The 288,358-nt window shown below is 39.6% G+C and overlaps 1 protein-coding gene and 1 non-coding gene across 3 annotated transcripts; both read left to right on the top strand.

Moving 5' to 3' along the window:
• Nucleotides 1-80,046: 80,046 nt before the first annotated feature.
• Nucleotides 80,047-226,113, top strand: LOC126162817 (luc7-like protein 3). Of its 2 annotated transcripts, XM_049919561.1 has the most exons (9): nucleotides 80,049-80,366; nucleotides 81,860-82,105; nucleotides 110,673-110,879; nucleotides 114,893-115,054; nucleotides 124,530-124,708; nucleotides 144,872-144,976; nucleotides 155,224-155,321; nucleotides 177,072-177,225; nucleotides 225,376-226,113. In XM_049919561.1, the coding sequence occupies exons 1-8, from the start codon at nucleotides 80,262-80,264 to the stop codon at nucleotides 177,179-177,181; spliced, it is 1,212 nt and encodes a 403-aa protein (XP_049775518.1). In that variant the 5' UTR covers nucleotides 80,049-80,261; the 3' UTR covers nucleotides 177,182-177,225; nucleotides 225,376-226,113. The 2 variants fall into 2 exon arrangements, with proteins under 2 accessions (XP_049775519.1, XP_049775518.1); XM_049919562.1 differs by lacking the exons at nucleotides 144,872-144,976; nucleotides 155,224-155,321; nucleotides 177,072-177,225; nucleotides 225,376-226,113 and adding an exon at nucleotides 124,802-125,001 and having other exon boundaries at nucleotides 80,047-80,366.
• Trnas-cga (transfer RNA serine (anticodon CGA)) lies at nucleotides 120,205-120,279 on the top strand. The gene has a single exon. It is a non-coding gene; the product is annotated as a tRNA-Ser (tRNA).
• Nucleotides 226,114-288,358: the final 62,245 nt, after the last annotated feature.

Raw genomic sequence — 288,358 nt, 5'->3', positions numbered from 1 at the left:
TTCGTTTATAACGCACAGAAATAACCTTGGCCTCAAATTGTTACAGAATTTCTGTTGAGATGGACAGCTACTATTAGGTTTCGGGTGCGCTTGCTTTTTCTTTGTCGACTCTTCACTAGTTGGGGCCACCTGACAATCAGTTGCACAGTGCATAGCATCCTTATCGTTACCCCTATTGTTGCTCCTACTCAGCAATAGTGCTCATTACAACAGAACACCTAAGGAACTATAGAGTAAACATTTTACATTGGCCGACCATTGTTATATGTACTGTAGTTGCTTGTATAGCTACATCTGTACTGCAGTGAACCCACCCACATCATGTTAATTTTAAAGTGTAGTATATATGTACAGTGTACTGTACATATGTGACTATGTGTTTCTTAATGTTTTAATTCCTACATTACAATGAATGGTAGGAGTAAGAAAATTTCTCCTGTTGTATCAGAAACTGGAGGTTAGCGAAGGACTAGACTAAAGAAACTTGCTGCTGGGTATGGAGTCGGTGAAGTAACAGTTAGAGATGCCTCGAAACAGAGACAAAATTGAGAAGTTTTCAGAAAACAAGAGTTCTATTTCGTCATTTGAACGGAAGTCAGTGAATAAATCTGAGTACGAAATGGAGGTGCAGACGATTTTACTGCAAGTTCACGAAGGTTGGTTAGGTGGAATAAATGATACGGCGTAATGCAGCTTGAAATTTATGGTGCACATCTTTCTGTGGATACTCAAACTGTTGCACTATTTTGAGAGAAATTAAGAACCATAATACAAGAAGAAAATCTTACTCCTGATCAACTGCATAACTGTGATGAAACAGGCCGAAATTATAAAATGCTTCCATCTAAAACTCTAGCTTCCAAGGAAGAAAAGTTGCCCCAGGCTGCAAAAAACGTGAAGAGAGGATAACAGTTCTTGCTGCATCGAATGTAATAGGAGACCATAAAGTGAAGCTGCTAAGCCTAGAGCTTTAAAAAATATCACTGCTTTCTGCACTGCCTGTTACGTATGTCCACTAAAAATATGCTTGGATGGAAAAATATATTTTTAAGAAGTGGTTTTTCGAAGTTTTTTTCCAGAGACTGAAGAAAAAGTTCTTGCCTTCCAAAGCAGTCTTACAGCCTGACAACGGCTGGCTCACACCTCTTGAGGGAGAATTACAATGTGACGGTATTCTAGCATTGTTCTTACCGCTTAATGTGACGAGTTTAGCACGAACTGACCCAAGGCGCTCTACAGTGCTGAGAAAAAAAGGTATCGTCGTTGTTTGCTCCATACGCTTCTACAAACAACAGGAAGTGATGGGACCATCTAAAAAATTCCATTAAAAAACTGCGAAAAAAGATGTAGTTTACTGGATAACGTATTCATGGTCTGAAATAAAGACAGAGACACAAAAAGTCTTGGAACCAGATTTTACGGAATGAAACGAATACCTACAGTACAGACGATGATGTCCTACAACTGGCAGAACTGACGAAAAAACTTGCTGTGTGTGAAAATGCGAATGCGAGTGATGTTTCAGAATAGATGAACAGTGATGAACAGATGAAAATGTACCAATGGTCACTCACACCGAGGGTTTGGTAGCGCTTGATGAGGCATTGCGTTATATCAAGCAACAAGCGGAAGCTACTCAACTGACACTGTAAAGGCAACAGTGATAAAATCTAAATGGAATTTTTATATTTTATGAAGTTGCCAAGACCGTTAATAGTTATAGTTCATTACTGATAATATGATGCAATATCTTAAATTTTTTTTGTTTATACTTTGGTAGCAAAGATGTGATGATTCAGGGATAGCTGCTAAGTAAAAGTCAATAAAGAAGTCTTAAGCAGGCCAAGTGGCGTGTGTTCTTGGTGATTTAAAATTAGACTAAATATGGTCAAGCAACATCTTTTGTGAACTGCCGCAAATATTACGTTACAGCAGTTATATTTGGTGACCCCGACGTGATAATAAGAAGATATGACGAAAACGGGAGCGTTTCCGAAGATCGCCTGGAAGCAAACAAGGTTAGCATCAAAATTCCGCCTTTTTGGAGTGAAAAACCCGAAATTTGGTTCTATCAGGTAGAAGCACATTTCAGCATTTGCAAAATTGTCACAGAAGAAATTAAATTTAACCACCTAGTGTCACAATTAGAACCAAAATACATCGAGAATATCTGGGACATTATTTGCGGCACAGATGCGAATAAATATTCGTTGGCTAAGGAACGTCTACTCAATATTTTCAAAGAAAGTGAAGATAAGCGTATTAACCCATTAAGTCCCAAATAATTTTTTTTTAAATTGAATTTTTTATCTCTGAATTATAATGTAGATAGTGTATGAACCACAATAAGTACAAAAATAGCCAAAGAATATTTATACATGCTGATATAATGGCCTTCCTCAAAATAGGACACTGGGATCTAACAGTATCGTATAGCATACTATACTGTATTCTAGTCTCAACTATTTATTTCTTGTGAAATGGTACAATCGACTTCATACACAGTGTTACATGGCATTTAACACAATATGTCTTTGGTTTCTCATTGCATTTAGCTTTACACATCTTCTTTGCGTGCTTCTTTTGTCAATCATATGACCAATTCCATCAAACCTGATGTCTGGTATCACTCTCAATTGACTTGATGGGTATTCCATTGGACGTCTAATATTCAGTCTTCCAGAGTCCAATTTCAGGTATGTAACTGTAACAGCACATCTGAAATCCAGTAAATCCTGTGCATTTTTTCCATGTGCTAGTCTGTAGAAGAATCAGGTATTTACGAGGGCCATTTCCAGCAAATTTGTAATAGGACCCAGTACCATTTTTCCTTGTAATTACTGTCGCATATTTTCCAACTAACTGGTCATGGTGGTCAACACCTCCCATGTACGCGTTATAACCTTCAAAACGGCAGGTTGTTGCACTTGTGTCTTCTTACTTTCTTGTCTACTGTACCGCGTAGCTGCTCCCAAACTTTCAACTTGGTCAAAATTTGTATCAATTGTAACACATCTGTTGTCGTGCCATCGAACAAATAAGACTTCACCATTCCTGTCGAACTGTTAGTCATAGTTTCCTCGAACTGTCTTTTTCAGTTCTTAGCGGACAGTCAGCGACTCGATTCTCTCTGATAGTCCCAGTTACTCAAAAACCCAAATTTCTCAGATGATCAGAACACCTCTACTAGTGAAGAAATTGTCGAAGTACACACAATGATTCTCGGGTTTTTCAATGCAGTCCAACATGTTTAGGACTACTCTTGATCCCAATAGTAGGTCATCCCTTGCAGTATCTTCTGGATCCTTTCCACAGTATAAATCAAATTTGAAACAATAGCCACTTGCTCCACAAAGAGACCACAACATATAGCCAAATCTAATAGGCTTGCCTCGGATAAACTGTCCATCTGGAACTGTATTGTTTACCAATGGGTAAGATATTCATAAATATACTTACATAATACACTGTAAATTTCAAAGTAACTTCATATCCTATAATTTGTTTATAAAAGAGGGGTCGTTACTTACCTCAGCAACAAAATCTGGTAAAATTACCACGTTCTAAAAAGAAAATACATCAGCAGTAGCAGAGTTTCATATTGGAACATGCAGCAATACAAATAACTGAAATGATAACACCAAGTCCCAGTGTCCTATTTCGAGTACACCAAATGTTATAACAATAGAAAACAATGAATATAACTCCAATTGAGCTAGCAATGCAAGTAGTTTAAGAGACACATTGTTGACTATAAATAATCGCAAAAAGATCTTTGCCACATATTTCAAATATTACTAAATTGTCGATAAAGTAAACACCTGTAATAACGAAAAGTGTGCCTTAGTATTCAATAATCAATTAACGGTAGGATTTATTGCTTTTAATTTTCTCTAAGCATACATTTGTTATAAAAAGCATCAACAAATGACGTAGAACAGTAATAGATGCCAATTAATAATTTATTGTGTATTTCTAAATGAATATGTGCTCTGTCCTCAAAATAGGACACTGGTACTTAATGGGTTAAGAGATTAGTTACTGGAATTGATCTGGGAGACAAAAAACCTAGTCAGTTATTACGCAAAATGCAAGCCTTGGCAGGTGTAGATGTGTCAGAAAGGGTCCTAAAGACACTGGCTAGAAAAACTTTCGGATTCTATTCTAAACATTTTAATTGTCAGTGACGAGGGAATCGAAAAGGTGGCTATAATGGCTGACAGAATAACAGAAATAAATCCCTGTAACGAATAGTTCGTCACAAAAAGTGGTGCTTGTAGCCAACAGGATGTTTCGATAACAATGAGTGACTTGATGACAAGAATTTCGGGGCTAGAGCAACAAATGGCCGCGCTGTCAACTGGTTATCGAGGCAGGTCTCGTAACAGAAGCTGTTAGCGTCAATGTAAAAGAAGTCGTAGTAAGTCTCGAAATAAATACAGCCCCAAGGGCAAGTACTGTTATTACCACTTTCGCTGTGGGCAGAACTGCAAGCCTGAAAAATGCACACCTCCATGTAGCTGGACTGAAAACGGAAACGCGACCCAGCAGCTGAATTAGCACCAAGTTCTGCTGCCCAAGTCCATTGCCGCAAAACCCGCTTATCTGTAACCGACAAAAACACGGGATTGCAATTTTTAGTCGACAGTGGGGCGGATGTTACTGTAATTCCCGCTCACGCAAATGTTAATGGTGAGTCACCGTATAAATTGTATGCTGCAAATGGTACCGAAATTCCTACATACGGAATCGAACTATTGGTCTGGGACTGCGACGTCAATTTCAATGGCCATTTATAGTTGCGAAGATCATTAAAGCTATATTCGGTGCCGATTTTTTTAATAAATTTCAATTATTAGTAGATATCCATTATTAAAGATGATGTAACCAAGCTCAATACTGAGGGTAAATATATCAGAGGAAAACGTCCTGAGCACCATGAGCCAAAACTCAGATCTACTGTTACAGTATCCAGACATAGCTAAACCTAATTTGTTACCTAGCGAAATTAAACATGATGTCAAACACTATATTACCACTGAAGGCCCGCCTGTGTTTTCTAGGGCAAGACAATTAGACCCAAAGCGCAAGGCGATGGCAAAACAAGAATTTAAATTCATGTTAGATAATAGCATCATTAGACCATCTAAATCTGCATGGGCAAGTCCTCTCCGATAATAGCATCATTAGACCATCTAAATCTGCATGGGCAAGTCCTCTCCATATTGTACCTAAGAAGGATGGCTCAATACGTCTGTGTGGAGATTATAGATGGTTAAATGAAAGAACAATTGCAGACCGTTATCCTGTACCTAGAATAGAAGATTTCCATTGTATTCTTCAAGGCAAAAACATATTTTCTGAAATCGATCTCTTTAAGGCCTATTATCAAATACCTATTGCTGAAGAAGATAAGCACAAAACAGCTGTAATCACACCATTTGGACTGTATGAATTTAATGTCATGAGCTTCGGCCTGCAGAATGCACCTTCAACATTCCAGCGATTCATTAATGAAGTTATGTTTGGGCTAGATTTTGTGTTTCCTTACCTCGATGACATTTTAATTGCCTCATCCAGTATTGAAGAACACCGAACACACCTGAAACTAGTCCTGGAGCAATTGTCTAATTATGGACTTCGAATCAACATATCAAAATCAACCTTTGGAGTAAATGAAATTGAATTCCTGGGGTACTGGATAACATCAGAGGGATCCTGTCCACTACCTGAGAAAGTGCAAGCAATTTTAGAGTATAAATTACCTGACAAACTGCATGAGCACACTACTACTGTCGCTACCTTAAAGATGCGGCACAGACTCAAGCTGTTTTGCATGACTATCTTAAGGGAGAAAGAAAGAAGAATAATAGGCAAATTCAGTGGACTGAAGAAGCAAAGAAAATGTTTGAGAAATCCAAGCAAGATATAGTAAATGCTGCATTATTGGCTTATCCTAACTCGGAGTTACCCCTAGCATTATGTACAGACACATCAGATATTGCTGTTGGTTCTGTGCTCCAGCAACTGGAAAATGGAAATTGGAGACCGGTTGCATTCTTTTCACAGAAACTGAGTAAATCACAGAAGGGTTACAATACCTATGACCGAGAATTATTGGGAATTTACCTTTCAATAAAAAAAGTTTAAGCATTTACTGGAAGGAAGAGACTTCATAATCTTCACTGATCATAAGCCACTCATATTTGCTTTCAAGCAAATCAATGATAAGGCATCTCCTCGACAGGTGAGACAGTTGCAGTACTTTTCACAATTTTCGACCGATATTCGTCATGTCAGTGGCCATGACAATATTGTTGCAGATGCCCTATCCAGAGTTGATGAAGTAGTAATACTGGACTATGATGAAATTGCCAAAAACCAGCAACAAGACCAAGAACTACCGCAACTCCGAACATGGAACAACTCCTTGAACTTCAAGTCATATCAACTTCCATCAGTGAAAACATTGTGGTGTGACACATCCACTGCAAATATCAGACCTTATAATCCTCAACCTTTTCGTTATAAAATATTTCTTCATTTTCATGGTTTAGCTCATCCTGGCATAAAGACAACAGTGAAACTGTTGAGTAGCAGAGCCATTTGGTCAAACATCAAAAGTAATGTGCGACAGTGGACTAAATCCTGAGTCAGTTGTCAAAACACCAACGTCACTCGCCACACAAAATCACCGCTAGACAAATTTGAAGAACCTGATGAACGTTTCAGTGTTGTACACATTGACCTCATTGGACCTTTTCCTCCTTCTAATGGCATGACTTATTGTTTAACTTGTATTGACCGTTTCGCATCTTGGATGGAAGTCATACCACTTGAAGATATTTCAGCTGAAAAGTGGCAACAGCCTTCTACCAGCACTGGATTGCAAGATTTGGTGTACCATCACAGGTAATCACTGACCAAGGAACACAGTTTAGATCGCAGTTGTTTAATAATTTGGGCATAGTATGTGGAATGAAAATTCAGCACACAACGCCATATCATCCTCAATGCAATGGTAAAATTGAGCGACTACATAGAACTCTGAAGTCTGCAGTCAAGGCCCATAACAGTTCTACTTGGACAGAAATTCTGCCTACTGTTCTATTGGGGTTGCACACTGCAGTGCTAGAAACATCGAATCATTCCATTGCACAGATTGTGAATTTTTGAAGAGCCGACTACAAAGATTGAACTTGATTCATTTGCATCTAATTTGCAAAAGCAAATGCTTCATCTGAAACCTAGTAGGCCTACACAAAGCAAGTCAAGATCAGTATTTGTTCCAAAAGATCTGCAAACCTGTTCCCATGTCTTACTGAGATGTGACAGTGTTAGAAAACCATTAGAACCTACATATGATGGTCTCTTTCCTGCCATTTCAAGACATGAAAAATATTTCACTATTAAAAGGAAGTGCAAACACATAAATGTGTCAGTGGACAGACTTAAACCAGCTTATCTGCTGCAAGAAAAATGGGAATCAGAGAAGGAACTTCCAAACTTTTCCAAGGACACTGAACCACAACATACCACAGAGGAACAATCTCCAAATATCAGAGTATCGAAGTCAGAACGAATTATAAGGTTCCCACCTCGATTCTAAGAACAGTTGTCTCTGAGGAGAATTAATCATATATCATACCAGATATTGTAAAAAGTTTTTGTAATTATTTTGTATAATATCTTTTGTCATTCCAATATGTTTTTTATTGCTTTGTGTTAATGTTGTGCTGATTTTTTAAGAAAATTCCTTCATCACCATGTATTAATTCGTAACCATGTTACTGAAGGGGGGAGAAGTGTAAAGGCAACAGTGATGAAATCAAAATGGAATTTTTATATTTTGTGAAGTTGCCAAGACCGTTAATAGTTATAGTTCATTACTGGCAACATGATGTAATATCTTTAAATTTTTTTGTTTATTCTTTGGTATCAAAGATGTGATGATTCGGAAATAGCTGCTAAGTAAAAGTCAATAAAGAAGTCTTAAGCAGGCCAAGTGGCGTGTGTTGTTGGTGATTTAAAATTAAACTAAATATTGTCAAGCAACATCTTTTGGGAACTGCCGCAAATATTACGTTACAGCAGTTACAACACCATGATTCTCAGAAGATGGCGCGACATTGCTGCTAAAAAGTGAGGTTCCATTTTAAAATAAAGGAATATGGACAATTTCTTTAAAATGCAACCTATATTTTTGCAACTTGGAAATGTGTTCCCATATAAATTCATATAAAACAAGTATGTACTATATTGGTTTTTATTGTTTTTTTATTATTTTTATTTGTTTTTTTAATAATTATTGTGTCCATTAATCATTTATTCATGATTTACACATTGATTTAGTGATATTTCCGCATTATCGTACTTTTTTGTAATTCGAGGTAGCCTCAGCCCCAATTAGCTCCAATTGCTGACTCAAAAATACACAAACATTTCGATTTACTATCAAACATTCACATTGATGCAGATGCTCTAATGTAACATTGCCATACTGCAGCCCTCAAGTGGCTAGTACAGGAGCTGTCCATGGACTCCTCCTCCATTCAAGTCAGTGGATCATGCGAGAAATCTAAATTCAAATCATTTTCCTTTGGGGTCTTTATTGTTATAGCACTTATGGGATTGAGTGTCATATCAACACAATTGATGTGGGTATGCCATATCAATTCCCATTCAGCTGCCAAAATTGTGACTCATTATTGTAACTTGAGAAGACAGTTTTGGAACAAGAATGTATGAACTGGATTTTTGAAGTTCCACAGCTATCACAGTTAAAACAAGCAGCTCTTTTTCCCTTCTTCACAACAAAAGCAATACCCATAAAGAAACGTTAATATTTCATAGATAAACAGGATATTGCAACATAGCAATTATATCAGATTGTGACATTACTGCTCTGCATTTAATGCGATGAAGGGGCAAATGTATGACAATGAATAAAGCTTGGCTCACCAAAGCCCCAGGTATGAGCTGCACACTGCCCGCTCTATTATCAAAATAATTTACAAAAATGTAATTCTGTGATCGAGTAACTGAGCATAGACAAGTTATGTGAATTATAAATTAATGAACATAAATAGCCAGGGAAACATTTGTAATAAAGATAAGCAACACTGCAAATTTAATGCAAGCTGTGACATGCACTAGGTACATAAGTTCCCTTACCTGCGTTCTTAAATGCCTATGAACAAGATTTGATTAGTGATTCGAATTATACCCACATAAATAAAATCACACCACTCTGCTGTACTCTCCGATGGCAGAAAACTACAGTCTTCCCTTCTCGGCCTATGTCTTGAACCTTTCTTTCTTCCCTTCTGTCCCTCCTGCTCCCAAGAGCATCTGTTTCCCCACTAAAATCATCAACATCACAACATTTCAGCCAATGGGAGCTCGAACAGCTCCCCAAGAAGTTGCACACTTCATACAAGAAATGGACCACCATTCCTACACTAATGATTCTATAACTAAAATACATATTCTAATCGACAGGTTATGACATGACATGTCCATTGACATCCAACAGCAACATATTTGTGCTTCTAGTGCACACTAATTTATATTATAATCAGCACTGATCACAGATTAATAAATCGATTCACTAATAACAATATATTGCTTCATTTTATGAGAATAAGTATCGAGAATGGTCTGGTTCAATACCCAGCTTAATGTTGTAGAATATTTGACTACTATTGTTTGTCACATGAAGGCTACTGTTCAACACTGTTACTGGACTTATGGTTTATTGTGTATCATAGAATCATTTATCACTCAGTAAATGTAAATATTTGCAGTGGAATGAATGGTTTGACAGCAAATCTGTTTATGGTTCCTGTTGGAAATTTTTTGTGCGATGTCTTATATTCCATTGATTGACTTCATGCTCTTGCATTTGCTGTACCAGTTTTTCTGGTCTTTTTTTCGGAATATTTAAGTGTGTGTTATATCTGTCGTTAGCCAACCACATACACTACTTTGGGTCCAACTACCTGCAGTCGAATGCAACCCTCTGCAGATGGCTGTAAAGATCATGCCGGCAAAACCCCGTCGCTCACCCACTCTAATCCTCTCATTGTCCATAGGCTGACTCATTACTTACTCAGTGGAAACCATTTCCAACCTTCTAGCTTTTTGTTCTTACCCTATTCGAACTCAAAACCCACTTAACTATTTATTTTGTTCTACCACAACTTCGGAATTTCCCCGTGACTCGTTAAGTTGCTTTCTTCTATTGTGTGTCCTTGTCGCACTTGCCGAATGGAAATTATAGCTCGATCGCTCAACAAATATTAACCGCTGTTTTTGTTCATTTCCAGCCAGAGATTTCTCCCTAGAGTCGTTATGTTATGATACCTCCATTTAATGTGACATTTAGCTTCCTGTATGACACACAAAGTACCACCTAGCATAAGTTGTGACATTGAACATATTCTAAAAATTAGTGTCTAACCAGTAATTTAAACAACCTGTGGCGCACTTACCTTAACTACAAGGTTCAGCAGAAACCAATACACCGCGTATACAGTCATCATTAATTCAACTCGAACATCTGAATTAGAATAATTAAACTGTTTTAGCTTTCCAACTCTTAGATGTCTTTTTAGGAATTTGTATTCATTTGAGTGGATTATTGCTTGCCTTAGTTAGTTAGTTAGTTAGTCACATGTCCCATGGATCACTTTGCATGATCGATAGAAATGATGTGGAACGAGTAATTCTACACAACATTGCAAATTAATTTGAACATGTCTAAGGTTTCTTTTTTACAAGAAGAAAAAAAGATATATACATGTGACTTAGTAATTCCTACCCACCACCTTTTAGAAATTACAGTGATAGAAATTCTTCTATGCAATAGAAGGAGTTGTCAAGGAGAAACTGTTTGAGTTGGTTATCAAATTTCACTTTGCTGTCTGTCAGACATTTTATATCAGTGGGTAAGAGATCAAAATTTTTGTCGCAGCATTGTGAACTCTTTTTTGTGCTAAAGACAACCTTAATGTGGAGTAATGAATGTCATTTTTCCTTCTAGTATTGTGATTTCATACCTCATTTTTCCTTTTGAACTGTACTGGATTATTTACAACAAACTTCATAATGGAATAAATATACTGTGAAGCAGTAGCCAGAACTTTCATTCTTAAAGAAGAGTTAATCCAGAACTTTATTACATATGACATTATTGAATAAAAATATGCAAAACATGTCAAATTACTGATTTGTCTCTCCCAAATATTTGCAATGATTCTAATCCCATATGTGGCTGAACTAAGTTGTTTTAGCAGTTACAAATTGTGTCTTTTCCAATCTCAATTCTCATCAAAATAAAACCCCTAAAATTTTTGAACTTTCCATCCTATTTATTATTTTCCTCACCATGTGTTACACTTATCACTGCTGCCATAAATCTAGATGTGCAGAACGAATATGTTGTGCCTTTTTTAAATTGAGTGTGGAACCATTTGTAGAAAACTGGTCAATGATACTTTTAAGAACTTTAATTTCTTCTGTTTCTGAACATATATTTGGGATTATTAAGATACTGATGTCATCGGGAGAAAGAACTAATTCTGCTTGTTGCATACTTGTCACCAGTTAGTGGAATGATTACTAAATTCTTATTTCTATGATCACTTAGAAACTCTTAAGAAACCAGAGACACATTTCTTTCTGCGTCAGGAGGCATGCATACCTTTTCAGAACACATCTCAATCTCTATAACTGGTTGTATAATTTCAGCTTCTTTCGTCTCTAAACATTTCTCCCTTAGTAAATCATTTGTGATAGCCCTTCCTCTTTCTTCAACTTCAAATTTATGCATCTCATCTGTCGAACAACCTTCAACATTTTCGCGTCCCTATACACAAATGGAAGCGATTCCCTGGTCTGAAACACCCAAGCCAGCTGTGACACAATCAATGTCCACAACGTTATTTCCTGAAATTTCTCCCTCTCCTTCCCTTACCAATAAATATAGTACTTTTGTTAACACACACTCAACCTTTTCCAGATCCACTGTTGAAACACATGATACACTATAACTAGCTTCTTCAATATCCGCTGATACAATATACAAAGCACTATTTCCTTCAATGTCCATCGACACATTAAAAAATTTTTGTGGTCACTACCCACATCACAAGGATAGCTGCTATTACATTCTGTGCCAGTCACGTTTAATACAGTCTATTTCCGTCAAATTTGCACTTACTTCTGGTCTCAAATTTGATATCCAGTTTTCCATCAAACGTTTTCTATTGTTATTCTTTTCTTCCCTTGAATCAAATAAACTTTCCAGCCCCATTTCATAGTCATTTAAAATATTTTTCTCACTTATCCCTCTCCCATTTTTATTACTTTGCTTCATACTACTCTCTACTTTCATCTCTTACTTCCTCCATTTCCGTTATTAAAGCTCTGTTATCCAGGTTCCTTAGATTTGTTACCCATTGTGTGCTTTTTGATGACAGTTTATTTTGAATTCTGTACCAGAGACGTGGCGAAAATTATTTTTCCGATCTTCTGTCATGGTTATACGGTCCTTCTGTTTCCTATCACAATTCCTAAAATTTCTTTCTTGACTGCTGCCCACTTGATAAGTATTCGCATTGCTGTTACTGTTCCGATGAAATTGATTATGTTGGTTTCATTCATGAATGGTGAAATTACCATAGTGATTCCCATTGTCTTGTCTGCTGTAAAACTTTTGCGGCTTAAATTTCAGTGTCTGTTCTAACTTTTCTATAAAATCTGAAAGTTCATCAATTGAGTTGGTCAGGCTAATCACTAGGTCCCACTACAAAGATTCTGTGCCTCATCGCTTGATTGTTATAATTTCAGTCAGAAAATCCAGCAGCCAGCTTACGTGCATTAGCTTATTTTGCTCACATACACAAAACCCTTGCATACTCATATTTCCATGTCTGTAACTTGGGCCATTTAAGAATTCATTATGTCTACCATGCCTAACTCAAGAACGTATTCGCGAAGCACTTTTCAATCACTATGTAACTGATAAATGAATTATTCATCACATTTGTCTGTGATTGCACATCACCATCTAACTGCCTTTTAAGTAATTTGAACATAGTTTCCCTGTGAGAAACTATCTCTGCATCTGCAAGAGGCAAGAAAATTTGCCATCATCCCAGCTCACAACACATCTTTCCCACTTTTACATCTATCAATTTTTTGACCTCACATATTTTTTCTTTCCACCTGGATGACATTGTAATGTAGCAAGTTATTACGAAATAACATTCGCTGCAGTAAGGCACACAGCCATGTAGCACACTGGCATCAGGATGGCTACGTTTTTTTTTTCACTCGGACTCACAGGGGAAATGCGCGCGCACTTTTGTATAGGGCCGCAGCCTGCCTATTGAATTCGCGCCGACTGTGTAACGTTTAAAGTACTACGATCAGCTCTAACAGTCACTTCGCTGGTTAAGAATCATGTCAAGTCGCCGTTGTGTAACCCCAACCACGCTTTCGCAGTTCAATCCCCACTGGGAGGAATTGTATCTGTTTACAGAAAAATATGGTGTTGCAAAATGTTTAGTATGTCACAAAACGCTGAATTCTTTTAGGAAATTTAATTTACAGCGACATTATATGTCGTACCATGCGAAAGACTACGGAAGTGGAAAATGTGATGGACCAGATCGGGCACAGCAAGTTATTAAACTTAAAAGGAAGCTATCCGAAGAAGATCTGGACGATGAAGAAAAATCAACTGAGGCAGCTCTCAGAGTGAGTTACAAAATTGCTTTGCTTTTAGCAAAATCCCTGCTCCCTATCACTGATGGCGATTTAATAAAAGAATGTTTGGTAGTTGCCACGGAACATTTGTGTCCATCTCAAGTTGAACAGTTTCGGATTGTGCCATTATCTAACATGACCATTATGTGTCGCATACAGGACATGGCAGGCGACGTCCAGAGCCAGCTTGCAAATATCCTTAAAGATTTTATGGCGTATTCTCCATCTCTGGACGAATGTGTTGATATCACAGGAACAGCGCAGCTTACCATATTTATTAGAGGTGTTAATAGAGATCTTCAGGTGAGGGAGGAGCTCCTCGATGTAGTAGCCATGAAGAACACTACAACCGGAGGTGATATTTTAAGTTGTGTTGAAGAAAGTGTTGAAAATATAGGATTGTCGTGGAATTCTTTAGTTTCAGTGTCTACAGACGGTGCACCAGCGATGACAGGGAAAAAATCAGGTTTCGTCGCGCTGTTGAAGGAGAAAATGCAAAAACTGACCATGCCGAATGAAACAAGTGGCGTTCACTGGCTGATCCACCAGGAAAACTTATGTGCAAAGAGTATCACTCTAAAAAATGTTATGAGTTTTGTTTTTCGTACAACCAATTATATAAGGAAGCATGGGCAATTTAAAAGCTTTCTTGAGTATGTAGAAAGCCAGTATGGTAGCCTGCCTTATTACAGCAAGGTCCGCTGGCTTAGTCGTGGCGAATTATTAAATCGATTTTTTTGCCTATTAGATGAGATAAATATGTTCATGGAAATAAATAATATGTGTGTTCCTGAACTGAAAGAGCCTTCATGGAAAGAGCCTTAATGGAAATGTGATCTCGCGTTCTTAGCAGATTTAATTAGCCATCTGAATGCTTTGAACATTTCACTACAAGGTAAAGATCTGCTAATTACTCATTTCATAGATCGAATACGAGCTTTTAAAATGAAATTGACGCTTTAGGTGAGTCAGCTGGAAACAGAAAATCTAGCTCATTTTCCTACATTATCATCCATGCAAGATGTTCACAAAGACTGTGAACATTATTTACATGCCCTTAAGGAAGAATTTGATCAACACTTTCAAGATCTGACAGCATTAGACAGTGATTTTGATCTGTTCTCCTCTCCATATTCAGCGAATATTGAAGAGATTCGTCCTGAGCTGCAACTAGAAATTATTGACCTGCAGTGTGACAGAGAATACAGAGACAAATTTCAGAACAAGAAAAACATTTTGGAATTCTACAGAGGCTTCCCTCAGGATAGATTTCCTCGTTTGCACAAACTGGCGGCTACAATAATACCAATGATCGGTTCCACGTATGTTTGTTAACAACTGTTCTCTGCAATGAAATGTAACAAGACGCGCCTGAGAAACGCATTGTCTGATCGAAATTTAAACTGCACGCTGCACCTACAATGCACGAGAACAATTACTCCGAACATAGACGCAATTGTAAAGGGCAAAAAGTACAAGATAACCGAGAACCCCACACTTCAGTGACACTTTTTCTTGTGTAACAGTTCACAAATTAATACGAATGTAGAGGCATACACTAAGCTAATAAAATTATATGGCACGTGTACATTCTCCTTTATTTGTTTCATTTGTCACAGTAATAATTCGTGAGTGATATCCCTGCAGGTGGCCGCGGATTTACATTGACTGGCGCCAGCTGTTGTGTGCCCCATGTGACTCTCCCCACTCTCCGCTCTGGTCCGGTAGTGGGGATAGCGTACTCGCGCTGCTCCGTGCTCGCGCCTTGCTGCTCACAGCTTGCTCCGCGAGCACGTATGCTGTGAAGCCCTGCTCTACATTATGTAGTACGAAAATCATTCAAAATTATTATTATTTTTTGGTGTGAATACATGGGAATGAATGAGAGAGTATATGAGGGACATACATTAAAACTTAATGTCATTTTATGTACAACCTTATAAAATCGAAACTTGGGGGAAAACTTGCGTTACAACCAAGTTGCTGATGACTTATGTCGATGGGTGCTTGCTTTTGTAAGTGAGCAGCCAGAATAAAAGTCTGAAGCGGAATAAGTTTCTATATTAATTTAAAGAATATTTTGGATTTTGTTCTATTTTATTAAACAATACATTAAAAATTGAAATTGTAATGACATTAATGACTGGTTATTGGTTGGCTATGGCAAGTTTTGCCACAAGAATGATCTGGAATGATCATTCTGATTGGTCATTCAGATCAATAGCTAATCATAATTAAGCGGTTCCAGCATGCAAATAGTTAGATGGGCAGTGGGGAGAGGAGCATCGAGAGAGTCTCTCTCTGACCTGCTTCTGGGTAACACCACGCTAGATGTCTCCGTGAAAATAGTATGTAATATGAAAAGCTAGTGAGATCATTTCAGATAGAATGTGTCGTGACTAAAGCTGTTTAAGTTACGAACATTTTGAGGAACATATGATGTTTCGGAATTAAGTAGTTGAAGTTTTTATAGGCATGTGAACATTTGGCCATAGAGGCAATTCCGAGTGGCATATTCCATGTTTTTGATGGATTACTCCTGTGAGCATTTCTGACATAGAAGACCATTGAAACGACCCGAAGTTAAACTCGCTAATAGTGGTGGGTCAGTGACTGTTAGATCACAAAATTAATTGGGTCGGACTTGCAGAAATTCTGGCTGCTTTTATGTGTGAAATATGTTGGATAAACAGTGAAGTTGGAACGATAAAGTATTTGCATAATTTAATAGGGACTTGACAGCCATTTCATGTGATTCCTTGTGAACAAAAAGACGTTAATAGAATTTTCAAATGCTACTGCAATTAAACTACATTCCCCTACTGCCCAAAATTTGTGAAAATGAACTTACAGGAACTGGTTAGCAACTCGAGTTACATGGCCTGTGTGTGGTAGGTATTAGGTAGTGGTTTCATCAACGCTGCTTTACGCTGCCTAGCATGTATCTACTACTGCAGAGTGAAGGGTCGTCGGAAGGAAGTAATATAGTGGTAGCTGAACTGTTCGATGAAAGTGACAGAGAGTAAAGAGACGAAAGAATGACAGACTGACCCCGACCCACTGCAACATCATCAGTAGTTTTGCCCATTTCGGTTAGAATCTGTGGTAGCTTCCTATCAATCATATCCCATATACCCATTTTAATTTTCCAATCTCAGTTTATATGTCCATGTTCAAATTCCCCCTCTCAGTTCAGAACTCACATTATAAATACTAGTTTGTATGTCTTCCATCATCATTGACAACATCTGTGCAGTTGGGCGCTATTCGATTAGGAACAAAAAGTGCACATAGAGTGTTTAATCGGGACACAATCTGTTATTGTCATTGAGCCTGCTAAGTCATATATTTTCATTTTCTCTACCAGTATTTAGCTTTTCTGCCTTGATTACTGTCTTTGATGTGTTGCTGACCCGAAAGTGAAGAATTCTGCCGACGATGGACTTTAGTCGATATCGATGGAGATCTCTGTGTCGTAGCTGTAGCCGTTTCTGAAACCTGTGCCTTCATTCGAGTCTCCACTGCTGCAGCCGACGTCTTGTACTCAGCAAACCTTTGCATTGCTGTCTTCTCATTTGAACATTGCTCTACAGTAAATTTCCCGCGCCAAATTTCTATCGTCTTCGTATCCCGGACGATAAAACCCCATTTGCGATGTAACTGCTCTGCGTTTGATGTGACAGAGGGGCAAATGTACCGCTCTGAATAAAGCTTGGTCTGCAAAAGTCCAAGAGACGAGTCGTATACCGTTTGCTTTACGCCCTGTTACTGCGTTGGCTAAAAGTGATCCTATGTTCGAATAATTTATGGTAGAAAAGTTATGTCAATTATAAAATAATGAACATAAGCAGACATGGAAAGCAATTGTAATAAACATAGGAAACTATACATATTTAACTTTAAGAGCAGATGATATATTTAGTAAGCACGCAACTCCTACTGAATGGTGGTCCTAAAGCAGTTTTATAATTGAAAAGTTATTGAAATATATCAACAGCCTTTGAGTTAACTAGTGTGATATGAAGGAGGACACAATCCCCCTAAGATCAAGGTGCGATGTGCACTCAGTACATAAATTCCTTCACCCGAATTCTTAAATGCCCATAAACAAAATCCGATCAGAGAACCGGAATGTCTCTGCATAAATAAAATCATACCACTCTGCCAGATTCACAAATGGCAGAAAGCTAGAGTCTCTTTCTTGCTCGATGTCACGACGCGATCTTTCCCTCTTGCTCTCAAGAGCTCCGCTTCCACCACTAAAATCCACCAACGTTACGCGGCTTCAGCCAATGACAGCTCGAACAGCTCCCCACAAAAATACTGACTTTGTACAACACTTTGACATTGACGCAAATGGGTCACCATTGCTACACTAATGAATCTATAACTGTAAATATATCCTTAATCGACGGGTTATATCGTGACATGTCTGCTGACACCAGTCCTTTTAATTACACTGATGGGAATAAATCGCAACACCAAGAAGGAGTTGTGCGACTTAATCGGAATTTGGTAGGCGTGTTCCTTCATTTGAAAGATAATGTCTATTCAAATTTCACGCCAGTCGAGTAAGAGTGGTGCTAGCAGCACCACTATGAGGATGCAAATCAGGTATACTTAAGATAAACTCTGTAACTGTCGTGAGCATTAGTGACCCATAAGACAGGATGTGGTGAGTTGATGTTAGTCAAGAATGCCCTTAAGGCGACAAAGACCCCATTATCAACATCTCGCTGCGTTTGAACGAGTGTAATAGGGCTGAGAAGCTGGATGTTCCTTCAGCGATACTGGAGAAAAACTTGGCAGGAATATAGCCATTGTACATGATTGCTGCAGTAGTGGTCACGAGAACATACGGTCGCAATTTTAAGATGTGTTCTGGATGGCCACATGGAACTTTGGAGAGGGAAGACCACTGTGTTTGATGTATGGCTCTGGTACATCATACTGCATCTGCAGGATCAATCTGAGTACCAGTTGGCACCACAATGACACAACGAATGATGCATATTGGTTATTCTAAGAACAGCTCCGAGCCAGATGGTCTGTAGTGTGCATTCCACTGAACCCAAACCATCGCCATTTGTGACTTCAGTAGTGTCAAGCGAGAGCTCAGTGATGGGCAGGGTGGATGTCTTTTGTGTTTTCTGATGAAAGCTGGTTCTGCCTCAGTGCCAGTGATGCCCATGTGTTAGAAAGAGGGCAGTTTCGGACTTGCAACCAACTTGTCTGTGTGCTAGACACACTAGACCTTTACTTTGTCCAGTTATGGCCTGGGGTGTTGTCCTGTACGACGGCAGGAACACTCTCGTGGTTACCCCATGCATCCTGAATGCATATTCAGACGTTAGTCTAGGGATTCGACCTGTTGTGCTGCCATTCCTAGTCGTGCTTTCCATCAGGGTATCGCTCGCCCACATACCGCTGTTGTAAACATGCTCTACGAGTGTCGTCATATTGCTTTGACCTGCACAATCACGAGATCTGTTTCCAGTCGAGCGCATGTGCGACACCATCAGACGACAACTCCAGCGTCACCTGTAACCAGCACTAACTGCCCTGTTTTGGACGACCAAGTGCAACAGGCACGGAACTCCATCCCACCATCTAACATCCGGCACCTGTACAACACAATACATTCACGTTTTCATGCTTGCATTCAAAATTCCGGCGCTTACTCCAGTTATTAGTGTACAACCATTTCACATTCCCAGTGGCTTATCCCACACTTACTTTAACCTGTTATACTGGCATGTAATTACTGGCGCCGTAAGGAGGTGCGAATAATGTGAATTATTTCGATGTGTGTGGCTCATAGATACTCTCATCAGCAGCAATTGACGAATTTGAGTTCGCACTTCCACAGTCTCTCACTACGATTACCACTGTAACAGTTTCAATTGATTGATGTATTAACTGTTATTTGAACACAGTGATATTTGTCTTCTTTCTTGAAGAAGAAGATGCAGCGTCCAGCTCCATGATAAACAATACAGTATACTACAGTCATAAATAATGTCGCCATACGTTCCGAACTTTGCAGGCCACAGTGTATCCAGATATCATTTTCGGGATCAAGCAGTTTAGAACTGAAAGGAACTGCCTCCCTTTCCACAAGATATATTGTGTAAAAACTTTTGTAGTAGTACATATGTTGTCTAACATACGCACCAAGAATCATGGACGGGAAGAGACTGATAGCTGAAGAGTGAAAACTTTGACATCGGAATAAGGAAACATTAGAATACAGATTTCTTTTCTTACATCTCTTTTTGGCTTGAGCATTTTTATATTGCATCCTTTCCCTGCACAATGTTGTGATACTTATTAAATGACATATACTTGATGGCTAATCCAAAATAAGATGTACCATACCAGAAGCCTACTTTACACTGGTGTTGTCAATGATTAGTGGACGACTGGATACAGTAGTCGTGCATGTTACAAACATTAACGCAGATAATCATATTTCGCATGGAAGTACCATTTAAACTACTTTTTTTGCCTGGTTAGGAATCAAGTACCTTTATTTTTGGCCATGTTTACATCTTATTTATTCCCTGCACATGTCATATTCATTTCTTTTACAATTAATTCAAATGAAATTTACAAAACGTTAAATGTTCAGTTTCTGAGAGATCATGACTCGGCAAAGGGCAGGTTTGAATTAGAGTCTTTTGCACCATTTTCGAGGTGTAACCACCACCCATAGTTTGCATGGCCACATTTCCAGTTTTTAAGTGGTGTTCTTTCTATGTATACCTCATGGGACCATCGGTATGGCTATAGAGAACAGTTCTGCCTCAAATCTATAATGTTATAGACGATGAGGAACTGCATGTTGTTATAGTGTCCAGAGTATAGCTCCATAGGATAAGTATACGTTGATTTGTGTTTCGTTAAAAGTTCGACGCCACAATGGAGAAGCCATAAAGTTCCATCAATGGTTATACAAACCATGTTGTCCATCATGTATTTCAGTGTGCAAAAGGCCATCCTGTATCATTGGCTTAACGTCAAGAGCTCACCATATTCCAGGTAAGTCCATAAATTACTTGCTGTAATTCCTCCTTCGTAGTAAAATTCGGCGTCCAACGCCACTACAAAGGGCAGTTAGAACGTTTTTCTCCTTGTAAGCACACCCACGTTTGATCACTACTTCACACAAGTGTGTATTCCTCATTTGACACACGCTAAATATATGATATATGGGCAGTTTTTCTTGAAGTTCCTTTTCATTTCGTATATGGTAAACACCCTTTTCACATAATTTTCTTACATGTGTTTGTACTAGTGAATAAAATTTTATATGACTTAAGCGAAGAAAATAAAACATGACATAAATTTACTTCTTATAATTACACGTAAATGTCACGTTAATATTAGCTGACTTGTGAGGTCTAATACATTTTACTTATATACTAGTTTATACATGAATTTATCACATAATTTTCGATGTTTGTATAACAATATTGAAAAGCATGTGAATAAATTTAAGTCGTTTTCGCCTTCAAAAATTCATAAGGCAACATTTTCGTGACAAGTTATTTCATATTAAATCTCATCATTAATTTATCATTTATGTTAACAACTCCCATGAGGAGCTAGTGCTCTCTTTAACATTTAACCTCATGATTTAATCTTTGTTTACGTGAATTATTTGCAAAACGTGTTACATGTTGGGCTGAAAAAACAATATACATATATGCAATCTGATGATATGCATGAACTACTACCATCATCTGATGTAAATCAAGCCTTTGTAATTCTAGATTGATAACGAAAGGAACAGAGAGCCAACTTATGCATTTTCAGCACAGGAAATCATAACTACACTTAGCCATACCTCTCTCAAATCTACCAGGTAGTGGTCTACGAATCTACAGAGAGATATGGCAAGAAAGGGAAAGAAGCATTTATCATCTCCCACTGAAATACATCGGTTACACAACACACAATAATTTAGTAAATTGTCTGTGAACGCTTCTTTGTGTTTTACGACAAACTATTTACTCATTGTTTGAAGCCCTATAGATAAAATTCTAACATCATTGTGTAATACAAGTTTATTAATTTGCTTAAAAGTATCTGTACCGAGCGAGGTGGCGCAGTGGTTAGACACTGGACTCGCATTCGGGAGGACGACGGTTCAATCCCGCGTCCGGCCATCCTGATTTAGGTTTTCTGTGATTTCCCTAAATCACTCCAGGCAAATGCCGGGATGGTTCCTCTGAAAGGGCACGGCCGACTTCCTTCCCCATCCTTCCCTAATCCGATGAGACCGATGACCACGCTGTCTGGTCTCCTTCCCCAAAACAACCAACCAAAAGTACCTGTAATGATTGTACTTTAGTGTACTTAATTTATACTTTTCACTGCACAATACAGTTCCTGTGTACGATAATATGTTTATACGCAAATACTTTGCTATGAAAGTTGTGTCAAAAGAAGTGTTTGTGGAAGGACATTCAGGTAAGTCATGATCATGTGTAATTGTGTCTCGAACACTTGAATTCAGCGTTCATATCTGTTACTTACATTCTTCAATGTACGGCCCAACCCCCATTTCTTTCATGTCCTCTCGCAGAACTGGCCCTAGACTTCATTTCACAATGTTTTATGTAGCATAACTTCGTTACAACCACACAACGTTCACAGTATCACATTCATGCACATATTTATGTATAAATAATTAACCTATATTGTTATGTAGCCTGTTTCTTTTCGTGCCAGCTACCTAAATTCTCTTTCTTCTCATTACTGGGATGTGTCCTTGCATCATTCCCTGTAAAAAAACCTAACATTGACTTATAAATCAAGTACATAGTTGCTCCAAGGCCAATCAATGTATGACTCACAATTTTTACGTATGTATTTCCATCCAGCACACAGTTTTTAAATTTTCTCACTGATTCTCAGAATTCAGTCCTTTTTTGTGGGAGCACAAATATTAACAGTATGTCTACTCTAATGTACAGAAAGTTCTGGTTGAGAGTTACAAATTATTCAGGAATAACGGGGATAACTCATCAAAAGGCAGAAGTGCTGTGTCATCGATATGCACACATACAAAAGGTATAGAGATTCGCTAGCTTTTGGAATAAACTTCCATTTCCAATCTTGTAGGAATAACATGTACACACACACACGCACACACACACACACACACACACACACACACACACACACACACACACACGCCGGCCGCGGTGGTCTAGCGGTTCTGGCGCTGCAGTCCAGAACCGCGGGACTGCTACGGTCGCAGGTTCGAATCCTGCCTCAGGCATGGGTGTGTGTGATGTCCTTAGGTTAGATAGGTTTAAGTAGTTCTAAGTTCTAGGGGACTTAAGACCTAAGATGTTGAGTCCCATAGTGCTCAGAGCCATTTGAACACACACACTCAGTCGATCTCCAGCTCTTTCCTTGCCCACAGTGAGTGTACTGGGGTGAGATGAGGGTGTGAGGTGGGGTGGGTGTGGGATAGAGAGAGGCAGGAGGAGGGAAGTGGTTGGAGGGAAGCTTCTAGAAGCTAATAGCCTAACCATTAAAATCTCTATTTCTTGATTCCACCCCTACTTCTACTATGACCTTCATCTTTTCATATTCCCCCAGTCTCTTTCCTGAGAAACCTGGTTCCACAAAAATACATCTCCATGGCACCTGAACCACCTCCAGTCTCTCTGCAAAATACTGTTACTATGCAATCCCCACTGGCTACAGCTCACCACCCACACTGAAATCCTGACACTCCAACACCTAGAAGAAGCTTCCAAACAGCACCACTACAAGCTATCCAGCCTGCTGACATCCTATTCTCGACTTGGGGCACCACTATCCAACCCCCAATCCTATCCACAGTGGAACTAACCCCCATGACACCCAGGCCCTGCCTAGCTGATCTTTTCAACCTACCACGTCCTCCAAAGTCCCCTACCAACACTCAGAAGAAGGTCTCACAATGAGTCCAGTACCCACATAAAACCATGTTGGAATTGTAAAAGACCTGTTCCCTTCTCAAGCTCCCTACAGTTGAAACACTTCTTGGCAGCAACCCCTCCAATCAAAGACAATCCAATCCCAACATCGAACCCTGCCTGTCCCAATTCATACCACCATCCAACCATGACCCTACCCCACTCCCACCTAACCATCCCTTAGACACCTTCCATGAATTTCTAACTTCCAACCTGGCCTCACCATCCTTCCCCAGGTCCCTCCCTAAGAACAACAACCTTTCAACAAAAGGAAGGACTGTCCTATGCAACCAAGAAAAGGATCCTGAAGTGATCATCTTCCCAGCAGACAATGGTTCCACCATTGTAGTGATCAACTGGAGTGACTATCTGGCAGAGGGCCCCCACCAGTTGTCTGACACCTCGACCTAGAAGCTCTGCCAAAGTGACCCCATCCCATTAGTCCAACATAACCTGCAACCCCTGCTGAAATCCGTAGGCCCTTCTCAGAAACTTTCCACTGAATCCCAACGAGAGCCTGCACACCCACCTTCTACATGCTCCCCAAAATCTACAAACCTAACTATCCTGGGCACCCCACTGTGGCTGACTACTGTGCCTCACTGAAAGAATCTCCACACTTGTTGATCAACATCTTCAACCAATTGTCCAAAACCAAGCAGCCAACATGAAAGATACCATCCACTTCCTACATCAGTTCTCTACCATCCCCACATCCTTACCTCCCAGTCTCTACTTGTAATTGTTGATGCAACCTAACTAATTTACCCTTGAAGGGAAGGTGAACAAAAATATTCGTGGCATAGCCATGGACACCCATATGGCACCTTCCTGTGCCAACCTCTTCTTGGTCCATCTAGAGGAAACACTCCTAGCTTCCCAAAAACCCAAACCCCTAGTGCAGTTCAGGCTTATCCATGACACCTTATCCTGATTCTTTCACAATCTCAACACCTTTTCTCCCACTCACTTCACCTGGTCCTTGCCCACCCATCGTGCCACCTTTCCAGGTGTTGGTCTCATTCTTTCAGATGTGTCCATCCACACCCCAGTCCACATCAAACCCACCAAAGACAATTTGTAACTTCCAAACTGGCTTCTCCATCCTTCCCCAGGTCCCTCCCTAAGAACAACAACCTTTCAACAAAAGGAAGGACTGTCCTATGCAACCAAGAAAAGGATCCTGAAGTGATCATCTTCCCAGCAGACAATGGTTCCACCATTGTAGTGATCAACTGGAGTGACTATCTGGCAGAGGGCCCCCACCAGTTGTCTGACACCTCGACCTAGAAGCTCTGCCAAAGTGACCCCATCCCATTAGTCCAACATAACCTGCAACCCCTGCTGAAATCCGTAGGCCCTTCTCAGAAACTTTCCACTGAATCCCAACAATCTCAACACCTTTTCTCCCACTCACTTCACCTGGTCCTTGCCCACCCATCGTGCCACCTTCCCAGGTGTTGGTCTCATTCTTTCAGATGTGTCCATCCACACCCCAGTCCACATCAAACCCACCAATCACCAGGTACCTGCACTTTGACTACTGCCTCACTTTCCACACCAAAACGTCCCTCCTTTACTGCCTTTCACTCATGGTAGAGGCATCTGCAAAGATAAGAACTCCTTCGCTCAGTAATCTGAAGGCCTCACAAAGGCCTTCACATACATGCAATACCCACCAGATCTAATTCTCAAACTCGTCCCCCTTGGCATATCCTGACACACACCTGACTCTCACATTCATTCCAAGTAGTGACCCCCAAAAAGCGCTCCCTTTTATCACCCAATACCACCCATGACTAGAAAGACTAAACCACATCATTTTTCAGGTTTTAATTATCTATCATCATGCCCTAAAATGATGGAAATCCTACATAAGATACTTCTAACTCCTCCCAGAGTGGTGTTCCACCATCCACCCAACCTCCACTACATCCTAGTCCATGCCTACATCACTCTGTACCCCAATCCCCTATCACAGGTCCATCCCCCCATGGAAGACCTAGATGCATGACCTGACCAATACACACACCCAGCACCACTTACCCCAGTCCTGTCACAGGCTTATTCTACCCCATCAGAGGCCAGGCCGACTGTGAAAGTAGCCATATTATGTACCACCTCTGCTGCAACCATGCACAGAACTTTACATTTGTATGACAATGAACCAGCTGTTAACCACAATGAATGAACTGTTGCCAAAACCAATGTGCACCACCCAATGCCACAACATGTAGTGGAGCACAGCTTCCAAGATTTCCGTAGCTGCTACTCAACCTGCGCCATTTGAATCCTCCCAACCACCACTAGCTTTTCTGAGCTGCACAGATGGGAGCACATCATTTGCTCCCATAACCTTCCTGCCCTGAATGTAAGATAACTCATTACCTCCCCTGCCCCACCCAAAAGTGTGTGTGTTTTGTGTGTGTGTGTGTGTGTGTGTGTGTGTGTGTGTGTGAGCATGTGTGTGTGTGTGCGTGTGTAAGCACACCATCCCCTATTGCAGTACCTCGATCCAATTTGTGTCCCCACATCAGCTAGTTGTGTGCTGTTGTCTCATGCCCTAGCCTATGAAATTACATGTCCATCTGTCTGTCACCTGCACCCCTAACTAGACCACAGACAGCTCCCCACTCACCCATGAGCGGCTAGACGCTTATCCCAACCCACTCCCTCCCTCTGCCTCCCTCCATCCCTCACGCCACCCTACCCCACTCCCCCACCTCACTCCAGTATACTCACTGTGTCCAGGAAAGAGCTAGAAGTTGACTGATCACAATGTAGGAAGAGAGGCATGTACATGTGATCGAGTGTGTGTGTGTGTGTGTGTGTGTGTGTGTAAGTGTGTGTTAGTGTGCATGTTTTTCCTACAAGATTGAAAAAGGGAGTGTATTCCCAAAGCTAGCGAATATATGTACCTTTTGTTGTGCACCTATTGATGACAAACGCTTCTGCCTTTTGATGAGTTGTCTCCTTTATTGGACTGATGGCCTTTGTAGTCCGGTCCCTTCAACCCCCACAAAACAACCAACCTCTCCTTTATTCCTAAATAATCAGCATGTCTATCACTTTGATTTACCTTTTTACTTGTATTCCATATTCATACAACGAGTACACCTGAAACTAATAGGTATCTTCCTAGATGAGGCACAATGTCGTGAGCTGTAGCAAGATGGCGTCGAGTGAACATTTTTCGTATAGTGGTGTCTCAGTTTCTTTAAAAAGTGATAGTAGGGTTTGTAAAATTTGCGTGAAGAAGGTCAAAAGAGGTATCCTGTGTGCCGACTGCAAGTGCTGGTACCACGATAAATGTGTCAAAGTCAATTTGAAATATATAAAAGACGAACATGACTGGACATGCCGACAGTGCTTCGTAAGTGCCGCGGAAAACGAAATAACGAACCCGCTAAAGAGAAAAGAAAAAATAATAAGCGTGTTAACAGATGATTTAGCGTAATCAGTACAAAATATCAAGAACTTCTGAGGAAATATCAAGAGCCGTAAACTAAATATAAAGCAGTGGATCGGAATTACAGACTAACTCAAGACAACGCTGTTGTTAATAGTTATTCCGCGCAGCAAATGTGGCGTGTGCCGAAAAAAAACAAGCAAGAACTACATGTTAGTACAGGCCCAGTGATACCATTATCAAACAAATTCTCAGCACTGGTAGCGGATTGCGGTAACACAACAGACATAAACGAACCATAAAGTAATCGCAAAAGTGCCGCTAAAGAACCAAAAAAGAACTTGCAAACCTTAAGATGCACCAAAGGGCTCCTTCTGTATGCCGACAGTCATGCAAAAGATCTATCCAAACGTTTTCGCGAAAGTAAGCCTTCAAGGCATTCAGTTTTCGAGAAAGTCAAGCCTGGTGCAATGTTAAATGCAGTGGTGGAGAATATTATAACAGAAACAAGTCAATTGAACAAAGACGCTCACTTTGTGATTATTGGCGGTGGCAACGACGTATACAAAAACGAAAGCAAGACAGCCCTGCGATGCTTCCATAACATATTACCAAGCTATTTCAAACGAACATTGTCATCACAAACGTGCCAGTGCGACATGATTTACCACTGTGGTCGTGTGTAAACAAGGATATTCGACACTACAATTCCAAGCTAAAGAAACTGTGTGATAAATTTAGCCACATACATTTCATAAACTTAAGTAAGATGAGTCGTGATGAACATACAAAACACGGATTCCACTTAAATAGGAAATGGAAGGCCAAGCTAGTTTCCCACATAAGCAAACTGTGCGAGAAAGACAGTGTGGAGAAAGCTCCAATTGCTCTGGGCTGCAACTACGAGGCTTTTTTTAGAATAAAGGACGATAATAATAGTTTTCAGGGATGTATTTCGGATATTACTGAGTCCCGTTCGCGCAAAGAAAACCCAGACTGTGAGATAAGTGATCAGTCACTGCAGGTCAGTTCTAAAAAACCAGTGTATGCCAAATGTTGTAAAAAGTGTAACTCAAACAATTTTCATTCGTGCAAGATGGTAAATAGACAAGAAGGGAAAGTTAATGCACTTAAATGTACAATATCTCAGAAACAAACTAGACATTCTACAAATATTCATAGAGGAACACTTGCCACATGTACTTGTAATAACGGAACATGGGCTAAAATGCAGTGAAATAATATATTATAGATTAGAACGTTACATACTAGCAAATATTTATTGTACGCAAAACCATAAATGTGGTGGTGTGGCAGTTTATCTTAATAAGGATATAGAAGTTACAAAAATTTCCTTTCTTGAACATCACACCAAAGAAGGATCAATTGAACTGACAGGTATTGTACTCCACAGTACTGATCTTAAGTTAACAAAGCATAAAGTGATTGGAGTATATAGGCCACCAAATGCTGATGTAATGCTTTTTATGGATAAATTTTGTAGTGTTATTGGTCAGGCCGGTTCTAAAGACCTTACTATATTAGGTGACTTTAATACAGATGCAAACTCAAATAGTATAGTAAACTTGAAACTCAGTAATGTACTGACCTCATACAATCCTGTAAATATAGTGAACTCTGACACCAGAGTGACAGACACATGTTCCACTAGAATAGATTATGCTATAATCAACGAAGATGTTGTAGATAAGGTAAATTACAGTAACTTAGATTCTCTTTTTTCTGACCACATCTGTCAGATGATAGAATACAACAATTCAGTTGTGCCTAAAATAACAAAAATTGTGCTACAGAAACGAATGCTGAATACCTCAAATATTAATGCTCTTGAAGACAAACTAGTGAATGAGAAATGGGATTCTGTGTACAAGGTAAAAGGGTCAGATGAGAAATGGAATGAATTCTACTCAACCTTACTGCATCATTATGAATATAGTTGTCCATTCAGAGAAATCCAGAAGGTAGTTAAACTCTGTCAAAATGGAAGTAGTCCTAGACTAAAACTCCCAACAAATCTGATTATGCTCAGGCAGCGAGTACATGACCTAAACCAGCTTTATAAAGCTACTATTATGCAGGTTTTCATGGAAAAATACAATAGGGCTAAGCAAACTTTTAAAACTGAAATTGTTAACCTAAGGAATGCGATTAACAGCAAAACAATAGAACAGTCTGACAACGTAAGCAAAGCATCTAGGAAAGTGATTGACAAATACCAAAAAGGTCCCAGCAAGATGAACATAGAACCACTCAGCATAAGACATGATGGTAACATTATAAAAGAGCCAGATACTATATTTAATATTTTTAATAACTACTACATTTCTGGTGATCAGTCAACCAATATTATAGATTCACAGGTAGAGACCCAATGGGATCCCACCCCGTGTACTGAATTTGAATTTGTGAAAGTGAATGAGCAGGAGGTTCGCAGGGTAATATACATGCTAAAGAAAAAAATTTCATCGGGATGGGATCGTGTATCCAGTGCTATTACTAAAGCGTGCTTAAAAAAATCTCTAAACATCTTACTCACCTGATTAATTGCAGCATTAGAGAAAACATGTATCCAACAGTTCTAAAAATGAGTGTAGTGAAACCAGTGTATAAAAAGGGAAGTAAGGAAGATGTCTCCAACTATAGACCATTATCATTAATTCCCACTTTTAGTAAGATATTCGAAAGCATTATCCTTTCTCTGCTAAGCGCCTTTTTCACAAAACATGAACTGCTTGTAGACCCGCAGCACGGCTTCAGAAAAGAGCTAAGTACAACCACAGCAGTTACACAGTTCATCCATGAAGTTTACTGTCTGTTGGACCAGAAGATGCAGACTGCAGGTATATTTTTGGGCCTGACAAGAGCATTTGACACGGTAAACCATAGGGTACTTCTTAAAAAGCTAAAATCTTATAGTATTGGGGATCAAGCCATGAATCTTCTAGCCACATACCTGCTCAATCATAAGCAAAGCACTAAACTGCCATACAAACTAGATAATAAAATCATGAACTCCCAGTCCACCAGTGAACCTGTATTACAAAGTGTACCACACGGCTCAATCCTTGGACCCTTTCTCTTCCTTATTATATTAACGACATCACACAACCCATTAGCTCCCATATTGTGAGCTATGCAGATGACACGTCAATCTTATTCTATGGGAGTGAATCTAATGAGCTAGAATCTCTTGCTACTATTGGTGTAACAGAAGTAATAAAATACTTCAATGATCAGGGACTCAAGGTGAATATCACCAAATCTCAACTACAGACATTTAAAACAGGCAGTTCTCACCACAACAATATGAATAGTGTGTGTAATATCTCTGCAACAGAAAATGGTAACTGTAAATTCCTGGGTGTGTATGTTGAAAATTTGCGATGGACATACCACATTCATTTCGTATGCGGAAAAGTCAGTAGTGCCATGTATCTCCTCAGTCAGCTCGCAAAGATAGTTCCTAGCCAAGCACTGAAATTAGTATATTATGGAACACTTTGTAACGCTCCCGCCTGCTCGGACGTGCGTTAACTCTATAAAGCCTGTACTGTAATAAGTTCACGGGCTTCACCTTATAAACCAGGATTTAGTACGTAAGTTGACCGCGTGTACCTAATTGGAAGCAATTCGGACTTATATCCAGTCAGTAACTACAGTGATGCGTCAAGCAAATGTAAAGTATAATTACGCGTTCGCATGGACAAGAAGTACACACAGTAGATACTACCAATGATTAATAATACGGTCGCCAGCCTAATTAGGCATTGAGTGAGTTTTTTCCTTGTACAAGTGTGTGCATGTACAAGCATGACAACACGTAGTAATATTGCGTTATATGACAAAGTTTGGAACCGGAAAAATCCACTGAACTAAAGTTTTCTCCTTTTGTACTAATTTGGACGAGCTAAAATTACACAACACCACACAGCAATGATTACTACGAACTGCATTTTGTATATTGACCAGACTGAAATCGGGCATAGATTACCCTAGAATTAGCAATTTTGAAAGCACACATACAATGTCACTATTAAAATTGGAAAAAACACTAATACACTTAGGTTTAATATAGAACTTAACTCTGCTGTTCAAATCTGATCAGTACACCTCAAGATGTGAAAGAATGGACAAGAGAAGGGGAGGCCCTGAAACTGTTATGGTCGTTATACTGAAACTATTAAGTACTGAAGGTAAATTAACACTCAGAATTATTAACCTATGGATTACTATTCTTTTGTCTCACTTCTGGATTAATTAACTATCATTCTTTCTGTCTCAAATTAATTAAGTGTCATTGCTAGCTCAATTCAAAATTCATCTTTCAATTTAATCAAACTGTTGTTCTTTACTAACGTTTGCATTAACACACAGAACTTTGAACTTCTTTATAGCATAGATTTGTCTGCTGATAATTCTCGTTAATACTAACTTTAAACTTTCAGTTTGGGATACTCGGGTTGCACAATATGTGGTAAGGACCCTGTCTAGGTCAGTGATAAGGATAAGTAACGGCTAAGGCAATTCTGGTAAAAGTCACGTTATTATTGAACAGTTAGAAACAGTTTCGACACTGGTCCACACAGATACACTTCTAAAGATGAAATAAATGTTTGACCTGTGCACGTCGGTGCGGTGGATGGCGGGCAGCGAGATAGCGAGAAGCACAGCACACATGCAAGCACGGCTAAGGCTCTCACTGCATCGGCACTTTCCTTCTTCTTAGCGTCGTAATCTTTCCAATTTTGTGCCTAAGAATATAGCCATGCCAAGTAGTCGTCGGAATCGGCACCTCCGAGGCTCAATGGAATTCACTTTTCCTGGATAGCCTCCTCGGTACGGTACATGTTCCTCTGACCGATGCCCAACTCCGACTATCCACTGAGCCCATTGTGCCGAACCGCGCCAGTGTGCGTTTTCCCGCGCTCGCCTGCATCCACCTTTTCCCGCTCCCCTACAGGTAGGGTATTCACCACAGGTTTTCTACTACACATATCCTAATGCATTACCTACGTATGGACCAAGTGTATAAATTACAATTTTCACTTCTTACAATAGTTTTAACATTAAATACACTTCCTTTTGATTATCACATTGCTTGAAATCTAACATAAATAATAACATTCATTTTCAAAAGTTGCTTACAGTTTCTTTAACATGACACGAAAAGAAAAAGAAATTCAAAACATTGCTTACATTAATTTACCTAAATTCATAAAGAAAAAAATTATTATATGTACAGTTGTTGTTACACATGCCCCTGTTTCCAGAAAATTTTCTTAAGTCCAAATTTTATGGGAACACTAACTTTTACAATTATACAGTGATTCTGAATCTCTACGTAAATGTTCAAACAGATTTACACTACATATTTCCTTTCACTCACTGTATATAGGTTTACACTAATTTAACATACCAAGACCAATTTCTCGTTATTTACTTAAGTGCCTTTTGCACAGTCCAACTTCCCATCATAACATTATTATAATAGCAATTTAATCATTTTTTCTAACTTCTCCAAGAAATAATTTCAGATTATGGAATACAAATATTTAATTACAAAAACAAATGCATATTTCGTATACACTATAAGATAATTTGTTGCTGCTTGCTTTGAATAGCAGTCCATTTCCTTACTTACTAAACAAAACACACACACATATATTCAGAAAATTAACTACACATATTTGCTGCCTATTATGCGGATTTGGGCAGTCCTTTTCACTTCATATTGTCACATCTCCTGGATCACGTTTAGAATTTTCCATCGACTATTTATCTGCCCTCATTGGTATTTGGCAGTCCTTCATATTATGGTCCATACACTGCCCATTTTCATTTTTGACAGTTCCATCTTTTATCTGGCTGATAGCATTTATCCTTTCTTTTCAGTCCTTTTCTCCATACATTTTTACAGTTACAGTACAATTGGTAATCTGAAACTCACATAACTACATTAGCACACTTTCAAGGGTATACAGACATTTACAAAGATTAGTTACATTTGAAACAACTTGGGTTCAGCATAAGATACAGCACAATTACTCGTTCCTAGGAACATACAGTTTCAGGTCCACAATATTTCTTACACCTAAAGGTCTTTTGGATTTTGGGTAGATCAGGTAGTAAGCATTATCGTGTGGAAAGTTCTGTATTATATACGGTCCATTGTAAATATATTTAAATTTGGAAATTTCATGGTTTAGTTCACTAGATTTTTCGTGGGTTTTTAAAAGAACATAATCTCCAATTTTAAATTTTGAAACTTTTAGATTTTTATTGTGTCTTCTACATCTAGATTCGGCTTTTTGCTTTGCCATTTTTATTACCCATTCTTTCTTTTGATTCAATCCCAAACTTGTACAAGGTGGAAACTCTAATTTTTCTTCAATTAAACTTTTACTACTTCTACCTAACAAAATTTCTTCCGGTGGGAATCCTGTAGTTTCATAATGTAATGTGTTCATGACATTCTCAAAATCCAATATAAATCTGCCTCAGGCTCTAATTCAACAAAACAATAATTCACTTTCAGATAACACTGAGTTACAGTAACAATAAAGTAATGCATAATATTAATAATATATACAAATACAGCACCCTGCCCCCAGTCTCTTTATTAACAAGGCAGTCTTTTATGGTTCATGAAACAGTCACATAGGTCTGGTGGCCTTTTAGGCCTCTGGAGTTCAAAGTCTTTGCTTACTTGAACTCTTCGCAAAATAAACACCGAGTCGTCAGGTGGCTCTTTCTTTCTTTGTTCAGTCACAACATCTGGATTTTGTTTTGATACGTCGTCATCGTTAGGTACAATATTGCAATTAACTGCATCCCTATTATTTTCACTGATTTTCTCATACCCTCTTTCAGTAAAAGTATATTCACTTTCTTTTACACCTGAAAATTCATCTACACTAGAGTCATCACTACTCTCTTCCTCAACACCAGATTCGCTTAAGTACGCTACTTTTGCACAGTAGGGAGAGTTAGTACATTCATTTTCGTCTGTATTAGCGTACCTTTCATCATCTGAACTATCGTCAGAATCCGACCATTCCGGATCGCTTTCAGGTTCTAACATAAAAGCTTTTCTGAGACAGGCACTAAGTTCTTCCACAGTATTGTCGTCAGGCTTGGATTTTAATTCAATCTCCTCTTTTGGCAAAACGGCCTCATCATCAGCTTTATTTACATCTACTGTGACTTCATATTCAGTGTAATCCTCGTGGACTTTAATTACTTTCAGGTAATCATCTGCCCCTTCTCCACGGTGCCTCTCGGTAGCAGCTTGTACTATTGGCGGATTGTTAGCAGAAGTTATTTCTTCGTCAATGCTGAGGATTTCATCCTCCAACTCCTTCCTATTATTAATCTGTGTCCTATTGGCGGCACGCGTACTTTGCGCGGCGCTATTTATTCTCCCCTCTTCAAATTTGGGCCACGTCACTTTATTGATGTCCCTACTATTTCCCTTTCCACCAACTAATTTCTTCGCCTCATACTCCTTCTTAAAATCCTCCCACTCACATGTCTTTAGGCCCTTGTACAGATCGTCGATCTGCACATGCCAATCAGTTACTTCTGCTAATTCATTGTCGCCCTTTACCTCATTGCAAACACTGCTAACCGCACCTCTCTGTGTACTCAAAGTCTCGTTTATTGTTTCCTTTGCCACGGAATTATCACTTGTAAAATTTTCATTATCTCTTACGGCTACGTTCGTACCTACTGCTGCCGTATTGCTAGCGGCTTCTCTCTGAACAGATGTTCCGCTAGGCTGGGCCGTTGCCATCTGATGCTCCACTCGCCTGTTAACCTGTAGTACTCTGTGCGGCAGAGATTACTCATTCTGGCTCGCACCTGACGCTTGTTTCACCACAACTCGTTGCGTCGTTCCACGCCTGTCTCTAACCTGTTTCATTACATTACTGTCGGTTTTCTTAATTCGGGGCCGGTATGTATAATCCGCTTCCGTTTGGCCCGCAACGTTCGCGGAAATTAGTTTCCCGCGTCGTCATTATTTTGCGCGGCATACCCTCTATCGCGACCTGGATAACTTCCTCTGCCTCTTCCTCTGCCTCTTCCTCTCTGTATCATATTGACGCGAAATCCATCGCCGTCATTTCTTTCATCATTGTTTCGGTTATTACGGTTACCAAAATTTTGATAATTGGCACGACTTTCGCGCCAATAGTCTTCGTCTTCGACCCTTTCTAGAAATGCTTGGAAGCTACGATGGTTGCTTCCTATGTACCTCTTAGAATCTTCTGGAAGCTTTTTATATAGCTCCCAGATAATTTCTGAATCTGATCTCCGGCCTCTTAAATGCGTCAATTTCCGGTACCAATACTCACAGAAATCTTTCAAAGAATTCCTGCCCCTATTATCATGCTGTTTGGCCATGATAAACTCGCGCCATAAATGGTCCTGCTTTTGTTCAGACCAATATTCTTCCGTAAATCTTTGCCTGAATTCTTCGAACGTCATTCGTTCGGTATTCAAATTTATTCCCCAGCGCTTAGCGTCACCTGCTAAGGCGCTAATTACTACATTTATCTTTTCTTGATCAGATAAGTGCTCAGGAAATACTCTCTCGCAATTTTTGATAAAATCTAACGGATGCCACCTGTTATGTTTCTTGGCTGGATCGAAGCGTTCCTCGCCATCTAATAGCTTCGTAATCGGTGCACCATTACAGACAACACCAGGCCTATCTTTAATTTTGCTCTCCAGATCGAAAATTTTGCCTTGAATTTTCGTACAATTTTGAACACATTCGGTTACTTTTTCACCCAAATCTCTTTCAATGTCTACAACTACCTTTTTCAACTGTGATATTCCGTGTTGACATTCGTTTACGATTTCAGTTTTAAGACCGAAAACTTTTTCGTCTACCTTAGTTTCAACCAGAGGTTCTACTTTCTCTTGGATGTTGAGAATTTCAACATCGAATCTACTATTAATGTTACCAATTTCCTCCTGCATAGTATCCATATTTTTGTTAATAGTATCAATTTCAAATTTCAGAGTATTTACCACAGAACTTAAATTACCCACTTTTTGTTCTACTTGTTCTATTTGTTTACTAATTTTAATTCCCTGTCCTTCGACCTGTGCTTTAATCTGATCACTTTGGGTTTTGAGCTGCTCGTCAACGTGTGTTTTAAGCTGATTAACCTGATTACTGACTTGTTTTTGAAGTTGCTCATTCTGTGTTTTGAGCTGATTAACCTGATTACCGACTTGTCTTTGAAGCTGATTACTCTGTGTTTTTAGTTGCTTGTCAACGTGTGTTTTAAGCTGTTCATTCTGTCCTGCAATTTGGTTGGTCAATTGTTCAAACAAGTCGTTCATGCTTAAAATTTTTACACTGTTTTGTTCTACGAAATCGGTGTGTTCCGATTCTACTTCAGAAATTTCTTTCGGTTCTTTCTTTATCTGTGGTGAATCAAATATGTCAGTGGATTCGTTCACGTACCCACTATCATCTACTAAGTCACCTTCTTCTTCCTGTTTTGTCCCTTGCTGTGTTCGAGACGATCTCGACATTTCAATCTGTTCGTTGACGTGTTCATGGTACTGTATATACGCCCATTGTTTTCCGCTAACGCCATCTGTTATCTGGCCGCGTAAACTCCGGCTACTGCCAGCCGCATTCTCCATTTCGCTTGGCGCATCTACCCCATCTACGTTTCTGTCCATACTAAATGCCAACTATACCACCCTACTATACTTGATGCACACTGCAATTTATTTTACTGAACTTTATTGCTATTCGTGCCACTGAACATCCACTGTTCGGTATTTACGTTAATTTTTAACCGACAACAACTGGATGTCCTGTCACCGGGAAGCCACTTGTAATGCTCCCGCCCGCTCGGACGTGCGTTAACTCTATAAAGCCTGTACTGTAATAAGTTCATGGGCTTCACCTTATAAACCAGGATTTAGTACGTAAGTTGACCGTGTGTACCTAATTGGAAGCAATTCGGACTTATATCCAGTCAGTAACTACAGTGATGCGTCAAGCAAATGTAAAGTATAATTACGCGTTCGCATGGACAAGAAGTACACACAGTAGATACTACCAATGATTAATAATACGGTCGCCAGCCTAATTAGGCATTGAGTGAGTTTTTTCCTTGTACAAGTGTGTGCATGTACAAGCATGACAACACGTAGTAATATTGCGTTATATGGCAAAGTTTGGAACCGGAAAAATCCACTGAACTAAAGTTTTCTCCTTTTGTACTAATTTGGACGAGCTAAAATTACACAACACCACACAGCAATGATTACTACGAACTGCATTTTGTATATTGACCAGACTGAAATCGGGCATAGATTACCCTAGAATTAGCAATTTTGAAAGCACACATACAATGTCACTATTAAAATTGGAAAAAACACTAATACACTTAGGTTTAATATAGAACTTAACTCTGCTGTTCAAATCTGATCAGTACACCTCAAGATGTGAAAGAATGGACAAGAGAAGGGGAGGCCCTGAAACTGTTATGGTCGTTATACTGAAACTATTAAGTACTGAAGGTAAATTAACACTCAGAATTATTAACCTATGGATTACTATTCTTTTGTCTCACTTCTGGATTAATTAACTATCATTCTTTCTGTCTCAAATTAATTAAGTGTCATTGCTAGCTCAATTCAAAATTCATCTTTCAATTTAATCAAACTGTTGTTCTTTACTAACGTTTGCATTAACACACAGAACTTTGAACTTCTTTATAGCATAGATTTGTCTGCTGATAATTCTCGTTAATACTAACTTTAAACTTTCAGTTTGGGATACTCGGGTTGCACAATATGTGGTAAGGACCCTGTCTAGGTCAGTGATAAGAATAAGTAACGGCTAAGGCAATTCTGGTAAAAGTCACGTTATTATTGAACAGTTAGAAACAGTTTCGACACTGGTCCACACAGATACACTTCTAAAGATGAAATAAATGTTTGACCTGTGCACGTCGGTGCGGCGGATGGCGGGCAGCGAGATAGCGAGAAGCACAGCACACATGCAAGCACGGCTAAGGCTCTCACTGCATCGGCACTTTCCTTCTTCTTAGCGTCGTAATCTTTCCAATTTTGTGCCTAAGAATATAGCCATGCCAAGTAGTCGTCGGAATCGGCACCTCCGAGGCTCAATGGAATTCACTTTTCCTGGATAGCCTCCTCGGTACGGTACATGTTCCTCTGACCGATGCCCAACTCTGACTATCCACTGAGCCCATTGTGCCGAACCGCGCCAGTGTGCGTTTTCCCGCGCTCGCCTGCATCCACCTTTTCCCGCTCCCCTACAGGTAGGGTATTCACCACAGGTTTTCTACTACACATATCCTAATGCATTACCTATGTATGGATCAAGTGTATAAATTACAATTTTCACATCTTACAATAGTTTTAACATTAAATACACTTCCTTTTGATTATCACATTGCTTGAAATCTAACATAAATAATAACATTCATTTTCAAAAGTTGCTTACAGTTTTTTTAACATGACACGAAAAGAAAAAGAAATTCAAAACATTGCTTACATTAATTTACCTAAATTCATAAAAAAAATTATTATATGTACAGTTGTCGTTACAACTTTACCCCTTTCTCAATTACGGAATTGAACTGTGGGGCTGTGCATCTGATATACATTTAAAAGCATACTACTACTACAGAAAACAGCAATAAGACATATACGTGGGATGAGACATAAAGATTCATGTCGTGAAGTGTTTGTGCAGCACAAATATCTGATAATATATTCTCTGTACATCATCAAAAGAGTTGTATTTTTTATAAGTCAACCAACAGAAGCTATCAAGGGCAGTGATGTACATGATCACAACACTAGAACAAAGTGTAACTATTTCCAAAACAGAACAATGTTCAAATGACTGATAGAAGTCCCTATATCAGTGGTTTGATTTGGTATAACAAGCTACCAAACTCTCTAAGAACGTACACGGAAAACGTTTTTAAAACAAAATTAAAATCTTTTCAAATAGAAAAATGTATAATTTTAAGATAGTGATTGTAACATGAGACATTAGCATATCAGTTGTAATGTGATAAATGTAAAAAAATAGTCATGAGAAACAACAGCTACAGAATATAGTGTATTTTATAAGTGTAACTATAACCATAGTATTAAGTTTGACGTTTGCAAAAGCCATCATTACGATGGCTCCATGCAAAGAAAATGTAAATAAATAAATAAATGATCTCCTCTCATAGCTTACACAGAGAGCGAGCATATCTCTGGAATTTTCATTCTTTTGGGGTATATAGTGATTTCATCTACTTTAGTGCTTAGTTTATTTTATATATAGCTGTACCATAGATTTTTGTGTATAAATTGTAAACAGTAACCTATCTTGCAGATGCGTCCTGTTGTTAGTTCATTTTGTTGCCTTCAATGTAAATATTTCCTTAGCTTATTTCTCTATTCTTACATTAGTTTTATTCTTGTAATGTCGACCTTGGTATTTATTTTAGTAAGCAATTTATGTTCATAATCTTTCTTGTATATTATTGGTGTACAGATAGTAATGTTCACTGAGCACCTAGTGTGTTAAGCAGCTTATTGGACTTCTTTTGCCTTGGCGCATGCACTGAGGCCACTGTCCTGCAACGCAGATTTCCACTGTACTTGCACGTTGCTCCTCGTCATAGTGCTACATCACTTGTTTCTCCCCACCAAATTCATCAATTTGCAGTTGGAAGGTGTATGTATATTAGTAGTGACTTCGCATCATGGCAGTTAAATTCAGTTTATTACTTATTTCACAACATCCATTTGTCAGTGATCAAAATCTTAAATAACTAATGACTTACCTTATTTCTATTTGAACATAGATAAATAACAAGAGAGAAACTTCCTGGCAGATTAAAACTGTGGGCCGGGCCGAGACTCGAACTCACGACCGTTGCATTTCAGAGGCAAGTGCTGTACCGACTGAGCTACCCAAAAACGGCACGCATCGCCTCCTCAAAGCTTTAATTCCTCCAGTATCTCGTCTCCTACCTTCCAAACTTCAGAGAAGCCCTACTCTGCGAACCTTGCAGAATTACCACTCCTGAAAGAATGTATATTGCAGAGACATGGCTTAACCACATCCAGGGGGATGTTCCCAGAATCAAACTTTCACTCTGCAGCGGAGCGTGCACTGATATGAAACTTCCTGGCAGATTAAAACCGTGTGTCGGACAGAGACTCGAACTCGAGACTTCTGTGAAGTTTGGAAGGTAGGAGGTACTGCTGGCCGGAATTAGAGCTTTGAGGACACGTCGCGAGTGATGCTTGTGTAGCTCACTCGGTACAGCACTTGCCTACAGAACACAACGGTCCAGAGTTCACGTCTCGCTTTGGCACACAATTTTAATCTACCAGGAAGTTTCATATCAGCACACACTCCGCTGTAGAGTGAAAGTTTCATTCTGGTGACGACAGAAGGTTATAGCATACAAATCCCTTTTGATCCTTGTGTGGATAAAGGGGCTTGTCCATTCCACTTAGAGGATAAGCTGGCCTATATGATCCTGGATGAGGGCCTTGTGTAATTACAAATGGGACCATGTATAAGAATTGCCATTTGCATTTAAGTTATCCATGTTTGGTAAACTTTGGTTGCATTCACAGCAATACTTCTTGTTCTATGTGGAATTGTACAGTGCACCCCAATCTTTTGCCACAAGACTTTTTTCTCTGCTCGACCTTTTCTCCTAGATTAATCAAAGCTTGGCGTATTTTTTCTTAAAATGACGTATCTCAACATTATTTCAGTTGGTGTGAAACATTTCGATGTATGTGACAAGCTATTAATTATCTGCTGAAACAGCAAGCCAAACTCGATCCATTACGTATGTTTCTGTGGTGTGTAGCAGCGTATAAATCTATTAAATTCCTTAAACACCCTTCCTATAGGGCTTGCTTTGGGCTGGAATTGTGATACCAGTATGCGTTTATTTTATTTGTGGTTGCTAATTCCTTCCATCTGTTAGCTGTGAAGTATGATGCATTAACAGTTAACAGTATCTGCGCGTTCCCTGCTCTTGGGAGCTACTCGTCTGTAATTCTTCTAATAATAGAACTGGGGATCACTGATGTCACTGCATACAACTTAACAACTTGGAAAAAAACATCAAATAAGACAGTCACAAACTTTACACCCCCTTTTGCTTTTGGATAAAGACTGGCAGCATCCAACGATGCTAATTCAAAAGATTTTACAGGAACTACTGGATACAGTTGAATTAATTTTGATTGATTGGAGTGTTAGGTATTCTGACAAGTAATGCAATTACGAATTACTTGGAATATTTGGTGCTGAATGTTGAGGAAGTAGTAGAACGGGTTTATCTTATCAGCACATTAGGAACACCATAGTGACTGTATATATTGTGAGTGTAAAGAATGAATTCATCTACAAACTTATCAGGTAAACATAAGCTCCACTGTTCTTTGTTAGGTGTACGTCAGTAAAACTGTACTCCTTTATAAAAATTATAATTTTTTTAAAAGTTATTCCTCCTTTGCATAGTTTGATTTTTATCTTTTTCCAGCAGTTGCTTCAGACTATTGCACATGTTTACAGAATAGGATTGATGTGTTTTGTTTTGCATAAGTAAGTTGTGGATTTCAGAATCGTGTTTGATGAGCTCTAAAATTTCAGTTAACTTAGCGGTAGCCTTGTAAATGCGTACAGCAACTCTGTTTTGCTTACCTTCGATGTACATCAAATCGAAACTGTATCCCTGCAAGTAAAGACACCATCTGGCTAATCTTCTGTGGAACAGTTTGCACGTCAAGAGAAAAGAAAGTGCTTGGTGGTCACAGTATACTTTGGTGTAATTTTCCTACAAATAATTTTCGATTTTTTTTAAAGCACAAAATATATATAAACTCCGAGCTTTGACACTGAATCTGATCGTTCACATTCAGTAAGAGTTCTTCTTTCAGAACTAATTATCTTAGGAGTTCATTGTTAATTTATCTCGGTGATTTGGAATACGCATGCCCCAAGAGCCTGCGTAGATGCATCAGTATTTAAACAAAACTCTTGTGACCTGTCTGGGTGATGCAATATGTTAGCATTCAGTAGAGGTTCCTTATGTTTTCAAAGTCGGCTTGCCATTGATTGGTCCATATCCATGAATTATTCTTCGATAACAAGTTTAACAGGGCATCTCTGTCCAGCAACTGGTTAAGAATAAATTTTATAAAGAAAAACGCCAAGCCCAGAGAAGCATTGAGTTGTTTTTTTGCTCTGAGGTAGGGGAAAATGTCTGATCACTTCTAGTTTTCTCGGATCTGGCAAGGTATCTAGTAGTGGTATGATGTGTCCTATGAATTTGACCTTTCCTTCCCATATTCAGACTTCTTTAAGTATGCTGTAAAGCCATACTCTGAGAATCGATATAGCACTTGCTCCAAAAGTCGCAAATGCTCTTCCTATTGTAAGGGGTCATCTTGTATGTGCAGCCCGATTTTGTAATATAATTCATAAACTATGACTTCTAACAGTTGTCACATGGAGTTGTCATATGTAGAAGAGATGGTATCTTTGACACCACTGAACCAAAGATGTTGCCTGAGTGACAGAATCGATTGTAAGCAGAAATGTACAGAGTGCAGCAGCAGTTGCCGCTGCACTCTGTTATAGGTAGAATGTAAGACTTAAGGCTAGTGGCTAGCTGTGAGAACTTAGTTGTTGGTCCATACACACAGCATTTTTATAAAATGAAGTAATTAACAATACTGTTTGTGCTCACATGGAGCCAGTAAACATCAGGTCCATTGTCCATGGCAATTATAAGGTAATGATTTTATACTCCTACTCAAAGGGAAAGCACCTGCGGCAAATTTGTAAGGTAATGAAATTTTGTATATTTAGTTATAAGTATGCAGCAACGTTGTATGTGGATTTAGCTGAATTTTATAATACAGACCCTTGACTTTAGGAACCAAGTATTTTCTATCAGATTTAATGTATAGGTTGACAAGGTGTAACACGCCCAGGAGTACGAATAGGTGGTGTACTTTAAACTGACTTCTCGTTTCGTGACCGTTGCTTTTCTTGACCGTGCGCCCTGTCCACACCACGTACCTGGTAATCCCGCAGCGGTCGTACTGTTCTGCTCCACACTGCTGCTGGCTTGCCTGAAATTATTTACCGAAATATGCAAGCGAATAAGGGGAGCCACTCAACGTTAAAACACAACACTGTTCGACATCTGGTATGAACAACTATATTCTGAGACGATTAAAGGAAAATCGCAGGGTGCACTGTTTACATTCTACTTCAGAAGTGTTATCCCATTAATATATGATTAACAGTCCACAAAATATCATTTAGACGAGCGTACGCGTAACCGACACGACGCGGGTGATTGTTGATGATGCGAAAGCCGCATGATCGAACGAAAGTTCTTACGCTCGTCACACATACAGATACCTGGTAGTAGTCCTCCTTGTCACTAGTAATGATATAACACTGTTCGTAAAGTTAGTTTCTCAGTTCTCACTTGTACGAGCGTGCGCGTAACCGTCGCGGCGCGGCTGATCGTTGAAAATGCGAAAACGCGATGATCGAACACACGTCCTCACGTTCGCTACAAGACACTGGCATTTGACTGCACTCTTTTATGGTAACTAAATTTTTACTGATTCACATCAGTTCATCCTGGGAGACCGAACACGGCGCGGATGATTGATGCTGTGTGACACGCAACGAGAGGATACATAAATATGTTATCGACGGCACTGCTCATTGTTTCATTACTTCTAGACACACTTTCCTCTGAATCACTTCCGTATTTCATCACTTTGCTGTAGCAGCACTTGTAGCAACACTTCAACCTGAACACTAAAAAAAAGCCTCTCAAATGCAGAGCTACACACTACACAACATAAAGGTACGTTTACACTGAGATACATGTATCGCGACATGTATGAGCGACATGTCAATTTGACATGTCGCGATACATCACCTCATACAAAAATTCACGGAACTTGTATGCGGGCCCTCGAGCTCATACATGTCGCGTATACATTTTGTATATCGCTTTTTGGCCATATACGCGACATGTATGAGCGACATTTGAACTCGCGCATGCGCAGTACTATCATTTCCTGTCGTCTTGTCGCCTGCCGCTTATTTTGACGATTAGCGCATGCGTAGTACCAGGCTCTTTGGCGGATGTTTGAGTTTTGGAGGTGCCGACTATCGTTTCGACGTTAATGTATCTGCATAGAACATCAAAAAGTGCCATATGCAACATTATTCTTCGTGTTTGCGAGGCCATTTTGCAAGTTTTATTCCAAGAAGTGAAGGTATAAGTTTTATATATATCAGAGTATGTAATACATTCTATAATTTTTTCATGCATCTGGCACGTATATCAATTTTTTGCTATTATTCCGGCGGCCTCGCGTGATAATGTTGACAACGGATGCCGACAATCGTGTGTGAGACGTTGGCATTAGCAATCGCGCGACAATGCAAATGTTTTGCAATGAAATCTTCGTTTCAAGAGGAATCCCCAGTGGCCAAAAAACGGAGTGTTACTGCCAACTGATCCTCTGGTGGAATCGCTTCCCGAAAGTTTGTGTTGGTTTTGGACACAAGAGGAGCCACAAGTGATAACAAACCGCGGAAATCCTCCATACTCATCCTAACATAATTTCTAAAATATGCGCCATCCTTTAGCGTTAATTCGCGAGAAACTCTCTCTGCCACCATCTACGCTTCCTCCGCCTTTTCATCCTATCATCTTGCAAAAGAGCAAGTGTAAGAGCACATAAAAATGTGAAATCTTCCAAATCGTCGTCGAAAGTTATCGCACAGTGATACATATCAACCAGTGTAAACGCACGCTCTTACATGCATGAGGTTGATACTTGTCAACTCATACAAGTCGCGATACATGTCGCAAAGTCGCATATACATGTATCTCATACTTGTGCCGATACAAATGGCAGTGTAAACGCACCTTAACAGTACCGTGTCCCACGCTCGGCTCTCTACAGACGCGGCTGCACAGGCGTCTAAAGCTAGCGAAATGAGGGATGCTCAACTACCGTACCTACCGATAGATGGCTCTACCAGCTGATCACTATCGTCTGTATTGCCCGCTATATTTGAATTTGGCAAGACGTTTCTCTCGGTCTGTACGGTGTATAAGGAATTAAGGATTATCGAAATGGTGATTTCTTGTTCTGCTTTCAATTGTACGAAGCGATGGAGTAAGGAAAGTGACTTACCATTTCACAGGTAATAGGACTACCGATACAATACGACAACAATACAGACTTAGTGCGTTTGCTAATTCGATGTTTTTGAACAGGTTTCCTCTAAAGCACCCAGAGCTGCTAAAGAAGTGGATTACTTCCGTGACGCGGAAAGATTTTAAACCTACGTCTTGCAGTTTTCTTTGCGGAAACCTTTTCCGACAAGATGATTACGTAGTGAGCCCTGGAACGTGGAAGAAACGTCTCAGACCCGAAGAAGTGCCATCAGTTTTTGACTTTCCGACACATTTGATGCCGCCAAATAAACAGCCACGACGACATGTTAGGATTTTGAGTGACAACGATGCTTCTCCATTTGAGGTAGCTAATTAATTTCCTTGCTATGTGTGTGCTATTGACTATTGTGAATTTATTTCGTACGGACACAAATGGGCTACATAGGTCTAAGCAATGTTGTAATACAGTTCCATATTTTTGTTTTTAGCGTTCTGTCCTGGAATCCGTGCTTGATTTGCCCTCTGCAGAAGCTAGCGATTGCGTGGAGAATGTTGTCAATGAGAATTCTTTTGTGGAAAGCATGTCCCATTTATCCAATGCAGAAGCTGCGAATTGTGTCGAAAACGTTAGTATAAGGATGTTTTCACACCCCCAAAGTTTTCTTATAATATTTTTTCATCAAGCCTTGAGTTATTTCAATCATATATAACGAAATTATTTCTTTATTTCAGAGTGCAGTTGGTTCTCAAGTAATTGATTGTGGTATACATTCGAAAGTAGAAATGGAAGACAAGGCGACCGAAACTTGCAATTTTTTCTCAGACATTGTTCACGAATTGAAACGTAAACTGAAGTGTGTCCGACAAAAACTTCGAAGAAGAGAGAAGGAAGTGTTTTCCATGGATGACATCATAAGTTTATTGAAGGAGAAGGGGCATCTTCCTGAGAAGTTACATAACTTCCTCAATCATCAGAAAGGAACACAAGTGGAATTAGTGTGCAATTTAGTGGACAACTCTCTCTCGCCAAAGGACAATAGATACACAACAAATGTGAAAATGTTTGCGATGACTGTGTACTTTTATTCACCAGCAGCATATGAATACCTGCAAAAATTAATGCCTCTGACCCATAAATCATTGATTTCCAAATGGGTGGCAAGTGTCAACTGTGAAACTGGATTCTTAAAAGATGCTTTTAAGTACGTTGATTCGAACCCAATTGTAAGGGACCAGTTCAGTGTAGTTTGGGACCAAGGAACTAAGCAATACACAGGTTTTTTAGAGTTTGGTGGGGAAGTGCCTCAGTCAAAAGAAGTAATAGAGGCATCTGAGGCTCTGGTTTTCATGCTTGTCTCTATTAAAGGCAAATTTATATGCCCGATTGCATATTTCTTTATCAACGGTGTACAGTCAAATAATCAGGCCACACTGATAAATTCCGCTTTAGAGAGGCTGCATAGTTCTGGCATTAGGGTTTGGTGTGTTACATGTGATGGCTGCAAGGTAAATATAAGCACTTTACGTACACTTGGCTGTACTTTAAATTTTTCCAAGGGTGATTTTAAAAGCTACAATGTTTATTGTATCTTGGACATGTCATATGATTAAGTTTGCCAGAAATGTTCTAGCAGAAGTATCTGCTATTGAGTCTCCAACTGGCATTATTAGATGGCATTTCATTGAGCAATTGAACAAGGTACAACAAGAAGAAGGTATGACATTTGCCAACAAACTATCAGGACAACATATAAGTTATGTAAATAGAAAAATGAATGTTTCATTAGCTCCACAGACTTTGAGTTCTAGTGTGGCAGATAGTATAGTGTTTTTGAGGAGGGCTGGTGATCCAAATATTAAAGGAAGTGAAGCAACAGTAGAATTTTTGTATAATATTGATAGGATTTTTGATATTCGGAACTCCAGAAATCCATTAGGTAAAGGGTATAAGAGCCCCTTGAGACTTGACAACAAATCTTATTGGCTTGGTATTTAAAATAAAATAAAAAAATGGTTCAAATGGCTCTGAGCACTATGGGACTTAACATCTATGGTCATCAGTCCCCTAGAACTACTTAAACCTAACTAACCTAAGGACATCACACAACACCCAGTCAACACGTTGGTATTTTCAGACACACTGAAAATTATATCAAAAGCTTAAAAATCTTTGGTGTACCATTGCTGCTCCATGCAAGAAATACTTTTGCTTCTGGGATAATTTTCAATATGCAATCAGTAAGGCACATAGCTCTGACAAGTATGCTTCATGTTGAATCTCCTTTGAAGTATTTGCTAACATATAAACTGTCACAAGACCACATAGAGCTTTTTTCCCCTGCATTCGGTCCAGATGTGGTTGGAACAACAATCCAAATCCATACTAGTTCAAATGTGCCATGAGAAAGTTGCTCTTGGGTAACAGTGTCACTGCAATGAATGGGAATTGCTCAAATTTTAATGTGTGTTGTTTGCCACCTGTTTATGATTTTCATGCAAGAAAGCATGTAGTAGAAAGTGATGAAAGTGCTGCAGAAAATGAAGTAGAGGAGTGGTGTGCACTTCTTGATGATAAGATTAAGTTCTCATTTCACAAGTAAAACATACTCTATTATATTGCAGGGTATGTGTCATTGCGCCTTTCAAGGCAGATCACATGCAAAGACTGTCTTCACATACTGAAGCCACCAGTAGTTAAATCTGCATTAGAATGTGATTCTCTCTATGCTTTTCCCAATATGACCAATAAAAATGCATTTGTAAATTTTGTTAACAGGGGAAAACTGGTTAAAACAAGTGACTGCGTGTACTCTGTTGTAGAATGCTCAGAAACTGTTTCAGATGTTTGTGATTGCTGGTTATATGCAACAGAAATACATACAGGCCAAGATTTTGCATTGTGTTAAAAATAAATTTGTAGATTACTCATTTCCTGCTCTTGGTCATGATTACCATTATGAAATTAGGATTGAGGACTTACATCAGACTCAACTTGTTTGTAAGATTGCATCCCTATACTCCTGCATATGCTTAAAAACATGTGGAAAAAAAGCCTGCTGAGAAAATTTTAAACAACAAATCAAGTATAAGGCAGAAGTGAAATAAACTCATATTGTTTAATCATGTATAGTGCTCAAATTGGAAAAATTATGTAACGGGACATTCTATGCAGATGGGTGTGACATTTTGACAGATATTTTAAAACTATTTTGTCCATAGAGTTGTTGTTGTGTAATGATGAACTTCAAAAGATGAATCACATTGAAGTAAAATTAAGTTTTTACGTCCTGTGTAGATATTGTAAAAAAATTATAATTGTTTATTATATAAGCTTATTTAATTTGGTGTTACAAAATATGCACTTGCATTAAAAACGTGTGATTTGTGTGAAATTAATGGAAAAAAAAATTATGAGACTTATTTGACAAATGGTTTTCAGTGTGGGAAAATATTTCCCTCAATAATTATGTTAAGTTGAATTTTTTACTTTAAGAAAGCAGTTTAATCACAGGATGGGTGTGATCTAATGGAGTATGCAGTGGCCCTATGTTTCAAACAGTAATGTTTCTGGATACTCTGCAACATAAGAGCAATAAAATTGTTACTGTGTTAATTCTTGTTTTAATACTTCCTATAATGAACACAATGTTCCAGTTGATCATAAGCATTCTTATTACTTTATAACCATTCTAGAATAAGGGGGCCTGAGTCAGGCAAAACCTAATTTTCTGAATTTTGTCTTTATTTTGCTAGGATGTCTTTCTATTATATTTTCCTGTGTTGGGGGGGGGGGGGAACAGAATGCAAATAATCATATAGAATTATCTTTCTAGCACTACAAAGTACAGAATACAGTGATTACAGGTACACGTGGAAATCTAGGAAATTTCAGTATTCATGTTACATGCCTAATTTTCATCAACATTTACCTTAATTATACGGTTACACTTTTTGCTGATTTGAACTGTGTACTACATGTTAAAAAGATTTTGTTTGGTCATAGTAATAAAAGCATTTCATTTTGTTAGTTCGTATGTCCCATACGGAACTGAAATTATCAAGTTATGATGACAAAGGAAGGAAATAACATTAAGGAATCTTACTTCACAGAAATTATGTAACAATGGTTACACTTTTAGCTAGTTAACTTTAACATAAGCCATTTAGTTTTCCATTAAGAGTGAAAGCAGTTGCACGAGTCACGTAAAGAACAAAGTTTCCCATAGGGAACTAAAGTATTTTACGTTTGAGTTATTGCAGACCCAAAGTATTGTGATCTTCATATTTCTATTTAAAAAAGTTTGTAACTCAAATTCGCAGACATTTTGGAATCTGTACATACATGTGTGTAGCAAGGTACTTTTCATGTGCCATGTGGAACCTTTAATTTTCTGGTTTAAATATAGTTTATTTCATGAATTACCTTTAATACCAGCACTGTCTGAATGCATTATTTACCATTTAGAAGAAGAAATATTAGTGTACAGAATAACAAACCTCATGAAAAATGCGAGAGATTGTTCTGTACAGAACTTGGAATGGCTCTTTATCAATAGCAGGTTAAAAAGAAGGCTTCTATTAAATGTTCAAAGAAACCAGTCAGTACCTCTTAATTCACCATAGAGGTGATACAGTAATAAAACAATTTACTTTTTTCAGAATTTCTGCAAAGTATTAAAAGCGTGAAGACCTATTGAATTAGTATTTGCTTTACCAATAACCTGTAGTACAAGCACACGTATAAGCAGATAATTATGGGAGTCAAGAGTTATGTTAAAATTAAAGATACTGACTGTTATTACTTGCTCATAAAGCATTGTAGTTGCTGTACAGTTTATGCTGTATGTGGTGTACCCAATGTGATTCCTGGAGGACATAATATTCTGTTATCCTATGGGAGTGCACTGGTACCACACCTATTGAAAGTACGTTTTGCTGTGGAATAGTTGTATCAGATGTCTGTACCAGAAAACAAATCTCCACTGTGACACCCTCATGTTCTTGGTATGCTATTAGCTATTATTACAGGAATACTCTTCACATGGAGGAGGAAGCATAGTGAGATTTTCTTTTTCATCATTTCCAACATTGTACACAACTTTCTTGCACTTTTATGTTATCACATTTTTCCCTTGATAATCGAAAAGGGAGAGGGGAAAAAAAAATTTAAGCGAGCTTTCATAAAAACTGAAAACTCTACTTGCGTCAGTTGTTATTTTCAAAATGTTACTCTCTATCCAAATACTGTTCTATTTCTTCAAACCAATTTTGAATTTCTCAGGTTATTACATATTATTTACTGTACATTGTCCAACAATACTTCTGTTGTTACCAGATAGTTTGTAATGTGGCACTACCTTTGTGCCACTGGTATTGGCTAGTGTACTTTTGCAGATAAGAAAATCGACTGGACTAGAATGTCCTGTCAGTATAGGACAAATTCAGACAATATGGAACTTTTTACACTAAATTTGCAATATAATGTCACCCTTGTCTCACACAGATTGTAGCAGCCATTGGGGTGCCTGTCTGGCCAGCTTCTGCAGCTTTCACTTTCAGGTTTGTTTTTTGCTTGGGCCGTATACTGACAACCAGTCATTCCAGTGATTGACACCATGTCAAAGACTGGAACCAAGATTCACAGAAATAGAATTCTATGATTGTAATTCAAAGTGTAATTAATTTTGCTCACTGACATGTTTTGAATTCAATTTTAAAATTGTTTGGGTGTCAGACTGGAAAATTACAGTTTTAAGACACCCCAACCTTAAAATTAACAGCTGTGATCTAGGTTATTTTCAACAAGTTTCTTCACTTCCTACATCATCATGGATCAGTCCAATATAATATTATTACTAGACTTAACCTCCAAATGATACAAGTCATGCATTTAAGAGGAGCCTTAACGTTGGGCATTGTGTTTGTCTCATTTAAATGTATTTCTTGTCTCGTATCAAAGACTGAAGCACTGTTAAAAACTGGTGCTTCTACCATATCACTCAGTTTAAATACACCGTGTCATGTACAGGCATTAATAAAATCATGGCATTTAAATTACTGATCAAACAGAGAGCCAAATTCGTAAGTGCATGTTGCAATTACAGTGTCAGCATATATGCAGATCGGTAATACATCACTTCAGACAAAGAAAAAATAACGATTTTTTTCGTTTATATGTAAGTAATACTTTAATAGTTCAGTTGTAATTTCTGTTGTCAGTAAAGATACCCCTAAGCAAACGATGTCAGCTTTTTTTCCAAGAGACGTCTTCACTGTTGTCCACACTTGATTTTCCGAATTATACCAGTAGTTAAAAGCTTCGCCAAGTAAGGTAATTTGTTGACCTCCATTGAATCTTAAATAGTGTTTTAAAACGGGCAAATAAGTAAAGCACTCATAAAATAGTAATCAATTTATAGGTCAGCTTGTCAAACTTTCAAAACACACTCGAATTTAGGAATTTCATAGCAGAACTGTCACCGTTTTTTCTCGCTAGATTAGAAACACTTCATTATGTTGATGTGTAGATATCTAGAACATCCAATATAAAATACTTATGAGGGCGCAGAACGAAAAACATTTTCATCCATGTTGTGACACTTTGTTTTTTGCCCAATTCAGATATGGCGGACACTCAATGATACGATCTCTTGCCGGCACGCGCTACAACCATCTATCGGTAATCGGTAGGTCCGGTAGTTGAGCATCCCTCATTTCGCTAGCTTTAGGCTAAATTTACACTGCCCGCGATGCGATGCCGAGCCGAGCGGAGCGATGACGCGCTGAAATCGCGTGACAATGGGCAGGCTTGATTTAACAGTGGCAAGAGAGCGATGCCCGTTTAGACTGTAGGCTGGGCCGAGCGATGTGATGCGGTGCGATGCGATGACTCCGCTGTAGTCGCAACCGAGTTTGCGTTTCGCGCGAGTGTTTGGAGCGATTGCTTGTTTGCGCTTACGTCTGGAGTAATTGCTTGCTCGCGATGGACGTCGAAAGACTAATGTACGTGAACGCCCCGTGTTGTGGGACCAGAAAAATAAATATTACCACAATAGGGATTTTGTTCGCCAAGCATGGAATGAAATAGCTGAAGATTGTGGAACAGACAGTAAGTACAAAAAAGTAAAATAAATAGCTCCAAGACTCCAAGAAATAAGTAACACAAACAACTTCGTTTATTTTCTAATTTTAATTGTGTATAGATACTATTACAGTATTTTGATAATGAAATGACGTTCACAATAGTTACAGTAATTGATAATTTCGACATGAAATATATTTGCATTAATGACTGTTGACATAGTTTTTGAAGGCCTCTCTGACATTACTCGCTCTTCTTGAAGCACTGCTGTTTGCTCTGTCATTTTGGAAGCATGCTGCTAAAGCACTGTGTTCTGTTATGTCCTGGTCAATAGACAATTGAATGGAAATGTCAGGCCCATCTTTATCGATTATTATATTGTGCAAGACGCAGATGCACTGAATAATAGTGTCTGCATGTTCTACAGATATTTCAATTTCCTTTCGGAGAAGACGCGACTTGCCGGCCATAATTCCGAAAGTGCGTTCCACCACCGTTCTAGCCCTCGACAGCCTCCTGTTAAATAACCTCTCTTCCTCAGTCTGTGACAGTCCAGGGAAAGGGCGCATTAAGTTTTCCAGAAGTGGAAAGGCTTCATCTCCAACCAACAGTAATGGGGCTTTTACTGAAGTACCTGGTAGTTCTTTCGGTGGAGGCCAATTTTCAGTTTCGTTCAAAATATTATTATACAAGTTACTTGCTCTAAATGTGCCACCATCTGATTGCTTGCCATAGCCTCCAATGTCAACTGCTATTAATCTGCAGTTAGCATCGGCTACAGCTAGTAAAGCAAGCGAAAAATATTTTTTGTAATTGTAACACATTGTCCCAGAATGAGGGGGACATTTAACCCGAACATGCTTACTGTTGTGGATTGGCAAAACAGCCAACCCACTATAAGGAAGCCGAAAGGCACGCGTTTAAGCTCACGCAGGCTGGCGTGAGGTCTGGAACAGGACAAGGAATTGAGACTAGCAAAAAAACGTACGTAGCTTCTGGAATACTTAACTTTAATCCATAATTGGTGAACATCGCTCTTGACGGTACATGTTTTACAGCATCAATAGTAACTGGTAATGGCGCCTTGCTAGGTCGTAACAAATGACGTAGCTGAAGGCTATGCTAACTATCGTCTCGGCAAATGAGAGCGTAATTGGTCAGTGAACCATCGCTAGCAAAGTCGGCTGTACAACTGGGGCGAATGCTAGGAAGTGTCTCTAGACCTGCCGTGTGGCGGCGCTCGGTCTGCAATCACTGATAGTGGCGACACGCGAGTCCGACGTACACTAACGGACGCTGCCGATTTAAAGGCTACCACCTAGCAAGTGTGGTGTCTGGCGGTGACTCCACACTTACCATCAATGGCCCCCACACAATTCGGAAAATTCCAGTTGACATACATGTGTTTTGCAGCGGCTTGAAGCAGTGGTAAAGTAGGAGAAGGCAGGTGTACAGGGTTCAGAATTTCACATATTGTGGCGCACGTTTCATGCACACATTGTGCGACTGTAGTTAGACCCATCCGAAACGACTGTGACAGTGCATGGAAAGACATCCCAACCGACAAATATCTGAAAAAGAATGAAATGAGCGTAATTGAAGGATGTGTAGGATCTCCGTAGGATTTGCAGTTAATGTGCTAAGGACAAAAAAAGTATTGAGTATACAGTGTACTTAATTATTTACGCATATTTTCACGTCTACGTTTTCAGGCGAGGTACTGAAGAATAAATGGAAGAACCTACGTGACACTTTCCGCTCTGAACTAAAAAAAAAAAAAAAAAAAAAAAAAAAACTCGTGCTAAACGTTCAGGAGACGAAGGTGGCATGCCGCCTTTCCAATCCAATTGGCCGTGGTACGAGCTAATGATCTTCCTGACTGACATAATGACGCCACGGAAGACGAAGACTAATGTTCATCACAGTTAAAGAACAGCATCGCAACACGACGACGCACACGACAAGGTACCATTCTCACCAGCTCTTACAGAGAGAAAGTGTTTCACCTGATGAAACCAGCCAAGCCAGCTCTTCAAGACTGTAAGTTCAGAGGGTAGCGTTTCGATGCCTCCTCCCTCACCCACCCTACACACAAACCAAAACAAGAAATCGACAAATTCTGAGTTGCTAAATATAGAGAAGCAGACGTTGAAGCTAATTGAGCAACAAATGTCGAAATCAGAAACGCTATCAGCTATCATTTTGTAGTGAGTTTGCTGACAGCAATGAGAAAACTATCACCAGCAACTCAGTTGAGAGCCAGGATAAAAATTCAGCAGGTTCTTTTGGAAGAATTGGAACAATCAACCACTTCCACTGAACATTCGTTGATGTCACCCCATGCACTTGAAAATCCAGTTGAAATCGTAATTGCTGGAAATCCGCAGAATGAAATACTCATTTCTGAAATTAAACCTGATGACATTGTTATTTCAAGCCACCAAGATTCTGAAAACTTAGTGAGTGAACTGTGATGTATTTTAGTTGTCATTGTCATTTACGTCAAAATTTATTAAAAGAAAGTTTGAATCTATCACAATTTGTAAATTTTTCATACTAAAATGAGTGCTGTAAACTTAATATTGTGTACTTACCTGATGGTGATCATAACTTTCTCTTCAGGGGTAATAGCCATTCTGAAATTTGTGTTTTGCTTCTGTAATCTATTTGAAACAGACGACACTATATAAATCAAATGTCTCTGTACTCATTCTGAAGTAATTCCAAAATTTATTCTCATCTTTTCTCATGTCTCTGTACAAATGATGAAATTCTCCTAAAGCCCTCCTCTCCTTGTTGATTTCATGCACCCATTCACGACTGCGTTGAATTCTCAGAGCACTGTTTTCTAATAAAAAAGAATTTACTGGGTCGAGGAAACACGACATCGTGCCGAGACTACACAATTGCTGGCCAGATCGCGCGCGCGCGCGCTGTATCGTGGGCAATGTGAACGCTCCATCGCATTGCATCACGTTGGCCATTATGCCTTGCAGCGCGTCGCGTCGCGTCGCATCGCATAGCAGGCAGTGTAAACGTACACGCCTGTACGCGGCACAGACGCGGCTGCCCGCAAAGATACTCCACAATTAAGCCAGCGATATGACAATACGCTTACAAAGGTATATCAGATTTGTAACATTTTGTGTGTTTTGTAATCCTGATACAGAGAAGTTAAGTTTTGGAATCTATTTTGTCAAACGTTGTCAGACTTTTTCTCGTGTAACAATCCAAATATTTTTAACTATGACAGTAAGTGCGAATTGCAGAACGGTTGAGAAGTTCACTGATTTTGAAAGGAATGTAAAATGTTTCGTATCAGATTTTGTGAAGGTGAAACTACTTTGAATGCAATTTTCAAACTGAAGCAATTGGTCTTAGTATATCCCCCTTATCAGTACCTCATCCTCTTCCATACTGTGTTTATTTAAACCCAATGAATATTTTCTAAAGGAAATCATTTTTTAATCAGAGGCAGAAAAATATAAATATGCAAGAATCAAAAAAGTATTAGTGTTTCTAACAGTTTCAATGTGGCAGCATTGCATAGTGCTGAGCCAATATCCAGTATTCTCAACAAACATTTGCAAGGTTTTTCATGTATCAGCCAATCTACTGATATTATTTGTATGAAGCTATTTTATGGCTGGCATTGCACTTCGCTGTGCCAAGATTGAATATGTCCTATGCCTACTGTGGAGAGATCAGAATACCAAGATTACATCTGTTGCGAGCAAATGAAAATTTATTTCATTGTTTATTTGCACAGGAAATTTTGTCAATTTATTGTCAGGGCATAGAACTTGGTGCTCAAGAGTCTAGGTAATTTCAGAGGGATTGATTTCATTATGGGCACTGTGTATTGGTTTTCCAGATTAAGTTGTTTAATTTTTTGGATTACAGTGAAACTTGAAAGATGGCAGTGCCTTCTGGGCAGGCCACTGCTATGGTAATACCCATCAGGCACCTCCCCTTTTATTTTATTTTGGTGATTATCATTCATTTTAATTCGCCTTTGGTGTATCTAAATTTTCCCTGATTGATATTAATCTGATGGATTATTAGGGTTAGGGTAAAACACTGATTAATCTCACACTATTTACATGACTTGAGTAGCCGTAGTATAATTAAACTCGGCTATAGAGACAGATTTGTGGACGCTGGAGGTAACCTGTGCATTAGGGGCAGCTTTAGAACTTTCCCTGAGCAGCAAGCGAGTTCTCGGATTCCTTTGTATTCAGCAAAGTGGGCCATGGGCCTAGCAAAGCAGTCGTTTGTGGGTGGCCATTCTGGCGGCCGGCCTCGTTCCACTAGCGGCCGAACAAGAGGGTGGGAACGCGGTGGCTTAATTTGAAATGACATTTCTTTAGAAACTGGCGCCTCTGGGCGTCCTGGCGCCAGCCTAACCGCTTTATTAGCGAGTGGACGTGGTGTGGGAGTCTTGTCTCCTTATCACATGTGCGGGTCCATGAAAAGCGTATTCGGGCTGGCGCCCGACTAATGTGTTTATTACAAGAACAGTGTACCTTATCAGACAGGATAACGAATTTCTCTGGAAGTCGCGTTTCTTAGATGCCGCCGCGCCCCTCCAAAACGGCACCCACTACATCGTGTTATGGACGAGACGGAGCTAGTTGGCACAAGGAAGCTTCCTTCATCTTGTGAAATGCGCCAGGGGTTTGGCTGCAGGCACTGTGTGCTGACTTTTTTTGGAGAACAGTACAGTACTGCAGTACAGTGGTTGGCAGGTCTCCTTGACAGAAAACATGATTGGCAGGGTAACCACTGTTGGTCCATGACAGTTTTATTCGAGAACATTGGGTGGAACGGCTGTTTTCGGAATGTTTTGAGCAAAAGGGAGAGGCGGTGCCTTGGTTCTCGAGCGTCACGGAGTACACTAGCTACAGCACTTCCGTTTCCATGGAGAGAGCAGTTTGTTGTAAAGACATTGCGGACGTGAGACAATCAGCAGCAGATGTGGCATCATCTCCCACAGTATGACGCTTCGGCTGTGCCCACTCGCAGATGACAGCATCTCGTCTTTGACTGGTTATTTCGGTAACGTTGCGAAGCTTTGGCATATTCAGAAGCCTATCAATCACTTTCACGACCATCTTTTTTCATAGCAGCTTTTTACTCGCAGTAGTCACTCCCAGTGTCCATTGCATGCTTAATTATATTTTGCTGCTAGAGACCAATCAGTGGAATGATACTGCAGAGTGTGCTTGCCTAGATTGGCATCCTTCCACCCACAATAGCCAGTTTCATTTACACATAAATTCCAGTTAGGATCCCCAAGCTATTGCCAGCCAACCTGAATCCATGTTAATGAAATGTTACACAGTTGAAGTTTCTGTTTATATGTTTGTTCTGTCTTGACACCGATATTAGTTAATAAATCTCTTTGTGATACCATAGGTCTTGTTATTAACTTCTCAATGATACCCATTGTCATTCCCTATGTTGTCATTTATGTTGTGGGTTTGAAGAAATTAAATTAATTTTCTATCTAGTTAGCCAACTCAGGGATGATCCTCACTGGGGCTACTAGTCACATTTGCTTGCGCCATTGATATACGTGGCACCTCTTGGGTGTGATGGATATGATGGATATGCCTTTTGGTCGTTTGGCAGATGGAGAACTGCCGCCACCACAGGATACCTTGCAAATTGATTAAGCACACCATTTGCTCAACAACACATCGTACAGTAAATTTTCGTAACACGAACATCCACATTTCAAATTCATTGGCAAACAAACACACAAATATTTAAAAAAATGTTATACATACATTATGTGATCAAAAGTATCCGGGCACCCCCAAAAACATACGTTTTTCATATTAGGTGCATCTTGCTACCACCTACTACCAGGTACTTCATATCAGCGACCTAAGTAGTCATTAGACATCGTGAGAGAGCAGAATGGGATGCTCCGCAGAGCTCACAGACTGCGAACGTGGTCAGGTGATTGAGTGTCACTTGTGTCATACGTCTATATGCGAGATTTCCACACTCCTAAACATCCATAGGTCCACATTTTCCGATGTGATAGTGAAGTGGAAACGTGAAGGGACACGTACAGCACAAAAGTGTACAGGCCTACCTCGTCTGTTGACTGACAGAGACTGCCGACAGTTGAAGAGGGTCGTAATGTGTAACAGGCAGACAGACATCTATCCAGACCAACACATAGGAATTCCAAACTGCATCAGGATCTACTGGCAGTTAGGCGGGAGGTGAGAAAACTTGGATTTCTTGGTCGAGCAGCTGCTCATAATCCACAAATCACGCCACTAAATGCGAAACGACGCCTCGCTTGGTGTAAGGAGCGTAAGCATTGGACGATTGAACAGTGGAAAAACATTGTGTGGAGCGACGAATCACGGTACACAATGTGGCGATCAGATGGCAGGGTGTGGATATGGCGAATGCATGGTGAACGTCATCTGCCAGCGTGTGTAGTGCCAACAGTAAAATTCGGAGGTGGTGGTGTTATGGTATGGTCGTGTTTTTCATGGAGGGGGCTTGCACCCCTTGTTGTTTTGCATGGCGCTGTCACAGCACAGGCCTACATTGATATTTTAAGCACCTTCTTGCTTCCCATTGTTGAAGAGCAATTCGGTGATGGCGATTGCATCTTTCATCACGATAGAGCACCTGTTCATAATGCACGGCCTGTGGCGGAGTGGTTACACGACAATAACATCCCTGTACTGGACTGGCCCGCTCAGAGTCCTGAACGGAATCCTATAGAATATCTTTGAGATGTTTTGGAAAGCCGACTTCGTGCCAGGCCTCACCGACTGACATCGATACCTCTCCTCAGTTCAGCATTCCATGAAGAATGGGCTACCATTCCCCAAGAAACCTTCCAGCACCTGACTGAACGTATGCCTGCGAGAGTGAAAATTGTCAAGTCTAAGGGTGGGCCAACACCATTGAATTACAGCATTACCGATGGAGGGCGCCACGAACTTGTAAGTCATTTTCAGCCAGGTATCCGGATGCTTTTGATCATGTAGTGTGTATATAGAGCGTTACACCACGTAGAAGTTCTTAGCATCAATTATTCGACATACAGCGACTTCATTAAGTTGTTATGGACCTAAAACTTTGTCTAACGCGGATATGAAGACACCTGCTCTCAATTTTAAGCCGAAAGGCAAAACACAAAATTTATAGCTTCTGCGCCCATATAAAAGTCTGTGTACTTCGTACTGTCTTCATGGCTGCCATTTTACAAGCCATAACGTGAGCGAACAGTACGGCTAAAGAGAAAAGAGACTATTTACCGTTAGTGAAACTGTTTTATGTGAACGGCAGCAGTTAGAGAATTGCATTGAGAGAGTTTCGTCAACTGAGAGGACTGGTAAAAGGCCTGATCTCATTAAATAGTTTAAAGAAGATGATAGTGAAATTCCAAAACTTGGGCGAATTTTGTGTGACACCCGGAAGAGGAAGGTGTCCTAGCCAGTAGTTGTTGACGAAGTTGCTGTTGCTGTAACTGACCATGCAGCACATGCCCCAGGTAGTGCTAGTGCTTGTCCAGTGTCACGAGAATGGTCCAGACTGTAGTCAACAGATCGAGAAGTTCTGTGGTCTGTTTTACACTGGTACCTATACAAGATCCAGATGGTGCAGCTATGGGAACCTCATGATCCGCAGCAACGTTCTCAGTTTGTTATTTGGTTTCTGGCATGGATCGAATTTCATCATATGAGGCAGGGCAATTTTCTGTGGAGTGTCGAGGAACATTTTACACTGCAGGGTGTGAGGAATACACAGAACTGCCAAGTTGGAGTACTGCTAAACCGTGTGTTATGCACGAGATCCTTATGTGACTGTGTGGTACGGATTCACAAGCACCTTTACTGTTAGTCTGTTCTTCTTTGAAGGGAGTACACCCAGAGGACCTGTCAGGCATATCCTGGCGTCTGCTTGTTATCGAGGCCTCCTGTACAGCATGTGATTCCTGCTTTGTAAGAACACAACTTTGTTGAAACTATTGTCTTCATGCAAGATGGAGCAGTACCTCATGTCGCCCGCCCAGTGAAAGATCTTCTTAATGCAACTTTCCACGAATGTTTTATCTCCAGAGGTCTTCACCACGAGGTCTGTCGCACCTTGTCACGGTCCACGTGGCTGCCCCCATCGGAGGTTCGAATCCTCCCTCAGGCAAGGGTGTGTGTGTTGTCCTCAAAGTAAGTTAGTTTAAGTTAGATTAAGTAGTGTGTAAGCTTAGGGACCGATGACCTCAGCGGTTTGGTCCCATAAGGCCTTACCACAAATTTCCACGTTTTTTTTCCAGAGGTCTTCCAGATTCATGGCCTGCAAGGTCACGTGATCTGAAGCCATGTGAGTTTTGGCTCTGTGGAAATATAAAGAGCGCGTGTTCCATGGACATGTTTGGTCTCTATCCAATCTGAAAGTCAGTACACAGGAACACGTCACTCAGATTCCACCAGAACTGTTTTGGAAACTGTTGATCACATTGTTTTATAGCAACAACTCGCTGACGTATCTGATGCACATATTGAACAACTTGTGTAAGTGACATCAACATTATGGCTTTCTTACTTGTTTGACCACTTCTGGCCATATCCTGTTCCAACTCAATTACATATGGAAACATTTCTATACGTCTTTGTTGCATTCACAGTGTCAGATTTGCACCTGTTGGCTGAAACTGGAGCTAACGTATTTCCTAGTGTATATCGGTTCTGCATTAACTGCATAAGAATATCTACCAAGTTTCGCTACCATACGATAATTGCAGTCCATACTGGACCTCTGTGAATAGCTACACTTAAATTACAACCACTCGGTATTTGTTATGTTCCATTGCAGCCTTAGGATTCTCCCAAGACTGGTCAAGTTGCTCTCTTCTGTTGTAAGTGCGTCCTGGTCACACTTGCTGGGAGTACACTCTACCTCGACTGGTCAGCAAATATTAACTACTTACTATGTGCATTTCCTGCCAAGATTTTCTTTCCAGACTTGTTATGTTATAAGATTACAAAAGTGTTATTCAGTGTAATGAATGTTCAAAATGGAACTATAGCAAACTGAATTTTCTATCAGTGCTTTGCAGAACATGATAATACAAGGTGGTTATAATTAAACTTTCCCTATTTAACACATTATAACTAGGAAACTAATTATCACATGAGTACCATACTTGGTAGTATTAATGTCCAGAGTATGGGGTGGGTGATTTCCATGTGTCACAGTGCCACCGACGAGTTCCAGTTATGGTCACCAGTTACAATGATTTGTCATCATCATTCATAGTCTCACACACCTGACCAGTTACAGTGCACTAGTTGATGTATCAAAATGACCTTGGACAACAGGAGCAGGGCATTATTGGTGAAGCTCTGTTATCAAAACAACAGTAATGCTGCAGATGCCCTTCGAGAATATCGGCAGCCGAAAGGATTATGGAAGGGTCCTCTTTCTCCACTTGCTGTGTGGAGCATGATGATGTATGAATCAACAGGAGAACTGTGTGTCGCTACAAGACGAGGCCGACGACCGGTTGCACCACAGGTGGTTGATGAAATGGCTGTTGCTATGGCAGATAATGCTGCACGCAATTCACGATCATCAGTGGTGTGTGTGCTGAACATCTGCAACTGTACTCGGGCTCGTTCACTACCTATTTTTCACGTGGCTCAGCTGCAAAGGGGTTGGTAGTGCGCCCCTACTATTGAGTCATATATTGGCTAGCTCATGAACAGCAGCCAATTGAACTATACACATTCAGACTGAAACTTATTTATTCAAAAGAAACACTTTAACTTTGTGCCCACGCATTTTTAAGTTCACAAATAAATCCGATGTGTACAAATAATAATCGGTGCAATTCATACACAGTTTGTCTCGCACCTACACACTTTCACGTTGTTCCTTCACATACACTGGCGTCCATGCTAACACTCGCGGCACTTTGCCGCTCCCAACTTGCCACCACAACCGACAACGACCAAAGACCCGATTTTCCCGCTCATATCCACAGTCCTGAGTCAGGTCATGTGACACTACATTAGTCAAAATAATCCATAAACATGGCCATAATTCGCTTACAATTTTTATAAGATTTAAATACTTAAATCTAAATACATTATATAATTTTACACATTTATCACCACAATGTTATAATTCGTTGCAATTAAAAGAAAACCAAAACACTATGCAACGGAACTATAACGCCCATCAAAACACGAAACAAGTATTTTCCGGTCTATTTTGCCCAACATATTATCTCTGCTGCTGTGCTTTAAATTTAAATTATGAACTACTTGAAAGAGCTCCATATTATCCTCTATTAACTTACACATTCTGTGGTCCACTGTATGGAAGGTGCTTCAAACCATTCTCAAAGGGTATCCATACAAGATCCATATCATACAGTTGCTTGCACCACAGGATGAACAATGACAAGTTGACTTCACCTTCCATTTTCTCCGAAGGATTGAAGTTGACCAGGGCAGGCTGTGGACCATCCTATAGACAGATATAGCTCATTTTTCTCTGACGGGTGAGGTGAAAACACAGAATTGCCTAGTGTGGGGATTTTCATATATAGTCACTGTGCATGAACTTCCTCCGTGTGGTGAACATGCCATCATATGCCGTGACTTCACTGCTATCATGGCTATGTTCATCATTGGCCCATTATTTTCGAACAGGTTGGTGCTCAAAGACCAAAGACATTTAGTAGCAGCGTTACTGTGATATAATTTGCCCGCACATCATACCCACCTTACAGGAGAGAGACACATTGAACTCAACAGTTTTCATGCAAGATGGGGCCCCACCGCACTTCACTCATGTAATTCACCTGCTTCTCTGAAACACATTTGGTAATGATCGAATTATCAGCCAATCGTTTCCAGATGCTTGGTGAGCACAATCACCTAATCTCACTCCCTGTGATATCTGGTTGTGGGGCTACCTGAAGGACAGGGTTTACCAGGGGAACATTCTCACTTGTGCTGATGTGCTGATCTGAAGCACAGCATATCAAGAGAGGTAGCCAGCACACTTACAGACATGCTTTGTTCTGTCGTGCAGAATGCTATCCTGCATTTATAGACTCTTCTGAACACTGATGGGCCCCATGTTGAGCTCCTTTCAGCAGTAATGGTAGCAGTATGTAATGTACTGTAGCAGCACATTAAAATTGTTTCAATTGAATTGATTGTGCATTATTTCTCTCCCCCATATCTTTGACATTAATGCAAGAAAGTTGGTCCTTGTACATAATTAGTTTCCATGTTATAAGGTGTTAAGTAGGGAAAGTTTAATTATAACCACCTGCTAATATTAAGTAGGAAACACTTCTTAAGGTTATACAAAATTATATTTATGTGGGCAGAAACTGACTTTTGCCTCTTAGGCTGTCGTTGGGTGACAATTGAATTGCACAAACACAGATAAAATGACACGTGACTTACACAGACATTATTTACACAGATGATACAAAAGATACAAAACTTGCAGCATGTAGAGGGTTTTCATTGGAAAATATTACATTTTTATCATGCAGAAATAGTTTCAAAAATAAAAAAGAATGTTTTTCATATGGAGATACATTTAACAACTAATGAAAAAACGATTTTCAATTTCAGTATATTATTTGTAACTAAAACTTGATTTAACAGAGGGGAAAAAGGTAGCTGAGTTTAACCAATTAATTCAAAGCTGGAATTCTGTGTCATATGTCTGTTGATGTTGCTGATTTCCAGTATTCACAGTAGTGTCATCTTTCTGTTTCTCTTTACACAAAGTAAAACTTCACGTTCTAAGCACATGAGTGTCTTTCCGTTAAAATATGATTGGCCAAGGTTAATCTTTGTTTCTTAATCTCCAGCTTCTCTTATGTTCATATATCCTAATTGCCACATCTCTGCTTCATTGGCCAATGTGTACCTTATGCATGCATATGATTTTATAGACAGCACTCTGTACCAAATATTGCAGTTCGTCTTTACTATTAATTGAAATTTTTCATGTTGTTACAATTTTAAAATGCAGGTCTGTAGTTGGAAGACTTCAGATTTTTTGGGAGGTTATTTGAAATTTTGTCAATACACATGCAAAAACAAACCCACATTTTATAATACCAATGGCATATAAAAAATTTTATTCAGTAAGAAAGACAAACTACAACTTCAAATTGTTAGTGGGATTGTCTAATATTGTTCATATAGTGATCCAAAACGATGACATAGCAAACATCTCTTCTTTTGTTTGGACCTCATTAAACTCTGGCAATGCTCACAGTGAACAGGTAGAACAGTTAGCAAAGTTAACAGTTAGGTTAGAAATTATCTACCATTTACCAGTTCCTAAATCAGACCGTAGTCCATGGATGAAAGAGACAATCACTATCTATTGGAAAGAATATATCAGTTTATCTATTCTAGGAAGGACAATTGTATGCCTTGATACAAACATAACTTCATCTAAATCTTGGTTTCATAGTAAAAAGTTCTCTAGGAAGCTAATAACTTGTGTAATTCAGATGCATTATGGCCATGGATATTTTCCAACCTACCTACTTCTACATCTATACTCTGTGAATCACTTCAAATGCAATGGCAGAGGGTACAAGGGAATATCTCACTGTACCAGTTATTTGGGCATTTGACCATTCCACTCACGTATGGAGCATGGGAAATGATTATTTAAATTCCTCTGTGCTTGCCGTAATTAATGCATGATACTTAGAAAAACTGGTAGAAGCCAACCTCGGGGAAGATCAATTTGGATTCCATAGAAATATTGGAACACATGAGGCAATACTGACCCTACGACTTATCTTTGGAAATACATTAAGGAAAGGCAAACCTACTTTTCTAGCATTTGTAGACTTAGAGAAAGCTTTTGACAATGTTAACTGGAATACTCTCTTTCAAATTCTGAAGTTGGCAGGGGTAAAATCCAGGGAGCAAAAGGCTATTTACAATTTGTACAGAAACCAGATGGCAGTTATAAGAGTTGAGGGGCATGAAAGGGAAGCAGTGGTTGGGAAGGGAGTGAGACAGGGTTGTAGCCTGTCCCCAATGTTATTCAATCTGTATATTGAGCAAGCAGTAAAGGAAACAAAAGAAAAATTCGGAGTAGGTATTAAAATCCATGGAGAGGAAAGAAAAACTTTGAGGTTTGCCGATGACATTGTAATTCTGTCAGAGACAGCAAAGGGCTTGGAAGAGCAGTTGAACGGAATGGACAGTGTTTTGAAAGGAGGATATAAGATGAACGTCAACAAAAGTAAAACGAGGATAATGGAATGTTGTCGAATTAAGTCAGGTGATGCTGAGGGAATTAGATTAGGAAATGAGACACTTAAAGTAGTAAAGGAGTTTTGATATTTGAGGAACAAAATAACTGATGATGGTCGAAGTAGAGAAGATTAGAATGTAGACTGGCAATGGCAAGGAAAGCGTTTCTGAAGAAGAGAAATTTGTTAACATCGAGTATAGATTTATGTGTCAGGAAGTCGTTTCTGAAATTATTTGTGTGGACTATAGCCACGTACAGAAGTGAAACATGGACGATAAATAGTTTGGACAAGAAGAGAATAGAAGCTTTCGAAATGTGGTGCTACAGAAGAATGCCGAAGATTAGATGGGTAGATCACATATCTAATGAGGAGGTATTGAATAGAATAGGGGAGAAGAGGAGTTTGTGGCACAACTTGACTAGAAGAAGGGATCGGTTGGTAGGACATGTTCTGAGGCATCAAGGGATCACCTATTTCGTACTGGAGGGCAGCGTGGAGGGTGAAAATCGTATAGGGAGACCAAGAGATGAATACACTAAGCAAATTCAGAAGGATGTAGGTTGCAGTAGGTACTGGGAGATGAAGAAGCTTGCACAAGGTAGAATAGCATGGAGAGCTGCATCAAACCAGTCTCAGCTCTGAAGATCACAACAACAACAACCTACAGAAGTAGTTTGAAGAGAGTTGTAGTATATTCCTAGAGTCATCATTTAAAGCTAGTTCTTGAAACTTTGAAAAAGAAGACTTTCTCAGGACAGATTGTGTCTATCTTCAACAATCTGCCAGTTCAGATCTTTCAACATTTCAGTGACTCCCTCCCATGGGCCAGACAAACAGTGGCCATTCATGCTACCCTTTTCTCAATATGTTCAGTATGCCTTGCTAGTCCTGTTTGGTGCAAATCCCACATATTCCAGTAATATTCTATATTCGAATAGCATTAGAATGTACCTCACAGCGCACAGAACTGCTGCCATCTTTCAAATGTGAAGCACTAAACGAAGCAGGGGAAACAGTAGCGATCTACAGAGCAGTGACACCACTGAGGTGTTGCCATAGAGATATTTACAAAACCACATTATGTTATTGGTTGAAGTAGGCCCACAAAGTTGCCGCAGACATCCCACTGCCACTATCAAGGATTAACTTACGCCAACTCAGCTTCAGCGTTGGTCGCAGGAATGATCTGTAAGCAATCTCCTTTGTAGACTGATTTTATTTGATTAGTATTCTATCAACAAAATAAAGTCTGCTATCTGCTTTACCCACAATGGAGAATATGTGGTTGTTCCACTTCATGTCTCTACCAAGCATTACACCAAAGAATTTGTAAGAGTTTACAATTTCCACTTTACAGGAGAATATGTGGTTGTTCCACTTCATGTCTCTATCAAGCATTACACCAAAGAATTTGTAAGAGTTTACAATTTCCACTTTACACGTTTTGTGAAGTGCACAATTTTATATTTTTGAACATTTAAAGCAAATGGCCCATCATTGCATCTCTTTGAAATCTTATTAAGATCTGACTGAATATTTGTACCATTTCGTTCACACTGTACTTCATTCTAGAAAATTGCATCATTTACAAAATGTCAGAGGTTACCATTCATGTTGTCTGCGAGATCATTAAATGCAATGTGAACAGCAAGGGACCCAGCACACTTCCCTGGGGTACACCTCAAGTTACTTGTAACTCTTCAGCAGATGGAAATCTTGTAGTGGTACATGCTGCTATAAAACATAGCAACATGTCTCACTTTCTTGTACTAGCCTGATGAAAGACGTGCATGTGAAAAACCTGACTTTAATTAATAGTAGTGTAAAGAGCATCTACTGTGGCCAGGTTTTTTGCAATTTATGTTGAGATATGAGAAAGAATAATGCAGGCACAGTTCAGAAAGTGAAGATGGATGTGTAATTTAAACTGGCACCTTGAAGTTATGCTTTGGGGGTGCTGTGGACTCCACAGACGAAAGGGGCCTGACAACAATGATCGAGTAGTAAAGAAAAACGAATGTTGCTGTATAGAATCTGTGCTATGCTATCTCGAGTTAAGTACAAACTAATGGTTTTGGTCAAACACTGAAGGGTCATGTACGAACATTTTGTCTGAAAAGCTTTGTTAATCATCAGTTGTTGTGAGCTAAGAACTGTATAAGCTCTCTTATAGCTCTTGCCCTCTGCAGTTACAAAAGAAGTCAATGGTCAAATACGTGGCACTGCATAACAGGAACACAACATCAAGAGAAAACAAGACGGTGGCTGGGAAATTCGGAAGGTGACTGTTGTTAGAGGGAAGAGTAAATACTGGGCAACTCGCACTATATCGATCACTTAAAACCAACTCACAACAAACCTCATACAGCGTCTAACTTGAGAGTAAAGACAAGAGGAAATAAAATAAGAGAGGTATAACGAAAAATTAAAACTAAAAACGGGAACATCGTTGCCTAGGGCAACGGAAGTACGCAAGCCATCAGGACTGCAAAACACGAGGAGTTAAGCCGACTAGGGAGAAGATTTTCGAAGAGCGGATTCAACGACGACAAGTGTTGTGACAGCTTTCAACAGCAGCACATCATTGCTTCCCAGTAGGTAGCAGTGCAGCTGCCTAAGGCAGCTGCTACACAGTGATTTTCCAAGAGTGTGCTACATGCACGATAGCATAGGCAGGGCGCTACAGCACCTGGTGTGGCAAATTACATGAGCTGTACAGTGTACCAACTCCAGAATTTGTGTGTAGTTATTTAATAATTGACTGTGACCTAAGGTGACACTCTTGATACTCAAATATAAAGATGGCAGAATACTAATATTTGGTGACAACAATTGGGTTTAAGATTAGAAATGTTGATCATTTGCGAAATACACTCCTGGAAATTGAAATAAGAACACCGTGAATTCATTGTCCCAGGAAGGGGAAACTTTATTGACACATTCCTGGGGTCAGATACATCACATGATCACACTGACAGAACCACAGGCACATAGACACAGGCAACAGAGCATGCACAATGTCGGCACTAGTACAGTGTATATCCACCTTTCGCAGCAATGCAGGCTGCTATTCTCCCATGGAGACGATCGTAGAGATGCTGGATGTAGTCCTGTGGAACGGCTTGCCATGCCATTTCCACCTGGCGCCTCAGTTGGACCAGCTTTCGTGCTGGACGTGCAGACCGCGTGAGACGACGCTTCATCCAGTCCCAAACATGCTCAATGGGGGACAGATCCGGAGATCTTGCTGGCCAGGGTAGTTGACTTACACCTTCTAGAGCACGTTGGGTGGCACGGGATACATGCGGACGTGCATTGTCCTGTTGGAACAGCAAGTTCCCTTGCCGGTCTAGGAATGGTAGAACGATGGGTTCGATGACGGTTTGGATGTACCGTGCACTATTCAGTGTCCCCTCGACGATCACCAGTGGTGTATGGCCAGTGTAGGAGATCGCTCCCCACACCACGATGCCGGGTGTTGGCCCTGTGTGCCTCGGTCGTATGCAGTCCTGATTGTGGCGCTCACCTGCACGGCGCCAAACACGCATACGACCATCATTGGCACCAAGGCAGAAGCGACTCTCATCGCTGAAGACGACACGTCTCCATTCGTCCCTCCATTCATGCCTGTCGCGACATCACTGGAGGCGGGCTGCTGGATGTTGGGGCGTGAGCGGAAGATGGCCTAACGGTGTGCGGGACCGTAGCCCAGCTTCATGGAGACGGTTGCGAATGGTCCTCGCCGATACCCCAGGAGCAACAGTGTCCCTAATTTGCTGGGAAGTGGCGGTGCGGTCCCCTACGGCACTGCGTAGGATCCTACGGTCTTGGCGTGCATCCGTGCGTCGCTGCGGTCCGGTCCCAGGTCGACGGGCACGTGCACCTTCCGCCGACCACTGGCGACAACATCGATGTACTGTGGAGACCTCACGCCCCACGTGTTGAGCAATTCGGCGGTACGTCCACCCGGCCTCCCGCATGCCCACTATACGCCCTCGCTGAAAGTCCGTCAACTGCACATACGGTTCACGTCCACGCTGTCGCGGCATGCTACCAGTGTTAAAGACTGCGATGGAGCTCCGTATGCCACGGCAAACTGGCTGACACTGACGGCGGCGGTGCACAAATGCTGCGCAGCTAGCGCCATTCGACGGCCAACACCGCGGTTCCTGGTGTGTCCGCTGTGCCGTGCGTGTGATCATTGCTTGTACAGCCCTCTCGCAGTGTCCGGAGCAAGTATGGTGGGTCTGACACACCGGTGTCAATGTGTTCTTTTTTCCATTTCCAGGAGTGTATCTGCAACGCAGCCACAGTTCAGTGCGCTTGGCAGGGTGTTACGAAACAAAATGGAACTCAGATCTCGTGTTGTGGTTCCAGACACAATGCATGATGAAGTATTGAGACAGGCACATGGTCATGTGTTATCAAGCAGTGGGGAATGGAGAACCATGGAATGGCATATGGAGTACACGAAAGCAGGATGTGGAACAATATGTGAAGAACTGTAACTGCTTGCACAGCAGGTTGAATTGGGCATCGGCCAACACCGCGGTTCCTGGTGTGTCCGCTGTGCCGTGCGTGTGATCATTGCTTGTACAGCCCTCTCGCAGTGTCCGGAGCAAGTATGGTGGGTCTGACACACTGGTGTCAATGTGTTCTTTTTTCCATTTCCAGGAGTGTATATTAAGATCGAGTAACTTCAGCTACATAAATGACAACTGGAAGGCAGGAAGCATGTCTATGTAATATAATGTGTTATTTTCATCCAAACAAAACAGAATTTGGTATTCTTAAGAGTAAATCAATTGAAACTTCTACTAAATGTAGAAAAATTATAAGATCAATTAATGACTTAAAGCTAAAGAAGTTTAAAAGTAAGTTGAATTTAATACAATGGAATAAAATAATAATCACTCCAGATGCAAATTAATCTATCAAGAAATTTTAGAATTGTTAACTTAACATTTTGAAGCATGTTGTCTTAAATACCACAAGAAAATATCGAAGCAGATTCGCTGCACCACACAGCCTAATCTAATAACCTGGTCCACCCCGCATCTAAGTAGAATAATAATCATAATGCTATTCTGTCACAATACGTCTAAGCATAACAATGCTGACAAGGAAATATATGTTAAAGTGAGAATGATTTAAATGTCTGAAATCAAAGCAGAAAAGTGTGAAGCAAATGATACAAATATACTGAGCACAGTGAATAAATGCGAAGCTGTATGGGAAATTATTAAAACAGAAATAAATTGTGACGATAAAGTAAACCAGTTACCAATTCCACCTGACAATCTAAATTGCACATTTTGTCAGTCCTTAATCAGATGACGGCATCATGAAGCATGTGAGTAAAGCAGACAGCTTTCAAGGGACTCGAGTAACTGAGAAGACATCAATGAATCAATAAATAATCTCAGAACAGGAGAGAAGTACTATGGCCTCTCAGATTACGTTATTAAATATATCAGAAATCAAATTGTAATGCCATTGACGAAAATAATCAGTAAAATTTTAAATGAAGATATTTATCTGGAATGCTTAAAAATATCTGTAGTTAAACCAGCACATAATAAAGGAGATATAGCATGTCCAGATAACTCTTGACCTATATCACTTAAACTCATAATAATACTGTATGTATAATCAGATGATTCAATGTTTTGAACATAATGATATTCTTTTGTCCTCACTCTATGGTTTCAAATCCAGCCTTTCTACATTCAAAGTAATCGAGAGCATGGTAACAAAAATATACAATTGTTTTGAAAATAAGAAAATTATCTGTGCAACTTGGTTGGACCTCCAAAAAGCTTTTGATCTTCTCATAAAAAAACTCCAACACTATAGAGTGAGAGAGAATGCTCTGTGCCTAGTGCAGTCTTACTTGGGCAATAGAAAACAGTTCATTGAAGTAAAAAACCATATACAGAATATCTTCTGATTGTAATGAGGTTACCTCACGGATATATTCTTAGCCCTTTCCTTTTCATAATTTTCGTAAATGAATAAGCCACAGTTGTACCATGTGATTCATTGCTATATGCAGATGACACAACATTCATCACATGTGATATCAACCCTGAAAATGTGCAACACAACTTGACAGTTGCAATAGAGGCATATACTACCAGGCTTGAGGCAAATGTACTGCAGAATAGTGATGGTAAAACTGAAGACACTCTATTCAGTCTGAATCCTCCCAGTCATGATAACAAAACAGTCAAATTACTAGAATTTTACACAGATTAAAAGCTCAGTTGGGATACTCACACAGGGAAGTTATGTGACAGACTAGCAAGTGTCATTTGTCAGTTGTACAAGCTGAGGAGCAGTGTCAGCAAAAGAACTGCTACTATATGCATATTTTGCATTCTTACATTCCCATCCGAGTTTGGGATACTATTATGGGGCAATTCCATAGGTTCGAAATTAGTGTTTAAATGGCGAAAGGTAACTGTAACATGCACTGAAGGACTCGAGCCATATGAATCATGTCGAGATTGTTCAAAGAAACTAAATATAATGACAGTGACTAGCCTGTACAATTGCAGTTGCATTGTCTTTGTTAAATAAAATCTAAGCAAATTTGACTTAGGGAGGGCAGTTTATGATCATAACAGAAGAACTGGGCATACAAATAATGTGCCATACGCTATGCTTGCAAATACTCATAACAGTTATCTTGGTCCTGTCTACTTTCACAAATTACCCGAAAATGCATATACAGTGCCAGTAAATAAATTTAAAACTAGTCTTTTGAGATGAATGAAAAGTACAGTTAATTAACTCTGCTCAAGAGTTCCATCACTGTGTGTCAAATGAACCATGTTTGTTGTAAGAATTGACAATAAATTAACTACAAACTTTACACATGCCACACTGTGTAACTATTTCATTACTGTTTCATATATTTATTGTTCATTATCTGTTTGATTACTCAATAACTCACTACGTTTTTCATATATGCTCTAACTATTAGGAAACTTTTTGTTGTTATTGGCATTTATTTAAATATATAGTTTATATAATTATCATTATTGTGTCAACTTTGATGACACTGACTGCATGTAAATATGCTCAAAGGTGAAATAAAACATTTTTAAATTTGTACATGAAGAAACAAATAAACCAAATGAGATGTTTAACGAAGTTGGGCAACTAGATGAACTATCTCAAAATAATAAAAAAATAGACGATATGGCCAAGAAATAGAAAAAGTTTCAAATTACGGGAAACATTAGCTAATTTACTTAAGGAGTTGAAAACGAAGATAGTTGAGCATTGTGATATAGAAGAGAAGAAGTGAAAATAAAGTTTAAAAATGTAAATCATAAGATGACATGCTTAGAGAAATCATCTTTGAGCAATTATGAAACTATATTCAATCAAATCTCAGAGATTCAATATAAGGTAGAAATATTGGAACTACATAAAAAACTTTATTGAAATTTCTACCGATCCAAGTACGTTGACTGATTTGGAGAAGCATCTAGAAGAAATGGTAATACAAAAAGTACACGAAAAAGTAGATACCAACACCGCTACCTCTAATACTGTGGAAGATACTATTAATAAAGGAGTGAGTCACACAAATTAGGGAAAGATTTAGAAGACACTAAACAGTAACTTAGAAGCAAAATAGCTACATCTAACATAGAATTATCGCCAGAATTATTGAAAGAATTGTGAACTGGAAATGTAGTTAGTTGTGCTAAGCAGTTTTCAAAGTTTAAGATGGAAGGAGAAGTACATCTATCGTACTTCTTAAGAATATGTTCTCGATCTATGCCTCAGAGGTATTGTGAGAGTTTAAATATGAAGAAACAGATGAGTAAGTTTTTCCCAAAATATACCGGCCCTTTCAAGGTAATAGGGGTACCACATTCTAAAGCAATATCTCTGATAGATCTCAAAATGGAATGGGAAACAGGACTTTATAACATTGATACAATAAACATGTTTAAGCCATCAGGATAATCTGCCCTCTTTGCAGATTATGCAGGGTGACGACCGCCAGATTCCAAGTTAATTGCTTCATTTCTTTCCACTTCAGTTTTCTATGGGGCAATTTTTTCCTCTTTAACTATTCTATTGTCTTTCAACTATCTCCTACTATCTTACAGAGACTTTTCCAACATGAAAGGTATCTGTCAAAAAGGTACAGATGTACCTATTTTTTGAATACGTAAGTGCAGCTTAAGCTTTGTACATTATTGCAGGTAGGTAAAGATTTGCTATAATAATTGAAGAAAATACTTGAGTACAATAAAATTAGGTATTTATTTGTACAATTTTTATTAAAATTATCCCAGTACTTTTATATACCTTGTTTCTGGGATTCTATATTTTTTTCCTTCTATATAAAGATTAAGTTGGGTTTTATGCATGTTTTATAGGAGAGGTTAACTCCTGGTATGAGTTATATAGTTTTCTAAGTACCGTAGTACCTGTCACATGTAGGGTATATATAGGATGACCAACTATCCACACAATCGTTAAGATCCACAAAGGTGATTCACGAAGACATTAGGACAAATGATAACAACTAAATCACAAATAATGTGTGACTACCAGATCTTTAATGGCTATCTACAGGTGGGGGTTAGGATCAGTGTTCAGGGTATGGAATGATGAAGCTACAACAGTCCGTTCTGTAGGAAATGCTGACCATCTTCTTCCTCTGGCGTCATAGTCAAGAACCTTAGCAGAAGGGGAACCTTGGGTCAGGAATGAGGGTTGGCAGTTGGAAGGGAATCTGTCTTTGGTGCATATCATCTTTTTCTTCTCAATCATAACGCACTTATTCTTATCCTTTCTTTTTTTCCTTCTCCATTAGGAGTACCAATTACATCTTCCCACTTTCCATATGCATGTGTTACTATCGCAGTAACCCTTCTCTTATCCATACCATGTAGTGGTAATGACAGCCTCTTATCTCAGCTAAAGCCAAGAGCTCATAACAAAAACGACATACCGACACTGACTAAAGCTTTTTTCTCATAAAGGCATTAAGTTTTGTCTATTAAGTTGAATGGTTGTAGCTCATATTAGTGATTTCATCTGAGTGGGGGGGGGGGCAAAGGACAGAAGGAGGTTCAAGTTAAGAAATTACCAATTGATGTACTAATACAAGCTAAGTTATTCAGAGGCACTCATATAACACATAAATAATAACAGATCGAGAAATAGGAGCGATAAGAGAAAAAAGGAAGTAATAAACTTATATAGATTTTGGGTAAGGTCACTGTGCTGAGGGGAATCTTCAATATTAGAAATGGTGTAAGCCATATGGTCACAGTCTAGCCGTATAGTATAAGGCTGAATGTGAAACGTATCCAAATTTGCAGAGATGTAGAAGAATGAGAGGGTAGGTTTACCTAAGAAAGAGGGGAACCTATATCTGAGATCAGATGAGTCTCAAAGAAGGAAGGACCTGAACCAGTTTGGTAGGAATGAGAGGAAAGGTTTACCTATGAAAGAGGTAACCTATAACTAAGGCATATATATATATATATATATATATATATATATATGTGTGTGTGTGTGTGTGTGTGTGTGTGTGTGTGTGTGTGTGTGTGTGTGTGTGTGTTTTGCCTTCACAAGGTATGTGCTCCTCCATTGTGTGTGTGTGTGTGTGTTTGTGTGTGTGTGTGTGTGTGTGTGTGTGTGTGTGTGGGTGGGTGGGTGGGTGGGTGGGTGGGTGTGTGCCCCGGTCGGAGCACACATTTTCAGCTGTCCACATCGAGGTATATCAACAACATCTGTCAGCAGCTGAGGTTTTCAGTTAGTCATCATTTATTCCAGGGAAAAGCTGCACGGTCATCAACAGTAACTATTCTTTCGAGAACAAGTTACTGTCTTCGTATATGTAGTTAAAGGCTACCCAGCCATTCAACTTTGTCTGTGTGAATGTGCACAGGTTGCCCAAACTCTTACGGGAATCGCCAAAGCGTGTGCGAGTAATGAGTGGTTGGGCAAATGTCTATAAGGTACAAAACATATGTAGAATTGTGGACAGTTGGGAATGTGAGTCTCACGGGAAGCGTGCAAGAGATAACTCCCTGCAGTCGCGCTACTCATCTGTGTCCTCAGTGGCTCAGATGGATAGAGTGTCTGCCATGTAAGCAGGACATCCTGGGTTCGAGTCCCGGTCGGGGCACACATTCTCAGCTGTCCACATCGAGGTATATCAACAACACCTGTCAGCAACTGAGGTTTTCAGTTAGTCATCATTTATTCCATGGAAAAGCTGCACGGTCATCAACAGTAACTGTTCTTTCGAGAACAAGTTACTGTCTTCATATATATAATTTATAGATTGCTTGTAAGGGTAGCCACACTATCTCTAATTGTGTAAGGTATTCCACATGACATCTTTCATATTAGTGGAGGAATCTGTAAAGCATAGCAACAAGTCTCACTTTCCTTTTACTAGAACAACGAAAGATGTGTGTGTGTGAAAAACGTGATTTTAATTATTAGCAGCACAACGAGCATTTGCTGTTCCCACGTTTGTTGGAATTTATGTGCAGTTATGAGAAAGAAAAAATGCGGGCACTGCCCAGAATATGACAATGGATGTGTAATTTGAATAGGCCAATGAGGGGTCACCTGCACTTTGCAGTCATGCTTTGGGGATGTTTTGACTCCAAAGAAGAAAGGGGCCTGACAACAATGATCGAGCACTAAAGAAAAACGAATGTTTTTACATAGACTGAGTGCTACACTATTACTGTGGTACACTAGTAGGAACTTATAGTTTCGGTCAAACATTGAAGCATCATGTATTAACATGCATGAACATGCTGTCTGAAAAGTTTTGTTAATTATCAATTGTGTGAGTTGAGAACTTATTTGGACATAGAAGAATTATGGGAACCATGTTTTGTGGTTTTGTAGTGAGTTGTTTGGATGTAGAAGCTCTCTTCTAGCCCTCACCCTCCGCATTTGAAAAAAAGTCAGTGGCACTGTATAACAGGACGACATCATCAAAAGGAAACAAGACGGTGACCCGGAAATTCGGAAAAGAAAGTAACTGTTATTCTAGGGAACGAGTAAAGACTTGGCATCTCGCAATATATCGACTACTTAAAGTCAAACCACAACAAGAAAAACACCTCTATCTTTAATTCTCCTTATTGTGATTGTGATATGTCCTATTTTGGTCTCAGCTGCTTTTTCAGCATTTGTTCCAAATGCAGTGCACTCAGGCAGAGTGCTATGGAACATTTGGTAAGAACTAGTGTTCATCTAGCATGTGGTTTTCCAAGTACACTTTATGGCCACTCGACCCATAGGTATAAGTAAATATTTAAATTTTGTAATATACTCTTACTTTACATTACTGCTTGAATATAGCTAGAAGTTCTGGAAATGAATAGTTAAAATCATATTTGTGACTAGTATTAACAAGGAACTGTATTAGTGTTTGTAAAGTGTATGGCTGTATGGTAATTTTTTGCGAACTTCCAAATTAATAAACAAAAATGAAATGTACATCTTAGGCTTCTTTCCGATCCCAGAGACTCCTCTCCGTTAACTCCCCAGAAATCCAGTGCAATGTAATAATTTCAGAACTGGTCGGTTCTTGTACATCACACTTTTCTATATAGTTTACCGCGTGATTGTCGGCTTTTTTTATATATCAGTGCACAAAAGGAGAGAAAGCAAACCTAACTTGATTACACGTTGAAATGATTTGGTAATTGTTCGGAAAGTTGTTATTGTCAAGCAATCTGTGAATTTATCTGTTTTTTAGAAAGTGAGTTTGTTCTACTAATTGTTAACGGCTTAACAGCATAACTGATTAAGGCAAAAGAGTGTAACTCTTGGTGCCTAAATAGTGTATCTAAGCTGAAGGTTAAATAAATAAATAAATAAGTCGTCTCTCTTAAGCCGATTCACACACGCAACTAATGTGGCGCCACAGCTCTTGTCTTTCGGTAGTGACACCTTGAGCTATCCCTCGCACAGGACGCCACAAATTCTTCGTAGTTGCACAGCTTTCAATACGGCGTCTGTTGAAATCATGTGGTCGGGTATGAATTTTAATGTGCTGGGTATGGCATTAGAGCTGTGACATGAGTTAAATACAAGAAAGACGAAACTCAAGTGTAGGATCCATAAATAGATTTCATACAGGTACACAGACAGAATTATAAAACAAATATCACACGAAGACGACAGTGCTGTCTACAATGGCGAACTAACCAACGGCTGGCATGTAAATATCATCTGCAGGCACGCCACTCTTCCGAGATTTTAGAATCTTATTGTGTTCGTTGATATATGCATTTTGAATAACCAAGTTTTAGTTTAACAGCTGCTACCATACACTCGGGAGCTATTTGCTGCGTATAATACACAATTTGTACAATGCTTCTCCTCATAAACATGAAGTTTGTATGACTCGCTTGTTTGGTTACATATATTAAGTTTATTTATTTGTCCACTCAGAAATATTTTAAGATTGTGGGTTACGTCATTGGTTTGCAAGTACACACGCACACTGATGCACAAAATCAAACATGCGCTGGTGTTCTTGTAGTTCCAGAAGCTGCGAAAGTGCGCCTGCCCTCCACTGTTTTCACTTTTTTCAATAATAAAATGAAAACACAATGAAATCGAATGGATTGCAGCAGCAATTACTCCACGATAACTGCGACAGAATGCTTTTGTTTCGAAACGCTACCATAAGGGAGCAGTAATGGAACGACAGTTGCGCAACATAATACATCGAAGTTGAACGTTTTGTGGCACGACGAACCTTGCGTCTCTTAAGTTGCGCCACCAAAAACTGGAAGTTCACACATACAGCAGCATTGCAACCACAGTCTAACAGTCGCGACACTCACTGCTGTAAAAGTTGTTGCCGTTTGACAGATGGAGCGACACTAGCGCTTCAAGCGGCAGGTAAGGTGAACGTCAGACACGTTGTAAGCATAATGTGTGTTTGCATCCATTTTCCTAAGTAATTTCCGAATTATTCGAGTTAGTTACTTGCCTCCAAGAGTTTGTGTAGTATCAGAAAGCACATATGTTTCTAAAAATGATTCTAAAATAAGCGCAAGTATGGACAAAAAAAGAGTGGCAAGCTACAACACATTCGTGAAGAAACACTTGTGACATTGGACAGAATTGCAGCTTACCACGTTGATATCAAAAGACTATAAACACACAGATTCACATGTAAGAAGCACGGACATGTACCTCTACATGCAAAAGCGATGGACAGCTCGTTTATCGTTCTGTAGGCCTACTGTGTTTGTCACTGTCGCCTGTTGCCACAAGTACGACCTTCATCTTTATATTGTTCTAAGTGGGACAAGCAACTGACAAATAGTGGGAGAAATATGCTGAAAACATTATAATGAGCTGATTACATTACATTTCACTAAAAACCAAATATTTGAATAATTTTCAAACAATCTGTCTGTAGACACTTTCCTTATCCCATAATAGTTTCCCTCGAAGTCTAGCAATCTGCACGTTCTGACACTTCACACGCTTTTGTAAGACACGAACAGCTGCACTTAATCTAACCACTTCATCGTCAAAGCAGGTCTGTGTTGATGATTCTCACGAATCTGGCACTAATACATGGAGAGTTGAACTGGCTGCTTCTGTGTCATAGGACTGTTTTACAGCTTTAGATTGACTGTCAAATCTTTGTGGCAGTTTCCTCTTCGTCAGTTGAGGTGGCTTATTTGGAATGTCAAACAGTGTGGGTACTGCAGTCCACACGAGTTTTTATTGTCTGTGTTCATGAACTGGTTTTGTTCGAAATGTAGCGAACAAAACCTAATACTATTATACAGGTAAACCGGGTCTTTCTTCATAAGGTCTTCTCGTCTGCTATTAACTAGCCATTTTTTTGCTCCTAAAACGAAACATTCATCATTTATACACATACATTTGCAAGTGAATCCTGACGATACAGTTTAGTAACATGATGGTATATACCTCTCAGGATCCTTAAGAAACCTAAAAAAAGACAGCTGTGGCGTCTTCTTCCTATTGCTGCTGCAATTTATTGCGCTACAAACGCTCCCGATGGTAAAAACCATTGTATAAATCAAAATAAACAATCACTATTCGCTTTCACGATCGCGCCGAACTCACAGCTCAACCTACCGGCCGCTTGGAGCGCTGCTGGCGCTGAAGGCAACAAAATCGAGGCGAAGTGTCGCGACTTTTATGTTAGACTGTGATTGCGACTGCAGTGTACCACTAGCTTTGGCGATACTTTCGTTGCTTGTGTGGGCTCAGCTTTATTGTTTGGTGATATTGTATGAGCCTCTTTGAGAACGCGTTAATGTCAGACTTGACCTGTGATAGTTTTGATCTTTGATAGAATTGAATGTATTCAGCGATCTGTGTAGTGTAATTTGTTAGTAAGTGAACATTTGTGTGGAGTGATTTGCAGATAAAATAAAAAATGGCTGTGTTAGCAGCGGCAGCTCTTCTAGATGAACTTATGGGGAGAAATAGAAATATGGCACCAAATGACAAAACGAAGGAACTCAATTGGGAAGATCCAGAGGTACATAAATGTTCTGCAATTGCGTTTTTTCTACCTTGGATATTAACAGTCCACCACCAATAATAATAATAATAAACGACCATGTAACTAAAGGCATTTTCTCAAAAGATTTTGCAGTGTAGCAGTAAATGTGGGAGTGAAGCAATAAGGTCGAATAAAGTAGACTTATTACATATGCAAGCAGTTGAAGGGGTTCAAAAGAACAGTTTTAACCGCAATTTTTAATTAGTTTGGAAACGCGTGTTAAACAATTTACAGAGAGTATCTTCTGAGTAAATGGTGTGTGGTAGTTATACCAAGCGTTTTATTTAAATAACAAAACTGTTCAAAAATGCCACGCTTATCGTGTTAGCTCTTTCTAATATTGGAAACGGTGCGAACTTCTGTATTCGATTAAAATAATACATACACGTTGTTTTCATTAAATGCAGTGCTTCGAAAATGTGTTTATAGTTATCATAGATTAGTAATGCCGCTATGAAATGTACCTGTTTTTAATAACCTTAGTGTCGCCGTATCAGTATGTTACTGCTCTACTTTTGTCGTCACACCAAATATAATATGCTGTTCTTTTATAACGTGTGGATCGCTCCCTTGCCTCTCACCCCAAACCCCATGTCTCCCAATTTCTTCTTCCAGTCTTGCCTTTGGTATATGACGACACATTTGAAAGCTTAGTTCTGGCTACACTGATTATATATATACACACACACACATCAGCTTCTGCATACATTTTTTCATGTCTCATTTCTCTGTTTCTACTGGAAGTGAGGACCCAGCACTCTACTCTGCCTTTCTAATTTTAATGTTTCAAGCTTTGAGTTCACAGAGGCTGCTGAAGATGGTTTCTGGAACTTGGAAACTATTAAAAAATTGGTGTGTCTCAATATTCACATTAAGGCTTTTGATCTATTAGTACTCATGTCTACTTTAAACTTCTTATGAATCATATACTCTAGATTCCAGACAGTGTTTACTGATAGCTCCTTGCAGTTAATATGAATATAATCTTATTTCGAAGAAGTGTATGAAAGAACACCACTTGTGAACAGGGCTGAAGAGTTGTTGATAAAATAATAATTTATGGAAGAAAACTACATGTGGTAACGTTACAGGTATATAGTTTGCTTAGGAGGCAGTCACAAATACTGCTATTTCACTACAGGCAGCTCTGTCTCAACCTGGTGTCGATGTAATCTTCCTCTAATTTCCAAAGTTCCCCAATCTAACCCTCTTTCCGCCCTGAGGAAGGAATTAACATTTTCAAGCAACATAAGTTTTTTCTACTTTTAAATGTCAGTGTGCAATTTGCTCTTGAAGGCCCATTATTCTCTAACTATTCTGTTTCCCTGTAATACAGTTTTCTCAAATGATTTTTTTTGCTGTTGATAAGGTTTCAGGTATAAAATTTCGGGTCTGAAATTTGATTGATATTATAGCCATTTGTTTATATTTTTCTATTGCAAATTCTATGAAATCACATTTGTTGACAGTACTGCAAGCTGTATATGGTGAAATTTTGTCCTCATGACTTGTTTGTAAATACGCGAGCTGACTTGGGGCAGTGTCCAAAGGTCCATGATGATGAAGTCAAAGCACTGTATGAAAAATCAAACAGCTATAAAAAACAGCAGTATGAAGATGAATTCATAAGGTTCTGCCAGAGTATGCTTAATGAAGTGGAAAGGAAGATAATCAAAGGAAAACAAAGACTTGCCTTAATGGGTAAAACTGATATGGTAAGTTAACTGCAAGTATATAACAAGCATTAAAAATAATTTCTGTATTGCTTTAAAGTAACATATAAAATAATTAATCTCCATATTTCTTCTTCCAAGCTATGTGGTATTTGCAGCATTGACAAATATTCTTAATGTATTATGATCAAAAAACTTGTTTTTCCACTATTACACATGTAATATGTATTTAGGAGAAGGGGTAGCAGATGATGGCTGCTATAGTAGCTGTGTGCTGGAAACAGTTTAGTGGTAAACCAACGGTTGTAAATTCTAGTAATTAATCAATAACGGTGTGTAACACCAGTGGGAACAGAAGCTAAATGTAGAAAGTGGTAAATATGAATAAAAATGAGTGACTTAGGTGGGCTATTCCATGCGACAGACTGGGACATTTGCATAACATTTTAACAAGTTTCGTTTTCAGGTTATTCCATGCCACATGGTCTAGAGATTCCTGCATGATCATCACAGAATTTGAGTGAACATTTGCACATGTTCCCAATAAACATTGGTAAAGTTTCACAATCACTAATTCAGTACTTCAATGTTATGAAAAGGATAGTTGCTGCTCACCATGCAGTGGAGATTCTGAGTCGCAGATAGGCACAAAATGAGCTGTCGGCCAACAAGGCTTTTATCGGAAACGCAATCCCCCCCCCCTCCACACACACACACACACACAAACAAACACGCTGCAGCTGAAGCTAGACTACGAGCAGCAGCGCATGATGGGAGAGGCAAGTGGATGGGGATAAAGAGGAGACTGGGGTGGAGAGGGGGAAGGATAGCAGATTAGGATGAGGGATGGTGAAGTGCTGCTAGTGGGAGCATGAAGGGACAAGATGGGGTGAGGGTAGGGCAGCTAGGTGGTGCAGTCAAGAGGTTAGACAGAGTGGGGGAGAGAGGTGTTGAGATAGTGAAAAAGGAGAGAATTAAAGACTGGGTGCGTTGGTGGAATAGAGGGCTGCATAGTGCTGGAATGGGATCAGGGAACGGGCTAGATGGGTAAGGACAATCCACCTAGCCCCTTCACTGTTCCCATTCAGCACTGCACTGCCCTCTATTCCATCAATGTACCCAGTCTTGTTACTTCTCTCCTTTTCCACTCCCACGCTCTGTCTAATCACCCGACTGTACCTAAATGTCCTACCCTCTCTCTACCTTGTCCCTACATGCCCCCACTAACAGCACTTCACTGTCCTCAACCACTACCATGCTATCCCTTCTCCTCCACCCCCCCCCCCCCCCCCCAGCCTCCTCCTTACCCCCACCCAGTTGCGTCTCCCATCATGTGCTGCTGCTAGTAGCCTGGCTTCAGCTGGATGTTGTGTGTGTGTGTGTGTGTGTGTGTGTGTGTGTGTGTGCGTGTGCGTGCGTGCGTGCGTGCGCGCCCCCTCTTTTCGACAAAGGCCTTGTTGGCCAAACGTTCATTTTGTGAGGGTCACTTTGTTGTGCCTTCCTGTGACTCAGCATCTCCGCTGAATGGTGAGTAGCAACTATGGTTTTCATAATATTGTTACATACCATCCTGGATTTTCTATTGTTTAATTCAATACTTCCAGAGATACGGCCATTTGTTTGATCCCATAGCACAGCGAACAACAGTGCACTAGGCCATCTTCTATGACTTTTTGCCCTCTCTTAAGCGAAATAATCATAAAAAAAATATTTCATGAGCAATTTTAATATGGATAATGTGAAACAATGTCCGCTGAAAAAATAGTCACGCGTAAAAGGTGTGAAGTTTAGCTTTTTATATTTCTGGAAGTAATTGCTGGATGAACCTAAAACCGTGCATGTCATAACTTACCAATACAAGGTCTTAGAATCTCTCTCTCTCTCTCTCTCTCTCTCACTCACACACACACACACACACACACACACACACACACACACACACACACACACACACCTAGAAAACAAGACGTTGAAAGTGTATTGAGAAAAGGGGTAGTACCCAAAATTAAAGTAGATGTCTTTTATTGTGTTCTACAAATGTTTAGTGCACTCTGGGGAAGGCAATATCAAAAGTCTTGATGAGATAATGTCTGAATAACTTGAAAACTCCAAAAAAAGAGATGTCTTTGTCACGATTCATTGTGAATATTTCAGTCTTCAGAGTCAAGGCAACATTTTGAAAAGTTTCGACTCATCAACTTCAGGTGAAATAGGGAACTTTTCCGCAGAATGATGCCTTGACTCAGCTGTTAACACGAGAAAACTTGCATCATTGATATTCACCGTGAAAGCCTGCCTTCCCATATATATTTCAATCTGTTTTTCTGCTATAACTACAAAATCAAACTGGTTATAAACTTCACAATTTTAATTTTGCATTACCAAGCCAATGCAGATCATGGCAGTAAAACTGTTGCATGACAGCTGCAGCTCATGTTTTTAAAAGAGTCTTTACTTTTTACATCATTATGACATTCTGAAAATTGTAGTGAAGTTCATAGCAATCTTCTTGACAGTTTTTGGAATGAATTCATATTACAGAGAATTATTAGTATTTTTTTAAATTGTGTAATTCAGGGGATTCTTTGATGACACTGATCATTATTTAATCTGCAGTGAAATTGGGTTTGTGAGGCCGAAAGTGCAGGAGGTCAGGTCCCTATGTAGGAGGATAAGAGTGGAGAAACTTCAGGATAAGGAAATCAGGCACAAGTACATAACAGCGATCTCAGAAAGGTACCAGTTAGTTGAATGTAGTCAATTACAGTCATTGGAAAAGGAATGGACAAGGTACAGGGACACAGTACTAGAAGTGGCTAAAGAATGTCTTGGAACAGTAGTGTGTAAAAGTAGGATGAAGCAAACAGCTTGGTGGAATGATACAGTCAAGGCAGCCTGTAAAAGGAAAAAGAAGGCGTATCAAAAATGGCTACATACCAGAACCCAGGTAGACAGAGAAAGTTATGTTGAAGAAAGAAACAAAACCAAACAGATAATTGCAGCATCCAAGAAGAAATCGTGGGAAGACTTTGGAAACAGGTTGGAGACTATGGGTCAAGCTGCTGGAAAACCATTCTGGAGTGTAATTAGCAGTCTTCGAAAGGGAGTTAAGAAGGAAATGACAAGTATTTTGGACAGGTCAGGAAAACTGCTGGTGAATCCTGTGGATGCCTTGGGCAGATGGAGGGAATATTTTGAAGAGTTGCTCAATGTAGGTGAAAATGCGATCAGTAATGTTTCAGATTTCGAGGTAGAATGGGATAGGAATGATGATGGAAATAGGATCACATTTGAGGAAGTGGAAAAAATGGTCAATAGATTGCAGTGCAATAAAGCAGCTGGGGTGGATGAAATTAAGTCGGAACTCATCAAATACAGTGGAATGTCAGGTCTTAAATGGCTGCACAGGATAATTGAAATGGCCTGGGAGTCGGGACAGGTTCCATCAGACTGGACAAAAGCAGTAATCACACCAATCTTTAAACATGGAAACGGAAAAGATTGTAACAACTACAGGGGTATCTCTTTAATCAGTGTCGTGGGTAAAATCTTCTCAGGTATTGTTGAAAGGAAAGTGCGAGTATTAGCTGAGGACCAATTGGATGAAAATCAGTGTGGGTTTAGACCTCTTAGAGGTTGTCAGGACCAGATCTTTAGCTTACGGCAAATAATGGAGAAGTGTTACGAGTGGAACAGGGAATTGTATCTATGCTTTATAGATCTAGAAAAGGCATATGACCGTGTTCCTAGGAGGAAGTTATTGTCTGTTCTACGAGATTATGGAATAGGAGGCAAACTTTTGCAAGCAATTAAAGGTCTTTACATGGATAGTCAGGCAGCAGTTAAGAGTTGACGGTAAATTGAGTTCATGGTTCAGAGTAGTTTCAGGGGTAAGACAAGGCTGCAACCTGTCTCCACTGTTGTTTATATTATTCATGGATCATATGTTGAAAACAATAGACTGGCTTGGTGGGATTAAGGTATGTGAACACAAAATAAGCAGTCTCGCATATGCGGATGACTTAGTTGTGATGGCAGATTCGATTGAAAGTTTGCAAAGTAATATTTCAGAGCTAGATCAGAAATATAAGGACTATGGTATGAAGATTAGCATCTGCAAAACGAAAGTAATGTCAGTGGGAAAGAGATGTAAACGGATTGAGTGCCAAATAGGAGGAACAAAGTTAGAACAGGTGGACAGTTTCAAGTACTTAGGATGCATATTCTCACAGGATTGCAACATAGTGAAAGAACTGGAAGCGAGGTGTAGCAAAGCTAATGCAGTGAGTGCTCAACTACGATCTACTCTCTTCTGCAAGAAGGAAGTCAGTACCAAGACTGTTATCTGTGCACCGTTCAATCTTACAACCAGCTTTGTTGTATGGGAGCGAAAGCTGGGTGGATTCAGGTTACCTTATCAATAAGGTTGAGGTTACGTATATGACAGTAGCTAGGATGATTGCAGGTACTAGTAGATGGGAACAATGGCAGGAGCGTGTCCACAATGAGTAAATCAAAGAAAAACTGGGAATGAACTCTATAGATGTAGCAGTCAGGGCGAACAGGCTTAGATGGTGGGGTCATGTTACACGCATGGGAGAAGCAAGGTTACCCAAGAGACTCATGGATTCAGCAGTAGAGGATAGGAGGAGTTGGGGCAGACCGAGGAGAAGGTACCTGGATTCGGTTAAGAATGATTTTGAAGTAATAGGTTTAACATCAGAAGAGGCACCAATGTTAGCACTGAATAGGGGATCATGGAGGAACTGTATAAGGGGGGCTATGCTCCAGACTGAACACTGAAAGGTATAATCAGTCTTAAATGATGATGATGATGATGATGATGTGCTATTTTAATTCTGGTTTAAGGTATGGTGTACTTCATGTTAGCACAATTTGCGATTTATATGGAACATTAGTATACTGGTGAAGAATTATGTAAATGTGTTGCTATGGTCCATCATGGCTTAACCACTTCTGGTATCTTTTAAAGTGAGACAACCAGTTCCTAACCACCCAGAGGTCCATGCCCGATAGCTGTGCAACTGCAGCTGTGGGTGGTTTTTTTTACCACTAGTTCCCAAGCCTGATTGTGGTTTCTTTACACGGGATATTCTGAGCTCAATCATAATGTGGTATCTTGAACAGAATAATCTCCTCATTGCCAATCATGCCAAGCACAGATTTCAAAAACATCGATCATGTGAAACCCAACTTGTACTTTCCTCACGACATACTGAAAGCTTTGTATCAAAGCAGTCAGGTAGATGCTGTATTTCTTAATTTTCGAAAAGCATATGGCTCAGTACCACACCTATGCTTATTGTCAAAATTACAGTCATATGGGGTATCAAATGAAATTTGTGACTGGATTGAGGACTTTTGGTAGTGAGGGTGCAACATACTATCTTGGATGGAGAGTTATCTTCAATTGTAGAACTAACTTCGGGTGTCCCCCAAGTAAGTGTGTTGGGACCATTGCTGTTCATGTTGTGTATTAATGGTCTTGCAGACAATAGTAAAATCAAGCTTTTTGCAGATGATGCAGTTACCTATAATGAAGTACTATCTGAAAGAAACTGCCTAAGTATTCAGTGAGATTACAATGATATTTTCACATTGCAGCAGTGTGTGCGCTGATATGAAACTTCCTAGCAGATTAAAACTGTGTGTCAGACTGAGACTCGAACTCGAGACCTTTGCCTTTCACAGGCAAGTGCTCTATCATCTGAGCTACCCAAACATGACTCACACCCCATCCTCACAGCTTTCCTTCTTCCAATACCTTGTTTCCTACCTTCTAAACTTCACAGAAGCCCCTTTGAGAACTTGCAGAACTAGCACTCCTGGAAGAAAGGATATTGCGGAGACAAGGCTTAGCCACAGCCTGGGGGATGTTTCCAGAATGAGATTTTAACTCTGCAGGTTAGTGTGCGCTGATACGAAATATCCAGACTTGGAGTCTTGTTCTGGCTCACAGTTTTAATCGGTCAGGAAGTTTCATTCAGTATAATATCAGAGGGTCACTTTTGGAACTGGCCAACTCGTACAAATATGTGGATGTAGCACTTTGTAGGGATATGAAATGGAATGATCACATAGATTCAGACATGGGTAAAGCAGGTTGTAGACTTTGGTTTTCTGGTAGACTGCTGGGGAAGTGCAATCAATCTACAAAGGAGATTGCTTATAAATCACTCTTGCAACCAGTTCTAGAATATTGCTTAAGTGTGCGGGACCCGTATCAGATAGGACCAATGGGATATTGAACATATACAGAGAAGGGCAGTGCGAATGTTCACAGGTTTGCTTAATCCATGGGAGAGTGTCACAGAGATACTGAAGGAACTGAACTGGAAGACTCTTGAAGATAGACGTAAACTATCCTGAGAAAGTCTATTAATAAAGTTTCAAGCACCAGCTTTAAATAATTACTCTAGGAATATACAACAACCCCCTATGTATCGCTCACATAGCGGTCTTGAAGATAAGATTAGAGTAGTTACTACACACCCAGAGGCATTCAAATAATCATTATTTATGTGGTCCATACCCGAATGGAACAGGAAGAAACCCAAATTACTGGTAAATGAGATGTACCCTCTGCCATGTACCCCAAGTTTGTTTGCAGAGTATAGATGTAGACCCCCCAAGACTGATAACATTTCTGTAAGTGTCAGAGGCCTTAGTTACAAGAGGTCTCTTTTAGGATTCTAAACTTAAGTTTGCTCCAAGCTACTAAAATGTTTTACAGATTTCTGTAGTGCTGCAGCATGTTATGAGGAAGACTAGACTGCTGGTCAGATGTCACTGATGGGATTGTTTGGGAAGAAATTTTGATAAGACAGAATTCAAAAATTACGCTTTCTGGATGTGATTGCCTCATATGATTAGATCCACAAAAGAAAAGAAAACTATTGTTTTTATTGAATTTCTTAATTGATTTAATTTTTTATAAAGAGAATTTTGTAGAGTTGAATACTGTAGAGATGTCAAGAAAAAAGACTACTTATTTCCAGTACTTAAGTTCATTTCTTGGTCATCAGGGCCTCTGATTTTATTTTCCACAAAAGTACTAAACAATTGTAGTTCATAATGAAGATATCAGATTTGATTATCAGTGAAATATGTACCCATCTTCAGTGCACCTCCACCGTGTCGTTTTTAGTGTCTTATATGCTCACATTGCAAAATCAAATCAAGTTCTTAGGTAATTTGATCATGGTCTTTCTAGTGAAATTGGCTTATAAGAGTTTGCAGAAGAATCTTTCTTTGTAAAAGTGGGCCAGATATAGATTTTTGGCAATTTTAGAAAAATCGTCAGCTTTGCCCTCAATTTGTGAACTACTGGGAAGCAGTAGGAGAACAAAATTTTGTATTCTAAGACCTTACATTGAGTTCTGAAATACAAGATTTCATGTTTATTCCACAATTGCTTCTGCAAATATAAAAAGCTAAACTTCACTTTTTTTTTCTTCGAACATCCACTTTTTCAGCCAACTTTCCTTTAAATTATTACTTCAGTTAAGGGAATGCAAAAAGATGTACAAAATGACCTAGTTTTGTTTCTGTCAAGAAAATATTGTTGGAGGTGTTATGTCTCACAGTTGCTGAAAACTCACGGGTGCACTGTTGATAGCTCTATAATGGGACCAAACAAATGAACATATCTCTGGAAATATTGAATTAGTGGTTGTGGAACTGTACCAATGCTTACTAGGACCATGTGTAAAAGTTCACACAAACTTTCAGCAAAACCTGTGATGTTCATGTGAGAACTTTTCCAAAATTAGACCACTTGTAGTGGAACGGCCCATTCCAAACTTTAATTTATACCGAATCAGGAACTTTCTTTCTGTGACCATAGCATGGGATAGACCTAAATACAATTTTAGTAAAACAAAATCATAGACATGCAAATGTGGTAAAATGGTATAAAAATTATATGAAATTACACCCAACTGGATTCTAAAATTTTTTATGGTAGATAAGTAGTGTGTAGCCATTTCTGCATTAATGTTTTGTTGTTCTCACTCCCCCCCCCCCCCCCCCCCCCCCCCCCAAGTGACAATGGGACTGACACAAAACAAGTTTCATTTTAACCTGTTTTATTGTAATAGTATTGGTTTCCAACAAGGACATATAAACAAATTACACATTTTAATGAAAAATGTACTGGCTGTGAAATATTTATGTTCAAGCCAAGGAATGAAAATCGTTGTCAGTGGTCGAGACACGTTAAGAATTTGAAGAATATCAGACCTAGGCACCCTTGCGGTATTATCGGCTCTAAATGTATTGTCTCTTTAAAGGTGGTGACTTCTTGTTCATCAGCATCTACTGTTAGAAAACTTTGTGTTGAAGTCTGTAATGGATTTTTTGGTTGCAAATTTAACAAAAAAGGAACTACTCAAATATATTTTCATCCCACATTTCATCATTGACTACATTATTTAGAGCACACAGAGAACTCACTGTTGGAATTTTCTCTGAAACAAAATTAAATTCAAAAGCATTTTTGGTGATGAAATACTCTTTAGAAGTTATTATTTGGAGGGGGGGGGGGAGATTACTGTACAGTACCATTCCGCCTGCCTGCTTTGTTCCTTACATCATGAACACAACACAAATAAAATGCAATGGACAGCTGCAGGAATTAGGGGGTTTTTGGCAGGGAGAAACGACAAATATGACGATATGAATAATGTCAGCATTCCATATGCTGGAAAAACACACACACACACACACACACACACACACACACACACACACACACACTTAAAGCCACGAACTACACAACAAATGAACAATTTCAGGACCAATGACAAAACAGTAGCCGATAACTAATCACATTTAAATAACTGTCTCACAAGGCAACAAAAACAAACTTCTAAAACACCAAGTAATACAGCAGTAAGTCCAGTGCCATACTAACATCACTCGTAAACATAAACTACGCACTGTAATGTGCTTAACACTCCCTCTACAAACACAATCCATGTCAATATGTCACACATGACAGCACACAACGTGACACAGTTATGTCACTGGTCAAAGCCAACAAGTGGACTCTAAGCAAACAGTTGAGCATGTGGGCAATAGTGCATCCACACATTGTACAGAATAACTGTCATGGGTACTGCACAGTTATCATGAATAGCTACATCAATTAAAGACTTAAGCTTTTCAACTTGTTCCTTACCAACTTCATAAAAAGGACACCACATTTCTAGCCTAATATTTTCCAACCAAAAGCACATGCCATACCATTCATTTGAGTACAACTCAACAATGCCTTTACTATGAACTTGCTAACATGATACATTAGGCTAAAATTATATAGGATATTATTACTTTAACCACACCAGGACCATTCCTAATTGAAAAATTATTTAAAAACACACATAATGTAATACATCTATGAAAATAACTAAAATTAGAAAATATAATGTAATTGGATAGATTAAAAAATCTGTTCACCAAGCGGCAGCAGGAGAGACTACATATAGAGGTTTCGAAATCTGCAAGCTTTCAGAGCCAAACTCTCCTGACAGAGGGGTTGAAGGGGAAGGAAGCAGGCAGAAGAAAATGACTGGGAGATGTTGGAAAAAGAGGCCAACAACCCCGGGTCACGGGAGACCCAGCTGGGATGGGAAGGAAGGAATGATTGTTGGGAACTGCACTGGATGAGATTTGAAAACCTAAGAGCTTAAAGGTGGAAGCTAGGGTGATATGAAAGACTAAGATTATTGACAAAACATCATGCACAAGTTAATAAGAGTACAAAGCTAAGTGCATTGTATGTGTTAGAGGTGGGGCAGGGGAAAATGGACAGGGCAGAACATTAAAGATGTAGAAAACTAAATGGAAGTTAAGAAAGGCACACTTACTGAGGATAAATGCTGTGACTGAAGAATTAATATCAGTTAAGATGAGATGAGTGACAAGAGCCAAGAACATGTTGTAATGCCAGTTCCCTCCTGCAGAGTTCTGAGAAGCTAGTGTGTGTGTGTGTGTGTGTGTGGGGGGGGGGGGGGGTGAGCAGGAGAATGTAGGTGGCATGTGTGGTGAAACAGGTACTGGGGTCATGCTGTAAAGCATGCACTTCAACAGGATATTGTGTTGTCAGTGTGCACCCTCTGTTTATGTCCACTCATCATGACTGATAACTTGGTGGTGGTCATACCTATGTAAGCAATGTTTACATGGCAGCTAGTACACAACATGGGTTGTTTCACAGGTGGCTCTCGCTTTGATAGCATAGTTTTTGCCAGTTACAGGGCTGGTACAGGTGGTGGTAGGAGGGTAAGATATGTACCAGGAACGGTCAGAGATAGGAGCCAAAGAGTTAAGGAAATGAGTGTGGAAGTAGCATAAGGTCTGACAAGGATATTACAGAGATTGGGAGGGCGATTAAAAACTATTCTAGGTATGGTGGGCAAAATGTTGGACAGAATGGACCTTATTTCGAGGCATGATTTTAGTAAGTCATAGCCTTGTCGAAGTAGCTGATTAACACATTCAGGACCAGTTCTACTAAGTTTTATTTGGGGGGGGGGGGGGGGGGGAGGAATCGGCAGAACCAGGACTGGCTTTGATGGCTCGGGAAATCTGCTTTTGAACTAGGCTGGTTGGGTAATTACGTCCAGTGAAAGCTAAAGTCTGGTGTATTCCTGTAAAGTGTCTGCATCTGCCTCAAATGTGAGGCTTTGTGAGAGGGAACGTTTGAATGGAAAGGACGACAGCTGATAAAATGTAAGTATTTTTGTTTGTTGGTAGGATTAATGAGAACAAACGGCATTACTCGCTTCTGACAAGCTGGGGATGTTTCCATTACCATCACGCATCATATGAGCTTAATATGGTCCAGGGTATTATATTTCACAGGGACCTTCTTTTGCAGTCTGAAGATGACGTGTATGCCAACTTAGAGCGACAAGGAGTGCTGCGAAGAGAGGCTGCACGGTTAGAGGCACCATGTCACTGATTGCACGACCCCTCCCACTGGAGGTTCGAGTTCTCCCTCGGACGTGGGTGTGTGTGTCGTTCTTAGCATAAGTTAGTTTTAGTAGTGTGTAAGTCTATGGACCGATGACCTCAGCAGTTTGGTCCCTTAGGAAATCACACACACATTTGAACATAGACAAGGCGCATCCATTGGGGTCTGAGGGATAATCAGGTTGCCACCAGTGCCTTCATCTTGGCCTTAGAGGGTGACACATTACCCAATAAGGTCAAGATGATTGTCATCCACTGTTATGTCAAGCCACATATCCCTCCCCCAATGCGGGGTCTGAGGATGAGGTTAAGATTCTGGCGTCCGCTGAGACCTAGATCTTGCCAGACCCTCAGACACAATGGATATAGCCTGTTCAGGAAGTAAGTTGGTGGCAGCAGGTGACCCTGATGCGTAGACTGCCTCATTGAATGTTTCATGCCTTCCCAGTCTCACGATCACATCATCCTCCAGTGGAATTGCGGAGGTTCTTTCCACCACCTGGCTGAGCTACGGCAACTGTTACACGTTACACCTGCTTTCTGCATTGCCCTCCAGGAAACCTGGTTCTCAGCAACGCGGACCCTTGCCCTTCACGTCTACAGGGGATATTACAAGAACCGTAACAAATATAATAGTGTGTCAGGTTTAGTTTGCATTTATGTCCTGAACTTGGTATACAGTGAACCTGTGCCCCTTCATACTCCTCTTGAAGCGGCGGTGACTGTCAGGATACGGACAACACAGGAAATAACTGTCTGCAACGTATATCTCCCTCCAGATAGTGCAGTACCCTTGAGCATATTGGTTACACTGCTTGACCAACTCCCTAAACCTTCCCTACTTTTGGGTGATTTTAACGCCCATAACCCCTTGTGGGGTAGCACCATGCTTGCTGGCTATTGCAGAGATGTTGAAAATTTACTGTCCCAACTCGACCTCTGCCTCTTAAATTCTGGGGCCGCTACACATTTTAGTGTGGGTAATGGTAGTTACTCGGCCATTGATTTATCAATTTGCGGCCCAGGACTTCTCCCATCAATCCACTGGAGAGCACGACAACCTGTGTGACCACTCCCCATCTTCCTGTCATGCCCACGGACCTCTACCCATATGGGCTTCGAATAAGGCAGACTGGGTATCCTTCTCCTCTGCTGTAACCATTGAATCTCCCTCATGTGGTGCCATTGATTTGTGATTGAGCAGGTCACTACAACTGTAATTTCTGTGGCGGAAAACATGATAACTCATTTTCTAGAGTGCCCCTGGCGAAATACAGTCCCTTGGTGGACACCGGAAGTCGCTGAGGACATTAAAGAGTGTCAACGAGCTCTACAGCGACATAAGTGGCACTCTTTCCTAGAGCACCTAATAGCTTTTAAGTGGCTCCGTGCCCTTGTTTGCCTGCTTGTAAATTGATGGAAACAGGAATGTTGGGAAAGGTGTGTGTTGACCATCTGGAACCATACGTCACCTTCCCAAGTCTGGATGAAGATTAGACGTCTTTTTGGGTACCAGACCCCAACAGGTGTCCCTGGCATTAACATCAATGGCACGCTCTCTACCACTGCAAATGCTATTGCTGAGCACTATGCTCGAGCCTCTGCGTCGGAAAGCTACACCCCCAGTCTTTTGCACCCTCAAACAGCGGATGGAAAGGAAAGTCCTCTCATTCACTACATGCTACAGTGGACCCTACTATGCCCCATTTACAGAGTAGGAGCTCCTCAGCACCCTTGCACATTGCCCCGACAGCTCCTGGGCCGAATTGGATCCATAGTCAGATGAGTAAACACCTCGTCTGACTACAAGCGATATCTCCTCGTCATCTTCAACCAGGTCTGGTGCGATGGCGTCTTTCCATCGCAATGGCGGGAGAGCACCATCATTCCGGTGCTAAAACTCTAAAAATCCGCTTGATGTGGATAGCTATCGGCCTATCAGCCTCACCAACATTCTCTGTAAGCTGCTGGAACGTATGATGTGTCAGCGGTTGGGTTGGGTCTGGTCCTGGGGTCGCAAAGCCTACTGGCTCTATGTCACGGCAGCTTCCGCCAGAGTCGCTCTACCACTGATAATCTTGTATCCCTCGAGTCTGCCATCTGAACAGCCTTTTTCAGATGCCAACACCTGGTTACAGTCTTTTTTGTCTTAACGTAGAGCATACAACATGACCTGGCGACATCATATCCTTGCCACGTTGTATGAGTGGGGTCTCCAGGGCTCGCTCCCGATTTTTATAAAAATCTTCCTGTCGCTCTGTACTTTCTGTGTCCAAGTTGGTGTCTCCAATAGTTCCCTCTGCATTCAGGAGAAAGGCATTCCGCAGGGCTCCGTATTGAGTAAATAGTGGCTATTAACGGCCTAGCAGCAGCTGTAGGGCCGTCGGTCTCCCCTAGGGCCGTCGGTCTCCCCTTCTCTGTATGTGGATGACTTCTGCATTTGGTATTGCTCCTCCAGTACTGGTGTTGCCGAGCGGCGCCTACAGGGAGCCATTCACAAGATGCAGTCATGGACTGTAACCCACAGCTTCCAGTTTTCAGCCATGAAGTCGTGTGCTATGCACTTCTGTTTGCGTCGTACCGTTTATCCGGAACCTGAACTTTTTCTTAATGATGATCCACTCACTGTAGTGGAGACATATTGATTCTTAGGACTGGTTTTCGGCACCCAATTGACTTGGCTACCTCACCTTTGTCAGCTTAAGCAGGAGTGCTGGCAACACCTCAATGCTCTCCACTGCTGAGCAACACCAACTGGTGTGCAGATTGCTCTATGCTGCTGCAGCTCTACAGAGCCCTTGTTCAATCCTGCCATGACTATGAGAGTCTGGTTTATGGTCCGGCGGTGCCCTCAACATTGCATTTACTCGACCCAGTGCACCACTGTGGCGTTCACCTATCAACGGGAGCTTTTAGAACAAGTCCGGTGACCAGTGTCCTGGTGGAGGCTGGAGTCCATCCATTGTGGATCTGACGTACACAACAGCTCACCAGTTATGTTTCACACATTCGTAGTTCTCCTGAGCATCTGAATTACCATCTCCTTTTCCCACCCGCGGCAGTTAATCTCCCGCACCAGTGCCCCAGTTCAGGGCTCGCAGTTGTGGTTCGTCTGTGATCCCTTCTCACTGAACTGGAGTCCTTCCCTTTACCACCTCTACTTGAGGTCCGTTCACATACACCTCCATGGTGTACACCTCGGCCGAAGCTTTGTTTGGACCTTTTGCATGGCCCTAAGGATTCTGTTAACCCTGTTGCTCTCCGCTGTCACCTCCTCTCAATTCTTGATGTGTTCTGGGGCTCTGAAATTGTATACACCTATGGCTTCATGGCGGATGTTAATGTTGGCTTCGCTTCCACAGAGGCCATATTGAACAGCATTCCTTGCCCGCTGGCTGCAGTGTATTCACTGCATAGCTTGTGGCCATATCTCGTGCACTCCAGTACATCTGTTCCTGTTCTGGTGAGTTGTTTCTTCTCTTTTCTGACTCCCTGAGCAGCTTACAAGCTATCAACCAGTCCTACCCTCACCATCCTTTGCTAGCGAACATCCAGGAGCCCATCTCTGCCCTGGAACGGTCCAGTTGTTCACTGGTGTTTGCGTGGACCCCTGGACATGCCGGAATCCCAGGCAATGAACTTGCTGACAGGTTGGCCAAAAAGGCTACGTGGAAACCGGTCCTGAAGATGGGCATCTCTGAAACTGACCTCCATTGGCTTTGGGAGACAGAGTGGCATAGCAGTATACACAACAAACTGCATGTCATTAAGGAGACTGCGAATGTGTGGAAGTCTTCCCTGCAGGCTTCTGGCAGGGAATGAGTTGTCCTTTGTCAGCTCTGCATTGGTCATATGTGGCTCACACATGGTTACCTCCTCCATCACGAGGACCCACCTCAGTGTCGCTGTGGCTCCCAAATGACAGTCATCCACCTCTTGCTGGACTGCCCACTTTTAACTTTCCCAGCACCCTACCTTCGTTGTTGGGCGACAATGCCTCAACAGCAGCTTTAGTTTTACATTTTATTCATTAGGGTGGGTTTTATCATTTGATCTGAGTTCTAGTGCATGGAGGTTTCTTGTTTTTAATCTCTTCTCCCTGTTTCTTGCGTCTCTGTGGTTTTCTTGTCCTGTTTTGTACATTGTAGTGTTCGTTGTCATTCTTCTGCTTCTTTCTTTCTCCTGTTATTATGCCGTTCATCTTCTTTGTTTTCTTCTTTCCCTTGGGTAATTTTTCTGCTGGGAGCAAGGGACCGATGACCTCACAGTTTGGTCCCTTTCCCTCCCTTTTAAACCAACCAACCAACCAACCCATCTACCACCACCCTGTAACTGGCAAAATATATACTACCAGAGGGAGAGCTAATTGAAATGACACATGTTGTGTACCAGCTGTTATGTGAACACTATTTGGCCTTTTACATTGCCATGAATACCACCAAGTTATCAGTAGGTAAGAATGGGCATAGACAGGGGGTTTATACTGGCAACACACAATATCCTGTTGCAGAGCATGGGCTACAACATGACATTCGTGACCTCAGTGCCTGTCTCACCACATGTGTCATCTGGATTCGACCCCCGATACCAGTTTGTCAGAATTCTGCAGGCGGGAACCAACGTTACACCTCCTTGGTTCTTGTTGCCCAACTTGCCTTAATTTATACTAATTTCTTTTCAGTAACTATTCCTTGCTTCACTCCCTTTTAGGTTTCTATATCTTTTATGTTCTGTCCTGTCTATTTTCCCCCGCCCCTCACCTCTTTCACATTCAGAGCGCTTAACTTTGCACTCTTATTAACTCGTGCATTGTGTTTCATCAGTAATCACTGTTTGCGTATTACCCTAGCTACCACCTTAAGGAATTTAAATCTCTTCCAGTGCAGGTTTGCAACAATCACTCTTTTCTTCTCACCGCTTCAACGAAGTCTCCTCTGACACGGGTCGCAGACTCTTCCCATTTCCTACACCCATCAGTCATTAATTCCTCTTCCTTCCCCTTCAACCCTTTTGTCAGATGAAAGAACCACTGGCTCCGAAAGTCTGTAAATTTCGATACCTTTATATGTATTTTCTGCTGTGCCATTTGGATAGTGGGTTTTTTATCTATCCAATTACATTATATTCCCTAATGAGTATCAAATATTACTCAATATTTAAAAAAAACTTTAAATTTCTCTTTTTCATCAGAGTTTAGGATCATTAAAACAGTTCCTTCAAGTTGATTAAAAGTAGGGAATAATAAACTACTTTCAGAGTTTCTTCAAACTGGTCTTTCAAGCTTTGACGGAACAGGACAAGTTACAAAAATTAATTGTAAAGTTTCAAATTTATGTTGTTAATTATTTGCATATTACATTGTTTTTGCTAGTATTTATTACTTATGAAACATACTTGCATTTTTTAAATAACATGAAGTTGTTTGTTTTAGTGTGACAGAAAGGGACAGTGGAATACACATTTTTAACTGCATTAAAGGCATCTTTGCATTACAGGTCGATAACTATATTTTACATATTTAATAGTAGTAATAAAGAATTTATAAAAACAAAAATACAGAAAATGAATCACAGCACACTATAGGAAACCTGTCTTTTGGAACTGTTGTTCAGGAGATTGCTTTCTTGTTAGCAGTACCTAGATTTGTGTCTACAATTGCCAGGGAATATGTAGCATCTATTTTAGGCATGATTCACATTTATTTTTATAGAAAATTGTGTGTAATTTATTTAAAATTTTGCTTTTAATTGATTAGATGTACAGATATGATCTGTTGAGAAAAGCAGCTGTGTTTGCCCGCAAGTGAAGAATGTGCTTCACTGATTTAAGGTGTTTCATAACAATATTATTATTTTCCCACCCAGTTCATTAAATATATCGTCTGCGGAATACTGATTTAGACCATTCATGAGTATTCATAGCTGTGTGGCCCAGTTGTGACAACACTGCAGATAGAATCGATAAGATACGTAGCATTGAAGTACAACTGAAAAGAATACTATTCACACATTATGGGAAGACTTTTGGTGTGATCGAAATGCATTGACAGATTTTGTTTTCCGTTTGCTATAAAGCAGTAAATCAGAAGAAAGACGAAAGTAATGAGAGGTAGCAGAAATATTAACAGTGAGAAACTAAACACCTGGATTGGTTATCACAAAGCAGACGGGGTTAAATAATTGTGCTACCAAAGCATCAAAATAACCCAAGACAGTCAGAGCAAGGACATAAAAGCAGACCAGCACTGGCAGAAAGGGCATTCCTGGCCAAGAGAAGTCTACTAGAATCAAACAGACCTTAATTTAAGAAAGAACTGTTTGAGAATATATATCTGGGACACAGCATTGTATGGCAGTGAAACATGGATTGTGGGAAAAACGGAGAAGAAGAGACTCAAAGCTACAAAAGAATGTTGAAAATTACGTGGACTGTTAAGTAAGGAATGAGGTGGTTCTCTGCAGAATTGGTGAGGAAAGGAACATATAGAAAACATTGGCAAGAGGTAGAGACAGGATGGTAGGGCATCACTTAGAACATCAGGGAATAACTTCCATGGTACTAGAGGGAGCTGTAGAGAATAAAAATTGTAGAGCAAGACAAAGATAGGAATACACCCAGCAAATAATTGAGGATATAGGTTGCAAGTGCTACTCAGAGATGAAGAGATTGGCACAGGAGAAGAATTCGTAGTGGACTGCATCAAACCAGTCAGGAGGGTGTCTCAAGGAAAAAAGAAAAGAAAATGCAGAAAGCAGGCATAGTAAACTGGAAGTCAGCCACAAGTGTAAATAATTCTACATTGTGACTGACAGGTATGAGAGGAGCAGTGTGCGGAAACAAGCTCCGTGTGCCTCTCAAGACAAAATATCTGTGTTCTGTAGAAAGCAGAAATGACAGATACGCAAAGGGATTGCCAGCCCCTTTTGGTGTTGTTTGGGTTGTAATCGGCCTCCGTGGTGGACCAGGGTTAATATTTTCACTCATTCCAAAATTAAAAAATGCACAACACATAACATTCAGTAACTTTCTGAGGTTGGCAGTGTCACAAATGAGGTTCAGGCCTGAACTCGACAGATATTTGAGACAACTACAGTTCAGAACACCTGCCGTCTAAAACTGCTGCCTTAAGTTCCCACAATACATCAACTTCTTAAACCTTAGCTACCAGACAAAAGTGTTTTTTTTTTATGTTAGGTCATATAGCAGGGTCCAAAGTTTCATTACACAGTGTGTATGTTATTCAGACCAGACCATTGTAATGCCTGCAGATGGTCTGTCACCAGAGAATTGAGTAATCTGATACATTGTGTTTGTGGACATTTTATTTTGCGAGCACTTTCTTACACATTTTGACTTTCCAAATTGAAGTTAACAAGGTGATGTGCAATACCAGTAATAGAAAACTGGTTACATTTTCAGTATTTATATGCAGAAAATAAACCTATTTCAAACTATCTCTAATAAAATATTTCACCTGGATACCATTTGCTATGCAAAGGCATTTATTAGGCAATTTTGCATTTTTACATTTTGATGCAGAGTATTGCTATATTTGCTTTTCATGTCACTAAAAATTCATAGAAATTTACATGTTACCATGCATGTTTTATGCAGAGCAGGAATCTGTAAACCTGACTGCAACAAATTTTCGTCCATGCAAGCAACCAACTTTAATATTTTGAATTTCAATAAGGCCTGTTTTTAAACAGTCTGGCCTGTTAAAAAGAAAGGTTTTGTGATATAGCTTTTAAATTATGGATGAAACATATACATTAATGACACACTAAAGTATGCTTGCAGCTGCTCCTCAGATTAGCATTTTCTTATGTCGTCTCCTCTTCTCCCCCTCTGTCCTTGATAGCAGACAACTGTAAATTATATCATCTGAGTTGTGACATTCAGAAACATGTATATGGCAGCTTGTGCACAGAGGATTGTTATTCCTTCACAGATCTATAAAAGTGATTGTAATATGATCTTGTTTAGCATATTATATTTTAGAAAAACATAATCACATCCCGAATGGAATGTAATAATATTATGAAAAGGATAGTTGCTACTTACCATACAGCAGAGATGCTAAGTTGCAGATAGGCAGAATGCATGGGAGTACGCATTAAGAGTGATTTAAAATGGAATGATCATATAATGTTGATCGTCGGTAAAGCAGATGCCAGACTGAGATTGATTGGAAGAATCCTAAGGAAATGCAATCCGAAAACAAAGGAAGTAGGTTACAGTACGCTTGTTCGCCCACTGCTTGAATACTGCTCAGCAGTGTGGGATCCGTATCAGATAGGGTTGATAGAAGATATAGAGAAGATCCAACGGAGAGCAGTGCGCTTCGTTACAGGATCATTTAGTAATCGCGAAAGTGTTACGGAGATGATAGATAAACTCCAGTGGAAGACTCTGCAGGAGAGACACTCAGTAGCTCGGTACGGGCTTTTGTTAAAGTTTCGAGAACATACCTTCACCGAAGAGTCAAGCAGTATATTGCTCCCTCCTACGTATATCTCGCGAAGAGACCATGAGGATAAAATCAGAGAGATTAGAGCCCACACAGCGGCATACCGACAATCCTTCTTTCCACAAACGATACGAGACTGGAATAGAAGGGAGAACCGATAGAGGTACTCAAGGTACCCTCCGCCACACACCGTCAGGTGGCTTGTGGAGTATGGATGTAGATGTAGATGTAGAAAAAGACTGTCATAGATAAAGCTTCCAGCCATTAAGGCTTTTGTCAGCAATTGATGTAGACACACACACACACACACACACACACACACACACACACACACACACACACACCGCAAATGCAACTCACGTCCATAAAACTATTTGCGTTACAGAACTGAAATTTGTTCTACTTTATTCAGTTTCTTCTCATGTTTAAAAATGTAGCGTACTTTACTAGATTCAGAAAAACATTGAATTTTCCAAAACATATTTTCTAATTCTTAAAATTTCAAAATTATAATTGTTTTGTTTCAAAAAAAAGTTGCTTATACACTACCTATGCTGAAGCACCAAAGAAACTGGTATACGCATGCTTATTCAAATACAGAGATACGTAAACGAGCAGAAAATGTCACTGCAGTCAGAAACTCCTATATAAGACAACTGTCTGGCGGAATTGTTAGATCAGTTACTGCTGCTACAACGGCAGGTTATCAAGATCTAAGTGAGTTTGAACGTGGTGTTATAGTTGGTGCACGAGCGATGGGACACAGCATCTCTGAAGTAGCAATGAACTGGGGATTTTCCTGTACAACCATTTCACAAGTGTACCGTGGATATCAGGGATCTGCTAAAACATCAAATCTCCGACATTGCTATGGCTGGAAAAAGAACCTGTAAGAATGGGACCAATGACTACTGAAGAGAATCATTCAACATGACAGAAGTGCAACCCTTCTGCTAACTGCTGCAGGTTTCAACGCTGGGCCATCAGCAGTTGTCACCATGCGAACCGTTCAATGCTGAAGCCCCATCTTGTGTTCCCTTGTTACAAAGCTTTACGCCTCCCCTGGGCCCGGCAACACCGACATTGGACTGTTCATGTCATTAAACGTGTTGTCTGGTCGGGCGAGTCTCATTTCAAATTTTCTAGAGTGGATGGACATGTACGGATATGGAGACAACCTCATGAATCCATGGACCCTGCATGTCATTAGTGGACTGTTCAAGCTGTTGGAGGCTCTGTAATGGTGTGGGACATGTGCAGTTGGAGTGATATGGGACCCCTGGTAAGTTTAGATATGACTCTGACAGATGGCATGTGTGTAAGCTTCCTGTCTGATCATCTGCGTCCATTCATGTTCACTGTGCATTCTGATGGACTTGGGCAATTGCAGCAGAATGATGCAACATCCCACACATCCAGAATCCCTAGAGTGGCTCCAGGAACACTCTTCTGAATTTAAACACTTCCGCTGGCCCCCAGACTCCCTAGACATGAACACTATTGAGCATAACTGGGATGCCTTACAGTGTGCTGTTCAGAAGAGATCTCCATTCCCTTCTACTTGCAGAATTGTGGACAACCCTGCAGGATTCATGGTGTCAGTTCCCTCCAACACCACTACAGATATCAGTAGAGTCCATTCCACATCGTGTTGTGGCATTTCTGTATGCTTGCGAGGGCCCTACAAGATATTAGGCAGTTCTACCAGTTTCTTTGGCTCTTCAGTGTATGTGTGTGCTTACTCTCTTGATAGTATTCCAACAGGATCATACTGAAATAAAATTTAATTTTACTGAAATTTGCTTTTCCATCTGTATACAACTTTTGCAGACTGGTTCATGAAACTAAAGTTAAAACAATATTAAAAATTTTCTCGTTGCGCCAGTTTTGCAGCAGCCTTCTGCAAACTGCACATTAAGAATTTTTTATTTTAGTTATGCACACAGACCCATTTCAGCATATTTACAATGTGTCTTCAGTGGATGTCAGATCAGTGTCTAAAGCTGTTTGTTTTGCAATTAATGAATTACAACTAATATAACATAAGAGAAATACAACCAATAAACAATAATTAAACAAAACTTTCCAATTAACTTTCCAATGAACTTAAGTAGAGATCAATTCTTGAAACAAAATTAACAAAGCATTGGAGGGGGAAAGAGGAGCTGGTTGCCGGAGTGCAACACGTGGTGCATGAGTCAAGCTTATGTGTAGCAACCTTTCTGAAATAGTAGTGCCATTTTACACAAAATGCAATGAGAGTCATTACAGTCTGAGGGCTCGAGGACCAAACTTCACTGGCATGCATTACTGGGTTCGTGTAATGGTATTTCAAAAAATTATTGCTTCATAGTTAATGCATTAATTTAATTTAAACTAATGAATTTTACATTTTTGTACCCCTTTTGGGTTTCATCTTTTTGATGCTTATGATTTATCTTCCTTTGATTTCATAAGAACATACACTTTGAATAAAAAGTGGTCAAAATCTTGTTGCAATTCCTTAAAAAGAAACTGAGACTGAGTGATTGACCTGAACTGGGACACTGAAGAAAGAATGAAAATCTGCGCTTTATGTAGATAGAACTTATCAGTGAAAGAAAAGTGAGTTGCTGATCACTGAAATCTTATGGAAAGGTACAACTGAGTTGTAGCACGTCTTATGACCCTGAATTTGTTAATGCTGAAGAAGGCTTGCATTAATTGAACCACTCCTTGGATTCAGTATGGAAATCCTCAGTAATAAAGAAATGTATCAGCTCAAAGAAATAATGCAAAGATAAAGCTGATTAAATTAATTTGAAATTAAGTGAACCTTCTTACAGGGAGAAACAGGTGAAAATTAGAAAATATGTGACTGTGATGGCACACAACCAGAAACTATTGACTATTTTAAAGACAAGTTTCGCATTTCTAATAGAAATGAAAAGTTTTTAGTGATGATTTCCCTAACCAAAGTAGGCAGTACACTCATTTAGAAAGAGTTTGGAGTAAGCAACTAGATGGCAAGGAAAACAAAGTGGAAGAAAAGAGCATACACTCTACTCTGTATCCTAAGCCTGGATAGTCCTTGTCTGCTAAATCAGTTCTGCTAGTGAAAGAGTTTTATTGTAATGATAATAGTAGCAGGTGAATGCCTGACAAACAGGATTACATTTCTATGGGAAAAGCTGGCGATGGAAAGCCTATGTATGTTCAAAACAGATTAGCTTTAAGAAACCAAAGAGAAATGTACAAAATTGGCTGTATTAAGGCCAAACAATTGTATTACAGCTGGAGCTAGTGGGACTCATACTGTTTGCATTTGTACAGTTCATCAAAATGTGAAGGTAATGATAGCTGGAGCAAATGTGAAAATAATGTAAAAAAGGAAAAAAAAACTAAGGTGTCAAGAATCACACCATTGGTTGATTTCGCATGGACTGACCCATTATTCAGTCTTTTTTTTCTTTTCTTTTAGAAAACGTAATAGTTTTGTTATTTGTAGTAATGAGGAATACAGGGTAATAATGAATAACAATATTGTTACAACTTATATGCACAGTGTGTATTGCAACTATATTCCACCACATAATTTCTGCACTCTCTGTAAAATTAAAGCTTGATTCTGGTTTCATGTACTTCCACTTTTTTCTTTCTAGGGACAGCATCCTTCAGAATGCTTTAATTCCTCTTTCTAGTAATATTGTTAAGAAAAACATTTGTTGAAATCCACATTACTTTTTTTGCAAAAAAGCTTGAGCACTGTGGCTACCTAATTCTCTTTCCCGAAACAGTTCATTCATTAAGACTGAATTCCAAACCATGTTTGAAACCAGTTCTCTATGTTTTGGTGCTTTAAGAAACTCTATTTCAAATTTATCACACAATTTTGTAACTGTCAGGAAAGCAGTGACGACGACACTGGTAGCTTGAGAGCAAGGAATGAGTAGTTTTCCTCTGCTCACATTCTGTATAAGGGAATACATTTCTTTGATCTGAAATGTTATCTAACACCAGAACATGGTACAAAACTCACATTTTGTATGTTTCAAAACAGAGTAGCAACAATAACTTGCTATATATGTCAGAATAGGCAAATCTTCATTGCAATTTTCAGAAATTTCTGATGAATTAACTACAATTTCATCACACAGGGAATGAATCTCAATGCCAATAGTTCATGCCTCAGAGAAAATATCCTGTATAGATTGTATGCTGATCTCACCAAAAACAGTCTATTTTAAATTTAGCTTAACTACAGAGTGTAAGTGAAGCTTCTTTTTTACTTTGTACACCTGCCTGATGCTGACGTACTGACCTCCACATAATTGCCTATACTTTCCAAATCTCTCTTCAAGAATTATATAAAATCCTGTGTTGTTTGGATTAATGCTGAATATGTTTCTTTTGTTTAGTAAGCCCTCATGATATCGAATGTTTACTTTTTCCCGTATACTTAGCCTTCCTAACATTCCATTAAGATATGCATACTCTGGGACAGCTGCTGAACATTGTTTTATAGGGCAAATGAATTCATCATTTAACCTGTTACCTTTAAATGTTTTCACATTAGCTGTTTTCCACCATTTGACAAACAAACCAATGTAATTTGGTGTTTCTGCACAGTGAGGTAAGAAGCATTTTGAACCCAGGGTTTGAAGGGCATTAGCTGTGACGATCACTGAAAATTTGCAGAGCTAGTTTAGAATTTTGTTTTTCAAAGTTATTCAGTCTCATTGCTTTCAAAGTCAGACCATAACAATGGTTTGCCAGTTTTTCATGTTCGAGGTCATACAGCTTCATTCAGTAGTCAGTCATATTGCATGCATTGTGGGATAAATCGTACAAGAATTATTTTTTGCTTTAACCAGTTATGTCAGGTGCACTTCATAATGTGTACAGGGATAGTTACAAAAAAACAAAGGTCTTGTTAAATCTTCGGGATGGTTATATACATAAGAGACTGAAGAAGGATTTGAAAATGATTACATTGCCTTTCTATTTAACAGAATTATTATCTGAAATTACAGACAATAATTTGAATCATGTGTCTTCAAGACCCAATATATATGATTACTCTTTCTGGGGACCTAAGTTAATACTAGAAAACACTCCTTGAATTGTTGATGGATGAGGGCCTACAAAAAAAAACAAAAAAAAAAAAAAAAAAAAAAAACCACCATAATCCCTATTAAACCTATATGCACATAGAGAAATGTTGTAAGATAAACAAGAAAATGTCACGAATGAAGGAGTATATGCAAGATCCTTTGATGGTAGTAACTTCAACTGTTCAGTGGTTAAGTGTATATTTTTGCTCTTTTCATACTCAAATAATTGAAATGTCTGCATTATATCACACACACAACTCAAAATTTACTCAATATTATTTGCTGCATTAATCTGCATGTCAGCTTTTTCCTCACTAAAGATTACCTAATTCAACGATGCTTGAAACCCATGTTAAAAACTCTTCACTGTTTAGACCTAACTTGTTTGTTTGCTTGTTCAAAACAAATACTGATACGTCAAGGGTTTCACTAACAAGAACAGGATATTTTATCACAGAAACAGTTTGAATGTTAGCAAGCAATACAGAGGTAGGTTTTGTAATAATACTCCAGAAGTCAGATAATTTTAACATTGACAATTTGGCCTTAACTCACACACTTTCCTTCATACTCTCCTGAACAGCAGCCTAAATATTTTAATTTAATTGTATAGATAAAAAATCTACTCACCATGTGGTGGCAGAACACGCATATAAAAGCGGGTTGTAATTAGGCAAGTTTTCGGAGCCAGTGACTCATTCTTCAGGCAAAGGGTTGAAGAGGAAGGAAGTGGAAGGAAGGAAAAGGAATGGAGAGGTCTAGGAAAAGGGGTAGATCTCGAGAAAGTCGCCCAGAACTGCGGGTCAGGGGAGACTTACTGCACAGGATGAGAAGGAAAGACATTTGTCTCTTTACCTCAGGACCAAATCTGTAGCTTCCAGGTTTTCTCAAATAGTGAGGGCAGTTTGGAAAAATAGATGGAACTGTTGTTGAAAGCAGACTTGGTCTGGTGAGTGTGTGAGGAACTTCTGTATTTCTACTGTTATCTTGAGGATGTTCTTATACTTTCAGTAGGGTGAAAATGTTGTTCATGCACCTATAACCAGTAACCCACATGATAACTATGGAGATCAGATTATCACAATCATAATGAAGACTATCTAATATTACTGAAGGACTATTGTAAAATAGTTCTTGAGAAACTAACATATTTGTAAATGTTAAATATTACATTTTATAAATTTTTCTGATATGTATTTATGAACTGTTAGCTGAGTTACCATAATGAATTCAGTGTCTGACCATTCGTATTAGGCTAACTGCTCTTTCCCAAGTCCCACTATTCAAAAAGCAGGTTTAAATCCTTATTCCTTTTTTGCAATATATTGAGCACTGTAATTACCATATTCTTTCTGAGAGCAGTTCATTCATAAAAACAGACCCAAAAAAAACTTAACATGAAAAACAATAAATTAACCTTGTCTAGCAAGTAAGAACACATCCTCAACACGTAGTACCTGATCATGGAATGTATAAGACTGATCAAGCCAGAGATAAATTGGACTCTGTCATAACAAAGGGCATCAGAATGTAGTAGAAAAGAGACACTAAAACTAATGAACAAAGTAGACCCAGTGTAAACACTGTACTTCCCTGCAGCATAAATTAGCTAATTTTGTTACATATGAATGTGCAGTCCTTAAGGAGTTAAGTTACTGATCTCCAGTACTGGTTGAATGAAATTATGAACAGCATACTATGTTTGAATGAACGCTGGAATAAAGTAAAGAAATAGGCTTGGTTGTATAATTTGGTTCTTCAGTGACAACAATTTATGTTTTTGAAGCCTCTGCTATGGCACTGTGCACTCAGAAGCATCTGATGAGGAAACATTCGCAAAAAGTTCTCCACTTTAATTTTAATGTGTGCCAAATATAAGCATTATAGAATTTTTGTCACAGGATATATTAACCCAGAAATAAGAGTAAAGAGAGAAAAATGTGATGTTTCCTAAATATGTTAAGGTCAATGAATTTCTACTGCTGAAATGAAAAATTGACTAGGAAGGGAGTGTGCCTTGACAATTAGCAATGTGTATAGAAATTAAGTAGAATGTGACACCATCAAATTAGGCGTACCTGACCATTCTGGCATATGGCTCAAAACTGGAAACCTACTTACTGACAATTCCAAGATGTTAGCTACATATACATAGTTCTCAAAGAAGGGAACACTGAAAGAATGAGAAATTACTTTTAACTAATTGAGTTGGCCAATAGACTAACCAGTGAGAAAGATGGTAATGAATGCTTCTTTACGTTCATTTCCATCATGAAACACACTAGGCAGTAACTGCCCTCTTTTTTCTAAAAGATGCAAAACTTGCGATAGTCACAAACCACAATACAAAAAAATGGTATACACTGCAACGTAGTAAAATGAGGATATTTTGCTCATGCTGAAAGACATAACTGCTGACAGTTGAAAGAACAAGAAAAGCTCTAAGCTTAAGAAAAACCCACATATCTAAAATTAAAGCAGCAAGAATCAAAGCTGATGAACAGTACTTTAAATCTGAAAAATAACTGTAAAGCACCTAGAATGTGGTAGAAAGTGAAATAAACATGGGGAAGGAGGAAATTACTGTCTCAATCAACTGTAAGACTCTCAATGAGCATTTTGTGGATTCTGAAAGTTCCCTTGTATCACAAAGCGGCGATACATTTTATTTTTTATTTTTTTTTTTTTTTGGGGGGGGGGGGGTGGTGTATCCTCTGCAGTCACACAGTAAAACGGATAAAAGATTCACTTAGAAAATAATTGGTGCTACAGACCTTATCTACTCTGTAAACAAGCTGAACTGCTCCAGAACAGAGGACTGTCATGGGCTCAACAACAATGTTCTAAAATGTGTAATTGTCGAAATTAGAATGTCAGTGCTCTGTCTTGTTGACTTGTTGATAAAATTATTGATGATAGTACTTTCCCTGAACGCCTCAAACTTACAGTTGACAAAGCCAACTGCATGGTAGACATGCTGAAGAGCTGACAGACCTAAATATTTAAAACTGCTAAACACAATGCTTTATTGGATTTCTATGAGTGGCTCGTTTCACATAGTAATAAACCACAAATATGCAGTGCTCCAAATCAGTAACATACTGCCAAAACATTAACACAGTAAGTGCTAGGGATCGTATAAATTTGAGGTTATGCTTCACATTATCAACTTCATAAAAATTTTCACTCTCAGGCCGCCTTTGCACATGGTCACACGTCTGAAAGGCATTTGTCTCTCACTAACAGAAATAAGTGCTGTGTACCACAGAAATAAAATTAAAAGCATTGTAAAACAGCTACATTGTGCAGCAATCACGCATCCCTATGCTCAGTTTCTCAGCACAACACGAGTTGCTTCCTTTTGTTATGACTACTCTTGGTATACCCATCTTGCTGTTCACAGGCAGTGCACAGGCCTTCTCAATCTATGTGGCATTGCAGATATCCTAACAGTGTCATCAGTAACCAGTTCAAGATGGTAGTGATTTGATGAGAAAGATTTGGACCACATCGCTTTTCCACTTTCTTGAATAAAATATTTCGCTGCCTTTCATGACCAGAGACGGCTATACAGGATCTGAGCAAAAGGGGAGGTGGGGGGCTGGGGGGAAGAAATCTGGGAGAGGAGGAACCCCTATTTATCTTGTATCCCCTTACCCTATTAACAGATAGGTCCCTCTTATTCTGGGGTCTGAGTGATCTGTGCATCCTTTTCAACCTTCCCTAGTTTACACACTTCACCTCCCCAGGGAATGAATTATTGGTTCTGAAAGCTAGGATACTGTTTCGAATTTTTATGTGCAGCTATTGGCAGTACTGAAATTCCATTTTCTAAAGGTGAATATTATCCAGCAATTCTCATAGTTTTTTGTTTTGTAGAATGAATTTTCCATATAATACAATTAAAATGCTCTGGTTCTTTTAAGTGTTAAGATTTTTACCTCTACATTGTGTAGGTATTGCTGGCTGCTTTATTTTTACTGTTTTCATCCACACATAAAACTTTTTATGTATAAATTTCGTATAAAACATTACTCTTCTGTTACAGGTGTCCTTGTCACCGGCTCAAACTCAACGCAATGAAGAGCAGATTGCATTCCTCACTGAAAAAATCAATGGTCTTGTAAGTGAAGCAGAACAAATGGGTATTCAGGGAAATGTTGAACAAGCACAAGGACTTATGAAGCTATGTGATCAGCTAAAAGAAGAACGTGAGCAGTTAAGAGGAACCAATGAAAATAGTCATTGGCAGCAAGTAAGTGAAATACAAATTAAACATGGTTCAAAAAATTTCTGTTAAATCTCCCCAAGTCTGGTTAGCAACTGTAGAAATACATTATTACTCTGTTGCTTAACTTATAAAAAATATTGATAACAAGCATGTACTGATATATTTTACCTAAGGGCTCTGTTGAATTTTACAAACAATTATTCATGGATGTGCAACAGAGAATATTTTGCTATTTTGTATATTAACTCGATTTAATTGCTTGAAACATATACCGGTCTTTAGGTGTGCTTATACGAGGTCAGGCAGTATATAAAGATAAGCGGTTAATCACTTTGGTATCACATATAGAATGACATACTTTCACATTCTCATGTCTATATAACTCATGTCCTGAGATGACACAGGTCCCAGAATAGTGGTGGAAGGTGATGATCTAACTGCAATCAGTCTGTAAGGTAAATAGTAGATATGTCCAATAGGATTAAATTCCGTAAAGCATGCTGACTGTGGTTCTTAAGTGATACTCTTATTTTGTAATCTTCCTTGTAAAGCTGTTTGATTCTGGACCTTGTTGTCCATAACAAGGAAATATGGGCTAAAGTGCACGTAACAGTGCTGACATATTGCTGGCAATGGCTTGAGATAGCTCTTAGTCACGTGACAGTACACAGTAGCCAGTGGGAATCACTGGATCTAATATGTTCTTGTTTTTTAAATGAAGAGCGGTAACTTCCGTTCATCTGGTTATCTAGAATGTTAAGGTTGGTTACTGATTTTTATATATTTTTTGTGTTGCATGTTTCTCAGAAAATTTCAGGAAGTTTGGTGATATTGTTTTGTATTCCAACAGAGTTGATTTAATTTGTCAAGATAAAATTGTAGAATGGCAGTTTGAGTAAGGTCTTATTACTAAACAAAGAATTTAGACAATGGAAAATCCAGAAAGGGTTTTAACAATAATATGAAAAGGACAGTTGCTACTCAGCAAAAGCAGAGATGCTGAGTCGTAGATAGACTGTCGCAAATACAGCTTTTGACCAACAAGGTGTTTGTCAAAAATGGAACACACACACACACACACACACACACACACACACACACACACACACACACTTGCCCGCGCATGACCGCAGTCTGTGGCAGCTGAAGCCACACTGCTAGCAGCAGCAGCAGCAGCAGTGCATGATGGATGGGGGCGAGGGGGAGGAGGGATAGCAGGGTAGGTGTGGGGGAGTGTACAGAGATGAGGTGAGGGAGGGTGGGCAGCTAGGTGCATTTGGGAGCTTAGATGGGAAGCAGAGGAGAGGTGGGGGAGAGGGGGGGCAGGAAACGAGAGAGGTAAAATGTGTGTGGGTGGAATAGAGGGCTGTGTAGTGCTGGAATGAGGAAAGGAAAGGGGCTGATGGGTGAGGACTATGAGTATCAAAATTGAGGTCAGGAGGGTTACAGAAAAGTAGGATATATTGCAGGGAGAGTTCCCACCTGCACAGTTCCTGTAACACTTATGGCCTCGATCTTCATTAGTCATTGTCCTCACCCATCAATCCCTGCTCTGTTCCCATTCCAGCACTACTCAGTCCTCGATTCCACCCACGCTCTTTTTACTTCTTTTCTGCTATCCCCCCCTCCCCCCACCTCTCCCCCACCTTCTGTCTAAGCTCCTGACTGCACTTAGCTGCCCACCCTTCCTGCACCTCATCCCTGCATGCTCTCGAGCAGCACTCACCATCCCCCGCCATTACCCTGCTATCCCTCCCCCTTCCCATCCTAGTCTCCTCCTTAACCTCCACCCAGTTGCCTCTCTCATCACGCACTGCTGCTGCTGCTGCTCGCAGTGTGACTTCAGCTGCCACAGACTGTAATCATGTGTGCGAGTTGCTGTTGCGTGCGCACTGGTGTGTGTGTGTGTGTGTGTGTGTGTGTGTGTGTGTGTGTGTGTGTGTGTGTGTTATAACTTGTTCCCAAAAGAAACAAGCATGCACTTCTGACTGTACTGGAAAATTTGTTTTTTGTAATCACTACTTCAATTAGTCACACTGCCATTTTGTTGATTTTAACAATGTTTTCTTTGCAAATGTCTAGATTTCCAAGATAATGATTAACTTGTGATGTAACAGCACATCTTAAAGTTATGTTAATTGACTAGTATAGCCCAAGGTCTAGGTTAGGTTGGACTATGACAATTTGGTTGCGACTTGGCGTAGCAAACAAATCTCAATACAAAATTTGACTACCATAATACGTTGCTGGATAGCATAGGTTGAGATAAGCTTTCGTATTGGCAATAAACTGCATGTATTTCTTATTTCTGATTTTAATGAAAATTGGATGATCTTGTCCACTTACAACTTCAACAGAACGAAATACCCCATTTTATTTCTGAATGGGCACTCTCATTGGTTAACAACAGTTGTCTTGGGATTCATTGTATTTCGTTGAGGCATATTTGTCTATTACCTTCGAAAAGTAATCATGTTCCAAGGTTTTGGTTACATTCCGTCTTATTAGCAAAGCTTAAATTGCTACAAGTGAACAAAATAATAGCTAAATATATTTATGAAGCAAAGGAAGTTACAAAGGAAAATATCATTGACTATCTGCTTCTGAACATGATTTGTCGTGTTGGCTTCTCGTGATCGATCACACGAACCATTATCAATACAAGCGTGCCACAGAAAAGCTGGTGACAGCATAAGTGACTTTTGGTATCAACTGTTTTTTTAAGTGTCAGCACGTAGAATTGAACTGTTGCCTTTTTTTATGGAAATTGAGAGTTCTATACCAAGTAAATTAACTTTTTGTTGCTATGGATTGTATACACATCCTGCTATGCAACTCGCCAGGTGCTGTAGATGTGTATATGAATGATGCTTGGGTTTTCTTTCATGCTGCTGATCTCTAACTGCTGTGGAAGAGTTACTTTCTTATCTCGGTGAATAAATACGTTTCAAAGTACTTGGCATAGAACATCTGTGTTTCAGTTCTTAACAACTGTTCCCCTTTCATGTCGTTTGACTCTTGTAACTGCAGTCTGGTTTCTGTACAAATTGAAAATAACATTTTGCTCTATGTATTTTATTCCCGCTACCTTCAGAGTTTCAGAATGTAGTCAAGTCACCATTATCAGAAGCTTTCTCTGAATCTTCAAATGCTATAATCATAAGTTTGCCTTTCTTCAGCCTGACTTCTAAGAAAATGTGTAAGATCTGTATTGTCTTGTGTTTTGCGTATTTTTCTGGACCCCCAAACTAGTCTTCTCTTAGATCATCTCCCAGCTTTTCCTTGCCCGTGTAAATAACTTAAGTCAGTAGTTTGCAAGCATGGTGGTTTGTTAGTGTGAACAGGTCTACTTCAGAATTAGAATTCTTCCTATTTGAGGGTGGTTTCCCTTGCCTCTTATATATTGCATATTGCATGAAAAAGTTTTATCATGGCTGACTGTCCCAGAGATCTTAATAATTCTGAAGAAATGTCTACTCCAGGGACCTCGTTTCCATCTAAGTCTTTCAGTGCACCATCAAATTCTTCTCACAGTATCGTATATCCCATATCATCTTTACTTTCTTACTCTTCTCTTTCTATGCTATTGTCCTCAGATTTGTTTGCATTGCATTCATCTTCCATATATTCTTTTCACCTTTTAGCTTTCCCTTCTTTGCTTAGTACTAGTATGCCATCTGTGCCCTTGATATCCGTTCAGCATGTTTCTACAGCCTTGCATTTTTTATCTAGCTATTCGTGCTTAGCCATTTTCCATTTTGTGCTAATCTCATTTTTAGACATTTATATTTGCTTTAATGTACTTCATATACTGCATTTTTACATTTTCTCCTTTTGTCAATTAATTCATTACAATTGCACACCTCTTATCCATCCTTTACTCACCACACCACTTACACGAGAACTGCCACACAGAACTATTTCCATATGTTGTCACATGACCATCCTTTCTCTGTTGTAGAAACCATCTCTAAATCAGCTGCTCATGGGAATGTAATAGATATGTAACACAGAGTATATGTTTATAATGCTTGCAGACAGCTGAACTGGCGGCTTCGCAAGAGAAACAGATGGAAGTCTGTGATGTCTGTGGTGCATTTTTAATTGTTGGAGATGCACAGCAACGAATTGATGATCATCTGATGGGGAAGCAACATGTTGGTTACGCCAAGCTTAAATCTGCATTGGATGAACTTATGGTGAGTTCAAAGACAGTAATAGCATATATCATAACCGATAACTTGGTTTCAAGTGAATATACATCAAGGATTTTTGTGTGCGCTCACTCTAAACATTCCTGTTGTCATACTTTACCATCACATGCGGAAATATGTGAACTACACTCATAAAAAATTCATGACTTTGAGGTGTGTCCTTGCATTGGATCAGTACATAAGTTCGTGCCATTTTTACAGTGCTAACAACACAGGTTACTGTGTGTTCTATTTTCAAAAGTAACAGTGAGTACCTATTCAGTACATCAGCAGTTTTTTTCATTTCATTTCTTGATAGCAATTTCTGTGATCAAGAATTCCAGTTTGGTTCCACTAAAAGCACAATTTTTTTAGGGTATTCATCGCCCTTCACATGGGGTGTTGCTTTTTTTGATAGGCAAAGCTGTTCTTTCCTTGCATAAAGGCACCATTTCTTGTCACCTGTAACAATGTTTCCAAAGAATGGTTTGTGCCTATGAAAAGCCAAATGGTAACTGGCCAGCAAACGCAAACATATGGTTATTTGTAATTTTTGTTGTTGTACCTGTGCTACCCTTATACCAAATTTTTAATTCCATAATTTGTGAGTTTGCCATTCACAGAAAAACAAATACTCAGATGTAAGAGTAGAAAACTCATTATGCCGTTCCACCCCACAAAAACGTGTATTTTATGGCTATACTTAAAAGAAAACAGCCTAAAGATAGAATTGAACACAGAAAGCTGTTTCCCTAAGCAGTCGCTGCAGGGCCAAAACAGTACATAATTTAGAAATACAAATACACAAGAACAAGACAGATATTTGACTTATGACTAGCTAGAGTAAGACAATGACCCAAATATAAGTTTATCTTTAAATTATATTCCTTCCCTCTCCCCCTTCACCTTCTGTACATGTTTTGATCAATACTGCGTTGACGGTATATCTATGCAAATAGCTATTAGTGCATATGCAAATGTATGCATACCTCATATTAATGATAAAGTGGTTTATTATTGGCATCCAATGTTTTTATGGTTTATCATTGGCGATGTTATAATTTTACTCAGTACAGTTAAAACATAGTTCTTTGGAGGGTACTTGACTTCTCATACACTAGACCCTGCCCCCGCCGCAGATTTGTTAATTTGTTACATTTATACGTTCCATAAATTTTTGTTAAGTGACATGACCTGACCCCCTTGTCACATCATTAGTGTGGCTGACACCAGTTTCTACTCAGACATCCTTTTCTATTACTAGGGACCTAATAGTAGAATGGTTCCACATGCATGTGGTACATGATTGACAGTATACATACTATCGAACAATGGAAAATCCAGGATGGGATGTAACAATATTAGAGAAGGAAAGTTGCTACTCACCATATAGCAGAGATGCTGAGTCATGATAGGCACAACAAAAAGATTCATACAATTATAGCTTTCGGCCATTAAGGCCTTTGTCAGCAAAACACACACACACACACACACTCTCTCTCTCTCTCTCTCTCTCTCTCTCTCTCTCTCTCTCTCTCTACTTGCAGTCTCAGATAAGAAGTGTGGTTTCAGGTATCTGAGACTGTAGACTTGTATGCAAGTTGCGTTTGCGTGCATGAGTGTGTGCGTGTGTGTTTGTGTGTCTATTGCTGACAAAGGCCTTAATGGCCAAAAGCTATAATTGCGTGAATCTTTTTGTTGTGCCTATTGCGACTCAGCATCTCCTCTATACGGTGAGTAGCAACTTTCCTTCTCTAATATAGTATACATAATATTGGTGATGCCATAGAGGGTTTTTATATGCTTCACACCACTAACCTCCCCCTCCCCCCACCACCCCTACCTCTTTTTATACCATTACATTTTCCATGTTGTTGAAACAGTTTTAGCTAATTTTCGTATGGATCTTATAATTTTCTTTATAATTGGTCTGCACACATGGTACAAATATTAAACAATATGTATACTTTGGGACAGACCATGGAGACGTACAGCAAATGTTACTCCGATCTCTGAAATTCACCCCCCCCCCCCTGCTCCTTTAAATTCTTACACTTTTGTAAAGCAGAAATAATTCCACAGCTAGCTTGTTCGGGTATAACATACGTGTAGGTCTTTACTGATAGTTAAATCCATTGTTAGATTTTCATACTGCTGCAATTGGATAGTGAAAGGTGTATCGAGCATATGACATGTTCAGAGTACTGGAAATTTGTTTAATAAAATTGGTTAGGAATGGACAGTAGAGTCACACATGTGTAATAATATGAATAATTACAGTTTCTGTATGACACCATTAGAAGTGACTTTAGCCTTGGTGTCTCAGTTGGTAACACTGATTAATCCTGCTCTGATATGGACTTGTCTTTGGAATTGTTTTGGTTGTTTGGTTTTTATGGTCTCTGGGTTTAGTGGTTATTGATTCTCATAATGTTTTAACATTGTCTATGTAAACTTTTTATTATGGTGTTGTTCTCACCAAATCTGTGGTTTGTTATGTTGACATTGTAATATCAGTAATTTTTTAAATAATATCAGGTGATTATTATGTGACATAACACAGTATACAGTCTGCAGCTCCTCATTCTGTTACATTGTTTGCATCCTCAGACCTCTGTCTGCTTCCAGTTTCAATGATTCATGGTAGGTGGATCGCCTAATGTAATTTCTTCAACATCGTGTACCTGTGTACAGTTTTGTATGATGCAGCTCATACTAAATGCTCAGTTTTCATCATGTGACATTGCAATTGGGTAATGTGACTGTTTTATTGCATATTATTGTACATGACTATGTTTATTTTGCTTATGTGGTGTTTTTGACCAAATGATTAGTATCATGTGGCTACTGTATTACATTATATTGTATTGTCTAAAAACAAAGATGATGTGACTTACCAAACGAAAGCCCTGGCAGGTCGATAGACACACAAACATACACACAAAATTCAAGCTTTCGCAACCAACGGTTGCTTCATCAGGAAAGAGGGAAGGAGAGGGAAAGACGAAAGGATGTGGGTTTTAAGGGAGAGGGTAAGGAGTCATTCCAATCCCGGGAGCGGAGAGACTTACCTAAGGGGGAAAAAAGGACAGGTATACGCTCGCGCGCGCGCGCGCACACACACACACACACACACACACACACACACACACACACACACACACACACACACACCCATCTGCACATACACAGACACAAGCAGACATTTGTAAAGGCAAAGAGTTTGGGCAGAGATGTCAGTCGAGGCGGAAGTAAAGAGGAAAAGATGTTGTTGAAAGACAGGTGAGGTATGAGCAGCGGCAACTGGAAATTAGCAGAGGTTGAGGCCTGGCGGATAACGAGAAGAGAGGATATACTGAAGGGCAAGTTCCCATCTCTGTCGAAACTCTTTGCCTTTACAAATGTCTGCTTGTGTCTGTGTATGTGCGGTTGGATATGGGTGTGTGTGCGCGAGTGTATACCTGTCCTTTTTTCCCCCTAAGGTAAGTCTTTCCGCTCCCGAGACTGGAATGACTCCTTACCCTCTCCCTTAAAACCCACATCCTTCCCTCTTTCCCCTCGCCTTCCCTCTTTCCCCTCGCCTTCCCTCTTTCCCCTCGCCTTCCCTCTTTCCCCTCGCCTTCCCTCTTTCCCCTCGCCTTCCCTCTTTCCCCTCGCCTTCCCTCTTTCCCCTCGCCTTCCCTCTTTCCCCTCGCCTTCCCTCTTTCCCCTCGCCTTCCCCCTTTCCCCTCGCCTTCCCCCTTTCCCCTCGCCTTCCCCCTTTCCCCTCGCCTTCCCCCTTTCCCCTCGCCTTCCCCCTTTCCCCTCGCCTTCCCCCCTCGCCTTCCCCCCTCGCCTTCCCCCCTCGCCTTCCCCCCTCGCCTTCCCCCCTCGCCTTCCCCCCTCGCCTTCCCCCCTCGCCTTCCCCCCTCGCCTTCCCCCCTCGCCTTCCCCCCTCGCCTTCCCCCCTCGCCTTCCCCCCTCGCCTTCCCCCCTCGCCTTCCCCCCTCGCCTTCCCCCCTCGCCTTCCCCCCTCGCCTTCCCCCCTCGCCTTCCCCCCTCGCCTTCCCCCCTCGCCTTCCCCCCTCGCCTTCCCCCCTCGCCTTCCCCCCTCGCCTTCCCCCCTCGCCTTCCCCCCTCGCCTTCCCCCCTCGCCTTCCCCCCCCGCCTCCCCCCCCGCCTCCCCCCCCGCCTCCCCCCCGCCTCCCCCCCCGCCTCCCCCCCCGCCTTCCCCCCCCGGCCTTCCCCCCCGGCCTTCCCCCCCGGCCTTCCCCCCCGGCCTTCCCCCCCGGCCTTCCCCCCGGCCTTCCCCCCCGGCCTTCCCCCCCGGCCTTCCCCCCCGGCCTTCCCCCCCGGCCTTCCCCCCCGGCCTTCCCCCGGCCTTCCCCCCCGGCCTTCCCCCCCGGCCTTCCCCCCCGGCCTTCCCCCCCCGGCCTTCCCCCCCCGGCCTTCCCCCCCCGGCCTTCCCCCCCCGGCCTTCCCCCCCGGCCTTCCCCCCCCGGCCTTCCCCCCCGGCCTTCCCCCCCCGGCCTTCCCCCCCGGCCTTCCCCCCCCCCCCGCCTTCCCCCCCCCGCCTTTTTCTTGTTGGATGAAGATTCACTTAAAATGAAGAAATGATAGCCGGGCATTAATCTACAAGGAGATTACATTGAAAAATAAAAAAAAAGTTTCACTGATGTAAGTGCTTTTTTCTATTCCATTCTGAGAACTTTTCAAACCACCCTCGTAGATTCCTTAAAGTCAGATAAGTATTTCATAGCAGCTAGCATGTCTGCTCCAGCTCTTTGCCGAGAAGACTCATAGCTGTTGCTCTCACTTTCGCATGTACTGCAGTGAAAAAATTCAAACATGTTTGACCTCAAACATCAAGAGTTGCAGCGGAGGTCAGGCAGCCCCACAGATGTCACTCATCTAGGTCACTTACGTAACTATAAGTGTGGTTGTGTTTTGTTGTCTAAACCTGTTGCCTGCTGCCGGTTGCTTCTGTTGCTCACTTAGGACGTGGCATAAGGGTTACTAGGCAGCAGGATGCCCTTTGCAGTGATGGAGACATCGTCCTCACAGCTTTACTTCTGTCAGTACCTCGTCTCCTACCATCCAAACCTTACAGTTTAAAGTTTGGAAGGTAGGAGACGAGGTACTGGCAGAAGTAAAGCTGTGAGGAGGGGCGTGAGTCGTGCTTGGGTAGCTCAGTTGGTAGAGCGCTTGCCCGCGAAAGGCAAAGGTCCCGAGTTCGAGTCTCGGTCCGGCACACAGTTTTAATCTGCCAGGAAGTTTCATATCAGCGCACACTCCGCTGCAAAGTGAAAATCTCATTCTTGCAGTTCGTTGTCTTTGAACTTTAGTGGTTTCCCGCACTCGTCATTTCTCACGTCAAAATCACCACTTTCGAATATTTCGAACTACTCAAAACATTGTGTTTTCCCAGGAGCAAATTCGCTGAAAGCTTCAACAAGCATTTGATGTGATTCTGCAGAAGTTTTCTTCAAGTGATACCAGAAAATCAATGCTGTCCACAAATCGTAGTTTTTAGGCTCAAAACTTGACATGTATATGGGTTTGAAACAGTTACTGATGTATGGAACTCACCATACTTCTACACCTGTCAGCATAACTCATCTCAGAAGGTTAAAAACTTAACAGCAATACAGGAAGGCAAAGTAACATACAGCTGGCTCAAGAAAACTAGGAAAAAAATTCCTGAAATACACATCCCAGGGCATCTAGGTAATTTAGTAAAGTAAACAGGTGCTCTGTCTCCCTTCAGGCAGACAGAGCAACTTTCCTTAAATCTTGCTCCAGTGAGCAGTTAAGTAATTAATAAGAGAACAAATGTGCAGAGATTAACTGCCTCCAGACAGACAGTGAAAATTCTTTTAAGGTGTACCCTAGCAAACACTTAAGTGATTCAGTAAGTTAATGTGTATGCATAGTGGCTAAGAAGGAAGAGAACCAATAATTAATACTCAGAATCAACTTGTAGCAAAGGTAAACATGTAAGTAAATAAAAGATAGGGTCACCCCATGAAAATATTTAAATAACAAATAGTTGAACATTTAGAGCTAGTAAACTGTAACGAGCCCTGAGACAGGGAATAAATCTCTTTTACTCTTCAGCTCACAAATTGCTAGCTAAAGAACACATGATCAACCTTCGGAGCATAGTAACACTCAGTAGTTTTATACCCTTTTGCTTTTTACACTCTGTGAATTAGTTATTATGAGCGGGCTATATTTTCACAAGTCCAGAAGACATCTCAAATGTCACATGCGATTCATACGCAACTAACCAGTATGTGGCCATCCCATTGGGGCTCGACAGATGTCCAACAAGAGCACTTGACTCAGTAAAGCCCCAAACATCAAAATGTATACAATTTTAATACAAAATTTCAAACAGTAATTTATGTAACTTGAGTGAAAGCAGCCCACGGCTAGCCAGTGATAGTGCATTCCATGAAGCCAATGTACAGAGGTGATATTAACAGCCATAATATGATGAGCTTGCAATGGGTCTAGGTCCAAGGCAACCAAAGCGTGCCACAACAGTAGAAAATTGGAACAGACTAAGGGAGCGTCTAAATTCCACTGTCATTCTCATTTAATATAATCCCGTTACCACAGTACTTGTGCAGATCAACAGGTACTTCAGATGATTCTCTTCAAAAACTTAGTCTAAGGTTAAACATGGTCACACTTGAAACAATATACAGCATTACCAAATTGTTGAATCCACTGCTGAACATTGGAAACTGAATTGCAATAACAAGTGTCTTTGGTTGCTGTGTGTTACCTTAACACCTTCCAAGGTAACTTTTTTGTTGTGGTCACCAGTCTGGTTTGAAGTGGCCCGCCTCATATCCTCTCCTATGCCGAACTCTTCATCTCAGAGTAGCACTTGCAACCCACGTCCTCTGTTATTTGCTGGATATATTCCAATCTCTGTCTTCCTGTACAGTTTTTGTCCTCTACAGCTCCCTCTAGTACCATGGAAGTAATTCCCTGATTTCTTAAGATGTCCTATTTGTGGTGTCACCGCCAGACACCACACTTGCTAGGTGGTAGCCTTTAAATCGGCCGCGGTCCGTTAGTATATGTCGGACCCGCGTGTCGCCACTATCAGTGATTGCAGACCGAGCGCCGCCACACGGCAGGTCTAGAGAGACTTTCTAGCACTCGCCTCAGTTGTACAACTGACTTTGCTAGCGATGGTTCACTGACAAAATACGCTCTCATGTGCCGAGACGATAGTTAGCATAGCCCTCAGCTACGTCATTTGCTACGACCTAGCAAGGCACCATTACCAGTTACTAGTGATATTATGAATCATGTACAGTCAAGAGCGACTCTCATCATTAATGAATTAAAGTTAAGTATTCCACCAGCTACGTCCGTTTTTACTACATTCTAATTTCCTTGTCCTGTTCCAGACCTCACGCCAGCCTGCGTGAGCTAAAACGCGTGCCTTTTGGCTTCCTCTAAAATCACGGTGTTGGCTCTCCTGCCAACACACAACACTATTATCCTGTGCCTCCTCCTTGTCAGTGTTTTCTACATATTCCTTTCCTCTCCAACTCTGTGCAGAACCTCCTCATTCCTGACCTTATCAGTCCACTTAATTTTCAACATTCACCTGTAGTACCACATCTCAAATGCTTCGATTCTCTTCTGTTCTGGTTTTCCCACAGTCTGTGTTTCACTACCATACAATGCTGTGCTCTCAGAAATTTCCTCCTTAACTTAAGGCCTATGTTTGATACTAGTGGATTTCTCTTGGCCCGGAATGCCCTTTCTGTCAGTGCTAGTCTGCTTTTGATGTCCTCCTTGCTCTGTCTGTCATTTGTTATTTTGCTGCCTAAGTAACAGAATTCTTAACTTCATCCACTTTGTGAGCATCAATCCTAATGTTAAGTTTCTCGCTGTTCTCATTTCTGCTGCTTCTCATTACTTTCATCTTTCGTAGATTTGCTCTCAATCCATATTCTGTACTTTATTAGATCGCACATTACTTTCAGCAGATTATGCAATTCTTCTTCACTTTCATTCAGGATAGCAACGTCATCAGTGAATCATATCATTAATATCCTTTCACCTTGAATTTTAGTTCCACTCCTGAACCTTTCTTTCATTGCCATCATTGCTTTTTCCATGCACCAATTGAACAATAGGGGGGAAAGACTACACCCCTGTCTTACACCCTTGTTAATCCGAGCATTTCATTCTTAGTTGTCCTCTCTTATTATTCCCTCTTGGCTGTTTTACGTACTGTATAGTACCCGTCTCTCCCTATAGCTTACCCATACTTTTCTCAGAATTTCTAACATCTCGCACCATTGTAATTTGTCGAACACTTGTTCCAGGTCGACAAATCCTACGAACATGTCTTGAATTTTCTTTAGTCTTGCTTCCATTATGAACCGCAATGTTAGAATTGCCTCTCTGGTGCCTTTATCTTTTTGAAAGCCCAACTGATTGTCGTCTAGCACATCCTCAGTTTTCTTTTCCGTTCTTCTGTATATTATTCTTGTCAGCAACTTGGATGCATGAGTTATTACGCTGATTGTGCGATAATTCATGCACTTGTCAGCTCTTGCAGTCTTCGGAGTTGTATGGGTGATATTTTTCCAAACCTCAGATGGTATGTCGCTGGACTAATACTTTCTACACATTAGTGTGAATAGTTGTTTTGTTGCCACTTGCCCTAATGATTTTAGAAATTCTGATTGAATGTTATCTATCCCTTCTGCCTTATTTGATCTTAAGTCCTCCAAAGCTCTTTTCAATTCTGATTCTAATACTGGATCCCCTATCTCTTTAAACTCCTGTTTCTTCTTCTGTCACTTCAGACTAATCTTTCCCCTCAGAGACCTTCAATGTACAAGGTATTAAGTTGAGCAACATTACTCAAATTGAGCAATTTATCGGATCAGAAAGCTCCTTGTATAAGATGATTTCCACCAAGGAGCCAACAGCAAATTCAAATTGCCAAGACCACACAAATGTTCCATCTATAGATAACACCTGTGTCCACAACTATTAAATAGGCAAAAATTTAAAAGGCTACCAATCACTCCATGGCACATCAGATTCAGCCAGAGGGCACATACTGCCCACGGGCTCTGCGCGGCTCATCCCCCCCGTCTGACTTCAGAACACCAACTACCCATCCAATCCGCTGCTGCTTCTCACTGCCCATCATGGCTCCACCACACACCCTGGCACCATGAGCTCCAAGCCGCAAGAAGTGACGTACACCAGGCGCGTGGGGCTTGCTTTCAAAGAGGGTCCTAACCGTGGCTCATGAGCATCATGAATCTTTGTGTCTGTACTGCATTTTTATTTGGAATTATAAAATAATGCTGGTAACAACTATGTTGCGTCTCATGAGCATCTTTGATAGTTAATTTTAATTATGTTACTCATACTGCCAACTGCAGGTACCTAGTAGCTAAGGATTTTCACCACTTTCTTTGTGTAATTTGAATATTGTGTGTTGCTTCAGACAGCACGCCAGAAAGCTCGTGAGGAAAAAGAAAAGAAACGTGAAGAGGAAAGAAGAGAACGGAATCGATTGAGGGAAGAAGAAGAACGGAAAAGGAATCGTGAAAGAGGCAGAGAAAGGGATGAACACCGTAGAATGAGAGAAGAGGAGGAGAGACGATCACGTTCTCGAAGATCCAGGTTTGTAGTAATTTATTAATTTGTTGTTTCTATATTGATCTGAAAGATGAAAAAATTCCCCATGTATAATGATTATTATTCTGCATGTACTAGGTAAATGTCAAGAGGAAGCACAATTATGTGTACTGAAACAAATGAAAATTGCAGTTGTGGTTCTAGGTGTTACATTGATACGTAACACATGGGACTATCTCCCTCTTGTCATTGTAATGGTGACACTTAGTCTAAGATCAGACAGAAGTTTTTGTTTTCCTTTAATAATAAAACTTGGAGCATGCTGCCTGGCAACTTGACTCTGCTTTGTATTTGTACATTTACTGAAACCTGCTTGAATATTTCGTCCTACACTTTCCTGTTCAGTGTTTCCTATAAAAGTTTGTGCAGAAACAAACTATGTATATTCTGGAATCTTTGTCCTCATCTTTGTGTTTTATGGATAGAATTTATCATCTGTTATTTCTATAATTTCTGAACCAAATTTTTAAGTCTTTAACATGTTTAAGAAAGACAAATGACAAGATCTTGAACAGTCTTTGAAGTGATGTGTGCAAACCCATATTCAGTATAATTTTGTAACTGTACAATTAAAAAAAAAAAAAAAAAAAAAATCCATTTTCTCGTACATGACGTTCCACATTTCCAGTGATCTGGCAACCAAGAGACACTCAAATTGAGAGCGAGACAACTATTAAAGAAGCTTAGAAGATAGACATAATTTTTGTTCACTAAAATACTTGATAATTCTACATAAAAAACAGCACGAAAATAAAACACACTGTATTACTAAGTGACTGTCCCGGAATCCCAGAACCAGCTGAAGGATGAGTATATGACAGCTTCCAAGGGCAACAAAAATTTTATTCTTAACATTTCACATAATTATTGACCAAATTTAAAGATTCATAATACTGTCATAATCTGCTCATTGAGAGTTATTATCTATTGTTAGAAGTTTAACACAATAAGACAAGTATTGCAGTTAGAAACAGTTTTAAGACAGTGTAACTGACAACGTGCAAATACCTGGACTTTTTTCACCTAGTACTTCAGAATCGGATCGCTTAGTAGTTTGCAACAAACTTTACACATAATTTCAAATTTTAATGAAACTTTGTCTTTCTGACACCCCCCAGGAAACGATGAAAGGAAAAAGTTTATTGCTTATTACATTTTCGCTGTTCATGCAGTAAAACTTGAGCATCAGATATGACATTTTAATTAATACTTCTTTACTACTGACTAAATTCACAACACAGTTTGCAGACAGTATCCATATATACCTGCAATATTATATCATTGCGTGATACACAATCCAGGAGATATGATGTGATAAACATTGAGATGCATGAAAAACTTGCTGTTGCTTAACATGGAGAGTAAATTACCCGACTTTCTTCATCCAGTGTTTCACAGTGAGAGCAGTCAGCGACTTCCAACAAGTTTAATGGCATAATTTCAAAGTTTTTCTCACTTACATGCATAACGTCGAATATTTAAGACTCTGACTCATTTGTAAAGTTATTGGACATTTGGAGCTGAGCTATACATGATAGATAGATTCTTTAAAGAATCGGGGAATTACTTGTTAGTACTAATTAGAAAACTCACAAAATTATGTATACTGATGTATGCACTTAAATTAACTGCTACTTATATTAACAATTCATATCTTAATTACCAGATTCTGTTCCAGAAATTTGTATTAATCCTGGGTGATACTAAATGCCAAATATCTCAGCAAGCTTAGCCAGCTTATATAATGGAAATTTGTGCAATAACAACTATATGCAATTGGATAGATTGTTGCCCACCACCGTAGACAAGGCATTGAACAGCAGACATGCATATTTCAAAGTGGATTAATCAATTGAACAGTCCTCCTCCACATGTAAAAATCCCCCCCCCCCCCCCCCACACACACACACACACACACACACACACACACACACACACACACACACACACACACACCAGTCGGGGCTTAGAGTTGCACAGAGGCAACTGGTTATGCAGTGTGTGTGTGTGTGTGTGTGTGTGTGTGTGTGTGTGTGTGTGTGGGAGGACTCCATGAAAGCTGAGTCTTACTTTTAAATGTGCAGGTCTATTGCCAGCATCCAGTTTATAGAGTGACTAGCAATCTAGCCTATTTCATATTGTTTTTTATGTATCTACAAGGTGTGTGAGAAAAATAGGGAGTGACAACACTGAGCGATCTGGCAACACTGTGCTGTTCTTCTTGTATAATCCCTAACAGATGCTCAGTCGGAGTTTGTTCTGTACAGCCATCAAGTGATTTTCGAGAATGCCATCAGTGAAACTGTGTTTGTATTGTGTGTTATGAAAATGGAACAGCAAAATTTAGAGGAACGTTACGCAAACAGTTTTGTGTTAAACTTGGGAAATTCATGAGTGTGTCCTTTGAAAGTTGGAACTGGTCTATGGGGAACATTTCTTTTCAAGAGCACGAGTTTTTCACTCGCACAAATCATTTTTTGAAGGCTGAGTATATGCTGAAGATGAACATTGCTCAGGGAGACAATCAACATCACAAACTGATGAAAATATAAAATGTGTGCATGCTCTTGTGAGATTTTCGTCTGATGAAACTGTCAACCAAGTGGTTTACAAAGATGTAATTGAAAGGCTCAGGAAAATGGTGAATAAAGTGACACCGTACATTGCAGACATGCGGATGCTGCATCTTGACAATGCCCTGTGTCACAGAGCCCCTCCATTACGGTGTTTTCTCCCTCAGAAGGCATTCCTGTTGTTCTGCAGCCCCCCTATTCATTTGAGCTGAGTCCTTGTGACTGTTTTCTTTTCCCAAAATTGAAAAATGTCTTAAAAGGACTGACATGTTAAAGACCCTACCGGTTCAAACCTTTCAGTGTTGCTACCCAGACTGGAATGACGTTTCTGCTGTGTACATTGGCTGAAAGGAATTACTTTGAATGGGGTGATATTTTTATTTGAATAAAATAAATCTCGTAAGTTTTCTCTAACAACTTGTGTATAACGAAAATCCACAGTGAAAGATCAATGTCAGTATTGGAATAGAATGCTACTCACGACATAGATGTGGTGTCAAATGGTGGGGAGGCACATATAATAGTAGCCTGCTCAATTTTAGCTATTGGACGAAATCTTTAATTAGTTTCTGATAGCTAAAATCTAACAGTGTGTTATTAAATGTACCTGTCTGCTGCCAACCACATCCTCTCTGTGGTGATTAGCTTTATTCAGTCTTGAGGTTTGGGTTTTTGTACCAAATTTGAATTTTTTGTGAATGCTCAAATTTTCATATGATTAATAATTAAAAATGAGAATGTTAGTTTTATTAAAAGATTATGAATCATTATTGATTAACATTTCTGTTTGATAGTAAATTTAAAATTAAAATAAAATAAAAAAAGAAAAGAATTGGTACTAGACAAAATATAATTAGTGACTTTGTGACTGCGGGACTTAAATATTATCCATCCAGCTACCGGTGGCTTCATTCTTAGTTTCTCTTCACTGACTGAAAATACCATACTTTGTTGCAGGATTATCAGTCTGTAATGTGCATTGCCACTGAAAATATCCATTTAATTAAATTCCGTCGGGAATATACATTCAAAAATTGATCAAGAACCATTCCTTACCTTGTATGGAAATAACTTTTACACGCAAGCTGTGACACAGTCTGATGGTCTGTGTCTGTCATGATACTCTTCCAGCTACAGCACTGAAGTAAATTCCTTAGAGATTGGGATGTTTGCCACAGCAATACATCTATCAAATTCGCCTCGTCATGGAGTACCTCTTTGCTTTTTGTGACTCATATGTTGGTATTGTGCATCATTTTCAGGACACTGAATGAGGCATTCGTTGAGATGTACCACATGTGTGTATATATGTGTCTACCCTTCTGATGCTGTTGTGATCTCTCTCTCTCTCTCTCTCTCTCTCTCTCTCTCTCTCTCTCTCTCTCTCTCACTCACACACACACACACACACACACACACACACACACGCTCGCTCGCCCGAAACATCTAGTAACTTAGACATGTCAGGTGATTTTGATAATTTTTGCGTTATGAGCATTACCTCATGGTCCATTGGAACAAGGAACATTGGGTACAGAAATATACTTCGGAGCACAGCCTAATGACTATAACATTAAAAAATCACCATGGATGCACATACCAGTCTTGAAAGGGTGCATTGCAAGTCAGGTGAATGTTTTTTACAGTGAGGTTACAACTTCTGTCTCAGGTTAGTGATATTTTACGTGTTCATAACCAAACCCAAAACAGAATTTTGCGGCATCTTAAAAAGGAAATGTTCCAAGCACACTTTAATGTATTAATATGAGTGACAGGATAATTTGCCAACTCATGGGTGGGGGCAACTCCAAAACCCTACCTCAAACCAAAGTATTGTAAGTGCACAAATAGTTCTGAAAGAGTCCTGCAAATGGGAGGACACTGTGTGACGTTCACTTGCTTTATTTCTTTGTTGATAGTCCTTGGTGTCAACGTATGGCATTGTTATGCTGGCTAAAAAATGGAGTGGAAATTCAATCCTGGGGTGGAAATTCAAATGATTTAGCTGACAGTTGTACAGCTATGTTTCACAGTTCTTTACTTTCACTGCTCACAATCCCCCAGTATTACACAGTTATACGGTCAGTTCACTATTGGTTAACTTTTGATAAGCCTCAGTGATAGATTGCAGGCAAACATCAGCATTCTGCTACAATAGTTTTCTGTTGAACATCTATGAGCAGTAAATACCTAACCACACAGTTCACAGTTCTTTCTGAATAATAACACAGTATGTGTGACATTATTTCTCAAATCAATTGAACAGACACTGTCATTGTTTTAACACACAACCTATTTGTGTTACACTAATTCCAATGTTAAAGCATTATTGTTATTCTAATGATACAGACTTCCCATCTGAAAATCGGCTGTGGACAGACTGTCTCGGGACCAAAATTCAGGCATTTATATATCTTCACAATAATAGGCACTGAAACTATACATTGTTCAATGTTTAAGTTACAGAAATTGCAATTGAAACATAACTCATCCAATTAACTGGATACATCGAAAATTTCCTCCTCTTTAACAATTCCTTCCATCATAAAGGTTAGGCCAAATTATTTGTTTAAATAATGAAATTAACAGATTTAATTATGCAAACAAGCTTTTGACAAATCTGGTAATTATTTTGGTATTAAATAAGAGCAGGCTTCGCTAATACATTTTCAAAAAGAGCCAAAAAATACTTTAAGAATCCTAGTAGTTTTTCTTCCAAATGTTTATAATTAGTACACAATTTATGTTTGTTTATAAGACAACAAAAGCATTTAAGTCACGAAACAATTACTCATTTCACCCTATAAAAAAGATGACTAGGAACAGTCAAAATAATTAGGAAATTAATCGCATACACGAAACTAAGCCCAAAATTAGATCTGGTGCTATATTTTTCAGGACTGAGGGACAGACTTTCTCTTTTATGAAAATGCAGATTATACTCACGTATGTTAGTAGTACTTAGTCAAAAATTAAAAAATGAATTTAAGGAGGCAGATGGCAAAACCAGAAAGGAAGTAAAAAGATCCCAGTTTGCTTCGTCACAACTGTTGTTAAATTTATAGATTTGTAGTTTCTGAGCCTTGTGTATCATTTTAAACTGTCTTGAGTATCATATCTAAGGAAAACCACTCAAGATGAACATCTGAAATGTCTTAGTTTCAGGTCATGGGTCAGGTCTGATGGTTTAGCTGTAAAAGTGCATACTTGTAAATCAAGAGGTTTCAGGATCGAATGTCGACCGGACCTCAACGATGTAAGGATTTGGCAGAAATGAAATGTGGTTTGGATTCCTCATCAAACCCTTTCTCTGTTTGGATAACTGGGGCAGTTAAGTTGCTGAAGTAATGTCCAATTGAAAGACTTGGTCTAGGCCATTGAGCCACATGATGTTATTAATAGGTCATGTGTAGGAGACAGTTCACAGTTGCTCGAAATTCATAAAAGTTTTGTACGGCCTTGGACAAATTTCAGAACCCCGGTGCACTGTTCAGCAAGACTTACATTTTTGAAGATTAGTTACACTATTGATCATGAGAGAATTAAACAAACCACGAGTATATGCGTGGCAATCCTCATACCTAGCTTGTGCCTAGACTGAGCAGTGGCCACTTGTCACCTGCATAGCTCCCTGTGATGCTTCAGAGAGATGTGATTGTCAGTTCCATAATCACGCATTCCATACTGTTGCTTCCTTTGCCACAGAACCAGTATCCGTAAATCAATGGCTCTCATTTGATTTCTGTTCAAAATATGTGGTGATACTAGGTTGGACCATTTCCAGTCCTAAGCCAGGGTACACGTCAACTGCCCCATGACTGCTATAAGGACCAGATTTATTTTACATCTAATGTTGTACAAAAGAAACTACTCCGGGGTGTGTTTTTAAATTAATATTATGTGGCACTTTTAATGAGCACTGTAATTAGACTGGCTGTTTCATGATATCCCTTGATTATGTCCTCCAGATACTCATAAAATGAATTTCATAATGTTGCGTACAAATTCGAGTGCACTAAAGCAAATTAAACTCATTTGTTCTGTAATATTCTTCTCTCCAAGACCCTTTCTCTTGCATGCATTCTGCAAATGTTCATACCATGTGGTAATGCTGTCTACACATTCATGGTTGGTGAAGGAAGTGACATTCAGCTGTGTACCAGAACTGATAGGTATTAAGGGACAGTTATAAGTAAATGGGGCAGATATATATTAATATATGGCTGATAAAGCGAACAACAGTTGTAGTGTGCTTTTTCGTAAACATTCAGACAAGTTGAAGTGTTTTTAACTGCTTAAGATGATTTTTTTTTCATATTGCATTCCAAAAAATAGGTTTTTTATTAATGAGACATTTTATAGTGAATGACACTATATAGAGAAATAATAGTACAGCTTTTAAAACTCAAAATAATGCATTACAAATTTTTCAAGATCACCATTAATAAAATCCTGAGTATACTTGTGCAGGCTAAAATATCCTGAAACTTAAATCATATCTAGTTTCTGTGTAGATATGAAGCTCAACCACATATTTCACAATGATTTCCTGTGAACAGAAATATTGGAGGAGTTGAGTTGAGGACAGTGGACATATATCTCTCTTACCACTGGTGAGCAGCTGTCAGTCTGATGACGAACTGTTGTCACTCTGTCTCTAATGAAGTAATACCACATTCTTCTTCATTTTCTAAGATCCTAAATTCAGTGGCAGACCCCTGATCTCTCTAGCCAGTAATTTTTTGTTTGTTTTGTGCACTGCCTAAACAATAATATAGGACAGAGGCTGAAAGTGCACATTTTGTTGTTAAGTATCCATAGCTTTGCACAGTAAAGATGAAACCTAGTGGCAAACACCTCAACCGAAACATGACATCAGGCTACAAACATAGAAACGGATGTTCTCTCGTGACCAAACACTGAACTATCAGCACTGAGACGGACATAATCAATGTTTTATTTTTTAATTTATTTATATTTCTTTAACTTATTTTTTAAAGGTTTGTTGTTAAGCTGCCTGAGTATACTTGGAATTTTAAGTTCTGTTAAAATAATAAAAACGAGATAACTTAGGATTTTATGTTAAGGAGTTAACATACTTGTATATAAGACACTACCATTTGATTCACAAATGTGTGATGATTGTGATGTCCACACTTCCGATTTTAACTGATTTGTTTTATACACAGACATAAACACAGTTTTGGGTTTTAGGTAAATTGTATGGCGTTTGGTAGTCACAATTTCCTGCGTAATTATTTTAGTCTTCTTCCGTATTAATCTGACAGCGTTTTAATGGCACATTTGAAACCAAAAACTGTGTTCTAAATTTTATATTTCATGGATAGTAATGTGTAGGTGTCTCTAAATAGGTTAGTTGGAGTGCAAGTGTGATTTGAACTGAGTCTGTGTTGTAAGATCTTTCTTTCTCTTGTCTAATTTTAGATACTTCAAACTTGAGCTTCACAATTATACTTAAGAGGGGGGAACAGATGCTATTACCCTGTTGAAGTGCATGCTAAATGAATAGTAAATATGAGGGCCATAGTACATTTTTCTCTGACATGTGGCAGAATTGAAAATTAAAAAGAGTGTGAATACCATAAAGGGTTTATCTACAGATACTTCATACACATATTAATTTATTTTACTTAAAAACAAAGATGATGTGACTTACCAAACAAAAGCACTGGCAGGTTGAAAGACACACAAACATACACACAAAATTCAAGCTTTCGCAACCAATGGTTGCTTCATCAGGAAAGAGGGAAGGAGAGGGAAAGACGAAAGGATGTGGGTTTTAAGGGAGAGGGTAAGGAGTCATTCCAATCCCGGGAGCGGAGAGACTTACCTAAGGGGGGAAAAAAGGACAGGTATACACTCGCGCTCTCGCACGCGCGCGCGCGCGCACACACACGCACACACACACACACACACACACACACACACACACACACACACACACACACACACACACACACACACACACACACCCATCTGCACATACACAGACACAAGCAGACATTTGTAAAGGCAAAGAGTTTGGGCAGAGATGTCAGTCGAGGCGGAAGTAAAGAGGAAAAGATGTTGTTGAAAGACAGGTGAGGTATGAGCAGCGGCAACTGGAAATTAGCAGAGGTTGAGGCCTGGCGGATAACGAGAAGAGAGGATATACTGAAGGGCAAGTTCCCATCTCCGGAGTTCTGACAGGTTGGTGTTAGTGGGAAGTATCCAGATAACCTGGACGGTGTAACACTGTGCCAAGATGTGCTGGCCGTGCACCAAGGCATGTTTAGCCACAGGGTGATCCTCATTACCAACAAACACTGTCTGCCTGTGTCCATTCATGCGAATGGACAGTTTGTTGCTGGTCATTCCCACATAGAAAGCTTCACAGTATAGGCAGGTCAGTTGGTAAATCACGTGGGTGCTTTCACACGTGGCTCTGCCTTTGATCGTGTACACCTTCCGGGTTACAGGACTGGAGTAGGTGGTGGTGGGAGGGTGCATGGGACAGGTTTTACACCGGGGGCGGTTACAAGGGTAGGAGCCAGAGGGTAGGGAAGGTGGTTTGGGGATTTCATAGGGATGAACTAAGAGGTTACGAAGGTTAGGTGGACGGCGGAAAGACACTGTTGGTGGAGTGGGGAGGATTTAATGAAGGATGGATCTCATTTCAGAGCAGGATTTGAGGAAGTTGTATCCCTGCTGGAGAGCCACATTCAGAGTCTGATCCAGTCCCGGAAAGTATCCTGTCACAAGTGGGGCGCGCGCACACACATCTTTGTTTTTAGATATAATTTTCCCACATGGAATGTTTCCCTCTTATTATATTAATTTATTTTACAACGTACTCATTGTGGCAAATGACATTTGAGGCATTAGTCATGATGGTACACCTGTGTTCCTTTCTCCACTGTAACAGATGTTGAGGAATGAGGAGAAGGCAGACAATATCATCTATGATCAGGTGTTAAATTTATAGATAGGCTGTCAACTGCAGTCTGAGAACATATTGTTGTCGGAGAGAAGAGGGAATGCAAACATAAACTCTTTGTATGATACAGTAAAGTTTATTCTGAGTGTTAATCCTCTTTCTAATATTGCTAACAGTGATTGTAATAATCCACAATATTAAATTTTGATGTCGAAACCCAGGAAGAATGGAGAAGAGGTAAGGATTTATATCCACAAAGAAGAATTTTGACACACTTACAGTTTAAAAATTTTGAAAGCATTATCCTACACTCAACAAATAAATTATGTGCAACAGTTGCTATTCCAGTTTTGCTTGCTGATTAATTTCTCATTGGTTTACATATATCCGTGTACATAAAAGTCTGTGATTGCAGTGCTGATTCTTGATGATTTTAGTTTGTGTAGATGGTCAGTAATGAACTATCTGAGTTTGGCTATTGGAAAAATTACATGCTATGCCCAAGACAGCAGTGATGTATATACAAGATAAACTCCAAACATATCACATTATGTAAACTGTAAATGTTGACTGCCATAAATGTCACACTTGTTAAAATTTTCTGGGTAATTAATCTGTGGTCAAATGAATTTCATATTTATATCCAATGTTTTGTCTCCATCTGGATGACATCTACAAGGCAGTTGTTGTTTTTTGAAAGTCCAGTGCGTACCCTAACTCGCTACTGAGTGAAGTAAAATTCCATTTCCATGTGCTTCTGCGCAGATCTGTGGTGACACCTGTTTTGAGTTCGAGTGCAGTTGGCTGTTATCAGTTGCTGGTGTTTGCTATTGATATCACACCTGGTGGAAGAGTGGTACACATCTGCTTCAGTACTGGAATCCAGGTACTGCTCAGTTTCACACCCTCCTCTTTCTGATTAAATTTACTAGGGTGATCAGTAATCTCTGTTGCCACCCTGTGTAGCCTTTCATAGTAGCCACTTGCCCCTGCCAGTACCAGAGTTTTAACAAACTGCATCGGGTGGTCTCCTGGCGGCAAAGCATAATCTTCAATAGTTTGTTTTCCAGTCTCTCCTCTTCTACAGTTGCCCTTATTTTCTTTTAGTCACTTTTCAACAGTTCTTTTAGTATGGAATAGATCCACATAAATTGAGAAAGCAGCATTTTGTGAAGACCAAATACACAAAAATCTGCGAAAGCCCAAACAGGTGAAATGGTTTAGTGGAAAGTATATTCAAGGGATGGGGATAAAACACTTACAGTGTTTCAGCTCACTTGCCTAAACATCAAGGTCACCATCCAGTATTAAATTACACCCATATGTTGGAGACATAGAAAACAGCAGAGAACTGCATTGTAGTGTTATGTTTTGACAAGTTACGGTGTTAATGTCTCATTAACAATGGCAGTATTACTTAGTCTGGTCACTGAACTAAGCCAAATTGTGACATTACAACTATTATCAAAAACAGTAATGTTCTTCTGGCATGGTACAATAGATAAGGCTTAACACCCAGACTTCTTTTTTACATATACTCTATAGCATCACAAACCATTGTTAATTTGCCTTATAGTTAAGTCACCACTTCTTGCTAAATCCTAATATATTTCAGTATTTGTATTCTTGTGTGATGAACACTGTCTTAGTTTACTTCACCAGGAATTATTGGATAAAGTAAATAGTTCAACTCTAGATATACGTTTACATGTTTCATCACTGATATCAATTTATTTCACGTCAAAACAATTACACCAGTGCACAATATTAGACCAAGGCCAAGATTAAAATTGTATAAACAGCGAGATCATACTTCTTCAATTGTGTGGCACATAGTAACCATATTCCATTTCAAAACACTTATAAATTTATTATAATAATATGCAACGAAGCTCGTGATAGTGCCGCCTACAACTTCTCCCTGGCATTGGCCATTAGCTGTTACGCTGTAGTGATCTGGACTGTCACCTGTCAGGCCCATAGATACGTGCCAGGCCACATTGTCAAGAACTTCCCCTTGTCGAACTGAAAGAAAACACAATTTTTTTTTAAAACTTTGGTAGATATCTACATCTACATTTATACTTCGCAAGCCAGCCAACGGTGTGTGGCGGACGGCGTTTTACGTGTCACTGTCATTACCTCCCTTTCCTGTTCCAGTCGCGTGTGGTTCTTGGGAAGAACGACTGCCGGAAAGCCTCCGTGCGCGCTCAAATCTCCCTAATTTTACATTCATGATCTCCTCGGCAGGTATAAGTAGGGGGAAGCAATATATTAGATACCTCATCCAGAAACACACCCTCTCGAAACCTGGATAGCAAGCTACACCACGATGCAGAGCGCCTCTCTTGCAGAGTCTACCACTTGAGTTTGCTAAACATCTCCATAACACTATCACGCTTACCAAATAACCCTGTGACGAAACACGCTGCTGTTCTTTGGATCTTCTCTATCTCCTCTGTCAACCCGACCTGGTACGGATCCCACACTGATGAGCAATACTCAAGTAAAGGTCAAACAAGTGTTTTGTAAGTCTCCTCCTTTGTTGATGAACTACATTTTCTAAGGACTCTCCCAATGAATCTCAACCTGGCACCCGCCTTACCAACAATTAATTATATATGATCATTCCACTGCAGATCATTCCGTACGCATCTCCCAGATGTTTTACAGAAGTAATTGTTACCAGTGTTTGTTCCGCTATCATATAATCATGCAATAAAGAATCCTTCTTTCTATGTATTCGCAATATATTACATTTGTCTATGTTAAGGATCATTTGCCACTCCTTGCACCAAGTGCCTATCCGCTGCAGATCTTCCTGCATTTCGCCGCAATTTTCTGATGCTGCAACTTCTCTGTATACTACAGCATCATCCGCAAAAAGCTGCATGGAACTTCCGACACTATCTACTAGGTCATTTATATATATTGTGAAAAGCAATGGTCCCATAACACTCCCCTGTGGCACGCCAGAGGTTACTTTAACGTCTGTAGACGTCTCTCCATTGATAACAACATGCTGTGTTCTGTTTGCTAAAAACTCTTCAATCCAGCCACAGAGCTGGTCTGATATTCCGTAGGCTCTTACTTTATCAGGCGACAGTGCGGAACTGTATCGAATGCCTTCTGGAAGTCTTGGAAAATGGCATCTACCTGGGAGTGTGTATCTAATATTTTCTGGGTTTCATGAACAAATAAAGCGAGTTAGGTCTCACATGATCGCTGTTTCCGGAATACATGTTGATTCCTACAGAGTAGATTCTGGGTTTCCAGAAATGAGACGATACGTGAGCAAAAAACATGTTCTAAAATTCTACAACAGATCGATGTCAGAGATATAGGCCTATAGTTTTGCACATCTGCTCAACGACCCTTCTTGAAAACTGGAACTACCTGTGCTCTTTTCCAGTCATTTGGAACCTTCCATTCCTCTAGAGACTTGTGGTACACGGCTGTTAGAAGGGGGGCAAGTTCTTTCGCATATATAAAATAATATACATTCAGAATAAAGTGATTTTATTTACATGATATTGCTCAGGCATGATATGACAGCTGTGTAACAGTGAATATTCTGGAACAGTACAAAACACTTCCGTATCAACTATAAATGAACACCTTTTCCTCTGAGGTTCTCAGGAACACCTAAATTATAAGTAGATGAAATCATTTACTGCAGAAATCTATAAGCAAACTAAACAAAACCAAAAATCTAAATGAATGATTGTTGTAGAGTGTTTTGAGTAAATCGACATTGCTGACCCCCAAAAAGGGGAAAGCAGAGTTGAAAATTTCAGGACAGTTTTGCAGCAGCTTGTATGAAGTTGACAAAATGACACTGCAGACCATCTAATCACTCCATATTAGACTGAGAATAAGCTTTGTGAATGGGATTATTCAAAAAAATCTCAGAGCCAATTTTGAACTGATAAAAATGCTGTAAAGTAAGGATGCCACAAAGTTCTGTTCCTCTACTGTTCTCTTGATACATATCAATTCTCTGTCACCAGAATGTGAGTGCCAAGTGGCTCCCCCCCCACCCCCCCACCCACCCCCCTCCTTTTCAGGTGCTAAGTTTTGCAGAAGTTAAGTGTTCATCATTCTTTATAATTCATGAGCTGATATTACCTATCTGATATTACCCATTACCATATCTGCTACATTTTTTTTTACATTTTCATTGTGTAAATGTGTTACATTTGGAACAGACAAATGTAAGAAAAACAGCATAGTCAAGAGAAAACACACTAAACAAGAAGATTACATATTGGATAACCACAGCGACTGCATAGAAGCGATGGAAAAAACAGATGCCTATAAATATCTAGGATACAGACAAAAAATAGGAATAGATAATACAAATATTAAAGAAGAACTAAAAGAAAAATATAGACAAAGACTAACAAAAATACTGAAAGCAGAATTGACAGCAAGAAACAAGACAAAAGCTATAAATACTTATGCTATACCAATATTGACCTACTCATTTGGAGTAGTGAAATAGAATAACACAGACCTAGAAGCACTCAATACACTTACACAATCACAATGCCACAAATATAGAATACATCACATACATTCAGCAACAGAAAGATTCACATTAAGCAGAAAGGAAGGAGGAAGGGGATTTATCGACATAAAAAACTTACAGTATGGACAGGTAGACAATTTAAGAAAATTCTTTCTAGAATGAGCAGAAACTAGCAAAATACACAAAGCAATCACTCATATAAATACATCGGCTACACCACTGCAAATTCATAACCACTTCTACAACCCTCTAGATCACATAACATCAACAGATACGAAGAAAGTAAATTGGAAGAAGAAAACACTACATGGCAAGCACCCGTATCATCTAACACAGCCACACATCGATCAAGACGCATCCAACACATGGCTACGAAAAGGCAATATATACAGCGAGACGGAAGGATTCATGATTGCAATACAGGATCAAACAATAAACACCAGATATTACAGCAAGCATGTTATTAAAGATCCCAACACCACAACAGATAAATGCAGACTTTGCAACCAACAAATAGAAACAGTAGATCACATCACAAGTGGATGTACAATACTAGCAAATACAGAATACCCCAGAAGATATGACAATGTAGCAAAAATAATACATCAACAGCTTGCCTTACAACATAAACTTATAAAACAACACGTTCCCACATACAAGTATGCACCACAAAATGTACTGGAGAATGATGAATACAAATTATACTGGAACAGAACCATTATAACAGATAAAACACCACCACATAACAGACCTGACATCATACTCACCAATAAAAAGAAGAAATTAACACAACTAATTGAAATACCCATACCCAATACAACAAATATACAAAAGAGAACGGGAGAAAAAATTGAAAAATATATCCAACTGGCTGAGGAAGTCAAGGACATGTGGCATCAGGATGAAGTTGACATCATACCAATTATACTATCAACTACAGGAGTCATACCACACAATATCCAACAGTACATCAATGCAATACAGCTACATCCAAACTTATATATACAACTACAGAAATCCGTAATTATTGATACATGTTCAATTACCCGAAAGTTCCTAAATGCAATATAACATATACCGTACAGTTAAAAGGAAGTCACGCTTGATCAAGGTCCATGTCACTTTCCATTTTTGACCAGACATAACGTCTGAGAAAATAAAGAATAATAATAATAATTATTATTATTCTTATTTAGTTCCACATGTGTGATACAACTGTTTCTTTATTATTTTGTTCAGATTGTTTGTGGTTATTCTATGAAACTACAAATTTACGCTATAGGTTTGCTTCTTTAAAATAAACGAAGTAAAAGCAGACTGCCAGTATAACATTGCTGTAGAATCTGAACAGTGATTGTAAATGTCAGAACATGATGTCCCATATAACAGTTTCACATGTAGTGGCATGACCAGGGCTCAAACCTGGGATCCTTCACATGATAAACTAATGCTACGTTAACTTCCCCATGGGAGCACTACACTATAGACATTCACTGTTATGCTTTTCCTGTATGCTTCAGGTCAGGTGCTACTTACTACTTACCACTTACGTACTATCTCCTGGACAGCAGCACATAGCATAAATTATATCTGAATTTCGGTTGATACTCTGTCAGTATACATGTTTGGTATCGATATGACTGTCAGAGGTTTGAGTGTTAGTATAATGCATGCTTCTGAACTATGTGAGTACAATCTTTAGTATTTTCTGCAGTGAAATTCAATGGCTGGGCTGTTACTTTCCTTGATTAATATATAGTTTTGCACCAGCTGCAACATAGTCGTGTATATGAATAGTGATCCAATACTGTCAAATGGTTTTTATGCCAGTCTTTGATCACAATATCAGTTCTTTTGACGATGACTGGTTTCAGTCAGTAATGACCATCCTCAGATCTTTTCTACACCATGTCCTAAAGTGATAAGGCCGTAATGGCATCGTCAAAACATATAAATTTACTCAGCACAGCATCGTCGCATGGATATGGCCTACTCTACATCTTATTTTAGATCTATGTGACGATGCTGTGCTGAGTATATTTATGTGTTTTGACGATGCCATTACGGCCTTATCACTTTAGGACATGGTGTAGAAAAGATCTGAGGATGGTCATTACTGACTGAAACAGGTCATCGTCAAAAGAATTGACATTGTGATCAAAGACTGGAATAAAAACATTCGATACATTTTTGCTGCGGCGTATTATAGTGTAGTCTGTTTTTTGAATGTTTCCTTTGGGCAGCTGTCAGCAGTGAACATGTATTTCAGGAAAGTCATGACCCTTAGGTTCATTAGAACAATTTATTAATTCACTGACCATCATCTTGCATGAAAAATTGGCTACTGCAGGTCTTATTTCAATTGTGTTGAACCATTTAACTATCATTGTTGAGAGTAATAATGTAAAAGAACAATGCTTTCTGCACATCTGGAAACTGTTCCCTGTTGTGTGTTCATGAGGAAGGCTGCTGATGTGTGAAAAGGAATGTCATTCTATATTATTACTTATGAAACTGACAGTTAATGCAATTATGTGGTTCAACATGATTCACATGTGACTTGCAGTAGCACAATTTTTTGTCCCAGATGATGGTCAGTGACTGAAACCAGTAGCAAATTGATAAATTGTTCTATTGCAGCCAAATGTCATAAAAAATTTTCTGGAAATATATTTTTTGCTAAGTAATCTTTTAATGGAAAATAGGTGTCAAAGAAAATTGTTTTCATGTTGCCTTTTGTCATAGTTGTGTCAAGTGTGTTTTCTGATTTGTCCTTAAAGGTTTTTGCTCCAAGTAGACTCTTATCTGTAAATATTTTTTACCTTCTAGAAACATGACTTCTGTGACTCCTTTGAATGTCACCTAAACCTCGGAGAGATCTGGAAATTACATTGGTACTTGACTTTGTAAGATTATGACTGAATTCTCCAGGTTGTGTCTATTTTAGAATATTCCATCAGAGTAGTAGTAGCTGAGAATTTGTTTGGATTGCTTCAATAGAGCATTGTAAAGCAGTGATCAGAAGGTAAACAAGGGGCAGAAATGCAAGTTTTGATGACTGAAACGTGATGAAAACCTACATGGTAAACTGGGATAACATAATGACAAGAAACAGCAACATACTGGTGGCAGAAGGAAATAGTTGGTACAAACATTGCTACCATAGAACCACAGTGTTTTAATATTTGAATAGTTCTGCTCTGTGGCCATCTTCCGTGCCATTTAGCTGTGATGAAAAAAAATGTTCCTTAAGAGGTTGTTTTCATATATAACCTGCTTGGGTATGTCAATATAATCCTTTCTCTTGGACCACCATTACTTCTCCATCTTTACCATGAGCCCACAATATCCCTTTACTCTAACACACATTGATTTCAAAGAAAAAAAATCTTTGGCCTCATGTTGTGGAATCTGTTTATTATTTTGTTTGTGATATTTGTATATTTTGTCCATGAATAACCAAAAGTGTGTTTAACCTAAAGCGGGCATGCTGTGTTTTTGCTTTAGTAGGCGCGTGAGGTATTCAGTACCCAACCGCCTATGATCAGTTATTATTTCTTTAGGAATTGTTAAATATTTTATATTTTGCAGTAATATTTTTGTACATTTGTTTCAAAAGTTTTAGTCAGTACCTGAATGAAGAAATTCATGATACATATATGTAAAAAAAGTGAGAAAATAAATTATTTAATTCATATATGGCAATCAACTAGTAATATAAAGATAGCTACACATTTTAATTTCAATTATTTTTTGTTAACTCTTTAGAAATATATTGTACCTACAATAAATCAATTGCACAAAAATAATAAATGATGATTCAGTTGGTCTCCTCTTGATGACATGTAACACACCTAGGGTCTGTAATCTGATGTGCTTGTCAAGTAAACCTATTGCACTTCACACAAACTTTCATCATTGGTAGTGATACGATTTTCGATGTGTTTTTCAAGTGTTCATTCATCAGTGCAAACACTAAAGTCTTCAAAAAATGTTGATTGTTCCTTCTGGCTTGAAAAGTGAATGCAAAATTTGGCAATTTATTCCAGCTATATTTAGCATAGTATAAAATAAGATAGAGGCCTTCTCCCTGTAATTCGAGAAACATAGTATCCTGCTATCAATTTGTCCATAGTATCCACTCCTCCTTTGTGTGATTATAATCAATAATGATGGTTGGCTTTCCTGTTTTGAGGTCAATATCATCCGTATCATGCATTGTGGACAGCAGTATCACTGAATGATTATTTTTTGTTGAGTATGAGAAACGATTTATTACGTTGAAAGCCAAATTTTGATACTTTTTTATAGGCAAGTGGAATCTCCCGTTCGTTCTTACGAAGAGTGCCTAGAATGGTCACTTTTCCTCTAATATATCTTCTGCTAACTGGCAGCTTGTGTACCAGTTGTCAGTGGTGACATTTTTGTGTGTATCTATTTGTCACTTGTCAGCCTTTTTTACAATTTCTACTGGTGTTTGATACTTGAAATGTTCCATCTGGCTGCTTTCCCATACATACTTCAATATTACTGGCGTAAAGATTCTTTGCGTCACACATGGCCAATATTTTTATCCCATATTTGATGGGTTTGGATAGTGTGTACTGGATCTAGGAGCAGTGCCCTGTAAGTCCAATCAACATTTCGTTGGTCCTCACATATTCAGTAGTATTATAGGATCATTTCAGGTTGGTTGTAATGGAATGTGAAAGCTTTCTGGCAGTAGCTAACTTTTCAAGTTTTCTCCTTTCATTTCGAGTGGTCATCTAACCTCATACGACGCGTTACGAACAGAAATCTCTTATAGCCCGTTGTGGCTCTTGGGATATCCATCCTGTACCATCTGACTCCCAAAGTTGTTCTGTATTTGTGTGTTCACCTTTCTTTTTCTTTATGCGTGTCAAAAAGAAAATGTCGAATAGTGCCATAATTTCACATTTATCTGTAACTTTACAATCTCTTGTACATTTGTAGTTTGTTCTAAGGTTGTCAGTATGTTTGTTGGTGTGGGATAGTATTATATCAATTTCAAAAAGCTTGAAAAAACACATCTATTCCAATAGAAATATTGTTTGAATAGCTTGTGAGACTGGGTGAAACTTTTATAATAATGTTTTGCTTAATTGTTTTTGTTTTAGAGGCCGGTTTTGTACTCCATTTTGATTGTTTGTCTTTTCCTAAGAAAAATTCAATTTCTGAACTTCTTTCTTCCTCACGCTTACTTTTGCCCTGCTGTTCGGAGTTAGTTTCATGGTCTTGATCACTAATATGAACTTCTTTGTTACTCAGATCATCTTCACTTTCCGCTAATTCAAAAAGTCTCTTGGCTTTGTCAGGCTCTTGAAGATAATGCAGGTATGTCCTCAAGCGTTGTAAAATCTTTGGGCCTAAAAATAAATAGGCAAAAAAGAAAAAATTGTTGGCTAACAACTCTTACATTGCAAAAATGTACGAAAAAAATACTTGCATATTTTTTTATAATTGTAATAAATGCTGTTGTGAAAAGGTACTTTTATGGTTCAATACTTTACTTAGATAAAGTGAAAATCGCACACACTTTCCAAATTGTCAGAAACAAGTATAATATGAGTGGGTGCACCACATATGGACTGCCCCACGTTTTCCTTGTGATACAATGAGATACTGAGTGCTCAGAATCGAGGAAGGAGAGTAGAGGCGAGGAAAGGGGCAAGGAGGGTAAAGTGATCAAATGCCTAGAGTTGCCACATCACAGGGCTCTGTGTTATACCATAGCACTATGTAATTCCGCAGTGGGTACTCGATACCTCAGCACACCTGCTCGAAGATTAAGAAGTGCTTTCTTAATATTGCTGTGCATTGATGTAATCGATTATAGGTTTGTGCAGATGAATGCCATTTATACTTCTGTAGGTGCATACAAAAAATACAAAATATAATAATATCATAGTGGCAAACTTAAAATAAATTTCCTACTTATGCTTGGAACACAAACACAGAAACGAGTTGCAGTAACTAACAAAAATTAAATGTATTGGTGGTTTATCATTCCAAATACATTTGTCACAACTCTCAGACCTACACTTTAATTTGGCTGCTATTAAAAATGATTTTGGTGATGATTGCAGAAGCCCACACCATTCCTCTCACAGAAGTAGGAGTCATCCCAGAAAAGGAAATGAAAAAGAGCACCATCACAAAAGCAGAGGGAAAAGCACAGAAGACAGGAGCCAGTAAGTTCCTAATACTTGTATAACTAAATTATTAGCAACTTGTAATTTTCATCTACTTTGGATCTTAAATCAAAAGTAGTGAAATTGTAATTAGTTTTAAGATTTAAAGATATGTACCATCTTCAGTGCTTGGTGGCCGACACACGTGAGATTTCGTTTTGCACTTGGAGAGTCAGACCAGATGTAAAGAGCCGCACCATTTTCTTAATGAAGGGCTAGATGTTCACGACAAAATTCAGTATAAAACTGTTGAACTAGTCTACTACAATCATCGTATATACTTGCTGTCAGAAGCATCTCATTCAGACAATAAGGTAAGGTTTTAAGAAATGTAATAGAAGCTAAGAATGTAATTAACGGAATTAAATCAAAGCAATATGGGATGTGAGGTGGTTAGTAGTGAGGGAGCACAGGAGCTGCCAAGAGATCAAAAATTGAAATCCAAGTTAAAGTGCCACTAGGAGCATAAAAATATGCACATCTTGTCATTTCTCACTGACTGCATGTAATATATCATTTAGTGTCATGCATTTGTGAAAAATCACAGATGCATTCATTCAGCAAGTACTGAAGAGAAAAATGATGAGTTTATAGTGATCACAATCATTCCTGCCACTAAGAAAAGTGTGTGTCACTCTGTCCTCGAGTACTTCATGTGGTCAGTGGCAATAGGAATGTTTTCAAACCCAAACTGAAAACTCCTTTCTTCAAATACTCATATTCTCTGCAGAAATATTTAAGGATTGTTTATCTGTGGTTTTTGTTACTACAACACGCTAAATAGAATTCTTGAAATAATGCTGTTGTATTGATGATTCAAAATGATTTCTTAAAAGTCTTGATTTTGCCATTGCAGCAACTAAACTAGGTTTGGAGACATAATACAGCCACATGACATTGTTGCTCATATTTGGACTTTAAAGATAACAAAGGTGTAATCAAAAAGTATTTTGCGACTGAGTGTCCATTGTCAAAGGTGGTAGAGCATATGACAACAAAGTAATTGGCACTTCAGACTACTACATGAAAACAAAGCATCAGAATTCAGTTAACAATTGATCTCCTTAGATGAAATGTGCTTTCGGTGTCAGTAATTGCTGGTGAACAGTACACAGTAATTGACGAAATGGATCGCCACAGAAGACTGTGTTATACAAATAAGAAACCTGGAATTAATGTTTTCGAATTGACAGTGAGCTTGTATTTTGTTGTAAATACAGAAGCCCTGATAAGGTGAATTGAACATTAATATCCAGGTACTTCTCACAAAGAAGTTACTTCAATATCATAACCACAAATGTTGGAGATATTGATACGGTTAATATTTTTAAGGTAAGCTTACATATTGTCACATGTGCACACAACAAAACACACATTTATTTGTAAGCTTGATATTGTTTTGGTTGAGCACTATGGCGATTATTTGCACTTTTATATCTGATTCTGTAGGGAGTATTCCTCAAGGGTTTGCATGTTTCCAATGGCCTGATTTAGGACTTACATCTCAGTGTCATAGTATTTGCCATCACAGTGTGTCTCACCAGCCAGTTTCTTGATGTGTTTATATTTGTTTGTTTTTCAGTTTTATGTCTCATTGTTAATTAAATCATTCTGATTGGAGTGACTTCAATTTTGTTGTAACCTTTAGGAGTAATTGCCACAGTAGAAAGTGACTAGTTACTGAACTCCTTTCCTTTTAGCTGTGTTTTCAGAATTATAATTTTGAGATAATAGAAGCTTCAGCCCAGTGTCCCCACGATGTGTGTCTGGTAGAAAGAAGACATCACAGTAATTCTTAACCAGAAGGACATTTGATATTAATAAAGCATTAATTTTAGAATGGCAGTTCACTAATATTTAAGTGTTTCATTACAGTCAGCTAAAGTAGTCAGTCCTGGAACAACATTCCCTCTCAGCTGTTATGAGGGATAAAATGGTACTTCATTTCTGTGTAAAACTCATTATGCACATTGTTCTGTCTGGAAATTGTTATTTATGTACTTAATTTCCCTGTAAAACTCATTATGCACATTGTTCTGTCTGGAAATTGTTATTTATTAAGTTTTGGCTAATGAGGGTTTGCACTGCTTTCACACACTTTATCATCATTGGATATGTGTATCTGTTGGAACATTAATTAATGCCACTACTGCAAATAGAGGAGGAGAAGCTGAAAGTAATTTTGCTGTACAGTACCTCCAGTATGTATAAACAAGCATCTGTTGGTAGCTAAAACTAAACTTGACATGCTGATGGATTGATTATGTGCTGTCACAGACACTCCCTCTTTCAAATGTCAACTTTAAATATCTGTATGTATGAGATATCTTACTGTTGACTTTCATTAAGGACAAAGTTTAGATGTCTCCATTAAGTGTCATTCCCAGGATTTGAAAGAACCATTACTGAAGTCATCAAGAGCATTGCACCAGTGCTGCTTGAGAAGGTTTCATGAAAATGGAATTTCTGGATAGGTCGTATTACCCATGGGCTCACATTTCTCTGTACATATTTCAAACTTTTCTCTTTAAGAGAGTAGTAAAATCGTGTGTCTGTGTTCAGTTGTGATGAAAGTATAGCCTTTTGAAATTTTCCAGTAACTAGTAATCAGTCTGTACTGTGTTGTCATGTGATTGCAAGTAATTGATGACATAGTAAATAAATTTGTGTTCCAAGTCATATCTGTGATTTGTCTCAAAATGGTCTTCTGTAAAATATGCAGTGTATTAAACATCAGGATTTCATAAATATGTACTGAATTATTGTCTCCATTCCAGATATACTGTAATTGAGTGAGAGACACTATTGATGAGAAACACACTTGTTGGTACTCTTGACCATGAGATAGATAAAGTAAAGAAGGCACCTTGCACCCCTTGGTCAGTAAGAAAAGAACTATAATTTAAAAAGAAATAATGTTCACCAAACCTGAGAAAATTCTGGTCCTACGCAAAATCACACAGCGGGTCTAAGGCTTCTATCCTTTCACTTGTTGACAAGTATGGTGTGGCAGTAGAATATAGAAGGAGGGAAGTTTAAATTTTGCATTTAAGAAATAGTTCACGGTGGATGATTATACAAACATACCACCGTTTGACCCTCGCACAGACTCTCATATGGAGGACGTGGTAACAGGCATCCCTGGGGTAGAGAAACAATAAGAGTTAAAAGCAAATAAGTCTCCAGTTCCAGGCAGAATCCCAATTCTCTTGTACAAAGAGTACTCTACCGTGTTGGCCCTTACTTAGCCCGCATTTATTGCGAATCTCTGACCCAGTGCAAAGTCCCAAGCAACTGGAGAAAAGTTTGCTGCAGAATTCTCGAACATATTCTCAGTTTGAACATAATAAATTTTCTTGAATTACAGTATAAGAGAGAAAGATATTCTAGATTTAGGAGCAGCAGACCAAGCAGCACAATTTTTGTCACTATCAAAATTTAATTTGGCCTGCATAACAAGATTATATAGGAATTTTAGTCACAAAAATGTGCCGCTATTTATTAAAAATACCAAGCCTTACAATGTGGTCAGTAAACAAACACACTGCAACAAGTAACACCTACTGAGTGGTATAGTTAAAGTGTGGCTGATCATGGAGGTTCGGTGTGGGCTGTAACTATTGTGCGGCAGTGAAACTTAGTAGCTTTGCTAATGCTTTAGTGTGGAACCTATTTATGCTAAAAATAATTTGTTCCAATTTTGACCACCAGGTGTAAATCTGGTGCTGTACAGGATCTCATCGAGGAATTGTGCAAGTGGCGGTTAACAATAAAATCAACATTATGCCGTTCTCAATTGTTTGATCTTTCCTGCCCACATCTTATTCCTAATCCATTGCCCATGGGAACATTTCTGTACATCTTTCTTGCATTCACAGATTTACAGCTGGTGGCTAACATTGGAACTAAGTTTCTTACGTCATGAATCTGTTCTGCATTAATACAGTAGAATATCTACCAAGTTTCACTGCCATACGATAATTGCGGCCCACGCTGATCCTCGGTGATTAGCTGCACTTTAATTTTAACCACCTGGTACAATAACTTTTGCATTGCACGAGTATATTGAGTGAACACTTCCATTTTTTTAACAATACAGACTAAGTAGATTAGTGGTAACAAAAGGAATTAGAGTGTGTAGCATTGAGAGGAGGAAACTGCATATGGAGCCAAAAGTTAATTGAAGCACGAATTTCTTAAATATGCAATCACTTATGAAAAAAACATTTGACAGAGTAGTTAAACCAACAAAGCATACTGCAACAAATGGATTCCTTTGCAAAAAAATCAAAAGCTGTGTGGCCTGTTATGAGACGTAGTTTGCAGTGAAATGGACTATAAATTATAGCATGTCAGAGAAATTGCTCAGATTTTAAGTTTTACAATGTTTCAGGCTTTGGTGTTGTGTGAAAATTTAATGTCCTACAAATTTAAACCTAATGGATTGGGATGAGGTCCACATGAGAATAATGAAAAATGGTTGTAATATTGCACGCCCACTGTCCCTCAAACCAACCAGTCTTTTGATGACTGTGGATATGTTTGTGGAATAGAATGGTGTGTAGTGCTGGTGTGGGAGCAGGGAATGGAATTGGTAGATTGAATGAATAGTGAATGTTGTGGCCAGAGGGGGATGGAGGTGGTGCTATGGGAATGAAGGATTTGTTGTATAAAGACAAGACACAGGCATTTGGAGTGGTGGCTGTGCCACTATTGAACACTACCTTTGCCAATGCCTGACTGACCCCAGACCTAAAACATCCTTCCAGGTCACCATGACCATACCATCATCTGACCATCGGAAAGACTATAGAGAAGCAACAAATAAATCACCACGTCCAGATGGAATCCCAATTCAATTTTACATAGAGTACTCCACAGAATAGCTCCCATACCCAGCTTGCACTTGTTGTGAATCTCTCACCCATAACAAAATCCCAAGTGACTGGGAAAAAGCTCAGAAGACCCCAGGGTGTAAGAAAGGTAAATGAAAAGATCCACAAAATTACAGATCAATATCCCTACCTTTAGTTTGCAGCAGAATCCTTCACCATGTTCTCAGTTTGAATATAATAAATTTCCTTGACAGGGAAAAGCACCTGTCTACAAATCAGCACGGTTTTAGAAAACATTGCTCTTGTGAAACTCAGCTTACCCTTCTCTCACATGACATACTGCGAACTATGGGAAACAGATTCAATACTCCTAGATTTTCGGAAAGCGTTTGACATGGTCCCAAAGACTTCTTAAGTAATAGAACCCAGTATGTTGTCCTCGATGTCAATATTCCCCACAGACAAGGATTTGTCAGCAGTGCTCCAGAGTAGTGTGATAGAACCATCATTATTTTCTATATACGTAAATGGTCTGGCCAACAGGATGGGCAGCAATCTGCAGTTGTCTGCTGATGATGCTGTGATGAACAGTAAGGTGTTGAAGTTAAGTGACTGTAGAAAGATACAAGATGACTTAGAAAAAATTTCTAGTTGGAGTGATGAATGTCAGCTCGCTCGAAGTGTGAATAAATGTAAGTTAATGCGTATTAGTAGGAAGGACAAACCTGTAATGTTAGGTTACAGAATTATTAGTGTCCTGCATGGCACAGTCAAGTCATTTAAATACCTGGACTTAATGTTGAAAAGTGACATGAAATGGACCATGCGTGTGGGAACTGTGGTAGGGAAGGCGAATGGTCGACTTCAGTTTATTGGGAGAATTTTAGGGAAAAGTGGTTCACTTGTAAAGGAGACCACACATAGGACACTAGTGCAACTTATTCTTGTGTACTGCTAGAGTGTTTGGGATCCATACCAGGTCAGATTGAAGGAAGACACTGGAGCAATACAGAGGTGGGCTGCTAGATCTGTTGTCGGTAGGTTCGAACTGACAGGTTTGAAAATTACTGAACTGTCAGTTTAATAAGTCATGGTTGCAAAATACTAACACAAATTCTTTACAGAAGAATGGAAAAACTGTTAGAAGCTGACCTCAGGGAAGATCACTTTGGATTCTGGAGAAATGTAGGAATGTGCAAGGCAATACTGACCCTACAACTTCTCATAGAAGATAGGATAAGGAAAGGCAAAACTCTTTTTATAGCATTTGTAGGCTTAGAGAAAGCTTTTGACAATGTTGACTGGAATACTCTCTCTCAAATTCTAAAGGTGACAGTGCTAAAGTACTGGGATCAAAAAGCTATTTATAATTTGTACAGAAACCATATGGCAGTTATAAGAATTGAGGGTCATGAAAGTGGAGCAGTGATTGAGGAGGGAGTGAGGCAGGGTTGTAGCCTATCCCTGATATTATTCAATCTATATATTGTGCAACAATGGAAAAATTTGGAGTAGGAATTAAAATCCAGGGAAAAGAAATAAAAACCTTGAGATTTGCTGATGATATTGTAATTCTGTCACAGACAGCAAAGGACTTGGAAGAACAGCTGAATGGAATGGACAGTGTTTTGAATGGAGGATGTAAGAAGAACATTAACAAAAGCAAAATGAGAATAATTTAATGTAGTTGAATTAAATCGGGTGATGATGAGGGAATTAGAGTGAGACACTGAAAGTAGTAAATGAGTTCTGTTGTTTGGGCAGTGGTGATAGTAGATTAGAAGCTTCTGAAATTTGGTGCTACAAAAGAATGTTAAAGATAAGGTGGGCAGATCACACAACTGAGGAGGTGGTACTGGCCTCAACATTCGTTATTCGCTCCGTCTACCTATTCTGTTCCTTGCTCCCACACCAGCACTACACACCATTCTATTCTTCCTATGTACCCACTGTCTGTTCCCTTCCCTACCTCTTTCTCCCCCTTTTTTTTGTTCCCTCACTCTCCCTCCCTCCCTGGACATAACCTCCTGACTCTGCACTTAGAAGCCCTATCATACCCTCAACACATCCGTGTACACACTCTCAGGTAGCATAACATTCTCCTCCCCCTACCCACCCCATGCCTCCTCCCTATCCCCACTACCCACCCCAGATTGCTGATTATGTCAGAGGCAGTTGCAGCCAGCAATTGCAACACTGCGGCTGGAGACAATGGCCATGGGTCTTGAGGTAAGCTTGTATGAGTGTCCATGTGTGTGTTTTCTAGTTCCAAAGAATGACTTGCTTGTTCAAAATAATGAGATCGGCAACAGTGAGAAAGACCTGTAGTTTCCCGTTTCACCTTGTGTTCATTTTTTATGAATTGGCTGAACTTCAGCATATTTTAGTTGATCTGGGACATCCCTCATGAAAAGAATGGTTGATTTGAGTGACAGTGTGTGTGATCCAGCGAGTTTAAATAAAGGGATCACTCATTTAGTACTGGAGGGAAGTGTGGGGGGGATGTAAAAATCAGTGTGACCAACTGATGAATACATTAAGCAGATTCAGAAGGATGCAGGTTGCAGTAACTACTAGGAGATGAAGAGGCTTGCAAGGCTTGCACAGGCTAGAGTAGCATGTGGAGCTGCACCAAACCAGTCTTTGAACTGAAGACCACAAGAACAAAAAGTCTGCACAACACATAAGTGTTACAGAGATGCTTCGGAAACTCAAATGGCAGTCCCTAGTGGGAGGGCGATGTTCTTTTTGAGAAACACTATTGAGAAAACTTAGAGAATGGTATTTGAAGCTAACTGCCAAATGATTCTACTGCTGCCAACATACATTGTGCGTAAGGACCATGAAGATAATATTGACAGTCCTTTTTCCCTCTCTGTATTCATAAGTGGAAGAGGAAAGGAAATGACTAGGAGTGGTATGGGGTACCATCTGCCATGAATCAGACGGTGGCTTGTGGAGTATTGATGTAGATGTAGACCAATTACGTACTCATCCACAACTACTTCTCTTTTCGAGGCATCACCTACAGAGAAATGGGTACCCACATGGCACCATCCTATGTCAATCTATTCACAGTCTATTCATGGGCCATCTAGTGGGATTGTGCATAACCAACTAGAATCCCAAACCTCTCATCTGCTTCATATTGTTTGATGACTTCTTTGGAATCTTGACTGAGGGTGTGGTCACCTTACCCACATTCCTCCAGAACCCCAACCTCGTCTCCCCATTCACTTCACTTGATCCTCCTTAATCCAAAGTCATTATCCTTCATATTATCATTGTTAAAGGATGGTTGCATCAGGAACACTGTCCACATCAAACCTACCAACAACCTATAGCTGCCATGCATTCCATACCAAGAAGTCCCTTCCATTCAGCCTAGCCATCCTTTGTAATCACATTTGTAATGATGAGCAGTCAATCCCCAAATATGCAAAGAGTCTCAGAGGGCTTCACAGACCGAAATTACACCCCCAGTCTTGTTCAGAAACAGATCTCCTGTGCCTTCTCTCTCCAGTCATCTACCACCTCCGACATACCCACTGTCTAGCCAAGAAGGAACAATACTCGCATGACTCAATACTACCCAGGACTGGAGCAACTGAATCGCATTCTCCGGCAGGGTTTCGAGTAACTTTTGTCGTGCCCTGAAATGAGGAATATCCTACCTTCTGTCCTCCCAACCTTTCCACAGTGGTATTCTGCCACACACCAAAACTAAGCAATATCTTTGTCCATCACTATTCCTTCCCTGCTCCCAACCCCTTGTCTCATGGTTAGTATGCCTGTAATAGACCTCGACAGTGTCGAGAAATCTTGTAAATGTTTGAAAATGATCCTCATTTTTTAAACTCAGTTAAAACTGGTGATAAGCCATGGGTTTTTGAGTACGACCCTGAGACAAGAAGGCAGAGTTCAGAGTGGCACACCCCATCGTTGCCCCGTCCCAAGAAGGCACGCATGAGCAAGTCCAGGATCAAAACAATGCTCATTGTCTTCTTTGACGTCAGAGGCATTGTCCACCATGAATTCGTACCTACCGAGACTACAGTGAACTCAGCTTTCTACTTGGAAATGCTCAAAAGACTGAAAAGGAGGGTCTCATGCTGCTGAAGCTACATCAAGGACACGTGGAAAGTTCACCATTACAATGTCACAGCGCCTTCATTGTCAACGACTTCCTGGCCAGGACTGAGGCCCCATTGGTTCCCCAGCATCCCTACTGTCCTGACCTGGCTCCCGCTGACTTTTTTTTGTTTCCTCGGTTGAAAAAAGGAGTCGTGAAAGGAAACCATTGGGACGCAATTGAAAGCATCCAGGCGCATGATACATCTGCTTGCTCTAAAGGACATTCCGGAAAAGGCATTCCAGGATGCCTTCCAGGCATGGAAACACCGCCTCCAGAAGTGTATAGATGCAAGAGGGTGCTATTTAGAAAATTTTTGATTATTTGTACGAATATATTCAAAAAATGATTTTTATGAATTTGGTCGCATTACGTATGGAACGCACCTTGTATAGTAGCTTCTCTGGAGCTCTTGGAGTGATAAATGCTAGAATATCTTGACTATCAGCCACATAGTTTTTCTGTTTAATCCTTCAACACAGAAATTTTCCTTGAGTGCCCATGTGCAGTGCCTTCTTCTTAAAAACCAGGAGCCTGTGTTGAGTGATGAGCAGCCACTATTTGGAATGAGTATTTGTCGGCAGATACCTCAGGAATGTAATAAAGCTTTTTCATTGCACCTTAACGTTTTTTAAATCTCTATCTTTGAATGAAGTGCTTGAAAAATAGTGAACTGTAACTGGTCCCTCCTTGTTTGCATGGCCAGCTACGCCCTTTGTCAGACATACCCTAAAGTCTGCTGTATTGGTTCTCATTACTTTGGTTAATACACACACTGTCTTGCATAATTTGATACAACTTGTAAAGTTAGTTACAGGCAGAATGGAGTGTGGTTTCCAACCCAGTGCCATGCTACGAACTGCTTTTAAATAGTAATATAAATTACTCTCTGTAGATTATTAGCAAATAGAATGGAATTAACCCAGGACTAGTGCAAGCCATGTGTTTAAAATTTATAGTGGCACGTATACCATATATTAGATTTATAATAAAAGTGTAGACAAATAAATGAGTGTGTACCACTGCATTGCTTGTCACATTATCAGTGGATTTATATTTCTGTAGAACAAAATAAATATCTTGAGAAAGTACGATTGTGACACAGTTGATGTCAGTTTGAGTAGTTTCTACAATTAAGTCCTGATTGCTTCCCTAGCTCTGTTGAAACTACAGAGTATGTGCTTTCCTTAATATCTTCTTCCAGTAGAATATTAAAATACCCAATGCATAGAAGAATGTATCATACACACATGACAATGAAATGTTAACTTTTGTTTCAGTCACTCCTCTCATCATAGTCACTCCATTGATGGATCTAACCGTGACCATGGGAGAAGCGCAAGCAGACATTCAGATCATAGAAGGGAAAAAGACAGAGGTAGAAATTAATATTTGTAAACATGTTATTTCCTATTACCTTTCTTTCTCTCTGTTAACTATACCATAAACTACTATAAGCAAACAGATAATGCCCATTCTCATTATCCGATAAGATAGGTTTCCACTTTCAAAGCCAAATTTTTTTCAAAAGAAGTGAAGAAAATATACGATATTTACGACATTTATTCATTTATGTTTTGCATGAGTGACTTTCTTGAGAAAATAACACCTTGTGGCACATGCACATGAGATGCTAGTATGTAAATCAGCTGCCGACCTTTCAAAAGTAGATTGGTGATGTGAATTACCAACTGATTATTGTATCTGTCTGGTTCTAAAATTGTGAGTGTGTAGAAGTGTGTGTGAAACTTATCAGCTTGTACTACCTTCGTTCTCATTAATTGGCCTGTTTTCAGTGGATGTGTGGTTGCTGCTACTGTTTGAATGTAGGAACTTTCACAGTGAGTCGTCAGCAGTTGATAAATTTGGCTCCAGTTATTACAGTGTACGGTCACGTTAATGTGACCACCGCACGTGTTAGACATAATGTAAAATAACCACTCGCATATGGCAAATGGAGAGCGGTAGTGGAGAGGGAATATGAAGTGTGTCGGGAGGATGTGGAAAATAGTGCAGTAATTGTTATAATGCAGAAATGGAGTGATTAACTGTCGTGCAAAAGGGCATGATCATTGGCTTATAGGCCAAGGGGGGAAGTATTTCAAGTGGCAAAGTTTGTAAATTGTTCACATGCCACCGTGGTTAAAAATGCTGTGGATGGCAAATGGTGCTATCCTAAACCAGTGCCAAGGCAACTGTGGTGCACCAAGGGCCATAGATGACACAGGTGAACGATGGCTGCGGAGATGTGTGTGGACGAATAGACATGCAGCTGTTGGGCAGTTGACCATCCAGATGAACCAAGGGGCTGCCAGTGATGTCTCCTCAATGACTGTTCCGTGAACGTTGCTGCGTATGAGCCTCTGCAGCAGGGGCCTAGTTTTCACGCCCACGCCGACTGCTGTTTATTGGTGATGCAGGCTAGACTTTGTATGGCAGTATCACAACTGGCTGTGCACCATGTGGCAACGGGTGGCCCTTTTGAGGTGAATCATGTTTTATGCTCATTAGGACAGATAGCCTTTGGCGTGTATGGCACTGAAACAATTGACAGAAGGGTCCAGGCTGGAGGATGGTGCATTATGGTCTGGGTAATGTTTTTGTAGCATTCCCTGGGTGATCTCATCATTCTGGAAGACACAATAGGTCAACAGAAGTATGCATCTATCCTTGGGGACAATGTCCACCTCTAATTGCAGTTTTTGATAATACAATGTTAATGGATAGACAAAAATCTACTCACCAAGTGGTGGCAGAAGAACACAAACACAAGGTTTAACTTTCAAAGCCAGTGGCTCCTTCTTGTGACAGAAGAATTTAAGGGTAAGGAAGGGGGCTGACGGAAAAGGGGTGCAGTTTGTTTTTCCTCAACATGATGGCATCTACCAGCACTACAGTGCAACATATCTCACAGTTTACAACGTACGTGCATGCTTCGAAGGGCAACAGGAAGAGTTTACCATACTCCCATGACTGCCAAATCACTCAGGATTTGAACCCAATCAAGAATCTTGTTACTACCTCAATCAGGCTGTTCTCACTGGGGACCCTCAGCCGTGAAACCTAGCACAGCAGACCACAGCATTGGAATTGACAGGTCTCCACAGTCTTGTCATTACCTTACAGAACCTCAGTGAGCATCTTCCTGTATGTCTGCACTGCAAGAGGTGGTTATTCAGGCTTTTGACAGGTGGTCACATTAATGTGACTGAACCATGTAATATAATTACAGTGATATGTATTTTATAATTATACAATATTATGTAGAAATAGATGGCACAAAAGTTCGATGGCATATCAGGAAGAAAATACGCTAGGTAGATACACAAAATTGTATATGCCGTAAGTTATGGATAGTTAAAAATAAATAACAACATGTTTAGAGAAAAGTTGTTGTACATTGTACTTAACAGCAAGGTGGGAAAAAAAGGTGCAAGAGCTGACTTTGGAGAATGGAGAAGTTTTTCTGGAGAAACATCCAAAGAGTACAGCTTGAGGTCTAACAACCAGGCAGTTGTGTTGCAAGACTAAGCCAAATGATGTTTTTTGTGATGTTGGCTTGTGTTATGCACTTCAAACACAATCTGTCGCCGAGAATGCCTGTATGTCAGTTTACCTCGTAAGTTATTTCCAGTCGCCGTTCTTGAAGTTAATTACTTGCATGGTACTTCTCTGCAGTACCATATGGCCATTCTCCTGGATGCTCAGATGTAACAATTTTTTCTATGCCTTTACGTCATTAATCTTGAGAACACAAGCTTCTCAAATTTACTGAGATTAAAGAAAAAATAGTTTCATCTTTAAATTACGACCCTCTTTACAATTTCAAATCTCAGATTTGTGCTAAGTCAGCATGTAAGGAAATGTGAAAAGTGCCCAGGTAAGTCTCTTATACTTCAGCTGGTTTGAAGAACAGTTAAACAACATGCCCACCCATAACTGTACAGCTTTACACTTCTGTAAGAGCTCTGCTAATACTTTACACTATGGGCAAATACTGTGTGAATACTTTTTTCATCTCCTCAATGTGAGTGTCCCTCTCCTCATCTCTCTACGCAAATAAAATGGCCCAGGTCATCCCTTCCATGGATTATGTGACGTAGGTGTAGTGCAGACCATCTGTTGAATGTGCCCATCTACTCTTAACTCTCGAACACCTACCCAAAATCGGGCATAAGTTACATTTACCTACATTGTCTAGTACAAGTCCCTGCACCAATTGTTGATCCTTTGCAGTTTTTACTGTACTTTGCTACAGTCTCCTAGCATTAAAACTTTCTTATACAGAACAGCATCACCCGTGAATTGCCTCGTGGGGTGTCAGTCATTGTCCAGGAGATTGTTAATGTAAATTGTTAATAGTAGTGGCTGTACGACACCCTCTTGTGGTACTCCCAAAATTATCTTTACATTTGTCTCTCTTATTAAATTAAGAGCGACATGTTGAGTCCAATTTCAAAAGACATCCTGTAACCAATCTCGAATTTGGTCTGATACTTGGTAAACTAGTATTTTGTTCATTAAAGGACTGTGGAACTGTATTGAATGCCTTTTGGAAGTCAAGGAACATGCCATCAACCTGGGTGTCATTGTCCCTGAGGCAGTGGATGTAATGGACAAACAGACCTGAGTCTCACAATATCTCTGTTCGCAGAATCGAAGTTGATTTTTACAGGCATTTTTTGTTCAAAAACATTGTAATCCATGAGCGTAAAACGTCTTCCATAACCCTATGGGAGATTGACGTCAGCGATAGAAGGCCATACTTATGCACATCTGTCCAACGGTGTGTACAGAAAATGGGCATGATCTGCTCTTTTTCTCCAATTGCTAGGCACCTTTGGTTGCTCCAGTGATCTACGATGAACTACTGCTAGAAGGGGAGCAAGTTCTTTCACATAAACAATATAAAACGTTACAGGTATTTCAGCAGGTCTAGTTGTCTTTCCACTGTCAAGCATTTCTAGTTGATTTTGTATTCTGGGATCACTAATCTCTGTATGTGCAATTTCAGTATTTGTGCATTGATTGAAAGGAGAAACTGATGGTCTTCCATGGTGAAACATCAGAAGAAGATCAAATTCATTTTTTTCAGCCTACACCCTGTTGTTTTCCATTTCAGTTCCAGTATGGCCACTGAGCAACGAAATAGGTGATTTCGACCCTTTTACTGACTTTATGTTAGACCAAACCTTCTTAGGATTTATAGTCACTTCTTTAGGCAAAATTTTACTTTGAAATTCACTGAGTGCTTCTTGTACTGCTCTCCTCACACTAATTTTGGCATTATTCAACATCTGTTTGTCCGTCAGGCTTTGACTTCACATAATCAGAGATGAATCTGTCTTTTCTCTCGCAATAACTTTGTAACATGGCTGTTGAACCAGGGTGGATCTGTTCCATCCCCTACGACCTTGCTCAGCACATACTTGTCTAAGGCATGTTGTACAGTGCTTCTGCTCCGTATCTTCATTCAGAGAGCTGAATATATGATGATATCTTAGATACTCTGCATTTTGTATCCTGTCACTCTCACTAACCACCCATTTTGGAGTGCTAACCTACCATGATTTCCTGAAGTAAAGGATGAGATCTAGGGCTGCAGTTTCAGTGGAGGTGAAGAAGCAGCAACTAATAGTGGCGGATAGGAACCGATGTATCAGCACATCCAAAATGTGGTAGGATGGCATGAGGAATGTGCAGCTTCAGAAAGTGGTTGCAAAACTATCCAAAATGGGTAAATGGTAGAGTTTAATAAACTATTCCAAAACCCAAAACAGTGGTTGCTGTGTAATTTCTTAAGAGTTAACACAGTCATGCTGTTCAACCCATTCACTGTGACTTTCTGTGCCCTGCAACACAAGCGCCACAGGACAAATGTACACTCGATGTTCATATTCACAAGACCTGTACATTAGTGTTTCAGTCATCTTTGTTTCAGCATGTGTCCTGTTGCCTAGTAGGCACAGGGTCCACCATGGGCCCTGATTGCTTGTTCCATGCATGATGACATCAACACATATAAGCCGCAAGTGGCGTCCTGTGGTATAACCGTCCATGCAGTTGGTTCCAAAGTTCATCTTCGGTGATTGGCATTGGGTTAAAGTGCTGCACCCGTCATTTCACCATATCTCACACCTTTTCTTTTGGCGACGAGTCTGGTGATCTGGCGGACAGGGTAAAAGGCTGACATCATGTGACACCAAGAAGGCATGTGTTCATGCAGCACGTAGTCATGCATTGTCTTGATGAAAAGTGGTGTTTGAGTTGATGTGCAGAAAAGTGGCTAAGGTTTTCAGGGTGTCATTCACATAGGTTACATTGATCACCGTGCCCTGGGTACACACAAAGTGTGACTTGCAGTTGTATCCAATAGCAGCACCCCACACCATAAGGCCTTGAGTTGGCACTGTACGTATCGTAAGAATGCAGTGACTGTGATGTGATTCCCCGTCTGTAGCAAACCAATTTTTTTTTTTATAAGAGGTGGAGCTCCTCCACGCCCACACCAGCATGATGACCAACACAAAAGGTCTACTGCTATCTCTGCATAAGGGTTAGTATTCACTAAAGTGAGGTGTCGCAGGATGTGGGTACTGCGATGTTTGCATACGTCTGGTTAGGATTAGCCATTAATGCGCACCCATCTGGAGATAGATTGGTCGAAATCTGACTCAAGGGTAGCGGTTTGAAGGGCAGAGGAAAAAAAGTGCCAAGGCAAGAGCCAAGGGAAAAAAACCTTTGCAAAAGTTAGGTCAGGTGGTAAGAGCAGTAGCGGTTGTCTTGCTGTCTGCGATAGGTTGTGCAAGGATAGGCTTTGTTAGTAGTGGGTATCATGCATGTCGATACCTTGATGTTGTGTGTTTGTGCTGCTTGGAGGCTGGCACTGGGTGCTGGTACAGTGTCCTCGTTCAGCGTCGGCAACCTGCAACAGTTAGGTTTGTTATCGCTCTTGTGTCCGATAGGTCATATACCGGAGGCACAGTGTGTGGGAATGTTGGCAGATTGTTTGTGCATCTGTGGGCGAGCTCGTCGGTGTCCCTGCTGTGGCCTGTTGGTTGGCTCTAATAGCAGCTGGTAGTTGCCAGTCAGTGTTACTGATATGCAGGGGCTTGCCGACGTTTGTCACTGTTTGCGTATGTTAGTTTACCATAGGTGGCTATGCCCTAGCTAGCAGTGTCTTTGGCCGCTTGTGCTTCCACCTGTGGTTGTGATAAATGTGGCCACCATTTTCAAATAAGCCTGGATTTGTCCAAAAACACTACCTGATGCCATTCCTGTCCCCAGTGATGTTATTTCATACACCATTGCCATCTTGCATATTTCTGCACATTTCTCAAAGGTAGGCGGAGAAGTGGACGACATGCACGTTGTAACCCATGCCGTAATAAACAGCAGTACTACCCCTGTTACTAACAATTTGAACCCAGACATCCTCTATGGCTTTGCTGCCAACAAAAAAGTAATTTAAACCTCAAATACAATTTGTATCTATGAAAAATTGCGTAAGAGAACATCTGTGCCAAATGCGAAGCCCACTGCATCAGAACAGAAAGACATTACAACCAAACTGTTGATCAAGAAACACAATGAGGAAGGGGCAAATGTCCATGATTTTCAGTATTCTCTTACTGACAGACCCTAGATAATTTAAAGACAGCAGTAAGAGAAAAGTTCTTTTTCATGCAGTAAGTACACATAGTTCTCATAAACTTGGCTATTATAAATTTTTGTAGTACAGAGTAATAACACTGTTAAGTGCAGTTCAACCTTTTGTTCGTGGCATGAATATTGATGAAGTTCAATGGAAAGTAATTATTCATTGCCACATGCATTATGTCACACTCTTATTGCAATCTGATTGCCTTGCATTACTCCTGTAAATGTCCTTACAATCATCGGATCATTTCTCTGTGCAATGGTGATTTAACGTATGTGTTGCTAGAATGTTGTCTTTGCTGACCAGATAATATGAAATAAATTTAAGGCATTTCTTAATTAAGTTGAAATATAAGTGGTAATACACTGAACTGTACTCTATGTTGACAATGTGGCTATATTCATCACTTTCATAGACATAAAGTTTGGAAAAATAGATGGCTTACGATGTATTCACATTATTTGTGAATAACTCGAGGACACCTTTTCAACATTACATACTCCATTATGATCTGATCTGAAATATCAGAAGTTCATAAATTCGTTACTGGTAAGCAAGGTACAATAAATTTATTGAAACTTCCTGGCAGATTAAAACTGTGTGCCCGACCGAGACTCGAACTCGGGACCTTTGCCTTTCGCGGGCAAGTGCTCTACCATCTGAGCTACCGAAGCACGACTCACGCCCGGTCCTCACAGCTTTACTTCTGCCAGTATCTCGTCTCCTACCTTCCAAACTTTACAGAAGCTCTCCTGCGAACCTTGCAGAACTAGCACTCCTGAAAGAAAGGATATTGCGGAGACATGGCTTAGCCACAGCCTGGGGGATGTTTCCAGAATGAGATTTTCACTCTGCAGCGGAGTGTGCGCTGATATGAAACTTCCTGGCAGATTAAAACTGTGTGCCCGACCGAGACTCGAACTCGGGACCTTTGCCTTTCGCGGGCAAGTGCTCTTGGTAGAGCACTTGCCCGCGAAAGGCAAAGGTCCCGAGTTCGAGTCTCGGTCGGGCACACAGTTTTAATCTGCCAGGAAGTTTCATATCAGCGCACACTCCGCTGCAGAATGAAAATCTCATTCTGGAATAAATTTATTGGTAATACAAAGAATATTAATGAGTTATTTGTGTTTTGATTTACTTACCTACAGCAGAACTGATCCTGAAGGTGTTCATTTCTGTACTGGCTTATGCTTGTTCAGACAATATGGGAAATTTGTTTTTCTAAGACAAAAAGATGCTCAGACACAAAGGAAGACTTCGTTACAATGAATTTATAAAGTTAAACCTGTGATCTTCTTTCATTGCTTACCGTCTCATGGTACCAACCAATAAATTTCTGTATTCCTTCTCTGTACCATGGAATGAGGTGCCATTGATCAGTTTGGAAATTTAAATTGCTATATTTTCGAAAATTCAAATGTACTGAAAATGGAAAAAATAGGATATTGTTTTTTACTATACAATTGATGCAATGAATTTGATTTTTTAAATGAATAATATGTTGAAGAAAAATGCAAATGTGATTGATCAATGTTAAACTGTACATTGAGTTACTTTAATTCCCCCAATTTTTTTCAATGAAATTGAAAGCAGTCCCTTTGAGCAACATTTTTCCTAAAGAATGGAAAAAATTGCTTAAGTGCAAAAAAGTTATTAAATTTTTAAAAGTTTGAGGGTGTCATTCGTCAGGGCAATAAAAAATACTTTTGAAAAGATCAGCCTTATATAATAAAGTAATATTATAGTGTTTACAAACTGTTAGGAATTCTAGAATGATTAAACACAAATCAAAACATCAGTCACAGTTTCCTTAATCAGAAATATTAATTGTAAAACATAATTAGAAACTAATATCAGTCATCTTCTTAGATCTATAACTCATGAATATTAATTTCAAATGGAAAAATAACAAATTCACCCTCCTCTATAAGTTTTGTTAAAAAAGATATTGCATTGTCATGATCTGTTTCTGAAATATCATTGTGGATTCTTTTAAATTTCGTTTTATTTTCAGCTGACTTGAAACTCTCTGCAACTAAGGATTCTGTTTCAGTAATTTGGCAAACATATTTTCAGATTTATTTGCCATGCCTCAAAAAGAATTTCACCAACAAAAATGTCTGCAACTCGTGGTCTAGTGGTTAGAATTGCTGCCTCTGGATCATGGGGTCCCAGGTTCAATTCTCAGCCGGGTTGGGGATTTTCTCTGCCCGGGGACTGGGTGTTTGTGTTGTCATCATTATCATTTGTGATAGTGGCTAAATTGGACTGCTTAAAAATAAAAAAAAAGACTGTGTAAAAATTGGGACTTTATATAGGAACTGATGACCGTGCAGTTTAAAGCCCCACGAACTAATCATCACCACCAATAAAAATATTACTGAAGTGCGTTCTGTCTACTCATCTTCATATTTCACCACATCTTCCTCAGGATCATTTTCATTCAGTTGTCTATCTGGATTTCCTCACTTATACACCTGTAGCTCTGGCTTGTGATGAAACTGGCTCAACCAGTGCTTGCGTTTCTATTTTTTGATGACCGGAATCTGCGGTGGCGTTCTGTTAGTCTCTCTTGTTATTACTGTGCTGATTTTGAGATTGGAATGTTTCCTCTCACAATACAATACTCTTTCCAGGAGCTACCTCCAAACCTCTCTTCTTTCTTGCTGGTCAGTTTGAAGTGCTTCCATATCTTGAGTCTTTCAAGAAATCTGTTGAAGTATTTTTCAGTTCCCTGTTCTTTAATATGTTATCTTGTAAGGCGATTAAGAACTTTTTGATTGTGAAAAGGACAAATACCACTTTCACAAAATCTGCTCACAATATTCCGTTTAACCCTGGAAGTTATGCCTTTGTGAGAAAAATTTGGTTTTTGTTGTGCTTGATTCATTTTATTGAGAATCTGGAAATCAGAAAATCTGGAAATGTATCCTTCGGAATAGTTGATAATTTAGCATTCTTCATCTTCCAATTTGTCAGCACTTGGTGTCGGGCTGTTTTTATTGAGCGGGAGAATGCCACCTCCAGAGATTGGCATAAGTGTGTTGAATGTGGCACTAAACATACAAAATCAACATCGTTTTCACCACAAAGTTATATGACATCTTCATCTAAATGAGAAGAAAGATTATCTCCAATAAGAACTTTACATCTAGGCGATCTTTTTGAATGCGGCAAAAAACTACTTCCAAGCCAATCTCTGAATGTTCAAGTATCAATCCAACCTCTGACTGTACATTTAAATGGTGATCCTGTTTAGGAACAATGCTGATTGCATATGATGGTAAAAGCACACCGTCATCAGACCCACAAATCATAATTGATGTGATGCTTTTGGAAAAATTCATTGGCTTTTCCAGTTATTTGTCACCTCTACGATATATCCTTGGATCATCACTGAAGTTAGACTCATTGTAAGTGAAAATAAGAGTCCGGCACATATTCTAAAGTTTTTTCGAGGTTTTTGAAATATTTCTTGAAACTATCAGCAGATACTGCGGCTCGAGCTCGTTTGATGTTAGTAGCAACCTGTTTAGAATACTCGTTTTTGTGGTGCTTCAGTAGTATGACAAGTCTTCTCCAGTAAGCTTGTTTCTATAGCACTGAAACAAAAAAGGCTAGCCATCATTGCAAATGTATTGTTAGTTTACATTAAAACAGCAAAATTGCTAGGTCTGAGGGTGAGATTGATCAGTGACCAAAGAAACCCCTTACCTGTGTTCAGTGACACCCTCTGAAGAATAAAAATTAAAAAAAAAAAACCTTACAGTTAATGAAATATTTTGAGGTTGGAATACAAAACATGACCTCTTTCTCAAGCTAATTAAACACATACCAACATAAACTACCATACTTCTAGCAACTTTCATATCCAGTCTGGTACCCTGAAGTTATTTAAGCCTTTGAAATAGTTAAAATGTGATAGGTTTTTTATGAAAATCTCTCATATCGATTCATTTGTACATGGAGTTCTTGGTCACTGACAAAGAGTTACTTTGAGTGCTGCCAGTGCAGAAAACAAAATTAGACACGAAGTAATTCTTCTTTTTAAAAATTGTGAAGTTTTTATGAAAGTTACACCGTGAATCAAAGTAATGCCATTCTGCAGTATCTAACACAAAACACAATTAAATTTACAGATAAAATCTGCTAATGCACACTTTTTTGGTGTTTTGTATAATGTTTGCATTCACACCTGCCCTCTATAAATATTGAAGAAAATCCTTTTCCACCATTTTACAGTCTTTCACTGGAAGGGATAGTAACTCATCAGCTGGTCTCCTCTGTCAGCACCTGTTTTAGACAAGTTGTAGTCTAATACAATGTCTGGCTTTACTACCTCAACATATCTTCTTCAGGATTTTACACTGACATGTGAAGCAGTCATCTTATGCTGTGTTGACAACAGGTGTACATCACGTTTGTCTTTCCATTTCAAGCAGAAAAGGTGTCCTTTGGGACGAAATGTCATTTCTCCTTCCCTTAGTTTTTCATATGTTAGGTCACTAGGCAAATCTATCCTGTTTCTCATCACAGTTCCAACTCCCATTGTATTTCTTTCCCATAGTTCTTCAAGGACTGCAGGACTTCAATAAAATCTGTCCGGCCAGGTATACCACAAGTCCTTTTCCCAAGTAAGAGGAACATAGCCTCAGCAGCAGGGATTTCACAGAATTTTCAACATTTCCTCCAGCACAAACGTCAGAATTGCACGTGTAACCTGTTTGAGCATCACTTACAAAATACAGTTTTATCCCATATTTCTCTGGTTTGTCTTTCATATAAACATGGAATCCAGCTCTTCCTCAAAAAGGACATATTTCTTCACCCACAGTCAGATTTTGTGATGGATAAAAGACTTTTCTGCATATTTCTGTGAAAAAGTTCCAAACAGGCCTTACTTTATGCAGAGAGTCATGGTCTGGTTCTTGTTGAGGTCTTCATAGCGCATTATTGTTCACATGCAGCACCCTGAATATGGCAAAAAATCTGTCTTGTGACATTAGCTGAGAAGCAAATGATGAAGGAAGCACAGGGTCTTCAGACCAATAATCCCTAAGCTTAGGTTTCTTTAGAACACGCATATGCAAAACGATTGCAAAAAAATGATGTACTTCATGTATCCTCACTGCTCTCCATTTCTTCCATACAGATTTTGGTTTGATTCTGTTCTGCCGCCGAAGTTCAGAAATAGTATCAGTAGCGTATATATTTGTCTCTGGCTTTCCTTTTAGAAACCTGCTGTGATCAAAAAATTGGTACAAAGTCTAGTTTTGTTGATAATGTATCAACAGGAACCTGAATTCCACTCATTTCTTCAAACAGAGGTAATTCAGGGAGTGCATCAAAATGACACCATTCATTATGAAGGGCAGGCTGTTGAACTGAATGACAAACCAGACTAATAGGAACTTGTGCATTAGCTTCTTCATACTCACTATCAGCAGCACAGGTTTAACTCTCCAGCTCATGCGAGTCATCATCGTCTTCTGAAAAATTGCCGATGTCGTCCAAAAGATCATCAAGTTCTGAGCCATTGTTCAAGAGTTCTTCAATCTCTAAGGTTGACAAGTGAAGTCTGTTAGCCATATTCACTATTTATTTGTGTCTCTACACACGGGAAGGATGCACACAATAGCACAACGCTTATGACAAGCCAGACAATTAGTCTTGCCACTCACAAACGTAAATCACACATTTAAATCACAAATAAATAAGTCAGAAATGAAGGACATATGACGTACATCCATCAGATTTTATGTTTAAGACATAGTGAACGTATCTAGTACGTCCATCGGCTTCAGTGTGTTAAAATATTGCAAGGTTGCGGTTACTGATGTCATTCAGTGCAGAAGGCGGTCTATAATTTTGTATTCTGTCTCTCTTTTTAAAAAACCACTTTATTTGCCAAGATCGCTGTGTTAACACAACAACTGGAGTACTAGTTTCGGCAATATGTATTGCCATCCTCAAATCTATGAAAATGAAATCTCTAGAGGTTACTGGCTTACAGTCAAAAAATAAATAAAAAATGTAGTAGGACTTACGTAAGTATTTTTTAATAAATGAAACATAAAAAGTCAAGGCATTGCAGTGATGTGCCCCGTGAGAAGCATTGCATCAGTAATGATCAGTGATGTCATCTAAATTAATTACAACAATCACCTCCTGGTTGGGACAATAGGTACATCTCAAGTCTTTACCTCTACCTGGTGGTCCCAGATGGTCCCAGAACTGCTCTCATTAATAAACGATCACAACGCCCATATAGTACTAGGGACAGAAAGTTGGCTGAAACCAGACGTAAACAGTAACGAAATCCTAAACTCAGATTGGAATGTATACCGCAGAGACAGGCTGAACAGTGAAGGGGGAGGCGTGTTTATAGCGGTAAGAAGTGCAATAGTATCGAAGGAAATTGACGGAGATCCGAAATGTGAAATGATTTGGGTGAAGGTCGCGGTTAAAGCAGGCTCAGACATGGTAATTGGATGTCTCTATAGGCCCCCTGGCTCAGCAGCTGTTGTGGCTGAGCACCTGAAGGATAATTTGGAAAATATTTCGAGTAAATTTCCCCACCATGTTATAGTTCTGGGTGGAGATTTTAATTTGCCGGATATAGACTGGGAGGCTCAGACGTTCATAACGGGTGGCAGGGACAAAGAATCCAGTGAAATTTTTTTAAGTGCTTTATCTGAAAACTACCTTGAGCAGTTAAACAGAGAACCGACTCGTGGCGATAACATATTAGACCTTCTGGTGACAAACAGACCCGAACTATTTGAAAAAGTTAACGCAGAACAGGGAATCAGTGATCATAAAGCGGTTACGGCATCGATGATTTCAGCCGTAAATAGGAATATTAAAAAGGGTAGGAAGATTTTTCTGTTTAGAAAAAGTGACAAAAAGCAGATTTCAGAGTACCTGTTGGCTCAACACAAAAGTTTTGTCTCAAGTACTGATAGTGTTGAGGATCAGTGGACAAAGTTCAAAACCATCGTACAATATGCGTTAGATGAGTATGTGCCAAGCAAGATCGTAAGAGATGGAAAAGAGCCACTGTGGTTCAACAACCGAGTTAGAAAACTGCTGCGGAAGCAAAGGGAACTTCACAGCAAACATAAACATAGCCAAAGCCTTGCAGACAAACAAAAATTACGCGAAGCGAAATGTAGTGTGAAGAGAGCTATGCGAGAGGCGTTCAGTGAATTCGAAAGTAAAGTTCTATGTACTGACTTGGCAGAAAATCCTAAGAAATTTTGGTCTTATGTCAAAGCGGTAGGTGGATCAAAATAAAATGTCCAGACACTCTGTGACCAAAATGGTACTGAAACAGAGGATGACAGACTAAAGGCCGAAATACTAAATGTCTTTTTCCAAAGTTGTTTCACAGAGGAAGATTGCACTGTAGTTCCTTCTCTAGATTGTCGCACAGATGACAAAATGGTAGATATCGAAATAGACGACAGAGGGATAGAGAAACAATTAAAATCGCTCAAAAGAGGAAAGGCCTCTGGACCTGATGGGATACCAGTTCAGTTTTACACAGAGTACGCGAAGGAACTTGCCCCCCTTCTTGCAGCAGTGTACCGTAGGTCTCTAGAAGAGCGTAGCGTTCCAAAGGATTGGAAAAGGGCTCAGGTCATCCCCGTTTTCAAGAAGGGACGTCGAACAGATGTGCAGAACTATAGACCTATATCTCTAACGTCGATCAGTTGTAGAATTTTGGAACACGTATTGTGTTCGAGTATAATGACTTTTCTGGAGACTAGAAATCTACTCTGTAGGAATCAGCATGGGTTTCGAAAAAGACGGTCATGTGAAACCCAGCTCGCGCTATTCGTCCGCGAGACTCAGAGGGCCATAGACACGGGTTCACAGGTAGATGCCGCGTTTCTTGACTTCCGCAAGGCGTTCGATACAGTTCCCCACAGTCGTTTATTGAACAAAGTAAGAGCATATGGACTATCAGACCAATTGTGTGATTGGATTGAGGAGTTCCTAGATAACAGGACTCAGCATGTTATTCTCAATGGAGAGAAGTCTTCCGAAGTAAGTGTCATTTCAGGTGTGCCGCAGGGGAGTGTCATAGGACCGTTGCTATTCACAATATACATAAATGACCTGGTGGATGACATCGGAAGTTCACTGAGGCTTTTTGCAGATGATGCTGTGGTGTATCGAGAGGTTGTAACAATGGAAAATTGTACTGAAATGCAGGAGGATCTGCAGCGAATTGACGCATGGTGCAGGGAATGGCAACTGAATCTCAATGTAGACAAGTGTAATGTGCTGCGAATACACAGAAAGATAGATCCTTTATCATTTAGCTACAAAATAGCAGGTTAGCAACTGGAAGCAGTTAATACCATAAATTATCTGGGAGTACGCATTAGGAGTGATTTAAAATGGAATGATCATATAATGTTGATTGTCGGTAAAGCAGATGCCAGACTGAGATTCATTGGACGAATCCTAAGGAAATGCAATCCGAAAACAAAGGAAGTAGGTTACAGTACGCTTGTTCGCCCACTGCTTGAATACTGCTCAGCAGTGTGGGATCCGTACCAGATAGGGTTGATACAAGACATAGAGAAGATCCAACGGAGAGCAGCGCGCTTCGTTACAGGATCATTTAGTAATCGCGAAAGCGTTACGGAGATGATAGATAAACTCCAGTGGAAGACTCTGCAGGAGAGACGCTCAGTAGCTCGGTACGGGCTTTTGTCAAAGTTTCGAGAACATACCTTCACCGAAGAGTCAAGCAGTATATTGCTCCCTCCTACGTATATCTCGCGAAGAGACCATGAGGATAAAATCAGAGAGATTAGAGCCCACACAGAGCCATACCGACAATCCTTCTTTCCACGAACAATACGAGACTGGAATAGAAGGGAGAACCGATAGAGGTACTGAAGGTACCCTCCGCCACACACCGTCAGGTGGCTTGCGGAGTATGGATGTAGATGTAGATGTAGATGTAGATGGATTGAACGGGACACACATGTATGCTATGGAATGTAGCATACTGAACACAACTGAAGGATCCAGTCATAACAAACTCTGCTATTTGAACTGGCGGTAGATGAATGATGACTCACGTAAAATGCATTCATAATTGAATACTCCAGTTAACAGTGTAGGGAAAGATTGCTACTTACCATAAGGAAGACAAGTTAAATTGCAGACAGTCTCAAATAAGACACACCAAGTTTTCGACCACAGCCTTCATCATTAAAACACACACACACACACACACACACACACACACACACACACACACACACACACACACACACACAAGCAAGCACACCTCATGCACACATGACCGCCAACTCCAGCATCTCGGGCCAGAATGCAGCTATGACTTGGGACACAAGCAGAACTCAGCAGGGGGCGGGGAAGGGGAAGGGATAGTAGTGAACGGGCAGGGGGAGAGATCAACACTGTCTGGTAGAGTGTACAGGGACCAGAATGCCAACAGGTGGCGTGTCGGGAGATGGGGCTAGGAGATGGGGAAAAAAGGAGAGGAGCAGCAAAAGACAGACAGATGCGTTGGCAAAGGGTGGCAAATAAACAGGGCGAGAGATGAGAATGAGGAGGAGTGATAGGACAGAGGGTGTGGAAACTGTTGGGTGAAGGGTGTGGGGACTGTATGTTACCGCAGGTTGAAGCCAGAATAATCACGGGAGTGGAGAATGTGTTGTAAGGATGATGCCCGTCTGCACCGTTGAGAAAAGCTGGTTGTGGAGGGAAGGATCCACATGGCTCGGTGCAGATGCAGATGGATGTTATCCTTATAACGCATTCTCCACACTAGTGATTATCCCGAACTCATACTATGGTAACATACAGTCCTCACACCTTCCACCCAACAGTTTCCACACCCTCTGTCCTATCATCTCCTCCCCATTCTCGTCTCCCACACTGTTTATTTGCCACCTTCTGCCAATGCATCCACCAGTCTTTCACGATTCCTCTCCTTTTTTGCTCCTTTTTCCCCATCTCCCTGCCCCGTAACCTCCTGACACTGCACCTGATGGCCTTCTAGTCCCTACACACTCCACCAGACAGTGTTTGTCTCTCCCCCCACCCATACACTACTATCCCTTCCCTTTCCTCTCCAGATTGCTGCTTGCATCCCACGTGATAGTTGCATTCTGGCCTGAGTTGCTGGAATTAGTGGTCATATGTGCATGAGGTGTGCTTGCTTGTGCGTATGAATGGTGCGTGACTCTCTTTTACTGATGAAGGCTGTGGCCGAAAGCTTTATGTAAGTATCTTTTAATTGTGTGTATCTGCAACTTAATGTGTCTTCTTTAAGGTAAATAGCAATCTGTATTTTGCTTCGTTGTTGATATTCCTACCTGAAGTTTCCATTGTTTAATACTCCAGTTATATATACCTTCCTATTCACATACTAGATACAGTTTGACTTAATACTCATACTATTTAAGTATTTACACTCACAATTGAATTTCCTCCTAATAAGTAAAATGTATGTATGTTATGTGTGATGCCTGAAACAGCACAGAGTTCATTATTAATAAACTTTCCTCCTTCAATTAGCGATAAACGATCTGCCAATTTACATAACTTGTATTCAGAACTAAATAGTCTATCTATATACTAATTCAAAATCATGTGCATACTGCATTAAAGTGTAAAACTATTATGATGATCAAAAATTAATAGGAATATTTGTTTTTCTTAAAGAATCTTTAATTATTGATCATCATCAACAACTTTGTTCCCTTCAAAGTAATCTCCCTCAGGTACAATACACGTGTGCCAACACTTTTTCCAATCTTAGAAGCACCTCTGGAACTCGCTTTTCACTATGGTGTTTGGCTCTTTCTGGGATTTTTATTTTGTCTCATCAGCAGTGCCAAAACTATGTCCTTCCATGGTTCTCTTCAGGCTTTGGAATAGAAAGAAGTTGCAGAGAACCATGTCTGATGAATATGTTGGATAAGGCATGTGATGATTTTGTTTCTTTCCAAAAAATCATGAACAAGCATTGAGGTTTGAGCGGGAACATTATTGTGACAGAATTTCCATGATTGGTTTTGCCACAGTTCTGGTCATTTTCTTTGGATTGCTTGACGTAAATGGCACAGAACTTCCAGGCAGTATTCCTTATTGGCTGTACAGCAGTAAGACAGGAACTCATGATGCACTATGCCATTGTGATAAAAGAAAACAGCGAGAAGAACCTTCACACATGATCAAACTTGTCGAATTTTTTTCAGTCTTGGCTCCACAGGCAGTTTCCATCAGGATGATTGGGCCTAGATTTCGACATCATAAAGGAACACCCATGTTTCATCACCTGTTATAACATTGTTAAGAAGTTCTGTATCATTGTCAGCTTCATTCAGCAATTCCTGAGCAATTTCAGAACAAACTTTGCTACTACAAGTTTCGTGCTCAAAACATCTGAAAAAATTGCTTGATAGGAGTCAAGAATATGTCAACATCACCAGCAAATTCTCTGATGGCGATTCAGCAATTTTCCAAAATCATTTTCAGTACTACTTCCACATAATCATCAGTAATTGATGTGCCAGGGCATCCAGGATGGTAATCGTCTTCTCGACATTTCTTGTGTACAGACTAGATTTTGGTCTTTACACCATTATTGAATACAAAGATCGTAGACCATTAACTTATTTTGTTGTATACTGTGAAATATTATTTCACGCCGTTATAGAGTACAAAGTTCTTAGGCCATCCACAACATTTTGCTGCGTACTGTATAAGATGACAAATGTGCAGTTCAGCACATTTGATTGATAAATGATACAAAATTACTTCTCATAGGAGTGCAGCTTATCATCATGCAGGCACATCATATTTGAGGAAGTCAGCCCAAAGCAGGCAGACACACTCTTGTCTTACTCATAGATTTGCCATTGGCCACAGTCAACATTTTGAATGCGATGCTGCACTTTATACCATTTTTCAACCAAACTTTAATGCAAATTCTTCAATTCATCGTATTCAAAAGTAAAAATTCACGAAGCACTCAAAAACACATGTAATAATCTTTCAGACTTTCATCAAAAACTAAATACTGAAAACAGATGAAATGCAAACATATGTCAGGAAAATGTGAACCAACAAGATAAAAAAATTGAAAAATTTATTTCTAAAGCCCACAGAATAAAAACATTCCCATTACTCATTGATCCCACTTTGTACTTGAGTATCTCCACTTGTAATTCTACTTTCTTCACCGCCGGTGCATATCAGGCCAAAATCACCGTTTAGAAACTTGTTACAGTTTAAAGCTTCATTTAAATGTTGACATGTGGCGAAATCACAACTCAGTCCCCCAGTTACACTTTCAGTACAGCATAAGTATTTTTCATATATGGGTTTAAAATAATCATAGACTTTAGTGAGCTCACTAGGACACAAAAATTCTCTTTTAAATGCTGTTTCAAATTGACACTTACACTGGTATTTAGCACTCCAGTCTATAGATTCCTGTTGTAAATTTGTAAGAATAAAAATAGATTGAGTCATATCTGCCCAACCTTTTGCTAACTCTTTCTTACATTGCTCCAAAAGTGCAAATGAATGTAGAGAACCATCTGGTTTGAACTTTTGAAATTTCTTGCTGGTGTACTGAAATATCACCCAAAGAATTGGTGATTGTGTTAGTAAAAATCAACATTCTGTTGTACTGCTGGTTCGTTTCGTTCTGTTAGGTGCTTCTCCAAACTAGTCACCGTATATCGGGCACTCTTAACTACTACATCGAAAACTCTACTTTGTTATAATCTCTCTACATACCCACCCATATCTGGGATTTGATTATATAAAATTTTGGGTTAATTAAGTATCTCTTGAAATCATTCGTTCACTTCATTGCCTTGTGGGTTACTCTATTTGTTTAGTTTGGCAGGCAGCTTCTTAGGCAAATCTAATATTAAGAGTTTCTACATTAGAAAGTTTATCATTTGCAGAATCTGCTTTCATAGCTACTTCCTCTCCTTGTGTCTTTACATCGGAGATGCCTTTTTTTAACGCCTCTTTTTGGGTTTTAAGTGTGGTAATAACATCAGTTAACTCTTGCTTTGTGGTTTAATGTCTATTTACCAGTTCTTCTAACTGGTCTAGCTTCCTAAGTTTTTTTTAATATCTCTGCTAACAAATTTTCCGTGTTACATGTAGCCTTAGTCATAAGGTAACAATACTACATACACTTAAGGCCATGATATCCTGTTATTTTGTTTTGAAACAAACAGGAAGAGGCAATTGTTCATTTATCTACAACACTCTGAGCAAATCACTCAATATGTACCTATTTCTTGTTGTAGACCCAGTTAATATGATAAGCTAATCTTACTTACATCTAGAGTAGTGATAAATTACACTTACTTTTGTTTTACAATATGATGGAATTAATACTTCGTAAATGTTGCAATCACATTGGGTGACACTACAGCATGTACTCTCCTATATCTACTTTGGATTTTACTTTGTGTACTTGTGTTGCTTGGGACAACAGTGTATATTTTTGTCTTATTTTCTTCAATTTTTTTTGTAAAATCCGGAATACTCTCTTTTTCACACCTCCAATTTGCATCCTGCACCAGGGAGCTAAACAAGGTGTAAACAACCAGGCAGTCCTGTTGCTGAAGTAAGCCAAATGAGATGTTTTGTGGTGTTACCTTGTGTTATGTACTTCAAGCATGATCTGTCACCCATATTGTGTGTATGATAGTTTACGTCGTAAGTAATTTCTGGTCGCAGTTCTTAAAGCTAATTACTTGCATGGTCCCGCTTTGCAGTACCACAGGCCAGTTCTCCTGAACTACTTCACTGTGATGCGATTTATTGGTGCTAGAAGAGAGCTGTATCTGTCCGAGCTACTAAATGACATACACAGCTTAGTGATAATTTTTCTGTATTTTACACCCATTGATTTTTCTACACAGCTTTAATTACAGTGATGGTTGAGCACCTCTCGTAGCTCATGACATACTGTTTAAAACAGATGTGTGTCTTACTATGACATCAGCAATCAAAAGTAAGCGACAGTTTTTACAATGACATTTGTTTGTGCTTGTTTGTGCTTGTTTACGCTCTCTCCCTTGACCATCAAGGCATTACCAAGCCACAGTGCTAAAGGAGCAAGTGCTGTGCCACGGAAGGTGTAAAGGTTTATTTGCTGTAATGTCTTGCCAATGTTCAGAGCAGACATGACGTACATTTACACAGACATAGAAACAAGAGTGTGCAGAATGGGATATTTTACGCTTGCCTACTACCTAAACCACCTATTTTTTCAGCTCTCACAAAAATCTTTCATTTGTGTAAGAGAATAAGAGTGGAACATGTTATTCTGAAGAATCTGATGTTACACTACAAAATCAAATTGTTTCACATTACCATCACACTGTGAAATGGAAAAGGAGAAAAGCAGCCTGTAGATTAAGAAGCACATAGTGCCTGAAAGTGTGGTGGTTTCTGCTCTTGGATTCTCGCCAAAGATAGGGTCCTTTTGCTGCATTTCATTCCACAAAGTTCCCATCCCTTTACTGTATTTAGAAAATATTGAAACTAGTTGTTACAGTTTAAATACATATCATTAATTGTGTGACTGGGCAGAATGTACTGAGTATTTTGTTATAAACACAAGTGTGAACCATTAAAGTATCCATAAATAAATGATCTATACCTATAAGACAGAGACACAGCAAGCGCCCTTAATATCTAAATACAAGCACAAAATGGACAGCAGATAGCACTACACAGACACAATTTGTTTCAGTGGTACGTAAACACAAATGGCAACTTACCATCCAAGTCAGTGTACAGGAGTAATGGATATAGTGTGGTGCAGTAGTCATACTTGTCGCAAGTAGTCAGTATCGACAAGAAAGTCACTCATGTAAATCATGCTTTAGACTGGAAAAAAAAGATTAAATGAAGTGTCATTTTAACAGCCATGAATCATGTTCTAGAGAAATGGCTCAATAATTAGCAGTTGTGAAAGAAACAGAATTAAAGCACAAGTTCAGCAGGAAGACTGGAATAACACAAACAAGCATTATTATTGTTAAGTTACCATCTTGATGAAATGAGAGTGAATTGTAGTTATGCAATGATTTGGAAAGTTAAGTCACGAAGGCACATGAATCGGTCATTCAGAGTTGTACTTTGGCAAGCAACGAAATATTTGTATAGTTTCTTCATGACCATAGCCCCAAGTGACAGCAAATTGTATAGTTTCTTGTTCAGTTCTTCCTTCCTATTACATCTGTATCATTTGAAAAAACTGATTTATAGTTTTAATGTAGTCAGTACAAAAAGTGTTGCTAACTATCCCTTTCTGTGGTACTAGATGTCATTAACATAAAGATTATACAATAATATGAACTTGACGTTGTAATCTTCATCTCTATCTTAATAGTATAGTGAATATATATATATATAGATACATATTTTTTATAGGAGTAAATGGAGATTCAAGTAGACGTGGATCATCACCTCATCGTAGCTCCAGTCATTACAGGCACAGTTCACGGAGTGCAGGAGGAAGCGGATCGCATGGAAATGTGTAGCAAGTGCCCAACATTTGAATCAGTGAGTGAGATTCTCCAAACAGGTATGTGCTCAGTTTCATTGAGATTACTGCTGAGGAAAATCAAATGCTACTTACCAATTTGCCTTTCAGAAAAATCAGCTATGAGGTAAGTGAGACATGTTGGCCTTCCTTAACCCCACTACCAGATTTGTCTGTCACAGGAGGCCCTGTTACAAATGGAAAAATTCCCTATTCCAGCTTTGTTTGGTTATATGTTCTTATCTTCATTGTATTAGAAAAATAATTGTGTTAGTGGTATAAAAATATTTATGCAGTGGTCTCGCAGCATGTTAGTAAATGTAAAGAAATTTTAATATGAAGTCATTCATGAATTTATTCTAATTGGAACTTTTTTCATCCACACATTTTAATAACTTTATTATTGGAACTTTGTATGTGGCTGCTTGATCTGTGTCTGATTAATAGGTGTCTGATTAATAGGTGTTTGTAATTTCATGCTGTATGTAGGCGGTAGTAACACAAACTTAAATTTTTTGTTTTTCAGTAACAAGGAATGCCTGTAATTTTCCAATATATTCTTGATACTTCTGAATAGTTTAACATATTGTAACCCATAGGGGGGGGGGGGGGGGGGGACTGTTTCATCCATCAAAGTCGGTGCGAAAGTTCCTTAACAAACCAAAGTGTGTAGCTCGTGTGTTGAAAGGCATTCAATTTTGAGAATAAGTGTATGAACCCTGATCCATTCTTAGACTTCTTGATATATCTGTGTTGCTGTCTTTGTTTCTTCAAGGCATAGTTTTTCAAATATTGTTTATTTTGTTTCGCTAACCAGTACCTAAACAATGCAATAATTTCCTCTTCAACAGATTTGTGTTAGAATAAAAACACTTTTAACACACTACAGTGAAACCTCTATATAACGTTTTTCAAGGGACCACAAATTCTGAATACTGTATAGAGGAAAACACTATAAAGAGGAAGGCTTCCAAATAATAATTATAGGGCATTACTGGAGATAGGGATACGACTAATCAGCTTTGACAAATGGTGCCATAGACGACATTTTAAATTTTCACAATACCGTAATATGATATTCATTGCAAATGATCAATGTATGAAATGACCAGTTTTTTTGTAATTAAACCATGGGGCCCGGTAGGTGGATGGGTGAAAGTAAATGGATCAGTTTGCACTGTGAAAAGTTATAACAGATTCTTAAGATATGACATCATTGTCCAAAGCTGACAGGTGGTAACCCGTTCTTCAGTTGACCCAATTATAGAATATGAGCCAAATTTTGTTTGATATACTGCACATATTACATAAAAACACAATAAGTGGTACAGATTAAAATAGAATTAGTTACAAAAAAATTACTTTAATAATTAAATTATGAAATGGAACTTAAATTTGCACAAAACTTAGAAACCTATGCAATCTGAAAAATCACATACCTATGATTTTTTAAAATATTCAAGCAAGCATATTTGTTTTCTATTTCTCCTTGACTGTATGGCAATCATTTATTGCTCGTTCTGTCCTCAAGTCTATGGGCCATCATATATCTCCTGAATGTTTCAAAGGCTTCAGCTGCCTTAGGGCACAGGGTCATCTTCCTTGTCACTGTCACTTCCACTACCACTATTATTCTCCAAACTTCTCTCTGCAGTCGGCTCCTCAATACTTTGTACTCCTGTGGTTGCCACGTTGTCATCCACAGCCACAAAGTCCTCAAAAGTGACAGATTCACTGCCTATTAATTCCTGAAACTCTTGCAAATCACTTGCAACATCTTGTGCAGGAGCTGCCATCTCATTTTCACAGAATCCGCTTTTGTGAAACAGTTTTTAATAGTTTCAGCACTGACTTCCCTCCACAAGTACATAATTAAATTTATTGCCTGTAAAATATTCAGCTTCAGTTGTGAGCTCTGCTGGCTTCCTGGTTTTCTTTGGTCCATCAAATTCAAGGCCTTTTTTTACAAGGGCTGTCCTATATTTAACCTTAAGGGCCTGTATTATTCATAAGTCCAAAGGTTGCAGGTACTGGTGCAGTTGGGTGACAGGAAAATTACTTTCACATTTCTCAGAAAGGATAAGTCTGGTGGACGTGCTGCACATCTATCCACAAACAGCAGCACTTTTCTTGCAGCACTCCCCATTTTCGCGTCAAATTCTCTGAGAAAACGTAAAAATATCTCACTCGTCATCCATGCTTTGGCATTGTTTGTATATTTGCACGGAAACATGGAAAAGTTTTTGAAGCACCTTAGATTTTTTGGCATCCCGATAACCAAAGGTTTCAGTTTTTCACTGCATCGGTGTTTGTACACAACAAAACGGTAAGACGTTTCTTGCTCTTCTTACCGCCATGGCAATTTTCCCGATGAAAAGTAAAGTCTTATCAGTTTGTAGCCATTGTAGCCATGTATCAGATTAGGGAGATTCTGCATCCACTGAGTTACGGTTGGTTCGTCCACACTTTTACTTTCTCCACATTCCGCTTTGTATACAACACCATGATGCTGTAAAAATTTATCAATCCATCCATTGGACGCTTAAAATTTTCCATTCCTAACTGCAGTGATATTTGAAGCACCTTCTCCTTCAGATTAGTTCAGTTTATAGGAATGTTTGCAATGCGTGCTTTCTGAAACCAAGTTAATAAAACTTCCTCCATTTCGTCGTACGTCGATGGTTTCACACGCATGCGTTTCCAATTTCCACAATTCTCAAACCCTTCCATTATCGACGATCTGTTTTTCATAGTAGTGTTGAGGGGGCCAGTTCAAATTGCTTCGCTAGCTCCACGTGACTCACACCAGAAGATGCCTCCACTTTTTTAATAACAGAAAACTTCTCTTGCAGAGAAATGTTCTTCCACTTTTCACTCATGTCCACCGATGAGAGCTTAAAAAAAAGTTATATCGAAGACACACTCTCACTAGACACACAAACTGTTTGCTGCTCAGCTCACACAACATGCTATGAATACAAAGCATCGACTGAAATGGCACCAAAAAGATCGCAAGCAGAATGTGTGTCACATGTCATGTGACCGGGTTCTGCCACTGACATATGAAACATGCTGAGCGCGGGCTTTCTGAGATGGTGCAAATTGTGAATCCACAGAATGGAAAACTGTGTGTCTACATCCAGTCACTTAAACATTATAAAGAGGTAAATAATTGACCAGGGTTCCAAAAATATGAGTGAGTGTTACGTGGAAGAAATTGTAATATAGAGGAAACTCAGTAAAGAGGAAAATTTAACATCGTTTATATGGGCTTTTAGTCAGGACCGAAAAAAACGGACGTAATACAGAGGAAAACATTGTATGGAGGGATGTTATAAAGAGGTTTCACTGTATAATTAAATGCAGCTGATTCCATAATACTGTGACAATCTTAGTTTCTTTGTGTATAAAACACACAATTTTCAATTACATGGAAGAGATTGAATTTATTGCATAATTTTATCCAAATTTGCTGAATAAAAAAGACTTTAAAATAGTTCCACTGTTAGAACTTTCAAAATTACTAGATGATGTTTGATTAATTTTGAGGAGAGTAGTTACAAAAATGGTACCTATGGGACATGTTTGTTGATGAAATTTCATGAAATGAAGTCCTCTCTCTGCTCTAAATATTTTACCCCTTCCCAGTTCAAACACCATTATTCGCTGTCCATGCATCTTGTTGCCTGGGAAATCTTTGTAAACAGCCTAGTGCCACCATTGTGTGTGTGTGTGTGTGTGTGTGTGTGTGTAGAGTAAATTAGTGACTATCGATTATCATTACATTACATTAATACTTGTTCCATAGATCATGAATAAAACACACACACACACACACACACGGTGTTCAAAAAGTATCTCCGCAATGCCATATGATTGTTCACTTGCCTGGGTTTTTCAATGAAACAATAAATGCACGATACCCCAGTGATATTCTGTATCTGTTCGTAGGGGAACTTGTGTTAAGTGAAATACTGAACGGTTATTTTCCACAAGATGGTGCAACCACACATACAGCTCGCGTTTCAATGTCACTGCTTGCTGATGTTTTTGGTGATTGTATAATTTCACAGGGACTTTGGCCTCCACGATCATCTGACCTAACACCACCTGACTTTTTCTTCTAAAGTAACTGTCTATAAAAACCGTCCAAAATCCATCAATGAATTGAAAACTGCGATATCCACTTTCACTGCTTCTGTTACAGAAGAAATGTTACAGCTTGTGTTTGGAAACATGATTAGATGAATTGAATTGTGTATTCAACAACAGGGGGACACTTTCAACATTTAATTTGAAAATTTGTAAGTAAAAATGAATATTCAATAAATTAATAACTTGTATTTCTCTAAGTTTCATTTCAGCACATTCACTGCGGCATACAGCACATGCAGCTAACAATCATACGGCGCTGCGGAGAGACTTTTTGAACACCCCGTGTGTGTGTGTGTGTGTGTGTGTGTGTGTGTGTGTGTGTGTGTGTGTGTGTATTATCTACCACATTCCACATCATTAAAAAATTTCGTATTCATTATCTATGGAACAAGTATTAATGTAATGTAATTATCTATCAGTGTGCTGCTTTCTTGTACCATCTGAGTAGGAAAAACAACAACTGACATGAAATTGAAAGAACCAAGTAATACTTCAAAGTCAAGCTTCCTATCAGACTCTTTCAGAAAATCTACATTGAAATCCCACAAACAATAATCTGTTTCCCTCTGTCCGACAGACAGCACAACAAAGAAGCCAAGTTTTTCAAAATTACCTGAAAACTTCCCAGTGGGGACCTATACACAGCTACAATTAAAAAAGTACCATTATTTAGTCTAAGCTAACACACACATGCTTGTATATGTTGTTGAATGCAAAAATTTTTAGTTTATAAATTTTTCACTCTGTGATAAATTTTAACAGGTGTAGCAACTCCTCCTCTCTCTCCATACTGTCTCCCTTTTCCATATCTGTGACTATATGATGTTCAGACTGGCATACTACATTTATTCCACCGTCAGTTTCTAAATTTTCTAAACAAACAAGAAGCTCATCTACTTTATCAATCAGTGGGGGTGCTAGCACTTTGGTCAACATTAATTTTTTTTTTTTTTTTTTTTTTTTTTTTTTTTTTTTTTTTTTTTTTTTTTTTTTTTTTTTTAAAAGGTGTGCATTATATGTTACCTGACTTGTAAATGTGCTCTTGAAATTGGTCATTGTGGCGGAGCAAAAGTAGTGTGCCTCCTTATATCTCTTAACGGAAGATATATTAAGAAACTTGTTCTCTTCCTTACTTTGTTAATAGGGAGGTTTTCTGATTTTACCTAACGATCACAGCTCAAGGTGTATTGTACCACATGGAATCCATTCCAATACATAATCATGTAAGAGGATGTACGAGTACAGTTACACAAAATGATGTTAACATGGTCGAACCAATATTGTGACGACCTGCAACTAAGTACTTTCATGTGATGTGCACCTGCTACTTTGTAGTCTGATGCAGACATACGGCAGTTAAGAGTACGAAGTCACTGAGTGAGACTGTCATATGGAAAGTAAAAAAAAAAGATCTGTATTTATGAATGCCAGGCTAAGATACATGTACTAACTGTAAGGACTGTGCAGAAATCATATGTGCTTTGTACATATTTTTGCTATAGGAAAATACCTTTAATGTATCAACAGCAAAAAATGAAACTTTTCATGCTGGAGTAATGGCTGCTCAGAGCTCCTTCTCCGTCAGGTGACATCGGCTTCCTGTTTTGTTATTTTGTTATTGTTATTCTCACATTTGGCTGCAAATTTCTGTAACAATACAGTCAGCAAGTATAATAGCAATGTAGCATAACATGATCATCAATTACAAATTATAAGACAAATGATTTAGACAGTATGGAATCCTGTTAGGGGAAAGCCATGTACGGGAACAATCTGGGCATTGGAGGGAAAAAAATCTGACCAAATATGCAAAGTAAACTGCAGAAATGCTGTTGGTTGCTTTCTAAAACTTGCAGCAATGGAAGCCATGTACTGGCAATGAAAACCAAAGAAACATACATCCTGTCCAGATTTATAAATGACCGAGTAAATAAAAAATTTTAAGCATTATTCCCCTGTACAAGCTAATATTTGAACAAAACAGTGTGGCTGACACTTGTTAGATTATTATTATGTAGTGGGTACCTTGCTGTTATACCAAAACAAACAAATTACATATATTCATAGTAGAAGGTATCATGAAACCAACTAAAGTTCTTCTAAAACTAATTAGTCAAGGCACACAATAAAGTAAGGTGCACATGTTAAGATGTAAATAATGTGACGCAAGCTCACTGGCTAAGTGACAGAGTGCAAATCGGAAGGCCCTAGTTTTGATTCCCACTAAGTCTGAGGATATTATTCTGCACTTACAGCTACTTTCATCTCTGGCAATGATTTGTATATGTGGAAGAACGTGAATTTGTACCTTGCTTTGGATCCACACTACCCAGAAACCTGTCAAAAGCATAAAAGACTTTTCCATATCCTTTACCCTGTCACACTGAGTTACAAAATAACCCTTTCCCTAATGTGGAACTACTTAATGCTCTTGACTTGCCACTTGATGTGGCCCCAGCCCAGATTGAATTCATAATTAGATGATCCATCATATGAAAGGATGCTAAACCATATTTAGCCAGAAGGTGTTTTTCCTCCTCAAACACTAGATAATATTGCTAAGACCCTCGCCATCAACAGCTACCAAATGATCATCCTCACCAACATGCTCTGCCAACAGATTGAAAGGATAGTAGCACAATGAATATGCTGGGGTCTCTAATCACAGGGCCTTGTAGCCCCCTACCATCTGATTAGGCTGGAAACAGCAATCAGACAGCCTTTTTCTAAGTGTCAGTATCTCATTGCAGCACTTTTTGACCTACGTAAGGCCTGTGATGCCACTTGGTGCCATCATTTTACTTATCTTCTATAACTCGGGATTTCAAGTCTCCTTGCCAATTTTTATTCACCAGTTTTTATACCACCAGTTGTTTCATGTTAAGAGTTGGCACACTCAGCTCCCCTTGGGTCCAAGAGACTGGTGTGCAGCAAATGTCTGAGTGTTACTCCTCCTTCTCACCATCAATGGTCTAGTGACTGCCTTGGTACCAGTGGTCAATCTCAAGCTGCATTTCGACGACTTTTTCATTTGGTATAACTCTTAATCTCGAGCCTCGGCAGAACACCTGCTCCCAGCCGCCATCTAAGGGCCTCCCTTAGGACCCTTCCTCATTGCTTCCAGTTCTCTCTGATGGAAAAGTGAGTGTATCTGTCCTTGTCATCATATTTTATAAGTTTCCCCTCACCCAGCGTTCTGGGTGACTTTTCCAAACTCTCCCCATTTCCTAAACCTCTCCAGTCCCCCCCCCCCCACTGCCCCTCCTTATTCTTCCCCCTTTCCACCCCAATTCTTTTTCTTTCCAATTCAGCCCTTCTGCCAGGAGGAGGAGCCACTGGCTCCAAAAGATTGCACAGTCCCTTAACCTTGATATCTGTGTTCTCCTGCTGCTGCTGCTTGGTGAGTAGATTATTTAGCTATTCAGTTACATCATATTTTCAAAAACTGATTATTTTCATTGATATATTAGCCCATGGAAAAGTGAATCAATGCAGATGGTTGGAGACACCTCCCGCTGCATGTTAGATCTGGGGGTCTCTTGTCCCTACCTCCTTTACCAGCTGCCTTGGTTATTGACCTTTCACTCTGTTGTTCATGCTTCTAGATGCAGTTACCCTATTTCTCGTCTATACCCTAGTTTCCATTTTAGGGGTACCTCTCTGATGAATAATGAAATGGTTGCTGTTCCCATCTTTAACTTTGACTATAACAAATTGGGAGTGGGATGCATGTGCGAGTGACGGCCGCCATCACTTGCGGAGCAATTTGGGACACTCACCTGAACCTACCCATCTACTGACCTGGTTATTTCTCTCCCCATATTTTATTACTGTTGTTCCAATTGATGTGTCTTTCATTTTTAGCCTACTAAGTTTTACTATCATGAACCTCCCTGCTACAAAGCATTATTTACTCTGTAACTGTCCTCACCCTTAGTCTGGTTGGTGGGGATCAGCTGTGAGTGCTGTTTATCTCACCTCACCATAGATGATCAATGAGTGAGTGAGTTCTATTCCGCTCTCTGACCCATACACTGGCCCGACCTATATACTTTTACCTCTTTTTACATTATGTCTCCGATCTGGCAACAGTATCACTTTCAGTGCCTTGATTTTACCGTTTCTACCCGCTTTCATAATTTGATCAACTTTCTGGCTAATATTACTAATACTAGAGAATCTGTGTCTTGATCGAGGGACTTATGAGCTTGCTATTTAGTCCTGTAATCCCCAACCAACTTACTATAGTCGGTAGGTTAAAGTAACCTCCAACTAATATAGCATGATCAGGGTACTTCTACGCTGCTGAGGCGAGGCTTTCTGTGAATGATTCTGGAACTGTTAAGGTGAAATAGGGTGGGTGATAAAAACCTCTAATGATTAACTTAAATTCACTTAGGCCAGTTATTCACATCTAGACAATTTTGCATTCAGACACTATTTGGACTTTAATAGATATAGTATTTTTGTTAATTACAATGAACACTTCCACTCATGTGGCATTTAACCAGTCTTCTCTCATTAAATACTGCAAAGCTTCCTACTGCAAGTTTCATCCAGCTCACTGTTCTGAGTGTAATTTGAGTATGACCCCTTTCCTGGAGGGCAGCAAATTCAGGGACGCTTGAACAAATTACTGTTAAAATGTTGACATTTGAAGTTTATTTAATTTCCGCACAATTCATTTTACTATCTCCGCATCGACTGGTGAGTGTTCATCAGAGACCCTCAAACTATTGCCTGACCTTAGCGTCTGCTTCACCGTATAGTGTATTCCCGACTATCAAAGAGAATCCTCCAATTGTCAGTCTCATAACACATGTCTGAAATCTGCAGCCAGGACCATCACAGAAGCAACTTAACCTCTCGTTGAGACCTTCCACTCACTCCAAACCAAAAGACCTGATCAATTCTGGGTACAGTGGTGCAAATTGTAAGGTCTGCTTGCACCTGACAAAAAAAGACCAGCAGTTTTTACCACCTGTATGTTCTCAGGTTGCTCTCAGAACCCAAGCAACAGGCATCATTGGTGCCAATGTGAGCCACACACTGATGGCTGCAACCCTGATAGCTGCAGGCAGGGCTATCTCAACACCTTGGATGAGCCCCATGGCAGATGTACTGAGTGCATGTTGGACTTCTGTCCAATCATAGACACTATTTCCTTAAGGGTCCATGACAGACTTAACGTTAGAGATCCTTATAACTAGCAGACACCTTCATCAGTGTGCCTGCTCGGATGCTGTTGAAAGAGAAGCCATTTGTCCTCTCATAGGATGAATGTTTGAGGCCAGTCTCCACATTGTCTGTGCCTCAACCATCATGAATGCTACTCACCTTGAGGTGAACACTAGAAGGTGCTCTAGCTGTAGAGTATGTGGCAAACAACCAACACCTGAGGTATTCTGTGTGATACTCTGTTTCCTTGACACCTCCACACCACAACCTTCAGAGTGCTTACCATGGCCAACAGCATCTTCAGTTCTTCGCGAACACGATCTACCTAAGGGGCTGTATTTTTTTTTTTATTTTTTTTATTTTATATTTCCCCCCCCCCCCCCCCCCCTTTCGTGTATGCAATGTCAGCTGAAGTAAATCTATGAGACTGTTTTTTATCTTTTTATTGGTGGATGCAGTGTTTGCTGCCACTGTGAGGAAGTAGTTATTGAACTATATCACTGATTTTCCTACTTTTCCAGAGCAAGTAAGGAGGCTTCCTTTGTTTGAAAGTGCAGCCATACGTAGCAAACCCTTTGTAATACTTTAAACACCAGTGAAATCTAAGAAAGAGGCAACCCGTGATAAATGTGGCAAAGAGTCCACATATTGCCCCCAAAGGCTCGGAGAAATTGCTCCAGCAGTCTCACAGCATGGAGTTGTGCCTGTCCTGTTTTTCCAGAATAAAAGAAAGTGGAAATGTGAAGTGAATGCACTGTTGTGAAGTGAAAATGACACTGAACTGAAGGTGTCTACAGAAAAGTGCTAGCCCCTAATTTAGTAAGAATTAGTCTAATTGAGCAATCTGTTGTGTTTTTCAAAGCGCCTCATGCTGGAAACAAGTTTTTCCATGTGTACCACTAGAAAGAGCTGTCTACTATATAATTTGTTTTGTTTTATTGTTATGTTCTTGTCTTTGAATTTAACCGAGCATATATACACAATAACTCAAAATACACTCGTATGGGTTAACAGTTTGGCGACCTTTTCAGTGTTTGTCTTTAAAAACTGATACATTGTCAGTGATGAAAATAAATTCCAAATATGACTCTACAACCATAGTTACAGTATTTTTTCACAGTTTCTGTGTAGGTCAATCACAAATTTATTGCAGTGACAAATTTTTACAGTCAGCATTGTTAGGTGCTGCTAGAAAATTAAGCTTAAAACGCAGTTCCCTATCAAGCCACTGATATCTATGGTATAAAAGATTCTATTATTTTGACGTGAAACTGTATTTTAAAGCTTTGTTTTAAAACTGTATCTAATGATGGCTAATTGTTGAAACTGTACAGCATGCCTGTTTTAATATTTATGTGTTCAGATTCAAATTTGTTGGTATCTTCAAGTTCTGAACTACTGCATCTGTAAATAAATTTTCTTCTTGGACCATGTTGGCACAGGTTGCTGGGCCTTGTTTTCACTATCATTGTACTTGTGCTGTAATTGAATAAACTTCTCTAGCTTTTTGACACACTGTGAAATAATACAACATGCTTCCTCTTTTAACAAATGCATATATTGCCCCTCATCGTGCAATCACTTATTGTGTGTCAACATCTAACAATAGGGAAACATCTCGTCTGTACAGTTCGAGATTATACATTCACCTAATAACATTTTTGACAGATATCTAAACATCTTCTCTTATGTTATGTTATGACACCATTCATCATTGTCACAGCATTCGGGGTTTGTCTGTGATGCCCTGTGCTACTCCAAACCAGTATGCTGACCCAGATATTACCAAACCCCATGCAGGTACCACAACTCATGGCAATGTTGTGATCGCCATTCCACTTTGAAGACATGTGGCGTCCGTCCATATAAGTGTTACATGCAAAACAGATGACAGAAATCCGCAAATAGCTTTCCATCCTAAACTACATTGTTTTAATTATTGTGACCATCGTTGGTTGGTAGGTAGGTAGATGTAGGGTTATATGTCACTCTGCCAGAGTGATATATCACACCAAATATTCGCCGCTTAGATGAATGATGTCACTTTAAATAGACAAATATGCTGCAGTACCTATATTTAAACTCTTGGCCTTTCCATTACTACATTATCTTTGAATCTTACTCCTGTTTGTACAGTATTGCTTTGATTATTCATTCCAAAGTGGAATCAAAGAAATATTAGGTCCTATTATGATGATAATACAGGGTGGCGCAGGGGAACGGGAAATTTTGAACGTCACAGTTGGCAGCACTGTAGCGCTGGCAGATGTTCGAAACTTTGCACAATGGATGTGAACGCATTGCCATTTAGTAATCGTGGAGAATTGGACTGGTGTGGAACGTGCAGTAGCTGTGAGAGCGTTTTACAAAAATGGTGATAGTGCGACTGCCGCGCAGAGAACATTTCGACAGCATTACCAGCTTGGACGTCATGGACGTGTCCCATTTGCGCATGCGATTACAACATGGGTGTGTAATTTTGAAGAAACAGGATCTGCCTTGAAAAAGAAACCTCCAGGTGGCATTCCAACAGTAAGTACCCCAGAGAACATTGCAGCTACTAGAGCTGTAATCGAGAGAAGTCCTCGCCGTTCCGTTCGACAGCATGCATCTTCGCTAGGGATTAAGCGACGAAGCTTACAAAGAATACTGCACGAATTAGACTTCCATCCCTATAAGTTGCAGATTGTGCAACACTTACATGAACGAGACCCAGCATCACGTATGGAGTTTAGTAGCGAGATATTGGCTAAAATCAACGAGGACCCGAATTTCCTTGGTAACTTATGGATATCAGACAAAGCCCATTTCCACCTGAACGGATTCGTGAACAAACAGAATTTTCGTTATTGGGCACAGGACAATCCTTGTGAGTTTCACCAGCGACCACTACATAGTGCCAAGGTCACAATATGGTGTGCTGTATCATGTCATGGTGTTATCGGCCCTTATTTTTTTGAACGTGAGGATGGTAGTGCAGTGACAGTAACATCCGCTTGATATTTTGAAATGCTTCAAACATTCTTTACACTGAGACTGTACGAGCTTAATCTTAACGTCGAAAACATGTGGTTTCAGCAGGATGGAGCCACGTCACACACTGCTTGATAATCGATGGCAGCAGTTCGTCAATCAATGGAAGACGCATTATTTCACGTAACGGTGACATTGCATGGCCTGCGAGATCCCCTGATCTTAATGTGTGCGACTTCTTCCTGTGGGGATATCTTAAAGCAAAGGTGTACCATACACGTCCTGCAACAAACCATGAACTGAAGGAGAACATTGAAAACGAAATCACTGCCATTCCCCAAGATTTGCTACACCGCGCATTCCAGAGTTTTCATAACAGGCTGTTAGTGTGAACGCCGAATGGGAGCACATCTTTCCGATGTCATCTTTAAAAAGTAGAGAGACACTTTTGGAAATTTTGATTGTAACAACATACTGAATAATGGCATACTGAATACATTCACTTTCGTTAATAAATTACTAGTTTTATGAATTTATTCATGGGAATGACATTATTTCGAAATTTCCCATTTCCCTGCGCCACCCTGTATTACATTACTTCGACTGGAAGCTACTTAAGTTATGCTACATCCTGCTGCATGGTGACTTCAATTTGCACCATCCTCTTTTGGGTTCCCCCAGAACATGCCCGACAGGTGCCCTCTTGGCTAACCTTCTTGATCAACTAAGCCTCATTTGTCTTAACACGGGAGCACCCACATTCCTTTCAGATTCCATGCACATCTGTTCCCATTTGGACTTTCCTTCTGCACTGCCCAGCTTGCCTATCACCTCGAGTGATTCATTCTCTCTGGCATGTACTAAAGAGACCGTATCTCATGTGCTATCAGTTTGCTGATTCCTACACCCATGTGCACACTCAAGTGGCAGCTTTCTAAGGTTACCTGGAGGCTTTACTCCTCCCTGGCGACCTTCGGCGAACAACATTTCCCCAGTTGTGATGACCATGTAGAATATCTTACAAACATTATCCTTACTACTACAAAACATTCAATTCCTTGCACTTCATCTATACTGTGCCGTGTCTCAGTCTCTTGATGGACTGAGGCTTGCCACGACGCAATAGGCATGTGGAGACGTGTTCTCCACGTTTTTGACCACCATGCTATGATGGCACACTGCATTTGTTATAAACAGTTGCGTGCACTGTATTGTGGTGTTCTTCAGGATCGCAAAAAAGCTGGCTGGTTTTGATTTACTAGTTCTTTTAATTGTTCCACTTCCTGTTCTATCGTGAATCAAGTGGAGGCGGCTCAGGCAGTACTCTTCTCTTCTCAGAATCGCGAGTGCTACAATGCCACCTTTACTATGAGGGAGCTAAATTATGGTCTTACTATATCCCGATCCTCCACCCCAGGGCCGGATGATGTTAACATTCAGATGTTGCAGAACGTTTCTCTTGCGGGCAAGTACTTACTCCTTCATACATACAATCGCATCTGGGCAGAGGTAAAGTTTCCCAGGCACTGGCGTGAAGCCACTGTCATACCCGTGCCTAAGCCTGGTAAGGACAGACACCTTCCTTCTAGTTACAGTCCCATGTCTCTCACTAGCTGTGTTTGCAGAGTGATAGAACGTAAAATTTATGCATAGCTGGTGTGGTGGTTTGAGTCTCGCAGTTTACTAACCACTGCACAGTGCAGATTTTGAGTGTACCATTCTGAAGTTGACTATCTCGTCACTTTGTCAATACGTGTCATGAATGGCTTTCTGCAGAAATATCAGACTGTGGCCATGTTGTTTGATTTGGAAAAAGCATTAAGACACCTGCTGGAGGACTGGTATCCTCCGTACTCTGTATGTGGAGGTTCTGCCTTGTTGGACACCTTTATACTGGAAAACGGTGTGCCTGGTTCCGTCCTTGCCATCACCATTAACCCTATTATGGCCCGTCTCCCGGCGGACATCTTCAGCTTCCTTTTCATTGATGATTTTGCCACCTATTGCAGTTTTCCAGACTTGTCTCCTTAAGCAGCATCTTGAGGGTTGTCTCGATCACCTTTACTCGTGGAGCATAAACAGTGGCTTTTGCTTTTCCACTGATAAAACCATTTGTGTGAAATTCTGATGGTGCAGTTGGTTTCTTCCACTGTCTTTACATCTTGGACATGTTTCTCTTCCATTCACTGAAACTATGAATTTCCTGGGGCTCATGCTTGATAGGAAACTTTCCTTGTCCTTTGACATGTCATACCTGGCCGCCCACTGTACGTGGTCCGTTAATGTCCTACATGTCATCCGCAGTACTTCCTGGGGAGTCGATCAGATCACTCTCCTTCATTTGTATTGGTCCCTTGTCCATTCAAAACTAGACTGTGTGTGTTTTGTTTATGCATCTACAGGTATGCAGAAGTTGCCGAACTACCACTGTCATGCAGCCATGATTTTCTCCTCAGCAGATACACATGCCATTTGTCTACCATGCCTGGCCACCCATCCTGTGCCGCCTCCTTTGATCGCCAGTATGGGGTGCATCCCTCTTCTGTTACCTCCAGAGTTTGCTTTTGGCTATTGCTCCGGCAGCTCAACTTCACACTACCTGCCACTTTGCCAATGGGTGTGAGTGAACCCTTCACTGCCTTGGCTTCTTGGACAGCATTTGCTTCCTAAGGACATTACTCCAGACTCGGCCTATCACCATAAGTTTCTCGACCTTCGCACGGAACATCGCGATTGTACCTTTGTGTACACTGAAGGCTCTTGGAATGACCATGGTGTTGAGTGTGCTTCCGTCCTTGGCACCAACAATTTTCAGTATAGCTTCCAGAAAACTGCTCAGTATTTACAACAGAGCTCTTCACTCTTTTTTCATCCCACAAAATACATCCGCCGACACAGGCTTTTCAATTGTCATCTGCTCTGACTTTCTTGGTGCCCTTCAGATCCTGTGTGTTCTGTACACCATCCATCCCTTACTGTAGTGGGTTCAGGAATGCTTTCACTTGCTCGCTCTTGATGGAGCCATTTTGATGTTTATGTGGGTCGCTGTTAACCTCCATCTGATGGGGAAACGAGGCTGCCATCCTCCTACCTCGGCCTGCTAGTTTTCCATTCCCTCCAGTGATCTCTGTATTACCGTCTGTCAGCACGTGGTGTGACTTTGGCATACTAACTGGTCGTCCCTTCGTGGGAACATGTTCCGGAAAATTAAACCTTTCTCAGTGCCTTGGACGACCTCCTCTTGGTCCTCTCTCTGTGAGATCATTATTTTAGCTAGGTTGCATATTGGGCAATGTCTTTTTAAACATCACCGTTTGTTAACTGATGATCCCCTCACCTCTTTATGCTCATTGCCCTCAATTTTTGACAGTTCACCATTTCCTTAGGGAATGCCCTTTTTTTAACCACTTATGTTCTCATTTATGTTTGCCATCTGAGTTATTGGCCATTTTAGTGAATGACACACTGGCTGTCGACCGCATTTTACTTTTTATCCATCGTAGCAATAGGGCAAAGGACATTTAATCTTTAGTTCAGGACCTCCATTGTCTCTGTGGCATATTTTGTGGACTTTTCTCCAAGTTCCTTTATTTTAGCTGTCCTTCCTTCCATTGATTGGGCTTAATGTGTAGTTGTTTTTAACTCCTTTTTCATTTTCGTGTTCGACAGTTCTGACATGGGCGCTTATGACCCTAGTTGTTTTGCACCCAGTACATATTTTTAGATACACCACTTGACCTTAGAGTGCTTAATGTAGGCACAAGGGCACCTGCATCCTATTTTAAATATCCCTTCTCACTTCTTTTTGAGTCTCCACAAATATTTAACCCTTTCCACACTCATGGCAAGTGTTGCTCAACACAGCGAAGTTTCTTTTCCACATCGGTCGATCCTTATTCAATACAATTTTCTGTAACTCTCACATGCTCCATTCTTGGGGAATCTGACTTTACTGGGCATCAATGCTGCATAGTACTGCCATTAGAGAACTCTGTGTCGAACTGTAGCAGTTCTGTTGAGAGAAAGGTTGTAATTATTACAGTCAAATACGTTGGTGAAAATGGTTAGTTTGTCATGCACAGTCATTTCTGAGGAAGAGATTGTAGAGCTTTTGGAGGAATGTCTAAGTGAAAACAAAAGTGACAATGGTTTTGATGATGACAGTGATTCATTTTTCAATAACTTGAGTGAAATGATGATGGTAACAGTCCTCCCTGAAGTGTTTCAAAAAATATCACACTGTGCAAGTTTTTGTGTTGTAATGTTTATGTGTTAAATATATTTGAATGAAAATGCACTTTTCATTTTAATGTATATCCTAATTGCCAGTCAATGAACACATTTTTCCCTTAAAAAGATTTGTGCAATTCTCTGAGGCATGCCACCCAGGTGACAGCAATTTAAATAAGAATGCTTGGAGAGATGCCCTGTCTGCATTACATATTACAAAGGGTTAAAGTCATCATTTGACCTAACATAAATTTTTAAACATAAATATACTGCTAAACATCAGTTTTTTCCACTGTAAATAATTTCCTTGAATGCTAATACAAAGTTATTAGCACAGTTCTATGTAGACATTAGACGTGACAAAAATTGACATCCCACTGGAGTAAAAGATTCCAAGTACCACTTCCAAAAAGTCGACAGAATTGTATTCTGTATTCGTTTCAACCACTATAATTGTAATTGTGCTCTAAAATTAAACAATCTTTCCCTGAGCAAGCAGTTGCAGATGTCATCTGATGAAAGCATTTTCAACAGAAAATGTAATATTTTGCTGGAAATTTTGCAACAATAAATCTTTATTTCATACCTCAAAGATTACAAGTCTGGAACCCGACATGTCTGCCTCACTTAAATCTGTATTCTGTTTCAAATTATCAAAATTGACACTTGTCTCTGAAGTTTCAATTCAACAAAACGTTTAGTTAATAGATTTACAACTAAATCAAACTGTATAGATATATAAAAATGTAACTCCTCTGGTATATTTTAAATGGTGGATTCTAGTTTGGTTTTTCTATTATTTGTTTCTAATTTTTCCATGTGAGACTCTGTGGTGCTCTTCTGACTTTTGAACTTGCTTATCTGTTTTCTTCTTTAAATCACCACTAGCAGTCTCTAGTCTGTCATTAAATTCAGTGATTGTACCTTTGACTCATGAAGAGTCTTTCCAATCTAACCTCTAGAGTTAGTAGTCTCCCATCTAACACCTCAAGTGTTCAAGCCTGTATTGAATTATTTAGATCTGTTTTGATTCAGCTTTATTTGCATCTAGCTTGGTATTTGAGTGAGTATTCTGAGCTTTTACGTCTCCCAGCATCTTAAATACCTCTTCCCTCATATGGGTCAGTACAGGCATACAGTGAAACCGATGAGTCTGCAACTAATCTTCTCCTGCTTAAACTCTCACATTGGAGAGATAACTCCAGTAAGAAAAAATATCTTTTGAACACTACGACACTTTAATTACCCCAATAAAAAAGGAAGAAGAAGAGGAGGAGGAGGAGGAGGAGGAGAAGAAGAAGAAGAAGAAGAAGAACAACAACAGAAGTCAGTTTGGCTTCAACATAGCTCACCTGAGTGATTTATGTGGCTCGCAGCATCGTGACAATGACGGGGCACCATATCACTGTACCCCGTGAACTGGAATATTATTGGTAGGTGCACAGCTGATGATGATACTACCTACCTACTACTGTGATGTAGTCTTTGGAACTTATGAAACATAGTCTTTTATAATATCAACCAACGATCTCCCAACTGGTGGGCTTTAATTCTTCTATGATTTAATAGTTTTTGATATTTAGTTATTATTTATTGAAAAATTATTTCTTCTCAAAACTATTTATTTCCTTAGATGTTATTACTTGCTGTTGATTTTGTTACTAATGACAACAGCAATATAACCATTGATAGGTGTTTAATTAAATTTTACTTTCACATTATAGTCAGTTTAGACTGAATATTTTTTAAAATTTTTATTGATTTCCAGCACCAAATTATTCTGGGTCCTGTCACCAGGGCACCAGAAGTAATGTTCCCCTTCTGATATTTGTGTGCTCAGATTCGGATTTGTTATCTTGAAGATCTGAATTGTTGCGTCTGCAAATAAATTTTCTTCTTGGACTGTGTCAATGCAGCCACTGCACCTGGACCTCCTTTTCACTGCAGTTGTATCTATGCCTTTATTAGGTAAACTTCACCAACTTTCAACCCTCTATGAAGGAATATAAAGTACTTCTTCTTTTTCAAAAAAGTGCTTATATTGCCTCTCAGTGTACAATCACTTATTGTGTTTTAATATTTAGCAAGAGGGAAACATCGATCATATGTGCAGTTCAAAATTGAACAGTTGACTGATGACACTTCTGATATTTCTCTAGAAATCTTCTGTTCTGCCTTGATGTCATTTAGCATTGTCATGGCACGTGCATTTTCTCAGTGGTGCAATGTGGTGCTCCAAACTACGCCAACTCATGTAGATTACATAAACCACACCCATGTACGGCAGTGTGTGGTAAAATTACAGTTGTCACACTTTGAAGACACACAGTATTCATATGTGTAAATGTTACAACTAAACTATTACATGGTTTGAACTACTGCAACCATCCTGTGTTATTCGTCATTTAGGCAGATATAAAGTTACACATCAATGTGCCAGAGTGATATGCTTTACACAGCATGTAGTTGCAGTTAATTTATGTACAAACTAGATGAAAATTATTCAAAATAATGGTGTGTGTGTGTGTGTGTGTGTGTGTGTGTGTGTGGAAAATTATTCAAAATAATGGTGTGTGTGTGTGTGTGTGTGTGTGTGTGTGTGTGTGTGTGTGTGTGTGTGCGCGCGCGCGATCAAATATCTCCTTGGTGTTAGTTCCTCAAACTTCACTGAGAAAGGAGGTGAACAATGCAGAAAAACCTCATTACTAAGATGGCTCTCCTTTCAGCTGTGGCATAGTAAGAAGTTCATAACAAAAATAATCAATTATTGACAATATAATGTAAATGGATAGATAAAATATCTACTCACAAAGTGACGGCAGGAGCACTTGCACAAAAAAGGTTTAACTTTTACGAGATTTCGGAGCCAGTGGCTCCTTCTTCTGGCAAAAAGTTGAAGGGCAAGGAAGAGGGGTGAAGGAAACGGACTGGAGAGGTTTAGAGAATGGGGTACAGTCCAAAAAAATCACCCAGAATCCTGGGTCAGCGGAGACTTACCGGGCGGGATGAGAAGGAAAGACACATTCCTTTTTCTTTACCCCTCTTCCTTCCCCTGCAACTATTCTGCCAGAAGAAGGAGCCACTGGCTTCGAAAGCTTATAAAAGTTAAACCTGTGTGTGTGTTTGTGTGTGTGTGTGTGTGTGTGTGTGTGTGCGCGCGCGTGCGCGTGCGTGTTTGCGTGTCCACGTGTGCACGCGCGCGTGTGCTGCCTCTTGGTGAGTAGATAATAAACAGTTTGTAACAACGAGGGAATTTGAGTACCTTGTTCCAGGAAAACAATGCATTCTACTTACACTTCTACAGAGGTGTCAAAATTATTAGACTCAAGGTTGTTTTTTCTTCAAATGAACACATTTTACAGTTTAAAAGAATTTGTTCACCAAATGAGAATACCTTAGTACTTTGTATGCAGTGCATGCCTTTATCCCTAATGAGCAGTTCGACATATCGTGGCATTGTTTATGTGAGCCTTGAGCATAAATTTTTGATGTCTTCATCATGATGTCATATATAGATCAGTTTCTTGATGAGTTGCAGCCTTGAATTGGTGATGCTACTCAACTTCTGGTTAACAATTGCCCCCAAATTCTCTATAGCATTTATGTAGGGGACTATTTCCAGCCCATGACAAAGCTTTTACATCATTTTCAACTAAGAACTGTGCAGCTGAATTAACTTTATGGCAAGGTGCACCATTGTGCATAAACACGAAGTTACTGTTGGGGAAATAATTCCTTCACCTGAGATAAAAGCCTCTTTTCCTAAATTTTGCTATACTGAGTCTGATGCATAGTTCCTTCCACAATGTAGAGGCAGCCAGTACCCTTTGCTGGCATGACACCCCACCCCATAACAGACTTCGGATGTTCCACAGTTTGCACTATACAAAACTCAGAAATACAGAACTTAGAAAACTCTTCCTCAACCATGCTTCAGATGTACCGTCTACTTTCTTCATGTATGGAGAATATAGACTAGTCAGGAAAGCAGACCTGAAAGGGGGGGAGGGGCAGTTTAATCATAAAAGGTCCATGATTTCAGATGTTATATGCTCATATGAACAGAAGGAAAAAAAGAAAATTTCTCCACATCTGTTTTCAATATTTTGTTGAAAACAAACATTCAACTTTCAAAATAAATTTTCACATATAGGTTCTCAGTTGGTTTAAATAAAGTTTATTTGCGTAGCTCAAGTCCTCTTCAAACTGATTTCTAGCTTCATGAATCCATTTAAATCTCTTTGCTCTCATTGCAGGGGTAAGTTTCGCTTTTTTTGTATGGACGACTAGGTGGAAGCCCTGCAATAGAATGTTTTCTGCGGCTTGTAGAGGTACAAACATTGACTCCAAAGTTCTCAAGAACCTTGTTGAAATCTTGACTGGTAGCTGATCTGTTGTTTTTTCGCCATCTGAACAAGTTTACATTGAGTTCTAGGGGACAGTTGGCTCTTGCATCCACAGTTCTCTTGATGTGCAGGACTGAAATTAATGCCATCTATCACTGCCTGGCAAATGTAGAGTACAGATTTTTGTGAAATTTGTAACCTGCTTGCTATTTCTCACTGCGAGTACTGTTTTTCTTCAAGTAACTGTTTGATAGTAGTAACTTTTCTTGGTGACAGATCGCTTTTTGAACCCAAGTCCAACAAATACCTGACAAATGATAGAATTATCAATAATAAGGACAGTATGTATATTTTATGGCTAAAGTTCAAGCAGAGATACTCATAAATTATTGTTTGATTATACATTAAATATAAACACACCTGAAGTATGTCCCAGCAAAATTAAACTGTCTCCAAAACAGCTGCAAACAAGCAATCTCTGCCTCAACAATAACAGTTGACTGATAGGGAGTGCTGCCAACATTGTTATTGGCACAGTACTGCCATATAGATATAATTGAGTGAAAATGCCAAAATCAGATGGTTGAATAATTCTAGAGCGAAATACATTAGAAAACATCAATCTTTTTATTTTGTGTCTAATAATTTTCACAACTCTGTATACTAAAAAACTGCAGGCTCCACTGGAAGGTTGGCACCACAGCAAGAAAACTGAAAGTGGAGCAAGTGTCACAGTTGAATGCACATACCTTCCTAGTTACAGACTTTGAAGCCACTGCTGTCAAAGTATATATACTGGTTTAATTAATTATACACCTTATTTCTGCCACAAGAAACAATAGACAATGTGGCTCTCGCATATCCCATAGCACAATGCCCCCATCGTTTCCCCAGTTTAGAGGTAATAAAACAAACTGCCATGAAACTGAAGATTAACTTGTCCTTGTGCCAATATGCTGAGAGCCTCTTGATGTTTAAGAAGATATTTATATTAAAGACTCTTTGTAACACTTTCTCTGCATATGGTCATTCTTTCCTGTTGATCTTCCAGTCTGTCCCCCAATTCTTACGGATACTGCTAAATTAAGTCAGTGGTTAGCTTCTTTCTCTTTAACCGCCTTCTCTGTTAATATTATATCAGCAGTAAGACACTTCTAACGGTGCTTCTTCCGTGTGTGGAAGTCTTTTGACCAGTATTTTATTATGATATTTTGTTCTCTATACACATAAAGAATCTGAAAGCAAGAGCTCTTAAAACACTGAACTTGGTAGTGTCTTAATCACATCTCATGGGGAGCTGGCATCTGCTCACATGTTAAAAGTTTTTTTATCTGACTTTTTTTATTATCGATATGTCTACTAATCAATTAAGCCTGTGTATTTGGAAATTGCGAGTTATGTTTACTGAGATAGGATTAGGCTGGCTTCATATGCTTACATAACAAACCATATATCCAGCTTCTATGGCCTTATTTTAAAGCCACCACTTTCTGTTCAAAAGCTGCTTATGTTACATCAAATCGTAGTCACCTTTATAAGGTCCATCTGTTTCACTGTTATTAGCATCCTATACTGATTCTCTCATACACACTAGAACTGGTAGTCATAGCTCATTTAGAAGTGGGAAAAAAGAAGAAAATTGGAATCATCTCCAACATAAAACATACCACCACTTGGTTTGAGCCAACTTAGTTTGTAGCTGAGCATTTGTGAACTAGTTTGCCATTTGGATGTTTAAGAAGCCTAGAATCTTTATTGGCTTGCTGGTGTGCAGAAGTAGTTGTATGCCATTGTACTTTTGTAAATAAGTTGTATAAAATATTTCAAATGCGAACCATAATTATGAAGCAGTACAAGTAAATGAATCTGTGTAGGAGCATTATACTGCTAATAGCTCATGGTTTGGATGATCATATTCTCAAAAGGTTTTCAAGCTTTATGAATTGTGTGTTAAGCAGAGAAACTAGTCCCGAAGGTCCAAACTCCCATACCTGTTAACTGTAGTAGAAGTGTGTTGTATCATTTTATTGGATGCCTGGAACTATAGGAATTAGGTGAAATTAAGCTATGGCAGTCAGTGTGTCCTGAAGAAATGTTGTGGCACAACATGTCGTCATCTTGGTGACATGGGGGAAACAAGTTGTCAGAAGTGAGAAATACTAAGTTGTAGTTCATAAAATCTGCAAGCTAGTCATCACAAACATTGCTCCTGCCGCCTTAGATGACAAGGTGGGTTCGGTAACTAGTCTCTGAATAACGCATTGCCCTATTACTTAGGAGTTATTCAGTTTAGACTAACAATAAATATGAAATGCTTATGGTACATAAGTTAGTGTGTTGCCTTTTAAAAGGGGACCTTTATAAGTGATCAGTCATAATTTTTTTATGTAGTCACTTTAATCCTTTTGTTCCACTTCAAGTGTACTTTTTTTGTACAAAGCCTTTCCTAAGTGTTAAACTTATTGTATGCTTGTGTGTGTGAAAGAGCTACAGAAACTTCTTTTTAAAAAAAATCTTAAGCACTAATAAATGAATCCCCATTTCCTCTAAGTATTTTAGTGTGTTTGTTGGTATATTAAACATAAAGTGGTTACATTTTGCAGTTTCTGCCGAATATGAACCTTCCTGGCAGATTAAAACAGTGTGCCGGACCGAGACTCGAAATCGGGACCTTTGCCTTTCGCGGGCAAGTGCTCTACCGACTGAGCTACCCATGCCTGAACCCACAGATTCCATAGTCGTGCTCGGGTAGCTCAGTCGGTAGAGCACTTGCCCGCGGAAGGCAAAGGTCCTGAGTTCGAGTCTCGGTCCGGCACACAGTTTTAATCTGCCAGGAAGTTTCATATCAGCGCACACTCCGCTGCAGAGTGAAAATCCCATTCTGCCAAATATGTTTTTGCAGTAAGAAATCTAGCTTTTACTTACAATTGAAGTGGAAATAACATTAGAATTCAGCCTCTTAATATCTAACATAAGGACTTAATTTCTGTACTTATGCAAGAGGTTTACTAGCTACAGATGAAAATGAAAACTGCAGTATTATAATGAAAAATGCAGTATTGTAACTGTATCTTCCTGCTGAATGGAATTTACTTAGTTTGTACAGCAAATAATTTATTTTTGCTTAGGCCATTGGCCATATCACATAAAAACATATAAAACCGTAGACATTGTCAATCTAACTTGTTGCTCCCAAGCAGATAACCTGACATATCATACAAAATTGTACACTACTGGCCATTAAAATTGCTACACCAAGAAGAAATGCAGATGATAAACGGGTATTCATTGGACAAATATATTATACTAGAACTGACATGTGATTACATTTTCACGCAATTTGGGTGTATAGATCCTGAGAAATCAGTACCCAGAACAACCATCTCTGGCCGTAATAACGGCCTTGATACGCCTGGGCATTGAGTCAAACAGAGCTTGGATGGTGTGTACAGGTAGAGCTTCCCATGCAGCTTCAACACAATATCGCAGTTCATCAAGAGTAGTGACTGACGTATTGTGACGAGCCAGTTGCTCGGCCACCATTGACCAGACGTTTTCAATTGGTGAGAGATCTGGAGAATGTGCTGGCCAGGGCAGCAGTCGAATATTTTCTGTATCCAGAAAGGCCCGTACAGGACGTGCAACATGCGGTCGTGCATTATCCTGCTGAAATGTAGGGTTTCGCAGGGATCAAATGAAGGGTAGAGCTATGGGTCGTAACATATCTGAAATGTAACGTCCACTATTCAAAGTGCCATCGATGCGAACGAGGTGACAGAGACGTGTAGCCAGTGGCACCCCATACCATCATGCCGGGTGATACACCAGTATGGCGATGACGAATACACGCTTCCAATGTGCGTTCACCATGATGCCGCCAAACATGGATGTGACCATCATGATGATTTAAACAGAACCTGGATTCATCCGAAAAAATGACGTTTTGCCATTCGTGCACCCAGGTTCATCATAGAGTACACCATTGCAGGCGCTTCTGTCTGTGATGCAACGTCAAGGGTAACCGCAGCCATGGTCTCCGAGCTGATAGTCCATGCTGCTGGAAACGTCGTCAAACTGTTGGTGCAGATGGTTGTCGTCTTGCTAACGTCCCCATCTCTTGACTCGAGGATAGAGACGTGGCTGCACGATCCATTACAGCCATGTGGATAAGATGCCTGTCATCTCGACTGCTGGTGATACGAGGCCATTGGGATCCAGCACGGCGTTCCGTATTACCCTCCTGAACCCACCGATTTCATATTCTGCTAAAAGTCATTGGATCTCGACCAATGTGAGTAGCAATGTCGCGATACAATGAACCGCAATTGCGATAGGCTACAGTCCGACCTTTATGAAAGTCGGAAACGTGATAGTACGCATTTCTCCTCCTTACCCGAGGCATCACAGCAATGTTTCACCAGGCAACGCCGGCTAACTGCTGTTTGTGTATGAGAAATCGGTTGGAAACTTGCCTCATGTCAGCACGTTGTAGGTGTCACCACCGGTGCCAACCTTGTGTGAATGCTCTGAAAAGCTAATCATTTGCATATCACAGTATCTTCTTCCTGTCGGTTAAATTTCACTTTCTGTTAAGTTTGTTCAACATGATGTTTAGAACCCAGGGAGACAATCCTGTTAACAATGTTGTTCGTTACCTCCCTCACAATGCCTGCATATTTTAATGCAAGATTGTACTCATCAAGAACAGTGAAGTGTGAATGTGGCTTATAATATATGATGTTGATACAAATTTGGTCTTTGGCCTTGCTAAGATAGCTAATGATTATTTAGTTGTATTAATCACATAAGACAAAAAGTGAAAAGATTCCCATCCAACATGAGCACCAGGTACAGGACCAGTAGATAAGAAGCATGAGAGGGGTATCTTTTTTTTCCTATTCAATAATTTTCAAACATACTTAATTTCCCTCTGTCAGTTCACCAAACAATTATAGTCTTTCACATCATCTTTCTTCCAGTGTGTCCAAAGAAACATTTTCAATACAACAGGGCCCATTTCCACATACTTCTGGTCTCATTATCATAATTTATACATGTTTCATGTAATGTGACTGGTTGTCAATTTTATATGTACTTTTTTTGGTAATTCTTCATTAGGTGAGTTAACATGAAGCAATGTCCTTTTTTCGGATGTCATTGCTGTGTTTTCCATATCCAGATAATGTTTCATGAAATTCATTACATCTTTGGTGTATGCCTAGAAAATAATGGGAGCATTAAAAGTAACTGCTCACCATATAACAGAAGTCATCTGACACATAAACCAGACTGAAAATGAGGTTGAACTTTGACAATAAAATTTTCTTCTTCAGAGCTAAAAAAAACACACACACACACACACACACACACACACACACACCACACACACACACACACACAGTTTTGGCTGCAGTGTAATGTTGTTTTATTTTGTGTGTTTCTTACAAACTAATGCCTAAAGTTGAACTTTAATTTGCAAATTATAGATCATAGAGTTGCAGTCTTACTCAATACCCTTGAGACCCTTATGTTCACATTAGTGAGCTCCCTTGAAAAACAAATGAAGGAAACATTTTTTTGTTGTTGTTGTAGTGATAAGACACTGATGCATGACAGTTGCTTCTTCAGTTGTTATATTGTTATTTGCGTATTGAGTTCTTACTATTTCCGAAAGTTGATTAATTTATTATATTTGTGAACAGCATAAAGAAAAGTAAAGTCTAAGATTTTTGGAGAACGATATTTACAGCTTGGGGTAAGATCCATTTCTATGAATGTTCATTCACATCTCAGCTACAAAATGTTATGTTTACTATAGATTATTAATTTATGTGTCTGTTATTGACATCTGGGGAGCTTTGACAAATAAATACTTTATTCCAGAAATCAAACAATGGAAAATCCAGGATGGAATGTAACAGTATTATGAGAAGGAAAGTTGCTATTCACCATATAGCAATGATGCTGAGTCTCAGATAGGCACATCAAAAGGACTCTCACAATTAAAGCTTTCGGCCATTAAGGCCTTCGTCAACCACACACACACACACACACACACACACACACACACACACACACACACACACACGAGACTGTAGTCTCAGGCAACTGAAACCACACTGCGACCAGCAGCACCAGTGCATGATGGGAGTGGTGACTAGGTGTGGGTAAGGAGGAGGCTGGGGCAGGGAGGGAGAGGGATGTATGGTGGTGGTGGCGGCAGACACTGAAGTGCTGCAGGTTAGACGTAGGGCAGGAGAGAGGTGGGGAGGGGGGGGGGGGCGGCAGGGGTAGCGGAAAAGGAGATATATAAAAAGACTAGGTGTGGTGGTGGAATGACAACTGTGTAGTGCTGGAATGGGAATACAGAAGGGGCTGGATGGGTGAGGACAGTGACTAACAAAGGTGGGGTCAGGAGGGTTATGGGAACGTAGGATGTATTGTGGGGAAAGTTCCCAGCTGTGCAATTCAGAAAAGCTGGTGTTGGTGGGAAGGATCCATATGGCATAGGCTGTGAAGCAGTAGAAACATTGATCAATAAGTCATTCCGTACTAACTACGACTGGACTTCCACTTTCTTTTGTTGTTGCAATATGCAGATAGTGAACTCAGTACTTCTTTTTTATATATTTTTCTGTAGTTGGTTCAGCATTGTACAGCTGCAGCATTTTCACAAAATCATATTATCATGACTCTCTGTAGTAATATAGGTGAATCTCTCTCAGTTCATGCAGCTTCCTATACTCTAACCTCTGCAACACTCCCATTATTTCATCCATGCATCATAGCAGTCAGCTTAAATAATCACTCTGTTGTATGATGTTTGTCACTGTAGTGTATCTTCATTATAAATACAAATATGATGGCATAGAAAAAAAGATATATGGGGATGATCTAAGGGATTACTTCCAAATTGATTTTTATCTTTCTCCTCCTTGGACTTCGGACATTTAATATTAAACACTTTTTGTACTTTGTATTATTCATTGGTGTATTCTCTGTTTAATAGGAGTGATCTAAGTTAAAATACAGGAGCACCATTCGTTTTCTAGTTGTTTATTATGGAGATTTAAGAGAAACAACCATGTACAATATATATAAATGACCTAGTAGATAGTGTCGGAAGTTCCATGCGGCTTTTCGCGGATGATGCTGTAGTATACAGAGAAGTTGCAGCATTAGAAAATTGTAGCGAAATGCAGGAAGATCTGCAGCGGATAGGCACTTGGTGCAGGGAGTGGCAACTGACCCTAAACATAGACAAATGTAATGTATTGCGAATACATAGAAAGAAGGATCCTTTATTGTACGATTATATGATAGCGGAACAAATGCTGGTATCAGTTTCTTCTGTAAAATATCTGGGAGTATGCGTGCAGAACGATTTGAAGTGGAATGATCATATAAAATTAATTGTTGGTAAGGCGGGTACCAGGTTGAGATTCATTGGGAGAGTCCTTAGAAAATGTATAGTCCATCAACAAAGGAGGTGGCTTACAAAACACTCGTTCAACCCATATTTGAGTATTACTCATCAGTGTGGGATCCGTACCAGATCGGGTTGACGGAGGAGATAGAGAAGATCCAAAGAAGAGCGGCGCATTTTGTCACAGGGTTATTTGGTAACCGTGATAGCGTTACGGAGATGTTTAACAAACTCAAGCGGCAGACTCTGCAAGAGAGGCCCTCTGCATCGCGGTGTAGCTTGCTCGTCAGGTTTCGAGAGGGTGCGTTTCTGGATGAGGTATCGAATATATTGCTTCCCCCTACTTATACCTCCCGAGGTGATCACGAATGTAAAATTAGAGAGATTAGAGCGCGCACGGAGGCTTTCAGACAGTCATTCTTCCCGCGAACCATACGCGACTGGAACAGGAAAGGGACATAATGACAGTGGCATGTAAAGTGCCCTCCGCCACACACCGTTGGGTGGCTTGCGGAGTATAAATGTAGATGTAGATGTACTCCTGTGAGCAAGACGGTTGCTGTTGCCTTCAAACAAGGTCTCCTCTTCACACCTCCCCTCTGCCCTGTCCCCCGTTTGTGAATATTTGTCATTAACTTTATTATGATAAATTCAGAGTGTCAACAAATGTTGATTACTTATAGTTCCTTGTGCCCTGGGTCTAAATTTATTTTTGACAGTTTCATAGCTTTTATATTTTCTCATTGTTTTGTTACTGTTATTAACTTTACACATTACCATATATTACCTTTTTGTTTTTATGTTATATATCTCATTATCCTGTACTGCTACCAATGTTGCCCCATTTAATTTCACTCCTCCGCCCCCCCCCCCCCCCCCCCCCCCGTCTCTCTGTCTCACTCTATCTCTGTCTCTATCTCTCTCTCTCTCTCTCTCTCTCTCTCTCTCTCTCTTTCTCTCTCTCTCTCCAGTAACATGGCATGCAAAGATCCACATCCATTATTCAAAAGTGAAAAATGGTAAGGTGTAATTGTTCAAACTTGTTCAGAATGTGAAAATTTCTGTTGTATAAAAACACACTGACAGTAGAATGATGTCAGTATGGGGTTTTCCTTCCCTGTTTACATGATTATACATTGGGTCTTCACCTGTATTTAAACAATGTGTGTTCAGTTCTTCCTCTCAAATCTGAAAGCTTGTGTTCACTTACCATAAACCGTTCTATGAAAATGTTAGATGGTTGTCACTTATTTCACATAGCCAGCTTCCATTTTCTGTATCATCACTACATATTAGACATTTTCACCATCTAAGACTTTATTGTTGATCCAGTACTGCATTTATCAAAGTTGTTAGTGAAATGACACAATTTCAGAGATTTTACTGGTCTAATATAGAAGTGCTTTTATGTATATAGATTGAAGCGGCGAGTGAAAATTTGTACCAAGGCCAGGAATTGAACCTGGGTCTCTTGCTTTCTATGCAGATGCACTAGCCACTAAGCCACCTTGGCACAGCAGATAGCACAACCGCACGGCAGCTGTAGTGGAAGTGAGAATTTGGATGGAGGAGGAATGCATGCCAGGGTAATCCATGCAGTAGTGCAAACCACTATGCCAAGGTGGCTTAGTGGCTAGAGCATCTGCGCAGTAAGCAGGAGACCCAGGTTTGATTCCCAGCCTTGGTACAAATTTTCACTTGCCGCTTCAGTCTGTATACATAGAAGTTCGTAGTCACTGCACGAGTGCAAATCACATTTTTCATTGTTATATATCAAATTGGTGCTGTTTGCATTAATATTGAAGTCATAAATATAACATTTGCTTTGAAGTAAACAAGTCATTAGGAAGCGTACAGTACACATTGATGGTTTAGTAATAGCATTTATGAACAAAGCTTAGTCAGAAACTGGAATGGACTGGAACAGTACAGTAACCATCTCCAAAGTTTTCAGACTTCATCTTGGTTGTTGTTGTATCTTGACATATTTTTAAAGTAATCTTCCTTATTTCTGTGCACTCAATGAAATGATCATATGGCATTGTTGTCTGGGAGGCCCCATTTGGGGGAGTTCGGGCCCCGAATTGCAAGTTCTTTTTAGGTTGCGCCACAGCGGCGACTTGTGTGCACTGCTACATCTATTCAAACCACTTGCTGAAGGCTTCATAATACTTTTTTTTTTACAACATTATTAAAGCAAGCGTCATACGTAGGGACACCTGTTTCTGCAGACGCAAATCGACGACCTTAGTTTGGCGAACAGGAAGAAGTCATAAAGATAAATTGTAACTATAGGGTGGGTGAGACTGTCTCTGGACCCAAGACTTCTCATTGAAGTACTTAATTTTTTACGCCCAGTAAGCATTCTTTTTTTAAGTACTCATCCATAGCTGAGGTCCCTTCTAAAGGGTTGGACAATTAGAAGCCTCCCGGAAAACATAATTCCAAGGGACAAAGAAACACAGTAGAGGAAAGGAAATACAGTACTAACCTGACTATAGCAGATGTTGAAAGTGACCACCATTGTTTTCTTGGCACTTTTGGGTCCTGGTCAGCAAGTTGCTAAAGGTAAAACAAAGCTGGACTGCTGGAATTGCTGCAGTCTCATCCAAAAATGTTCTGGTGCAGTTCTGGAGGGTTGTTGCGATACCCCTTAGACTTGAGGGCTCCCCACACAAAGTAATCACAAACTGACAGATCAGGTGACCTTGGTGGCAAGCTAGGACCGCGACTAAACTGACCTCTGCTAACAACTCTGTTAGGCGTAAAGATTACATAAATGGGCTCAGAAGGTTAGCAAGTTGTGGGGTGGCTGCACCACCATGTTGGAAGTAACTGTAGATCTTTACCTTAGCTGTTCATTAAGATACATTCGTGTCCAATTGTCTCCATTCATTTGGGCCACTTTTATTTGCCGCACCCTGAACATCGGGAAGACTCGCTGTCAAATGTTTCATAGCCACTATCTGTGGTATGTATCTTCACGGAGTACACTATACTGACCTGTTTGAGTAGGGAGCTGAAGTTGAAGGCTTCTGTCTCTCATACTAGCAGATGATGAAACAGCCATAAAGTAAAGCAAGGTATCCTAGCAAATTTAAACTGCTTCAGATGTACACAGCTGTGTGTTGGACTGAGCATATGGAGGGAATGGCCACATCATGCAGACAAGGCCTGGGGATACCTCTCACTGTGGTTTCCTACACAGTGAACTATTCCGTGTACTTGGGTTGGTATAACATACTAGTAGCTCAGCTGGTTTCACTTTCAGCTTAGATGACACAGATTTCACACTAGTGTTACGTCACTAATAGAATTATGACCTAGAGAACGCCCTGATAAAAGCACCACCATTGAGGAACCTTCCTAAAAATTAAGGGATTTTTGACTACATTATTTATTCCCCTAAAAACCAATCTGCCTGTTAAAGTATCATTTATCTACCAACTTTTTGTGGTACTAAATTACAGAAAGTGGGCATGCTATCAAGTGTTTTATTTCGTAAATATTTGAAGATTTAAGTTCTGATAGGATTCATTGCTGTCATTAGTCTATGAGATTTTTCTCCTCATCTGTGTGTTTCTTGTTTTCTTTTATGGTTTAACAGTTCAGCTATACGAGCATGCTTATTACGTTCAGTTAGTAATCTACAACTACATACATATTCCATAAGCCATGATATGGTGCTTGTTAGAGGGTACCTTGTGCCACTATTAGTAATTTCCTTTCCTGTTCTAGTCACAAATAGATCAAGGGAAAAATAGCTCTCTGTATGCCTCCATACAAGCTCAAATTTCTTGTTCCTTTGTGGTCCTTATGTGGTATATATGTTTGTGGTAGTTTGCTGAATGGAACTGAAAGTTGTGCAGTGGGATGTGAAGTGTGGAAAATATGATGGGGGTCTTGTTTATATGAGGAACCTTCTATTTGATGTAGATTCAGTTTTTGTTTGATATGGATTCTATGTGACTGTGTGTATTTGTTACCTGTGTTTCTGTGAAGTCTGCAGTTAGTGTATTACTATTCTCACCTAATGAGAGATTTGATTTCAATGAAGAACATCACAGTTCCTGGCTATAAAAAGCTTAATTCATGATGTTATCACATTGTGATTGATAGACAAAATATTTTCAGATTTCCAGTCAGATTGATAGTTCTATATTTATTAATGACCATATTTAATGACCATAATCATATTCTATAGTGCTTACTACCAGGACTCCAGCCATGAATGTGTGTGTGTGTGTGTGTGTGTGTGTGTGTGTGTGTGTGTGTTAGTTTAATTCCTTCATGATAAGGCCGACAAAATGCACTTTTAAATATGACTCGTCTTTCCAAGAGCAGAGCGTATGCAGAAATTGTGTATGTGTAAACATTAAACAGGAAATAGTCCCAAGAGTAATAACTTTCAAACATCCCACAAAGCATATGTACTTTGTACTGGCTGAATGAAATTCGTAATGCCTTTTCACAACTGTGTTTTACTTTGGTTCTTTTGGGTTCTCTCACTCTCTTTTAAATGTCTTGAAAAGAATTTCATGGTTTCCATGCCATGAAATCTTGTGTACAGGTGATTGAGGACACTACATTTGCCTAGTGCACCTGCCCAAATGATATATTCCTCTACATCGTGGTTTTTCAGTGTGTGAGTTGGAACAAGAAACTTGTGAAATACCTTTGCATCCACCTTCTGAATCTCTTAAGTTTTGCTGCCAGCTCATCAGATACATGGCTTAAACTTTTAATTTAAATATAGTTTTTTTGTTCTGTCAGATCTTGTCTAGTTAATGGAAAACATCTCTTGCAGTAAATTTCTGTGTTGGGTATCAGCATTAGCATGTAAGGAATTTTGAGGTAATGACCTCCTTCATTACACATTGTTTTTGTTGTTCGGTACAGAACAGTTTGCAGATATATGAAGTAAATAGAGACCATTGTTTCATTATTCATTATTTGCAAATATATTATGTGACCAAAATTAAAAAAGACAAAGCGGGCAACAATCATTTATTTTCACTTTCTTGTTCATCATTTCTCTTTTAAATTATTCTTAGACATTATTTTATATTGTGGAAAAGATTTTCAAAGTGGTTGCTTTGATGATCCATTACTATGCAGTGAAAAAAAACATGCCACAATGGTTTGGACTAAATGTTGGCCAGTGTTCAGGAGTTGATTTTATGAAGATGGATGACACCTGTTGTATGCATTTCTGTATTGTTGGAGATTGATGCTATAATTTTGTTCATTGCCAAGCTATTAGTGTCCCCTATATCTAAATATGAAAATTGAAAATTTTATGTCATACTAGTTGTGTGTGAAAACCTGATTAGCAGCAAATTTGGAGTTTACTCAGCAGCAACTTGAGAAATGTTTCATGCATTAACTAAATGCAATTCGTAGTGAGCTTAGGAAAGAGAAGATAAAAAATATAAAAATGTAACAGATACATACATAGTAAATTATTCAGAGAAGTACTTCCATATTTGTTTTATCTTTTTGTACATATTTCTTTTCTCTTCTACAATCACGAAAGAATGGTACTTTAGTACTTACAAAGCTCAAAATTTATTAAAGTCTTCTTATATTCATTTTTTGTTGATCATTCCCCAACAGCCAAAGCTTATACTGTTGGGTCACTTTATTTTGCTGTGATACTCTTACAGCCTTCATTTATTATTTTCTTCTTAGAATGTCACATTCTGTTTTCATATCTGATATTCGAAATGTTTTTCGTAGTCCACATGATTTTTACTTCTTGTTGATTTTTGAAAAATTCCTCTCCCACCATTTGGAAGTAATCACAATATATATGCTCTCCATTTCTGTTATTTAGTGGGATTATTTTGTTTTGCATTAATTGCTTAGCTCACAGAAAACAGACTGCTGGAAATTTGGAAATTCTCTCCCAGCTAATTTCTTTCTTGTGTCAGATAAAACTGTTTGTCAAGTGATTGTTTAGTGTATGTGATTATTACCAGACTCTGAACAGCACTAAGTTTCATGAATACTGTATATATTTTTGAATTTAGTATGTGTTGTTATTCGTGTTAGATCCACTAACAACAATTTTAAGCATTGAGAATGCAGAAGCTAGTTAAAGATGTACATGTTTCCCATATTTATTGAAAAACTTGTTTATTGATCACCCTTCACACCTACCTTAATTCCACTTCCATAATAGCCAAGAAGAATATATTAGATGTGCATGGGAAAGAATAAGCCACACTCTGATACCTTACCTCCAACATTATACTCTCATACTTAATATTGTGCAGTTGTAATTTCATTTGTGTTTGAATTGACTGTTTGCATTACGAAGTCAACAATCCTGTGTAGATAAAATTACAATGGAAGAGACTACTATAAAATACTTGTTTTGTACCAATAAAGTAACGTAGTGAATTTGTGGGGATAGTGATGTAAGGAGTTTGTTAGTTTTGACTGATTGATAGTGTAACATTTACTCCACTAGCAATGCTGTCCGCTCAGCCTGCTTGTGATTCGTTGGTTGGCTTAGAGCCTGCTGGTGTAAACATCTTCAGGATTTTACTCATTTCCAGGTGATCTCTAGCTACTATAGTTTAAGGCTCTCATTTATTGCGTGGTTTATTTGTGACAACATTTAAGATAGCAAATGTTTAATTACTTAATATTAAATATTTTATTTTAGGCAGATAATGCATATAGTTATATTAATTACGTGCTTTTAGGATTTCTGAAACACTTTCTGGCAAGCAGCACCAGTGGAGGAATCTATCTCGGTATACGTAATTATCACTATGAGCTTGTTTTTGAAATAATTCCCAAAAACTATTCACTGTGTGTTTAAATGTCTTAATGCTTCTTTGTTAAATTGTTTGAAAGTTGAGCACAAAATATAAAAGGATTCATTGTTGTTGGCATGAAGTGCCTAAATTAACTGTATGTAATGAATAAACTGTTAAAAATGGTTTCATCCTGCATAAAAGGTAAATGATGACCTATTAAAACCAGTTCACACTGTGTGAAAATAGCAGTTAATTGCATGCAAGTGTAAAAAAACTGTTTGTGTTGCCACAGTTGTGGCCAACATAAAATTTCAACTACCATCATATCAAAACAGTTTTATTTTGTGCTTGAATTTAATTTGATAAATTTTCTTTGTGACTGTTATGGCACTCTTTCAAAATGTTCACATAATTCTCGAAGATAAACTGATACAGGAAATATTAAAAAATTAAGAGTTTTAATCTCTACTGAAATGAAAGCAAAATCAGATGAACATAGTTGTCCATTTTATAATTCCATTTATGATTCCTGCATCTCTTGCAAAGTACCTTAATTTCTCAACAATAAGGTTGTGCCATGTACAAATTTGATTTCATATCCTCCTGCATTAAGAGTTTTATCAAACTTTTCCTGGGGCCTCTTAAAGTAGGACTGTGTAGTATCTGCTACTGGGGTTTCGGGAGCATTTAAATAACTCTCTTGCAGTCACTAAATGTGACTATGCCACAACATGCTCCATTTCATTAGATATTTTCTATCTCTTCTATGAAATCAAACTGGTAAGGCCCCCAGACTGATAAGCAGTACCCAAGAATCTGTTGAATGAGTGTTTTGTGAGCCACTGCTTTCGTGGATGAATAACATTTCCTTCACATTCTGCGAATAGCTTCTTCTGGTAATTACTGGTACCAGTGATTTATCATTTATAGTGTAAGAGAACAGTAATGGACCCCCTTGCCTATTTATGTGCAGTATAATACATCTCTTTACTTTTATGGTCACAGTCAACTGCCAGATTCTGCACCAATTGTGGAACCTTTGCAGATCCTCTTTCATTTCACTACAGTCTTCTGAGGTTTCAACTTTCCTATAGACAACAGCAATGGTTCATAAATAGCCTCCCAGAATTTCCAATGTTATCCACTAGACCATTTATGTATTACGCATATAGTAAACAGTACCAACCCTATAACACACTCGAATTACTCTTGAAATTACTTTTACACTTGTTGATTTAGTCCCCTGAAAAACAAGGTGACGAGTGCTATGTACTAGGAGACCCTGAATCCAGTCATAAATGTTGTCCAATATTTGGTTCACCAAACTACTGTGCAGAACTGTTTCGAATTCCTCCTGGATGCAGAGGATCACAGCATCAACCTCGCTACTGTTGTCTGTTGTGCTCTGTTTCTCAAGGATAGACAGAGCAGGCTGAGTTTTGGAAAGTGTCTGGCTGTGAAATACTTGTTGGTATTTACAGTTTACAAGTCATTTTCATCCTCCAGAAATGTTATGATGCAAGAGCATAAAACACGTTCTTCAGTTCTGCAACAGATCAGTATTAATCTATAATTATGTGCATCTGTCAGATGACCCTTTTTGGAAACAGGAATGAATTTTGCCTCTTTCAGTAGCCTGGTACTCTTCGTTATTCCAGCGACCTACAACAAACTGCTTCTAGAAGGGGAGCAAGTTCTTATGCATAATTTCTATTCCTCAATCACTTATCTCAATATCTGCCATTTGAGAGTTTGTGCAATGACCAAAAAGGACAAATCGTATTACACTTTTCCACAGTGAAGCATTTTTGAAAGACTGAATTCAGTATTTGACCTCTATGTCATCTGTTTTGGCACCAGTATGATCACTGAGAGACTAGATTATTTTGACTGGCTTTTGACTTAATCTAAGGCCAATACTTCTTAAAATCTGTGGTCAGTTCAGTTAGCAAAATTGTACTTTTGGATTCATTGAATGCTTCTTGCATTGCATTTGTTATTGCTAATTCTTGACGTGGCTTAAATCTGTGAGGCAGCTCTCTTTGTTTTCGTAGCAACTTTGTAAAAGGGCTCGATCAACAGTAGGTCTTTCCCATACCTCACAAATCATCCATTTGTGCTCCATGTCTTCATTCCCAGCACTAAATATTTGATCTGACAGATTGGCTGCTCTGTAATTTGTTTTACATCATCAAATAAAAATGTTTTCCTACCTTAAGGCACCTTATAACACCTGTAGTAATTGATGCTATAACAATCTCATGATCACTGATGCCCTTTTTATGTTAAATGATTCAAAAAGTTTGTATATGTTAGTCACTGAGGGCTTTAAGATGTTACAATCACGACTTAGTTCTCTAACTCCGTCAAACATTTTTCAGAAATAAATGTTCAGAACAATCTCTCACTAATCCGTGTTCTTGACATTACTTTTAATGATGTGACTGTCACCTTCTTTTGCAGATAGATTAAAGTGTCACCCTATTACAGTCATCTGATCAGGAAACTTATCCATTATATTCTCCAGGATTTCTCTAAAGTAACCTACCATTACAGGTTCTACAGCAGCTGGTATATAAAAGCACCTGATTATCATGTTTGACATGTCATTAATGCTTACCATCACCCAGATTATTTTACTATCTATTTAGGTGGCCCTACACTTCTCCAACCAATAGCATATGCCGAGAACGCCACATCCAAGATTGTCACACAATACTTTGAGACATGGTTAGACCTTCCAATTTTCTCCAGACTAGAGGGTCACAATCATTGATTATACATGTGTGATGCTGCAGATAGTGATCCATGCTTACATCCTGCGAACTGTGTAAAAGAACAGAGGATGACCTCAGAACCTAGATGGCAAGCATGATTTGTACCAACATGAGCTATGATTTGCAGCCAGTTGCAAGTAGTATTTTACTCATTATTAAAGGTTCCGCCTTTTATGCAAAACACTGTTTTTTCTTGTTACCCAAACATGTTTTGGCCTCTCTGTGCCATCATCAGATGGTTTTGTTTATTGAAAAACTGTAAAAAGTGTATGTATTTTAGGTTGTAACTGGTCTAACAAATTGAAGCCGAAAGACAAGTAACACTTAAAAAACTATCCAATCTCCTGGTTTCCCACCTCCGGAATGGCAACTCACTCACCCTTCACAACCATTCCAGCAAAGCTCAACCTCCTCTCATTGCACACAAACCCAGTCTCTGCCATCTACTCAATCTCCCACTTCCAGCTCCACTCCCTCCAAAACCTCAAAATTCCAATCAACACAATCTGGAACCACAACACCCCAATTCAGTAGTTAACCTCTCCTCCAAACCTCTCTCCCAATCCGAAACCTCTGTCCTATCCAAAGGCCTCACCTTCAGCCCCACTCCCAGATTTAACCAAACAGCCCTTGTCAAAGATTTACTGTCCTACACCCGTACTCTCTGCTTGAAATATCACTTTGCCACGAAGAAAAATGATCCTAATCCTACTCCTAATGATCCAACTCCCCAAGATACTATCCAAATTGAACCATGCCTGGAACAGTTCCGTCCTCCGTCACAGCGGGACCCACCTCCTCTTCCTCAAAATCACCCTCTCCTAACCTTCCAGGAATTTCTGACTTCCAGCCTTGCCTCTCAATCCTTCTTAAAAAACCTTAATCCTACTCCCAACATCACCACTGCTGAAGCCCAGGCTATCCGTGATCTGAAGGCTGACCAATCCATCGTCATTCTTCCGGCGGACAAGGGTTCCACGACTGTGGTACTTGATCGTCGGGAGTACGTGGCTGAGGGACTGCGTCAGCTTTCAGACAACACTACTTACAAAGTTTGCCATGGTAATCCCATTCCTGATGTCCAGGCGGAGCTTCAAGGAATCCTCAGAACCTTAGGCCCCCTACAAAACCTTTCACCTGACTCCATCAACCTCCTGACCCCACCAACACCCCGCACCCCTACCTTCTACCTTTTTCCCAAAATTCACAAACCCAATCATCCCGGCCGTCCCATTGTAGCTGGTTACCAAGCCCCCACAGAACGCATCTCTGCCTACGTAGATCAACACCTTCAACCCATTACATGCAGTCTCCCATCCTTCATCAAAGACACCAACCACTTTCTCGAACGCCTGGAATCCCTACCCAGTCTGTTACCCCCGGAAACCATCCTTGTAACCATTGATGCCACTTCCTTATACACAAATATTCCGCATGTCCAGGGCCTCGCTGCGATGGAGCACTTCCTTTCACGCCGATCACCTGCCGCCCTACCTAAAACCTCTTTCCTCATTACCTTAGCCAGCTTCATCCTGACCCACAACTTCTTCACTTTTGAAGGCCAGACATACCAACAATTAAAGGGAACAGCCATGGGTACCAGGATGGCCCCCTCGTACGCCAACCTATTCATGGGTCGCTTAGAGGAAGCCTTCTTGGTTACCCAGGCCTGCCAACCCAAAGTTTGGTACAGATTTATTGATGACATTTTCATGATCTGGACTCACAGTGAAGAAGAACTCCAGAATTTCCTCTCCAACCTCAACTCCTTTGGTTCCATCAGATTCACCTGGTCCTACTCTAAATCCCATGCCACTTTCCTTGGCGTTGACCTCCACCTGTCCAATGGCCAGCTTCACACGTCCGTCCACATCAAACCCACCAACAAGCAACAGTACCTCCATTATGACAGCTGCCACCCATTCCACATCAAACGGTCCCTTCCCTACAGCCTAGGTCTTCGTGGCAAACGAATCTGCTCCAGTCCGGAATCCTTGAATCATTACACCAACAACCTGAAAACAGCTTTTGCATCCCGTAACTACCCTCCCGACCTGGTACAGAAGCAAATAACCAGAGCCACTTCCTCATCTCCTCAAACCCGGAACCTTCCACAGAAGAACCCCAAAAGCGCCCCACTTGTGACAGGATACTTTCCGGGACTGGGTCAGATTCTGAATGTGACTCTCCAGCAGGGATACGACTTCCTCAAATCCTGCCCTGAAATGAGATCCATCCTTCATGAAATCTCCCCACTCCACCAAGAGTGTCTTTCCGCCGTCCACCTAACCTTCGTAACCTCTTAGTTCATCCCTATGAAATCCCCAAACCACCTTCCCTACCCTCTGGCTCCTACCCCTGTAACCGCCCCCGGTGTAAAACCTGTCCCATGCACCCTCCCACCACCACCTATTCCAGTCCTGTAACCCGGAAGGTGTACACGATCAAAGGCAGAGCCACGTGTGAAAGCACCCACGTGATTTACCAACTGACCTGCCTACACTGTGAAGCGTTCTATGTGGGAATGACCAGCAACAAACTGTCCATTCGCATGAATGGACACAGGCAGACAGTGTTTGTTGGTAATGAGGATCACCCTGTGGCTAAACATGCCTTGGTGCACGGCCAGCACATCTTGGCACATTGTTACACCGTCCGGGTTATCTGGATACTTCCCACTAACACCAACCTGTCTGAACTCCTGAGATGGGAACTTGCCCTTCAGCATATCCTCTCTTCTCGCTATCTGCCAGGCCTCAATCTCCGCTAATTTCTAATTTCAATCTGCCGCCGCTCATACCTCACCTGTCTTTCAACATCATCTTTGCCTCTGTACTTCCGTCCCGACTGACATCTCTGCCCAAACTCTTTGCCTTTACAAATGTCTGCTTGTGTCTGTGTATATGCGGATGGATATGTGTGTGTGTGCGAGTGTATACCTGTCCTTTTTTCCCCCTAAGGTAAGTCTTTCCGCTCCCGGGATTGGAATGACTCCTTACCCTCTCCCTTAAAACCCAAATCCTTTCGTCTTTCCCTCTCCTTCCCTCTTTCCTGACGAGGCAACCGTTGGTTGCAAATGCCAGAATTTTGTGTGTATGTTTGTGTTTGTTTGTGTGTCTATCGACCTGCCAGCGCTTTTGTTTGGTAAGTCTCATCATCTTTCTTTTTAAATATATTTTTCCGACGTGGAATGTTTCCCTCTATTATATTCATATATATATATATATATATATATATATATTCTATATATTCATATATATACGCGGCGCGTAACGGCTCACGACGCCTAGTTTTCAAGCCGCTTACGTGTGATCCTGATTTATGGCCGGCGCAGCTCCATCTACGTTCACCCTAATGGTTTTAATTTTGACTGACATAATCTTATGATTATGCGTCTTTAATGTTTTAATTTTTAATCTGTGACATGGCCAGTGTTTGGCTCACAAAATAATTTCATTGTTGTTCTGAAGAAGATTCCATTACTGGAATCGAAACCTAGGTAAACGAATAAAATTACCTTGCAACTGAAGGCTGAAAACATTGTTTATTTGCAAAATATGTTGATTTCTACAGTTTTTCAGTAAACATAACACACTGATGATGATGGCACAGAGGTGATGAAACATGTTTGGAAAACATGGAAAAACAGTGTTTTGCATAAAAGCCGGAACCTGTATCCAATAAATTTAACAATAAACATAGAAAAAAGTCCAAAAGACAAATACAGGCATATAGTATGTTCAGAAGTTGCCAATAGTCTCTCTTTCCCGTCTTCGACAACACCACTTTGTAAACATTTGAAGTACACATCGGCCTTCATTTGTGATGTGCCAGTTATTTCTCTAAAGGGCTCCATTACCCATCTAACATTGGTGCTCCCAATTACCAGTGTGTCCACTCTGAGCCTGTGTGGACTTGCTATGAAAATCTACCTGGGCCAGCATATGAAGCATGCTGTGCTGGTTCAGATGTGTTATCAGCATAGGGCAGCACTTAGTACCTACCGATAGAATGTAAGCGGACAGCTGTGCTCTCTGATTTTGGACTCTCCTTCTGCTCTGAGAAAAGAAATCCACTATTCACTCAGCAAGTGAGGGCAAATTTCTTACCTTGCTCATTGGTATGTGGTGCAATGTTGGAGATATGAGCAACACTAGAGTGTCACAACTTTAGCTAAAGTGCTCAAACATTGCTGCAACATGAGCTGTGGCCTGAAGCCTGTTGATCTTGTTTGTGGCTACTTCCTTTTTCCAGACAATGGCCAATTCCTCTCATGTCCACACTCACAAACACCACAGTCCCTATCCATGTCTCATTATACAAAACTATATAATAATAATAATAATAATAATAATAATAACACAAAAATGTGTCAACCAAAGTAGTCAGAAAATGAGAAGTGCAAAAGATAGAAAAAATAAGCAATGGAACACCCCAATGGTGATTCTGTAAATGGCATAAATCTCAGCTATGGTGTCGTCTGAACATACTGAAGACAATACTGCTAATCCCTGTAAAGAAAAACCACAAGCTCCAATTTTAGCACAGGCGCACTAAACACAGCTGAACTGCACACAAGCCACATGCATATATCAGTAGGCTGCTTAACAACAATCAGACTGTCCTATTGTGGTGCTGTTGATAGCAGAAATCTACACAATTAAAAGTATGAAACACACAAAATATAAACAAGGAAAATAGTTTTTGTTGTCAATTGTAGTAACAACCCTCATCAGTAAATGAGCCCTGCTTTGAAGATAACCAGTATGGTCAATCACGTAAGCAAAATATAGAAGTCAGAGGTTTGGGAAGAATAAGCACCAAACTTCAGTTGGCAGGAAGAATGTGAAGAAGTGTAGCTTGAGTGCAGTAGTGAAGTTTGTAAGACCGTCATGACAAAACTACCTGTATATCATTCCTAACTTGTTTGGCTGGTAAATGTGTGAAGAACATCACGCACACTGCCAGCAAATATCAGATAAGTGTAACAGAGTGGAGACTTATTTTTGAAACCATTAACTCACTAATAAAGTTCAGGGACAAGGCAGTTCTTTTGTCCTGTTTTTTATTTTTGGAGACACATTGAAGTATGACAAGTCAATTGATTTGCATAAATGCACAGACTTTCTTCTCCTTGTGATGCATATGGAAAGGAATGGTCCTTGGCATTTGGAAAATAATGGTTGATTGTTATCAAAGCCATTCAGTTTGTGCACTAACAGAATTAGGATGAAAAAGACATAAACCATTCATCAATACAAAAGTGATGTTTGTACTTGAATAGTTGCACAGAGATTAATTAACCTGACTTAAGATAGTTAAGATGATATGGGAATTCACCAGGATAATAATTTATTTCTATAATAATGGTATTAAGAGAAATGTGCTAGAGAAAAATAAAAAATGAAAGCTTGGGTTTCCATTGGCATAGCATTCCAATGGAAATGTTATGTAATTTCTTATGGGAATGTGCTTTTCATATTTAGGGTCTAAGTTAGACTGATGTTTCTCATAACAGAGGAGGAAGTCACTTTGTAAGAAACGGTTATCAAATTTTTTAGGCAGCTTTAGTTTACTTCTCACTTTTAATCCATGTAAAATTTTTGAAAGCATTATCAGCAATCCTATATATTAATATGATGATAAAAAAAAAGTCTTAATCGCAAATTTCTTTTAATCGGAGTGACCGGTTTCAATCCTTAAGGATCATCTTCAGACTCCAGAACGGCAGGTGGACTTCCATGAAGAAAGATGCGCCGACCCACAACACTGAACTGACTGCTCTCTGCACCAGTTCAGCATTGTGGGGCGGCGCAGCTTGCTCCATGGAAGTCCACCTGCCATTCTGGAGTCTGAAGATGTTCCTTAAGGATTGAAACTGGTCACTCTGATTAAAAGAAATTTGTGATCAAGACTGTTTTTTAATTATCATTAATCTATTTCTCCATCTATTGCTTAAGGATGACATTACGTTCCTACTTTCCAGTCTCCTGTCTTCTTACATTTTTAATCATTATCAACACCACTTACACAACTCGACATGCACTTTGTTACTTGCTCAGGACGATTACACTTCAGATATTTAACATGCAAGCCACACTAGTATGTATTGTGTATCACTTGAACTGCTTACCACCTTCACTCATCCCAAACGAATTCAAATTACATTCCCTCTAAAAATCATTTCCTGCTTCATTTCACTATTAGCCTGTAATAGTGATGTAATGCACTCAGTAATTGTAAAACAACTCATTCACAGAAGACTGCATTCTACGAGGGTGGTTTGAAAAGTTCGCGGAGTCTAATAGAAAAAAAGTACTTACATCACTGAAACTTTTTTAATTTCTCCTTGTAGATTAATGCACTTGGTCCAACGATGTTCCAGTGCCTTGATCCCTTCTCAAAAATGAGTTTCCTCCAGGCCTGCAAAATAGTTGTCAACTCCGGTTATCAATTCTTCGTTTGAAGTGAATCTTCGACCACCAAGAAAAATTTTCAGTTTTGGGAAGAGATGGAAGTCTGACGGAGCTGTATCAGGTGAATAAAGACAGGTGTGGCAATAATTCATACCTTGGTTCGTGTAATTTTGCAATGTCGACAGCACGTGTGCAGGCGCGCATTGTCTTGATGGAAGATGACTTTCTTCCTTGCTAAACCAGACAATTTTTCACGTATCTTTTGTTGCAATTTGTCCAGGAAGTTAGCATAATATTCTCTAGTAATTGTTTGCCCAGTTGGGAGATAATCTACAAACAGAATCCCCTTCGCATCCCAGAACGCTAATGCCGTGACCTTTCCCGCCAAAGGAATTGTCTTTGCTTTCGTTGGTGGTGCAGAATCAGGATGTTCCCACTGCTTTGACTGTTGTTTTGTCTCTGGGGTATAGTATTGCATCCAATTTTCATCTGTGGTCACAAACTGACACAGAAAATCTTGTTAGTTTCTCCTAAAATGGGCCAAACATTGTTCCGATATGTCCATTCTCATGCATTTGTGATCCATCGTCAAGAATCGTGGCACCCATCTTGCAGGTAATTTTTTCATTTCTAATTCTTCAGTTAAAATGTGATATACCATTTCAGATGACATCTGGCAAGCGTGAGCAATTTCACGCACTTTCAATCAGCGATCCTCCAAGACCATTTTGTGCACTTTTGTAATGAGTTCTGGAGTAGTCACACATCTTGGTCAACCACTGGGCAGATCATCATCCAAGCTCTCCCAACCAAATTTAAATTCATTTGTCCTATTGGCAACAGTGGAATATGAAGGAGCATTCCCCCAGTGTAATCTGGAAATCTGCATGAATGTCCTTTGCTTTCATACCTTTCTTTACGAAGTACTTAATTACTGCTCAAATCACGATTCTCCCCCCCCCCCCCCCCCCCTCTTCCCATCTTTGCAAATCACTACACGGGAACAACAACAGAGCTATGTTACCACCACAGTTCTGTTCTAAGATCACTGACATGGCACGTGTTTAAAGACAACAGCCCAATGAATATCACATGGACAACTCGTTGCACTATCGCTGACATCTTGTGGTGATTCCGAGAGCTTTTAAAGCCACCCTCGTAAATATTGCTCCCTTCATGAAATATGACGAAGGTTATTTTATGGGTTGTGGACATTTATGCAATAAAAGCTTTACATTTTCTCAATATCACCAAAAAATTTGAAAATGGTCAACATTAAAATTGAGTCAATAGAAGCCTTTCATCACTACTGCGAAAATTAGTAATGCAAAGCTAACTTTTTGTATAATGTGTTGTTAAGCAGTTCATAACCGTAGAAAAGAAGTTGAGCATCTTGGCTTAGCTTTTGATCTTGTTCCTGTTTATAGCAAGCTTGCACATACTGTATTTGTCCCTCATTCCGGAAGATTGAGGTAGATGTTGCATGGAAATTATTATATGACACCATATTGCAGCTCTCTTCATACTGAGTACATAAAGTACGTTGTTTATTATGTTGAACAAGTTTAATCTTTCTTGAAGTAATTAACTGGAGAACATATAGTAAAAAAGTGTACAGTTTTGTGGCAACATACATACTGTAACTTTAGAAAATCCAGTAGGGAATAATAACAATATTATGGAAAGGATAGATTGCTACTCATCATACAGTGGAGATGTTGAGTCAGAGGTAGGCACAACAAAAAGACAGTCAAACAAGTAAGCTTTCAGCCAAAGGGCCGTGTTGGGGGGGGGGGGGGGGGGGGTGTAGTGTTTAATTTGGAAGAAGGCATTTTGACCAAAAGCTTACTTGTCAGTCTTTCTGTTGCACCTTTCTGTGGCTCAACATCTCCGCTACACAGTGAGAAGCCATCTATCCTTTTCATAATACCAAAGTACTGTAACTTTAGCCAAAAGTAAAACTACATCAACATTTTCTCATGCATGTTAATATTGTGTGATAACAGGTTTGGCAGTAAATGAAAACTGAAATGAAATCCCTTCTTAAATCTTCATTGAGGTTAGCTGTCTGTCAGTGTGGTCGTTTGTCAAAACTAACTTCAGTTGTGTCATGTGTTGTATGAGCGCACATATGTTTTAAATCATTAATTTCATCTCTCCGCTAACATTGTCACTCTAGCTTTTGCTGGACCATTCTGAATTATTGTGCCCACAACGATGTTGTGTTTGCTCCCGTGATATATCTCACTACTGCTGTAGCCAGTTGCTTTCAGGAGCCTCAGAATTTTTGTTAAAAGAATGATTTGAACAGGTTCCTCCTTGAAAGTTTTTTAGTGGCAGTTTAACAAAGTTACAACTTATTCCCTCACTTGTCACAGTAGTTCACTTTGAGACTGCAGTAGTATTGTTTTTTGCCATAGTTAGTGTGAATATTATGTTGAGTGCCCTGGTATCTAACGATTACACATTTTCTACTTTTGCCTTTTGTACTGGGCACATTGAAGACAGTATAAACAAAATCTGTTCTAATTTTGTTAGTCAGAAGACAGGATGACAGGTGGAATGCTGTGACTGTTTATGTCCATTGTGCTGACCTCGTAATACGTTGTAGCAAGATTTAAGCAGTGGTACATACTCAAGTGAATCACAGAAAAGCTGTTTGAAGTATCTTTAAAACTGCGCCATTTTGCTGTAGATTTGTTACAGAATGAAATAAAAATTAACAAGCATCTGGTTAAATGTTAGAGTGAGAAATATGATATTTAGTAACCATGATGCTCTTTCATACTACAAAAGTACACTTGAGTGCTGTAATCTGTTTGTTGGAACAACAGAATTTTTAAAGTAATGTCTGCATTGCCAGAAAGTGTGATCAGAATCCTAATATATATTTACAAATAAATCATTTGGGGTAGTTCTGCTATTTTATTGCAGCAGATTAGGCATGGAAAATAACTACTATGACATCATATCCAGCGCAATTGTGTGGGGACAATTTCATCTTCATTGTATCCCCTTATCCCCACAAATGGTGTGTTAATGAAAGGATTCATTTAGAGGTATTTATATTTTTTCAAGCAGGATTTGTATATCATAGTTAACTTTGATTCTCACACATAAACACATGAAAAATGCATGTGTTTTTGTGTATTAAATGACTGCAAAACTTGGCAATGAAAAACTGTTATTTTGCTATTTTTTACATTAATAAAAAATAAATATGATTGTAAATATATAAACAGTTTCCAGTTAGTAATGTGTTCATTCGTAAATTCAGCTGTAAAAATATAGAGAAGTTATCCCACTTTATATTGTGATTCATTGCAGAAGTTAAAATTTGATTTGAAGCATAATGAACTTTATTGCCTTGTTGCTGCAGTACATGGTTATAGTTGATTATTAAGTTTGAGATGGTGTAATGTTTTGACAGTAATAATAAGCAACTTAATAAGTGAGAAAAACAGTAAACTTGTAACTGGACTGACCATACATGCAAGGCATAGGTATATTAATGAAGTGACACTGCACTAATCTCTGTCTTATGATTGGTGATACTGAATACTCAGAATACAGTTGTTTGTTAGCTGAATTTAAAGTGTACTTTTAAACTTCAATGTTGCTTGATATTACATGCATGCACACGTGGTAATGATAATTGTACTTCATTTGCAGTTAGCTCAGAATCCCTAAAATGAGTAATTTGCTTATTCAATTACTCAGTATTTTACTACCATGTAATGGTGTAAAATGCACATTCACAAAACTTCAGATGTCTACAGTGAATAATTGCAGCAATATTCTTATTTCCAAAGTAAATATTGTGCTTCTGTCAGTTCCTCGCACCATCTTGAACCAAGTGTGCTGATAAATATAAGATATTGTGATATCTATGACTAAAAGCTGTAATATTACTTCTTTCAGTCACATAAAAAGGGTATGCTGTCTACAGTGTACTCAAGAAGCAGTGTCAATATCCTTGCAAGCAGGAGTACAGAGCTATATCTGATTGAAGATCTTGGTCTCTCACTGTCTCTGCACAACCTGGCGATGTTCTGTTTGGAAATGTTCCTCTTGGAATCTTCAAGATGTCATCCCAAATGCAAGGTGATCTTTATTTATAAGCATCCTTCTTTTGTTATTGCTACTGGCTCTGAAAATTAAAAATCACATTCCCCTAGTGTCCAGTCATTTACATTAACTGGTTTATATGAATTTGTAAGATTAATAAATTGTGGTTAACTGAATGTATTACATCACTACTCACTTTCAGTAAATGACAGCATTATCTTTGTAATCATTGTAATAGTTCATCATTCATCATGCATTTGTGTATGTTACTGTGAAGTGAGTAGTGTCTTGATATGGAGGCAGCAAATGTAATTTTGTTACTCCCAAGTAAAATGTGATAATATCAAATGAGCAGAAAATATGCAACAAGCAGACCACCATATTGCTGGAACTGCTGTAATTTGCTGCATGACTACAGCTTCTTTTATCATTGTTTTGATGCCACCTGGATATCCATTTTGATAAGGTATGTTTGAAGCATCTTTAATGTTTTAGAATGAAATTACTTTTTATACAAATGATGATTCATAGTGATGAGTTACAAGAATTGTAAAATTATGTTATGGAAAGGAAATAAATTCTTGAACATCAGGAGTATTCTTTTTATTGTTGGAATCTTGTTATTTCTTTCATTTGAAACCCATGATTCTTTTATCACCTGACAGGATTAAAATTTCAGTAATATCTGTCAAACTAACAGTCAGATGTGTACATAATGTTTATCTCATGTGGGTCATGTTGTTATTTGAAATGCCTGAAAAATAATCCTCTCTGTTTTGTTTTAAGGGAGATGACATAGTGATATTATAAATACCAAGGTTGTGTGGGTGATAGTATCTGTCAAAAAGTTTATTTAGCATTCCTTCAAATAGACTTTTTCTGAGTATGAGTCATAGTTGGAAAGTGCAGACGCTGCAGTAACACTAGGTACATACAAAGGGTTGCCTTTTTGTCACAGAAGAATATATATATATACCTAAAAACAAAGATGATGTGACTTACCAAATGGAAGTGCTGGCAGGTCGACAGACACACAAACGAACACAAACATACACACAAAATTCAAGCTTCCGCAACAAACTGTTGCCTCATCAGGTAAGAGGGAAGGAGAGGGAAAGACGAAAGGATGTGGGTTTTAAGGGAGAGGGTAAGGAGTCATTCCAGTCCCAGGAGCGGAAAGACTTACCTTAGGGGGAAAAAAGGACGGGTATACACTCGCGCACACACACATATCCATCCACAGTTTGTTGCGAAAGCTTGAATTTTGTGTGTATGTTTGTGTTCGTTTGTGTGTCTGTCGACCTGCCAGCACTTTCATTTGGTAAGTCACATCATCTTTGTTTTTAGGTATATTTTTCCTTCGTGGAATGTTTCCTTCTATTATAACTATATATATATATATATATATAAGGAAACATTCCACGTAGGAAAAATATACCTAAAAACAAAGATGATGTGACTTACCAAATGAAAGTGCTGGCAGGTCGACAGACACACAAACGAACACAAACATACACACAAAATTCAAGCTTTCGCAACAAACTGTTGCCTCATCAGGAAAGAGGGAAGGAGAGGGAAAGACGAAAGGATGTGGGTTTTGAGTCATTCCAGTCCGGGGAGCGGAAAGACTTACCTTAGGGGGGAAAAAAGGACGGGTATACACTCGCGCGCGCGCGCACACACACACACACACACACACACACACACACACACACACACACACATCCACACATATACAGACAAAAGCGGACATATTTAAAGACAAAGAGTTTGGGCAGAGATGTCAGTCGAGGCAGAAGTGCAGAGGCAAAGATGTTGTTGAATGACAGGTGAGGTATGAGTGGTGGCAACTTGAAATTAGCGGAGATTGAGGCCTGGTGGATAACGGGAAGAGAGGATATATTGAAGAGCAAGTTCCCATCTCCGGAGTTCGGATAGGTTGGTGTTAGTAGGAAGTATCCAGATAACCCGGACGGTGTAACACTGCGCCAAGATGTGCTGGTCGTGCACCAAGGCATGTTTAGCCACAGGGTGATCCTCATTACCAACAAACACTGTCTGCCTGTGTCCATTCATGCGAATGGACAGTTTGTTGCTGGTCATTCCCACATAGAATGCATCACAGTGTAGCCAGGTCAGTTGGTAGATCACGTGGGTGCTTTCACACGTGGCTCTGCCTTTGATTGTGTACACCTTCCGGGTTACAGGACTGGAGTAGGTGGTGGTGGGAGGGTGCATGGGACAGGTTTTACACCGGGGGCGGTTACAAGGGTAGGAGCCAGAGGGTAGGGAAGGTGGTTTGGGGATTTCATAGGGATGAACTAAGAGGTTACGAAGGTTAGGTGGACGGCAGAAAGACACTCTTGGTGGAGTGGGGAGGATTTCATGAAGGATGGATCTCATTTCAGGGCAGGATTTGAGGAAGTCGTATCCCTGCTGGAGAGCCACATTCAGAATCTGATCCAGTCCCGGAAAGTATCCTGTCACAAGTGGGGCACTTTTGTGGTTCTTCTGTGGGAGGTTCTGGGTTTGAGAGGACGAGGAAGTGGCTCTGGTTATTTGCTTCTGTACCAGGTTGGGAGGGTAGTTGCGGGATGCGAAAGCTGTTGTCAGGTTGTTGGTGTAATGCTTCAGGGATTCCGGACTGGAGCAGATTCGTTTGCCACGAAGACCTAGGCTGTAGGGAAGGGACCGTTTGATGTGGAATGGGTGGCAGCTGTCGTAATGGAGGTACTGTTGCTTGTTGGTGGGTTTGATGTGGACGGACGTGTGAGCAAACCCACCAACAAGCAACAGTACCTCCATTACGACAGCTGCCACCCATTCCACATCAAACGGTCCCTTCCCTACAGCCTAGGTCTTCGTGGCAAACGAATCTGCTCCAGTCCGGAATCCCTGAAGCATTACACCAACAACCTGAAAACAGCTTTTGCATCCCGTAACTACCCTCCCGACCTGGTACAGAAGCAAATAACCAGAGCCACTTCCTCATCTCCTCAAACCCGGAACCTTCCACAGAAGAACCCCAAAAGCGCCCCACTTGTGACAGGATACTTTCCGGGACTGGGTCAGATTCTGAATGTGACTCTCCAGCAGGGATACGACTTCCTCAAATCCTGCCCTGAAATGAGATCCATCCTTCATGAAATCCTCCCCACTCCACCAAGAGTGTCTTTCCGCCGTCCACCTAACCTTCGTAACCTCTTAGTTCATCCCTATGAAATCCCCAAACCACCTTCCCTACCCTCTGGCTCCTACCCTTGTAACCGCCCCCGGTGTAAAACCTATCCCATGCACCCTCCCACCACCACCTACTCCAGTCCTGTAACCCGGAAGGTGTACACAGGTGACCATTTGTCAGAAGTGCCATGTGATTCACTCTTGTACAAATATGGCAATTAAAAGCTGTTTCCCTTCACCTTTTCTCAGATAAAATATAAATGTGCATGAATACATATGCACATGATATAAAATTGTGAAGTATTATTTTAATAACTCCAGATTAAAATATTATTACAATAATTGGAAAACTTTCAGTATCAAATATGTAAAGACAGAGAGGAATCATCAATACTCACATTTTGAGACAAACTGTTCTGTTGAGGAAGTAGCATAGTGATGAGCATGAATACTGTTGCATTGCAAGCGTGCGCGTGAGTGTGTGTGTGTGTGTGTGTGTGTGTGTGTGTGTGTGTGTGTGTGTTTTATATATTTAGTTATTTAAACTTTTTGTTATGATAAGGTACAAGCAGCAATACTTTCGTTTTGTAGCATTCTAAAATATATGTATACACCTTGAGTGAACAGAAATGGTGAACATTTTGGAGAGCTTAGCCTAACGTTGTCGCATTCAGGTTTGGTGTACTTGAGGCCGCTTTTGCAGAAAGTCTTCTGTTATAAAACTTGCAGGCATTTAACCTACAAGTATTAGACTTGATGATGGTAGATTGTGTGATTCTACAATTACTGTGCAGTTCACTCTTAAGTGTTAGGCAGAGGGTTCATAGACACTTTCTGATTATTTCTCGTCCATTTCACTCTTAAAAAGCAAGTGGCAAAAGTGAACACATGAATCTTTCCATGAAAGCTCTGTTTTCTATTATTATATTGGGATGGTCATTTCTCCCAGTGGCAACTGTGTCAGAAAATGAGGATTTTCTGAATTGCAAGGATGATAGAAACTATTAATGAAAAGAACTGATAATAAGTTCATTCATGAAAAAAATGGGTCTAGAAGTGAAACAATCACTAACATATTCATCTTGCTCATAGCTGTGGGACTTTGTACTACGTAACATGTCCTCCCCGTAATGCCATCCTATATTAATCTCTTGGAGCACTAGAGTCTGGTTGAGGAGCACAACTCTCTTTAATTTCAATACTGGATTTGCATTTGGGAGGATAGATTCAAATACCCGTCCAGCCATCCTGATTTAGTATTTCCATTGTTTCTCTAAGTCTTTTAAGGCAAACGTCAAGATGATTCCGTTGAAAAATACATGGTCAGTTTACTTCCTCAGTCTGAGCTTTAACTCTGTCTCAAGTAATGCCTAAATAATAGAGCTTTGACATTTTAGAAGAATAGTAACATATGTCTTGCACTTTCACTTCATATCCATTGAAGCATCTAACAATTTAGAATATTCTGTTTCATTCATTGATTTACTGTCATGTATTATTTCTAATGACGTGCTCAGGATTTGAGCAATTTGATCAACACTGAATTGCATTTGTTGTTTATTGTCTAAGTGCAGTGGCAGTCCATTTTCAGATAACCAGTTGTTAATTTTTAAGAAAATGTGATTTAATTTTCAAGAGTTGTAGTTTCTGTATTAGGTTTGCTAGTGATACTTGCATTGTCAGAAAAGAAACTTATTTCTGCTTCTTGGATATATTAAAGCAGATCATTTACACAAAACGAACAAGAACAAGCCCAATATTGATTCCTGTGGATTCCTGTAGAGATTATTACCCATTCTGAAGACTCTGGTTATGTACATTCATTTGGGCCTTAATCTGATAAACACCTTCTTTAAGTTAGGTAGGATGAAAACTAGTTATCAGCCCGATCTCTGATACAACAATATTTGAGCTTCTCTGGTAGAATGCTGTGAACTGCACAGTCAGATGCTTTTGACATGTTACAGCAAATACCAGTTGGTAATATTTTGCCTTTTAAATTTTATATAATCTGATTCATGAATTGAAAAATGGCATGGTCTGTGGAGAGACATTTTTGATGTGCAGTTTGAGATTAAGTATCTCATTTTAGGGAGATGCATTGTGGTGAATTCAACTGCAGTGATGTGTTTTCAGGATTACACTGTGTTTTGTGACATTTTAACTTACCTTGTTGCTTGTTCCTGCTCACTGTGCTGCATTGAATCCATTCAAGTGTATAGTTATCATTCCTTTTGGCATTTTAGCATAGTAGCAATTCAGTTAGATAGAAGTTTTGATAGCTGTAGTTCTGTGTAGTTAGTAGTCAGATAGCTTAATCAGATGTAGTTCATAGCAAACTTGGCATAAGGCATTCTTAGATTAAGTAGGTGTAGCTAGAAGAATATAAAGCATATTTAATTTTAGTATAACTCATCCTTTCATTCACATAATAATCTTGTACATAGTTTTTCATTCCTGTGTGTGTTTCTATGTTTGTAAATAGTTCGTGTGTGTGTTTTTCCTTTCCTCGTGTCTATTCATTTTTTGTAGCATTTAGTTTTCTTTTTGTCAATATCCTCATTCTCTCTCTCCCTCCCTCCCTTTTTTTTAGAATAAGTGCTCTTTCAGTTGCTTGTGGTAGCACTTGCCGCTTTGTAAAAGGCTAGGCAGCATATTGTTAGTATTTTGCAGTCCATCGCATGTGCGACATGATTGCTGTGTTCTCATGTAATTGAGAAGTACTGTGGGGAGGGGGAGAGTGAGTGACCTTCCAAACAGACCCCTTTTCTGCTGCACCTTACATATGCGCTGCAGGCAGTATTGTTGCATACATATACATATATGTACTATTGACGAATATGTTTAATGCACAGTGCACTGGGAATGTTTACCTTTTCAAATAGTATTACAATCATAAATTCTATTACAGCCTATTTCATTTCAAGTCATCTTACTGACCTTACTTTGCATGTTATTTACACCTCAGTCTATATACGTGTGTGTGTGTGTGTGTGTGTGTGTGTGTGTGTGTGCGTTTTTGTGTAATAAATGTCATCCTAACAACAATTTTTTTTACTTTCATATTTTGCCTTCATATGTGATTTAGAAATGACGCTCTCTCCTAATTGCATTCTGTGTAATGTTTGAGGTCCATGACCTCCAGCTTATTGTACAATTCCTTAAGATCTTTATGCAGGCACAATCCATGCATTTTGCTGGTTTTTGGATCACTTAGTAAGTAATATCGTGGGTGTGGTATTTTATGTATGATGTAAGGTCATACATACACTAATTGCCATTTTTGGTTCCGTTTCCTATGTTTTATTGATGATGGGTGTGTTCGTAACAACACTTCTTGCCCTACATGAAAAGTGGTCTTATGGCCAATCTTTTTATCCTGAGTACTTGCAACATCCATTTTCTAACATTTGGGAAATAACAGAACGATGTGATTCTACTAGTGCACTGTGTTACTCATAATGTCCCCAAGTGTTGTGTGTCTACTATATAAAACTGACGATGTATTTTCCTGGCAAGCAGACACCAGTTATGAGAATCAGGCATTCTTCGGTAAAATAATACTCAGTTGTGCTATTTGTATTAATTCCCTAGTTCAGAGTAGTAATTGTCCATAAGCTGTTGCCTTGCCTTATGCCACTGTTCATCGTGTTCTTGTAACTGGGCCATGTTCCTTCACATTTTAGGGTAATAATATCTTAAAGAACTGTTGTACATGAGGAGTACTCTGAAATTTGAGGTCTGCTCCGTGACTTCCACATACTCAATCTTTTCTTGTGGAATTTTAGAGAAGGCATCTGCCAAAATATTCTGTTCACCCTTGACATGAATGATTTCAAAATCAAATCCTTTTAAGAACAGGCACCATCTGGCTAACCGTTTGTGTAGTAATTTGCACATTAATAGGAATGAAAGTGCTTGATGATCACAGAATACCTTAGTATGATTTATCCTTAAAATTAATGACATTTTTAAAAAGCTCAGTAAGCTTGTCACTCTCTGTAAGTGCACGACTTGCGAAACTGTTGACGTTTATGTTGTGACATACATGTTCTGTCGTGATTTGATGCAGTATTGCCCCCCCCCCCCCCCCCCCCCCCCCCCCCCCCCCCCGCCCTTGTGTCAAGGCGTCAGTACTAAGGGAGAATTCTTTTGTCGTATCTGGGTATACTAAAATGTCGGAGTTTAATAAAGCCTGTTTAATTGCCTCAAAATCCTCCTAGCACAACTGCATGTGGGTTTTTCTCAAAAATTCAGAAGAGCATTGCTATTTAATAGCTGATTTGGCAATAATTTGGCCCGCATCTCGTGGTCGTGCGGTAGCGTTCTCGCTTCCCACGCCCGGGTTCCCGGGTTCGATTCCCGGCGGGGTCAGGGATTTTCTCTGCCTCGTGATGGCTGGGTGTTGTGTGCTGTCCTTAGGTTAGTTAGGTTTAAGTAGTTCTAAGTTCTAGGGGACTTATGACCACAGCAGTTGAGTCCCATAGTGCTCAGAGCCATTTTTGCAATAATTTGAAAAAAATGATACAAACACTACAAATGCCTTCGGCTGGTCCTTTGTCCATGGTCTAGGAAAACGTTTATGTCTTGCCTGTTGGGATCAGGTCTAATACCTGTTGGTGAGATGATGGTGCCTAAAAATTTTCTCTCTTCCTACACAGACTCAGATTTTTTTTCAAGTTAGCGATAAATTCATATTCAGAGAATGTTTCTAAGGATTTTCGGAGTATTTGTTCATGAGCTTCCCGAGTGGATGGGGCTATGAGGTGGTCAGCCACATTCACAGTGACTTGGCTCAAAAGTTCTGGCCCAAGCTCTCCTGTCTAACGCAACAATAAATACTCCGACACTCACGTTAATGCCAAATAGCTGAACCCAAAATTGGTAACTTCTACTGGTGCACACAAAGGCAATGTACTGGCAACTTTCAGGATGGAGTAAAATTTGCCAGCACAAGGCCCTGAGGTCAATCAAGGTCAAGTACTTAACTTAGTGAAATTTTAACAAGTGCTCTTCAATATGTTTGACCAGGTTTTTAAGGATATGATCATTTTATTTGTTTTGCTGGTAACAAGATGAACAGTACCGTCAGATATGGTTACTGCTAAAACTGAATTGCAGTGTGCTGAGTGCGATGGTTCAGTTATACAGGGTGTTACAAAAAGGTACGGCCAATCTTTCAGGAAACATTCCTCACACACAAATAAAGAAAAGATGTTACGTGGACATGTGTCCGGAATCGCTTGATTTCCATGTTAGAGCTCATTTTAGTTTCGCCTCGATTCACCGCCAGTTGGCCCAATTGAAGGAAGGTAATGTTGACTTCGGTGCTTGTGTTGACATGCGACTCATTGCTCTACAGTACTAGCATCAAGCACATCAGTACGTAGCATCAACAGGTTAGTGTTCATCACGAACATGGTTTTGCAGTCAGTGCAATGTTTACAAATGCGGAGTTGGCAGATGCCCATTTGATGTATGGATTAGCACGGGGCAATAGCCGTGGCGCGGTACATTTGTATCGAGACAGATTTCCAGAACGAAGGTGTCCCGACAGGAAGACGTTCGAAGCAAATTGATTGGCATCTTAGGGAGCACGGAACATTCCAACCTATGACTCGCGACTGGGGAAGACCTAGAACGAGGAGGGCACCTGCAATGGACGAGGCAATTCTTTGTGCAGTTAACGATAACCCTAATGTCAGCGTCATAGAAGTTGCTGCTGTACAAGGTAACGTTGACCACGTCACTGTATGGAGAGTGCTACAGGAGAACCAGTTGTTTCCGTACCATGTACAGCGTGTGCAGACACTATCAGTAGCTGATTGGCCTCCAGGGGTACTCTTCTGCGAATGGTTCATCCAACAATGTGTCAATCCTCATTTCAGTGCAAATGTTCTCTTTATGGATGAGGCTTCATTCCAACATGATCAAATTGTAAATTTTCACAATCAACATGTGTGGGCTGACGAGAATCCGCACGCAATTGTGCAATCACGTCATCAACACATTTTTTCTGTGAACGTTTGGGCAGGCATTGTTGGTGATGTCTTGATTGGGCCCCATGTTCTTCCATCTACGCTCAATGGAGCACGTTATTATGATTTCATACGGGATACTCTATCTGTGCTGCTAGAACATGTGCCTTTACAAGTACGACACATCATCTGGTTCATGCACAATGGAGCTCCTGCACATTTCAGTCGAAGTGTTCATACGCTTCTCAACAACAGATTCGGTGACCGTTGGATTGGTAGAGGCGGACCAATTCCATGGCCTCTACGCTCTCCTGACCTCAACCCTCTTGACTTTCATTTGTGAGGGCATTTGAAAGGTCTTGTCTACGCAACCCCGGTACCAAATGTAGAGACTCTTCGTGCTCGTATTGTGGATGGCTGTGATACAGTACGCCATTTTCCAGGCTGCATCAGCACATCAGGTATTCCGTGCGACAGAGGGTGGATGCATGTATCCTTGCTGACAGAGGACATTTTGAACATTTCGTCTAACAAAGTGTTTGAAGTCACGCTGATACGTTCTGTTGCTGTGTGTTTCCATTCCATGATTAATGTGATTTGAGGAGAAGTAATAAAATGAGCTCTAACATGGAAAGTATGCATTTCCGGACACATGTCCACATAACATATTTTATTTCTTTGTGTGTGAGGAATGTTTCCTGAAAGTTTGGCCGTACCTTTGTGTAACACCCTGTGTTGTACTTAATCATGTACTCGATCTCTTTCCTGATGGCCTTCTTTTTTGTTGGTGGAATTGTGTATGACTTGCGACAGAAAGTTTAATGTCGATATACCTTCATTACACTGGGTTTTTCTTCAAAAACGTGAGAGAATTGTTGCAATAAAGCATGTGAATCATACTTATGTGGTTGACTCAACTTTTTGATGTATATTCTATTGGGCCCCCCATGAACTGTGGACCTTGCCGTCGGTGGGGAGGCTTGCGTGCCTCGACGATACAGATATCTGTACCGTGGGTGCAACCACAACGGAGGGGTATCTGTTGAGAGGCCAGAGAAACGTGTGGTTCCTGAAGAGGGGCAGCAGCTTTTTCAGTAGTTGCAGGGGTAACAGTCTGGATGATTGACTGATCTGGCCCTGTAACACTAACCAAAACGGCCTTGCTGTAGTGGTACTGTGAACGGCTGAAAGCAAGGGGAAACTACAGCCGTAATTTTTCCCAAGAGCATGCAGCTTTGCTGTATGATTAAATGATGATGGTGTCCTCTTGGGTAAAATATTCCAGAGGTAAAATAGTCCCCCATTCGGATCTCCGGGCGGGGACTACTCAAGAGGACATCATTATCAGGAGAATGAAAACTGGCGTTCTATGGATCGGAGTATGGAATGTCAGATCCCTTAATCGGGCAGGTAGGTTAGAAAATTTAAAAAGGGAAATGGATAGGTTAAAGTTAGATATAGTGGGAATTAGTGAAGTTCGGTGGCAGGATAAACAAGACTTCTGGTCAGGTGACTACAGGGTTATATACACACAATCAAATAGGGGTAATGCAGGAGTAGGTTTAATAATGAATAAAAAAATAGGAGTGCAGGTCAGCTACTACAAACAGCATAGTGAACGGATAATTGTGGCCAAGATAGACACGAAGCCCACGCCTACTACAGTAGTACAAGTTTATATGCCAACTAGCTCTGCAGATGATGAAGAAATTGATGAAATGTATGATGAGATAAAAGAAATTATTCAGATAGTGAAGGGTGACGAAATTTAATAGTCATGGATGACTGGAATTCGGTAGTAGAAAAAGGGAGAGAAGGAAACGTAGTAGGTGAATATGGATTGAAGGTAAGAAATCAAAGAGGAAGCCGCCTGGTAGAATTTTGCACAGAGCACAACTTAATCATAGCTAACACTTGGTTCAAGAATCATAAAAGAAGGTTGTATACATGGAAGAATCCTGGAGATACTAAAAGGTATCAGATAGATTATATAATGGTAAGACAGAGATTTAGGAACCGGGTTTTAAATTGTAAGACATTTCCAGGGGCAGATGTGGACTCTGACCACAATCTATTGGTTATGAACTGTGGATTAAAACTGAAGAAACGGCAAAAAGGTGGTAATTTAAGGAAATGGGACCTGGATAAACTGAAAGAACCAAAGGTTGTACAGAGTTTCAGGGAGAGCATAAGGGAACAACTGACAGGAATGGGGGAAAGAAATACAGTAGAAGAAGAATGGGTAACTTTGAGGAATGAAATAGTGAAGGCAGCAGAGGATCAAGTAGGTAAAAAGATGAGGGCTGGTAGAAATCCTCGGGTAACAGAAGAAATATTGAATTTAATTGATGAAAGGAGAAAAAATAAAAATGCAGTAAATGAAGCGGGCAAAAAGGAATACAAACATCTCAAAAATGAGATCGACAGGAAGTGCAAAATGGCTAAGCAGGGATAGCTAGAGGACAAATGTAAGGATGTAGAGGCTTATCTCATGAGGGATGAGATAGATGCTGCCTACAGGAAAATTAAAGAGACCGTTGGAGGAAAGAGAACCACTTGTATGAATCTCAAGAGCTCTGAAGGAAACCCAGTTCTAAGCAAAGGAGGGAAAGCAGAAAGGTGGAAGGAGTATATAGAGGGTCTATACAGGGGCGATGTTCTTGAGGACAATATTATGGAAATGGAAGAGGAGGTAGATGAAGATGAAATGGGAGATATGATACTGCGTGAAGAGTTTGACAGAGCACTGAAAGACCTAACTCAAAAAAAGGCCCTGGGAGTAGACAACATTCCATTAGAACTACTGACAGCCTTCGGAGAGCCAGTCCTTACAAGACTCTACCATCTGGTGAGCAAGATGTATGAGACAGGCGGATTTCCCTCAGACTTCAAGAAGAATATAATAATTCCAATCCCAAAGAAAGCAGGTGTTGACAGATGTGAAAATTTGAGACCGAACTATCAGTTTAATAAGTCACAGGTGCAAAATACTAACGCGAATTATTTACAGGCGAATTGAAAAACTGGTAGAAGCCGACCTCGGGGAAGATCAGTTTGGAATCCGTAGAAATGATGGAACACGTGAAGCAATACTGACCCTACGACTTATCTTAGAAGAAAGACTAAGGAAAGGCAAACCTATGTTTCTAGCGTTTGTAGACTAGAGAAAGCTTTTGACAATGTTGACTGGAATACTCACTTTCAAATTCTGAAGGTGGCAGGGGTAAAATACAGGGAGCGAAAGGCTATTTACAATTTGTACAGGAACCAGATGGCAGTTATAAAGAGTCGAGGGACATGAAAGGGAAGCAGTGGTTGGGAAGAGAGTGAGACAGGGTTACAGCCTCTCCCCGATGTTATTCAATCTGTATATTGAGCAAGCAGTAAAGGAAACAAAAGAAAAATCGGAGTAGGTATTAAAATCCATGGAGAAGAAATAAAAACTTTGAGGTTCGCCGATGGCATTGTAATTCTGTCAGAGGCAGCAAAGGACTTGGAAGAGCAGTTGAACGGAATGGACAGTGTCTTGAAAGGAGGGTATAAGATGAACATCAACAAAAGCAAAGCGATGGTAATGGAATGTAGTCGAATCTCGGGTGGTGCTGAGGGAATTAGATTAGGAAATGAGACGCTTGAAGTAGTAAAGGAGTTTTGCTATTTGGAGAGCAAAATAACATGATGGTCGAAGTAGAGAGGATATAAAATGTAGACTGGCAATGGCAAGGAAAGCGTTTCTGAAGAAGAGAAATTTGTGAACATCGAGTATAGATTTAAGTGTCAGGAAGTCATTTCTGAAAGTATTTGTATGGAGTGTAGCCATGTATGGAAGTGAAGCATGGACGATAACTAGTTTGGACAAGAAGAGAATAGAAGCTTTCGAAATGTGGTGCTACAGAAGAATGCTGAAGATTTGATGGGTAGATCACATAACTAATGAGGAGGTAGTGAACAGAATTGGGGAGAAGAGGAGTTTGTGGCACAACTTGAGTAGAAGAAGGGATTGGTTGGTAGGACATGTTCTGAGGCATCAAGGGATCACCAATTTAGTACTGGAGGGCAGAGTGGAGGGTAAAAATCGTAGAGGGAGAACAAGAGATGAATACACTAAGCAGATTCAGAAGGATGTAGGCTGCAGTAGGTACTGGGAGATGAAGAAACTTGCACAGGATGGAGTAGTGTGGAGAGCTGCATCAAACCAGTCTCAGGACTGAAGACCACAACAACAACATTCTATTGGGGTGGTCACATTCTTTGTTTTCAACAAGTCAACTGAAATAGGTTTTTCGTCAACGTACAAATGGCACTTTGCTTTATCTATATCAATCTTTATGTGATACTTCTTGAAAAATTCCATGCCCAACAGTCAGTTAAGTATTAATTTTTCTACTACTAAAAATGTTCATGTAAATATGTTTTCATTTATGTTAATAGTTAAAAAAAGTTTGCAGCTGACAATTTTTTTAATTTTATTTTACAAGTCTAGTTCCGTAGTACCAAATTGAGGAGTGAATCTCGAAGGTCATGGAACATATCAGTACATGAAATTACTACATAAAAGTAATAACAGATAAAAAAAATTTTGAATCCGGAAAAAGACACGCCATAAGTTATGTAAATACCGTCAACAATACAACACAGGAATCAGCTTAATTTAGCAAGGAGCTCCTCAACAGAATAGGCGTAGTGAGCCATGAGGAAACTCTTCGGTTTTGATTTGGAAGTACGTGGATTATTGCAAAGATTTTTGAATTCAATAGCTTATTGATGGTGGATGCAGCACTATACTGCACACCTTTCTGCACAAGAGTCAAGGAAATGTGATCCAAACACAGATTGGATTTCTTCCTAGTAATAACTAAGTGAAAGCTGCTAATTCTTGGGAATAAACTGATATTGTTAACAAGAAATGACAGTAAAGAATATATGTATTTAGAGGCCAATGTCAGAATACCCAGACAGATTAACAGGGGTCGACAAGATGTTCGCAAACTTACGCCACTCATTGCCCAAGCTGCCCGTTTCTGAGCCAAAAATATCCTTTGAGAATCGGAAGAGTTATCCCAAAATATAACACTATATGTCATAAGCAAATGAAAATATGCAAAGTAGATTACTTTTCATGTCGAACTATCACTTACTTCAGATACCGTTCAAACAGTAAATATTGCAGCATTAAGTCTTCGAATAAGATCCTGAACATGGGCTTTCCATGACAGTTTACTGCCAACCGAACATTTAGAAATTTGAACTGTTCAGTTTCAGTAATCATATGCCCTTTCTGTGAAATTAAAATGTTGGGTTTTGTTGAATTGTGTGTTAGAAACAGTACAAATTGAGACTTACTGTGATTTAGTGTTAGTTTATTTTCTACAAGACATGAACTGTGTCTTGAACTGCACTATTTGAAACAGTGCCAACGTTGTGCACAGCATTATTTACTACCAAACTAGTATCATCAGCAAACAGAAATATTTTAGAATCACCCGTTATACCAGAGGCCATATCATTTACAGAAATTCTAGTACTTTTCAGTTGTAATCTTATTCTGACATTATCGTCAATGTATTTCCTTTACCTGATTTTACACTAATTGCGAGAAGGGACGTCGAACAGATGTGCAGAACTATAGGCCTATATCTCTAACGTCGATCAGTTGTAGAATTTTGGAACACGTGTTATGTTAGAGTATAATGACTTTTCTGGAGACTAGAAATTTACTCTGTAGGAATTGGCATGGGTTTCGAAAAAGACGATCATGTGAAACTCAGCTCGCGCTGTTTGTCCACGAGACTCAGAGGGCCATAGACACGGGTTCCCAGGTAGATGCCGTGTTTCTTGACTTCCGCAAGGTGTTCGATACAGTTCCCCACAGTCGTTTAATGAACAAAGTAAGAGCATATGGACTATCAGACCAATTGTGTGATTGGATTGAAGAGTTCCTATATAACAGAACGCAGCATGTCATTCTCAATGGAGAGAAGTCTTCTGAAGTAAGAGTGATTTCAGGTGTGCCGCAGGGGAGTGTCGTAGGACCGTTGTTATTCACAATATACATAAATGACCTTGTGGATGACATCGGAAGTTCACTGAGGCTTTTTGCGAATGATGCTGTGGTATATCGAGAGGTTGTAACAATGGAAAATTGTACTGAAATGCAGGAGGATCTGCAGCGAATTGACGCATGGTGCAGGGAATGGCAATTGATTCTCAATGTAGACAAGTGTAATGTGCTGCGAATACATAGAAAGAAAGATCCCTTATCATTTAGCTACAATATAGCAGGTCAGCAACTGGAAGCAGTTAATTCCATAAATTATCTGGGAGTACGCATTAGGAGTGATTTAAAATGGAATGATCATATAAAGTTGATTGTCGGTAAGGCAGATGCCAGACTGAGATTCACTGGAAGAATCCTAGGGAAATGCAATCCGAAAACAAAGGAAGTAGGTTACAGTACGCTTGTTCGCCCAATGCTTGAATACTGCTCAGCAGTGTGGGATCCGTACCAGATAGGGTTGATAGAAGAGATAGAGAAGATCCAACGGAGAGCAGCGCGCTTCGTTACAGGATCATTTAGTAATTGCAAAAGCGTTACGGAGATGATAGATAAACTCCAGTGGAAGACTCTGCAGGAGAGACGCTCAGTAGCTCGGTACGGGCTTTTGTTAAAGTTTCGAGAACATACCTTCATCGAGGAGTCAAGCAATATATTGCTCCCTCCTACGTATATCTCGCGAAGAGACCATGAGGATAAAATCAGAGAGATTAGAGCCCACACAGAAGCTCACTGACAATCTTTCTTTCCACGAGCAATATGAGACTGGAATAGAAGGGAGAACCGATAGAGGTACTTAAGGTACCCTCCGCCACACACCGTCAGGTGGCTTGTGGCGTATGGATGTAGATGTAGTTGTAGATTGAAGCTTATTATTTATCTGACATATAATACTACTGTCCTTCGCCTTTATGTTGGTTCTATTTTCTCGTTTTATTTGTATTTGTATTATTTTTGCAATTTTAAAAGTAATGTGGGTTTGCTCATGGGGTGGCAGCTGGGTCATATCAAGCACTACTTTAGTGCTTCCAATAAAATTTTTAATCATACTGTCTCCAAGGTATGGTTGTATGTTAAATTTCAGGCCTTTGTTTAGTATGTTCCTATCTGTAGGAGTGAATCTAATGTTGGTCAGATTTTCAACCCTCTGGAAGAAACTTAGGTTACTCTGCAAGTGATATTTATTTTCATTGAGTTTATTTAAATATTTTTCGTGTATGAGCCTATGTATCTTCTGTTCTGTGTTAGTTGTATGTTTGAACCCATATATTACATCTTGCAAATTTATCAGTTGCTGATAAAATGTGATTTGTTTCTATGTATGATAGGACACTAGCAAGATCTAAATGAGCTAAATATAGTTTAACATTTAAATTATTCTTACGTTTAAATTTATCATGGATTTCACTGGTCACCCAATTGCATTCTTGTATGCCCATGTTTAGGTATTATTTCTGACAAAATTACTCGATGTTTCAAGAATACAAAATTACACACCAGCTTACGAACCACTAACAGTCTAAACGATTATTGAGACACATACCATGTAAATCAGAACCGTTTCCGTAATCAGGAATCTACTAAATTAACTGTGAAGAATGCCCAAAATTTCATTTTGACAAACAGGAAGAAAAGTTAGTACACGATTTAAAGAACACATGGCAATAAGTGACAATAACCCATTCACGTTTGCTGCACACTAAAAAGATACCAACCACAAAATACCTAATATAGATGGATCACTTCAAATGTTACGTAGGTTACAGAAAGGAAAAATTGTGGAAGTAATGGAAGAAATTGAAATTTACATCCACCTAAAAGATCAGTCAGACAGAGATTTAAATGAGCAAAAACACCTGTGAAATTGCAAATTCCTAGACAACTTTCTACCAGTTCTGTAGTGAAACATCACACAACCATAAAGCAATACTAGACTCTCTTAGTTCTCAGTACTTTTTCATTAGAGTACTGTGATAGATTTCATATATAAGATCTTCGTACCAACTATTCAAAAATAACGGCCTCCCACGATTATAGAACAAATATTTAAAAGTTATTTTAAAGAAATTACATATAGTCATATTTACACCAATGATAAACGATAATTAAACATAACTGAGAACAAAAGCATATGCAGTAGCAAATTTCTGTAAAATAATTATTATCTTCCTAGTGTTAAGTACATTAAAACATGGGCCTTATATATAAGAGCTTTGCAACAACTGCTCGAAAGTAATGTGCTTCTAAATAGCTGTGAACGCCTCGGATTTATTTTATAAGCATAACATGATGTCATAGGAGCAACGACATGCATGACATAATCTACTACTAAAAAAATCATCCATAAAGTAAGTTATAATGCGCCTAGTATATCTACAGATGTGACTTGGTCCTACACAAAGATAAGTGTCACTAATGTATCCAGTGTATGATACTTTCATTTTAGATACTTGAAAATGGCCTAAGGCCGAAATTGTACAATCATACATAAAATAAAGAGAATGGCAAAGGCATCGAGAAATCTTTCAAAAAATTCTTCGCTGCTGCGGACCCTTTCGCACTGAATATATATAAAGTTCATGGGCAGGGTTATGAATTGCATATAGCTACATACGTGAAGCTGCTTACAAAAAAAGATGTTTATTGTGTTTTAAAACAGATATGTATTAATTTGTGAAATGTGGAGTTTAACACATTGAAAATTTTAAAAAAATCTACCATTTGCTGATACTGTCTTAACTACATTGAATGAATACTTTAACTGTAGATGCTATAGGCTCCCAACACACAACATATGAGGAAATGGAGAGTGCACATTAACACAGAAATTAATGTGTTCACGTGGATGGAACATTGCACCAACCTCGTCCTGGAAGCAAATTTTACACAGCTGAGTACTCTCAGCCACATGCTGTTCAGATAACACTGCTTTGTTCAGAATGTCTGCCTCGAGTTTAATATTTAAGGCAATGTTTATTGTAATTATTGCATTATTCATTTGCCAGATAGTCGTTGCCCTTCACACATATCAGAAACACACATTTTGAGAACCACAGAGCGTGTGCTGTCCATGGATCGTCCTTTTCATGTAAATGCTTCAAATCACCACCACACTGAAAACACACTGTTTCATCACAATCACCATCACCAGTGTAAAAGTACACCATTTCACTTAGCACATCCGGTCACTGCTTAGTAGCAAGAAAATACCCATCGAATGATGCAAATCTAACCTCCTGCATGCTGTACTTAGGCCACACTGGTTTAACACCCTTGACCTTGGCATCTAGCGGGATTTCATGATTCCTGGAATAACCTTGGAGAAAAGGAGAGGCTGATACTGTTGCCAGCAAAATATAACATGTTCAGTTGTCTCGGCTGTGATATGACGCCACAGATAAAAACATGCTGACAGATAATGAGTCAGAATTTTTGGGCCAAACAGGCCCTGTCATACTACTACAGCCATTGTTAATCTACAGTGCCTGCAAACGAAATGTGATCTATGTCCGTATTTTTAGATGATGTCAAGCCAGATATGTTGTGTATATCTGAGCACTGGCTAGCCAAAAAAGAGGGTGATTACCTGCTGCATATGTATTGATACCTTGAGGGGGTGACTTCATTGTACTACCACTCATGGACATTTGTCTGTATACCAACATGAATCTCAGTATAAGGAAAAATGACTTAAGAAATTTCAGTTCAGATTTGTATTTAAAACTGGCTACTTTAGAACCAGTAGATATTAATATAATTGTTGTTTCTGTTTAGCACTCACCAAATGCAAAATCTGAAAACTTTATTGGCCAAATGGAAAGTTGTTTATGTCACCCTGTCACATCTTAGGTCAACAGCTGAAATGTATAGTGATTTTCAAGTGTACATATGTGACAATAGTGCAAAAGAGAGAGTTATCTTGAATTTTATAAATAGTTATGGTCTCTTTGGAGTCTTCCAGTAAGAGGTGATGCCTGTCTTGATACCTTTATCATAAACTTAGGTAGCTGGATTACAAAATAAGTGTAGTTAATCCTATGGTAGCAGATCACATTGTGCTAGCTGTGGAGCTGCTAATGAAGAATATGAGAAATCGGCAGTTAAATACATGGCAATAAAATGGTGTTTCTCGGGAGAGTTGTACTAATGGAAAAACTAGAGGCCTTCAGAGCTGCACTATCTGATATTGACAGAGAACAGAAAACTATAGAATCAGTGTTTTCCAAACACTGAAAACCAAATGTGATTAAATATTCCCAATGATACCTAAGAAAGGTAATGTGAATAAAATACAAAAGTAGTCGAAGAAGAGACATAGTACACACTTGAAATAGCCAAACTGAAAAGTGTTATCTTAATCCTGAGACAGCAAGACAGCCACAGATCTTCATTGTAATTGTTTGAAGGCCAAGAACCTGTACAGGAAAGAAGTGGAGAAATCCGAGGAGAAAGGCAATGACAGGATCATGGGAGACGCCTATAATCCATGCTAAGCAACCTGGAACCTTGTGAATGAAAACTGGAAAAACCTATCTCCTTCATAAATACCTGCAGTATGATTACTTCATTAAAGTTGTTGCAAACACTGTAGCTGAAAGCCCAAATTTGGGTGTGGATCCTGTTGTTTGCTTTGAAACCATAATCCACTGCAAAATGGAAAATCTGCAGGAAGTGCAACCAAATGACATTGTAAAAATAGTGGAAGTCTAGAAACTTTTGGGGTGTGCAGACATTTATGAGATGTCCTGTACCATCCTGAAGAAAATTACCACTGAAATGGATCTTCCTTTAATCACTCCAATAAACAACTGCTTATCTACAGGAGTCTTCCCAGGCTTCTTGAAACTGGCAGTGTTAGCTAAACTGATTGAATCTGTTATGAAAAATGTTTTTTTTTAATTACTCTAACAAGGGAACCTCCCCATCGCACCCCCCTCAGATTTAGTTATAAGTTGGCACAGTGGATAGGCCTTGAAAGACTGAACACAGATCAATAGAGAAAACAGGAAGAAGTTGTGTGGAACTATGAAAAAAATAAGCAAAATATACAGACTGAGTAGTCCATGCGCAAGATGAGCAACATCAAGGAGAGTGTGAGCTCAGCTCAGGACCGCGGTGGTCCCGTGGTTAGCGTAAGCAGCTGCGGAATGAGAGGTCCTTGGTTCAAGCCTTGACTCGAGTGAAAAGCTCCCCCCGCCCCCCCCCCCCCCCCAGGACTGTTATCTGTCCGTGATCGTGTGTCAATTATCAAAGTTCAGGCACTCACACATAATCAACTTCACTCTCCAAAATTCCAGGACATGTTCAGATTTGCTTGGACATATGCAGGATTTGACGGTCTACGAATGGAAAAATTTGAAAACGTTAAAAACATATGTTTTGACAGAGCACAGGGAAAACTGTGTGACTGTGATACTCGTATTCATTTGTTGCAGTTTATGTGACAGACTCTTATGTTTTCATCACTTTTTTGGGAGTGATTATCACATCCACAAGAAAACATAAATCGGGCAAGGTAGAACTTTACCCATTCGCCAAGTGTACAAGTTAGGTGGGTCGACAACATATTCCTGTCATGTGACGCATATGCTGTCACCATTGTCATATAGAATATATCAGACGTGTTTTCCTGTGGAGGAATCAGTTGACCTATGACCTTGCGATCAAATGTTTTCGGTTCCCATTGGTGAGGCACGTCTTTTCGTGTACTAATTGCGGTGCAGTCGCAAAACACAGACACTAAACGTATTGCAGTGACCAGAGATGTCAATGAACGAACGGACAGATCATAACTTTGCAAAAATTTAGACAGTAAACTTTTCACTAGAGGGAAGACTTGAACCAAGGACCTCTCGTTCCACAGCTGCTCACGCTAACCACGGGACCACGGCGCGCCTGAGCTTACTCTGTCCTCGATGTTGCCTATCTTGCACATGGACTACTCAGTTTGTATATTTTGCTTATTTTTTTCATAGTTCCACACAACTTCTTCCTGTTTTCTCGAGTGATATGTGTTCAGTCTTTCAAGGCCTATCCACTGTGCCAACTTATAACTAAATCTGAGGGGGGTGCGATGGGGAGGTTCCCTTGTAAGTAAAACAGTATTTTCCATGATACACAACCTTGTTTTCAATCAATGGTAAGTCCAGTTTATAATATCAGCAATATTATAAAAAAAGATAGACTGCTACTCACCTTAAACGTGATACATTGAGTTGCAGACTGGCACAACAGAAAGATACAATGAAAAGACTGTTACCCATTAAGCTTACTGCTAAAGTCTTCATCAGAAAAGAGAAACACACATCCATTCACACAAGTAAGCAAGCCTTACACACACAAGACTGCTATCTCTGACTGCTCATGCCAGAACGAAACTCAAAAATACAGAAGAGGAGCAACAATACATAGTGTGCTGGGAAGGGAGGAGGGATACCTGGTATGGGTTGGGGAAGAGGGAAAAATGCTGGATGGCAGAGCATGCAGAGATTAGAGGTGGCAGAGATGGCTACATGGTGCAGTGTCAGAAGGCTGTGGGGAGGTATTTAAGGGAAAAAAGGGAGCAAAAAGAAGAGGAGCAGATGAGGGGAAAAGATCGGTGGCTGTGCATTAGCAGAGAGCAGTGCACATTGAGTGTGGGGACATGAGTTGGGAGACGATAGGACAGAGTGGCAGAAACTGTTGGGGAAGGAAGTGAGGACAGTGGGTTACTGTAGTTTGAGGTCATGATAATTTCAGGAGGAGAGAATGTATTATAATGGTCACTTCCATCTGCACAGTTCAGGAAAATTGGGTTGTGGAGGGGGGATACAGATGGCCCGGGTTGTGAAGCAGCCATTGAAATCGAGCATTTTATGTTCAGCTGCAAGTGGACAACTTAGCCCCCTTTTGGTGTTGACCATTTATCTTTGTGGATAGCTGGTTGGTAATCACACTAACATAAAAACTGAGCTATGATTGCAGCAGAGCTGATACACAACATGGCTACTTTCACAGGTGGCCCAACCTCTGATGGGGTAGGATGAGCCTACGGCAGGACTGGAATAGGAAGTGCTGGGTAGGTGGATTGGGCAGGTTTGGCACCTGAGTCATCCATGGAGATATGACTCCTGTAGCAATGGGTTGGGACTGAGAGTGGCTTAGGAATGGACTTGCATGTTGTGAAGGTTCAGGGATCAATGAAACACCAATTTAGGAGGGGTGGGAAGGATCTTGGGTAGGATGTCCCTTATTTCAGGGCATGATAGGTGATTAATGCTCTGACAAAGGATGTGGTTCAGTTGTTCCAGTCCAAGGGGGTGCTGGCTGATCAAGGGGGAATTTCTTTGTAGCTGGTTCTGGGTGGTGGTGGGTAGATTGATGGTGTGAGGTGATACAGTATGGAAAATATATTTGCGGACCAGGTCTGAGGGTAATCCATGTCTATGAAGGCAGCTGCGAGACCTGCAGTAAGCTGGAGAAGGAGTTTGTGTCACTGCAGATATGCGGTCCCTGGTTGGTCAGGATTTTTTGGTGTAGAGGGGATGGCAGATGGCAAAATGCAGGTACTGCTGGTGGTTGATACATGTAATTTGGATAAAGGTGTGGATGGAGCCATCAGAGGGGAGAGGTCAACGTCCAGGAAGGTGGCATACTGGGTTGAAGAGGACCCAGTGAAGCAGATAGGACAGAATGTGTTGATGTTTTGAAGGAACATGGATAGGGTGTCTTGACTAAGAGTTCAAATCATGTGAATATGGGCAATGAACCTGAACCAGACTAGGGGTTTGGGGTTTTGAGAAGCTAGGTAAGTTTCCTCTAGATGCCCCATAAACAGGTTGGCATAGGAGGGTGCTATACAGGTGCTCATAAGTGTGCCACAGATTTGTTTGTATTATGTTTCCTTCAAACAAGAGGCAGTTGCCCAAAATGCATCCTCCCACATCAAAGATAGCAATCACTTCTTCATTGACTCTTTGCTATCTCCACTCCTTTACCACCTGGATCCATACTCGTCACTGCTGATGTCGCTTCTCTCTACACTAACATCCTTCATGCCCATGGTGTTGCCCCTATTGAAGATCATCTCTCCTAGCACTTGTCAGACTCCAAACTCACTACCTCATTCCACATACATCTTCCTAACTTTATTCTAACACATAACTAATACGTGTTTTGAGTGAAGGTGGACAAACAAATCCATGGCATAGCCATCGGCACCCACAGTGCACCCTCCTATACCAACCTGTTTATATGTCATAGAGGAAAGCTTCCTAGCCTCACAAAACCCCAAATCCATGGTCTGGTTCAGGTCCATTGACAATCTCTTCATGATCTGATACCCAATCCTAATTCCTTCACAACCTTGACATCATCTCTTCCATCCACTTCACCTGATGCTCCTCATTCCAGCATCACTCCTTGTACTTTTGTGCCTCCCTCATGTTAAAGAAAACATAAATTCCTTCAGCAAAAGGCATGAGATACACAACCACAACACCCCCACACAAAAAGAACATAAACAACCTATCAACTGTCCAAAACAAGAGACAGCTTTCTGACAATTGCCATGGAAGAGCAGGTCCTGCCACTGGAGAAGTTCAAGAAAAAAGTCTCAAAAAACTTAAATTTACATCCACTCTACTTTAGGGTTGCCATGTGTCCCAGTATATCGGGAACACCACAGTTATGGACATTCTTGTCACGACATCCCGACAAGACCCAATTTTTGTATGTCCATCCTTTTTGACTAGAGGTCAGGGGGACTATAATCGTTTTAAAAAAATGAAACACTACAGCTGTCCTTATGATGTCATTTATTGTGTAGCTACCAGTTTCGTTGCTTTAATGCACCAACTTCAGCACTTAGTTGATGCTGAAGGAGTTATCACGATCCACATATATGATGCATCAGTGGCCAATGTAACTGGTTTATGTAGACTATCTGTAACTCTGAGGTCGTCTCACCAACCATCAACTGTCAACTCATTTTCTTACAATAGACTCAATTTTGTCCTGATTTTGCAAAACCAAGAAATAAATAATTTGAGGAACAGGCAATGGTTTTCTATATCGTATCATTTGATTACTTAGAGAAATTGGTAATTTCTTTTAATAAATGTCAAATCTTTGATTGGCTGACACTATCTGAAACACGCAATGTATGATGATCTAAAGCACTGTAATAAACCTGACTGAAAATGGCATGAAAATTTCAAGCAACAATTGTTTTCAGGAATATATGTACCTGAAGAACTTTTTAGAAATAAGGCATTGCTCAGAAGAATGGAAGTCTAAAAGAGAGGTGGATTTACTTACTTAAGGAAACCAAAAATCCTGAATGCAAATGCCAAATACTAAATTTATGCAAGTACTTATTTTCTATTCCTACACACAGTAACACTGTCGAAAGAAAATTTCGCTAATGTCGGCACAGTGGACTGATGAAAGAAATCGACTGCTGTCAAGGACTGTGGAATCAATAGTACAGTGCTAGTTTAACTACAAGCTGACTAGTATCAAGTTTTATAAATACATAAAAGTGAAAAAAGACTTGCTGTAAAGGTGAAATAGTCCAGAAATTTGGTGTACCAACTACTTCTGCCTCAACAAGCTCCATGTAATTGTGTTCTAAATAAGAAGCAATTATATTAAATATTTTTTTTACTTCATTTCCACACATCCTTCTCAGTGTTCCCATGAGGTATATCAGATAGATGTGGCACTGCTAGCTGTACTCCATCCAGGTATTTTTTTACTCTGAGGAAAGTGAATGGATTTACTGAACGATCTTCAAACCCCCTAAATCTGTCAGAGAACTGAAATGTCAAAGGCATATGAAATTTATCTATATTAAAACGCCTAATCTGTTCAAATTTTTGTAATTTTACATTTTTTTGCATGTAATATATCAATTTTGTAATTTTTATACTGTCTAACCAGCTATGGCTGGTGAACGATGCTGACTTGTTAATAAATAATAATAAGTATTAAATTGTAACGAATTTACATGACGCATAGAAGATAAAGTGCGCTGACTCGCTGCACGTTAATACAGGTAGCGTAAGAAAAGTGGTGTCCCTGTGAACTACAAGCAGCACTGTCGCTTGAGATTCAGGTTGATGTATAATAGGACAGTGTCGATTGCTTTTGTCTAGATTTACTTTGTAGATTTGTTTACGGTGTTTTGAGTGAATGTTGAAGAGCTGAAGACCACAAGGAGGTGTGAAGAGTACTGAGGTACTCGTTTTTACAGAAGAAAAAGAAAAAAAAAGGCTACGTTTTTCGTTCTGGCTGCAGAGAAGCTGAAGGTAAATATTTTTAGGACCTCAAAGAATGAAGTAGAATTTTCAAAATGGGTGAGAGCATTTCATCTGAAAGACGCAGATCTCTCTCAAATGTTTTGTGTGCGATTCATATTTCGGCGAGGAAAATCAAAAGCAGACTTGTTTATCGTGGTAAACAAGTTGAGATTCGAAGACAAAGTTGGTCTCTTAAACCAGGTGCGGATCTTAATTTATTTTCCAGTTCACACACACACACACACACACACACACACACACACACACACACACACACAAACACACAAGAAAATCACCTGTAAAACACTCGCAAAAGAGAAGCTGCGGAAAGAAAACAGTAGACAAGACGCAGTTGCGATGTAGGCGCAAATTGAGACGCGTATACCACGTGTGACGTGACACGACACTACAGCGCGACACGCACGTGCCGAACGAGTCGCGCGGGTCCAGCACATATTGCGACGCGTACACCATACTTCGCACGCGCCGACTGGCGACGCTCTGCGCTGACAGAACCGAAGCGCGCGCAACCTGTTATCTTCCACCAACGATTTAACAGAAACTATTCACTGGAAACATATGATTTATGCCTTACTTATAGCGTTATATGTCAGCTTCGTGGTGAAATGCCCATCGTCTCGCTAATGACCATTCTTATTGTGGTGTACACATTTTAGTAAGACACAATGTAAAACTCAAAAAGTTTGCAACGAAAATTAGGGGTCGATATGATTTTGCGTTTGGTGCGTATTACACCATATGCTGCTGCGATGAAATTTAGCTAACATGCTGAATTTTTGTTTAGACTTGGGAGGAGGTCTCTTATCTGCCTCCGATATCGAGAAAATGGATCCCATGTAGCGCGCTCACTTCCGATCTCACGCAAGCGAGAATGAAATACTCGCCACATCTCTCATATCTCCTAAACCGTTCTAGACATCGAAACGAAAGTTTGGCGACTGATAGCACACAAGGAGGAGAGTGTTTTGCCAATTCTTAAACACACGGAACTTTCTTATCTATGGAGACACATCAGTACTTAAACTCCAGTGACTGTAATTTTTTAAGAGTTATCGCCAGCTAGCGAAACAAGAGCTTCCTAGTATGAAAATAAACATGAAATTTCTTCTTTTATGTTACTGCAAACGGACACTATGCGGTTTTTCGTAAGCTATTGAGCTCTGTGATTGCCAATTACTTGCTTAATGAGGCACTCCGTTTCGGAATTCTGTCTCAGTAGCTGCTGTGAGATGAGTTTGGCAAATTACACTGTGACAACGGAAGTATGATTAAACCAGCCACCAAGAGAAATGTGGCCGTTACTCACAAACGGTGACGCTTCTTCGAATGAGAAAAGGTTAACAACTCTCACAAAAATACGATTGCCAGTTCTGGTGGAATCCCTGTAACCCATCGTATTTTTAACACCGAGCGACTGGAATGGAAACTTACCAAAGGATTTCATTCATTCTCTTGATCTAAGCAGTATTAAAATAATGACGAGCGTTCCTTCAGGCGGAATTATAGGCAAATTGGTTACTCACCTACGGCTTGCCAAACTGACTGTGTGATCGCGAATAAAATAGTTGTTATTAAGAAAAATAAACAATTTATCTGTCGCACAATACAATGGGCAGTGTATTGTCAGCAGCCGAGGATAATGCGCGTGACAGGACTACACAAGCTAGCCATGTGTGCCTTGTGAGTTGGAGTTCGAAAAACATTGTCATGCAGTAGATCTGCCTTTGTCAGCAGTACGTTTCAACAAATTAAATATATCTAATCATAACACTCTTTTAGGATATTCCTACTTTCGTAATAATACCGACCGTTTTCTTCATCTGTGTAGCCTGTTGTATTTATTAATGCTGATAATGTGCATTCAACAATTGAAATGCTTTTTCTCATCACGGGGAACCAATTAAAACATTGTTATTTGTGACTGCTTTTCGACTGTTTCTAGCTTGCAGTGGAAATGTGATGTAGTACAGTGTGTTGTATTACATTATTACATCCATATCCAAGTAATCACGGTAAGACTTCTATACTTCAGATCTTGGGCGGTTTTTACCAGGAGCACAAAGGGATCACACCTGTGGAGATTATCCCTTTCTAAATTTTTGTTACAGATCGTACAGATACGCAAGCATACTAGGCAGCGAGAAGATAACTCTGTTTTACTTTCCTGCCTTGCTTCTTAATCACATGACTTTATAATGTTCCTTGCTTCCTTATTCACTACCCTCTGTCCCGTCTTGCGATCTGAAAACATCGCGGAGGCATATGATAGAATTCCAGCGGCCAATGGCTAATCATTTACTGAAGTACAGGCGCTGCAGTCTGGAACTGCAAGACCACTGCGGTCGCAGGTTCGAATCCTGCCTCGGGCATGGATGTTTGTGATGTTCTTAGGTTAGTTAGGTTTAACTAGTTCTAAGTTCTAGGGGACTAATGACCTCAGCAGTTGAGTCCCATAGTGCTCAGAGCCATTTCAACCACTTACTGAAGTACGCATTTTTCTTGACAGAAGAAAAACAAAACCATACAGATATAAATAACAGAAAAGTATAACGTACTAATGAAGAAAGCTGGAGCGTTTAAATGGCGAAAAACGAAGCACCACCGAAAGGCAATAAAATTTAGTACACAGTACGGCAAAATTTATCGTATGGGCAATACTACCACTGCTCATATGCGCCGTTCCGATGTGAGCATATGGCCGGGCTACTTTTCCGCTCCCCGCCTCAGATTTCCCACGGTGCTAGCGAGGCACGCGCGGCGCGAGAAACTGTGCCACAGCCACAACGCCGCGCGACCAGGCGCGTGTCGCGTCCCAGTTGCGTCGCGTCGCAATTTGCGAGGTCCCATTTGAACCTGTGATGTTACAAAAACGCGCGCTGCGCTTCGGCGCGCCACACGCGCCTCAATTTGCGCCTAGCCTTTGTGTTTTTTCTGTCCAGGAAAACGTTGGGAACGCTACATTACCGGATGGAGCGTAAGTTAAGAATAGCATTGAAGTGAAGTGCAAAAAACTGGAAATTTGAAGTCAAGTGATAAATTATGAACAGCGAATGCTGAAATAAACCACTTGCGAAAGTAACTCTCGGATTAAAAGCGTAAAGCCCGGTTTACACGACGAAATTGGGTTGCACCACTCGTTGCGTGTAGTGAGTTGAACGCAAATGTTTTCATATTTGACTGTAGACACGGCGAAACCAGTGTATACTTTGTTTCGTCGTTTTGTGGGTCCCTGGGTCGTGTCTGAAATGAAAGTTTTGGCAGCTGCCCGTTGCACGAGATGTAATGGAGTAAAGTTTGTTGCGTGGAATCGGTGCATGAGAACAAAATAATAAACGTGTTTCGATTCGTGACTCGATGAAGAAAAGACGTCAGCTCGGTTGCTCAGCATCCTTGCTGAAATAATTTATATTAGAAGACCCCAGAAGCGCTCTTAATTATCTTAGATTGTCACCAGAATTGTTCACCTTTCTCCTAAATAGAGTTAATTATGCGATAAGGAATAAAGGTACTTTAATGTATGAAGCACTGTCGCAGGAACTGAAATTATATGTCATTACTGCGTGCATTACAATCGAGAACACTTGGCATGCTATGAGATACGGTTTTAGTTGGTGATGACGCCATTTCATTAACACCAATAATTATTAACATTAACAGTAATAATTATTAACATTAGCGCCAATAATTATTCGAAGCAGGCCGCATTAAGAAGAGAATGGTTTGCAAACTTCTCTCCAAGACAGATCTGTACAGTGGCAATATTTCAAAATTCTAACATGTGTGAATGGAGAGCACTGCAGCGACGTTTTAAATAGATGAATATTGAATAAAGAATGCAGCTTCTTGAATTTGTATAGCCTTCCCTCCTGTCAACAATATTGTTGGTCAACTTGAACTATGGGATTTTAGTGTTGTAGACGAGAGCATTGCTAGAATTACACTTGCTTGTATTTTTCTTAATTCAGTTTTATATGTGCTAACTCAATAAATTTTGCCCTGCAGCTCAGATAATGTCAAACCTATGTTATGATCGCACATGACGGTCTCAGCGGCAGTAATATGTCGCTTATTTTTGTAATCAGTATCACTGAAATCCCACAAACACCTATGCAAAACATAGATATCCAAAAAGCGAACATTATTCACCGTTCCGCACTTCATATTTCAGTTTGTCTATACTCTACGAACACGCACAACCTCAAAACTCATGCAACTAGTGTCGCCAAAGTTGCCACACGCCGAAAGTGTTTAGTTTCACTAACGAGTTGCGCAAACGCGCGGCGCCCATGCGCAGTGGCCGGTAGCGCAGTTGCCTGCAACGTAGTGTCGCCGTGTAAACTAGGCTTAAGACAGCTCAGTCAAATGTCCCCCCCCCCCCCATCACTGTAAACTCAGTAAGAAAAAGGAACTCGTGGCTGACACTCATACATTTACATACGACACATCATCCGAAAGACGAAAACCGAATTTCGCAAACCGTTTTTCATTGTCGTGTTTACATGTTACGGTCTGAAGGGTATTTGCAAGCTCAGTTAAATATGGTGTTTGGAAAACAGCTATTACAGTTTCTCTTCAGTTACGTGAGGTGTAAACAGCTTCAGTCTAATATATTTACTTATCCTTCACCGTCCATATTAACCAAAAATTTTGAAAAACAAGACGAAACCTGACATTCCAGCCAAGTTTCAAAACTCGTTGCGTTTCATGGCAGCGAAAATCTGTTGCTGAATTGGAAAACCGGCAACCAGAAGCAGATTTCCAGAATCGATTTTGAAGTGTTTAGTAGACCAGCCAGAAGCAATATTGGGAATTCGGTTTACGAAATCCAGTTTTGGGAGTCCCATGCGAACGGGCTGACTACGTCAAAGAAACGCCACCAGAAAACAAACGAATGTGTTGACAACGAGTTTCTTCTGGACAGCGTATTCTTAAAAATTAAGTAGCCCAAAGGAGATAGATATTTTCTAAGCACCGTTTGTTCACACAACCTTCCGAAACCCAACTCCGAAATTTAGTAAATAATCTCAGCTGCTTAAGTGGAACTAAAACACATGCTATGGAAGCCATTATGAATTGTTTTGCAGGAAATACGAGATGAAAACAAAGAAGTGCTTTTTGATGGAGTTAAGCCCCAAGAAAAGCGGTACATTACAATAACACTTCGCTGAAAATTGGCGGTTTCGTCATTTCAGGGATATATGGTAATCAACCGAATGAAAAGATCTGGCAATGTCTAGAAATTACTGGCATAAAAATAAAGTTACCTGCTCTATATCGAAGTACGCCACGCGCAACTCTCTCTCTCTCTCTCTCTCTCTCTCTCTCTCTCTCTCTGCGCATGCAGAAAGTTGTTACAAATATGGTAAGTTCACACGACCACAGTATAAAAAAAAAATTTCAGTGGCAAGCGGCTACATTCTCGTGAAGTAACCTCAGAGTTTATTGCATTTATTCGGAAATGGAGAAAATTCTATTACGGTCTGTGTTTGCAACTTGTATTACAAAAAGAAAAGAAAACCAGAAACAGGGAGACAGTTCAAAATGGTCTACATAGTGGCTGCTTCAGCAAATGCAGTAGTAGCACCTAAATTTACTTCACGAGCTGGCTGGCCTATGTGGCCGAGCGGTTCTAGGCGCTACAGTCTGGAACCGCGCGACCGATACGGTCGCAGGTTCGAATCCTGCCTCGGGCATGGATGTGTGTGATGTCCTTACGTTAGTTAGGTTTAAGTAGTTCTAAGTTCAAGGGGACTGAAGACCTCAGAAGTTAAGTCCCATAGTGCTCAGAGCCATTTGAGCCATTTGAACTTCACGAGTTGCAGCGCGGACCCAACCACTGACGTAGTTATATGAAGATGGATTTAGAAAGGTATACTCATCTTTTGACGCTCATAGCAGGTAGTATTACACGTAAAAGCTTTTATGAGGAAAGCAATTTCTCCACGAGTGGATAACAGTAACGTTAATATTCCTGGCAGTAGGAGATACGAGGATCTAGAATTTGCTACTTCAGTTTCGATATAAATCATATCCAACACATGTGAGCTATTTAAGCTGTCCTGAAGGATTATTACTTGAAGGCAAGTACAGTACTGTATCTCAGTACAGTTACAAATCATATTTTTACATTTATAGACGTGTTTGAGACTCAGCATATTCTTAGAAGTTATATACAATTGTCAGTGAACTATAGTTCAGTTTGTTTCTAAATCGAGATTTTCCGTTCGCTGCCTGAAGTCCGCCAGCAACTTCTGCACCAGAATATAAAATTCCATTCTGAACTCTAGACAGACATTCATAGTGTGGTATATTTGCAAAGTTTTACTTGTAGAATTGTGGTACTAAATTCTAAAGTTCACCTCTAAATCATTCTTATTATGAACCACTTATTATATTAGGAAGTAAAATATGCATAACACTAATCATGTTCCTAAAGGCATATTGGAGGACATTAGATTCAGTTTTCTTTCCATAGACCCAAAAATGACTTGATTCTCGTAGGTGTGAAATAAGTCAGAAAATATAACAAAAAAAACATAAAACATTTGAAAATAATACTCACTTCCCTGATTATTTGTGAGGAGATTATCAAAATATGTGAATACATTACAGTAAACTGGAACTGCTAATATTTACAGAATTAATAAACTGTCAGAATGTAACATACTTATGCACTTTTAATAAATTTATTTATCATTCACGAAATTTCTAATCTTGACTTAGTGACCACATGCTGTCAAAACTGAGATCTAACAGACGTTTATACTTAAACTGGTCTAACAGTCCCTATTAAGATATTCATCTATAGAGCAGGAGTTTCCTGTCAAAAACTCTTTCAAACTTTTTTTAAACTCTGCTTTAACTGAAATCAAGTTTTTAATGGTTGCCAGCAATTTATTGAAAATGTGTGTTCCTTAATATTGGACCCCATTTTGGACCAAGCTAAATGATTTTATGTCTTTATGTAGACTGCTCTTATTCCTAATATTGATACTACATATTGTGCTATTGGTTGGAACCAGAAATATATTACTTGCAACAAATTTCATTAAGGAATAAATATACCGAGAAGCAGTGACTAGAATACTCAGTTCCTTGAACAGGTTTCTACATTATATTCTTGACTTTATACTACAAATGAGTCTTATTACACGCTTTTGCATTCTAAAACTTTTGCTTGGTTTGACTAGTTACCCCAGAATATAATCCTATTTGCCATAATATAATGGAAACAAGCAAAGTATGCAAGTTTCTTGTATTTATATCTCCTACATCTGACATCATTTGCACTGCAAATACAGACTTTTTTTTAGTGATTCAGCAATTCTGTGGTATGCCCTTCCGAACTGAATTTATTATCGAGTTGTAATCCCTGAAATTTAGCACTTGCAACCTCCTTGATCTGCTTGACTTCATATGTTATACACATGCTGGAAGAAAATGTCTTACAGATTCTGAACTACTTATAGTGAGTGTTTTCAAAGTTTAATGACAGCAAATTAGCTTTAAACAGTTTATCAATGTCACTGAAAATTTGATTAGCAAACATTTCTAAATCAGTAATTGATGTTACAATGTTTGTATCATCTGCAAACAACACAGTCTTAGCATCTGGCAATGTAACAGATAAGAGGTCATTAATGTACACAAGAAAAAGCAGCTTACCCAAGATGGAACCTTGAGAAACATCACATGTAATTAATTCCTAATCAGATGAAGACTGATTTCTTACTCCACAGGTATTTTGCAACAGCACCCTTTGTTTCCTGTTAGTTAGATGAGACTCTAACCATTTCGCAGCACTGCCTGCGACACCATAACATTCTAATTTACTCAAGAGAATGCTATGATTCACACAGACAAAGGCTAATGACAGGTCACAGAAAATGCCAGTAGCCTCTAGTTCGTTATTTAATGAATTAAATACATTCTCACTGTACATGTAAACGGCCTTCTCTATGTTTGAACCCTTAAGGAACCCAAATTGTGACTTGGAAAATATATTATTTGCAGTCGGATGCTTAAGAACATGTTTGAACACAACCTTTTCAAAACAGCCTTGATACGTGAAATTGGTCGATAGTTTGATGGTATCTCTTTATCCCCCTTCTTGTAAGTGACTTGAATGCAGCATATTTCAGCCAGTTTGGAAATGTTCCACTGATAAGAGATTGACTACAGAAATAACAAAAGATATAACTCAACTCCCCTGAGTACACTTCGATTAATTTGGCTGGTATGTTATCATAACCACTAGAATACTTTAATTTTAAGGATCTTATGATGGGTGCTACTTTTCTGAGAGACATGAGTGTCATTTCAATTTTATTGAAGTATTTTGTAAATACTAGTCTTAGATATTCCATTGCACTGTTTACTGAACATGAAAACCTCGAGCTGTCAGTAACAGAACCAAATACTTGTTATTTTACAACACTACCTGCACTTGTTAACAATGTCTCATTTATTTTTACAGCTATTTCTCTCACTGCCTTTTTTGTCCCATCTGTCTCTGTCTTCAGAATATCTTGTATAGTTTTATTTTGTTTCCTGATGTAGTTCTCTTTTTTCCATTATAAAGCTGACTGTTCCATGACTCTCCTTCACTGGCTTAACACAATAATCTGTCTGCACTTCTCTTCAGAACAAATAGGGCCTACTTTTTTTGCTTCCCTGTCACATCTCACCTTACGTTACGACATAGAACAGTACTGAGTGAAAGTATGCTAGCAATCCCCCGCCACCAGATCGAATTGATTTCATTACTATGTTTAGGTTTGTGGTAAACAGTCCGCAACGATTTTTTTTTAGTACGTGCCGTTGCCGTGTTTGCTGTAACGTCAACCGCTAGTAATTTCTCTGCTAAAGAATTCCCTGCTTTTAATGTTCTACAAACATGTATGCCTCTTATACAAAGAGAAAATTTGGTACTGCACTATCTAGAACACTGACGTGTGTTTGCCATTTTAAAATTCAGTTTGCACACACACAGACGAGAAACACCCGAGTGAGAACAAACCATTGGTGACAAGATCCTGCAGCTGCAACAAGAGATTGAAGTTTTAGAACAGTCGTTAAGAAGCGACAGCAAGAGGGACACGCCGAAATCACAAACTCCAGCGATTACTACAGCGCCGCAAGCGCACACCTGTGCCGAAAATTATCCACATGCAGATTCGTTCGTGCCAACTGCGCCGCACATACAATTACGGCACCTCCATTTACGCCCGCAAAACCGGACGAATGGCTTGCGATCCTGGAAAGCATTTGCGCCCAACAACGGATCACAGAGGACCGTGAACAGTTTACGCTGGCAATTAGTAATTTGGACCAGAGAGCTGGACGACGAGGCAGATTCAAGTACCCCTACATCATTCACGGAAGGTGGGGGGGGGGGGGGCGAGGCTACGTGGGAACAAGAGACCGACCGACCAGTGAAGTGTATTGTTTGATCCTTGGACGGGTAACTGATTTCGATGGTTTGCTGTTTCTTTGTTTTTTGTTTAGAGCTGTACTTCCGACATTACTCCCAGTAAATACACTACTGGCCATTAAAACTGCTACACCACGAAGATATGACGTGCTACAGACGCGAAATTTAACTGATAGGAAGAAGATACTGTGATAGGCAAATGATTAGCACTTCAGAGCATTCACACAAGGCTGGCGCCGGTGGCGACACCTGCAACGTGCTGACATGAGGAAAGTTTCCAACCGATTTCTCATACACAAACAGCAGTTGACCGACGTTGCCTGGTGAACCGTTGTTGTGATGCCACGTGTAAGGAGAAGAAATACATGCCATCACGTTTCCGACATTGATAAAGGTCGGATTGTAGCCTATCGCAATTACGGTTTATCGTATCGCGACATTGCTGCTCGTGTTGGTCGAGATCCAATGACTGTTACCGGAATATGGAATCGGTGGGTTCAGGAGGGTAATACGGAACACCGTGCTGGATCCCAACGGCCTCGTATCACTAGCAGTCGAGATGACAGTCATCTTATCCGCATGGCTGTAAAGGATCGTGCAGCCACGTCTCGATCCCTGAGTCATCAGATGGGGACGTTTGCAAGACAACAACCATCTGCACGAACAGTTCGACGACGTTTGCAGCAGCACGGACTGTCAGCTCGGAGACAATGTCTGTGGTTACCCTTGACGCTGCATCACAGACAGGAGCGCCAGTGATGGTTTACTCAACGACGAACCTGGGTGCTCGAATGGTAAAATGTCATTTTTTTTTATGAATCCAGGTTCTGTTTACAGCATCATGGTGGTCGCATCTGTGTTAGGTGGCATCGCGGTGAACGCACATTGGAAGCGAGTATTCGTCATCGCCACACTGGCGTATCACCCAGCATGATGGATTGTATGGGGTGCCATTGGTTACACGTCTCGGTCACCTCTTGTTCGCATTGATGGCACTTTGAACAGTGGACGATACATTTCAGATGTGTTACGACCTGTGGCTCGACCCTTCATTCGATCCCTGCGAAACCCTACATTTCAGCAGGATAATGCACGACCGCATGTTGCAGGTCCTGTATGGGCCTTTCTGGATACAGAAAATGTTCCACTGCTGCCCTGGCTAGCACATTCTCCAGATCTCTCACCAATTGAAAACGTCTGGTCAATGGTGGCCAAGCAACTGGCTCATTACAATACGTCAGTCACTACTCTTGATGAACTGTGGTATCGTGTTGAAGCTGCATGGGAAGCTGCACCTGTACACGCCGTCCAAGCTCTGTTTGACTCAGTGCCCAGGCTTTTCAAGACCGTTATTACGGCCAGAAGTGGTTGTTATGGGTACTGATTTCTCAGGATCTATGCACCCAATTTGCGTGAAAATGTAATCACATGTCAGTTCTAGTATAATATACACTCCTGGAAATGGAAAAAAGAACACATTGACACCGGTGTGTCAGACCCACCATACTTGCTCCGGACACTGCGAGAGGGCTGTACAAGCAATGATCACACGCACGGCACAGCGGACACACCAGGAACCGCGGTGTTGGCCGTCGAATGGCGCTAGCTGCGCAGCATTTGTGCACCGCCGCCGTCAGTGTCAGCCAGTTTGCCGTGGCATACGGAGCTCCATCGCAGTCTTTAACACTGGTAGCATGCCGCGACAGCGTGGACGTGAACCGTATGTGCAGTTGACGGACTTTGAGCGAGGGCGTATAGTGGGCATGCGGGAGGCCGGGTGGACGTACCGCCGAATTGCTCAACACGTGGGGCGTGAGGTCTCCACAGTACATCGATGTTGTCGCCAGTGGTCGGCGGAAGGTGCACGTGCCCGTCGACCTGGGACCGGACCGCAGCGACGCACGGATGCACGCCAAGACCGTAGGATCCTACGCAGTGCCGTAGGGGACTGCACCGACACTCCCCAGCAAATTAGGGACACTGTTGCTCCTGGGGTATCGGCGAGGACCATTCGCAACCATCTCCATGAAGCTGGGCTACGGTCCCGCACACCATTAGGCCGTCTTCCGCTCACGCCCCAACATCGTGCAGCCCGCCTCCAGTGGTGTCGCGACAGGCGTGAATGGAGGGACGAATGGAGACGTGTCGTCTTCAGCGATGAGAGTCGCTTCTGCCTTGGTGCCAATGATGGTCGTATGCGTGTTTGGCGCCGTGCAGGTGAGCGCCACAATCAGGACTGCATACGACCGAGGCACACAGGGCCAACACCCGGTATCATGGTGTGGGGAGCGATCTCCTACACTGGCCGTACACCACTGGTGATCGTCGAGGGGACACTGAATAGTGCACGGTACATCCAAACCGTCATCGAACCCATCGTTCTACCATTCCTAGACCGGCAAGGGAACTTGCTGTTCCAACAGGACAATGCACGTCCGCATGTATCCCGTGCCACCCAACGTGCTCTAGAAGGTGTAAGTCAACTACCCTGGCCAGCAAGATCTCCGGATCTGTCCCCCATTGATCATGTTTGGGACTGGATGAAGCGTCGTCTCACGCGGTATGCACGTCCAGCACGAACGCTGGTCCAACTGAGGCGCCAGTTGGAAATGGCATGGCAAGCCGTTCCACAGGACTACATCCAGCATCTCTACGATCGTCTCCATGGGAGAATAGCAGCCTGCATTGCTGCGAAAGGTGGCTATACACTGTACTAGTGCCGACATTGTGCATGCTCTGCTCAGCATTGTAGGATCTCGAGTTCGAATGGTCATCTGTCAGTAATACAGTTTGTCAGATTGGACAATTTACAGCATGTTTACATCCCTGTGAAATTTTCAGTATCTTCCTGTGGAAACTGTGAATTGTAGTCGACATCATACGTAAGCCAAATACGGATGTTAACTCAGCATTTGCATGACAGAGTTGTGGAACAGGAAAACATGATTGACACAATTCTGTGTACTCCACAGAACTTCACAATGGTTCAGTCCGATGCACTATGTAAATTTCATGACTGAATGAGTGTGTGTGCTGCTTTTGTTGTTCTAACGTGTCCTTCCGTGGGTCACAGGAGGACCAACTGACATATCTCGGCAGAACCACTGAACTAGGGGAGTCAGCACACTTTCCCCTTTAATCACTGTGGAATATACAAATAAAGAAATACGGACCAAGACTTGACTACATTAAACATATTGTAACGGATGTGGGATAGAATAGTTCTGCAGATATGAAGTGCCTTGCACAGATTAAACTTGTATGGTAAGCTTCAGAATGAAAAACCAAACGTGGGGCTGGAGAGGGCGCAGATGGCAGAGGGAATGGGTCACATCTCTGTGGTGCCAGTTGGGTCTATCAGTAGATCGGGTTTCACTAGGCATGGCCTGCACCTCAACAGGTATGGGAAGGGGATGCTGGCTAAGCTTATAGATGACAGTGTAGTGAGTGGTGGTGGTGGTGGTGGTAGTGGTGGTGTCTCACATGGAAAAATTCCTGTAGTAGTTGGTGTTAGAGGTGCACCTTTTTTAGATTGAAGTCACCTGATAGGTATACCTGCTTAAGGGAAGTCCCTCTAAGTAAGGGCTCACCTTCCAAGGATGTAATATTTCCAAGCAGAGAAGGAATTAGCACATTTCATCAAAATATAAGAGGTATTAGAGATAAAGATAGTGAACTGCTTATAGATGTTGAGTATGAAATTATTGGTATATCAGAGCACCACTAAAAAAATTTGACAATTCAGAGGCTTCCTTCACCAGGCTACAGATTAGCTGGATGTTTTTCAAGGAGTTCCTTGCGGGGTGGGGGAGTGGCTCTGTAGTAAAAAACAGTATTCCATTTGAGTCCATAGATGTATCACGACACTGCACTGAGCAGATATTTGAATGTTGTGCATCGGCAGTTGAATTTAGTGAAACTAAACTTCTAATTGTTGTTGTTTATAGGTCCCCTAACTCTGACTTCAGAGCATTTCTGCTCAAGCTAGAGAGGGTTCTTGATTCACTCTGTAGGAAGTACCAGAAACTAGTTGTATGTATTGACTTCAGTATAAATTTTGTATATGATGGTGCAAGAAAAAGGATGTTGATAGATCTCCTAAGTTCATATGATCTGATGCAAACTGTGTTTTTTCCAACTATGGTGCAGGGGAACAGTAGCACAGCCATAGACAATATTTTTATTCATTCTTCATTACTAGATGGGCATTCTGTTAGTAAAAGTGTGAATGGCGTTTCAGTCCATGATGCACAAATTTTAACACTAAAAGGCTTTTGTAGTCAAACCAAGGTCATATTTAATTGCAAACTATACAGGAAAGTTAATCCAATAGCAACAATGAGTTTTTTAAACCTTGTCAAGGAACAAGAGTGGCAGGATGTTTATAGTGCCGATAACATCAATGATAAATATAATGCTTTCCTGAACGCATTTCTCATCATCTTTGAGAGTTGCTTACCATTAGAACATTCTAAATGGGGTACTAGCAGTAATGGGCAGCCCAGGTGGCTGACTTGTGGGATAAGAATATCATCTAGAACAAATAGGGAATTATATCAAAAGGTTAGAAGTAGTCACAATCAAGCTACAGTAGCCCATTACAAACAGTATTGTAAGGTGCTTAATAATGTTATCAGGAAGGCAAAAAGGATGTGGTATGCAAATAGAATAGCTAATTCACAGGATATAATCAAAACCATATGGTCTGTTCTGAAGGAAGTGTCTGGTCAGCAGCACAAGGTCGACAATATAAAGTCAATTTGCAGTAAAAATATCTCTGTTACTGATAAATCAGATATATGTACAGTATTTAACACTCATTTTCTGAGCATTGCTGGTGAATTAAATAAAAATTTAGTTTCTACAGGAAATCGTATAACTTCCTTGACAAATGTCTCTCTGAGATTGATGTCTGAAATACTCCTCTGCGATATAGACAAGAGGGAGATCGAGTCAATAATTAAATCACTGAAGACTAAGGACTCTCATGGTTATGATGGAGTGTCTAGCAGAATATTGAAGTACTGTGCTGCATATGTTAGCCCTGTATTTAGCCATATTTGTAATTTTTCCTTTCGGAATGGTCAGTTTCCTGGGCAATTAAAGTACTCAATAGTAAAGCCACTTTATAAAAAGGGAGAAATGGATAATGTAGATAATTTTGGACCGATTTCTATGCCATCAGTGTTTGCAAAAGTTATTGAAAAGGCTGTGTATGTAAGGTTGATTGATCACTTTACATCACACGATTTGCTATCAAATGTACAGGTCGGCTTGAGAAGTCGTTTAACAACTGAAAATGCTATATTATCTTTTCTGTGTGAGGTACTGGATGGGTTAAACAAAAGGTTTCGAACGCTTGTCATATTTTTTGATTTAACTAAGGCATTTGATTGTGTTGATAACAAAATATTGCTCCAGAAGTTGGACGCTTACGGAATACGGGGAGTAGCTCACAATTGGTTCACCTCTTACTTTGGCAACAGGCAGCAAAAGGTCATTATTCACAATGTTGACAACGGCTGTGATGTGGGGTCTGAGTGGGGTACTGTCAAGTGGGGGGTGCCTCAGGATATCAGTGTTGGGGCCACTCCTGTTCCTTATTTATATAAATGATATGCCCTCTAGTATTACGGATAACTCTAAAATATTTCTGTTTGCTGATGGCACTAGCTTGGTAGTAAAGGATGTTGTGTGCAACATTGGCTCGGTTTCAAATAGTGCAGTACATGACCTCAGTTCATGGCTTGTAGAAAATAAACTAACGCTAAATCACAGTAAGACTCAATTTTTGCAGTTTCTAACACACAATTCAACAAAAGCTGACATTTTAATTTCACAGAACAGGCATATGATTCGAACGGTATCAGAAGTGAGTGATCGTTCGACACGAAAATTCGTCTACGTTGCTTATTTTCATTCGTTATTGTCGTATGGTATTATATTTTGGAGTAACTATTCCCATTCTAAAATGATATTTTTGGCTCAGAAACGGACGGTTCGGGCAATAAGTGGTGTTAGTTGTTCACGAACCTCTTGTCGACCTCTGTTCACGAGTCCTGGTATTTTGACATTGGCTTCTCAATATCTATATTCCTTATTGTCGTTTCTTGTTACCAATATTAGTTTATTCCCAAGAATAAGCAACTTTCGCTCGGTTAATACTCGGCAGAAATCAAACCTGCATTTGGATCGGACTACCTTAACTCTTGTGCAAAAAGTGTGCAGTACACTGTTGCATCCATTTTCAATAAGCTGCGCCTCGAATTCAAAAATCTTAGCATTAATCCTCGCGTCATGGGTCACTCCTATTCTGTCGAGGAGTTCCTTGAAAAATTAAGCTGATTTTTATTGTATTGCTGATAGTGTTTACTTAAACTTATGGATTGACTTTTTTATGGTTCATGAACGTTTATTTTTATCTGTTATTACGTTTATGTTGTATTTCATGTACTGACACGTTCCATGACCTTGGAGATTTGCTCCTCAATTTGGTCCTAAGGAACTTGACGAGTAAATAAAAATAAATAAAATAACAACAATGGATGGAAGTGAACAGACTAGGTGAAACATTTAAATTAAGAAATATGCAGACATGTCTGAAACATTACAGACGAATTTACGAAAGAGTGACAAGAAGGAAATGCAACTGGCTCAGGAAAGTGCATGAAAATCTGAAAAAATGGTACAAACAAACAGAATATTGAAAACAGGTCGAAGTACAGAAATAAAATTAAAACGTTACACTTTCCGCTCTCTAGGAGACAAGGGCGAAAATGGACAGCACGTGAGAGAACTGAAAAGTGTAAACAGATGATGAAGTATTGTAGAAAAGTTAAAGCTAATTGCAGTTTAAACGTTGCGTTCAGATGAACTTCAGAAACAGAAAGAGGTAATCAATGACTGATTCCTATTTGGTCTCATTGGCTACACCACGAGTTTGCATCTTTTAACAAATAACTGGAAAACATGATAGTAATATACACTCCTGGAAATTGAAATAAGAACACCGTGAATTCATTGTCCCAGGAAGGGGAAACTTTATTGACACATACCTGGGGTCAGATACATCACATGATCACACTGACAGAACCACAGGCACATAGACACAGGCAACAGAACATGCACAATGTCGGCACTAGTACAGTGTATATCCACCTTTCGCAGCAATGCAGGCTGCTATTCTCCCATGGAGACGATCGTAGAGATGCTGGATGTAGTCCTGTGGAATGGCTTGCCATGCCATTTCCACCTGGCGCCTCAGTTGGACCAGCGTTCGTGCTGGACGTGCATACCGCGTGAGACGACGCTTCATCCAGTCCCAAACATGCTCAATGGGGGACAGATCCGGAGATCTTGCTGGCCAGGGTAGTTGACTTACACCTTCTAGAGCACGTTGGGTGGCACGGGATACATGCGGACGTGCAAGTTCCCTTGCCGGTCTAGTAATGGTAGAACGATGGGTTCGATGACGGTTTGGATGTGCCGTGCACTATTCAGTGTCCCCTCGACGATCACCAGTGGTGTACGGCCAGTGTAGGAGATCGCTCCCCACACCATGATGCCGGGTGTTGGCCCTGTGTGCCTCGGTCGTATGCAGTCCTGATTGTGGCGCTCACCTGCACGGCGCCAAACACGCATACGACCATCATTGGCACCAAGGCAGAAGCGACTCTCATCGCTGAAGACGACACGTCTCCATTCGTCCCTCCATTCACGCCTGTCGCGACACCACTGGAGGCGGGCTGCACGATGTTGGGGCGTGAGCGGAAGACGGCCTAACGGTGTGCGGGACCGTAGCCCAGCTTCATGGAGACGGTTGCGAATGGTCCTCGCCGATACCCCAGGAGCAACAGTGTCCCTAATTTGCTGGGAAGTGGCGGTGCGGCCCCCTACGGCACTGCGTAGGATCCTACGGTCTTGGCGTGCATCCGTGCGTCGCTGCGGTCCGGTCCCAGGTCGACGGGCACGTGCACCTTCCGCCGACCACTGGCGACAACATCGATGTACTGTGGAGACCTCACGCCCCACGTGTTGAGCAATTCGGCAGTACGTCCACCCGGCCTCCCGCATGCCCACTATACGCCCTCGCTCAAAGTCCGTCAACTGCACATACGGTTCACGTCCACGCTGTCGCGGCATGCTACCAGTGTTAAAGACTGCGATGGAGCTCCGTATGCCACGGCAAACTGGCTGACACTGACGGCGGCGGTGCACAAATGCTGCGCAGCTAGCGCCATTCGACGTCCAACACCGCGGTTCCTGGTGTGTCCGCTGTGCCGTGCGTGTGATCATTGCTTGTACAGCCCTCTCGCAGTGTCCGGAGCAAGTATGGTGGGTCTGACACACCGGTGTCAATGTGTTCTTTTTTCCATTTCCAGGAGTGTACATTTGATAAAACTTTCAAGGGCTTCCAGCCGCGTCCAGTGGTGGATTTTAAACCACTGGACGTGGCTGAAAGACAGAGAAAATTTTATCAGTATACATCGCCGCGAAATCCATGCATTCGTATAGTGTATACATTTATCCGTAGAAAAAATTGTTTAGACAACATAAGTTCGTTGGCGTCCACGGACAGTGTCAATTTGAATAAAATCAGTTCGGGCGTTCGGCCATTTCATTATAAATCACTAAAACAGCTACACAACCGACGTTTTGGTTGTCATCAGTGCTGTAGCCGACCTGAAGACCTGAAGAGAACCATTGATTATGTAGTAACAATGGTTGCTCTAGTGCTTTGTAATGATACTGCCCAAAATGTTGCCCCTCTAAATGTCACCATGCTGTTATCCATACCATGTCTTACTGCAGCCCACAGTTTTCTAAACATTCACATAAAGGACGAAAATGCATCAAAAGGTGAACAAAATGCCCAATGAGATGAAACTAAAACCAGCCCAGTCAACGTAATGCTTACAAATGCGAAAATGAGCCAAAAATGCACGAACGAATGGTAAAAAAAAAAAAAAAGTCGGACGATGTCACATTCGCAGATGTGTGCGCAGTAAGCAGCTATTCATAAACTTAAAAACAATAAAGCATCTGGCTTTGATGAAATCTCATCCTAAATTTTGAAATTTGTATGTCCGAACTTAACTCATCGCCTTGCAAAACTGTGCAATACCTCTTGGCAAAGAAAGTAAATTCCAGTAGACTGGAGGTCTAGCATCATTGTTAAACTACTGAAGAAAGGTAACCAAACGGAATGTACAAATTGGAGAGGTATCATGCTTCTATGGGTGCCAAACAAAGTCGTTTGCCGTATTCTCTTAAAAGAGATACAAGAAGCAGCAGGTTCTCGACGACAAGAAGAACAGACTCGCTTTCAAAGAGAGAGATTCTGGTCTAGAAATATTTGTTCTGTGGAACATAACAGAAAAATTCATAGAATTCATCTGTCCACTGCACCTCGTTGATTAAAACAAACAATATATACCGATAATCGTTTTGGAATATTATATGCCTATATGAAATTCCTGTCCATCTCCTTGATGTTTTCAGAAACTTGTCTGATTCGAGTTACTGTATGAGAACACGACACCTCTTACTTTAAAATTCTGACAGACATCAGACAAACATGCAGTTTATCACTATTCTTTTTAATATTAATCACAGAATTCATAATGATAAAACAACTCCAAAATGATTATGTGCTGTATTAAGAAATCAAGTCTTATGTATCGGATTTTGCTGACGATATTTTTCTTCTGTCAGAAACACAACAAATTTTATAATCAATGATTACCAAGATGGGTGGAATGACCAGTTGTGTAGAGCTAAAAATAAATGTTGAGAAGACAAACGCAACGTGATTAAAAGTGGCACTATATGTACTGAAAATAGAGTGCAACAGAAGGTACTACAAGATGTTGATCGATTTCCATGTCTCGACAATCTTATATGTATAAGGGTTATGTTGATTCAGACATCAGGAGCAGAATTGCACAAGCTTCTACAGTCTTCAACAAATGCGATCCATATGGCAAACATACTTTATAACTTTGTCCACAATGTTGCGGCTGTAGCTGTTCTTCTCTATCAGTTACCGATGGCCATAAACGCATATGAGGTCTGGAAAATGTCAATAACATCAGCACACAAGAACAATATTTATCAACAACGATACTTGACGCGAATTCTAAAGGTCAGTTATCGGGACAAAGCTTTAGATAATGAAGCGTAATGTAGCCCACAAAAAATCGTTGCTGGAAGAATACTGACGCTTGTGTTGCATGTTTTATGGAACAGTTCCCAAATCAACACTGTTATGGAAACCGCTGGCTGGAGATGTATCTGAAGACTTCGAAACCCGAGAAAGAAAACTTTTTAAAACGGGTCATTCATGCTTGGACATGAACTGGAAAGAAGGCGAAAACCCTGACAGCTGATCGAGTTCGCTGGAGAAAACTTGTAGCCTGATATGCGTTTTAGCATTGGAGGAACTAAGTCTAACGCGATGTAGCCACCAGTGGCCACAGTAGAACAGCACGCCTGACGCGATATGCCTGGCCTGGAGTAGTGATGAAACATTCATCATCGGGGTCTAGTGAAGCAGGGGATACAACCCGTCGGCTTTGAACAATGACGCCATTCCTTAGTCATAGATAGTAATGTCTTCACTTCGAGGCATAGATAATAAAGCAGTTCTGTGTTCTAATAAGCGCTATCATTAAAATAATTGAATGCGAATCTAAAAGCGATCGCTTGATATTCGCTAAATCATTAAACGTGTGATTTAATTAAGTTAATTGTTTGTTTCTTATTCAGAGGTTGCAAATGTAACGTACGTGTATTTCCACCTATTCGTAAGTAGGATCAGTTTATTCTATCTCATGAGATTTTTTTTAAAGCCAAAAAACACTTATCAGCTACTGAAGCATCTGTATCTTAGGATCAGTTTATTCTATCTCGTTAGATTTTTTTTTAAAAAGCCAAAAAACACTTATCAGCTACTGAAGCATCTGTATCTTCTAATGGGTGCGGGAGTTCCGACTCACACCCACCCACCTCCCCAGGAGTCGGAACTCCCGCACCCATTAGAAGATACAGATGCTTCAGTAGCTGATAAGTGTTTTTTGGCTTTAAAAAAAAATCTCACGAGATAGAATAAACTGCTCCTAAGATACAGGTGCTTCAGTAGCTGATAAGTGTTTTTTAGCTTTTTTTAAAAAAAAGTCTCACGAGATAGAATAAACTGCTCCTAAGATACAGGTGCTTCAGTAGCTGATAAGTGTTTTTTAGCTTTTTAAAAACAAAAATCTCACGAGATAGAATAAACTGATCCTACTTTATGTTAGTAATAGCGGAGACGAAATAAACAGCACATCTACAATTTGTATCCCGTGTTCCACTTAGGGTTTACTGAAGCGGAGGGTACATCGTTCAGGTGAAGAATAGGAAAGTAATGCTAGTGAAAACGAAGAAATCGCCTTACGACAAACTCGTATTCCGGACTGTACTTAAGCAACACACTTCGAATGAGCTTTTAATTTGTATCGGGTTTCATTTGCGGTTTAGTGAAGCAGGGGATACATAGTTCAAGTGAACAACAGGCCAGCAATGCTAGTTGAAACTAAGAAATCGACTACGCTGAACTTGTATCCCGTACTGCACTTAAGCAATACAGTTCGAAAGACTTTCGAGATACAACTGACATACATGTAACGTGATGTATTCTTTGCTAGTAATTTCATTCATTTCTTTCCATTGTATTTTGCGGAGAAATACTAAGATACAAACACGCGATATCGTTAACGTGAAAATACTACTGGCCCTTACATATGTGAAATAAAGTTTATCTCTCTCGCATTCCTTTGTTTCTCAACATTCTCCTCAGCTCTTTCATCTTTGTAATACATGCTCTCTGGCGACTTGTGACGTCATTGTTCAAAGCCGACAGGTTGTATCCCCTGCTAAACTATAGAAGCGTCTCGCGGGCCCCGAGGAATCATGACGTCACATCATGACATGACGTCGTCTCTCACGCTAGCCAATATCGCTGGTAGTTTTCGAAACGCGGATATTCTATGAACATGACATGCTAATGCCTTGTGGGTGTATAATGGCGGGTTTTGTGATTTGTGTGCGTTAAAGCTTTTCAATCATGGAAAAAAATTGACAATACTAGCTGCAAAAGCAGATGCTTGCAGAGGAGAAAGGATAGTTTATATTCCAGATAATGGACGGTAAGTAACTTCCGTTAGTAATCTTATAATGATCAAGAAAAGTTGAAGTGTATGGTAAATCTACAGAAATTTCATTCTTTGTGCCTGTAGTATTCTGATGCATTATGTTACCCAGTAAAGTTTCTTTCAATGCATCTATGTGGATTATTTGTGGTAATGGCGTATTCTCATAACAAATGGCTTCGGTATTTAAGTTGCAATCATCGTAACTTTTTCGTGATCAAAAATTGTGAAGTAACTATTCTAACGTCAGTAACCTGCACATTTGAAGGGTCGACAGAAGCGTCAGATCCCACGCGTCGGCTTTGACCCGTGACGTAAGGGTGTTGTCGTGTGTGATGTCATGACGGCGCGGAGTTTGGTTTGAGTGTGGCGTGTTTGTAGATGTCGTCGTGTTGTGGTTTGTGGTGGTCTCTGTGGTATGTTCAGGGTTTTAGTTCGTGTGGTGTAATGGGCTCAGTTTGCTTTTACTCATTATCCAGAATTGTTAGTGTGTCAGCTGTGTTTGTAGTGGAATTCGTTTCAGTGAGTTAACGATTTTGTGTGAAGGTTAATTTAGTGTTCGCTGTATGTCGTGTGGTAATTTTAGTAAAATTAATCGGTTGTTTTTCTTCAGGAGTGGATATGACGGATAAAATTAACAGTGCGCAGGTCAAGGGAAGTGTTCGATCCCGCTGTGTGGCTGTGTACGTTGGTATCAGGAGATGTTTTTCAGCTATATATGCCAAGGGAAGTGTTTGATCCTAATTTATGGGATCAGGAGCTGCTGTTGAGCTATACAGGTCAAGGGATGTGTCCGATTCCAGATGATACTGTTTAGTGGTATTTGGAGAGTTTTGTGATGTCCGTTTTTTCGTCTTTTTGTGTTGTTTTGTATGGAGGTGGGTGTCTAAATTAGTTTATATTTAGTTTTCACCCCATTTCCCGCACTTGTCCCGTGAGTGTCATTACGCTTCTTGTGGAAAGTGTGTGTGTTTGTTTTTCGCTGTATTTTCGTCCTCACAATGTGTACATAGCGACTTTATATGCGCCATATTGGAATCGTGGTTTATGGTCGTTTCCACCATATTTGTGACGTCATGGGTCAAAGCAGACGGGCGGGATCGGACGCTTCCGTATTTCCCATTTGAAAACTTCTGAATGTTCAAAATTACATCGTTCATCATAGTCAGTATTTTTTACAGTAAAATAGGTATGAATGGCAGTGACTGAATCCAGATTTGTGTGTGATGTAATATGTTTTTGTAATGGATATTTCAGTTTCTGAAGTGAAAATCCAAAGAAGAGAAGACAGTGAGAAGTAGCTTTTTGTCTGTTTCATGGTTTATTGGCCTACAGGGGAAACTCGCCATGTAAAAAAAACGAGTAACGCATCAAGCTTGGTACCTCTATGGTGATGTGGAAATCCGAGCATTGTTAATAAAGAAATTAATTCTGTGTGTGTTTCTTTTGATTCCTTTATCATGTTGCTTATAGTAGACCAAATTTAATTAAAATACCTAGGTGATAATTTCAACATAAATTGGACTAAGGGCATAGCTGTTTCTAATGGCTTTGCTGCTTCTCAGAGGCAAAGTATGAACATTTACCTTCCTTAGGCATGTGCGTTCACTAGTCATTTATGGCAAAAGAAATCTCTGACTGAAAGCATAATGTGCTTGGTAGACATAATTGGAAATGGCCTTTTTAGTTATAATTTTACATTTTTGGATTTCAGTACTCCCTGAGAGATTAACTTCTGCATTTCTTGACCCTGACATGATTAGTAATGGATGTTTCACCACCAGGTCAGGCATACAGCATTAAGTGTCCTGCTCTGCTGTGAGCAGCATGGTAGTCAATGTGTTAAGCAGGCATTTAGGAACTTTGAGTGTGAAGTATATGCATCTGTACAGTCGTGGCTAAAAAGAACAGCTAGAATGCTAATTACTGTTTCAGGAATTATCCTTTACACAGTTAAATATGTATCTAAAAATGAATTCATGAATAACTTTGTAGTCATTTACTCGTTTGGTTTAGTAAGACATTTAAATAAAAATACTGCAGACCCAAAAATAGTCTGGAAATAGCGAGGAATATCAGATATAAGTAAATATTTTTCCTCAGTAACATTAAAGAGTAAAATTGCTGATACCTGGTTGTTTCCATATCACTGCTGGCCCCAGCAGAGCAGTCTGCTGTGACCACCGGCATCTTCATGCCAGCCAACGGGTTAATACACAAAATAGGGCAGTGCAAGACTTGGTCTGTAATTCTCATTGGTTGAAGCAACTAAAATCAAATTTCTGAGGTGTGCTGGAACTGTGTTATTGGTATATTCCCCAGCATGATTTAAAATTTTTGCATTGAAATGGCACTGACAGTGCGTAATATATTTTGCAACTGAGAATAGATACTAAAAAATTTATGTGGGAATATATTTCAAGAAACCCTTTCATACCGAACCTGACAATTATATTGACACACAAGTAAACCCACCTGAATGGCACACTGGGTTACACAAGCATTAGCTGTAGGTGTAGAATAGGTAATTTACACGGAAAACTTTTCATACAAATTTTATTGTAAAGCACACTAAAGTTAAGGGAAAGGTGCAATGTCTAGATGAGATAAACTTGGACACACAAGAACTGGTTTTGCTCAGATATATGGAAAATTAACTGTAGTATTATATGACATACAACACATCTGAGGTGCAAATTTGTGGAGAGGAGAGATTACATTGAACCTGTTGTGTATGTATGGTGCACATTTTGTTGCAGTGCTGGGATGATGTCATCCAGATTTCAAAATTAGTGGCCTAGTAATGAAACTCTCATCAGTTTTAATATTTAAAAATAAACATGCCTGAAAAAGGAAGCTGAATTACGACTTTCAATTAAATTGCAAAAATGTTCTTGTTTTGCACATTCACTGCGGATGACACTTAAAAGCATGGTGTTAGTAGCTCTTATTGACCTTTGTGTCAGCCAGAGTGAACATGTTGAAGGTTTTAAAGTAACAAAGTAGCTGTTGACATTCAGGTATTAATGGATGACAGCAGCAAACAGCAATGAAATAATGTGAATTACTTAAACCAGGAATTAAACAAGTCTACATAGCTTTGATCACAGTCAAAAAATGGTTGGTTCAAATGGCTCTGAGCACTATGGGATTTAACTTCTGAGGTCATCAGTCCCCTAGAACTTAAAATAAGAACTACATAAACCTAACTAACCTAAGGACATCACACACATCCATGCCCAAGGCGGGATTCGAACCTGCGACCGTAGTGGTCGCGTGGTTCCAGACTGTAGTGCCTAGAACCACTCTGCCACCCCGGCCGGCGAACACAGTCATTTCAAACTTGTCATTCACTGCATATTTGTATGCTATAACTAATACAGCAACCTTTTATTTTCTCATCTTTGATATGGGACACGTGTCACATCTTACTTGTTTTCCTAGAGCAACTCCAGGTTTACAAGATCCACATTTCAGAATTCTGGTAATTGCTAGTCCTACCTCATGCTGAAAGTGTGGGTTGATAGCTGTCTCTTCAGATATGATCTCATCAACTGCCATTTCAGAAACTTGAAGCAAAAATGTGATTATTCAATTTTCTGTCAGTGATGAATATATCACTAATGATAGGTATATTCATGATGGTATAGACAGTGCAGGGACATCTTCTGGAACACCTGCTGGGTAGACTAAACTGTGCACTTCACATCCAGTGCATCAATTTCTTCATAGGTAGTATCATAGTACACTACTATCTCAGACTTGATTGTTGCGATGCTCAACAGCATTATGCCTTGAAGACACTAAACTAACAGCCTTCTTAAGTTTTTGAGTGAAACATATAAGAAGTAATATATCCAAAAACAGTTAAGTTTTACATTTTGCGGTCAGGAACTCTTTTGGAATCTTTCCTTTTATTATTATTTTGTACATGTGTGGCCGTTTTGTTTCCTCTTCCCAGCTTGACAAGCACATCTGATTTGCTTAATGGGGATATTTATGGTAACAAAAAAAAATAAAAATAAATATGTGGATACAATGCAACCTGCAAACCAAGATCATCCTCCAAAACTTTACGAGCCTAGGAAATAAGCACAATGATTTGGACATAATAGCATGTTTTAATGAACCAGATGTTTCAGTTATTACTGAGCACTGGTATACCAAAAAAGAATCTTATTATGCACCCATTAACAAAGAATTTCTGCTCATCTTTCAGTAGGGATATCAAACCTTATGGTGATGTTGCAAAAAGTGGCAATAATTGGTGCCCAAAGATGTAATTCCTTACGTGTTGAAGGTGTTACTGAACTTTCTGCAATAAGCTATAGATGGGAAAGGAAACATAATTTTAGATGTAGAAAGACCTCCATCTGAAAGTACAGATATTTTTTTAGCTAATCTCTATCAATTGCTTGTAGAGAGAGATAGTAAATACTCTGGGAAAACAGCTGGGTAATTATGCTGATAATTGTTCACAGTTTAATAAAACGTTATCTAACACAAATCACTCTTAAGGATGGTGAGTGACACACACAGATCTGACATTGCTGATATGTAATACAGGGTACCCAGGACTTTGTACTGGGATACTTTCTTTTGTTGATTTATGTAAATGACAAAATACTGCTCCCCAAATTCAAGGATAGTTCTGTATGCCGATGCTACATCCATTGCACGCAAGTGTAAATATCATGAGCAACTACAAAAACTATGAAACTGTATTACAAATGAAATAATTCGGTATTTCTATGAAAATCATCTCATTGTCAGCACAAGATAGCAGCAGTAATGGATTTTCACCCCACAAGTCAGTGCAGTGCAGTGCAGTTGTGCACTGGAACTGATATTGTCATCAAAGAAAACTGCTGCTTGGTTACAGTTAAACTTTCTATATTTAACATGTTATAATGTGGAAACTAATTACTGTGCAAGAACATAACTTGGTAGCATTAATGTCGAGGACATGGGGAAGAGAAATAATGCAGAATCAATTCAATTGAAACACTTAATGTGCTGCTACAGTACACCATACCACTACCATTACTGGTGATGGTGATGGAGGCTGTTATGAAAAGCTTGCAATTTTATTCAAATCTGATGTGGCAAGTCAATAGAACTTTTTATCCATGTGAGTAAAACTATTGTGTAAAATCGATAGCGCAGCTTCTTACAGAAGTCTCTTCAGGGCTCTTCGGAATCTTTCACTTACATGTCAACATATTTACTCCATAATAGTATTTGTTGTTCATAATAGGGGTAATTTTACTCCATCCAGTTAAATTAACTTGCAAAATACTGGAAGTAAGAACAATGTCCATGTAGACTATATATCCATGCCTACGATTCAGAATGGAATTTCACATTTGGATCGAAAGTCTTCAATAGGTTACTGCTAACCATCAGGCAGAAAACTGAAAATCCTAAGATATTAAAAAAAATACAAAATAAAAAAATTATTTTATTAGCCTCTCCTTCTATAATTATAATTAAACGTAATGTTTCGACTCAAGGATGCATATGCTAGTTAACACTATGGTTCAAATTAACAGGATTTTAATTGTATCATGTTATGCAGGGCTGACAGCACTCATTGCTTTGTACGAAGTATGAGAGAAAAACAGAACTTGAATAAAAAAAACATTTCTAGCTGTCACTGTCATTACTTCCTACCTCTGTGAAGATGAATATCTTTTGTGACTGGAAATGAGGGGAAGATCACTTACACCAACCGTATAGAACACTTATGTGACACATTCATGAGTATTGCTCCAATGTTTGAGATCCAGATCAGATTTAAGCAACACACTGAAGCAACTCAGAGGTTGGATGCTAGATAGGTTACCAGTAGTTTCAAACTATGTGCGAGTATTATGAAGATGCTTGGCAAACTCATGTGAGAATCCCTGGAGGGGAAACAATGTTCTTTTTGTATAACACTATTGAGAAAATTTAGAGGGCATGAGAAAACAGGGCTCGGATAGTAGATAGCCTTTCTTCCCTCTCTCTATTTGCGAGTGGAACAGGGAAGAGTATGATTTGTAGTGGTACAAGGTACCCTCCACCAGGTACCATTTGGTTGCTTGTGTAGTATGTATATAAATCAAAATACAGAAGAAAATTGTGACTGCTTACTACATTAAGAAGTAATAGTTGAACTAACCTAAAGCTTCGTGATTTACTTCAAATGTTTTCTACCACTGATACACTCTGACAGTCAGTGACTTGCATCTATAGCAGTCTTACAGTTTGGAGATGTCAGTATTGCTTAGATCTATTAATATTCCCTCAGTGAGCTCTTTTTATCTTAAGATCACATAAACTGGATTTTTGAGAAACTACACACAGGAAGATGGCCTATAGCTGTTTACAGAAAAACAACGATCAAAATTTAAGCATATCGGTAACACACACTGGGCAAGAGCACATATCTGGGCTAGAGCACTATACTGGATTTCGCCCCCTCCCCCCCCCCCATTTTCCCTAGAAACCGTGGCTATTTCGCCCCCTCCCCCCTTTTCCCTAGAAACCTTGGTTGGAGTTATAAATTTATTTGTAGCATAATCTGAGTTATAGATTAGGGTGAAAAGCGATAATTTCGTTGACAGTTGTGGAACACAGCGAATGAGAAATAAAGGTTGTGGTAACAGACAGACGTGTGGCTTTGCCTAATATTTGTTTGTGGCATATTTAAATGTATTTTCCCACATTTAACGCATTTCTCATAATTAAAAAAATAATAAAACTACTAGGTCATCCATAAAACATATATTAGAAAATGAACAAGAATCCGACGTGTTTTGATGCATATTACGTACAGATATCGTACACAAACTGGAAAAATGTAATGGGCGTTCCACTACGTATCCTTTACCATATTTGATTCGTTTTTCCGCATTTGCTACTGCTGGTATGGGTTCAAAGACAAATTCGTGCTGCAAACGTCTCAGTGGTAGTTAGTCTACATTAGTAAGCTGCAGTTAATGTGTTAAAAACATTTAGACACATTGTTCTCAATGCGTAATATGTGTTATGCTATAAATCACTATGCTTTCGACCAATAATTTGTAATCAGTTGGCTTCAATCAATCACGTAAGACTCTAATATGTAACTTTGACTACGCTGCGGATTATTATGTCACCATAATCCAGATTATTCGCATTCAAACCTTCTTTCTACGTTTAATTCTGTTAACGGAAGATTCATTCAAGCAATCTGGATTGATTTGACGTTCCAAAACAACAGCTGAAGGCAGGTCTGTATAAACGCTGTTTTGACGTCACTTACGTCAACAGTTGTTAACAGGTCTAGTCACCAGGCAGCGCTGTCACGCTTTCAGCCTTTCTGATGACGTCATGAAGCGATTCCTCTGGGGAGGATGCTAACTTGCGTCTAGGGGCACCACCACCTAAAGAGAAGGCCGCGGCGCGCTCTTGTGACGTCACGCAAAGCGGGCCAGGGTTGGCTTGGCACTGCGCTTAAAGAATCGAGACGCACGGCCTGCAAATCTTTGTCAAACGGTTGTACAGAACCTATTCCGTAAAAAATAATTAATTTCTGAAATACTTTTAGCTTTATATGGCAGCTTCATGATGAAGTGCCAATCATTTCGATAATGGTCATAACTATTGTGGTATTTCACAGATGAGTATCAAATTTGAGAACGTTGCCATAAAAAATAGGGGTCGCTATGAATTTGTGTTTGATGCATATTACACGTTCTATTGCTGAGTATGAAATACAGATGAGGTTTTGAAATTTTCGTAAAACTTTGGATCAATATCTGCTTCCAATCTCGAAAAAATTGAGCATCTGCAGCAACTTCACTTCCGATCGCAACGCGTAAGAATGAAATATTCATAACGCCTGTCATATCTCGTAAACCGCTGGAGATAACGAAACGAGATCTTGGCAAATGATACCACGCAAAGAGGAGAGTACTTTGCCGAACGGTTAAAATAAGTAACTTTATCAATTGCGATATAGCAGAAACTATAGTTTATAATTCTTTTTTACCGGTAATGTAATTGCATAAGACTTATCAATAGCCAATGAAAACGTACGAGTGCGGGATGTAAATAATATTGCAATATACATGATACAACAAGGTACATTTGTGAAAAATGCACTGTGATAAAGTACATTCTTTCTGGACCAGACAACTATTATTTACACTCACTTGAAAAATTCTGCAGTAATACAGTGTATAATACTAAATTCCTCTGTCTTTAGTATCCTAAATAAATATTGTGTAGCTGTTTATAGAGCTCCCTCAGGAAAGCTGAGTACATTCCCCAAGCAAACAATCACTTTTAACTCACCTCACAAAAACAATTATGCGTTGTTATTGTAATGTAAATTTTCTTTCCTGTAAAAATATGGCAGATTTTGAGCATAAGTCAACAGTGAAAATCTACAAACCTTCAGCAGACATTTGCAGCAGTTGGAATGAGACAATGTGTCAAGCTAAAAACGTCAATAATAAATTTAACCTATTTCTAGATTAATTTGTTCCATTGTTTGACACATCGAAAACTAAAACATATGCTTCATACAGAGAGATCGCTTTTTAACATGAAAACAGCAGTTTCAACATTCGTTAGCACTCATGCTAACTAATGCGAGAGTGAAAAAAACACCCACTCACAAATAGAGAATAAAACGTATCGGTAATGCGTAACAAAATACGAACTGCAGAGAAATTTAAACACGAATAAAAAGTAACACGAGCCACAAATTTATATTTCGTTTTCAAAATCAAAATAAAGCCTCTTGATAACGAATACTAGGCCTATTTACTGCGAACTTTTGCTCACAATTTTAGTCAAATGTATCCAAAATGCAAGATATTCCACCAGAAAAAAATAATAATTGTACTAGGTATATAGTTTTTACATACCTTCGTGTGCTCAGTAGGTTCCAACGCAGATTCGCATCTTTCGGAAAGGAAAACAACATTACTTTAGGTCGAGTTCCGTAATTCCCACGACACCTTGGCTCACAACACTTGTAAACCATGTTCACAGTAGCTTCACTACACGTAAACACTGTAATCGCTAGTTTTAAGAACGAATAAGTACTCGATCCAACAAACGTGTAGATAAACAAACGCTTCGAAACACAACATGGTGGCCCACTTGGAGTGACGTCACGACCTGCTATGAATTTCGCGCCGCGGCCTTGTCTCTAGGTGGTGGTGCTAGGGGACGCCAGGGAATTGGGTCTGCTGATTGGTTGAGGCTCATGACGTCATCAGCGAGACAGAACTTATGTAGCAGTGCCGCCTGGTGACAAGAAGTATAATGAGCTCTATTGACATTAGCGACGTCGCTCACCTGTTGTTTAAAAATTACATGTAGATTGCCCACAGCTGTCATTTTGGAACGTCAAAGAAGTCCAGATTATTCAATGGAGCTTAACTTATGGGAATTAAATGTTAAAACCTGGTTCGAATGCGAATAATCGATAATGCGGTGACAGACTAACCCGGTTGCAGCTGTGGCAAATGCGGAAAAGCGGACCAAATATATGTAAAAGTTACATACATATTCCTTGCATTTTCTACAGTTTATGTATGATATTGTTCATGATGTGTATCAAAATATTCTTTGAATGCTTATTCATTAACTATATTTTCCGATTTTTCCTTGTTCTTTCAGGTTTTATTGCGAGAAGTGCTATAAATATGGTACCTTCAAATATAATGCAAACGTAAATATTAGGCAATGCCATATGTCCGTTTGTCACCATAACAATTATCCCACACCCAATCTTTACGAGTTCCACAACTAACGAAATTATCACCCTTAAACTAACCTAGGCCTCGGACAGGATTTGAGAGAAGTCCATAGAATAGATTTCCAGGGGGGTGTCCCAATATTGTGCTCCTGGCAAAGTATGTGTTATGCTTCAATTTTGGTCGTTGTTATGTAAACAAGGAACTATATGTTATGCTCGAACTGCGTCTTCCTACACCGTGTCTAGTTTTTCAGAATCCGGGTTATGTTCATATGGCATTGTGATAAACAATGCTGAATGAGGAATTAGATTAATTTTCTTTCTGACGTGCATGCTTCCATGCATTGCTTAATTATACTAATTAATTTGAAATTATGTGAAAATATTGTGTTATATTCATATATGCTGCCTCATGTGCAACATGTGGTCTGTTCTTGTATTAAAAAATAGCAAATAAATAAACTGACAATTCATAGCCAGTGTGTATATTGTTGTGATCATACAGTCTAATTTCAGCTGCTTCTGTAATTACATAGACCCAACAGCTAGAAATATGGGCCAGATCCTCATCTGCTTAAAGGCTTTCTTGCATTTACTCACTAAACAGTTCTTGGAAACTGCTGATTTTCATTTTTTCATGCTTGAGATGATGATCAACACAGCAATTAGCAGTAGTTTGTATAGTTAATAGATTAATAGGTCTAGACAATACTCACATCTCCAAATCATGAGACTGTTATAGATGTAGGCCACTGGTAATCACAGTTTATCATTTACAGTGAAATGTGTAACAAAACATTTGAAATAAATCACAAAGTTTCAGAGTGATACCGTATGTTTTAATGTATTAGACATTCACTCATAGTTCTTTTCCATATTCTCTATTACAAACATAGGGCCTAGTCTGCTAGCTACAATACGGTATGTGGTGATGGGTACCTTGTATGACATTTCTCTAAATTTTCTCAATAGTGTTCCATGTAAAGAACATATTTGTCCAAGGTTTTTTCATTTGAGTTCATGAAGCATCTCCATAATACTTGCATGTTGATTGAGCCTACCAGTAAGAAATCTAGAAGCCCACTTCTGAACTGCTTGATTTCTTCCTTAAACTGACCTGGTGGGGATCCCAAAAATTCAAGTGGTACTCCAGAATGAATTGCATCAGTGTTCAATACAGGTGGGTTTCTCTCAACTTGTGGTCTGAGCGACACTCCCCTCATTCCCAGTCTTCCCAAATGTATTCATCTTCCCAGAGGAAGGAACTATGAGTACAGAAAGCTACAAATAGTTTTTTTACTCAACTGTTGTTTCCTCTAATAGTTCATACAAACCATTTTATAATTTTTAGAGAGCACCATCAGCTGTTCATATAACTGAAAAGTTAAATATCTTTAAAAAGAAAGATGATGAGACTTACCCAACAAAAGCGCTGGCAGGTCGATAGACACACAAATAAACACAAACATACACACAAAACTCAAGCTTTCGCAACAAACTGTTGCCTCATCAGGAAAGAGGGAAGGAGAGGGAAAGACGAAAGGATATGGGTTTTAAGGGAGAGGGTAAGGAGTCATTCCAATCCCGGGAGCGGAAAGACTTACCTTAGGGGGAAAAAAGGACAGGTATACACTCGCACACACACACATATCCATCCATACATACAAGACACAAGCAGACATTTGTAAAGGCAAAGAGTAACTCTTTGCCTTTACAAATGTCTGCTTGTGTCTTGTATGTATGGATGGATATGTGTGTGTGTGCGAGTGTATACCTGTCCTTTTTTCCCCCTAAGGTAAGTCTTTCCGCTCCCGGGATTGGAATGACTCCTTACCCTCTCCCTTAAAACCCATATCCTTTCGTCTTTCCCTCTCCTTCCCTCTTTCCTGATGAGGCAACAGTTTGTTGCGAAAGCTTGAGTTTTGTGTGTATGTTTGTGTTTATTTGTGTGTCTATCGACCTGCCAGCGCTTTTGTTGGGTAAGTCTCATCATCTTTCTTTTTAAATATATTTTTCCCACGTGGAATGTTTCCCTCTATTATATTCATATCAAAAGTTAAATATCTGTTTAATATGAACATTACTGTTATACAGTACATGCATCCTTGAGTCCAAACATTATGATTAATTATAGGAGGGGAGGCTAATGAGATACTCTTTTACTTTATATTTATTTTGGATAATTTACTTTAAGTCATTCTTGATCACAATTTGAATTTTTTTTTTTTGTCATTGGTTTCGGCCATTTATGTGGTCATCTTCAGAACCATTGGCAGTGGCTGTTTGTGGAGCAGAACTCCATATGGCAGTAAATCACTGTTTCAGAAGTAATTACATTTATGTAATATCTGGAGTTTCCAGTTTTCTGTCTGATGCCTGCCAGCAGCTTGTTAGACTACAGGGTGTTAAAGTCATGGAGATCAGCACCATACGTCACGGATAAAATTCTGATTTTGCGCCAGAATGTAAATTTCTATTCTGAATTCCAGGCAGAGAAACATACTATGCAAGTATTATGGCATTTAATTTCACAAATAATCCTAAATTCACACTTTTTATGAACACCAAATAAAATTAGGGGGTTAATATATTGACATGAGAGTGTAAAAGTCAAGGACAATGAGGAGGCTTCTGTAAGATGTCAAACTATCACTTTTACACAATAATCTTACTCACGTGGATAAAAAGTTATCTCATAAGATTCCACATTAAATCTGAATAGAATCCCATGCTTTTGATTACTGCCTCCATCACTACTGTCAGGGGCCAAGTCTGACTGTCATAAAATTAATGAGGTTCATACTTATGCCCAGTGGACACAATACAGTTGGCTAAATTACATCATGGAGAAAGCATATGCTAAAGCAACACCCTCTGCATTCATAGGTCACATTTCTGCAAGCCGTCCAGCATAGCTTGCAGTGCCATCACTTGTAATAGGTGGTGAACTGTATGAAGTTTTTCTCTGTAATTTTTCTTTCCGATGTGCATGCTTCCATGCATTGCTTAATTATACTAATTAATTTGAAATTGTGTGAAACTATTGTGTCATATTCATATATACCGCCTCATGGGGTCTGTTCTTGTATTAGAAGATACCAAATAAATAAACTGATAATTACATAGCCAGTGTGTATATTATTGTGATCATACAGTCTAATTTCAGCTACTTCCGTAATTACAGAGACCTAACAGCTAGAAATATGGGCCAGATCCTCATCTGCTTAAAGGCTTTCTTGCATTTACTCACTAAACAGTTTTCGGAAACTGCTTATTTTTATTTTTTCATGCTTGAGATGATGATCAACACAGCAATTAGCGGTAGTTTGTATAGGCTCTCCCACATAACTGATACCATACTCACAAGAAATATTATAAATCCCTGGTACACTGAGCCTGAGAGTATGTTTGTCAGGTCACAACCTTTCTTTAATTTTCCTTGGTGACAGAAAGACTCATCTGATTCCTTGCCTGTTTACACTCTAACTTACCCATTGCACCACAGATTGGAAGCCACGCTGTGTCTTTGTCCTCATGACTTGGCTGATGATTTCTTCAACAGAATTGACCTAATTTCATATAAAGAATGTTTGTTTGGAGGGAGGGGGGTTGTGAAAGAGCAGTGGGAAGATGAGGAGGTTTGGTCAAGGGTATAAGTAAAATAAATAGTGACTAAATGGTGGTGGCAGGGGGGTGGTTTTGAGTCATAATAAATACAAATCCAGAAGGGATTATGTCACAGCATTATGACAAGACTACGGACTACATGTCATAGACACGATCCCAATTTATACAGTAGTGTTCTATCTGAATTAATAGCAAACTTACTTCCAACGGGGTATTTGCATAGATAGCCAATACATATATTACATGCCTAATACTGCAAAGAATTCAAGCATTATAAACAATATCATGCTTTGCTGAATATGCAAACACACACAACAATTCAATAATATTCATGACAATAAAAAACATTGTTTGTATATATATATATATATATATATATATATATATATATATATATATATATATATCAAAACAAGTGTAGGAGGAAAAATGTCTTCAGCTGATTCCAAAATCACAGAACAGACTAGTATCACAAAGACCATCATACTACACCTAATGACTGCCAATATCAATCATTATAAGATGATATCCAAATTTACCTATTAGTGTTGACATTGATAGCCATCAAAACATAGAGGGTATTTTCTGGAGTGAAGTTCCACAATCAAACGGTATTCCTCTCTTCTGCTCTTATTTTGTACACCTCCATGCCCAAACCCTCCTTCCACTGACCCTTTAATCCGTGTTCTGCTTACTTCTTTCCTTGATCATGAATGCTCACTTTACCATGTGCAGTCCACTCCCCCCATCCCAATGATCTGTCTCAATGTTGACCCTTTGCCTCAATTGATGCAAATGTATTACCTACTGCCACTCACCCTATGGTCAGGACAGACCCACCACATCAGATACACTAGAAGGTGCCTCAACAGCAGAGCCTATGATGAAACAAACGATACCTGAGCTGTTCCAAGCAATGCACCAGTTTCTCCGCCACCATTACACCTGAATGCAGCAGCCTGAAGACAGCTGACCATAGTTAAAAGCACCTTCAGCCAATCATGAACTGCAGCCAGCTCCTATTGTGTCCAACACACACACTATCCATCCTACCATTTCTAACTTAAGATTTAAACTATGAAAACAAACAAAAAAAAAGCTAAATATGTGACTTACTACTGTTTGACAGAGGCAGTTGGCTTCCCCCCACTCAAATAACATTATATTGAATATATTGTGTGTTCTTACCTAAGTGCTGGAATAATTTAATAACCTGTTTATGCACTATAAAGAAATTTCACCTTCAACTTATTATGTGTATGCGCAATACCTAATAGACTTACAGTAAGCCTCTATTCCCTATTTTAAGTTTATTAATACCAGAGATTGCCGGTTCACATTTACATAAGCTGAGATTAATTTGGAAGCCTCCCTTCCCTCCGTCTCTTGCCCATACCACCTGCATTAATACTGTACTTTTGTTCCAATGTGATCTTTGCACTCTCAATTGTGATTATTAGTTTTCCTAAAGGAATAAAAAATCATTTAGCATGATGTACTGTTTTTATGGTTTTTCAGTTGATTTTTGTTAATTATCTGTCAAAATATGACAAATGAACTCAGCACTTCTACAACCAAGTCAATTAGTGGTATGTTATAACAGCTAATTATGTGGTGGCAGAATGCTGTGAGTTGAGAGCTTCGAAGTTATGATAGATAACACTTGGCACGATACTCTGAAGTAAAGTTTTTTTCTCTGGTATGTTAACTTATTTGCCTATGAATCTAAGCACGCTTAATGTGTCATACATATTTTGTGATGTTTCTGGATAGATATTCTGATGATGGGCAATGTCTGAAATGCATTACTAATTAGTCATCAAAAGTGGCTAAAACATATACTATTTGCTTAACATTTTCTGGTGATTTACCCATAATTATTTAATCCTTGCACACTATTTCCTTTTGCATTTATTTTAAAAATAAAAGTAACTTCCTATACAGATATAATGGTACATTGTACATGGAAATTCAATCTTTATTTTTTGTTTCATGGTCCTGCTAGTGTTTCAGCTTGTATTTATTTTTAATTGAATTATTAGAATCTTTTCTGTTTTCAGTGTGTTCACTTAAATTATGAATAATTTAAAAGTACATAAAACATAAACCATATAACCTGCTGATATACTAAGAAGCACTTCCAGAATTTCTGTAGAATGGGTTAACACCATTGTTCCGATCACTTTACAGAAAACTATCGAAACAGTCATTTTAACTCTTTCACTTTATATTTTATTACTGTATTTGGTGGGATGAATTTGTATAAGATACATACTTCTTGAAAAGCTGCTGGCAACCAAAACTTTTTTTATTGAAAATGTATGTACAATATTAT

The sequence above is a fragment of the Schistocerca cancellata genome, chromosome 2 (assembly GCF_023864275.1).
Source record: "Schistocerca cancellata isolate TAMUIC-IGC-003103 chromosome 2, iqSchCanc2.1, whole genome shotgun sequence".
NCBI lineage: Eukaryota > Metazoa > Arthropoda > Insecta > Orthoptera > Acrididae > Schistocerca > Schistocerca cancellata.
The sequence above is the reverse complement of the archived record's forward strand: the minus strand, read 5'-3'. Positions and strand labels throughout refer to the sequence as shown.

Excerpts from the sequence above, each read along its gene's own strand:
- LOC126162817 (XM_049919561.1), top strand. The coding sequence starts at position 80,262 with ATGGCTGTGTTAGCAGCGGCAGCTCTTCTAGATGAACTTATGGGGAGA. Across the intron at positions 115,055-124,529 it reads CTGCATTGGATGAACTTATG|ACAGCACGCCAGAAAGCTCG; the intron begins GTGAGTTCAAAG and ends GTGTTGCTTCAG. Across the intron at positions 124,709-144,871 it reads TCACGTTCTCGAAGATCCAG|AAGCCCACACCATTCCTCTC; the intron begins GTTTGTAGTAAT and ends TGATGATTGCAG.